The sequence below is a fragment of the Kogia breviceps genome, chromosome 2, assembly GCF_026419965.1.
Source record: "Kogia breviceps isolate mKogBre1 chromosome 2, mKogBre1 haplotype 1, whole genome shotgun sequence".
Classification (NCBI taxonomy): domain Eukaryota; kingdom Metazoa; phylum Chordata; class Mammalia; order Artiodactyla; family Physeteridae; genus Kogia; species Kogia breviceps.
In genome coordinates this window covers 132,183,808-132,420,193 of record NC_081311.1, presented here as the reverse complement: position 1 = coordinate 132,420,193, position 236,386 = coordinate 132,183,808, and the positions used below count along the sequence as shown (strand labels likewise).

At 37.6% G+C, this 236,386-nt stretch overlaps 4 protein-coding genes and 1 pseudogene across 12 annotated transcripts in view; 3 read left to right on the top strand and 2 right to left on the bottom strand.

The window, feature by feature from the left end:
* Positions 1 to 11,749, bottom strand: part of GCA (grancalcin) — a 20,387-nt gene extending 8,638 nt beyond the window's left edge. For 2 of the 6 annotated variants that reach the window (XM_059052560.2, XM_059052559.2), the window contains exons 1-3: positions 11,586 to 11,749; positions 7,093 to 7,251; positions 1,884 to 1,953 (exon numbers count right to left, since the gene is read on the bottom strand). In XM_059052560.2, the coding sequence (XP_058908543.1) occupies positions 1,884 to 1,953; positions 7,093 to 7,251; positions 11,586 to 11,612 (256 nt within the window). In that variant the 5' untranslated portion in view covers positions 11,613 to 11,749. The remainder of the gene's footprint in view (positions 1 to 1,883; positions 1,954 to 7,092; positions 7,252 to 11,585) is intronic. The other 4 variants (XM_067026198.1, XM_067026197.1, XM_067026200.1 and 1 more) reach the window with 3 other exon arrangements.
* A 21,144-nt stretch (positions 11,750 to 32,893) lies between these two features.
* Positions 32,894 to 90,905, top strand: IFIH1 (interferon induced with helicase C domain 1). 3 transcript variants are annotated; one of them, XM_059052558.2, is made up of 16 exons: positions 32,894 to 34,706; positions 41,586 to 41,754; positions 46,237 to 46,377; positions 61,030 to 61,134; positions 66,604 to 66,824; positions 74,268 to 74,478; positions 75,545 to 75,762; positions 76,925 to 77,041; positions 79,794 to 79,917; positions 80,429 to 80,692; positions 81,939 to 82,198; positions 84,639 to 84,788; positions 85,599 to 85,760; positions 89,231 to 89,421; positions 89,891 to 89,984; positions 90,401 to 90,905. In XM_059052558.2, exons 1-16 carry the CDS (start codon positions 34,251 to 34,253, stop codon positions 90,578 to 90,580), a joined length of 3,063 nt encoding a protein of 1,020 aa, XP_058908541.1. In that variant the 5' UTR covers positions 32,894 to 34,250; the 3' UTR covers positions 90,581 to 90,905. The 3 variants fall into 3 exon arrangements, with proteins under 3 accessions (XP_058908541.1, XP_066882285.1, XP_066882286.1); XM_067026184.1 differs by lacking the exon at positions 84,639 to 84,788; XM_067026185.1 differs by lacking the exons at positions 89,231 to 89,421; positions 89,891 to 89,984.
* A 26,659-nt stretch (positions 90,906 to 117,564) lies between these two features.
* FAP (fibroblast activation protein alpha) lies at positions 117,565 to 191,397 on the top strand. 2 transcript variants are annotated; one of them, XM_067026182.1, is made up of 27 exons: positions 117,565 to 117,808; positions 119,217 to 119,281; positions 119,614 to 119,698; positions 135,657 to 135,752; positions 136,717 to 136,811; positions 137,728 to 137,802; positions 139,355 to 139,407; positions 142,741 to 142,813; positions 143,519 to 143,639; positions 144,527 to 144,681; positions 146,698 to 146,801; positions 148,627 to 148,762; positions 153,191 to 153,235; positions 159,464 to 159,568; positions 159,667 to 159,737; positions 162,099 to 162,152; positions 164,005 to 164,129; positions 168,016 to 168,063; positions 173,196 to 173,294; positions 173,778 to 173,847; positions 174,588 to 174,782; positions 180,255 to 180,309; positions 187,449 to 187,548; positions 188,614 to 188,678; positions 189,180 to 189,252; positions 189,515 to 189,588; positions 190,998 to 191,397. In XM_067026182.1, exons 2-27 carry the CDS (start codon positions 119,276 to 119,278, stop codon positions 191,097 to 191,099), a joined length of 2,280 nt encoding a protein of 759 aa, XP_066882283.1. In that variant the 5' UTR covers positions 117,565 to 117,808; positions 119,217 to 119,275; the 3' UTR covers positions 191,100 to 191,397. The 2 variants fall into 2 exon arrangements, with proteins under 2 accessions (XP_066882283.1, XP_066882284.1); XM_067026183.1 differs by lacking the exons at positions 117,565 to 117,808; positions 119,217 to 119,281 and having other exon boundaries at positions 142,741 to 142,805.
* A 14,963-nt stretch (positions 191,398 to 206,360) lies between these two features.
* Positions 206,361 to 214,422, top strand: GCG (glucagon). Its single transcript, XM_059052642.2, has 5 exons — positions 206,361 to 206,424; positions 209,397 to 209,497; positions 210,959 to 211,120; positions 212,774 to 212,911; positions 214,278 to 214,422. The coding sequence occupies exons 2-5, from the start codon at positions 209,406 to 209,408 to the stop codon at positions 214,420 to 214,422; spliced, it is 537 nt and encodes a 178-aa protein (XP_058908625.1). The 5' UTR covers positions 206,361 to 206,424; positions 209,397 to 209,405.
* Positions 214,423 to 217,330: 2,908 nt separating this feature from the next.
* Positions 217,331 to 217,932, bottom strand: LOC131750475 (securin-like; annotated as a pseudogene).
* Between the last annotated feature and the right edge of the window lie 18,454 nt (positions 217,933 to 236,386).

Sequence of the window (236,386 nt, the reverse complement as noted above, 5' to 3'; positions counted from 1 at the left end):
CAAATCCCCTCCTTGCTTCAGCTACATGGATGGCTACCCTGTCTACTCCCACACCAGTAGACATCTGGGGTTTTATTCTCTGGAGAGGACTGTGCACTGCAGGAAACCAGGCACAGCTGAGGACAGGGCTATCTCCTAAAACAAGGAAATTCAATGACAATTTACAAAAGACTGAGAACCCTGCTGAGTCCTCCTTCCTCCGCTCCAGACAGAAGATCAACTGGACAACCAGCCCCAAAGGAAATCCCGAAAGATCCTGATACCCAGTGTTGGAGGACACACTGCCCAGCCAAACCACCAGACTCTGAAGTCTACAGTCAACACCCAGCCCGGCTCTCAGGGATTCTAACTGGCATTTTTGTTAAACATGAGCAAGCTAGGATCATCAGACACCTAAGAAAAGCACCTAACATGAAAGACAGCCAAACAAACAACCTGGAAAAAAGAACTGGAGGAAGTAGGTTATGTAGGAAGAAAAAAACTTAAAAAAAAAACAATCTCGGAGAGATAAGGAAAGACATCCCATTCATGAAAAAAGAACAAAGGCTCTTAGATTTTAAAAACAAGATAGGAGAAATGAAAAGACTCAATGGAAGGTTTCGAAAATAAAGTTGAGTTCTAGATTCAGCAGCACATATACTAAAATTGGAACAATACAGAAAGTGGCATGGCCCTTGCACAAGCACAACACGCAAGTTTGTTCTGTGAAGCGTCCCATAGTTAAAAAAGAAAAATAAAGTTGAGGAAATTTCCCCAAAAGTAGAGGAAAATAAGAGGTAGGAGAGAAAAGGTAAGAAAAGTGACCCAGTCCAAAGACGCATTCCAGAAAGAGAAAATGGAGAAAACAGAGCTGAACTAAAGCAAATGAGTTTCCAGATTAGGAGTGCCCACTGCATTCCCCACACAACCAGGCACAGCACTGTGACATTTCAGACTAGGGACAAAGAGAAGATCTCACAAGCCTCCACACAGTAATAACAAAGGACATACAGGCAGGAAACAAAAAGATAAAGCAACAATGGAAGCTGGAAACAATGGAGCAATACCTTTAAAATTCTGGAAACAATGCAGCAATACCTTTAAAATTCTAAGTCAAAATGATTTGTAATCTGGAGTTCTATACCTGGCCAATCACTTAATTCTGAGGATAGAATGAAAGCATTTTCAGAGAAAGTCTCAAAAAATTTACCTCCCATGCACTTTTATTAGAAAGCTAATTCAATATATTTTATGGAATTTAAAATGACAACAAGGGATGGAATGAAGAGGAGATCCAACTCAAGAGAGAGAAGAAAGGGCTCCAGAAGGAGTGCAAGCATGACAGCTATGCATAGAAAACAAAGCACAACAGAAAGCTCCTGGATGAGGATTAATTTCAGAAAAAGCAAAAAGTTACATTAAAAAGAAAATTAATCATATATTATTATAAGACTCAGGAAGAGCATTTAGATAGTAACAATAAGGCAAATACTGATTAGTGACCTAATGAAAATTACTTAACAGCAGATGGATGAGGGGAGCTCCTGTGTGGAGGTGAGAGGGTTACATCCTCATCACTCACAGCAGGACATAATAATTGATCATTAAAACTGAAAATCAATAGTGATAAAGGCATGCTATTTTGAGACATGGAGGCAAATTTCAAAAGCATTAGCTGAAGAACTTTAAAGAGATTTTCTCTGCGAGTGGTTAACATTGGGGAGGGAGGAATGCATGCTGAACAGTATTTTCATAACAAGCTTTGCAGAATTATTTGGCTCTTTGAACTATGTGCATGTATATCTGTGATAAAAATTTTTTTTAATTATTTTAAGTATGGAAACAAAAAAGTTAGAAAATGAATTTCCTAGTTCAATTTTAACAGAGGAAAAAAAAGATCTCACGAGAAAAAGTTCCACTAATTCCAGACTGTGTTAAACATTTCTGAAGTTCTTCAGCATCCACTTCACCATCCTGTTACAAAATAATTATAACCTGATTAATAAAATCAGCTGTATAAAAGCATACTAAAATGCTAACTAACTGCTCTAGGCCGATCAATAAATATGCAATCTTCAAAATACTACTCTATTATCAACTACAAAATTATAGAGATAATTATTGACGGCAAAGGCACATTAGAGAACATCACACAACATGAATACTTTTTTCACAATCAAATTTTATTCTATTAAATTATTCATGCATTTCAAATATAAGTTATATTCTCTACTTCTGAAAAAATAGCATAATCACTCTGTCCTATAATAGTGCAAAGTAATACCTTGTGAGAATCATTATACCTCTACTTAAAATAGTTAGAAAAATGCCTAAAATGCTAAAACACGTTCAGAGAAGTCTCAAACACTTTCCTTTTCTGCCCATTTTGAGGGGTGATTATTTCTAAAGGATACTGAATCTTTAACTGGGAAGAGAAAATATCTTCTTCCTCCACAGCATTAACCTCAGCAAAATTTTAGAGTCCCCTCTGATTTTTTGTCCAAATATTTGTGTTTGACCTTCTTATGGGAAAAAAAATTTTTTTATCACAAACAAGAAACCACAATGGAAGTGAAACAGGTTGAATACTCTCATTATGTTTCAGTACCTCATCCTATTTTCTATAAAAATAAAGAGTAATTTACTTGGAAGCATCACATACACTGTCACAAATTCAAAACAACAGCTCTGAGAAAGGATTAAGGAGGCAAATTTAAAACACGTAATTTGTAGGAACCCAAGAAAAAAACAAAACTTTTACAAACTACTTCTAAGAAGTATTATAAACACTTCTAAGGAGTATTATAAACATTATCAGGCAAGTGAGAGACTAACCTTTAAATATAAGGAAGTTTAAGAAAACTCAGTAGTCACAGTAATGTTTTAATGCAATATTAAAAAAAAATTAACGCAAAAATTCTGTGAATAAATATACAGTTTTTAAACAAAGGATCTGACCCTGTGGTTGCATCATTCACTTCATTTGTCTCTTGATATTGACCCTGTTTAGGTCTATCAAGCCTGTTAGATTTACCTGACGGTTTTACATTTTTAAGATATTAAAGTATGTACTGGTTTATTTATTGTATTTTAGTCTACTTGTTTCTGGAAAATAAACCCAAGTATTTATTAGAACAACGTAACTCAAGGCAAAGGATTTTATATTTCAGTGAAATCTGATTCTGGACACAATCTAGGTGGGGAAAATCACAAAACCACTAGGTACGGAAGGGTGACATGGGGAGAGGAAGGGAAACGTGGAAGGGGACAAAAGGTGAGGGGGGGTGAGGAGAATAAACAAAAACTTCAGTCACTGTAAGTTTAAGGAACCAATATTCCAAAGTATGTGGAAAAATCTAATGTTCAGAAAGACAGTCCACAAGAATGAACCATTTCAGAACAAATTCATACAGGATGAAAGAATTTTATAGAGCAATCATTAAAACAAGTATGCTAAGAAAATGCAGAGAAATAAATGAACAGATTATCTTCCATTTAGAAAGAATAAGAAATTCATCCATTTAACATATATCTATTGAACAACCTAACATGTTCAAGCACCATTAAATGGACTAAGTACCAAGCCGTGTCCAAAACAAATTCCTCGCCTTCACAGAGGTTACATTTTAGTGGTGGGAGAGAGGGGGTAAAGCAGAAATTACACCTGATGGTAGTAAGTGCTGAGGGAAAAATACAGCAGAGTATTGGCAAGGAGGCCAATGGTATTTTACATCATAGATGGTAAAGCAGAGCCTCATATGTAAGGTGAAGGAGCGAGCTACGCAGACATCTGAGGGAAGAGAGCTCTAGGCCCAAGTTGTCCAGAACAGAAGCAATTAGCCCTACATTCCACCGAGCACGTAAATGTGCCTAGTCTGAACAGAGATGTTCTGTTAGTGTAAAATACACGCCAGATTTCCAAGACTTAGTAACCACGACATAGAGTAAAATATCTTATTAATAAGTTTTACATGATTACATGTTGAAATGGTAATCTTTTTTGATACACTGGGTTAGATAAAATATTCTATTAAAATTAATTTCACCTATTTCTTTTTACTCCTTAAAATGCAGTACTTGGAGGCTGGAGAACTACACATGTGGCTTGCATTTGTGGCTCATACTCTATTTAATTTGGACAGTGCAGTTCTAGGCAAAGAGAACAAGTATAAGGGTCGGAGGATGTTCTTGGTGTTGCTATCATCTTCACTCACTCACCTTGAGCACGCCTCTCCCTGTACCGTTATCATTTCCCACAGGTCTAGCTCCCTGACTAGACAGAGATCATCTAGGTCAGTATCTGAGTTTCATTTACCTTTCATCCCCAGACCCTAACCCAGTATCTAGTACAAAGCAAGTTAGCTGTGTGGTAGAATGAAAATAATTCCTTTGGTTCTTCACTAAACTGTAGTCATTTCTGACAGTTTGTAGCTATATTCGTGTACTATTTCAAAAGGTTGAAACTAGTACAATTTCTCATTCAAATATGGATTAAATTTAAAAATCTAAAACCTAATTAACAAATGAAATTCTATTTTACATGTGTTTTTATAGAATTTTGGAGTTTTTCTAATAACCTGAATAGATTTGCTAAAAGTTATTTATCACTATCAGAAAGCATTATCCTGGTACACTACTTCATACTCATATTTCATACATTTTATAAAAACATGTTATCTTAATTAACTAAGAAGCAGTGTCTTCCTAAATTATGTGGAGAAAATCCAGGTGATCATTTTGGATCTCTTTACAGGCAGTTTGAGCTGAGGATTGTGATCAACTATCTAAACTCTCAACTAAATTACCTATCATTAGTGGTAGAAAACTGCATTTTCTAATTAAATATTAAGAGCTTTAGATAGATAATTAACAAAAAAATCAATTGCCCTTGGTTAGGTTAACTGATAGGCAGCAAGATTTTGAAATGATATTCCAGTTCAAGTCCTATTTGTTAGGCTAATCAATCTTAATCTCTACTTACTCATCTATAATAAAAGAGCACATCCATCTTGCCTAACTCACAGAGCTGCTGTGTGGAAAAATGCAAGCAGTGTGCACATTAAAGTTAAAGTTGTTGGTATTATCAAGATACTTGTGTGTGTATACGTGTGTGTGCCTGTGTGTATTTATGAAGGAACTAACCAGAATTTCCCTGAATCAATTGATGATTGAATCATTACTGTTAGGAAAACATCCTCCTATAAAAAGGGACACTGCAGAAACTTTTAATTGGACATTTCTCATAGAGTATCTTTAATTATGAGGCTTATCAAAAAACAATATAGCTGCAGAGCTGAGTTTGGTAACTAGGTCCTAGGATCATAATGTATAAATCTGATACTACACTTGAACCCTTACAGCCAGACAAAATTCATCATATAAGAGAACTGTCTAAATATTTGGACTAAAAATTGAAAATGAGATAGTTTATGCATCCATTCAATGACTAATATAATCCTAGTGCCTCCTGGGTAAGAGACAATATGACAAGGGCCACGTCCTTATGCAATTTAATTTTTCAAAAGCACAAGACTGAAAAATTTAAGGGAAGTATCAAATAGTACAATCATAGCAAATCATTGTTGACAACTGTTACAATGAAATAGTTCTTAAGTCAAAAAAGTCTCTAAATATATATATCTGGTTCTTACGTTTTAAGTTGTAATTTTATAAAATGGATTTATTATATAGTCAGCTATAGATAACATACTTATTCCCAGTATTATACTATCAATACTTAAGAGTTCCTTGCAGATAAGAGTGGCATAATGAAACATTTATGATTGCATTTAGCTGCAAAACAATTAGAAAATGTTATAAAAGGGGCTTAAACAAATCATTGTTTATTGTTTTTATACAAGAAGTCTGGGGCTATGCAGAATAAGACTCTGTGGCAACTTAATAAGGCCATCAATCTCTTTCCATGTTTCCACATTCCCCATACATAGGCCTTTATCTCAAGCTTGTTGCCTCAAGATCACAAGATAGCTGCAGCACCTCCATACTGCAAGTCCCCTTTCCAGGCAGGTAGGATGAAGGCGGAGAAAGGGCCAACACTAGTTCCAGGAAAGCTTTCCTCATCTGGAAAAGGAAAGCATCCCAAAGAAATTACACCTACATCTCAATGGCCAGTTTTATGGCACATGGTTACCTTTATAGAAAGGTGTCTGAGATGGTATTAGGGCTTTCCAACCGCTACCACACATGAAAAGGGAAAAGGAGGTTTTGAATGTAATTCGGGTAGCCAAAACAAAGTGTCTGCCACATGTAATAATTCTGTGCATATCCTCTATTTCTAGAAAGGCATATGGGACCTAGTGAACATTTAAGTGATTGAATAATGAATGGAAAATGCTATCAAACTTCTATGAAATTCTATGCACTCAATAAATCATTCTTGACCACTATAAAAGAAAAGAGACATGGACTGTGACTGAGACCCAAGTATGAATCTCTGTCTCTGCTCATTAGTTTGGTATTTGCCCCTTCATTCTGCCTTGTTTCCTTTACCTTTTCCTGATTTGCTTTACCATCAAGCCTCTACCGGAAACATCCACAATTTACAAGTCTCCTTTGTGATACTCTGCCCCAGCTTGCTCAAGGAGATTTACATACAGATCTCTTTTTCCCAGATCCTATCTGGCTCAGTCTCCACGCACCACCCCGGTTACCCCTAACGTGTTAGACATCAAACTAACAGACTTTTTTTTTTTTTTTTTTTTTTTTTTTTTTGCGGTACGCGGGCCTCTCACTGTTGTGGCCTCTCCCATTGCGGAGCACAGTCTCCGGACACACAGGCTCAGCGGCCATGGCTCACAGGCCTAGCCGCTCCACAGCATGTGGGATCTTCCCAGACCAGGGCACGAACCCGTGTCCCCTGCATCGGCAGGCATACTCTCAACCACTGCGCCACCAGGGAAGCCCCAGACTTTTTAATGAGATAATTATGACTACCTTCATCTCTGATCTCAAGAAGAAAATTAGTCTAGATAAGTTTAAAATGCAAGTTTCATATACATTTAAAATGACACACTAAATAAAAGAGTTGACATTTGTTTTAAGTTGCAATCATTTTTTATAACTGATATTTGTGCTATATATTTAGGATTTTACCTGGTCAGCAACAGCAGTGAAGTATGTCCACATGGGGTCTCCCACTGAGGAATAACTGTCTGGATAAGCTCTGCATGCAGGGTATCCACCAGGGAGCACAGATGGCCCTGTTCCTGGCACTGGCTGTCCTATTTGCATCTGATTGCTAAAATTTCCAAGCTACGAGAGTGAAAAAGGAGAAGGTTATTAATACAAATATTACCAATTATCCACTGAAGTTGGTTTAAAAGAAAATACTTATGAGAAGTCCATTGAAAAGCAAAAATCAAGTTACTGAAAGCTCCCAAATTATCACAAAAGCTGTTAGCTACAAACTGTGAGATGCCCTGCATTACTTAATTCAGCTCATTAACAAATGTTATCCAACATGTTTTAAAGTGTTAAAGAAAAAAGAAGTCTCTAGCCTCTAAGAATGAGGCATACTTTAAAAAAGTAAAAAATACAAGAAGCAAAAAGTAAAAAATACAAGAAAATTTCACCTAGAGTAAAACTAAGAAGTAGTATACCTAAAGACACATACACAGACTACATGGTAAATACAATACAACAAAACTGTGAATTAATCATGGGAAGATGCATAGGGCTGAAACATCCCCTCCACTAGAAAATATTTATTTTTAAAAAAGCAAGATATCAATGAACAGAACAATAAAGTGATAATTCCAACAATAGTCCTCTTCAAAACTGATAAGAATAACAATGAGAATACCAACAATAATAATACTCAGCTAATATTTATTGAGAGCTTTTTATATTGCACGTACTGTTCTAACTACTTTCCATCTACCATGTGAGCTGATTTCCCAACAACTCAGTGAGATATGAAAGTACTATCCTTTTTTCAGTTGAGGATGTGAAACTTCAAGAGGTTTCCTGAATTAGTTATGGTCAAATGGCTAGTAAGAAGTAGACCATGATTCAAATATGAAGCTGGCCCCAGAGACTACATACTGTTTGTTTCCTGCTATGGCTCCGGTTACTGTCTTCTTTTCACTTTGGAACTTGGTATACATTTTTTATATCTTAGAGAGACATTTTGACCCACTTTTTAATGAGTCTGGAGGAGGAAGAAGTATCAAGATTGTTCATTATTCCATTTGGAACAAAAATCTTGATCTGCATCTTTGAAGAAGAGAGAGTGATGGACAAAAAGAGAAAAGAATTCTAAGAGGGGGAAAAAGGCAAAAGGCAGGAGCCTTTAGTGGCAGTTTGAAAAGCTACAGCATGGGATATGGTAAAGGCAAAAGGTATGCAGGAAGTATGGGAGCTCCAGGAAATGTGCTCAAGGATCAAAAACTAGATTATGAAGCAATGAAGTATAAGAAAGGGAACAATAAACATTAAAACAATATAATGAATTTGAAAAAAAGTGATTGTTTAAAAGTTATTCTTTGAAAAGAGACTGTCAAAGGACAGGCCAGTTTCCGGAATAAAAAAGAGAAGTGAATATAACCACAAAGAGAATTCAAATTAAAAAATACATATTAACAAATGCTTATGAACACCTCTTTACCAATACATTTGAAAATGTAGGGGCTTTCCTTCCCTCGTGGCACTGTGTTTAAGAATCCGCCTGCCAATGCAGGGGCCATGGGTTCGAGTCCTGGTCCGGGATGATCCCACATGCCGCAGAGCAACTAAGCCCGTGTGTCACAGCTACTGAGCCTGCACACCTAGAGCCCAAGAGCCACAACTACTGAAGCCCGCGTGCCTAGAGCCCGTGCTCCGCAACAAGAGAAGCCACTGCAGTGAGAAGCCCGCGCACCGGAACGAAGAGTAGTCCCGCTCTCCCCAACTAGAGAAAGCCTGTGCGCAGCAATGAAGACCCAACACAGCCAAAAATAAAATAAATACATAAAATAAATTTTAAAAATTAAAAAAAAGAAAATGTAAATGAAATGGGCCTTCTAAAAGTATCTAAATTCTATAAATTACAAATATTGACTCAAAAAAAAAACTTCCTATTTCTAATAAGGGTAACTAGGATAAGATCAATCTTCACCAAAAAAAAGCACTTTTTCATAAAATATTATTTTTTAATATTAAAGGAAAAAGGTAAAATTTCCTCACTGATACGGGGAAACTTCCAGGACAATACTGGGGGACAAGTCTAGACCCAGAGGTAAAAGGATTAGCAAAATTCCCAAAGCAGCTTTTGCTCTGAGGCAATAACAAACACCTAGACCTTCATTCCAAGGCCTCCAAGGACGTGGAGGGCAATCAAGGCCTGGGGCATATCCAAGAAATTAAGGCTTACTGGAGACCCTCATACCTTAAGCTTCACAGAAGGAAAACTGAAAAAAACTGTTTTCTAAGAAGAGAGGCCAAACTAAATATAAGCCTATTAGTGAAAAGCTCATGTTGAGGTGGTGCCAGGAGACTGGCTATAGACTCTCTACTGTGGCATCTCCATGTGTGCCTGGAGGGTTCAGCATACTTGTTTTTTAAATCAAAGTCAGGCGAGCAGTATTATATGAAGAACCTGGCCTTAGGAATAACCTTCTATCTACCTTTCCTTCCTGTCTTGCAATATTAACTTCTCCAAAATCCAAAAACGTCAGAGCCTGGTGGTGGCCAGATTAAAGATGGTTGCAAATTCTTTGCAACCTTTCCTCTGCAAAAGCAAAGACTTTCTCTACTCCCTTGAATCTGGGCTGGGCCTGTTTCAGCTTTATCTGGTAGAAACTGCACCACATGCATTCCAGGCTTAAGACTTTAAGAGGACAGGCAGCTTTAGTTTCTCTCTTAGAACATGGCCAGCATGAAGAAGCTCAAGACCCATGTGGAAGGGCCCACATGGAGGGAAACTCAGACCCCTAGCCTACAAAGTAAACCCTGAAAAGTAGCTTATAATAAATTCATATTTCAACTTGTCTTCCCAATAGTTTCAAATGAATCAAAACTGATCATTAGGTCATCATTGTCATCACCTGGTAATGTGACTGAAGAAAACCTTGGACTTAAAAGTATTAACAATGTCATTTTCATGTAGTTTTGCACATTTTTGAATCTTTAGTATTATCTTTGATCCCTAGTTTCGTCCCAGGAATTTTCAACTACTTGTCCATTTTGTGAGGGTTACTTTGGTTAAACTAGATCATATAATCTGTAACCCTGGAGAATTCTGCACATATAAACTGTGTAATAAGTCACAACAGGCTGCATAGAACTCCACTTCATACCTCAGGATACCAGCTGTACCTTGTCAGTGTTCTTCAAACATTTGCTTCCCTATCCCTAAAACAATGTTGAAAAGTTATATACCTTTCCCCACAGTTTACCTTGACATATGACGTTCTTAAGTTTAAATAGTTGTAAAGAATGCAATGCCTAATACACTGTAAATCTCGACATTCACAAATGATGTTTTACATCATTCTTTGGAAAGTATCCGTTGCTATCTACATACTATAATGATCTGATACTTGCTACCACCCATTTTTTTTTTTTTAAAGAGAAATTAAAAGGCTCTTCTGGGTCTTCCCTGGTGGCGCGGTGGTTGAGAGTCCGCCTGCCGATGCAGGGGACACGGGTTCGTGCCCCGGTCTGGGAAGATCCCACATGCCGCGGAGCGGCTGGGCCCGTGAGCCATGGCCGCTGAGCCTGCGCATCCGGAGCCTGTGCTCCACAACGGGAGAGGCCACAACAGTGAGAGGCCCGTGTAACGAAAAAAAAAAAAAAAAAAAAGGCTCTTCTGAAACATTTAGAAATTTTACCTTTTTCCTTTTATTCTTGGAACTTATTTTTTATTCTATTTTTTCCTCATCTGTAAAAGCTTTCTATGCTTAAAATGTATCATTATGCTTGAAAATACTGATCACACTGTAACACTTACCTAAAATAAAAATATGTATGTAAATTGAAATTTTAAATTTTGTTTTATTTCCTGTTACCATAATGGATACTACAGTCACAACTCCAAACTCCCAAAAGTGATGCAGGATAAACAGTTACGTAAGAAAGTATAATATTCTCCACCTCCCCACACCCCCATCCCCGCCCAAAGTCTAGAAGAACACTGTCCTTGGTAGAATAGTAAACATTAGAAGACATTTAGCATACCTTAATTTATGCATAAGCAACATAGAGAACAGAAAAGAAGTGGTCAAAAAATTCAGGAAAAGGATGTCTAGCAAAACTGGGGAGGGGGTTAGGAGGATTGGACGGAGGGCGGACCACAAAAGATTACTGGAACAAGAAAAAGGATGCTTTGTTCCTCCATTCCAGGGAAGAAATTTCTAAAAACACTCCACACCCTTGGCTCCACAAGGACTCGTCTAAGGGTTCCTCAGGGACCAGAACACCTGAGGCTCCCCGCTCGGCCCCAGCCCCGGGTTCCTTCCTGCACGGCGCGAAGTCCCGGCGCCGCCGAGTACCAGAAGCGGGCGAAGTTAGCAGGGACCGACCGAAGGCGGATCCGGCACGTTGGCACCGCCCGCCAGAGCGCCACACCCCGCGGAGGCAGAGGCCGCGCCGAAGCGTCCAGGACTCACCCCTCCTCCGTACCCCGGGTAGGCCATGACAATCTTGCGAACGTCAACCGTCACCCTTCGAGTCAGCGTCCGCCGGGCTGGGAGAAAAGCGGAGGTACTGCTGCAGGCCCAGGTGAGGCTGACAGACTCGCCGACCGCGGAGTTCACTTCCTCGAGACCAACCCCTCCCGGAGTCCGGCTCTGCCCTACTCAGCTCGGATTGGCTGAGATCGGCCCTTCGGAGCCTATAGTACCTAAGCCCGCCCCTTCCCCGAGGCTAGTCCCATCCATCTCGTCTCTGATTGGCTTCACGCGCCCAGCCTTTTCCTACTCTTCTTTTATTGACTCGCTCGGGTTTTGCGCTCTCTCCTCGCTAAACCGAGAGCCCTTTGCAACAGTAACTTCCACCCTCTTTGGAAAGGCTCTCTAGGTCGGTTTCTTTTCTCCTTAGAAACCCCAGACCAGCAAGTGCATGACTTCTTTTAACCTCCACTCTTTTGAAGCTGGACTACTGAATACGTATCTATGAATTTCAAAACGAAGAGTTACTTACATCTATTTTTGCGTAGCGTTGATGTCACATCATCAAAACTATGAAACCTTGACCTCTACTCCAAAGGTAGTGCTTCTGAGCTAAAATTCTCTTGACACCAAGTTTTACCAAAAGGTTATTATGGTTTGTTAGATAAATGGTGACCAGAAGTTGCCAGATTTAGCAAATAAAAATACAGGATGACCAGTTAAATTTTATTCTAAAAAAAATGAAATTTTAAAAATATGAGTATGTCCCAAACATTGCATGGGTCATACACTTATACCAAAAAAAATATTCGCTGTTTACACGCTGATAATATACAAGGCATCCTATATATTATCTGGCAACCCGACAAATGACTCAGCATTTGGGCAAACTCTTTAAGTTGTGCCTCCTAATTATATCCACCGAGGAACAGCTTGGTTTTTAATCACTCGGTGCAAAGTTAAATGCTCAATTACTTTGATTTATTAAGTAATAGTCATTAACAGTTCTGCTTTTCTCTGGAGCTCAAATGAATTTTGTAGCTCCAGCTTGAAAAGGACAGGACACACACAGGGACAGGACAGCTGCAGACTTAGTTTAAAAGCAAACAAAAAGACCATAATGATATTATTTTGAGTTATCTCTGAAGAATAAGACAACTGCTAAAATGTTTCTTAAAAATAAGGATGTGGGGCTTCCCTGGTGGCGCAGTGGTTGAGAATCCGCCTGCCAATGCAGGGAACACGGGTTCGTGCCCCGGTCTGGGAAGATCCCATATGCCGCAGAGCGGCTGGGCCCGTGAGCCATGGCCGCTGAGCCTGCGTGTCCGGAGCCTGTGCTCCGCAACGGGAGAGGCCACAACGGTGAGAGGCCCGCATACCACAAAAAAAAAAAAAAGGATGTGGAAGAAAGTGTCATCTATTAGCAGAGGAAATCAGCTGAGTAACTGTTGGTCAGTTATATTACAGAGGAGGAACCTGTTGAACCTTGTGAAACCTAATTTTCTCAGGAAGAGATAGAGAGAAAGGAAGATTGCTAAGGTACAAGCCACTCTTGACAAAATGTGCATTGGTTCCCCTAACACAATAAGAAATACTTTAGCCAGTGAGGTTAAATTATTGGCATAAATAAATAAAGGGGGATGGTAAAATCTATTTGATAAGAGGAAAGAACATTTGACTCATTAAAGCATCAAGTGATATAAAGCATTACAAAGCAAAAAAAATCATTGAGAAGTTTTATTCTAATTGATTAACTGCGTATTCAAAGAAATACTCAGAGAGGATCAAGTGTTTTACATTTACAATCTTAGTCTAAATCTCTGGTCAGAATTTTTGTGCATCTTCGTTTCATTATACTAGCCTTACCGATGCATTACATTTTTTTCAAAACACCATGGGTTCCTTGCATTTCTACACATGTAGTTTCAAGATAGGAATAGTATTTTCCTCAAGGGCAGAGAGAAGATTTGCTGCAAGATAGCAAAGCTAATTTCTCCTTCCAGGGCAAAGTTTGCTTAGGTTTGCTAGCAGGACTTTCCTAAGCTTAGAGTTCCTTCATGCTGGTTCAAACCCACTGCTTCTGCATCACCCACCTAGGAGCTCCTCAGTGGGACTTGGGAGCAAAAGGAATGCATGAGAACCTGAAGCTCATGCTGCCTGTGCTGTAAGTAACAAAGTTCTTTGTCTCTGACAGAGGAATCTCATGCCTTTTGTCAACTTCTATGAAATCGTGGCAGGCTACTAGTTAGCTTGAAAGTAGGATAAAATATCTGATCCTTTGAAGTTCTAGGCAATGTATCTCTTTCTTAGAGAAAGAACTACCCAGGGAAGTTCCTACTGAAGGGTAGCAGAATATGCCACCCCAAATTATGCCACTTTGGCATAAGGATTATTTTGAACTGAAGGCAACTGAGAAGAAACAGATACAAGAAAAGCTCTCTACTCTCCAATTGCCTAACAGAACCAAAGTGTCCCTCTTTCCCTTTCTACCAAGGACAGAGATGAATACTGGGAGACAAGTTTAGTCCCTTATCAATAAAGAAGGCAGGGACTTAAATCTGCATAACAAATCTTATGCTTGTTTATCTTTCTTTTCCTGGTAACCTCCCCTTAGCTAGTTTCCCCACACCTTTCTTTTTTCTTTAGCTGAAGATGGTATTTAAGCTGAAGTTCTAAGCCACCTCTGAGAATTATTCATTTTTCATTTTTCTCTGGGTATCTCCTATGCAAACATGAGGATTCGTGTTAATAAACCTCTGGGCTTTTTTGTCTCTTGTTCATCTGTCTTTTGTCATAGAGATCTCAGCCAAGAACTCAGAAAGGTAAAGGGAAATTGATTTTACCTCCCGTACAGTATCATGTGAGATACAGAGAGGATTTTCTACACTAAAGTCTGCTGTATCTCTGTCTCTAAACCTAGTATTTCATATTATAAATTTTCTAGTATAGGAACTTACAATTTCAAATAAGTCAATAAAGAGTATTTTTTTAAAGTAATTGTATGATCAGGCCACCCAAGATGGCTGTTCTCTTGCCCTCTGTATATCCCCTGCTTGACCAGGCCTACTTTACCTACACCCTACTCACCTGACTAACCTCCCCACATACTTGCCCCAGGCCTTAGCTAATGGCTGTTACTTTAGCAACTGTGATAGCTTATCAAAGGGGCAGTGAGAGGTGTGCTCCTCTGCTGGTTTGCCTGGTAACCAATGAGCCAACCTGATGTCAATTCCCCCTATAATTGGTAACCCACTGTCCCCAGAGCAAAGACTGCCCCATGTCCTGCCCACTGTCCCCCACACATGGAGAGGTGTCGCTCCAGGACCTTGCTTCAGATGTCTAAGCTCCACCATCCAACAAACCACTGATGTCTCTGTTGCTGACTCTGGGCTCTTTCTTCCGTCTTGAAACTGGGTAAGTACAGGGCTTGCAGGGCTGCTTAGTGCAGCCCAACAGTAATAGTATGTAAATTTGCTCCCTGATTCAGTGAGCATTGTATGAACAATATCATCTGATGAAAATGTAATGTATAAAAAACAATTTTAGGGGCGAACTCAAGAAGGCATATGAGGAGGATGTGGAATACGCGTCTCCTCACAACTAGGGCACCTACCAGGCACCAGTGGGGGACCACAGACACCTAAGGGGACAGGAGGAACCCCCAGCGACCGGTAGGACGTGGGGATTGGGGGCAGTGAGGGGGGAGGACAAGTGGAGGCGGGACAGGACTGGCGCTGCTGAGGGGCGGCTGGGGGAGGGGAAGGGAACCCACGCCTGAAGGGGTAACTTGGGGAACCACTGGGAGGGCAGAGGATCAAAAGGGAGCATGGCCAGGTTTCCCCTGACTACTTGGACCCCCAGGAACCTGTTGAGATCCCGGGCCTGATCCTCTGCCTACCTAGGCCCCCTCCAGCCACGCAGGTCCTGAGAGAATGGGAGGGAGGGAAGGCGGAGCAAAAGTAAAGGCCGACTTCCGGGACCGGCACCCGTGAGGGGCAGCTGGGGGAGGGGAGGAGTTCCTACACCCAGCGGGACCCACCCACCGTTAGAGGTCCAGCGGCGACGGAGAAACAGAAGGGAACGGGGCCAGTGCTTTCCCTGTCCCCTCAGGCACCAGGAAGCCTGTTGGGCTCCTGGGCCTAATCCTCTGCCCTCGGAGCCTCCCTCCTGCTGTGCAGAGCCCAAGCCCCGCCCCTACACCCCCACCCAGGGCCCCACCTCTACACTCGGAGACCCCCTGCAATGAGCTGGGCCTACACCCCACCCACACACCCTCACTCAGGGCCCTACCTCCAAACTCCAGAACTCCACCCTCCGGAGGCCTTCCTTTCAACGTGCTGCCTCTACTTTCTGCAGCAGGTCCTAAGCAGAGGCGCCGCCAGAGAAGGTCCCGCCCCAGACTAAACCCCGCCCCAGCCTGAGTTCCACCCCCCACCCCCCCACCCCCACCTAAACTCCAAGCCCATAGCCAAGACTTTTTCTTTCTTTTTTTTTTACTTTACTTTTTCCTCTTTTAGATTGGGGCTCTGTTTTACCTTGTTGATTCATCGTTGTTGATTCTTTTATATTTTTATTTTTCCTAATAAATCTTTTATTTTTCTAATTTTAGTTTATTCTTTATACTTTGTTAGTGATCTCTCCTTTTGGCTTGTTCCCCCCTCACCCCCCTTTTTCTTTCTTTTTTCTGTTGTGGTTTTATTTTACCTTGTGGCAGTTGTTTCAATTTTAGTTTTATTTTTCCAAATATATATATATATATATATATATATATATATATATATTTTTTTTTTTTTTTTTTTTTTTTTTTTTTTTTTTTTTCTGTAGTACGCGGGCCTCTCACTGTTGTGGCCTCTCCGGTTGCGGAGCACAGGCTCCGGACGCGCAGGCTCAGCGGCCATGGCTCACGGGCCCAGCCGCTCAGCGGTATGTGGGATCCTCCCGGACCAGGGCACGAACCCGTGTCCCCTGCATCGGCAGGCGGATTCTCAACCACTGCGCCACCAGGGAAGCCCTCCAAATATATTTTTTATCTTTCGAATTTTATTTTGTTTTTTACTCTTTGATATTGTACTGCTCCTTTTTTTCTTTCTTTCTTCCTTTTTTTTTTCTTTTTTTACTGTGCCATGAAGCTTGTGGGATTTGGGTTCCCAGGCCGGAGGTCATGCCCAAGCTCCTGTGCTGGGAGCTCCGAGTCCAAACCGCTGGACTAACAGAGAACCTCAGATCCCAGGAAATATCAATCAGAGTGAGGCCTCCCAGAGGCCGTCATCTCAGCACCAAGACCCAGCTCTATCCAACTGCCTGCAAATTCCAGTGCTGGACATCTCAGGTCAAACAACCAATAAGACAGGAGTACAGCACCACCCATAAAGAAAAAAAGAAAAAAGAAAAAAAATGTTACAGATGATGGAGCAAGGTGAAAGCCTACAAGATCAAATAAATGAAGATGAAATAGGCAACCTACTTGAAAAAGAGTTCAGAGAAATGACAGTAAATCATTTTACTATCAAATCCAAAATATTAGAAACAGAATGGAGAAAATACAAGAAACATTTAACAAGGATCTAGAAGAACTAAAGAGCACACAAACAGTTATGAACAACACAATTACTGAAATTAAAAATACTCAAGAAGGAATCAATAGCAGAATAACTGAGGCAGAAGAACAGATACGTGACCTGGAAGATAAAATACTGGAAATAACTACTGCAGAGCAGAATAAAGAAAAAAGAATGAAAAGCACTGAGGACAGTCTCAGAGACCTCTGGGAAAACATTACATGCAGCAAGCAACATTCGAATTGTAGGGGTCCCAGAAGGAGAAGAGAAAAGGAAAGGGTCTGAGAAAATATTTGAAGAGATTATAGTCAAAAATTTCCCTAATATGGGAACTGAAATAGTGAATCAAGTCCAGGAAGCACGGAGAGTACCATACAGGATAAACCCAGAGAGAAACACGCCGAGACACGGATTAATCAAACTATCAAAAATTGAATACAATGAAAAAATATTAAAAGCAGCAATGGAGAAGCAACAAATAACATACAAGGGAATCCCCATAAGGTTAACAGCTGATTTTTCAGGAGAAACTCTGCAAGCCAGAAGGGCATGGCAGGACATATTTAAAGTGATGAAATGGAAAAACCTACAACCAAGATTACTCTACCTAGCAAGGATCTCATTCAGATTCGATGGAGAAATTAAAACCTTTACAGATAAGCAGAAACTAACACAACACTCTAAAGCGATTATACTCCAATAAAGATGTTAAAAAAAACTTAAAATTATACATTTTTTCAGAAAATACTCCATTATTTTATAAAAATAGCTATTTTTAGAGTGAATAGTATGTAACAGGCATTGTGTTGTGAGGTGTTATTCCTTGAAAGAACTCCATCAGGTATATACTATTATTACCTCCATTTTATAAATGCAAAAAGTAAGGTGGAGAGTTGTATATCACTTATCTATAGTTGCATAGTTTGTAGCAAAGCTGAGATTAGAATCCAGGAAATTTGGCTGCAGAATGTGGTCTGTTAAACAATTCATTTGCCCTTCTCTCTGCACCCACAAACATAGTATTTTAAAATGTAATAAAAATTATTTACACCATAAGTGGAGAGCGCTTAAAGAGCAGAAAAATGGCACACCAATGACTAGAAAAATAAACAAGAAAATGCATGGTTTTGACTAAGATTAGCCAATAATTACTTCTGTTACACAGGATACATGCTTTCTGGTGACCATAAAGTTCTCAAGATTATAGTACTACCTAGAGTATTTCTTCCCAATCTTGGTGGTGTTTGGTCTTAGGGTAAGTTTAGATATTCAATTAACCAGTACATTTATTAGTACAGTATAAACACTGAAATAACTATGGTTCCCTTTCCTATCTGTTGCCGCCTCATTTTCTCTTTCCCTCTAAGTGAAATTTTTCTTTCTCCCCCTCTTTTTACAAGTGGAGAAACAGGGAGATGAAAGACAAGAGTAAATATTTACTGCTCCTCAGCAAACTTCAGTTCCAGAGCCAGAGCCTGCCCCCTCTCATAGAAATCATTTATATGCCAAATACTATAACAAGATATAGTAATGTCTTGTTATAGTATTTGGCATATAAATGATATACCAGCTAATGAAAAACAGCATTAATGGAGCTTATTTTATATTATTAAAAAATTTCGCATAGACTAATTCATTTTACTCAACAAATACTTATTGAACATCTATACTCTAGTACTAGTTTAGATGGAAAAAATATACATTAGTGGGGGTGAGAAGGATGTCCTTGCCCTTCTGGAGCTTATATTCTAGCAGGAAGAATAGACAATAATAAGTAAAGATAATGAATAAGTAAATTATTATATAGTATGTTATAAGATGATAAATGCTGTAGAACAAAAGGAACATGAAAGTAGAGGTAGGGGTAGGGAGGTGACAGAGTAGGTGGCAGTATCAAATGGGATGCCCAAGGTAGCCTTGTGAAGTAGGGGATGTTTGTGCAAAGGCTTAAAGAACATGGGCAAGTTAGGCATGAAATTATCTGTAGGAAGAATATTCCAGGCAGAACTGGAGTTACAATCCTAAAGCAGAAGCCTTCTGACCTGTTTAAAGAACAGCAAGGAGGCCAGTGAGTCTGGTGTGGATTGAGTCAGGACGAGTCATAGAGTGGTTACAGAGCAGGGGCATTGGGGCAGATCATGCCCGGCCTTTATAGGCCATTGCAAGGACTTTCTTTCATTCTCTGGGTGAGATAAGGAGCCGCTGAAGGGTTTGGAGCCTTAGCCGGACATGATATAACTTAATTTTTAAAGCATCACTCTTTGGGCTGTGCTGACAATAGACTGAAGGGGGTAAGTGAAGAAGGAAGGAGATCTATTAGCGATCTGTTGATAATTCAGAGATGATGGTGACTTACTATGGAGCAGCAGTTGAGATGGTGAGATCATTTTCCACTTTTAAGGTATAGCCTTCAGGATTTACTGATGTTTTTGGATTTGCCCCTTAATGGCTTGGTGACAAAGATTCTCTCCTTGACCCAACCCTAGCCAGGTTCTTCTGAGCTCTCTTCTTAATCCTGTCCAATAAAAACTTGAACAAACACTAACTTAGTTTCTGAAAGCTCAAGGCTGTATCCCTATGATGACACTAGCACCCCCTTAAAGTGCCTTTGTGAGAAGACACAAGGCTTCCAAAAGAATTTACTGTTTGTTCCAGCCAACACCTGGAGATAGAGCTCCTGTCTCCCTGGCTCTGTGAGAGGGGAGGAGCCTAACTTCCATAAGTGCCAGTTACAAACCCACATGGGTTTCACATGGACTAGACCCCTCTTCCTGCTTTTTGTAATTTTTTTCGCTTCCCTGATTCTACAGAGCCCCCACTTACCCCCTCCTTATTCCCTCATCCTCCCTTTAAAATACACAGTCACCTCTGTACAAATCAAAGTTGAGCCCAGTTCATGCTGGATTCTTTTCCCTATTATTATTATTTCCCTATTATTAATAGTATATGACCAACTTAAATCATCCTTACCACTTTAACTAGTGTCCAGTTTTGTATATCTTTGCCAGTGGTGGCAACTGGAGGAAGAGCTGTTTGGAATGGCCAAATCAAAAATCAACATTGAACAAGTTAGATTTGAGATGCCTAGGAGACCAAGTGACAATGTCATATAGGTTGTTGATCTAAGAGGCTGGCTGGAGTGAACAGTGCCTATCAACCACCCAGCATCTGCTTCTTACTGAACCTTGCTACTCTCCACTTGATACATATACAGCAACTCTTGAGAAGTAGTGAAGAATTCAGTGGGAGGTGAGAGGTGTTCCTCCAAAATGGCCCTAAAATGAAAATCAATTGCTGTTGGAGGTAATGAAAGTGAGAGGGGCCTAAGAAATTAATGCTTCTTTGACATTGTTGTCCATAAAAACTAATGAATAATATAAACAGCTTATGACCTAGTGGATTAAAGGTGAAGCTTATTATATATGCAAAGTGATTCTGGCAACCTTTAAATCCATATAGCTTGAGAAATTATGCACACCCAATGTCTTAGTCAGCTTGTGCTGCCATAAAATACAATAGACTGGATGGCTTAAACAATGGGAATTTATTTCTCACAGTTCTGGAAACTGAAAGTCCAAGATCAAGGTGCCAGCAGGGTTGGTGTCTAGTGAGATCGCACTCCTTGAGTTGCAGAGGCTGCCTTCTAACTGTATCCATGCTTGGCCTTTTGTTGGAGGGAGACAGAGAAGCAAATTCTCTGGTGTTTCTTATAAGGGCACTAATCCCATCATGAGGGGCATACCTTCATAACCTCATCTAAACCTGATTACCATTCAGTGACCCTATCTCCAAATACCATCACACTGGGAATTAGGCTTGAACAAATGAATTTTAGGGGGACAGAGTTGTCTATAACATACAAGACCTGAAAGGTGAGGAAGAGGAGACACTTAGTCCTAAGTGTCTGTTGTGTTGTCACCTTGGATCCACCCTACAATTTATTTATTTCATGCTAAAATGTATTCACATAGATTTCATGCCATTGCTTTAATTGATATACACACAATAATTATCATACTTTCTCCAGAAATTATTGTCTTTTTAACGTGGAATAATGAAGGCTCTATATGTGTTCATTTTGTAAGGCATAAAAATATGGCAGTATAAAATGAAGTCATTCAATAATAATTTCATTAAAAGTCCAAAACTTTCAGTTTCTTTCAGCAACTGCCTAAGGGTTCTGCCTACTGATGAGGACAGAGAGATTTAATAAGCTTCCCAAATAAGACAAAAATGAGTATTATTTACCATTTGTTACTGAGACCAACCACTTGACAAATTGACCTTATTCAGCTAGGCTTTCAACAACACAATTTTCTGTTTCTAATTCTGATAATATTAAGTGCTCTTTTGGCAGAAGAGTACTATTTATTAAAGCAATTTAATAAACAGTAATGCATATATGAAAAGTGTCAACAGGGCTCTTCAGAAAGGTGAGGAATGGTAGCTTCTGAATATATACATCTTCACTTGGATGTATATATTGAACCAGGCCCTTGGAAGTAAAAGTGCAGAGTCCTAACCATTGGATCACCAGGGGATTCCCCTACAATCTATTTATTTATATAGCACATAATACTTTTCACAGCTATTTTTCAGATTATTACATTTGATCTTCACAACAATCTTGTGAAATAAGTAGCACCAATTACATTTTAAGAGAAAACTAAGAGAGTAATAAGATGCATTGCGAATGCAGGCACAGATCAAAACAGTTGCAAAATCTTTTTAAAACAAAATATAACCTAATGATTTTCATGTTTGGAATATGACAACCCACAGTATTGTAGTTTTGAATGAATGAATGAAGTCCCATGCTTAAAGCTTTCTAAGGTAAGAATTAAGCTATAAAGCACTTATAAGGTAAAAGAAAAAGGAAAGAGTTTAGTACTCTCCTTGTAAGGTCCCAGAGGATAGGAATTATGACATATATTAACATAGATGAGGACTCATGATCAGTGATGGTGCCAGAACAACCTGAGTGGATAGAAGGAACCCAGTTAATGCACCATCCACAAGATCTGCTCAACTGAGCCTACCTAAACATTTGCTTTGCTTTCTGGCCTTTACCCATAAAACTCAGTTGTTGGCACATCTACCAAAAATGCAGATGGGCACACTCAAACACAGTAACTGAGGGACTATGATAAAGTCACTATTTACAAAGGTGTTGACATAGTTAAGAGGCATCAATGAGGGATGACATAGCATCTTAGTGCAAGCAACAGTGAGAATCCGTTACCACCCTTAGGCTGAGGGGGCAAGGCAAAGAAGCAGCCACTGAAACCTGGACGCAGTAGCTGTGTGGAGAGGGCCACCTGACCTGACCTTCACCTGACCTGACCTGATGCACGATGAACTGGATGGAAGGGAACTGAGGAACAAATACCACAGCCTCACTCTCTTCCCTGCCTCCAATCTCCTTTCAATGCTTCCGCTGGCTGATCCCAATCAGAAACCAGAGGAACAGAGAGTTCAAGGACACAATTCATAAAGGTCAGCCTCCCAGGGGACAGTTCAATGTAGAGGAGGGTGGAACATGAATCTTTAGAGGCAAGTGGAAAAGATCAAACACAGTGAACAAAAATAAATCCCGTAACTTACATTTATAATCCTGCCAAAGTTTAATGACTCTTCAGTTAGAGACTCAACTTATGTAATTTTTCTGTAAGGCAAAAATCCAGATAAGTTGCCTAAAGTTAGTATTTATAGAATAATTATATCAAATGATGAATCTCTCTTTAATTAAATCCAAATGCTTGATTGAGCAACTAGGCTATGGAGATGAGAGAGGGAGAATGAGAGAGAATCTAGGTTTTTATTCAGCCACCATGATTCCAGTACAGACTTGAGCCACCCATTACAAGAAGCACTGTGGCAACCAGCCCAGAAGAGGAGGTGGGGTGGTGCAGGGAGGAGAAAGGAGGATGTAACCTAGCAACAGAATCTTTAGGCTGCAGTTTGCTCATAAATTATCAAAATGGACGTTAGTGATATCAGAAAACGTAATTAAATCAAGAGAAAGTACCAAAAAGGTGTGAGTGAGGACACAGCAAATATCTAGGTATATGAGTAAGAAAGATCAAATATTTTTAAAAATTAAAATTCCTGTGCAAAATGTCTTTCTGTATAGTATTTTAAATACATGTACACATAAAGTAAAAAACTGTTTGGAAGGAAACAGAACTGATTTCTGTTGGAAAATGCTTGTGCCTAAAATAGAGCTTTTTCAGTATAAATTTGAAAAATTAAATGATTATAATCTCCACCTTAAAGTATTAACTAAGCAAACATGTATCTTCAAGCTTATGACCCTATGATAGTTATTCAAGAATGAAAAAAATAGTTGATATTTAGATCAATTTTGATATTTCCTCCTGATTGATATTTGAGAAACATTCATGTAGAAAACTATCAGCTAACCATATTATGCAGATAATAAATTAATACCTATAACAGAACTATTTCCCTTTATTTACTGATTTCATTCATTCAGACACACTCTCTGATTTCAAGAGAATATGTTAATTGGTACATGAACTACATTTTCTTATTTTCTGTATTTTTTTTCTTTTTTTTTTTTTTTGGCGGTACACGGGCCTCTCACTGCTGTGGCCTCTCCCATTGCGGAGCACAGGCTCCGGACACGCAGGCTCAGCGGCCATGGCTCACGGGCCCAGCTGCTCCGCGGCACGTGGGATCTTCCCGGACCAGGGCACGAACCCGTGTCCCCTGCATCGGCAGGCGGACTCCCAACCACTGCGCCACCAGGGAAGCCCCTATTTTCTGTATTTTTGATGTTCTGGCATCTGGGTCCTCACTGAGTGCCCCTCCCAGGAATAACCACTTCTTAGAGGTAGCAAAAGACTGAACAGCGAGTGTGTCTTTCATCGCAAACTAGCCAATCCAGAGCCCAAACTCTGAACTATCTCCTCTCTCTGGCTCTTACTTGTCAAGAGGCAGTATCCTCTGCACTAATGTTCCTGGGGCCAGATACCAGGCACCTAGAAGAAACAGCTTCTCTGCCCCAGAGCCTGCGAAAATTATTCAAACCAGCCAATTCTAACCCTGCTTACCCTGCCTTGCCTGGCTATTCCCAAGGAAACCAAAATAAAGGCTCCCACCCCAGGCTTTCCCCTTACTTCTTCTACCTCCTGGCTGACCCTGGTGCTTCCCTATGTGGTCCTGCATGGTCTGGTGTGCCCCCTCCTCTTGGAAACTGTAACAAACTGTTTTTTCTTTTTTTTTTTTTTTTTTTGCGGTACGCGGGGCTCTCACTGCTGCGGCCTCTCCCGTTGCGGAGCACAGGCTCCGGACGCGCAGGCTCAGCGACCATGGCTCACGGGCCCAGCCGCTCCGCGGCACGTGGGATCCTCCCGGACCGGGGCACGAACCCGCGTCCCCTGCATCGGCAGGCGGACTCTCAACCACTGCGCCACCAGGGAAGTCCCCAAACTGTTTTTTCAACGGCAATCGTGTCTCGATCTGTTGTCTGCATCATACTGGAATAACAATAAAACCTGCATTTTAAAACAATTGGTTCTAATCATTATTGTCTATTTTAACTCTTGAGGAACTGTGCAATAAATATTTTAGAGATTGATAATTGACTCCAAGTTCATCTATTGGCTGTGTGACGTTGGGAAGAATAATACAACTTCTATGAATCTCAGTGAATCCCTGAGATTCAATCTTCTACGAATCCCTTTGCAAAATGGGGAAATTCCCTACTAGCAGATTAAATTAGTCCTCTTTCTGTTCTCTGTTTTTATAAGATATAATACTTTATACTACATTATCTTCCCATTGGGAAATGTAGATTGAATCCCTTTTCTGTTATCTGGCAAAAAAAAAAATCTATAATTGTACCTAGTTACAGTTTTATTTACTTGAGACCAGCCAAACCAGTTGTGACCCAATTAAGATTTGATAGTTAAAACCCCACAAGGTGGCGGCAGAGGCAACACCATCAGCAGCCAGCAGCTCTACAGAGGAGCCTAAGGAAGGAAGCAAGGCAAGTCCCTTTCTGGGAAGGGCGTGCATACACCTGAATGTCTAGGATTTGGTCTGTGCTGCTTTGGGTCTGCTGGGTCATCTAGGGTCCAGGGAACTTACTAAGCCACAGGCAGTGCTTGGCCTCACCTGAGATTCTGGGCCAGCTTTTAGAATTCATTTTGTGAGGAAGCTCAGGTTTTCTCTACAGTTCATTGTGATGTTCTACTAATACTGTATGTTACTATTATTCTTAATCCCTAATTAACAACACACAGCACATTTATGTGCACATAAGCAGTCTATTCCTGAAAAACAAAATATTTCTGAGATGTAAAACATCACTTAGAGTCCAAGCTTGCAGCCTTATTTACAGTCATCCATCTGTTAAAATCATAAATCCTTCATCTTAAAGTATTTTAAAATAGATCATTTGTAGTAACATAATAATTTGGACCACGCTATCATTAAAATTTTAAAAATCTCCCACATAATACGATACGTCTTTCTTGAGGTTTTTAATTGCACTTGAGGGAGAAAGAATCAATGAAATGAAACCGTCTGTGCTAATTAAGTTCTAAAATTGTGTACCACTTCTGAGGGGTGGGAAGGACCATGCAAGCTCCCCTAGAGCTGTTGAATCTTTATACCCTCAACACAAATATGCATATAGACACACAAATGCAACACACAGATACACACCTTCTAATTTGGAATTCAGAGGAGAAAAATTAAATTCTCTTAGGTGTATATCAGGAAATATTTTATTTTAAATATTTTTAAATATTATAAAATTTAATTTTCCTAGCTGAGGTTGAACAGGGGATGCTCTACTACTTGTTTCAGTTTTCATCTTGCAAACCAGTGTCCTTTTCATCATATGTTTAGTGCTAATTTTTTATATTTTTGTGCTTTTTGTTGGTGATTTCACTGTTTTAAATGGCCCCAAGCATAGTCCTGAAGTGTTATCTAGTGTATCCAAGTACTGGAAGGCTGTGATGTGCCTCAAAGAGAAATATGTGTTAGATAAGCTTCATTCAGGTGTGAGTTACAGTGTTGTTGACCTTGAGTATAATGTTAGTGAATTAACAATATATATTAAATAAGGGGTGGGTCTTTAAATAGAAACACACACAAAGCAAGGTTATACATTGATTGGTTTTATAAATGTTGTGAATTAGGCTCTCAGGAACCTAATACTTCCCCAGGAGAAGTCGTTCAGTATTTGCTAATTCAGGGTGAGTTTATAGCCAGTAAGGAGACTCCACTGTACTCTCTGTTGGCCCTAGGCTAGGAGACACCCTCATCTCTAGTTCTCAACTCTGGCTGGAGAGTGGAATCACAGGTGGAATTGAAAGGAGAAATAATTGACAATAAAGTTCTAATTGTGGAGATTCTGATGCAATAAATAATTGTATATATGTCTCCCTGTGAGTCAAATATACAACTAGGCTTGAGAACAACTTTCTAGCTCACTTTGCCACCACAACAAAGAATTGAATGGCTGCTTTGGTACTTCCTATTGGGGATGCTCTTCAAGGGCAATGTGTGTGCTCAGGTAAGGAAAGCATCTAAAAAACAAATTTTTCTAGCCTTCTCTGGGTTATTTTTGTATTTCAATAGTCAAATTAAATGGCTTGAGCTCCTGTGACAAACAGTGCCCTACTATTAGAAATCAGAATTTTTTAGTATTTTGAGCAGGTATCACTTTATTTTAGAGGAGGTGTCACAGCCCAGTTCTAGCCAATGAGACATATAAAAAAAAATTCTGCTGTGAGACTCCAGGGACACTTTTTTTTTCCTTCACTGTGGAGAAGGCAAGTGGGAGAAACTCTATGTTCCATCCTGCTACAACCTACTTTTAACTGGAGTTGTAGGAAGAAATGATGTTCAGAGCTGTAGTAGCCATTTTGCTACCATGAGAGAAAAGCCAAGAAAATTACAGGACACATCCTACAGCTCTGACCTCAATGAATCATTGGCTCTTCTTGTTATGTGAGAAAAATCAATTCCTGTTGCTGGGCCACACCTACTCAGGCATCATCTTTACCTTGCAGCTGAAAGTATGCCTACTGAGATGGCCCTTCGTATCCTGTAGAGCATGGTAAGTCTGGCACAGTTCCTAAGATGTCTGACAATCCCTGGAGGGCTTATGCTCTCATTGTCTCTCTTGGATGGAATTCCAATCCATGCTCACTGTCTCACTTTCTACAGATACACTTTTCTCTCTATGTAGCTCTGCTCCACCACATGGGGCCACTGCCTCTCCTTTATTAACCAAAGCACCACAACACAAACCTGTTACGTGTGGCAGCCTTTCATGGAAGACCTGGGACTAAGAAGAGTCAGTACAGCAAAGGCAACACAGGAATGAACTTATTATATCCTGGCTATCCCTGCCGCAGGGAATCTCTCACAGATTCCTTCTCCCCTTGGAATGTCAACACAATCTACCTATGGAGATCTCTTCCTTGGAAACCTCTTCCTCACAGCTGAGGCCACCTCAGCTCACTCTCCAATGAACAGATGTTGAGTGTGTATAGGTATGTGCACACACATGTATTTACACATATATTTGTGCAATTAAATATTGGTAGGTAATGCATTTGAAATATTAATAATGCCTATCTCTGGGGGATAGGATTATAAGTAATTCATATAATCTTCTTCAATATGATGTGATTTTCCCCCTGAAATTTCTACAGTAAATATAAACTACTTTTTAAAAAAAATTAATTTTTTTGGAAAGGATTCAATTCAGGAACAAATCTGCTGGACAGCATGTCTGGCAATAGGCTATGAAATATATTCAAGTACCATGTATTAATATACCAACATTTGTCACAAAGCAATAATAACGCTAGCAATTTGTAATATTCTACTTCTAAGATCTAAATGTTGAATTTGTTTTCCTCCCAGAGCTTTCTCTTCTTTCACCTCCACACCTTCCCCCTTCATTCTTATTAATACTGCTCTTCAAATTTAACACAATCCCTAGCCCTTGGGAAGCTCTCTAGAGCTGTAGTCTCCAAGTACTTTGTTCTTTTTTAAAAAATAAATTCATTTATTTATTTTTGGCTGTGTTGGGTCTTCATTTCTGTGCGAGTTGTGGCACAGAAAGAAAGTTATTTCTTTAGTTGTGGTAAGCGGGGGCCACTCCTCATCACGGTGCGCGGGCCTCTCACCATTGTGGCCTCTCTCGTTGCGGAGCACAGGCTCCAGACGCGCAGGCTCAGTAGTTGTGGCTCACGGGTCTAGTTGCTCCACGGCATGTGGGATCCTCTCAGACCAGGGCTCGAACCCGTGTCCCCTGCATTGGCAGGCAGATTCTCAACCACTGTGCCACCAGGGAAGCCCCTAGTGCTTTGTTCTTGATCCCTATCAGCTAAAATATTTGAACACGGACCCCCAATAAATAAATATATATATATATATTTAGAAAATCTTTACATGTACAAATATAATGACATATCCTAAAATACAAACAACAATACAAACTTAAAATTAAGGGATCAGACAAAAGTGAAATAAGATTTTAAAATGCAACTGATATAATCTACTGTATTAATAATAAAAATAATTTGTAATTGACAATGCTTTATTTTTTAAAAAAATCTTATTGTAACCACGTGATTTAGCAGCTCAAAAGTTTGGTTCAATTTATCTCAATATTTGATTTCAATAACTCATTCTGGGCTTCCCTGGTGGCTCAGTGGTTGAGAGTCTGCCTGCCGATGCAGGGGACACGGGTTCGTACCCCGGTCCGGAAAGATCCCACATGCCGCGGAGCGGCTGGGCCCGTGAGCCATGGCTGCTGGGTCTGTGCGTCCAGAGCCTGTGCTCCGCAATGGGAGAGGCCACAGCAGTGAGAGGCTTGCGTACCACAAAAAAAAAAAAAAAAAAAAAAGAAAACAAAACTAAGCAATAACTCATGTCTCCTACTCCTACTTCAAGACTTTGTCAGCTATATAGGAGCAGAGGTGAAACGAAAATATTTAACTAAGTATATGGGCTGGGTATTAAGCAACTAGAGCAGCCACTCCTCAATCAGAATGGACACAGGCCGAGACATCTAACTCCACAGTGCTCACCAGCTAGATGTCAACCAGGATTTCAAGGAAAAGACAGTGGCACTCTACCTACATTTGACTGTAGTTTGTTCTTGAGAATTTATTGTAAAATAAAGTAAAAGAAAAAGAAAAGCTCAGCTAATTTATACCTTTGAGGCAAAGGTGTTGTTTTAAAGGTGTGAAAATATGGAAGTAACTGCTTTTAAAAGGACTTAAGCTATGGAGGAAGTATTTAGAAAAATGGATGTTTGGAAAATGTTTCACTGACACCTGATACTTTTGCCAAAACTTTTCATTATGTAGAAAAGCTTTCACATGTGCACACTTAAAATCAAAAGTTTATAACTGAATTTTTGGAAGTAATTAAGAAATGGATATCATGATCTAGTAAACTTAGAAATTTTTCTATTTTGGACCTATTTGTTTTTGAAATATAAACAATATCCTTTTTTTTAACATCTTTATTGGCATATACTTGCTTTACAATGTTGTGTTAGTTTCTGCTGTGCAGCAAAGTGAATCAGCTATATGCATACGTATATCCCCATATACCCTCCCTCTTGCGCCTCCCTCCCACCCTCCCTATCCCACCCCTCTAGGTGGCCACAAAGCACCCAGCTGATCTCCCTGTGCTATGCGGCTGCTTCCCACTAGCTATCTAATTGAGAATGGACTTGAGGACACGGGGAGGGGGAAGGGTAAACTGGGACGAAGTGAGAGAGTAGCATTACATATAAACGGTATCCTTTCAATAAACTTTTCTGCTAAATCAGCCTATCAGCTTTTGTTTCTTGCAAAAAGGGATTCTGTGTAAGTATCAGTTAGATGACTAGTTATTATATAATGTTTATGTGTATAACTAAGTTATTTCCTCTATCAACTGTACATTCGTTGAGGGCTAGCAACACCTCTTACTCATCGTTTGTATAAAAATGCTGGCAGTCATCTATAGGGCATGTATAACATTCCAGGATTAGTGCTAAGTGCTTCCAACAACCTTATGACATAGTACTGGTATCATCATCATTCTCATTTTACAACTGAGAAATTTCAGGTTATTTTCCTAAGATCACACAGCAATTAAGAGGCAGTGCTGAGATGTGAATCCTGATATCCTGAGCTCACAGTCTCTAAGCTTAATCACAGCTCTATTCTGCTAGTCAAAGGGCATCTAACTGTAAATTACACAGAATAGGCTCTTTATTGATACAATTTAGTAAACAACTGAAAAAACCAGAGCAACAATTCTAGAAGCATTTCCTCATCAAATTAAATTTATTGTCATTTTCTTTGGAAAAGGCATTACTGCCATGTGTGGCCATTAAATTGTAGTTCTAGTTTGTCAAAAAAGTGGCAGTTATGATTTTTACTATTTCTTAGCTGTAGAAAACTCAAATGGTAAGTTGGATAACAGCAAGAATCTGTTATCTAGTATCTTCCTGAATTACAATTTTAAAAACAAAAATGCTAAAAGGTGACTTTTAAAACTGATGGAGACTGAAATATTTCTTTTGGATTTAAAAAGAAAAGGCAGCTCTAGAAAAAAGGAAAAGATATAGCTCAGTATGACTTCTTACCTCAAAGGAGAAAGGAAACAGAAACTTATGTTTCGAAACAATAAGGAGGATGATAATAAAAGTTATCTGAAGAAATGTGACAGAGGAAACCCCTATTAAAACAAAAAGAAGAAAATAAACTAAACCATGGTGCAAAAATATAGATGAAGAAAAAGGATACATTTTGAGAGATTGGCTTTCTTTTTCCTCAACTTCTTTCCTCCAGCAGTGGCCCTATCAAGACTATGGTAGATTCCTAAAATAAAAGAGGTTTCTATTTTCCCTCAGGATCAGTCCTCATCACTCAATCTTCATCCAGCAAAGTGACTCTTACCTGAAAGTAAATATGTATTGATAATTTTTATTGATGGGTATTATGTGATGCTAACGGTGAGGGTCAGGAGAGGGCATCTATATGGAATATCAACCAGTGAAACTGCAATGTGCATTATTAGCTAGATCTTACCATAGTCCTCATAGCACTTATCCTCACCTGGCACACTGTATATTTTCTAGTTATTATGTATTTTCTGTCTTCCCACTCCCATTAGAATGTCAGACCCATAAAAGTAGGAACTTTGTTTAGTTTTATAAACTGCCCCTAGAGCAACACTGGTCACACAGTAGGTTCTTCTTCTTTTTTTTTTTTTTTTTTTTTAAAGATTTACATAGTTAATTTATTTTTTGGCTGCTTTGGGTCTTTGTTGCCGTGCACGGGCTTTCCCTATTTGCAGTGAGCGGGGGCTACTTACTCTTCGTTGCAGTGCGAGGGCTTCTCACTGAGGTGGCTTCTCTTGCTGTGAAGCACGGGCTCTAGGCGTGCAGGCTTCAGTAGTTGTGGCACACGGCCTTAGTTGCTCTGCGGCATGTGGGATCTTCCCGGACCAGGGCTCGAACCCATGTCCCATGCATTGGCAGGTATATTCTTAAGTGCCACCAGGGAAGCCCCACATAGTAGGTTCTTAGTAACAATTTTTTAAGTGATTGAATGAATGAATAAATGATATAATCTAAATACCAAACATTTAAACTTCCACTTATTTTTTTTTTGCGGTACGCGGGCCTCTCACTGTTGTGGCCTCTTCCGTTGCGGAGCACAGGCTCCTGACGCGCAGGCTCACTGGCCATGTCTCACGGGCCCAGCCGCTCCACGGCATGTGGGATCTTCCTGCACCGGGGCACGAACCCGTGTCCCCTGCATCGGCAGGCGGAATCTCAACCACTGCACCACCAGGGAAGCCCTAAACTTCCACTTTTGACCCTCTTTCACCAGGACAGCAATTCTGTGGCGTTAAGAAGATGTCATTATTTCCCCATATTTAATAGGCAACCCCTTTTTATTCCCCAATGTTTGAAACTAAAGGACAGACGGATGAGTAACAGGGGACAGAATGTTTTTTGGTTTGTTTGTTTGTTTGTTCTTGCTTTAACATACTGAATAAAACCTGCCAGCACCTGAGGGGGTGAGGGGGACTTTAATAGCCCTAACAGATATCTTTGTAGACACATAACTAAAATTGATAATTTGTATACTTCTGTAGAAATGTCTAGTGTGGTTATCTTCTACCTACAAGATAAACTCTCCAAAGTAAATAAAGATATGGTAATATTTTATGAAGAGACAGCAAAGAATAGCATAAATCAGGCTCACCTGCAAGGCCAAGGTTCTATTTCACTTCAACAACTTTCACTGTGTGTTTGACATTAAGCCAGCTGCTGGGTCAAGGCAAATAAAATTCCCATTCAGGGGGAAAATCAGCAAGGGCCTACTATTTGTAGAGTATTGTACTGGTCCTGAGTAAATATGTCCTTTCTTCAAGCAGCTTACAATCCTTGGGGAAGAAAAAAGGCTTAGCTACATAATATAATTAGAAAATAATATAAGACGACAGCTATAAAGTACTCAACTGGGTATTTTCTATGCCTCCGGTAAATACAAAGATTCTGTGTTTCACTTCTCCAGTCCAAAACTCCACCAAGCTTCCCTGGCCTATCCAGACTTCATTGAATGTGCATTGCTAGCAGATTCCTTTTCCTAAATATATCTTTTGATAGCCTAAATGAACCCTTCCTCCTCCATATAATTCTGGACCATGAGGTTCTCATTATTAAGCCGATAAACTACCACCCACAGTCACCCAGGGCTGCAGAACACCTGAAGGAATAGCAACGTGAAGGACTCACATCTATGTGGCTTCTGCACTGAACCAAAGCTGCCACTTTTCAGTGTGGGTGTCTTTTCTTTTCCCTCATGACATAGACAAATGTTGATGTTTACTACAAGTTGGTACATTAGTTGCTAATTAAGTTCCTAGCTGCTTCAGCCAAAACTTGCTGTATTGAATCCAAGAAAAGAATGGCAGCTACATCAAAAATAAGTTGTTGGGGGATTTTGTTTTGTTTTATTAAAGAAAAGTTGTATATTAAAGAATATGGGGAACTTACATACTGGGAGTTGGGAAACCTTCAGTCTTGGCTTCCTCCTAAGCTGAGTTGGTGGGTCAAGGCCTTCAGCGTCTGTCACCAGGCCTTGGTCAAAAGCCGAATAAATACTACTATCTATGCATGAGGCAATACAGTTAATTGTTTATCATTACTTGCTCTTTTGCATACCCACCCACAAATTCCCAAAGAGTTACTTCTTGGGGACCCACAGAAGGGCAGGTTTGTTCTGGAAAGGGTACAGAGGTCACTTCATCCTGGGGTTCTGGGCTTAACACATCTCTGAAAAGATGTCTTCTTAGCTTCATCTCTCTGCCTGTTCCCTGTAATCTTACCACTCAGGCGGGGCCAGGGGCTGCCTGCATTCACCAGTCAACGCTAACACCTTGCTGTTGACATCAGGGTCTGTAGCAGTTTCTCTTCCCCTCTGGGCTGGGAAGCCCCCAGTGACGCGCTTTCACCCCCTCCACATCTTAGCTGACAAGGGGTGATGCGAGACGGCCCTGGGAAAGAAGTCTGAATTTTAAGGCCGAAGCCTGCAAGGTAGACGAAATACCCGCTGGCATTGCTGGAGCGCTGCTGCCTTACTCGCTGGAAGAGAGAATTCCCTTTCCTTTTCTTTTTCCCCACACAGCCCTTGACCGAAGGGCTGTGCATACCGGAACCGACCAAAGGGTGGCTCCTCCCAGACCAGACACTCCCCGCCGGGCGGATTCCGTGTGGGAAGTCCTGAAGAAGAGAATCGAAACAGAAACCGAAGTCAGGCAAACGATATAACTGCCTGGCGGAAAGCTGGCCCCGAAGCTTCCACCCCAGTGCTCAGACGAGGCGCACCGGTCCCCGGCCCCAGCGAGCGCCCGCCGCCGCCGCGTCCTGCCTACCTGCGCGCCCGCCTGGGCGTCGTGTAGGCAACCCCGTCGTTGTCAGGAGCATCGCTGCAGACCCTGCCGCTCCAAAGCAGCGGGCCACACATCTCATCCGCTGAGCTGAGTACAGCAACTTGTCCGTCCACTGGGGAGAATCTTCTCCCGCCTCTGAGAAGGAAAGATGTCGTCGGATGGGTATTCCGCAGACAAGAATTTCTGCTATCTCATTTCGTGTTTCAGGGCCCGAGTGAAAATGTACATCCAGGTAGAGCCAGTATTGGACTACCTGACCTTTCTACCTGCAGAGGTGAAAGAGCAGATTCAGAGGACGGCCGCCACCACTGGGAACATGCAGGCAGCTGATCTGCTTCTGAACACCTTGGAGAAGGGGGTCTGGCCCCCCGGCTGGACTAGGATGTTTGTGGACGCCCTCCGGCTAGCAGGCAACCCCTTAGCCGCCCGTTACGTGAACCCTGAGCTCACCGACTTGCCCTCTCCATCCTTTGAGAATGCTCACGATGAGTGTCTCCAATTGCTGAACCTCCTTCAGCCCACACTGGTGGACAAGCTTCTGGTTACAGATGTCTTGGATAGATGTGTGGAGGAGGAGCTGTTGACAGTTGAAGACAGAAATCGGGTAGGTGTCAGTTCAAATGGAGCTGGACTTTTAGGCAGATACAGGTATTGCACCTGGGGGTTGTTCCTCCATTTTCCCCATTCCAAATGTTCTTTGATATTTTTTGGTAAATTTGGATCCCTCCTTGAGAAGAGAATATCTAGGCTTTTAAAAACATAATTTTGAAAACGGCTATTTTTCTAATTCTTTCACTGAAATAAACTAAAGAGGAGCTAACTCTAGAATAATGATGTATGCTAATAGACAACATTTATTAAACACTTACTGTTTGCAATTAGTATCATTTGCAAAATGTATTATCAGAGTTCATGCTCACAATGATCTATTGAGGTTTTTTTATGTTATTAACTGTGCCGTTTTACAGATGAGAAAACTGAGACAGTTTAAATAACTTCCCGAAGTTCTCCCAGGAAGACATTAGCAGAGCTAGGGATTTAGTTCCTGATATTGTGAAATTTTATGTCTTACTTTATAAAGTTCCATAGAACAGGGATCAGCAAACCATGATCCATGGGCTAAATCCAGCCCCAAAGCTAAGAATGGTGTTTAAAATTTAAAATTTTCAGTTCATAAAGAAAGTTTATTGGAACACAGCCATGCTCATTCATTTACATGCTACGATTGCTCTTGCGCTTTAAGAGCATTTGAACAGAGACTTATAGCCCACAAAGCCTAAAATATTTATTATCTGGGCTTTAAACAAAAAATTTGCCAATCTCTGGCCTATATTATGCACTATACCATTCAATTTTGGTCCAAATGGGGAAACTACATAGTACACACACACAGACACACACACTGTTTTTTTTCTTTACTCAAAGTTTCAACTCTCTAGGAATCAAAAATTGGAGATAATTAACTGAAAAAATATGTTGCTAGTTGCAGTTTTCCATATTAATAAAAGAATAGTGGATTTTTTACGTGGCATTTTGACAGGATGAATTTTACAGGTGACTTTACACTTAATGTTTTATTGTTCATTGTTTTTCAGTGAGTGAGGATTTACTGTGGAGTATAGAAAGAAATGCTTACCTATTTAAATCTGTCTTACTCAGGGTGTGTGTCAAAAGTCTTATTTTGAAAGGCATGTAGGCAAATAAACCCATTTTGGGGGTCAAAGTCTAACATGCTATGATTTTTGACACCTTCTTTCTCTCTTTTTAATTCATCAACTGTTTGTATCTTTGTTACAAAGTTCTGGGCACAGGACTCCTATCAGCCTATGATGTGACTTGGTCTTTAGTGACTAAAGTTAATACTCCTTTGTCCACTTGACAGCCATAGGGCCTGTCCAAAGACCCAAGCATGCATCTAATTTTGATGACTGGTTTTCCCAACTAGTAAATTACTTTACAGTGTTGTCGGTAACGTTTATGTAGTTTTGTGTATTGAGAACCAGCTAGAACGCATTATAGTAGTCCAGCTGGATATGACAAATGTGTACATCACTGTGGCAGAAACTTAATTTGGAAGACAGTATGCAGCCTTCAAGCCAGCTGGAGATGGAAGATGGCATTTCCAGCCACAGTAGCTGTTAGGAAGTCCAGAAGCAACAGAGTCCAGTAACACCACAAAGCTGTTTATGTTTGGTGGGTACGATGTCCCGATTGCCAGTGAAACAGCACTTCTCCTTATTTACTCTAAATATGTCTGCCTATCAGCATCACTTTTGTCTTGCCTGGATTGAATTTCTGCCAGCGAGTTTTTATCCAAGTTCTTGATTCTGGCAAGCTTGGAAGCAGTTAGCAGGAATGCAAGGAATTTGACACAAAGAAGATATAGAGTAAAGGGACATTTGTGTAGTGGTAGCAGTTAAGGCCAAAGCAACCCAAATTCTCCCTCAGAGTCGTATTTCAAAGGAGGCCCTGAAAGCTAGAGGAGCTATGTATCTGAGGCTTGCAAAGGAGCAATAGTGTCTGTGTGAAACTTTGGAGTAGTTTTTGTACATGTCATTTAACAGGTACCATCAGTCTCAAAAGGAATCAATGGCGGATGATGGAAAGCCACCACTAGGTTTAGAAGAATCCACAGCATGTTGATACGGGGTCCTTGAGGAATGTTTATCGTATAACAGCAAAGTGTAGTGGGGAAAGCATGGGAATTTGGAATGGCAAGACCTGGATTTGAGATCTATCTCTGTTTCTTACCGTTTGTGTTACTTTGGACCAAATTATTTGTTTCCTGATCCTAAGTGTACCCATGAAAATGGACATAATAATAATTTCCTCTCTCATTCACAGTATTTTATTGAACATGAGTGAGAAATAGTATTTATGAAAAAGCTTTATAAATGAGAAAGAGCTGTTTGGTTATGATGATGACTTCTATTATTTATTTGGTCACATTTCCTTGTGAATTTAAAGTTCCAGGGATTTAGGTAAATACCCCATGTTGAAATTGAGATCTGCTTCCTGAAGTCCGTGGATTAGACTGTGATTTGAGGGAGAAACAATGTTTTTCATCTAAGGATGAAACCAGAACCCAGTTAGGACTAAGTATAATATTGGTGCTTAATTAAGTGTTGATTGATTGGATTTATTTCCAATGAATTGTCTGGAATAAGAAATGGAAACACTTGGAGTAATGAATTGCCTTGCCAGGCATTGGGGAATGGATGGGTGGATGATGAATATAAGATCTCCAAATCTGCTTTTATGACACCTTAAAATAACATTTAACTAAGAAATCAGAACTTCTAAAAAACATTTTATTTTAATGCTTTTCCTGCTTTCCAGTTGACACTTTCTACTTGGTCTTGGATTCTCACCTCCACCTCCCAATCCCTGCCCCTCTTACATAAGCACTTCTAAAACAATGATCCTAGATTTAGTTTTGTGACCAGCAGGTACCCAAAGAAATTTATTTAATTGACTGATTATTCATTCATTCGGTTTAAATTTATGGAGTGGCACCTTGCACCAGACACCATGCTAGTGCTGAAATGATTGGAGAATAACACAAATACTGTCTGTGCTTTCATGGAGTTTACAATGCAGTGTTGATCAGTGTTCATTCTTCTAACAAATAATTAAAGAATATCTAGTATATGTGAGGCACTATTGCAAACACTGAGGACTCAGCAATAAATACAAGAATCACTTTATAGATCATTATAATAGAATGCTCCCTAACAGTAAGGGGGTGTCTCTGTACTGGCCTGCTTCTATTTAGGATGCTAAGTGACATCGTAGCACATCCATGACTTAGACAGCCATGAACTGTGGATCATATAAACATTTCTATAGTGTTTTTTAAAAAAATTAATTAATTTATTTATTCATTTATTTATTTTTGGCTGTGTTGGGTCTTTGTTGCTGTGCAGGCATTCTCTAGTTGCTGTGGGCGGGGCCTACTCTTCATTGTGGTGCGCTGGCATCTCACTGCAGTGGCTTCTCTTTTTGTTGCAGAGCAAGGGCTCTAGGTACACCGGCTTCAGTAGTTGTGGCACGCAAGCTCAGTAGTTGTGGCTCACGGACTCTAGAGTGCAGGCTCAGTAGTTGTGGCGCACGGGCTTAGTTGTCCGCGGCATGTGGGATCTTCCCGGACCAGGGCTCAAACCCGTGTCCCCTGCATTGGCAGGCGGATTCTTAACCACTGCGTCACCAGGGAAGCCCCTCCATAGTGTCTTAATATCAATTTGAACAGCTTAAGTAAGCTGCATGTTTCAGCCCTGCCCAGTTCAAAGCATCAAACATCTATAGTCCTAGAAGACCCTCTGTACCCTTCATTTACACCATAGAACTGCAGATAATATCACCAGTCCAGCTAGAAACCCTCCAGTTCCATCTACATGAAGTAGAGTATTAGAGTTAATCTCCTTTTAGCTCATTGTAATGTCAGGTAAATTAGATGGGTAAGGATTTCATTAGCAACAAAAAGTACAAATAAGAAATTAGTTATGTCATTGTGACAATACATAGTCATTCAGAAAGACATTAACTTTTGGAGGGAACTTGTTCTTTAAAAATTCTTTGTTTTTAACGTAAGAGTTTTGCTTCCTGATTTACTGGTACTGAGGGTTGAGCTCTGCTATATTAAAAAGTCACCATTATATTTAAATAGCTATCTACCGTTGTTCTGAGGGTGGAGAAAGCATTTTAATCTAACTTTACAATTGTGTTGGCAAGCCAGTGCTTAAACGAAATATCTTTGGTTTCTCTACTGATTTCTGTTAGAAAAAAACATAGATCAAAGAATTCAGGATATGAAAGCATTGAACTGTATTACCCACAAATTCATATTTATTTTACACTCTATAAATTAGTTAACAATGTATCCATAGACATTTTTAACTTCATATTCAGAGAATACATTCAGTGGGGAAGGAACATGAGTGGGAATCATTAAATGTCCTATTTCAGGATCAAGTCTAAATATTCATTTCCCAAGAATTTCAGTAATCAAGTGTATATATTGGGATCTTATATATAGGAGAACAGATTAAGTAAAAAACATTGTGTGATTGCTTTAAAGGGAATTGATGTACTTTCTAGCACCCAAACTAGGAAGATTTCTTAAAAATTCAGAATCTTGATGACCCTGCTAAAATTGCACAGGTATTATGTAGTTCCACATTCAAATAATAAAAATACTTGCAGGAAATAATGGCATAATGATTCTCAAATGCCTGAACTCAGTAAGTCCAAAGCAAGCTTGACAAATACAATTCTATAGTAAAGATCGACTAACTGGTTAATAGTCAAAGAAAATTTAGTGGATATAATATGCTTAGGTTTTAAAGTATAAGTATTTATTACAGTGTTTCACTTGTTCATTTTAGAGAAATGCTTTCTGATTGCTACTTCTGTGGAATGAGTTTAAAGCTGATAAAAGGCTGAGATAATTAAAAATGGAAATGGTTGAGTTAAAATAAGGTGCTCAAACCAGTCTCATTTAGCATCTTTAGAGACTACTGCTTAAATTAGCAGATAATAATAGAGATGTTACAAACATCAGAGAAGACAAAGAATTTCCATTAGAAAATTAACAAAATTAGAGAAAAGTAGGAAATGAGCAAGAATCTGCTTAGAAATGCTGTGGGGGAGATGGACTGAAATCGCCTAAATTTTATTAAGTCAAGTAATCATTTTAACCACTTCTTGTCAGAAAATGAACTTAAAATTGGAGACAATTACCAGCTATAATTATAGCTCAGTAAGGCAGTATTCAGCCTCTGGAGCCAATGCCTGGGTTCTAATTCTACCTCTGCCATTTACTAGCTTTGTGGCCTTAGGGAGGTAACTGGATTTCTCTGAGCCTTGGATTTCTGATCTGTAAAATGGGTTAATATCGGCATCTTCTTCAGAGTTGTTGGGTTGATATATGCAAAACATGTATAATAACATAATTATCTATTAGCTAATGAAACGAACATATCCTTTGGGTAGAAATCATGTGGTATAACCTTGTACTAAGTAGTGTCTGCTGGTGAAATGTTTGTAAAGATAGATGCTTTTCCCAGTCATCATAATAATAAACACTGAATTTGTACCAGACATTGTTCCAAAAATGTGAATTCCTGAAATTAAATGGTTACTGGATATATTTATAGGACTAGAAAATACACAAATTCATAGGAAACAATTAGTCTAGCTGAATAGTCCATATTATACATGTAGAAGTTGGGCAAATGTTGAGAAAGACCTTTGAGAGTATGTAAGTTAGTACTTCTTACCTAAGCTGCTGATTAGAATCAAGAGGTGCTTTTGAAAAACATTTCTGGTTTCCCCCCATGGACAAATCAGAATCTCTGGGGCTAGATTTCAGACATCAGTATTTTCTAAAGCTCCTCAGGTGATTCTAACGTGCAGCGAGGACGGACAAACGCTGTAATTTCATTTCAGTTGCTTCATTTTACACATGTAGAAACTGAGGTCTGGAGAGGAAGTGGCTTGACTAATGGCCCAGCAAGGTGATGGTGTCCTGCCTAATTTCTTTCTGGTCTAAATGTGATCTTTTCTCCAAATGTCTGGTGCTGTATTAAGAACTGGGGAGATGCACTGTAATAATGATTACACAAATGATTCACATTTAAAAAGATTTACTAGGGCTTCCCTGGTGGCGCAGTGGTTGGGAGTCCGCCTGCGGATGCAGGGGACACAGGTTCGTGCCCCGGTCCGGGAAGATCCCACATGCCGCGGAGCGGCTGGGCCCGTGAGCCATGGCCGCTGAGCCTGCGCGTCCGGAGCCTGTGCTCCGCAACGGGAGAAGCCACAACAGTGAGAGGCCCGCGCACCGCAAAAAAAAAAAAAAAAAAAAAAGTAATGAATGGATATAGAAATGCTTCTGCCCAATACTTAAAAAAAGGAATATAGAAATAAATTTGTCTTATAATATTGAGTAAATACAAATTTTTAAAAAATGTGTTATAGCAGTAATAAATAATACAAATATTAAAGAATATAAATCTCTGATAGTAATTACTTATTCCATAATGGTAATAGTGAAGAAAGAGAGGTCGGATAAGAAATGTTTGATTTCCTATTTATAGACTCCATGAGTTGAAAAGAAATAGCAAGCCCTAGATATACAGAAAGAAATTGATGCAAATAGACATAACATGGCTAGAGATTAAAGACACCTTCTTTTGCACCCCTTATTCAGAATGGTGGAGGTAAAACATCTGTTTCCTAAGTGTCAGCTTTGAATATCTCAATAGCTTAAAAAAATAGTGTATATTTAAAAGGGGGATTGGCCCAGGAATTTTTTTCCCCTCTAGAATCCAAAATTTCTGTAAGCGGTATTGCTATTTTCTTTAGTATTTGAATATGAGCCTTTATACATGTGCTTAATTGCGCAATTTTTCTAAAGACTAGTTCCTGTTTAAATTTATTCATAAGATAGTTGGACTTCTTTAATTCTACTTTTGTCTTAAAACAGGTTTCTGCTGCAGAAAATAATGGAAATGAAGCAGGGGTAAGAGAGCTACTGAAAAGGATCGTGCAGAAAGAAAACTGGTTTTCTACATTTCTGACTGTTCTGAGGCAAACAGGAAACTATGGGCTTGCCCAGGAGTTAACAGGCACCGATTGCTATGAAAGCAATGCAGGTATTGCTAATCCTGCAAAGGAAGGGTTTTTGCTTTTTGCCTAGTGACTGAGAGTTTAATGAAGCCTGTAGATGCAGTGCCAAATACTAGGGTATTTAGAATCAAAATTTCAAGCGATTTTGAGAGGTATGTTTTCCTCTTTTTACAAATGAGGAAACTGCTGCTTGGGAAAAGATGAACCTTCCAAAGACCACAGCACTCAGCAAGCTGGGCTGGAGTATTGGCAGCTGACTCCTTGTCCAACAAGTTTTCCATTTCCCATCTTATTTTGGAAACAGAGTGATTGTCTGAGATTTTTATCAAGATAATTTTAACATTGCCTAGACAAATAAATTGGAAGAAAATTATTTTAGTGGTTATTACAACTGCTGCATAGTCTTCTGGACATTTATGTAAATTTTTAAGGAATTTATTAAACATTTGATAAGAGGTCTGTAATTGCTAACATATCACAGTGTTACTTTCTGTGAGCTTTTAATATTATTCAATTATAATAATAAAAATAACATTTTAGAGCTCTTTCACATATATCATTTGTCAATCTAATATAATCTTCCATCTTATTTTTCTTTACAGAGTATGTATCCTGTGCTTTTAAAAATATCATATGTAAGACAAATTGAAGTTTAATTGGTAATGAATGATTACCAATTTGTAATTGGTATAATTTATTCACAATTATATATAATTTAAATGATTATAATCGTTTCAAGCTTACTTCACGTCTTTTATTCAGTCAGTCATTCAATCAACATGTAATGAGTACAAACAATGTGCCAGACACTGCTCTAGGTGCTGGGGATATGGATTTAAATGAGACATACAAAGTCCCCATTCCCATAAAACAAACTTCCTAATGGAATAAGAAACACAGTGAACAATTTTCTAAGTTACCTAAGCAAAAGAAAAACAGATAGTTACTAAATTATTAGAGTAAACAGCATATTATGATTTTATGCTGTATTATTTATGAAATAGCTTAATTTTGCTCAGTGGTTAGAAATACACACAATATATATACACATATATATCTGTGTGTATATGTATCTAATGTATATATACACATACACACAACAGTGTGTACATATGTGTGTGTATATGTATATATATAGAGAGAGACAAACACAAACACACACAAATATTTTTACTATGAAATATTGAAAAGCCCAGAAGAATTACAAAATAGTATTAATGGACCTGTGTGTAAATGAATCACGGGGAGTGAAGTGTAATCCATGTTTAGGGAAGGTCTTCTTGCTTCAGCCCAAAGCAAATGCTGTATGGTGTCATATGTTTGAGATGGCCACAAAGTGAAAAGCTCAAGAGGCTCCACTTTTTGAGATTATCTAGGAATTTGAGGGGGATTTAGTCAGCCAAATGTGGTTAATCCAGCTTTCAAAAGCCAAGCAGTAATTCCATGATCTGTCCACTAGCAGGTCCCCCAGTTTCTACTGTCATTGTTTCTATTTCCACATCAAAGTGTAACTGTATTTAAAAAAATCCCCCTCAGTAGAAGCACCTTGATTTTGCTTCAGTTCTCTGGAGTGGGCTCAGTGGTGCCACTTGCTTGCAGCATCAAGATTATGGGTTCTTTTACGTTTATATATTATGGCCCAGCTATTATTTCCACAATGTAACTCTAATGCCAGTTTGCTAATTCTAAAGGGACTTCAGGCCAAACTTACATACAATAATGGGGCCAGATTTCTCCTATATACCTCAAGGATGAGCTGGACCCCAGTGCAGATCACACCCTCTCATGATGAGCTCCCTTTCAAGACCTCGTGAGACCATTTCCATCCATGACAAACACCCTAGGACTTGAACTTCAAAGGGAAATGCCTACAGTCTCAATTTTTTTGTTCCCTGGGAAATTTTGGCCTCAGTGTATCGAGGGATATTAGAAAGAGCAGCCTTGCAGATCACAAAAGACCTTGTTATGTCTATCCCCCAAAGTAGAGGGTACTTGCCCATTTTACGGTTGTGTACTAGTTTAGGAAAAAGTCTACAAGATCAACTCTGAGTGTCTTCTAGCTTCTCCTGACATGGACAACGTCTCACCGTATTTCTCTTTTTTTTGTTGGGGGGGGAGCGGAGCAACAAGTTACGTACAACATATTTCTTTCTAAGATATTTTTAAGTTCCACTTTACAAGGTGCCTTGTTGGAAGCTAATGTGATTTTTCAAATTCTAATGCTTTGAATGATAGCAATCCTAGATAAAGTATATACACGTAATACCTGTATAATAACACACCTCATCATATACCTCATCTAATATTCACATGCCTTCCTCTTTACATTCCTTATTATATGCCATAACTTTGTATTATGATTAAGTCTTTACATGTCTGTTTCAGAATGGCTTGGGGACTGGTTTATCCAAACTCTCCTAGCCTGTGCACATGATATCGGCTGGCCAAGGCCAAACACTTTATAAAAGGGGTAAAGGCCTTCTGAAAAGAAAAAAGTGGCAGCAATTATCCATCATTCTTTTCACCCTCCCTGGTCTCCTGACAGGGTCCTCTTACATTTGGGGCTTTTCCTTCTTTCAACCAAAGTGGGTGATGATGGATGTGGCCCCAGATATGTGGGCTCTTACAAAGACACGGAGCCCAGTAGAAAGGAATTTCTAAGCTTCTTTTGAAGGTTGGATGGGAGATGCAATCCCCCTCTTACACCCTCACTACCCCTACCAGCAGTCAGGGTGCTCCTGACCAACTCGTTCCAAATAAGTAGGGCTCACTTCTCATGTGCTCCCCTGAAAATCCAATCAGGGGAGTCAGGAATTTAAATATTGTTTGCCAAACTGTACATATTATGAAGGGAATCTAATCATTTTTCTAGCAGGTCTTGATGCCCAGAACAAAGTAAGCTGTCATTATTCAAAGTTAGCTGTGGTAGGAGCTGCTGTGGATGGAATTGAGCCCCCCTGCCACCAAATTCATATATTGAAGCCTTAACCTGCAATGTGACTGTATCTGGAGCAAGGTCTTTAGGAGGTAATTAAGGTTAAATGAGATCCAAAGGTTGGGTCCCAATCTGATAGGACTGAGGCCTTACAAGAAGAGGAAGAGAGATCTCTGTCTCTCTCTCTCTCTCCCCACCATGTGAGTACACAGCGAGAAGGTGACATTCTGCAACCTCAGGAACATGCTGTCACCAGACACCAACCTGCTGGCACATTGACCGTGGACTTCCTATTTCTAGAACTGTGAGAAAATACTTCTCTGTGACTTAAGTCACTCAGTCTATGGTACTTTATCATGTTGGCCCGTGCTGACTAACACAGGAGGCTGGGCTCTGGATCCTGACACTTACTGAGTCCTGGCTCCTTCATGTCCCTGGATGTGTGACTTTCACCGGATACTTGCCCTCTCTGTGCCTCAGTTTACTCCTCTGTGAAATGGTGATAATAATATTACTGATTACCCAGGATTATTTTGAGGATTAAAATATTTAACATTTGTAAAGCACAAAATAAATTGATTATTATTATTATAAACCCCAAGCATACTTAATATGTACCTACAAATATTATAAAATCATCTTGTCTAAAGAAAAACTCCAAAGTCAGAACAGTTTTCTTCAGGAAATTCTCCATATACAGCACACATTTTCTCCTTATTCTTTAAGATGGGTTAATCGAAAATGATACTTTAAGAAATTTTCTTTATGGCATCAGTCTCTGACACATTGTACTTCAGAAGGGCAGAAACTCTTGCCTTTTTTTGTAACTTTCTTTCAAAAGTCCTTAAGAAAACACTCAATACATGTTGGCTGAAGGAAATAAAAGGTCAGGTGGAAGAAATGGTGGGAAGGAGAAAAGAAGGATTCAGAATATTTCATGAAATTTCTAAAAAATCTCCAGAAATTCAGAATACATGAATGTAGGCTTACATTAAAGCATATGTACATCTCGTGTAGAACATGCAGTGAGAGAACAAAAAGGCTAGAGCACAAGCTGAAGAAAAACTACCACCAAGTTTGCATTTTCATTAATTTAGCCTTACGTGTGACTTTGTATCACTGAACAAGTGGCTTACTTCCTAAAGTTGATGGTCAGATAGGAAATTGTCATACTTATGATTAACATAATACTTATTATATTGGCTTTTTAGATAAAATTTAGTCATCACAAAAGAATTACTGTGTTCATATTAAAAATGAAAATACTTTGTCACAACATAAAAACATGTTCCAAGCCTTACAAAATGTCAAAGTATTGTAGTATATTTAGGCAGATCTCTACTAGGGACCCCACTTGGTTTTCAAAATAAAAATAACAGCTCTTTATATTGTATAAAAATTTGCATTGCAATACAATTTATATTCTGTTTAGAATTTCAAAATATTTAAGTATATTCAGGTTACTCTCTATTAGGAACCCCTATTCTGTTTTCAAAATAACAATGACAGTTATGTATACTGTATAAAAACTTGCATGGCACTATTGTTTACATTCTAACACTTTTATTCACAGAGTCTGAGAATTTATTACCAGAAGATGGTCCTGAAGTCAAAGAGCCCCTCCTTTTAGTCACAGATCAGCCCAGTCTGGAGGTCTGGGACATAGAGAATAATTCATTGGAACCGTCTTTTGCAGATTCTTCTGTAGCTTCAGGTACTTGGGACACACACATACTTTTACATGCGCTAATTAACTACTTCTGGAAAAATCAGTTGCTGCATTGATGACATTAGGATCTATTAAACAAAGGGAGGAATTTTGGGCTTTGGGGTTTTGTGAGTATTTGTGTTAAAATAATATTTCTGGAGGAGATTAAATGAAAATAATTGCTCTTTGTGTCTAAAAATGTTTTAAAACTAATGCAATATTAATATGTTATGAACATGAACACACTGGGTTCTAATTTTATTTTATAAGATATCCATGGTCCTTGTCATGTGGTAAATATCATAAGCAAGTCCTGCATTTCATGATTTTCAAAGTATTTCCAAATACATGAATTAGTGGAGGATTTTTAAAAAAGATTTATTTATCTATTTTGGCTGCACCGGGTCTTAGCTGCGGCACGTGGGATCTTCGTTACGGCATGTAGGATCTTTTAGTTGTGGCATGCGACTTCTTAGTTGTGGCATGTGGGCTTCTTAGTTGCAGCATGTGAACTCTTAGTTGCAGCATGCAGGATCTAGTTCCCCAGCCAGAGATCGAACCCAGGCCCCTGCATTGGGAGCACGGAGTTTTACCCACTGGACCACCAGGGAAGTCCCCATGAATTAGTTTGACTCATCCAAATTTCTGAGAATTAAATGAGGCCATTACGTTTTCCCCTTTTTACAGACTGGTGTGTCACAGAGAGGTTCAACTGGGTTATAGAGACCAAAACCAAGGCTTTAGAAAAGAAGATGAATGGGTGCTAAACAGGAGTTGGTTTGAATTTCAGTAACTAATTGGTGTAGGTACTAGATCCACCATGTCCACCTTTTTGATATGAAACAGCCCTGGAAGAATCAAACTAATTTAATTATTTCCCCTCCCTAATTTGTTCATAATAGGAGAATCCTTCTCTCCTTCCCTCTGTGCCCCAAATGGCCACATTCATTTTTCACTAGAAATAGTCTGGTTGGAGTCTGGTGCGCTGGTAAATGTTTACCAAGTGGCTCTCGGGGGAAGAGAAAAAAGCCCTGATTTGTAGCATATGCCAATCTTCATGGTGTAAATACTCCCACTAAGGCTACTTTCAAGTGCCCACATAATGTCATCTAACACTAAGTCAGGAATAGATGTGCATTAGCACACCACAATTTGCCATTTCCATTATACGGAGACAATAGGCTTGAATAGCCTCAACATCATTGATGATTGTAAAATCTAGTAAAATGTTTAGAAAATGGTGAGTTTTAAGTATTCCTTACCTTTGTTTTAATTTAATTTTTTTAGTAAGTCCATATCATTTAATTTTTAAAATTGCCTACACTTAACATTAACAACTGGCTCATGAAATTCTAGAAAATTTAACAATTGTTCTTGTGCTGTATGAGCAGTATGAGATGACTCCATCACACTATTACAAAGTATACTATTTTCGACTCAGAAAAGTAATATAGCTGCATTGCAGGAAATTTGGAAAACATAGAAACCTACAAAGAAAAAGCCATGCACACTTTTACGGTAAGATATATTACTCTTCACATTTGGGAATCCCGTTTTTTTTACGTACCTGGATGTTTATATATAATGGCATTTCTCCTGTATTCATTAGATATTCTTCTACAGCATGGTTTTTAACAATTGAATAATAATTCCATCCATTGGATGCTTTATGATTAATTAACCAACTGTTGAACATGTAGGATATTTCCAGATTTCTACATCATGAATAATGCTGCATAACTCTCTTCATATTTATGTCTCAGTTTAATTCTTTTTAAATTTATTTTTAATTTTTAAAATTTATTTTATTGAAGTATAGTTGATTTACAATGTTGTATTAATTTCTGCTGTACAGCAAAGTAATTCAGTTATATATATACATGCTTTTTCATATTCTTTTCTATTACGGTTTATAACAGGATATTGATGATAGTTCTTTGTGCTACACAGTAGGACCTTGTTGTTTATCCATCCTCTATATAATAGTTTGCATCTGCTAACCCCAAACTCCCAATCCATTCCTACCCCACTCAGTTTAATTCTTAAAAACATATTACCTAATTGAAATTTCTGGATCAATGATTTCTACAGTTTTAAGACATTTGATACTTAATGTTATATTTCACTCCAGGAACTTGTACCAAATTACATGTGTTCTAACAGTATAGGAGAGTACTTACTGCCCTGAAGTCTATTCTATAAGAGTGGGTAATATTATTTTTAAACTTTGCCAATTTGGTATTTTACTACTTGAATTTGAATTTTTTTCTAATGAAAAATGTTTTTACAAGTTCATTCTTTTCGTTGTTGCTAATTTCCTGTTTTTCTATTAGGGTATTTTATATTCTTCTTGCTGGTTTTTGTGAATTAGCTAAATATACAGGATAGCGATCTTTTGTCATAAAATAGTATCAAGATTTTTGAAGTTTGCCTGCTATTTAGCCTTGTTTAAAGTGTTTGTTTTTTTAGTGGAATACTTCTGAAGCTTTAATGTGCTTATGAGTCACCTGGAAGAGGAGGTCTTACTGATATGCAGATTTTGATTCAGTAGGTTCTGTATGGAGCCTGAGATTCTGCCTCTCTCACTTGCTCCCGGGTGATGCTGCTACTGCTTGTCTTGGACTACACTTTAAGTAGCAAGGTTTACTGTACAGAATAGCAAAGCTTTTAAACCTGAATTCTAGAGGACCTTTTTTTCTTTTTTTTCATTTGAGCAGCTGCGCTTTCTTTCAGAAACCATGATTGCGTAGGAATGCCAAAACTACTACCTGAATGTGGGTTTTTCGCGTTTTAATAAACTTCCTTGGTAGGCTACCTGACATGTCTGTGGGTTACTGGCTATTTTCTAAATTCGCACTAGAAAGAATTGAAGCCAGAACGGGGGCTGGGAATTGATCCTGCATCTCAAATGAAGGTTTTTCATCCAAGCTTGCCAACCTAATGCATCTTGTCAGCCTGTAGTTTATTTATCTGTGGAGCATTCTGAGTCTCAACAAGGACAAAATTAAAGACAAAACCTTTTTAAAAAAATCTGTTTTCTTACTGTTTAATATAAAACTTAAAGCTGCATCAAGTGAAAAAAGTCTGGATCTTAATAATGGCCTTAAGGGACAGAAAGGGGTTTGTTTTTCCCTCTTGGGGTCCCCTCCCTCCCTTCCTTTCACTTCTTTCATTTAACGAATCTTATTAAACTCCTATCATGTGCCAGGCATGCACTGTTCAGTGTTCAGCACTGTAAATATTGTGGTGGAGCAAACCAGACGTGGCTTCTGCTTCCGTGGAGCTTCCAAATGATGGGCATGTCAAACGGTAGTCACTATATAGCTGCACAGTAAGTGCTGTGAAAGAAAAGTACAGACTATTAAAATGTGTACTAGTCTGAGAACATGTGAGAGTACAATAAACTGTATAGTAATCTGAGGACTCCATGCAGTTCACAGACTTTAACAATCTTCTAGTCTGTAAGATTCTTGTGGTGTCTGGACTTCTCATGTGGATTTGGGAACAGGTTCATCCAATGCATTCTGGTCCTTTCCAGAGCAGTAAGAAAGGGTAACTGATTTATGAAAATGGAGTGCTTTTGCTTTAGGCCTTTGCCTCTGCTTCTGATAGATGTTGTGGATCAACATCTATCATTTTGATAGATGATAATCTATTCATTTCTTTTCTTGCTGCTCTTCAGAACGAAGAATTACCGATGTAAATGACTTGTAAAGTATCATTAACCCAAAGAAGTTATTGTAGTTCTTTGGACCGAAGTTTTTGTTGCAAAATTAACTGTAGAAGGATTTTGCTTATGTTGGCGTTTTTTTACAGGATTAACAATCAAAATAAATAAGACAATATTCGATAATCTGTAATATTTATTTGCATAATTTTTTGTGTGTATCTTAATGATATTGACAATATATAATCTTTATTTTGAATTTCAGTACATTGGGTTAAGATTTCAAATACAGTTACCAAGGTAGCGTTGAAAGAAACTTATTACTTAAGCTACACACATTCTATAAATATGAATTTTCATAGGCAAAAAGATGTGACTTGCATTATTTCTAATTTTAAATTATTTCCAGATCAGTTTCTAAAATATTGTTTTTCAGTGCATAATAGTCTTTGTGGATACAAATGTAATTTATAGTTTTAATGCAAAGATTCTTTATATATTGTTTTTAGCCTTTTTTACTCCTTAACACACCTGACAGGTAAGACACACTAGTATTAGTAATAGTGGCCCACCCAGAAACCAATTTTAATCACTCCTTCAGCCTGGGGTGATAGATGAGAATTCCCTAGTGGGCAGTTCTGGACAGGGATTTTGTCATGCCTCCACATCGGAGGCTGGCATTTCTTCTTCCTTTCTCCTTTCAACTTCTTCCCATTAAAAAGTGGTTAATAATTAAGATATACCCCATTTTTTAAAATTTGCTTTTTCCACACTAATACAACCATTTCTAAAGGATATTTGAATAGTTCTCAGACTATTCATAGAATTTTAATGCTGGATGTAATAATTCTGCTTTCTGAGATCACTGGTCATTTTTTAACAAGAAATTATTGGAAAACTTTGGTGTTTCTGTAGACCACACTTCCCTAGAAAACATCAGAGGGGCACAATGCCCACATTCATTTTCTTCTATTAAAAATATTTTAATTATAGAAAATACACAGTTTTCTGGTTTATGTTAATTCTATAGGCTTACAGTAAAATTGGTTATGCAATCATTTTTAATTGTCTGCTACTGTTGCTTTGTTAAAACAAGTGAATGGTTATTTTACATTGACCTTTTTAATATACTATTTTAGGAATTAATGACATATATAAAATAAAAAATAAAGCAAATGAGGTTCAAAACGAAATAATAAAATTCACTGTATTTGGAATGAACTTACTTTTATGCAGAGTTCCACAGAAAATCCCCCCAATTACTTTTATCATCCTTTGTTGATCTCCTTGTTATGAAACTAGAAAGTGCAAGTACTGCAGGTTGGCCAGCAGAGGGCGCTTTGACATTTATAAAGAGAATGGAATGTCACTGTTCCAGGGTGGACGATTATAACACACAGGGTGAGTGTGCCATGTGTGAATACACAGTGCGCATGACTGTGAGTGCATGTGTATATTTTGATTTATATATTCGTTCACGTGAAGATTTTAAAATTCCACCCAAGCTAATGAGCTTACCAACCTGCTTGTTTTCAGACTTTAGTACCTTCTTTTTCATATTCCCCCATATGTTCCACTCCTTAGGTTTATCCGGTGACATTATGCTTTGGAATATATTGTGGATATATTTTGCATAGATCATCTTCTGTAGGAGGGGTTTAAAAATTGACCTTTATAAAACAGCCTCCTTCTTTCTGGCCCAATCTGTTAGTGCACTTTTTTTGTTGTTGTTTTGTTTTCCCTTTTTATAGACCAAAGTCCAATCTTAGATTTGGTCTATAGTAATCTCTGTAAAAATGCCACAAAATTTATCCTTGCACTTGAGGACCAGAATAATGTTCTATAGTACTAACCTCTAGAAATTTAGAGATTTTTAGAATCTCTAGAAATACATACCACATAGACCTTGAGAGCTTAGTGGGAAAGATAATTGATCTAGCAGTCTGCAATAATACTGTGAGAGGTCACCCATACTGTTACAGGATTGCTCCGAATTAAGAGAGCTCTTCTCCTTTACATCTATATTTTTTTCTAAATTTAGTTACATTAATTATTGGGAAGTAGAAATACTACTACAGCAATCCAAAAGGCAAATATTATTGTGAGCTGAGAACGAGAGAGAGAGAGAGGGAGAGGGAGAGAGAGATGCTGTTACAGATGCTGATTTTGGTGTTTGTTGAAGGATAATATAGGTTTGTATTTTATATGAAACCCACCAAGAGCCACCTAGGTTAGTTATATGACCTCCAATTGCATAATAGTTCTAGGAGGGTGACTGTTCATATCTCAGGAGTGAGAATGTAAGTATTTTGATGGAGAGAAACCTCTTTACTGCGCAGCTAATATATGTTGGATTTATTTTCATGACATCTTTTTATGACTATAAGCCTAAAGCTTTTTAAGCAGAGTTTTAACAAAAGCAGTGGTTTTAATTTGATAGTTAGACCTTACCTTCTCTATTTTGGCATATGAATGAGGAGTAGAAGCTGAGAATGAGCTGGTCAGGTCATATTATTGAGAAAACCAAGCACTGGGGTATTGCCCTCACCCTCAGAGAGTTTATAATCCCGTTCAAGGAAACAGGTTTCATGTCCTCAAAGAGAGACAGTAATCTATCTCTAGCAAAAGAGAAAGTATTAAAGGATGAGGGGAGAAGCCTGGTGATAGAAGGAAGACTTAGAGAAAGCTTACCAGAGAGGAGGAATGTGAGGCACTTCCTCTGCACCTTGAAGGTCCTGTGTTGGACCTGTAAACAGAAGTGGTAGCCAACACTTCCTGTTACATGGACACCATGAGCAAAAGTGCAGGTATAGGAAAGTTCAAAATGTGGTGTGTGTGTGAGTGTGTGTGTGTTGGGGGGATATTGATAATGGAAGAGGCTATACCTATGTGGGAGTGGGGGAATATGGGTAATCTCTCTACCTTCCACTCAATTTTGCTGCAAAACTAAAATGCTAGGAAAGGAAATCTATAAAAAATGCATCCAGCTATAATAAACACATCAAAATCCAGCTGTAATAAACATAGCAAAGTTTTAAAAAAAATGTGGGTAGGGGAACAGTTGGATTAGAGGGGAACATTTACGGAGGAGGGTGGTTGGAGATAAGACTTCTAGGATCAATGAGAATTAGTGGGTTTCTCTTACTATGATTTTTGCAAAACAATACTTAGATGTTTATCATTAATTGTTTGGACAATTATGGAATATTAACCCAAAGCATGTGTGATTATTTCAGATGGTGTTTGCGGGAAAGTCTTTAGTTAGAGGGGTGTATCCATCAGGGTACTGGAATGGGCTCCTTCCAGCTTGCAGGAGCCCAGTGTGCATGCCTCTTCCCAGTTCCACTTGGTGACATCATGCTGGTAGCTTGAACTCAGCCATGGTGAGAATATGAATACCATCAATATTGGCAAACACTTTAAAATTGTCACTTTTTCCTCCCCAAGAGCTGCTATTGACTATTTACCAGGATACCTTTAAACAAATCTCTCCCTGTACTTTCCTCAGGTCTACTTAACTTGAATAGCTCTTCCTTAAGGGTGCCTACCATCCAAAGAGGTTTCCAGTTCATCATCTTCTATCTTGCCACCTTGAATTGCCAAGACTTACTTCCCAGGTGGTCATCAGGCTTATCGCTCTTAACTGACTGAGCTCTTGGACTTTTTGTCTCTGCTGCTGACTAGCAGTGAATGAACGGGTCACTCTAGTGGGTATGGTTATCCCTACAACCCTGTACTTGAAACATCATCTTTCCCTTTGAGACCCAAGTCCAAAGGCTAAAGGGCATGGATGATACAATTTCAGCTAACATCAATATACACAATTCCAATTTAATTCTGGCTGAAACATTTCAGCAGCGTGAATTCTATAATCAGGGGCAGAGGGGCTCCACGGATAGCCATGTGGGCCTGTGGCTCTAGGAGATTTTTTTTTTTTTTTTTTTCTCTTTGGGGAACTCATTTCCTAGAAGCTTGGATCCAGGAGAGAATATACAAGGTGGGTGGAGGTGGCTTCTCTCCATTCTGCGGGAACACATGTTCCCCGGCACGGAGAGCAGAGTCTGACAAACCAAAATGTTAGTGTGTGTGTGTGTGTGTGTGTGTGTGTGCGCGCACACACACACACACACACACACACACAAATCCATATACATAGAGCTGAAAATAAAAGTCCTCTATCTCGTCTCAAAAAAGATTATTTCAAAAGGAAAGGAATTAGGTTTTATTAGTATGACAGTAAGCACACTTAAGAAGCTCATGAGTCTGTGTATGTGCCCATACGTGCACATGTGTTTGAAGCTTTAGGGGTGGTCTTTGCTGTTCCAGACTGTGGAGATTATGCAACTGGAGGGAAAGTGGGGATAGTTGAAGTGAAGCTGATGTGCGTCACGAGGTCAGAACTAGAATAAATATACCATTATCTGGCAAGTGAAAGACTATTTGCAGACCCTGTAAGCACTACCTCTCAGGAGAATGGATCTGTTGATGCCCTTGTTCTTTCTCAGTAGCACAGAGGCTTGGCCCCATTCCTAATGTAATGCAAAACGATTTTCCAGCAAAGAGACTGACAGCCTGAGGCGAGGGGTAAGAGGAGAAATCTTTTGTGGAGTTAGACATACATCTTAGGCTGAAAATAGGAGGGACACTACCTGGTAGGGGTAGAAGAACCAATTTGTATCTTATCTAATGAAACTCACTCAGTTCTTGGGCTGATTAAACAATATACTTATCAACTAATTGTTATAATAGCATTTCTCCAGCAGAGGGCATACTTTACATTGGAATAGATCTAAAAAGGCTTTCAAGGAAGAGGTTTTTTTCAATTGAAATCTTTAAATTTTAATTTTCTTTGGCTTCTAAATGGTTTAAAAATATTTTAAAGTATTTAAAGTTCCAGAAGATGTTAAATATAAAATTTCTCAGATTCAAGTTAATATTTCTGCCATATTAGTAAACTATTCAAGATGTGATTATAAAATGAGGCAGTTTTTTTCCATGGCTTATGGACTGGTCTTAGACACTATTATTGTAAGCAAAGCTGTTCTGTATTGTGTTGTTTACAAAATTATTCTAGAAATCCTATCTTTTAACTGGATGAGTATTGTTTTTCTTCATTCCAATAGATTTTGATAGGAATAACTGCTTTTCTTTAACAGAAATCACTAGTGTTTTCTAATCTGTTTCATAGCTAGCTTTGGTATTTTTCCTAGAGGAAATGACACCTATCTAAAAGTTAACTAAACTTATTATATAATCTAACTCTGATATTCAAAGCTCATTTAAACAGCAACTTCATGAGAATATAAGGTTTGTTTCTCTTAAAGATTTATTTCCTTGATCTAACAGAATCATTCTCATGATAAAGGAGAAAGTAGAAACTGCTATCTATATTTTAAAAATTTTTAAAGATTAAGTCACATAGCAGTGGCTGAGCTCAGATCTGGAGACTGATCTGTTTGACTCCACAGCACATGTTCTTTTCATGGGAACACCCAGTCCCCAATTGACCATTTATCTGATCTATTTTAAAATCATAGACACATGACTATTCATTAGGACATAAGTCCAGATTGATACTGTGAAAAATATTGATACAAAGAATGAAACATGATAATCCTATATAATCAATTATAGGAATTCTTGGCTTATAAACTCAATAGATTGGTTTAATTTTGTCATCACATAACACTTTTTTGATCTGGCTTTTTGGGGTGTGTGTGTGTGTGTGTGTGTGTGTAACATGATTTCTTTAGGTGAATGCAGGAAGAAAATCTCTGGGAAAGGTATTCTCAATGTTACAGGAGAGACTATATTTTCTTTAATTATTAGAGTTATTTCCTTTAGTATTTCTATTTCTATGAAATAAAAAGAAATCAAATGCATAAGAATTTGCTGCCAAGGAAAGAAAATTATTTTTGTGTTGAGAAACTGGAGATTTATATATCCTTAAAATGACAAAGAAATAGACCTCTATATGTTCACTTTCATTTTCATAATGATCTCTAGCTGAATTATTGCAATTAATTTTAATTAATTTTAATTTTAATGTTTAAGAAGGATAGAAATGCTCTTCTTTTATTTGTGTGCAGAAAAAAGTTTAAAACTTAGTGCGGATGTTTAATCAACTATACTCCAATATAAAATAAAAATTAAAAAAAAATAGTGTGGATGTTTTAAAAGTAAAGTAAATGAAAGTTTGTGGGTGAAATCAGAGATGTTGGTTAGCAAAATAAAATAATCTCTAACTTTTTTCCTGGAAAGATAAACTACTTCAAGATTGATGGAAAACTTGACATTACAATGAAAACTTAAAAAAAAAAACAACTTTCATTTCACTTAACACTGTGGATACAGTACGGTTTGCTTGTTTACAAAGCTTTACAATGATTATCAGCCATGCTAGGCATTGGGCAAAAAGCACTGGAATTTCATTTCTTTTTATGGCTGAGTAATATTCCATTGTATATATGTGCCACATCTTCTTTATCCATTCATCTGTTAATGGACATTTAGGTTGGTTCCATGTCCTGGCTATTGTAAATAGTGCTGCAATGAACATTGTGGTACATGACTCTTTTGGAATTATGGTTTTCTCAGGGTATATGCCCAGTAGTGAGATTGCTGGGTCGTATGGTAGTTCTATTTTCAGTTTTTTAAGGAAACTCCATACTGTTTTCCGTAGTGGTTGTATCAACTTACATTCCCACCAACAGTGCAGGAGTGTTCCCTTTTCACCACACCCTTTCCAGCATTTACTGTTTCTAGATTTTTTGATAATGGCCATTCTGACTGGCATGAGGTGATATCTCATTGTAGTTTTGATTTGCATTTCTCTAATTATTAGTGATGTTGAGCATCTTTTCATGTGCCTCTTGGCCTCTAGTCGCAGGGCAGGAATAAAGAGGTAGGCATAGAGAATGGACTTGAGGACACAGGGTGGGCGGGTGAACCTGGGGCAAAGTGAGAGTAGCATCGACAAATATACACTACCGAATGTAAAATAGTTGGCTGGTGGGAAGCAGCAGCATAGCACAGGGAGATCGGCTCTGTGCTTTGCAATGACCTAAAGGGGTGGGATAGGGAGGGTGGGAGGGAGCCTCAAGAGGGAGGGCATATGGGGACACGTGTATGCATATGGCTGATTCACTTTATTTTGCAACATAAACTAACACAGTATTGTGAAGCAATTATGCTCCAATAAACGTCTTTAAAAAAAACAAACCTCTGAAGTCACAGGAAGAGAAAAACTGGAGTTGCTCATCTTAACCATGAAAAGTTTTCATTTATTACTTTGAAAATAAACTTTATTAAGTTGCTTAGAAAAAAAATGCACTGGAATGTTGGACTTGGATTCAGAAAATGAGACTCCCAGCTCTTCTCCATTCTAGCTGTGTGACCTGGATAAATCATTTAACCTCTCTGAGACTTGGTTTCTCACCTATGAAACTGAGGTGATAATAGGTATCTACCACATAGGATGCTGAGAGCTTAAAATATCACTTACATTACCTCTGTGAAAGCACTGAGCTCAGTGTCCTCTGACACATTGCAGATTGTTTGCTAAATCAAAATAATCCAGATAATGAACTTAATTAATAATACCCTATTTTGGTAGTAACTTTCTTTAATATTCATAAATTATTCATGCACATTGCATTAAGCAGCTCTCCCAAACCTTATGTATGTTGGAACAAAGCTTGGGGAAAATCCTGACTTTACATATACACGGAGGATGTCTAAGATAGTGGTTTAACTGATAGTGATTAGAAAATGAAATGAAAATCAAGCATAATTTCCATCTGGATTATACTTAGTGGAAAACTTAAAGATACAGTGTTCAGTTTTAGATAATATTTGTTAGTGTTTTTCAGTGTTTTTGGCATTGTATTCAGTTCTCAATACGACATTTAAAACAAGTGAAAAGGGCTTCCCTGGTGGCGCAGTGGTTGGGAGTCCGCCTGCGGATGCAGGGGACACGGGTTCGTGCCCCGGTCCGGGAGGATCCCACATGCCGCGGAGCGGCTGGGCCCGTGAGCCATGGCCGCTGAGCCTGCGCGTCCGGAGCCTGTGCTCCGCAACGGGAGAGGCCACAACAGTGAGAGGCCCGCGTACCACAAAAACAAAAACAAAACATAAAACAAGTGAAAAGCATGTCAAAATTCACTTTTTTTTTTTGCCTTAAAAATCTTGGTCTCTCTTTCTAGATCTAGAATTATCCTTGCAGTGACATTTTCCCCATCTCATTTTACACCTTGCCTTTTCCTTACAACTCATATTCTCTTTTCATCACTACATCTGCCCAAAACGCTCTCCTACTTGACAGTTCTATCCCACACTCGCCTCTGAGTTTCTAACAAGGCATACCTCTGGGAATTGAAAAGTGCCATATTTAAAATCTCTCAGTGAGATATACAGGGTTTCCCGTGTGATCATAAGGGATTCCTCAAATCTGAGTTTCAGAGCTAATCTACGACAACTGATAAGCACGGTATTTTCACATGAGTATATCTGTGTTGTGCTAATACACTTAAACAGTATGTAAGTCCATTGACAATTTTTTTTTTTTGCAAATTTCTTATAAGCTTTCTTTTAACTTTTAAGAAAGCTATTTTACATATTTAATTGGCATTGGCTGTAATTCCATTATATTTCCCAAGCTAAATGGGCTTATCCAAGTTGGAAGGGAGATGTCACAGACACACGTCACAGATGCTCAATGGAATAGTAGTCAGCAATAAAAAGGAATAAATTACTGATATAAACAACAACGTGAATGCATCTTGAATGTCTTATGCTAAGTTAACAAAGACAAACATAAAGGCTACATAGTGCCTGAATTCATTAATATGACATTCTGGAAAAAGCAAAACTCTAGGAACAGAAACCAAATCAGTGATTGCCAGGGGACCACAGGAGGGCAGTGACAACAAAGGGGCTTGAGGGGATTTTGAGGTGATGGAAAAATCTTGATTGTGATGGTGGTTACAAAACTATACATTTGTCAACTCATCAAACTATCCACCTAAAAAGAGTGATTTTTTACAGTATGGAAATTATACCTCAACATACATGACTTGAAAAAAGAAATAACCAATTAAAGAAAAAGCAGATCCTTGTAGTTTTAAGGAGTTGTATGTTGTCCCTTTCCAGAGACATTTTATTGATAACATACTGTCTGTTTTTCACCCGTTTCTATTTCCAGGTTAAATATGTGACACTCAGACTAGCTTTACATAGCTTAAGCCTTCTTTAATATAATTTATTTAGTGCATTTGGAAGCTTTAGCATAAAATAATAATTATCTAATGTGTAAATATTATGAAATATTCTTAATTGTAAAGATATTTTATTTATTTATTTAAGCTGCACCACATGGCTTGCAGGATCTTAGTTCCCCAACCAGGGATTGAACCCAGGCCCCGGAAGTGAAAGCACGGAGTCCTAACCACTGGACAGCCAGGGAATTCCCAAGAGATTTTTAAATGACATCTTGCCCTAGTAATCCACCAACTACTTGAATTTTATTTCATTTTCCAATCACCAGCAATTAAAGTGCAAAGAGCTTGTTGTACCTAATATTACTCCATGGTTGTCAAATCCTGTGAGATAAATTGTGCTAGCTCCATTTTATTTTTTATTGTATTCATTTATATTTATTTTATTGAAGTATAGTTGATGCACAATATTTATATAGGTTACAGGAGTACACAATTTTTAAAGGTTATACTCTGTTTATAGTTATTGTAAACTATTGGCTATATTCCCCTTTGTTGTACAGTATATCCTGTAGCTTATTTTGTAATAAGCTATTTTATAATAGCTTGTGCCTCTACTGGCCCCATTTTATTTTTATTTATTTATTTCTTTTTTGCGGTACGCGGGCCTCTCACCGCCGTGGCTTCTCCCGTTGCGGAGCACAGGCTCCGGACGCGCAGGCTCAGCGGCCATGGCTCACGGGCCCAGCCGCTTTGCGGCATGTGGGATCTTCCCAGACCGGGGCACGAACCCGTGTCCCCTGCATTGGCAGGCGGACTCTCAACGACTGCGCCACCAGGGAAGACCTGGCCCCATTTTAAATAAGGGGAAGGAAGTTAGGCTCACAGCATTGCCAACAGCAAATTTCACAAGTCTTTCTAATTCCAAAACCAACATCTGTAACCATCTTTCATTTATTTTTACCAGTTCAGCAATAGTTTGATCCTTGCGGGTGGGATTGCATAAATCCTTGGAAATAAACTGTAAGGAGGGAAGTTTTCCCTTGAGGGAAGGAAGGTTTTCAAAAGGAACTGATACTGAGTACTGAAAAGAAAAAATCAGGATTAAGAAGTGAAAGACGTACTCTTGCCCCTCATATTAATTCAAATTCTTTGATGGAAGCTTAGTTTAAGTACAGTAAAGAAAAAACATTATTTCCAACTTCACGTAAGCTCCTAGTGCACTGCAAGGCCAGGCTTTCATGATATTCTTCCTGAGTAACTTCTGTGTGAGATTTTAAAGTTATGTGTATCACTGAACTGCTATTTTCATAACCTATCAGTAGAACCATGTACTTCATTAATTCATTAATTTTTTTCTATAATTTATTAATTCTCTACCATTTTACATGAAAATGACTCAATGGTTTCTATAATAGTACTTTTGTTTAAATGACATTATCCGGCCTAGATCTTCTTTTTTTGGACAAAATTTACACATAGGGGGATGACAAAAGTCATACACCCTTACAGATTTGCATGACCTCTCATATTGGATGAATGGTACTTTAAGTAGGTAGATATATGTATTTGATTTAGTCCCCGACAGCTGCTCATCCATAGTGGAGTTTTTAAACGTCGCTTGCCAGAAACTCTTACCTTTTATTCGTAGTCGTCTGGGTGTGCCTTCTCCACTTGCATTGAACTGTATGTACTGTGTGCTGTAGAGGTGTGCAGTTAAAATACGTTTATTCTCAGAAATATTTTAAAAATATTTTAAAATGTTTTCCTTTGCAGAATCAGACACAAGTTTGGCAGAAGGAAGTGTCAGCTGCTTAGATGAAAGTCTTGGACATAACAGCAACATGGGCAGTGATTCAGGCACCATGGGAAGTGATTCAGGTACTGCCTAACTGTTGTGTAAACCTTAAAAAGTGTGAAATAAGACACCATATAGTGGAAAGCATGGGGGCTGTTCATACCCTCCCTAATGTATTTATGCAATTAAAGCAATTCTTTTCTACAGTTGAAGTAGTTTTGGAACTTTGCCATTCACTTTCTTTAAAAGTACAACTTACAAAAGTCTTAGAATCAAGCTCTCTAATTTTGATCCAGCACATAGCTTTTTGGTCTGGCATATGCCACGTTCCATAGAATCATGTAATCTATGTTATTTATGTGATCTGTTTCAATTAATCTGACTGCTTTCAAATTATGTACTCAATTTTGTACATTTATTTCCAACCCCTAATTTTTTGAAATTAAAATACATTATAAATAAAAAATACTATCAATAAGATGAGTATGACTGTAGTTAATGGCATATAATGAGTCCTTCTTAAAATAAAAGCTAGAATTTACACATATAGTTAAAAGAATTTCAATTTGTATAAACACCTCTTTCATTGAGTTTGCAAAATATTTTCATCACTAAATGAGAAATTTACTAGGTATTTCCTAAATTGTTTTTCATATCAGTTGACTATCCCACCAGCAATAAATAAGAGTGCCTCTTCTCAATCCCCACACTTTAGCAAGACTTCCTGTTATCAGACTCCCTAACTTTTGTCAGTCTGATCGATTTCAAATCTCTTCTTTCTGTTCTTTGAATGTGCACTTCCATTATTATTACTGAGGTAAAATGTTAACATCTTTTAAGAATGGATGATGGGTTCTTGGATGTCTGTTACACAACTTTCTAATATTTGGCTATATGTTTGAAATATTTTATAATTAAACTTAACAAATTAGCACAAACAAAAAACAATGTTTTGCAGTGTGGCCAGCTAAGAGGCAGCAGCAAAATGGCAAATTAAGAACAAATTACTTCATTCTTCATTCGTTCTGTGATTGAGTTGTAGAAAACATGGAGAAAATATTGTGTACTTTAGATTATCCTGCATTGTCAGAAGGATTCTAGAAATTTACATCTACAATAGGCCTAAAGGGGCAAAACAGTTTACATAAAGATGGCCATCTGCCCTAAAAGCTTTCCCAATTGGAATGTACCACCTCTTTAATTTAAATGCCCTTTTCTCTTAGCAACACCCCTGAATCTCTTAGAACAAGTTGGTTTGAGGAAACACAATTCACCAAATGTCAGTCATAACTTTAATGTTAATTAAAAAGGGTTAATTAATTTTCTGTTCAATTTAGTCAGTGTTTATTAAGTTCTTGCCATGTGCATATTTCTGTAGATTGTGTTTTTTTTTTCTATGCTTGTTATACAACTGTTAAATTTGATATTTAACATTTTTATTAAATGCTATTGATGCTACAACTCAAAATATAGTCTAGCTAATATTTAACATCTTTATGGTTGCTTTAAGCTTCTGAACCTCATCCTAATTTTTGTTTGTCTTAAGTAAGGGCTTTTCAACAATATTCATTCATTTAATAAATATTTAATGGATATTCTCTATGTGCCGGGCATTTTGTCAGTTTAGAGCTGTTAGCAAATATAACTATTTACTGATTTTCAGTCTTCAATGTGGCATGAAAGGCATGATAAATCTGAATGCAACCTACTTTTAAAAAGCAAATACATTTTCAAAGGCAAATACATTTGAAGACAAACACATTTTTAAAGGGCACTCATTGAAGCTCTGGATGGTCAGTGTTTAGGAACAAAGACTAGTGGGTATAAAATTGCATAGTGGGTAGCAAAATTCTGAAATTCCTTTCCCTCAGGTGTATGATATAGGCTGAAGTGGAAATCAATTCAAAAACAGGTTTATGTAAACTGCAAATTGTTAAACACATATTCAATCACTGAAAGCATTACAGTGTTTGGGATTATGTTTTAACTGCTGAGGTTGACATCAAAGGGACCCTATTCCACATGCCCCTTGTCCACCTTCAAAGGTTACATGATGGGCCTTAAGGATCAGGGACGTGACATTATGTTCCTTCTTAGAAATATTATTATGCCCTAGTAAGCATAATTAGTGGCACTTTTAAAGTTTAAGTATTCTAATTATACTATGGGAGGTTTTTTGTTTTTCTGTTTCTCATTCGCAGAGAGATATACTGCTTCTCTCAAAGTGGCAATATTTTTGGCAATGCACATTGGCCTGATATATAGAAAGTGTTTCCTTACTATTTCGAGGTAATATCTGTTAATATTTCTCCAGCTGGAATGGTGTATTTTTCTGGGGTTACATACTATAGGTAAAAGAATACTTTGTCGATTTCAAACACATGCAGTGACAGACCTTTTCTCTCCAAGAATAACTCAGCTGTCAAAATCAATGTGAGAATGAAATTTGCCACATGGTGTAGTTCCAATAGAATGTTATTATTTAAGCCCTATTTGATTTCATTTTTTGACCATTTGTATGATATAGTATAATTTTAAGATCTTTGATTAATATTTGTCATAGAGGATGGGCACAATGTTATTCAAAGCCTGTGCATATTTTAAATACCATTTTCGTTGTTGCATTTAATTGATTTTGCTTTTCAAAGAGAGCCAAAGACAACAAACAAACAAAACCCAAACATTTTTTTTTTTAAAGGAAATTGGCTCCTGGCTCCTTGATACCAGCCCAATTCTCTCCTTCTGGTGGCAGAGAAGAGAAAATTCTCTTTTCGTTGCTTATGTGGATACATTCTTCCATCCCTATGTCAGAGGATGTGATAAGGCAAGAATCAGGCTGAATATTTAGCACTCACCCAGCTCTTTTTCTTTGGATGCTATCCTCACAATGAATCCAGCTCTAATTTTTCCATATTCACTCTGTGCCTCTCTTTTTAACTCGGGGGCACCCATCAAGTTTCCTGGACTTGACTCAAAAAAATATGGAAGATATTGAGCTGTCCACTAGCCAGATATTTTCAGTGGCAGTAGTGGAGTGCCCTAGCCTCTGAAGTCCTTGAAAACAAGGTCTGTGTTCTTGGGAGTGCCTGGCATTTAGTAGGCACCCAGTAAATGTTTACTTCGGAATGAATTAGTGGTACATGACTAGATAAGTAACAGTAAACATCATGTATTTGGTTCAAGAATTAAATTTTGAACACGATAGCTCTTAACTCTTCTTAAGCGTATTAGTACAACAAATATCTAATATACATGAGTGATATTGATGTCTTACTCATTTGACTTCATTTTAGATTACTGGAAAAGAGACTTAGAAAATTGGTCTCAGTTTCTCTTTTTAATTTTTGTTACCCAAGGATGTAGTAGTAAGCATGAAAAACAATAGGGGAAAATGCTTATTTTAAAAGTACATTCAGGGTTTCCCTGGTGGTGCAGTGGTTGAGAGTTTGCCTGCCAATGCAGTGGACACGGGTTCGTGCCCCGGTCCGGGAAGATCCCACCTGCTGCGGAGCGGCTGGGCCCGTGAGCCATGGCCACTGAGCCTGCGCGTCCGGAGCCTGTGCTCCACAACGGTAGAGGCCACAACAGTGAGAGGCCCGCGTACCGCAAAAAAAAAAAATAAAAATAAAAAAATACATGCAACTATTTTGAGGGAAGCTGAATTTTATTATTTTCTTAAATCTATGAAAAAATGTACCTACAGTGAAATTAAACAGAGAGAATTTGCTAATATCTTCTAATAAATTTCCTACCTCAAATGGCAATTTAGCAAAAGTAAATTCCTGGATCTTGGTGTTAAAACAGAATTTAAAATACATCTTCCTTTGCAAACATTCTGGCTCTTTTGGAGAAGTTAGGTGGCAAATTCTCAAAATATAGGTGGAATATTAGAATTTTGATAATCTATAAAAGCCACTTAGAGAAATAATGATATTCTTAAATCAACTTGAATCTTACATAAATATAATAAAGATGAATTATAATTGCTATAGAGTTCAAAACAAGCATGGAGAGAAAACTTGTCAATGTATGTTTTTAAAAGATGAGTTTTTAAAAACTCATCTTGAATGAGTTTTTCCTGACAGTCATAGTAAATGAATCAGCAGATGAGCAAATGATAATGTAAATGTATTGCATATGTGTTTACTCATCCATACAGAAGGCAAATTTCCTGCCAGGTGAGTAGATGACCCTTACTAAGTGGTATTTGGTGTGAATTTTCCTGCCTGTTCAGATAGTGCTATAACAACAAGTTAAAACCCAGTTAAATAGAATCATCCAGTTCCTGAAATGGAACAATCAGCAACTTTTTTGAAGTTAATGGGATTATGTTAGTTTAGTTTTATTGCAATCATTGATAAGAGAAAGAACGCTTACTTCACGTGTAATGAGATACTGATAAGTGCTGTCATTTCATTTTTTCTGTAATTACCTAAAGCATAAGATGGGCTTTTAAATTGATGTAATATTTATTTTACTGCATTCCACATGGTAAGTTATACATTTGTAGATCTTTTCCCCTGACTAATTAGATAAATATGGTCACCTCTAAACAAAATATATTTAAACCAAGATATATTATAATGATTTGATTCTAATGTTTATAAAACTAATGTATGTTAGTACTTATTTTATCAGTATTTTAAATTTAGAAATCTATGTTAATTGGAAATATTTTTAATATATTGTGCTTTGAGTTTCAGGAAAATATGAATACGTGGAAATATACCTATAAAGAAGTGATAAAAATCACGTTCAAAACCAAATGGCAAAATTAGTTACAATTCAGTTAAAACCAACAAAATCGTTGTTCAGTGAAAACATAAAAATTAAAGGCTAGCACGGGAGATTTTCCTTTTCCCTAAATATTGCTTCTGTTTAATCTGGTTGTCTTAAATGGCAAAAATGGGATTTTGGGGGAACCATTTTTAGTTATTTGAGATAGATAGATAGATAGATAGATAGATAGATAGATAGATAGATAGATAGATAGAAGTGCTCTTTGGTATTTGGTTTGTCAGGTAAAGTTTTTCAAATGAAGGAAAGTAGCATCAGCTCTAATATTTCTTTGCAATAAAAAGTGAGGGGAAATACAGAACAAGGAGGACTAATGAGTCCTACTTTCCCAGTTCCTCTTGATCTGTTGGTGGAAAGGCTAAGAGAAAAAAGTGGGGCAGAATGGTTCCACAGAAAAACGGCAAGTCTGATGCATTAAGAACCATAAACTGCCAAGTCTGCACCACAGTCATTTCCACTTGGCTTTGCCTACTCTGTGAAAAGACTCTTCTGTGTTGCCCCCTCCTAGGCCTCCATCCTGTTAATTCATTCCCTCTGTACCCCCACCTCCCCAGGCCACTTCCATAGCGCTTGGGTTGTATGGTGCAGGTGCAGAGAGCTGACACCCATTTGGTACAGAAAATAGAAATTTGGTTTGGACCACACACACATGAAAGGAAATTTAAGCCACAATATTTATGTTCAGTTTCAGGCCTCCTAGCCTTAGTTATTTTGTTGCCTATTTCCTTATTTTTCTTCCTTTTCACCTCCTTCAGATGAAGAGAATGTGGTACAAAGAGCATCCCCTGAGTCAGAAATGCATCTCAGGCCTTACCAACTGGAAGTGGCCCAGCCAGCCTTGGAGGGGAAGAATATCATTATATGCCTCCCTACAGGGAGTGGGAAAACCAGAGTGGCCGTTTACATTGCCAAGGATCACTTGGACAAGAAGAAAAAAGCATCTGAACTTGGAAAAGTTATAGTCCTTGTCAATAAGGTATTCAAACAGCACATAAATAGAACATGGTTCATTTTATTTTTCTGAAGCATTTGTATAGTGACATTTGTAACAATGGATCACACATTTAGTTTAGTTAGGGAAAATGTCAAAATAGGTAATTTATTTTAAATCTTTGCTTTTCCAGCTATATGTAATATCTCAGTTATTAGCCATTAAAGTCGATTTTCTTTCTCTTAAGCCAGAGCATTAAGTTAAATAGCTGTAACTGAGGTATAAAGAGTATTTTACCCAGATTTTCTTTAAGGTGAACTGGTACTAACTTATCACTGCATATGAACATAAATGACCTCAAAATATCCCTGGAATCTAGGCGTAAACATTGTGTTCTAGAGTCTCTTTAACCACTGACCCTTAGTCAGAAGTGGCAAGTGCTCTTTATTCAGAATATATGCAATTTGGTTTGAAGATGAAGAGAAAATTAAGTGAATATTTGGCTGATTTATATCAAATTAAATAGATAAATAATTTTCAGATATTTTGTATATGTAAATATATACATATATCATTCAATGCAACTGAGATTTTCTTTAGTATTTGTATCTTAGGATTCTTGAAGCCTATCTTCATAAACACGTATAGGTCTCCTTCATTTTAAATAAAATCTAGTTATCTGAGCTTTATTCAGATACATCAGAGTTTATTAATTTATAAATTTGCAAATTGGGGATATTAATCTTTACCATTTTATGGAGTAAAATTGAGTACATTTTTCCATGAGCAGAAACAGTCTTTTTTCCCATTACTTATGGTAACTAGATTCTCATTTACTCCTTTACAGAAATTATAGTAATAGACTATATATGTAACTTTCCTCTATTTTTTGGATTTCTATTATGCTGAAAGTTTTAGTTGCAACCTGCTTTTCAGTACTAAAGAAACATACTCAGAATCCACTATCTTAATGATTTATGTCATGTAGCTCCAAACGTACTTTGTATGTACATGCTAAGCCTAAAGACTGCTCCTTTATTCTTACATGCCCACTATTAGAACAGTTTTTGTGTATGTGTGTGTGTGTGTGTGTGTGTGTGTGTGTGTGTGGTAATGGTGATAGGTTAGAATTTTTTTCCGTGGCTTTTCATGTATTTCCTTTATTAAGGATATTATCTTTTGGAATAAAAGAAATCTAGGTGTGAATACAATTTCTACCTACCAGTAATGTGATCTTGGGCAAATCACTAACTTCTCTTACTTTAGTTTCTTCATCTGTAAAGTGAATAAAAGAATATTACCCTATACAGGGTTGGAAGTTTAAATTAGATAATCTATCTAAAACCTAAGAGTGACTCAGTAAATATTAGCCCTTTCTTCCATCCCTTCCTCCTCACCTTTATAACTAATAAAGTGGAATTCCTTAAGCAGTGAGCAGGGTCTTAAGTGCCAGGTCCAGAGAAGAGAACAAAGTTAACTGGATTTGAAACCACTTAAGCTGATGCTCTTGATACCATTTGAACATTCTGCCATTTCCTCAAACTCATTCCCTTCATCTACTCTCCCAAAGAGCTCTCCTTCCCTACTTGTCTGTCTCTCTGTTGGTTATATTACCTCCTCCGAAGCACATAGCCTCAAAACCTATGAATTATTTTTGATTCATCACCTTCCTTTTCTTCCCTTATCGGGTCACAGCGTCATCGACTATTAGAGTTGAAAGACGCCTTCGAGATCCAGTTTTTGTCCATTGCTGAGTGGTTCTCTCACCTCTGCTGAGTAACTTCTCATATCAAGGAGGTCCTCCTTGTAACAAGACAGCTCAATCCATTCTTTGAACAACTGTCACTGCTGGAGAGCCCTACCTGCATTCATCAAAATCTGTTTCTCTGGAATACACACTCATTGGTTAGTGTTCTTTCCTCTGTGATTATACAGAGTAAGCTGAGTCTTAATTCTTCTGCCTTATGACAGCCCTTCACATAGAGAAGGAAGGCTTGCATCATGTGACTCTAAAGTGATTTTTCTCTTAGTTTCCTGGGATAAATACTTCCAGTTGCTTTATACGTTCTTCATATAACATGGTTTCCAGACTTTTCATCATCCTGAGAGCTCATACTTTTCCAGACATTATCTAAAACCCTGTTAAAACACAGTGTCTAGGGCTGGACAAAATACTATAGATATAGTCTTAGTGCAGAGTATAGGAGAGATGAGATGTGACATTTGGTCCGTGACTGGGTTTGCCTTTGTCACAAGTTCTGGCACCACAGACTCACCTGGAGTTTTCTATAACCTAAGAATCCTCATCTCCTTTTCATTTGAAAATCTGTTAAACTAGGCCTCTCTTGTTATTTTTGTGCAGTTAATTTTGAGCCTAAATGCAAATATTGAGCCTAAATGCAAATACTTACATTTATTTTTTTCATATTATTCATCTTGATTGATCTTTTCAGGTCTCATGTTTTTGTATGCATCTCACGCACCTTCCTTTTTGTATAACTCCTTATCCTCTCAGTGCTGTATTCTGGTTGCGAATCTTTCATCCCATTGGATCGAGGTGATACTTACAAATGCACATTTGCAACCATGTGTTTTTTTTGTTTTTTTTTTTTTTGCGGTACGTGGGCCTCTCACTGTTGTGGCCTCTCGCGTTGTGGAGCACAGGGTCCGGACGCGCAGGCTCAGCGGCCATGGCTCACGGTCCCAGCCGCTCCGCGGCACGTGGGATCTTCCCGGACCGGGGCACGAACCCATGTACTCTGCATCAGTAGGCGGACTCTCAACCACTGAGCCACCAAGGAAGCCCTGCAGCCATGTTTAAACGTTAAATTATCCTCATTAGTTACTCATATGCATTGCATTGTTGTGTAGACATTTAAGGACATGGGTCTAATTCCTGATCTGTTTCCCTGTTGTTTTTCCCCTAAGAATTATTAGAAATCCCTCTACTAGATCTTCCATCTATGTCATAATCGTTTACTTTATTATCCCATTTCTTTGAATTTTAAAGTAATTTCAGCTTTAATTCTTTTTGATTGAGTCAGGTAATCTCAGGCCCAGTAAGTCAATATAACCTGCATTCTGTATTTGGCCCAATGGCAAGGTATTATAACCCTTGATCTAGGAAGGAGAAATCCTGTTCCTAACATCATTTACTTTTATCTCCCTCCATCCTTTCCGAAGTTATCACCTTTAGATGCAGGGAAAAATGAAAACACCACCTGTGTTCCCAGACTTTCTTTTCCTAACTAGGGCTTCAACATGAGAGAGAAATCCCAGGTTCCTTCAGATGCTATAATACAGCCCCATATGATTCAGCAGAAGTGGGTAGCCGTTGGGTTTGATTAGTCTTGGCAGGCACTCTGTCACACCTCAGGAAAAGGCTCCAAGAGGCCCACACGCCTCCCAGTTAGCCATGTCAGGCTTGCATCTGGCTCTCTCTGTGTCCTTCAGTAGGAAGCCAACACCACCCAAAGTGAGTCTCAGGATTTCCAACACCTGCTACCACCTATGACAATGTCTTGTAGACCAGAAGATGCTGCTTCTTTGGAAGATCTCGGCCCACCCTTTATGGGCAGAACCTCAGGTTTTTATGCCACTCCATAGTATAGAGATTCTTAAATCATTCAACAACATGAGAGTATTTAAAGACAAATCAAATGCAGATCCTGCCCTCAAGGAATCTATAGTCTAGGAAATGAGAGATATGTATTAATATAATAATAAATATTGTATTACACTTCATATTATCTCATTAAAACCACACAGCTATTCTTTGAAGTAACCATAATTATCTCCATTTTACCAATCAGGAAACAGAGGCTTTGAGGCTTTAATTGGCCTGTCAGGGGTCATCCAGCCAATAAGCAGCAGAGCTGAGACTTGAACACTTTTCTTCTGAAGTGAACTGGTCCTCCCTTCTGTCATTCTCCAGAATAAAAGGATGCTAGAATAAAAGGATGGTGAAATACCAGGGAAGTTTTCTGAATACTGGCAATATGTCAGCCTCTATTTCATTTAATTTTCATAACAATTCCACCACAGGTTAATATTTTCCTGACTTTATTAATGTGGAAATCGAGATGATTAAGAGCCTTGTCCAAGGTCACACAATAAGCAAGTAGCTGGAGCAGTTGTTTTCAGAGCTCACTTTCTCTCCTCTGGAGCATGCTATATCCACAAAATTTAATTTTCCTTCTCTTCCCCAGAATCTTTTTTACTGACTTCCTTCTTAGATTATTTCCTCTTTCTTGTATAAGTAGAAGGAAAAGAATAGTTCTAGAAAAGTGAATTGGAAATGACTTTGTGGAAGAAAGAGAAGAGCTGTGGTTCTCAAATTTTAAAAAGACCTAAATGTCATACTGGATGCTTCATAAAAGTGCAAACTTCCGCTTCCCTGCTTGCTCAGTGGTTAAGAATCCACCTGCCAATGCAGGGGACACGGGTTCGAGTCCTGATCTGGGAAAAGCCCACCTGCTGCGGAGCAACTAAGGCATGCTCCACAGCTACTGAACCTGTGCTCTAGAGCCCACAAGGCACAACTACTGAAGCCTGCGCACCTAGAGACCATGCTCTGCAACAAGAGAAGCCACGGCAATGAGAAGCCCGTGCACCACAACGAAGAGTAGCCCCCGCTCACCGCAACTAGAGAAAGCCCACGCACAGCAACGAAGACCTAATGCAGCCAAAAATAAATAAATAAATAAAATTTTTTAAAAAAAGGAGCACAAGCTTCAAGACTCAGTCCCCAGAGATGGTCGGTCCCTAGATTAAGTAGTTCTTGGGTGGGGCTCAGGAGTCTGTGTTTTCCAAATCTCTGAATTGATTTTGTGGCAAATAGACCAGAGACTTCACTTTGGGGTTGGAGGCGGGTGGGTAGGCTGGAACCACTAACTGAAAATTTCTCTTTCTACGCCGTGTTATGCTCTTTCACTTACCAAATTTGTTATTGATTCACTTTGTTTCCTTGGAATTCATGGATTCCATTTAACCCCTTCTCCCCTCCACATTCACTCTTAGAAGCCCTCAACATTTCTACTAAATGATAATACAAAGACATGTTCTTCCTACATGGTTCTCTCCAGCCAGCCCTTATTTTTCACATAAGTGGAGTTCATCTCAAGTTAAAAAAAAAAAAAAAAGAAGAATGCATACCTTGCAGACCAGTGGAAAGATAACCACTGATCACTTTATCAGGTAATTACATTATAAGGAGTATAATGCACATTCTTTGATGTTTGCCCTTGAAACTCTTCCTGCCAACTCTGTTTGCCACACTGTACACTCCTGGGCTTCCATTGTACAAATTCTCCTAGGATATGACCTTCAAGATGGCCTGGTTATTCCTTTCCCCAGTATAGGAGCTATTCTGAATGACTAGTGATGTGTAGCCTCGAGGTATCAACTCAGCTACCTTCAGCAGGCACTACAACATAGAGAGTCAGCTCTTTTTTTCTCTACATGCAACAAAACCTTTATTAACACTTTGAACAGGTTCAGCTATTACCGAAGCTGGTAATTTCTAAATGTAAATTGGGGTAGAACGAAGAGTAATGCCATCATTTGGGCACTGTGAATGAAGGACTGAAGAATTGACAGCCACCCCTCCGACAGAGGAGCAGGTACAAGGGCAATGCTTTCTGGAAGTTGTAGTCAGGTAGAGTGAGGCCATCTTCCATCTGCTTGCCTGTAGCGATGAGCTCTGCTGGCCAGTGGGGATGCCTTCTTTATTCGGGATTTTAGCTTTCACTTATATTCTCCACGATATCACTGGGTTCCTCCTCCAGGGTGATGGTCCTGCAGGTCAGGATCTTCACGGAGATTTGCATTTTGACCTGTTAGCGAATGTGAAAATACTGTGAGTCACCAATCAGGTGGAGTCACCTCAGTGCCAACACACTCACTGGACAGCCTCTCTGAAAGAGTTTTCACTGATTTGGTGTTTTTGTTTTTGTTTTGTTTTTTAATTGAAGTATAATTGATTTATATTGTTCCCGGTGTACAACACAGTGCTTCAGTTTTATAAATATATAAATATTATATATACTCTTTTTCAGATTCTTTTCCACTATAGGTTATTACAAGATATTGAACATAGTTCCCTGTTCTATACAGTAGGTCCTTATTATTTATCTATTTTATATATAGTACTGTGTATCTGTTAATCCCAAATTCCCAGTTTATCCCTTCCCCGCCTTTCCCCTTTGGTAATCATACTTTTTTTTTTTTTTCTTTTTGACTGCACCATGCAGCTTGTGGGATCTCAGTTCCCAGACCAGGGATTGAACCTGGGCCATGGCAGAGAAAGTCCAGAATCCTAACCACTAGGTCACTAGGGAACTCCCATAAATTTGTTTTCTATGTCTGTGAGTCTATTTCTATTTTATAAATAATTTCACTTGTATCATTTTTTAAGATTCCGCATATAAGTGATATCATATCATTATTTGTCTTTCTCTGTCTGACTTACTTCACTTAGTAGGATAATCTCCAGGTCCATCCATGTTGCTGCATGTGGCATTATTAATTCTTTTTTTATGGCTGAGTAATATTCCATTGTATATGTATACCAAATCTTTTTTATCCATTCATCTGCTGATGGACATTTAGGTTGCTTCCATCTCTTGGCTATTGTAAATAATGCTGCTATGAACACTGGGGTGCATGTGTCTTTTCAAATTAGGGTTTTCATCTTTTCCAGATATACACCCAGGAGTGGGATTGCTGAATCATATGATTACTGTATTTTTATTTTTTAAGGAACCTGCTATTTTGTTCTTTCTCAGCCACCAAAACGAGTCCAGCAGTCCATCCCTTCACCGCCATCCTTTCCCTTAGGCAATGTCTTGCCTCTTCACCTTTGGTTTTCTGCTTCCTCCAATTCCTTAGGCAGGGTGCCTCTGGCCTGATTCCCAAAAAATAACTACAGAACAATTCATAAGGGTCCTATGAACGGTTATACAAAATTTAAAGTACTCTGCTTGGTGTTCATAGCCCTTTATAGCTTGACCCTGTTTTACAATCTCAAAATTTATTTCTTATTCAGCCTTAGTTTCAGTTTATCTCTTCATTGACCCATGGTTTACAAGATTAAAGTTCCTCCTAAACCCCTCTTTTGAGGGGTCAGTTGCTTCTTCCATTTTGCTGTCACTTTCTATGTGTTTCCATGGAAGAATGATCACATTGTGTTGTGATCATTTGTATTGTTTTGTTGATTCTTGGTCCATGTGCCCAGCTAGAATGAGTTCCTGACAGTTGTCAACCATAATTTAAACATCTTTGTGTCCCAGACACAATGTCTATACCTAATAGACATTCAATAGATGCGTATTGACATGTGAAGGAATGGAATGACGGATAGGTTGTTACACCTAATTAACTGATAATGCAAACACCTCTGTTAATGCTTGACACATAGTAGGCCTTTGATCAATATTCCTTTTGTTTGACAATGCTCTTTCTCTCTTTTTAACTTTGGCATTTTTAAAGGTACCATTAGTTGAACAGCTCTTCCGCGAAGAGTTCGAACCATTTTTGAAGAAATGGTATCGTGTTACTAGATTAAGTGGTTATACCCAATTTAAAATAACATTTCCAGAAGCTGTCAAGTCTCATGATGTTATTATCAGTACAGCTCAAATCCTTGAAAACTCCCTTTTAAACTTAGAAGAAGGCGAAGATGATGGTGTACAGTTGTCAGGTAGGTTGAAATGTTTATTTTTGTAAAAAGAATTAGTAATACTAAAGGTAGTAACAGAGGTTGTATTAGTTACATAATTTTTAAAATGTTGATTCATTTTGATTTATTATTTTTTATCAATTTTTAATTGATGTATACTTTATTTACAATGTATAATTTCTGCTGTACAGCAAAATGATTCATTTCTACATATAATACATTCTTTTTTATATTCTTTTCCATTATCATTTATCATAGGATATTGAATATAGTTCTCTGTGCTGTACAGTAGTATTTTGTTGTTTATCCATTCTAGGTATAAAAGCTTACATCTGCTAACCCTGACCTCCCACTCTATAATTTTGATTTAGATTGTCTTCCATTGCTTAAGTTTTCATTCAAACCCTTCTTCCTTAGGGAAGCAGACAAAAAGTTGGAAAAGTTTTTAATTAGATCACTTTATTCTGCATAAGAATATCATGATTAAATCAAACACTTACTGGACTTTTCATTTACTCTATTTTTAATTACCGACAAGTTCTTTTTACATATTAGTGGATCCTGTTAGATATGCCTTCTTCTCCATTGAGTAAATACAATCCTTTCTATTTTGTGGGGGATGGGAAGAAAAGGTAAGAGAGAGGTAGGGAAAGAAGTATATATAATCATAATAATTAAATGCAATGTTAAAACAAGGTAAAATTATTCCTCTTTAAATCATGTTTTTCATTTGATAGAATGAAAGTAAAATTCACCAACTTAAAATTAAATATTTTTTAAAGAACAAAAATGTAATCCTGAGAGTTTTGAGGAATAAGCCAGGGTTTGAAGTCCATCCCATAACACTTTTTAGATCTATAAATTTTCCAAAACTCATCTATTAAGTGGGTATAGTGTCTAACAGGGATAGTTTCATGATTAATATACACTGTATATTATAAACATGTGCATATACAGGTGGCTAGGATAGTTACATTTCCCCTTAAAAGGTGAAAGGTGCTTGGCTGCTCAGTTTCCTAGCTTAAAGGTACTTTTACACTGTACCTTGCCAAGATGGACAAATGAACCATTTGAATTTTCTTTTAAGACTTTTCTCTCATCATTATTGATGAATGCCATCACACCAACAAAGAAGAAGTCTATAATAACATCATGAGGCTTTATTTGCACCAGAAGTTGAAAAACAACAGACTTGAGAAAGAAAACAAACCAGTGATTCCCTTACCTCAGATACTGGGACTGACAGCATCACCAGGTGTTGGAGGGGCCCAAAAGCAAGCCAAAGCTGAAGAACACATTTTAAAAGTAAGTAAATCATTAACTTTATGCATAACCAAGAAAACCAAAGTTAAAGAAAATGCCAGTGCTTCTTGGGTAAGATTAAGTCCAAGTGCCATGGTGTGCGTGAAAGATGGTATTCCATGATCATCACTTAAGTGAAACCTATACACTTTAAAGTAAATACACTCAATCTTCTACAAAAGAATACCCTAATAAATAACTATGACGCAGAACAATATCACAAAAATTGTGGAAAGCAAATGTAATTAGTGAAAAATTGGGACAAATAAAATACCTTGTTTTAAATATCTACCCCTATTGTTAAACTTAATGATCTACTTGATATAGAAATATGCATACACTATGAAAGTTTCTAATTTTTATACACATTCCATGAGTTTCAAAATTGTATAATTTCTTCTGTGTCTTTTTTTGTTCTGTGTGATACTCAGATTCTGGGCAATTCAAATTAAATAGGAAAATGGAGATATGAGAACCTTTAATTAAAGGTGTATTTCTTGTCAGCTGCCCCCAAATGGTAACAACACATAAAGTACTATTGTTGATCTCAAGCATTGAATGAATTCAAAGTAACTCACAAAGTATGTTGGCACCAAGGCATTGCATTTGTATTTTAAGTCTCTTTAAGCTGAAGTCAGTAAAAATCATATAAAGTAGACAGAAGCACAATTATTGGTTCCAACATATAATTTATTACTAGAATTAAGGACTAACTCCAATCCAAATCCAGGCACATGGGCTTTGACTGCTCCTGTCTTTGCACTGCCCTCTTTTATATGTAGAAGAAAGTGGTAATATGATCCATGGATGTCAAGATGACCCTTAAAATGCCTCATGTAATATGGTTAGCTCATAACCATTCTCTTCCCATCTCTGCAATTTTCTGTACTCTCTCTGCGTCAGTTTTTCCAGCTGGAAAATGGAATGTAAGGAATGAAAATAAATACTTTTTTTTCTGGAATTTTTCACCAACTTGATTTAGAAGTTCTTTTTTTACTCTATCAGGCTAAATGTTTTTGGTTAGTCAGATCCACAGTAAAGCAAGCAATACTAAAATGCTATGTTTAGCAAATCATGCTACCTACTTCTTACATGAGAAAGAATTCTACATTTGAACCAACTGAAAGGGAAAATATTTGAATATTGAAAAATGTCTCTTTTTCAGATATGTGCCAATCTTGATGCATTTACCATTAAAACCGTGAAAGAAAATACTAATCAACTTAAAGACCAAATAAAGGAGCCATGTAAAAAGTTTGTAATCGCAGATGACACCAAAGAAGTATGTGCTTAAATTTTTATATTCATTTGATAGATGATATGGTACACAACTGAACAATGCAAAGATTATTTATACTGACCATCAGAAGAATGTTATTTTAAATTTTTAGCAAAAAAGTTGCAGTGTTATTCCTTTTTTACTGATATTGGGTAGCAAAGCACTGCTGTGAAGTCTCTCTTCAATTCTTCTTTCAGTTTTCTAGTTTATATGAAGAGTAGCTCAGTAGTTGGTTGACTGCATATGAGCCGCAATGGGGTAGGGGTGGCAGAGGGGATGACGAGGGTTGTAAGGCTAAACTAGAGGAATCACCATAGTTTCTTTTATTCTTTTTACTTTCTTGATGAATTCCAGAATTGATTTCCTGACATTGAATAGAGGCAACAGATTACAGTTGGCAATGATAATGGGAATCCTACCTACCTGACACATTTACTTTCTTATGAAAATACTTATGGTAAAGCAGTGAAATATTTAATTTAATGGTATTTTTGTGATGAACACCTTCACTGATTATAAAAACCAACTGAGGGCTTCCCTGGTGGCACAGTGGTTGAGAGTCCGCCTGCCGATGCAGGGGACAGTGGTTCGTGCCCCAGCCCGGGAAGATCCCACATGCCGCGGAGCGGCTGGGCCCGTGAGCCATGGCCACTGGGCCTGTGCGTTCGGAACCTGTGCTCCACAATGGGAGAGGCCGCAACAGTGAGAGGCCTGCGTACCGCAAAAAAAAGAAAAAAAAAACCAACTGAGAGTCACTTTGAACATTATAACCAGTACATTATGTCAGTACTTTCTTTTGTAAATATAAAAAGCATCATAAATTTTAGCTGTGAGTACTTGATAATAAGTGTGATCTTTCCAAATCTACCTCATAAGGATGTTGAATTATGAAATATGCATAACAGATAACGTTGTGTTTGAAATGTAGGAACTGAACTAACGTTAGCAACCAATTGCCATAGGTCATTCTTTTTTGGAAATTCTGAAAAACAGCACTATCTATTCCAGCTGAAGTAGCACATTTGAATGTACTTTATTTTTCTTCACTTTTTGTTACTTATTCAGTTTTATTTGATAAGTTTAAATGCATGTTTCTAATCGTAATCATTTAAAAAAAATCCACAACATTTGTGGTCATCCATTTATAATGCTTGGTGTCAGTTTATCTCTTGTAAAAATAAAATACAGTGTGTGTGTATGTGTGTGTGTGTGTGTGTGTGTGTGTGTGTGTGAAAAAAAAAAAGTGATGTTAAAAAAACTAATATAATGTTATATGTCAATTATATCTCAATAAAAGAACAAAGTAATAGTTATTAATATGTTCTCTGATATAATTTATCTCTTGTATATAATTTTTTCATTTTGAGAATGTTATAAATGTTTGATTCTTGTATGTAGGACATAACTGAGTTTTAAATCTCACAGTATTTTACCTTTTAATTGGTATGTTCATCTCATGTATATGCATGTGATAATGAATATATTTGACCTGAAGACTAAAAAAAAAATCCACAACATCCTCAGAGTATATTTTATTTTATTTATTTATTTATTTATTTATTTATTTCGGCTGTGCCCGGACTTCCTAGTCGCAGCATGCAGACTCTTAGTTGTGGCGTGCATGAGGGATGCATGTGGGACCTAGTTCCCCGACTAGGGATCAGACCCGGGGCCCCTGCATTGGGAGTGCAGAGTCTTACCTACTGGACCATCAGGGAAGTCCCCTCAGAGTATATTTTAAAAGAATTTGCCATCTTACTTTTTTTTTTTTTTTAAACATCTTTATTGGAGTATAATTGCTTTACAATGGTATGTTAGTTTTTCTTTACAACAAAGTGAATCAGTTATACATATACATACGTTCCCATATCTCTTCCCCATCTTACCTTTTAACTTAATTAACTTTGGTTATACTTTTTATTGAAGCATAACACACGTACAGAAACGTTCAAATTCGTAAGTGTACAGATTGCTGTGTTTTCATAAACTGAACACACCTGTATAACCAAAATCCAGATCAAGGGACTTCCCTGATGGTCCAGTTGTTAAGACTCTGCCCTTCCAGTGCAGGGGGCCTCCGGTTCGATTCCTGTAGAACTAAGATCCCACATGCTATGCAGTGCGGCCAAAAAAAGAACAGAGAAAAATCCAGATCAAGAGACAAAACACTGCGACAACCCTCAAAACTTCCTATTGTCCCCTCCAGTCACCCACCCCCCGTGGGATAACTACTATCCTGACTTCTAACACCAAAGATGGCTTTTGACTGCTTTTGAACTTTATATACATGAAATCCTATAGTATGTACTCTTCTGTGTCTGGCTTTTTTCAAAACTCTACCTTTTAACTTTTTATTTTGGTAGAAATAATACTGAAACCAGTTCTTCAAAAAGGAATGTTTTCTAAATTAAATTACAAGCTTTCTAAATAATTGGGGCATTATTTAATATATATTTTCAAAATTACTATTAGCATTCAAAGTGTATGCCATTCATTAATTTTATTTTTGTAAACTCTTAAATTGGAAATTCCAGCAGGGATACCTGGTATTGGTGTGGTGTGGCTCAAGGGTGGAAGTAAAAGAGAAGCTGATAAAAAAATCAGTGTACAAAGAGGTGATCAGAGTGACTTGTTACTTTGTCTAGACAAAGATTCTGAATCAAATTTGTTATAACTTGGAAATTATTTTAACACAGATAATGTTATTCATTCAGCAATATAAACATGTAAGAATAAGTGTATAATTTGTTTTTAGGATCCATTTAAAGATAAACTTCTAGAAATGATGACAAAGATTCAAACTTTTTGCCAAATTAGTCCAATGTCAGATTTTGGAACTCAACCATATGAACAGTGGCTCATTCAAATGGAAAAAACAGGTAATTTGGGTTTTGACATAACACAATTTATCCCATGTTTATGCCATGATTCCAGATCACATATTCCCACGCAAACTGAAAGTAAGTGTAATAGCCAATGGAATTTCTGTGTTCTGAGTAGGACAAGGATAAACGTGTTCTAATTCCTTATCTAAGGAAAGAGGCACCAATTCACTTTTTCTTTATCTCCAGAGTCTTTCACTTATTGTATATTTAAAATATTAAGATAAATATTAGTATCTCTGTTTCCAAATGCATGCAAATAATATGTTTTTCATGCCATTCCTCTGAGTCAGCATGAGTCAAGTATGTTTTCTTGCTGACGCAGAATACAAGTAGCAAGTCTAGGAGTCAAAAAACTTGCCCCCTTTTAGTGCTCATGGCACGTTCTGAGATTTCAAAAAATGGTGAAGCCTATTTTTGAGTCAGTATCATAAACATATTCAAGTCCACAGCACAATTGAGGGGGTGTTCTATCATTATTTCACTCTATGTAACATATTTTTCATAGCTGCAAGAGAAGGAAATCGCAAAGATCGTGTTTGTGCAGAACATCTGAGGAAGTACAATGAGGCCCTACAAATTAATGATACAATCCGAATGATTGATGCATATAATCACCTTGAAACTTTCTACAATGATGAGAAAGAAAAGAAGTTTGCAGTCCTAGGAGATGACAGTGATGAGAGTGATGCTGATGATGAAGATGCAGGTGATAAAAAGAAACCTTTGAAGCTGGATGAGACAGATGAATTTCTCATGACTTTATTTTTGGGTAAGAATCAGTGTAACATTTTTTCATGGTCTCATACATTTACCTTTTTGGCACGAACCCACTGCTTCTCAAGAGTTCTCCAAAAGTCCCTCTTAAAATAATCTTTCATTGTGAAAGAAGAAATCTCCCTCATATTGGGGCTATTTCTGATTGATGGGATTAAGTAACCATGAGCTGTATGATCATAATTAATCATTTGGTCATCTGGTTTTATTGTCAAGATGACTGCAGTAAATTTATCTTAAAAACTAGCTTAATTATTAGATATGGCACAAGACTAACTGTAGTTGAACATCTTAGTACTTCATTATATAAAATCTTCCAGTTAGTTATTCACATATTTTACTAATTTAAACTAATTATTTCTTGCATATCAAAACTGTAATGAGGTATCACCTCACGCAGTCAGAATGGCATCATTAAATAGTCTACAAATAGTAAATGCTGGAGAGGGTGTAGAGAAAAGAGAGTCCTCCTACACTGCTTGTGGAAATGTAAATTGGTGCAGCCACTATGGAGAACAATATGGAAGCTCCTCAAAAATCTAAAAATAGAGTTACTATATGATCCAGCAATCCCACTCCTGGGCAAATATCCAGAGAAAACTCTAATTCTGAAAGATGCAAACACCGCAATCATAGCAGCACTATTTATAATAGCCAAGACATGGAAGAAACCTAAAAGTCCATCAATAGATGAATGGATACAAAAGATGTGGTATAGATAGATAGATAGATAGAGATAGAGATAATGGAATACTACTCAGCCATAAAAAAGAATGAAAAATATGCCATTTGCAGCAACATGGATGGACCTAGAAATTATCATACTAAGTGAAGTAAGTCAGACAGAAAGACAAATAATTATATGATACCACTTATATGTGGAATCTCAAATATGCTACAAAGGAACTTATTTATAAAACAGAAACAGACTCACAGACATAGAAAACAAACTTCTGGTTACCAAAGGGGAAAGGTAGTAGGAGAGGGATAAATTAGGAGTTTGGGCTGAGCAGATACAAACTACTATTTTTAAAATAGATGAATAACAAGGTCCTACCATGTAACACAGGGAACTATATTCAATATCTTGTAATAAACCATAATGGAAAAGAATCTGAAAAAGAATATATGTATATAATACTAACTGAATCAGTTTATTGTACACCTGAAACTAACACAACATTGTAAATCAAGTATACTTCAATAAAAAAGAAAATAAATAAACTAATTATTTCTTAAAGAAAATAAGAAAATGTTGAAAAAGCTGGCTCTAAACCCAGAACATGAAAATGAAAAGCTGACCAAATTGAGAAACACCATAATGGAACAATATACAAGGGCCGAGGAATCAGCACGAGGAATAATTTTCACAAAAACACGACAAAGTGCGTATGCCATTTCCCAGTGGATTACTGAAAATGAAAAATTTGCAGAAGTAGGCGTCAAAGCCCACCATCTGATTGGAGCTGGACACAGCAGTGAGTTCAAGCCCATGACACAGGTGAAAACATCCTTTGGGATTTTTTTTTTCCTTACGCCGTTATTTCCCTTCCAAGTTTAGTTGTAGTCTTTTCTTCATCAATCTTCCCACCAACCCACCAATACTGTAATGGAATGAAACACTTGTTCTTGAAAGAAAATTGTTTAATAGCAATCAATCAATCTGTGGTATTTGATAGGCTAACCATTATTCCAGGAATCATTTTTTCCACATTCTTGGAGGAACTTTCTAGATTGAGTTTCCTTTGCAAAAAATGATTGACATTTAAACTTAGTAGCAAAATGGGAAAACAATTACAATATAATATCAAGTGGAAAAATCAAATTCCCACAAAAATGTGTGCATTATACTTAGAATTATGTAAAATATGTTTGCATAGAATGAGATCTTTAAGGGAACTTGGAAAAATTAAGACATTTGATGTGTTAGAGATTCGGGACTATGAGAGATTTTCTTTTCCTTTTTAAGATTTGTTTTGTTTTGTTTTCAATTCATTATACTACTTTTGTGCACAGTATTAAAAAAACACTTGGGAGAGAAAAAAGACAGTCATAGCGATTATAAGCATGGGTGAAACCAGGATAGCATGTTAGAGTAAAATGTTCTTCTGAAGTCATATTGTTCCTCAGTCTTGCTGGACAAGGGGACACTTCAGTTCTGTTATGCTCATCATCATTTGGTCCACTGGAGCAAATTAAATCTGTTTTAATGTTTGCTGAAAAAATGTCATTCTTGAAATTGTCCACCATAACTCAGTATACTCTCTACATGTACTCATGTTAAAGTTGCCTCTAAAGTTTATGCCAGAGAAAGCACTGTTTTCTTTCAAAAAACAAACTCCTTGTTGGGTAAGGAGTTTACATCCTTTTTTATGATGAGAGCTGGTTTACTTAATATGTTTCCCTTTTTGCCCTAGCTTCCAGGAAACTCACAGGCAAAATTGAAGTTCATTTTCTCAGCCTATGTGTTAATCCTTGCAAGTAACACACCTATACTCTTTCACTTTTGGTCCTGTTTTAAAGTTTTTGTTCTATTAGCTTTAGTGTCAAGACTTCGATTTTATGTGGCCTCAGCTCCTCTTTGAAAAGGGATGGGGTACAAATGGAAGGTATGCATTCAAGCTAGTTTTAGCTCCTTATCCATTTCAGACTTGGTGGCTGCATGCCAAAATTTAGAACATGCCCCCTTCCTCACTCCCCACCTCCTCACCTGTAAACTGAGCTGGACTTATTGGAAGAGGAGTTAGGCATCTATGTGATATGATTTGAGGGTCTGACACTGTGTCTGAAATTTTCCTTCTTAAAGTTACTCCTGTGAATGAAGGCACAAACATCTGCTAAAATCCAAAGACATGTACGTTTTTATCAGTGGATATGAGTGCAAGAAGGAAAAATTATCAGAGAAGACTGGAGAGCGATCTTTCTGCAGGATTCTCCAGCAGTTAGGAGTCAAATAAAGACACCTGACATGCTGCCTCTGAAAAGAAAGGGATGGGAATAGGAGAACATACGTTTGTCTGACAGGTGTATTTTTGTTTAAAGTTTGGGGGCAAAAGATAGGGTGAATGTGCTCCAAAGGCCACTGGACCAACAGCTTTGATAAGAATGGTTATGAAAATAAAACTCCTCTGGCCACATCAAGCTAGGATTATGCTCAATCATTCCTCCTGTGCAAGGGCCAGAGTGCATATTTGATTTCTTTACCTATATTAACTTTCAAAATTCAGATTTTTTCACAAATATAGCTGTTTTAATTATGTTTTTAATAACTTCTTCTTGCATTTTTATTTATATCCATTTGAACAGATAATATATTTACCTCTTTCAAAATTAATAAGGTACAGGACGTACCACTGTCCTCCAGTCTCCCAGCTTCCCTCGCTGGAGGCAGCCAATGTTTTCAGTTTCTTCCAGGAATATTTCTTTTTTTTTCTTTTTTTTTTTTGCTTGAATGTCTCTTAAAATGACCAAATGCAGTATACCGTGTGTATTTTCTCTGTGACTCAAAATTCAACTATATATTTAAAATTGTCACTGCATCTTATCCTCTGTTAAAGAGTCTGAAATTAATGTATCAATAGTAAAAAGCAAAGCCTATTTTAGTTTCTCATTGTTGTATGCTCTTCTCAACTGAAAGCATCTCCTTTCTTTCTCCCAAGTCACCCATCAATTTGTTTCCTTGGCATAAATGATGGCCTTCCCACCTCCAGACTGGAGGATGGAAATATTTTTGTCATTGTGTAGTAATCCCAGATTGGAAATCAAATGTTGTCTCACCATCATGTCTTTGTTCAATGCCAAAAACAGATGGCAGCAAATCCGTGTATGATTTAATCCTTTAATTTACACTGACCAGTTGCAATTTAATATTTCTTTTCCTAATTAGAAGATTTTAATGTGTTTAGTGTTACAACATTTAATTTACTAAAATGTTTCTTCAGAATGAACAAAAAGAAGTCATTAGTAAATTTCGCACGGGAAAAATAAATCTGCTTATCGCTACCACAGTGGCAGAAGAAGGTCTGGATATTAAAGAATGTAATATCGTTATCCGTTATGGTCTCGTCACTAACGAAATAGCCATGGTCCAGGTACATTCAAATACCTCGATTATGTTCATTTTTGATTTTGTGTTCTTGTTTTGTTTTCTTTTAGTAAAACAGCACACATAGTTTTAAAAATATCTACGTAAAGAGAAATCAACCAGATAACCAGATAGCCACCAAATTAAGAAATACTTGGATTTCAAGAGTCCATGTGTTAGTATTCAGGGCCTCACTACTCAGAATGCATTTTTTATAAGGATGATATTCTAGTTGATAGTGAGGTTCCTGGGCAAGGCCATAACATTTTCTGTTACTGAAAATGTACCTAAATATTATCACTTGATACAGAAGACTATAGAAATGTATCACCGTGTTGAGCATGTTTCCATGGAAATATGTGCTCAACATTGAAGGTAGGATGCCAGGAACAGAGCAGCACTCTCCACAGCTCTGGTGGCAAGGTCAGAGATGCCCTTCTCCCCATTCATCCCTCCTACAACGTGGGGGACAGTGCCCTTCTCCCCAGCCCAAATCACTGATGATGGTTCACAGGGTTTGAGAGGGGTGCCCTGGGGAACAGAAAGGCGGGACAGGACGGTCTTGTGTTAGAGAGGCTTTTGAGGGCTGGTTTGGGGACTTCAACACCCTCATTCTAGAACATTTTTTCTGCATTAAGGTCCCTTTTGAGTTTGAAATAGCCGACTAATAAAGAATGAAAAATAATTAACTTTACAGAGAAGAGAGGGATCATTTGAGGACCGGGATACTGAGCAGTGAATATCATTCCAGGACAAAAACGGGAGCATTCACAGCAAGGCACAGTCCTTCGTTGACTTGATTTCTTTCTGTTCTCAGGCCCGTGGTCGAGCCAGAGCTGACGAAAGCACCTACGTCCTGGTTGCCCAAAGAGGCTCAGGAGTTATTGAACGTGAGACAGTTAATGATTTCCGAGAGAAAATGATGTATAAAGCTATAGACCATGTTCAAAATATGAAACCAGAGGAGTATGCTCATAAGGTATTGTTTTGGGCCAACTCTGAATTTTGGTTTTCCCTTTAAAATGGCTTGGGGCTTCCCTGGTGGCACAGTGGTTGAGAGTCCACCTGCCGATTCAGGGGACACGGGTTCGTGCCCCGGTCCGGGAGGATCCCACATGCCGCGGAGCGGCTGGGCCCGTGAGCCATGGCCGCTGAGCCTGCGCGTCCGGAGCCTGTGCTCCGCAACGGGAGAGGCCACAAAGGCGAGAGGCCCGCGTACCGCAAAAGAAAAAAAAAAAAAGGCTGCCTGTGGTTACCATTGATATCTCTGTGGCTAAGTCTCCAGACAGAAATTGTGGTGAATTTTAAATTCCAGTTTGATGAGCTGTGCTGAGTCCAGATTCACATACAAAGAATCAAGATCCACGGTGGGCAGAAATTGTCAGGGAGCCATTCTATAAACTTTGATAATATAAATTTAGGTTGTCCCTAATCCAGAAAGACTAGTGCAACTTACTTGTTCAACTCTACCTGGTCATTTTGGTCTGGTCTAATCTGTACAGGAACAATTTTTTTCATTCCAGAAATATCTGTGAAGTGCCTACTGTGTGTCAGGCAACATTGTAGAAACAGAACATAGTGGCAAGCAACGCAGATAGACCCCTGCTGCATGAAACTTATATTTGAGTGGTGAGATTTGAGGAGGGGAAACAATAAACAGAAATAAGGCAACTAATACATCGAATGGAAAGAAGAGCTGGAGAATTAGAACAGGACAATGTGAAACAAGCTTCTAGATGGGCACTTTAGGTTAGGTGTTTGGGAAAGGCTTCTTAGAGGGAGAGACATTGAGGCTAGCCCTGAATGGTAAGAAAATACATCATATATCATCTAGCTGCATCTCCGTTTACTAACATGGAGTCATTTGAGTTGTGAGAGGAATGCAGCGAAGGAAGAATGTATTTCTACAATATTTCAGGAAATCCCCCATACCACTGAATTAAAGACTGTAACTACTATAATAGCAAACAATCCATTTAGAAGAAAATTCACACCCTTGCATATGGGTGTGAATGTTAGTTTCTTAACATTGGAATTGGCTCTACCCTAAATAGAGTTTCACAAAAGGGATGCTTTCAAATTGGTGTGCATTGCTATAACCAACTCCAAGGTTTCCTGGCCAGGTTTCTACATGAATTTATATTTTAAAACCCCTTTAAATATAAGGCAAACCAAACATTTTGTGGTGTCAGATCAAACATTTGTGGCCATATAATACCCCTGGAAAGTTATTGTTTTACATTTAAAGTCCTAAATAAATCAGTCAAGTGGGATGTTTTCAAAGGTTGATGTTTCAAGACCTGTTGTTTTGTATAAACTCTAGAAACATCTCTGGAGTTTATGAGTCACATTTTTCCAGATAATCTCTAGAAAAAGACCCAGTCCCTTTGGGGGCCCCGGAATGGACTATATATTTAGGTCTCCTTCGGCTAAGAGACCTACTCTCCTGAAACTACTCCAGGCAGACAAACCCAGAGAAGGGATGGCAATGATGTGGGGTATATGCCACCACTACTCTGTACAAAGCCCCCAGCACCCATTGCCACCAGGTCAAAGCACTCCTTTCTTCTGATTTAAGAAATTCCTCAACACAACTTTCAGGCAACCACTAATGAATGGTGAGAGTTGACACATAAGGGGAGGTTTATTTTCCATGTCCTATACTGAGTTTATATATAACCGAAAGCTTCTTCAATCAAATCAGACTTCTAAGAGCAAGTTGAAGATGTTAAACATGTTCCCTGGCCTTCACCCAACAACATTTGCCACATTTTTACATTTTATTTGGGCTTTGATCATAGCTGTGCCTCCCATATATTTGTTATGATTTCTTTTCTCTTTTTTTTGCCCCTCTAATTGTTTCATATTCTTTACTAGTTTCGAGATACTCTTTTGGTTTCTGGTGTCCTGATTACATATCCAAACACTTACCTTGGTTTTGTTGTCTTTTTTTCTGTCGAGCTCATAGATATTTCTGAATTGCCCATATGTATCTGTTCCTGTATGACAAATCATCTTTGCACCAGCTCGCTGACCTGTAAATACTTGCAAGAACAACCTAACTAAACTTTTAAAGAACAGAATACTTCAATTCATTACATTGTTATAATTTACATGGGAAATTAGTCTTCATACTTGTCTGATTAAACTATGTCATAGCCTGCAGGCTCACTTACAAGGGTTTGTTCTCTTTTCTGTGCTAAAGATGGCTGCCTCAAATCAAGGTCTAAAACACAGAGGCGAGAGCCAAAAAGATGGGCCATTCAGCTTTGCTCCTCAGCAGTGATAGTTTACTTTTACTGAAAACTTTCCTTCGATCTTAAGGAAAACAATGGCTTCCTTCACAACTTAATATAAATTTGTCATCTCTGAGAGGTTTAGTTTGGAGGTAAATTATTTAAGAACTAGGTTTTCTATTGTGAAATTGTATAGGTATGAGAACTGACCATTCCCTACCTCAAGTTTTATATCTCTCACAAACTAAATTTTCTCTGTTATGAAATATTGATAAATTTCTCTACTAGCCACAGAATGGGGGATATAAAAATTTAAGGACTTATTCTCTCATATAAAGAATGTGGGCAGTGGGCAATCTAGACCCATACAATCACTCCATGACGTCACGAGAAAGCCCAAACTCCTCTCTCTCTCTTCTCTGACCTTTTATTATTTGGCTTCCATTCTCAAGGTCAAAGCTTTTAGAATTTCAGCTGCTGCATGTTCACTCTGAGAAGGAAGGGAGAGGAAGATGGAAAAGGCAACAGTGCCCATGCCAACTATCTGATACTTAAGGAACTTTCCTGGAAATTTCACTCAACATCTTATGTCTCAAAGGCCACTGGCTTGGAAATGTCCTCATTTAGCTGGCATATTTCCACTCAGAATAAAATTATAGTTCTGTTCCTACGAAGAATGGCTGCTGAGTGGGAAACTAGTATTTTCTGTCACAAATGTATAGAGGAGATAAAGATAGCTAAGAGTCTGGAAATTACAACATATGAAGAAAAATGAAAGAAACCGGGGGCTTATCATGGATAAGAAACGACTAAGGGTGATGAAGTAACAGTATTTAGTTCTTTAAAGAGACTCCATGTGGAAGAAAAAATAGATTTATTTTATGAGACAGAATTAAAACTAACGGAGGTGGGGCTTAGAGGGATTTTTTTTTTTTTAATATTGCCAAAGACTTTCTCACAACAGAACTTTTCTAAAATGGAATGGGCTGTGTTTTGAACACCTGAGGATTCCATATTTCTGTGATTACAGGAGAAGATTCTATACTAAATTCTTTGGGGGCCATCACCTCATTACTTCTATTTCTAGACCAAGTGTAAAATTTCATGAGTCAAGTGTACATTTTCATAACTGTCTAAGATCTCTGAATTCCAGGAGACTTACTTCAGTGAAACTATGAAAAAGACCACATTGAATATTCTTTTCTTGATGCAGATTTTGGAATTACAGATGCAAAGTATATTGGAAAAGAAAATGAAAATCAAGAGAAGTCATGCAAAGCAGTTCAAGGGCAACCCATCATTAATAAATTTTCTCTGTAAAAACTGTAGTGTGCTAGCCTGCTCTGGAGAAGATATCCATGTGATTGAAAAGATGCACCATGTCAATATGACACCAGAGTTCAAGTAAGTCCAGGAAGACTTAATTTTAAGTTTCTTTATAAGGGATGAAGCAGGTTGTATTGTAAATGTTCTTCCAAAATAGTACAAATGAGATTCATTATTTTTCAGAACTTTCCTTTCTCAGCCCCCAAATTATAAACCTTATTTTGTGTACATTTTTCAAATATATGCACTGGGGCAGGAAAGGAGAAGTGAAAGCCACTTTCATCCAAGGTACATCAGTTGGTGAATGCTCATACTTGTTCTCAACTTCTTGAACAACTTAAGTCTAGTTAAAGTAATCAGCAGACTTGAAAGAAGCTACAAAAGGCAACATACCCCTTGAGAGGTGCCTGCTGATCTGGAAGAAGGGATGAGGTGCTGGCTGGTGTATGCATGTGGACAAGTGGCAAGCCCAGCAGTGCGTACCATGTGCTGCATACTGATCCTGTGTGAATTCTCAGGGGTGATTCTGACTCCTTGATAATTTTAGGAAACGGTACATTGTGAGAGGAAACAAAGCACTGCAAACAAAGTTTGCTGACTATCAAACAAATGGAGGGATAATCTGCAAAGAATGTGGCCAAGTAAGTAAATTGCTGTGGGCTTAATTTTACTTTGGCCAAAAGGAAGTCTTAATTGAATGTGCTTTTTTTAAAAAAATTTTATTTATTTATTTATCTTTGGCTGCATTGGGTCTTTGTTGCTGTGCACGGACTTTCTCTATCTGCGGCGAGAGGTGGCTACTCTTCGTTGCAGTGCGCGGGCTTCTCATTGCGGTGGCTTCTCTTGTTGCGGAGCATGGGCTCTAGGCGCACGGGCTTCAGTAGCTGTGGCTCGCGGGCTCAGTAGTTGGCTCACAGGGCATGTGGGATCTTCCGAGACCAGGGATCGAACCCGTGTCCCCTGCATTGGCAGGTGGATTCTTAACCACTGTGACACCGGGGAAGCCCGTTAATATGCATTTAACTATTCCTCTTGCTCTCTCTCTTTTGTTTTCCAGGCTTGGGGAACGATGATGGTGCACAAAGGCCTAGATTTGCCTTGTCTCAAAATAAAGAATTTTGTAGTGGTTTTCAAAAATAATTTACCAAATAAACAATACCAAAAGTGGGTAGAATTACCAATGATATTTCCCGATCTTAACTATTCAGAATATTGTTTGTTTAGTGATGAAGATTGACATTTGATTCAAGATTCTTTTTAAAATATTATCAACTTGACATTTAACATGATTTTGATTATTGTTTTCATTATACTACAGAACTGATGTGAGAGTTAATAAAAATCATTGCTTTACTCTGTGTTGAGCTGTATGCAAGAAGACAATATATTATACTTCAAATTTCTACCTTGTTAGTGGGCAGAGGTAAAGAAAAGCTACCAGTAAAACTCTTCAGTGTGGAGTATTATAGTACAGTGGAAAGAATGCTCGGGTATTAATGCTCTGAGGTACTAATCTCAGTCCTGTCACTAATTTTCAGAATAAAATTAAGCAAATCAGTTCATCTTTCTGAATTAGTCTCCTTGTTGGTGAAATGGTTATGGTATTATCTGCCTTTGCTTTTATTAGTTTTCTGTTGCTTCATAACAAATTACCACAAATTTAGTGGCTTAAAACAACTCCCGTTTTTTATTGCACATGTTCTGTAGGCCAGAGGTCAAGGCGGGGTCCTCTGCTCAGTGTGTCAGAAGGCCAAAATCAAGGTGTCAGCCAGATGATGTTCTCATCCAGATACACTGGGGGAAGAATCACTTCCAAGCTCTTTCAGGTTGCTGGCTGTCACCTCCTTGCAGCTGAAGACTAGGATTCCTGTTTTCTTGCTAGCTGTCTACTGGGGATCAGTCTAAGCTCCAAGGGGCACCCTCACCGCATGGCCTGCTCACAGGGCCTCTCACAGCTATTTGCTTCTTCACGGCCAGCAGGAGACTCTCTCAAGTCGGCTAAGGCAGTCTTAACTGTAATCCTGTCATACTCACAGGTCCTGCCCACACGCAAGGTCAGGGGAATTTTCAGGGAATATACACTGCAGGCGGAGATCTTGGAGCCCTTCTTAGAATTCTGCTTCCCACACCACTTGCCCAATTTTTGTGATTAAGTCATATATGTGTATATATGAAAGCACTTTGAAAAACATGAAGCACCATGAAAGGCAAGGTATTATTGAGAAGCAGCCATCAGGCAGGTTAAGGCTTACTTCCACAGCTTTCCCTCCGTGAACATAACACTCTGCTCAAAAATTACCTAACAAGAATGGAGATTAGTTGTGAAAACACAGAAGATTACCTGTGTCAGTGGAGATGTCCAGGGTTCACACAGGGTTGAGCAGGCAGCAGATGCTAGATGTCATTAGAGAATAAATAGAAAATTCCTACCTCTACCACTCCCTCGTCCTAAGCAGAAGAGTAACCTCTCTGTGTCTGAGACACTGTCAGCGTTCCTGAACTGCGATCATTTGGAGATAGACACAGGGCCCAGCACAACGGAACAGTCTCCCAGCAAATAAACAGCCTCTTTTGTCATGGAAGAACCACATGCTCAAGACCACAGCTGACCATTTTAATCCACACTTACCCCGTCTCACAGACGGTCTGCTCCACAGAAAGTTACCTCCTATGACTAAGGAGAAACAAAATGTTGGAGGGAGTGAAAAGTAAATTCTTCTGTGGTTTTTGGATTAATTAAATTCAATCTAACAGTAGCTTTGAATCTTTTGATTAAGACCTAAACAAAGATGAATATTAACCATTCAGAGCTCTTCAGAATGCAAGAGGACAGAAGATGATTGTGGTTTTCTTAAAATACTTTTTCAAAATCCAGCTGACTCCATTTAAAGTATTGCTGTCTTCTAGAACATTCAGTCAAGAGGACAGATGATTGTGGTTTTCTTAAAATACTTTTAAAAACTCCAGCTGACTCCATTTAAAGTATTGCTGTCTTCTAGAACATTTTGGAAATTATGCAAGAAACCAAATGCATAAAATAGCTAAATATACTACTGTAACATATGTAGACTGTTTTTAAGGTGTCAGCAAATATCAGGGTTTTTTCATCTATGTTTTCTAGTAATTTTTTTCAATAAAGGGGTATTATTTCTACTGCAAAGGTTTGAAATACATGTTTCAAGTGGCATAAAACTGAATATGCAATTGTATTTGAGAACTCAAACTACAATGCATTCAAAAACAATTGGAATCATTCTAACGTTTTGATTGTTAATGAACAGTTTAATACTCATGACACTTTAAGGTCATTTAACAGAATATGCTCATGACAGGTAGACACCCTGTTAGATGCCTGAGTTTCAGTACCCACAAAACCTTCTATTAGTTGGGTGACTGAGCAACCTCACTTCACAGGGCTTGTGTTTGCTTTCCTGGAAAATCAGAGATTGTATTAAATGGTATCAAAGTTTCCTTACAACGCTAGCATTCTCATAGTTCATGCTTCTGGCTCCTTTTTTTTGGTTTTGTTTTAAGCGGTACGCGGGCCTCTCACTGCTGTGGTCTCTCCCGTTGCGGAGCACAGGCTCCGGACGCTTAGGCTCAGCCGCCATGGCTCACGGGCCCAGCCGCTCCGCGGCATGTGGGATCTTCCCGGACCGGGGCACGAACCCGTGTCCCCTGCATCCGCAGGCGGACTCCCAACCACTGCGCCACCAGGGAAGCCCTCCGTGGCTCCTTTCATATGGAGACCCTGTTTAGTGATTTGTGGTAATATCAGCTGTGGGCTGAATACGTTACACATTTGAAGGTAGCTCCTATTTGCTGAAGGGCACTGCAGGGGTCTCACAGAACAGGTAACAGGTACACTGGCTGGAGTCATGCGCCTTAAGGCAGGTTTGAAAGGCCCAGAGGGGTCAGGAAATTTTACAACAACAAGCATTTCCAAGCCAATAGATCATTGGTCAGCCTTGGGCATAAGAATGTAAAGGCTTACTACCAAAAATCTGAAATCATTTCGACTATATGAAATTAAGATACAGTCACTTATAGTTTATACAGATATTTTGAATGTAAGGCATTGAGGCAACACAAAAATGGGTAAGAAATTGTTTTCCACAGGATGATCAGTGCAAGTCACAAGCAATTGTTCAAAGTGAAAAACGCTATAAGAGAGGTGAATATTTTCCTCTCTGCAATTTAATAGTCCCTATATCAGAGCGGGAAAGGAAGGCTTAGGGAAAGGAAGGCTTCTGGCATTGTTTTCAGTTGGTTAAACCTAAAGCCAAAGAGGATTGATTTGGTGTTTCTTGTTGTCATTGTTGCTTTTAAGCTGTAAGAGACTTGAACACCTTTAGGTGCTAATGGGAAAGAACAACAGGAAGTGAGAAAATTAGCAATGTTCAGCCCCAAAGTAAATTGCTTATTGGGTGTTACTGATATTTCCTACCAAATATTCTTGCTACAGAATTTTCTGGTCACCCTGATCCTTTCTCACCCTGATGCCTTTCCACAGAGGTGTAAGTCCTTCTTTGCCACCTCTTCAGCAGACATCCTTTGTTTTTCAAAGACAAACTCCGTGTGTCACTTCCCAGCGTCTAGCATAGTTCATGTTTTCAGAACTATAACGGAGAGCACATCCCTGGAAAGTAATGTTCACGCATCCTGAGCATAACAAAGTGCTCATTTCCAAAATCTGGTAAACAATTACATGAATCATAGCAATAAAGAAAGAAACAAGAAAATTATTTTATTTTCTTCTAAGAGTTATGAAGTTAATTTGAAGTGAATGTTTGTCATTTTTCAGTTTGTGAATTTCTCCTTAATTAGTCGTACTAGATATACAATTTTATGTCTTTGTTTTTATGGGGAGAGCATGAAGTGAGACACACTTGGGTTTGGATCCCCACCAGCTTTGTGACTTGAGCAAGTTGCTTAATCTCTCTTGAGACTAAAGGAAGTTAATAACAACCTTGAGGAACTGTCATGAGGCTTTGGATACTGCATGCAACACACCCAGTAGTTGTCAAATGCATTTGGTTTCTTGTATAATTTCCAAATGTAATATATGTATAGAATATATTAGTAAGAGTTTCCAGAAAAGCAGAAGCAGTATTAGAAGCACAGCTGTGGGTATAGCTTAATAATAGTAAATTTTAGACCTATGTTTGATTATGAGTATTATAAACACTCAATGTTTAGCCCAGAGGGCTTATCTCAAGGAGTAAGTAGTAGCTGTGGTGAAACATGATTGCTATGAATATGCTATGCAGTGTAGCTAGAGGAAGGATTTAATGTCCAGATCTTCTATAGGTACAATACAAAGGTAGGTATCAATATAAATAGAAAGATCAACACTTTTTTTATTAAGTGGCTGTAGGACTTAAGTAGGTCTGTCATGTAGATACAATTTTAATTAGAGTCTGTCTTCATCTTCAAGAAGAATATAATAATGGAAGCAACCTAAGTGTCCATCAACAGAGGAATGGATAAAGAAGATGTGGTGTGTATATATATACAATGGAATACTACTCAGCTATAAAAAAGAATGAAATATGCAGCAACATGGATGGACTTGAAGGGCATTATGCTAAATGAAATAAGTCAGACAGAGAATGACAAATACACTATCATAACACTTATATGTGGAATACAAAAAATACAACAAACTAGTGCATATAACAAAAAAGAAGCAGACTCACAGCTATAGAGAACAAGCTACTGGTTACCAGCAGTGGACAGGGGTGGAATATAGGGGTGGGAGAGTGGGAAGTACAAACTACTGGGTGTAAGAGAGGCTCAAGGATGTACTGCACAACACGGGGAATATAGCCAATATTGTGTAATAATTGTAAATAGAAAGTAACCTTTAAAATTGTATACAAATTTAAAAAATAATAATATAATGTACTGAGCAGTCCAGCAATTGCATGAAAAGAGAGAGAGAGAGACAGACAGATTCCACTGTAGCATATAAACAGTAATTAATGTCCAGCACTGTTTTTTATTTGTTTCTAAATCTCTAAACTTTTTTTTTCAGGTCATAGGTTATAAAATATGAAATATATATGGAAAGCTGTGCAGATATTCTTTAAAATTTTTAGATAGTTTCTACACAGAGTATTACCAAGTCCCTCTTTACAGGACATTAATCATCCCATAAGCATCTCATTTGAGGATGACATTAGATAGTGCTGAGCCCTATTAGTTTATAAGTTAAAATCCAAATTAAAGGCCACATTCTAGGTGAGAGGAGGAACAGACTGCTTATAGGAAGTAATATTTAACCATGCAGTTGTTAGAATATATTTGAACCACTATTTAAGTTGAATATATTTGATGAAGTATGTTAATTTTTACATACTAATTTTAAAACTGGACATTATTTTGACATTTATGAAAGAAATGTTTAATTCAGTTATATATATATATATATATAAAATAATAATGAACCAAAGATGAGCATTTTTTCAGCTTAAATATTTCCTTCAAACTCTGCCTTCTGCTCATTTTAATGAGCGCTTGAACACACGTAGGATGAATGGATTGTGGGATTGTTAGTTCTTTCATTCTGAATCTCTTAACAGACATGGAAATGATCTTAATTCACTAAGAGGTAAGGATTTTTATAACGCTAAAATGACCAGAACAAATGATTTAGTGTTATCTTGGACAGGGTTGCCCACCTGAGATTAATATCAATTCAGTACCACACCAAGGTTTCTACTACTAAATTTAGCATTTGACCCAGATTTATAATTTCATGACTTGACTTTGCACCATTCATGCTAAATAACCTGTTGAGTTCAAAATTGCAGCTTCATATAACTTTCAAAGCATTTATTACATTTGACAAATAAATCCCAAATCTTTCTCTAAAACATTGATGTTTCTTGTGTTTAATTAGGCTAAATATTTTTTTCTATTGAAAGCCACTAACTTCATGGGAAAAGATCAGTTAAAGTCCTCCAAATTTTGTAATAAACAGCTTAGTTTAGCGTTTTATTTTTATCACTCATTTGTTTTGAGATAAACTAGAATAGAACTAGAATAACTGCAAGAAACAAATAAAAATAATGTTTCATTCCATTTAAAATGTTGTCTTCCAAGCAGGAGAGGAAAAAGAAGAGAAAATGAAGGTAAAAAGGGAATAGAAACTAAATGAAGAAAAAAATAGAAACAGAAGCAAAGAGGCTAAATAGACACCCACATTGAAGCATGTAGACAAAGAAATGAGAAAGGAAGAAGGAAACATGAATTTACTGAGGGATATGAATAGTTTTAATAAATGGCCAATTATCTCTTTATCTACTCATCAAATATTTTTTTAACATCTGTATTTCATCAAATATTTTTAGGTCCTGCTATTTGTAAGGTACTGTATTTTAGGCACAAAGAACAGTTCGTAAAATAAGGATCTTGCCCACAAGATCTTTTACCCAATAGTAAGGATCTTTTACTCCATAATGAGTAGAATAAGGATTTTTGCTTTTAAGATTCACTTGTAGAGATGAGCCACGTTCATAAATATCAATAATATATGAAAGACAGTGACTCAGTGCCATAAAAGAGGAGAAAGAGAGGTTATTTCCAACAAGGATGGAAGATGGAAGATTGCATTGGATTGTGGAGGGTCCAGGAGATTTCTCAAAGTCCTTTTGGGGGTTATCCTATCTTGGGGAGTGTGTGTCGAGGATGGGTAGTATAGCAATAAGAAAAAAGAACATGTAACAATTTAGAAAAGAGAATTTCACCAGCAAATATGGTTAGATAACCTCCCATTAGAAAAGGAAAACTTGTTTTAACTATGTTTAGAATAAAATATTTTTGGTTTAAAACGTATAATAACTTTCAGATAGTTTTGTAGATAACATAACATTTAATTTAAAAACATCATTTTATCTGCCTAAGTAATTATAAAATAGTATTAAAAAGATTCAACTCCTCTGTAACGGTTTGAAAAAGGACTAAACTGATGAAAGAAGATGCCCACTTTTGATGTAACAGTCATGAGGAGAGGTCAGGACTTCTCTGAATGAAGCTAGACACAGCAGGAAAATTGTAAGATGCCTGTGCTCTGATCATATCCATCCTGTTCAAAAGATGCCTTGAGACGCAATTCTATTTTTCCAACATTCTCCAAGACAAAGGCCTTAGCAACTGGCCCAGAAGAGTCATCTTCTGGCCCAGGTAAGGTCATTACCTCATAAGCAGTGTGAGGAAAAGAATGCCTAGATAATCATAGTTTGCTCTGGAACCAAGGTGGTAGATGGAGGGATGGATAGTGGATGCCATGTACATCTTTAATCACAATATCCAATGATTAGGATACTTTAAAAAATGTTCTTTAAAAAGCTTTGTAATGAGTGCTCAATTTGACTGGACTTTGTGTTTGAGCTAAGGAAAACTGACCTATACCAAGTGAGCTTGGTAGATATTCTTCAACAAAGAGTGAATTTGGGGAGATGAAGAAATGGATGTAATAAGCATAGATGATCTTTAAATGGGAATTGTAAAAAAATAAAAGAAGGAAAGAGATGGGGGGAAATTTTTGAAAGGGAATCCAAAGTTTCAAGCCTGTGTACAGGCCAAGGAGTTAGAGTCAAGAAACAAGGAGAGAGTCAAGATTCAAGAGGGAGAGGTGAGCGCATAATTGTTGAAACAAAATGTGCAGGAGGAAGGAAGAGGATGAAACCAAGAGCACAGGAAAGACTAAGTTTGGTTGAAGGATAGTTGCTGCTGCTTCTAAAGCAGGAGAAACATAAATATGAATAAAAGATACAGCTTAAAGGTACAGAAGTAGGAGGCTGATGGAATTATTCTCCTGGCATCAATCACTAGGCTATCTGCTGAGTTGGGTTGGGGATTTGAGGACAGACATTGGGGACATAAAGAAAGTAGTAAAGATTTTTAAACATGCTTTGATGAAGGCAAACTGACTAATTAGAGACAGAGAAGAAGATTGCCACACAGTAATCAGGACTAACCTAATTGGAAATAATAAATGTAGAAATAATACTTTAATAAATATTTATGTGCAGGATATTAGACTAAGTTCTGTTATGTTTATTCTCGGTGTGTAAAAGGAAAAAAATATGTATGTTTAAAAATCTGATGGACTCACAAAGCTTTAAAATGTTATGGTCAGTGTAACCCAAATATAGCTGGTTCTGTTTATAGCTTCTCTCAGCATGAAGTTGTATTACAAGAAACCTAACGTTAACAGCCAGACTAAAAATTAATTTAAATATTTTTTCTGGCATGCAAAAAAAAAATCCAAATGGAAATTGCATATTATAAAAATATCTTCAAATCTTTTAAACTCTGTTTCCCAAAGAAGCACATTATACATGAGAACAAAAACATTATACATGAGAACTACTTCACCACTTCTTTTTCTCTTTTCAAAACTCCTCAAAATTATTTCTCTATATTATCCTGTATTACTTTTTATCTTCCCTACCCATTCTCCCAGTCTCTTCCTTTTAATGTAAATCAGTATTGTTTTACTATGTTCATTTCTTTTTCTCCTTTCATTATCCTAGGCTTGATGGATGCCTGAACCACAAATGGTTTTTCCACCTTGGAAGTGTGCATTGGGAGGTGGGGTATTTTTGTGGATATCCATACTAACATTTTTAGTCCCTGGAATATCAGAAAATAACAGTGACAATTATCAATTTATTGCTTTTTATCTCCCAATTCAACCTTTTTATCTGCTCCCTAAAGATGCTTCTGGGCCCTTTAAACATTTTTGCTTTGCCTGTTGGCATTACGTTAAAGTTTGCCTGTAGAGGGTGCTGGAGAGGCAGCGCAGAAAGAAACGGTTTTGTTTCCTGGTTCAGGCTTCGGCAGCCTGAGTGGCTTCTCCAGCATCCAGTTCCTGCAGTACACATGGTTTTCTCCAGCACCAGGGTCTCACATGGCAGCCCACAGCACTCAGTGACCAGCAACCACATACTCCCAGGCAGTTTTGTGTAGAGCACCTCCAGTAAGACACCTCCCCTTGAACAGCTTTCCCTGGTCCCCAGAGAGCACATTTCCAGCATGCTCCAAAAGGTAGACAGACTTCTGGCAAGTTCTGGTGGCACCATGGCAACTTCCTTGCTTTCAGTAACCTGCAATTGCCCTATCCAATCAGGTCTGAATCAGCCTTGGGTGCCCTATCTCAGCTACAAGGGAAGTGGCTGCTTCATATGTCTGCTATTTCGATAATTCTTTAGGGTTCTTTTTACTTCTTCTTAGCTAATGCTCTGTTACTCCAATCCCATCATAGTTAATAATTATTTATATTAAAATTTACCTGCTCAAATTACTGTGTGGTTTCTCCACCTAGATTGAACTCAGACTCATACAGTAATATCTAAAGGAATATGAGAATTAGTCATAAGAAGTTATAATTTTCAAATATCCAACTATGTTCTCTTATGTATAAGCATTGAATTTCACATAGGAAATGATTCAAATGCATCTGACCAATTCTCTAACCAAAAATTTTAGAAACAGGACAGAATGTATTTTATCACTAAATAATTTCATTTTCTGAATCCAAACAATCAGTTTTATAATACCAATAACTGAACCCCAAATTTCTATCTTACATGAAAGACCATGAAATGAGTTGTTGAGAGGATGGAACGAGAAAATGTGTGTATGATGTATTTTTAAAAATAACTAAAACTCGCAGTATAACTGAGAAAGAGAACTACCTTGATTTTAGAATGTCCCCGCTAATGTGTGTGCTTAGTTTTGAAGATGAGACCTTCTTATGGCATTGGTAATGAGTCAAAGAAATAGCTTAAATGTTTTGCATAAAACAGAATCATTTAGAAGGAGCCAAAGAGGAAGGGAGAAAATGTTGACGAGAGAGGGAATCCCAGAAGCAAGGCAGGAGGCTGCAGCCCAAGTAGAAATTACCGGTGGAAATTCTACCATCATTGTCCCAAAACACAAGTAAATCTGCTTCTTACTTGAGTCGGTGTTATTTGGCGTCAGGCACTGGGGCAGTCTGGCAGGGAAATATGGAAACAATGAAGGGAAAGCACACATACAAGGAAAAGTGGATACAGAGAAATTGCAGATAACAAATGTTGAACACATTTTACAGTGACTGACACAAAGACGGCATTCAATAAATATTAATTTCCTTTCCTGATTTGAAGTATAAGGAGTAATCTCTGACCTTGGGGAGTTAACAAATAGGTTGAGAGCTCAAAGATTATAGGCATAAAATTATCAGGAAAAATATGAGTATACAACAATTGTGTGGTGTACAAATTATAGGCATTGTAGAGTTCTGAAAAGCCAGGGATTGAGAAAAGCTTCTGAGTTAGAGTAAATAAGGAATTTGAATAATGCCTTGTGTATAATAGATGTTCATAGTTCTTTAAAATAATTTTAAAAGGGAAGGAGTAGGAAATACATTACAAATGGAGGTAATGAGGAAGAAAGAAGAAGAGAAATGAATGTGCTTTGCACATCTATCGGAATGCCAGACTGAGCTTGGGTTTGACTGGGTGACCCATACAGATGAAGTCATTCTAGTTCTTCACGCAGTGGAGTGACATGTTTTAGAAAAGATGGTCTACAAGGAGTTAACAAGCTAAATCATACTGAAGAGAGAAAACTTGGAAGGAAAAAGATTAAGGAAGGAGCTGGTTGCAGTCATTCGGGCTGAGGTGATGAAAATCTGGACTCGGTCTTTGGCAGTGAGAGTGAGAGAAATGAGTGGTTCTGGATGATGTTGAAATAAAATCACGAGCTGGGGAAAACACGGCTGGCATAGAATTGATGGCAATCAACAAAATCAGTACAAAAGGACTGCACAGTTGGTGACAGAAACAAATACAAGTCACTTATTTACATTACCTTATTTTGGCTCTCAGTGTGACTCAGTTCTGTTTGGTCGTCATCTAGTGCCACATGTGGTCATGTTCCTGGCATATGGAGTAATTGCTTCACTACAATCCAAGAGCTTGCTTACTGGGCTCCAGCTGTTCCCTGGTCCACCCAAACTGATCACTGAGCTGTGGTGGATACAATTCCTTTGTCCTGAGGAAAAGGTTTGAAATGAGTCAGAATCTGTTGATTTGTGAATAAAGCAAAACCTTTTACTTGCCAGAGGCAAGTAAAAGTTCCCAAGGAGGATGGCACAATGAATCTTGCTTACTTCCTCCATCCACTCCCACTCTACAAATGAGGCCCCACTGGTTGTATGACCCAGGTGCTATCTTGGTCTCTCAAGAGCTAAATAAGGCGCTTTGGGGTTCTTGTGTTAGTAAGGCCAGGGAAATGAATTTCTTTTATTTATTTATTTATCTATTTATCTAATTTATTTATTTATTTTTAACAGCTTTATCGAAGTATAATTGCTTTACAATGGTGTGTTAGTTTCTGCTGTATAACAAAGTGAATCAGCTATACATATACATATATCCCCATATCCCCTCCCTCTTGCGTCTCCCTCCCACCCTCCCTATCCCACCCCTCTACATGGTCACGAAGCACCGAGCTCATCTCCCTGTGCTATGCAGTTGCGGGAAACGCATTTCTGGTAAGGGGTGGGAGATGGTTTCTGCACTCCCCATTCTGTGGCCCTTTCCAGTGCTGCTCTGTCTTAGGCTGTGGCTTGAGATCATGACACTTTGTCAGGATTTAAGACTATTCTGGACCAGCTCTGTCCAATACACATAAGATGCACATAATTAATTTAAAATTTGCCAATAGCTGCATTGAAAAAGTTAAACAGGTGAGATTAATTTTAATAACATTTTATTTAACTCACTACAGCAGAGATATATTGATGTTATCCATGTAAAAATTATTAATAAGATATTTCACATTACTTTTTTCCTACTAAGTCTCCAAAATGTGTGTATTTTACACTTCAAGTACATCTCAGTTTGGGCTTGCCATATTTCAAGGCTCAATCAACACATGTGGCTAGTTGTCACTATAGTGGATAGTGTCATTTTAGACATTTTATTTTTTAAGAAGGACATAGATAAAATTCAGTTTAAATGTGAAGTTCCAATCTTCTCCTTGCAAGTTACTATCCAACTTTGAATTCCCTTATTTTCTCTTAATTCTCCAAAGTCTTATCTTCCTGGTTTTGCATATTTTTATATCTGGTAAAACAATTACTTGTGAGAGAACATAATGGACACCATAGTTCTCTACTCAGATCCCCTCTTCAGGGCAGGGATACCGCCAGGCCAAGCCCTGGGAATATGGCTCCCGAGAGCCCACAGCTGCCTCCCTCACTTGGTACTACCCTAGGCCCTGGGAACATTCTCCTCTAAGGTTATGCCCTTTTGGGGTGGCCTGAACCCAATGACTAATGAATGAGGGAACACAAGCCTCTCCTCCCTTACTTTCTCTGGGGCCACTCTGAAGGGCCATCCAAGCTCCTGAGGTCCCTGTATAATGAGGCTTCCTTTGCAATTGTACTGCTGGTCAGCATCTCTCACTGCCCCATCTTGCCCTCTTCACTTGCCTACTGGTGGATCTGCTGAGAGATCTTTCTGCTCTCGATCTCACCCCCAAAACAAACCCTGCTTGCATCTCTCCATCTCAGAATCTGTTTCCAGGGAACCCAGGTAAAGAGAGAAGATAAAGTAATCTTTATTCTACAAAAGCAAGATTATAGGCACTGTTTGAAGTGAAGTGAGGAAAAAGCAGGAGGCATGCTTTGATTGACATCCGTGTACTAAACTAGACTTACTTTCAGGTGCCAGAGCCCTCTGACCCTTCCTCTCTATATGTCTGTTCACTCCCATTATCTTTTTTTTTTTTTCCTGTATCTTTTGTCTCCCAAAAGCCAAAGTGACAACTGAGTAAAGGGTATGGTCAAAACTGGGATGAATCAGCAATGGGTCAAAGCATGAGAAAGGGGAAATCAATCCTGTTGAAGGGGGAAATCAAGATCCCTCTTGTCTTAAAACGTGAGCTTGTCTGCCACACAGAGATCTGTGACTCGCAAACATCTGATTTTATTCTCCTGGAGATTGTTGGCTGTTACTATTCCTCCTTTAGCCTTCTTGGATGACTTCATATCTCTGTCTTATACACACACACACACACACATACTCATCTAGGTTAATGACAGTTTGTTCTGCATAGCACTTAGGATTGCTTTCTTCCAGATCTCACCAAGTCATAATCAATTGATTATTGTTACAGCGAAGACCATTATGATCTAGGGAAGTGGAAGAAAGAAGGCATCATTCCCATCATTTTCCCCTCCCCACCCCTATACCTCAAGTCCTCTAAATAGGATGAGGTACTTAGTTCTTGATTCTCCATCTGATTTTTTTCTCTTACCAAAGTTTTTGTGACTGGTTTAATGTCTGGAGTATTCTATTACCTAATTGTTAAATAGAGTGTAGCAAAATAATGATTAAAAGTGTTTTGTGGGCTGCAAATCTTCTCTAGCCCACAAATTCAAGATTGGATAAAATCTTACACAAGGTCGACAATGTGTCTTTTCCTCAAAAATCTTGCTGCCTCTTTGGTCCTGGAAACATTCAGAGGGGTGGTAGAAAAAATTTTAGAGCAAGTGGATGTTTTCCTGAAGTATTATGAAAAAAATTTTTTTCTGGGTATTTTTATCTTGTCTATAACTAAGATATGACCATGTTAGAAATACTGAAACCATAGAAGTCTCTGTGCTTCTATGAAATATTAGGCTTACCACTAGGCTGATACTGTAATGGCACCCAGAGGTCAGTGACTATGGAGTTTTCAAAGGAAGGACCCTACATTTAGCGAAGGACAAGTTGTGTGAGTCATAGGGATAAGAGATTCTGGCATAAATAGTACTTCGAGCTGTACGAATACGTTTGAAAATATCTAGTAACGCACATTGGATATTTTATTTGAATAAAAGCAAAACTAGAGCAAGTCCTCATGCAGTCAAGCATGGCCCCTCCTGTTTTCAACAAAGGGGATTTTCTTCTTTTACCTTCCATTAGGAAATGGGAGTTTATATGGGAGAAGGCAATGTTGTTGTTCCTTCCTCCTGTTACAGTAGGAACAGGGTAACAACAGAATAAAAGGCCATGCCTCTGTATCACAACGAAAGTAACTTCTCTGACCTTCAGTGTTCGCCAAGAGAGAAATTGGGGGTTTGCACTCATGCCTCAGTGTAACCAGTTGTGGCATCACATTATAGGACAACAAATTCATGCCTGACCAGACTGCATGTTTCCACAGAGTCCACCATCTGCTTTTCCTCTCTCCTGCCTGCTGTTTCCTTCATCCTTCTTCACAACTTCCTCCCCTGTGACAGTTCATCAGTATGAGCTCTGAGGAGGCAGCATGAAAGGGAGAACTTGCTGCATCAGAGTCGGTGCTAATTAGAGGAAAAGCACAATCCCTTAGCCACCAGATGGTCCAAATAGCCCACAGTCTTTTTGGATCCCACAGGCTCCCATACGACTCCTTGACCACATCGGCTAAACCTTGCCATTCAAATTGATTGTTACACCAAGTCATCCACCATGAGCATGGAACAGCACAGGGAATGTAGCTAATATTTTCTGATAACTATAAATGGAGTATAACCTTTAAAAATTGTGAATCACTATGTTGTACACCTGAAACTTATATAATATTGTACATCAACTACACCTCAATAAAAACGTTTTTAAAGTCCCACAAATGTGGCACATGAACCCCACAGACTTTTTTCTCTCTCTCTAGAATTTGATCAACTGATTGCTCTTATAATTAATTATAATATTCTGAAACTATTATATGTATATATTTTAAACTACAAGTTGCTGGTGTAAAAAATTAAGAAACAGAAACCTCAGTTAAGTACAGTTGGGGAACCAAAAGGGGGAGCTCTCCTCCCCTGGAGGATAGCAGAGCCCAACTGGAAGAAGAAAGCCTCCTCTTCTTTCCTGGCAAGGACTTGGCCAATGAAAAGCTATGGACTCTTTGTTTACTATAGCCCTCCCGACTTCCTTTTCCGCTCTGTAAAAGAGTTCTTTTGCTGTGCGGGGACTTGCTTGTGGCTCACATTGTTGCAGATCCTGAATTACAGATGTCTACTGATCCTGAATGAACCTATCTTTTCTATAGAAATATCTGGCAGTCTATTTATTTCCAAATAAATATTTCCAGCTACCAAAATGTTGACCTGTACTGGGACCAGAGAAGACCTCCAAGCTCTGGGGTTGGTTAGCAAACAGGTGCAGTACACACAATAGAGCCCATTGTCACTCACTGCTTTCTTGCCAACCCTGGAGTTTGAAAGCACTTCTTTCTCCTGGATCAGAACTCACATCCTCTTTGCATTTGAAGCTCTCCAGGATTTATTTGAGATCTATTTTAAGGTTTTGTCTTTCTGGTTAAAGCCTTGTTCTGTATATTAGTACCTTTTTGGCACTTTGGTTTGATTTTGAGATCAGTCTGTTTCAACTGAAGCTGGCTAAAAAAACTTTCGGCCAATTCCTTTGGGAACAGGGTCTGCTTCTCTGAAACTGCTGGTTTTCAGCCTTTGGCCTATTCCTTTGGAAGGGGCTATTCTTTGGAAACTGGCTGAAAAAGCCTTTGGCCTCACTCTTCTGGGACCAAGCTGTTTCCTTAGAATTGGCTGGTACTGCTTGCAAGCTGTTTGAATTGAGCTGTTTGTGCTATAAGCTGTTTAAGCTGTTTGAAAATTGTTCTCTACTCGAGAGAAAAACCTCTGAGAATAGGATCCCAGTTATCTAAATATTTTGAGGGTGTCCCCCTACAAGGTCTCTGGTCAATTTTATGTTTAAAAACTGTGCTTTTCCCTCATGTTCATTTCTAACAAAATGGACCAACCTGACCAAAGGCAATTTAGAATATCAATAGCCATTATGGAGAACTTTGGGAATCTCTAAATTTAATTTCCTTAAAACTGAATTGGACTGCAATAGCTCAAAAATTTCCAGAGCTTAGTGGAATGCTTATTTCAATTGGTATTTTAAGGCTTCTCAACATTATCAGGAGTCTAAAATTGCTTCTCTGCAAAATAAGATTTTTAAGATTAACTGAGGCACCAGTCACCAGCACCATCTTCCTCCTTTCCTTCTACACCACCCACGTCTCCTCTATACCCTCAGTTCCTTTATACTCATTCTCTTGCCAGACTTCCCCTTTTCTGAAACTCTTCCCACTCCCTTTTCCCCTGAACTTGTCAGAAATTGTCCTTTTTAAATTAAGCCTTCTGTGGATTCAGAGGCTAAACCTTTAATTTATTATATCCCCTGAATCAAAGCTGAACTGCGAGCCATAGCCAAAGATTTTTCCAAAGTAACTGAAGATCCTCACAGATTTGCTGAGGAATTTAATATAGTCATTCAAACTTGTTGACCTGGTTTCTCTGAGTTATATCTTCTAGTTCATATGTTTGTCAGTGAAGTCAAGTCCAGCATTGGATGAAAACCACTATTTGGGAAAATCCTGAAAGATCTCTAAAATTACAAATGGGAGAGCAGCCCCCTAATTTATTATTTGACCAGGCTCAAGCAATCACCAGGCAACTTCATGGAGTCATTCTTAGGGCTTTTCCAAAGCCTGTTAGTTGGAACAAAATTCAGGTTTGCACATAGAATCTGATGAATCTGTTCATGATTCTTACAATCGACTTCAGATTATTTTTAAAGAAAATTCTGGCTTTTTTTTTCAGATGCTGATTCTACCTAGGTAGCTTTTAACTTTATGCTTATTAAAGAGCTGAACTGTGACCTTTCCCTTCTAGTAAAAAGGACCAGAGTGGAATGGGGAACTATGCTTATTCCAGATTTAGTTAATCTGGCAAACCAGCTCTCTCAAACTCCAGATGAATCACCTCAAAAAAATATGGCCAAAAAATTCTTCAACTCCAGCAAATGAAGGCTCCTAAACAAAACAAAGCCTTCCTAGTTTCTTCTACTGTTATAAAGAGCCAGGACATTGAAAAAGAAATTATTACAAGTTTAAGCACTTCAGGCGCCTTCAGCTTTCTAACCAGCCTTTCCAATGTCCTCCTGATTCTCAATGACATGGCTCTGAGGAACTACAGGGGCTCTTCTCAATCTTCTTCACTGGCTTGGAGAAACATTTCTCTAGACTAGGATGACTCTTTTATAGTCCTAAATGACATCAGAACCACACTCTTTGTGCCCCATTACAACAAAGCAGCCCCTGTCTTGGAGTACTAAAACAGTCAAAATAGTGGGGATCTCTAATGAACCTTAAGAAGTTCCTGTCTCTGAACTTATTCCCTTTTGTTTAGACCCTTTGAGAGATACACCCCCTTTCCTCCTTAGTTCCTCCACCCTTATTCATTTACTAGGCTAAGACTTCTTAGAGAAGTATCATGCTGGAATTTCTTTCTCCCAAAAGTTGAAAATAATTCTGAGATTTGACAGTAGTCATGAAAATAATCAACCAGGTGAATTAAATAACCCTTTGACATTATTTGTCCAGTCTCTGAAGGTACTAGAGCTGTTTCTGAAAAAACTGAACTTTTGTCCTTATTGAATCAGCTACCACTTTCATTATGAGCAAAATCTCCAACTGAAGTTGGCAAAATTCACAGTGCACCTCCCATCAAGTTTCAAATAGAATCCTCAAGACCTCTTCCCAAAATTATCAATATCCTATAAGTAAAGAAATCCTATAAGGCAGAAAGCCCATAACAAAAGATTACAAGGCTCAAGGCCTCATTAACCCTCATACTAGCCCCATTTTCTCACCTGTGAGAAAAACTAAAGGCCAAAGGTAGAGGTTTGTCCAGGACCTCCAAGCAATAAACAACAGTGCTATCCCTTGACACCCTGTTTTTCTAACTCTCGTACATTACTAACATCCATTCCCACCAGAAGTAAATTCTTTACTGTAACTGATTTATGCAGCACATTCTCTAGTATTACAGTTGGTGAAGCAAACCAATACATTTTTGCCTTCACTTGAGAAGAAAAATAATTCACCTGCACAGTAATGCCTTGGGCTTTTACTGAGAGGTCTAATTCCTCACAAATCCTGAAGTCTGATCTGGAAAATGTGCTTACTACCCCCAATCCTCTGGTTTAGCTGAATGCATTAATGACATTATTAAAAAAAACTCAATTGGCAGAATTGGTCAAGGCCCTCCAAATACCTTGGCCAAAAGCATTGCCATTGGTCCTTCTAAATCTCAGATCCACCCCTTTTGGAACTCACAAATTCTCACCCTTTGAGACAGTCACGGGATGCCCAGTGAACTTGGCTCCTGCTTTTTTTGACACATGACTGTTAAAAGGAGATATATTCCAATACTGCAAAGGCCTAATTGCTTCTAATAAAAATAATCATGCTTTGGTAGAGCAATAATTTCACAGTGTGCCCTTGGGAGATGAAGACCTTAAGCATCATACCTTGCAACCTGGAGATTCATCTACTGGAAAAGGCACTTCCAGACTACCTCTCTTCAACCTTTCTCAAAAGGGCCCTATCAGGTACTACTAACCAACCCTTGTGCTGTCAAACTCCAAAGAATAGACTCTTGGATCCACAAGACACACCTAAAGAAAGCACCAAACACTGACTAGGTCATCATCTGCTGACCTAAAAGTAAAGATTTCAGAGAATTCAAGTAGATGACATCTGATAAGACAGCTTTCCTAAAATATCCAGACTAGGCATGTTGGAAGTTTGTTGCCAAAACTTTGATGGTGACATAATGCTTCAGATGATCTCCAGTGTCTATGATCTTGATAACATATGGACTTGAGATAAAAAATGCCTGGGAGTTCTCCTTCCTACTCCTCCTTGTTTCTCTAATGTGACCTTAATAGTTTTCTAATCTGGACACTAGATATGATATATAAGAAATTATACCTAGGAAAGGTCCTTCCTGACAGTAAAAGATAAAAGATCACTGAAACCAGAAAACCTAACTGTTGATAAGCAATGCATTCAGAGAAAGATTTTTTTTTTTTTTGGCTGTGCCATGCGACATATCCCTGACCAGGGATAGAACCTGTGCTCCCTGCAGTGGAAGCTCGGAGTCCTAACCACCGGACTGCTAGGGGAGTCCCTCAGAGAAAGATCTTGATCAAAAGGGGGAGATGTAAAATATTAATAAACAGAAACCTCAATACAATTGGGAGACCAGAAGAGGGAGCTCTCATGCCCTTCAAGGATAGCAGGGCCCAACAGGAAGAAGAAAAATTACTCTTCTTTCCTGGCGAGGACTCAGCCAATGAAAAGCTATGGACTCTTTGTTTACTACAGCCCTCTCAACTTCCTTTTCCTCCCTATAAAGCATTCTCCTTCCCTTGCTGTGCAGGGGAACTTGCACTTGGCTCATCATGGTCACAGACCCCAAATAGCAATTCTCTGCTGATCCCGAATAAACCCCTCTTTGCTGGAGAAATATCTGGCAGTCTATTTATTTCAGGTCAACATTAGAAAAATTATCAGAATGGAACACAGAATTGATTAGATTATGTATTAATTGAAATGTCACTAATTAGAATGTCAAAAGGAAGTAGACATGAAGTTCAACTAATTCTCACTTTACTAATCCATAAAACAGATACTTCTCATACATAGTTGGTAATCTTTCCTCAGTTCTCAGGAAAAAATAACTGAATATCTGCAGTAAAATTTCCTATTACGAATTCTCCATGTTATAATGAACTAAACTGCAATTCATGTTGAAAGGCACCCTGAAACAGTAACACAAGGATTAAGTGATAATTGTTAAGATAACAATTGTTAATATCTGATTGTTTAATAATCATGAGCGTGGCCCTTTACTGGTCACACGTGGAGGTGCTCTCTTTGAGCCATATCTAGCTTGGGCCCACAGTGAGCAGCCAGTGAGCGCCAAATCCTCTATATTCTTCTTCATGCATTCATTCAGGTAACAATATTTATTAAGCACTTACTTTACACCAAGAATTGTTCCTATGTCCTTGGGCTATATGAGTGAAACAAGCCAAAAATGGAGATAGTATGTGAGGTAAAGAGGAATAAGCAATACAAATAATACATACATACATATTCCAGGATATTTGGAAGTGGCAAAATCTATGGAAAAAAAGAAGAGTAAGCTAAGAAAAACTGGAGGTGGAGGGGGTCAATTCTAAGGGAGTGACTCAGCCTCATTGAGAAGGTGTCACAGCAAAAACTTGAGCCCATGTTGGTAATGTCTTTCCTATTTTCTCATCCATAAATCTTACTTTGCTATCATAATCTTTCCCTACACCATCTGCCGGACACATGTGCTCCATAGCACAATAGAAAAAAATAGGTAAATGGTAGAAACAGGCAGTTTACCCTCACAAATCCACAAATGTCACCTACTGTATGAGACTACTTAGTGAAGGAGACCTGCTAATTCATCATATGAATTTTCAGATTTATCTTTTAAACTTTCTGAAACAATATGAAAAATCACGTGGTTCTATATTTCTACTAAGGTAAATATTCCCTTCCTACACTGTGCCCTCAATACCATTTGGAGATGGCATGGCAGGGACAGTTATGTGTACTTCCAATTCTTATTCTGTTCATCATGGATGAGATCTTTTGACTGCCTGCTTTGGGAGATGAGGGCATGTTCTCCTGTCCATCGATCCATGTTTCTTCACCCCCCTTCCACTTTCCAACTTTGCTAGCTATACATTTAATTTTATTAACATATAAATAATAAGTAAATCATTTTGATCAATAATTTCTGACTACAAAATAGTCTTTTGTGATTTGTGCACATGAATTGTAAAAATGTAAAACCAATAAACACTCAAACTATTGTGACTAGGTAAGTATTGCTTTTGAGCTAAGTAGTTTAGTAGGATTACATTTCTTTCTCTGTGGGTCTAACAGAACTTCTCATGCTGCTTAGTAGAAAATGTTTCTAAGATCCTACTTTTACATACCATCAATTACTTCCATCAGTTGTGTGACTATTGGGACTCTTATTTACAAGTGGCATGAAAAACGATTCAAACTTAGAAAAAATTAGTCATGCGAAGGAATAGATCTGTCTTAAGAAAAGACTGGAGATAGGGGTTCACACAATGCTAGCATCGGGTTTTCAAAGACTAGATTCTTTCTTTCTTGGCTCAGCTTTTCTCTCCCCTGAATGATGACTTCAGAACTTTAATGCCTCATTTTGCTGAAATACAACCTCAAGTTCCTTCCTAAGAAATGATATCTGCGGTGTAAGCTTTCTGAGTTTTCATACGTCTGAAACTATCTTTATTTTGTCCTCATATTTGACTCCTATCTTGACTAAGTAGATTCTAGCATGACAAGCATTTTCTCTCAGAACTTTAAAAACATTACACCTTTGTTCTGCACCATCTAGTTGGCAGATGGTAAATTTGTTGTCAATCTAATTCTTGCTTCTTTTGTAGGCGATTTTTTCTCTCTGGAAGAATTTATAATTTTCTCTTTGTAATTAATATTTTAGAAGTTCACAATTATATGTCTTTGTATGAGTTTTTTCTCATATTTTGCCCTGGGCATTTTGTAGGCCCAGAAGATGTATTTTCTTCTTCATCTTTGGAAATTATCTTGCCTTCATTCTATAATAATACTTTTCCCTCTGCTTTCTTTGACATTTCTTTCTCAAACTCCTACTAATTGGATGTTGGACTTTCTGAGTTTATATTCTATGTGTCTTACCTTTTTCATCATATTATCCGTCTTCGTCTTTCTGTTCTGAGAGATTTCTTCAATTTCATTTCCCAAAAACTGTATCGATTTTTAAAAATTTGGCAATCGTATTTTCAATATGTAAGAGTTTTTAAAATATTACTTTATCATAGCCTGTTGTCTAAATTGTGGCAATATCTTATTGAATCACAGGGAGCATGCTAATTCAAGCTTTTTAATTTTTTTTAACTTTTAGCTTTATTGGGGTATAATTGACAAGTAAAATTGCAAGCTATTTAAGGTGTAAATCGTGGTGATTTGATATATATATACATTATGAAAGGAACCCCACCTTGAGTTAATTAATACATGCATCACATCACAGTTTTTGTAAGAATATTTAAGTTCTTCTCGCAGGCGGACTCTCAACCAGTGTGCCACCAGGGAAGCCCTCTTAGCAACTTTTGTTTGTACAATACAGTGTTATCACCTGTAATCACCATGCTTTACATTAGATCTTCAGACCTTATTCAGCTTATAGCTGAAAGTTTGTACCCTTTACCAACCTCCCCCTATTTCCTCGAGCAACCACTTTTCTACTCTGTGTTTATGAGTTTGACAATTTTTTAAAGATTTTATATGTAAATGTTAACATGACATATTTGTCTTTCTTTGTCTAGTTTATTTCACCTCGCATAATGCCTCCCAGATCCATCCATGTTGTTACAAATGGCAGGATCCCTTCTTTCTCATGGTTGAATAATATTCCATTGTAAAAGTATACCAGAATTCCTTATCCACCCATCTGTTGATGGACACTTAGGTTGTTTCCATATTTTGGCTATTGTGAATAATGCTGCAATGAACATGGGAGTGCAGATATCTCTTTGATATCCTGTCTTCATTTCCTTTGGATATGAGCCAGAAGTGGGATTGCTGAATTCAAGCTTTTTTAAAGGTTGTCTTCTGTTCTCATAATTATCTTCCTGGTCATTTTTTTCTATTTTTCTTGAGTGTCTTTTATTTTTTTTCCTACTTTTCCTTCTTAATGTCTTTACTTTTCTTTCATGTTTTAAGGTTTGGATTCTTCTTTTTTAAAAAAAAAACCATTATCCTTGTCTACTGATGCTTGGTTTTTGTAGCAGACATAAAAATGAGGGAAGAATGGAGAGACCCTGGTATGCAGGTGGGGCTTGTCAGCTGGTGGGTTTTGTTTAAAGATAAGAGGTCAGGAAGCCTTTGAGCTGGAGGACTGAATTTACTTTGTCGCACTGACTCCCAGCTGGCTCCTCTGGTACTCCACAATAGTAGTTTAATATCTCTTAAAATTTAATCTTTTATTTTTTGCCTGGGGTAAATGTTCAGCAGCAGATTGTTTTGCATCCAGAGAAGAAGAGTCCGTATATGGATATCTAACTAGCCTCCTTTTTTCCAGCACCATTTCTCTCTCCTACCCCCAGTGGTAAATGCCATTTCAATTCTGGAACTGTTCCATGCAAGTTTCTTTCTAGATGTATCCCAGGCAGTTGCTATTTCTGCTCTGCTTTATCCACTGGTGATCTCCATCTCTCCATTGTTACATGCCTTATCCTTTTCTTCCTTTTGCAATCAGTTTAATGGTGTTTCAGAAGGCAAAGAAATTGATGTACATGTTCATTCTACCAGTTTGATCTGGGAATCTCTCCAACTCTTTTATAAAGAGTTTAGAATGTGAGTCAGTGTATTTCTTCCCCCTCCACAAGTATTGCCATAATTTGAGGTAAATTAAGTTCCCAGATATACATCTCAAATGACTCCTTTGCCTCTCACTGTTTTGACAACTATTTATATCTCTAGGTACCTTCACTTCTTTCCTCTTCCTCAGTCACTACTTCTGTATCCACACCCTAGACCTTGTCAGCACTTTGAACTGAAATCTTAAACTGAAACCTGCTCCTTTCTGGTAATGACTTCTTTACTTCCTATTCTATCACTGGCTTCATCAAGATATCCAGCTTATTAGCCCATCTAATATCTTCCTTCTGCTTTACCTCCTCCTAGATCCAGTCTCGATTACACATCCCATCACTATACCTATATATACCCTCCTGTCAGAAACTTAAACATGGACCAATCAAATTGTGTTATAGAATAAGACTGTTTGGATTCATGTGCCATTGCTACTGCCCACATCATGGCTCATGAACACATAGTCATAAGCTATATGACTGTGAGGGAGTTACTTAAATTTTCTGTGCATCCATGTCCTTATGTTTCAAATGAAGATCATAATGGTACTAATGTTCTGAAGATGAAATGAGAGAGTAGAGGTACCGTGCTTAGAAGAATGTCAGGATTAATAAAAGTGTTCAATAAACATTAGCTATTAGTAGTAATATTCTCTACTCTAAAATACTAGTGAAGTAGCAGTGTCTTTAATAAGTTTTATCAAAACATATAAAATGCTTCCACATTCAATTTAAACTATTTAATATGATCAAGCCTATTGATTAACTACTTCTAAGGAAATGTAATATGTGCATTTTTATTTTAAAAAATTTATTTATTTTATTATTATTATTTTTTGGCTGTGTTGGGTCTTCATTGCTGCACACAGGCTTTCTCTAGTTGCAGCGTTGGGGGGCTACTCTTCGTTGTGGTGTGCAGGCTTCTTATTGTGGTGCCTTCTCTTGTTGCGGAGCACAGGCTCTAGGCACGCAGGCTTCAGTAGTTGCAGCACACGGACTCAGTAGTTGCGACTCGCGGGCTCTAGAGTGCAGGCTCAGTAGTTGTGGTGCACGGGCTTAGTTTCTCCACGGCTTGTGGGATCTTCCTGGACCAGGTCTCGAACCCACGTCCCCTGCATTAGCAGGCAGATTCTTAACAAGTGTGCCACCAGGGAAGTCCAATATTTGCATTTTTAAACTGCATCAAAACACCCAAAGAAACAGGTTGTTTCCCTACTGTTTCTTTTCTAATCCAACTTGATTGTTAACTCTCTGGGCCACTAAGGAGACCTTGCCCTAATTATTAGAGGATAATAAAACACTGGCATCTAATTATAACATCTATTAAGAAAGTAGGTATCAATTACAAACTAGGAGGCATGTTGCTTCATATTCTCCCTCTTGTAACAACAGGGATTTTAGAAAATAGATCATATTCAAAAGTAGTTTAAGCTGTATCATTTTTCATTGATGCTGTTATGTCATGTCTTTCAGATCTATAACTATGTGATAGTTACTATGAGCTTAGACAATCTTAGCTCTTTTTTTAAATTATTATTATTAGTTATTTTATTTATTTATTTAGGTTGTGCCAGGTCTTAGTTGAGGGTCGTGCAGTCCTCAGTTGTGGCACGCGAACTCTTAGTTGTAGCATGCATGTGGGATCTAGTTCCCTGACCAGGGATCGAACCAGCATCCCTGCATTGGAAAGCAGATTCTTAACGACGGCACCACCAGGGAAGTCCCAATCTTAGCTTTTCTTAGCTTAGGTCTCAAATATCTTTGATGTTGGGTATTCTGATGAATCCCTTAATTTAAACAAGTCCCTGGAGGAAGACCTTCTAACCCCGGGTACTATATAACTACTGCTCTGATTATTAGACCTCAATTCTGACAAAACTCTAACCAAGTTAACATTTTGGACACACGAGGAAGACCTTCTAACCCCGGGTACTATATAACTACTGCTCTGATTATTAGACCTCAATTCTAACAAAACTCTAACCAAGTTAACATTTTGGACACAGTCCCTGAAGAGTAAGACTGTGGTGTTTTGAGTCATGTGTAACAATGTCCTCTGAAGATGTGGGGATTATGAATATTTTAGCTGTAATTATTTTACCATCACCCCCTTAAGATGTCTTTCAAAAGAAAATCAATGAGATGTTAATTTAAAATTTTATTTATTTATTTTAAAAAACATATTTATTACTTTGGAATCAGCTTTAGGAATTATCACAAAGAAGCAATATAACATAGTAACATTGGTTCCTGTTGGAATCTTGGGCAAGTTACCTAATTTTTCAGGGCTCCATTTCCTAATCATTAAAATGAGTTTGGGTATGAGTTAAATGAAATGTACTAAAGCACTTTGTATAAAACAGTTGACAGGAAATTTTTACCAAATCTGAGGAATCAGATGGGCAGGAATGGCCTTCTTTGGAGCAAATTTTTATTTTAGCGTATCACTCAACCTTAAATAATCTATTTTAGCTTTTGGTTAATGAATGCATGTCTCTTTCTCTATCTCCCTACCCCCAATTAAAAACACAACATCCTTATTTATGCTTTCAGCATCATCTTAACCTTCACACTGTAGGAATATATAGCTGAATGTGTTTTCTGGGAAAACATCTAAATCAAAATCATTTTTGGCAGACACGCAGTGGCTATTACTAAATAGTTCTAGAAAGCTCTCTTAGCAAGCTAAGGATTTATGTTATAGTTAACTTATCCAGTGGGCTTACTAAAATGCAGTCATATTCTAAATTAAGCTTTATAAGTTCCATCTCTGGAAAAAGCTCACTTGAGCCTCTACTATCCTAATTCTTGCTCTTAATTGTTTACAGGCCAAACTCATACTTTCTGTTTTTGCAGCAATGAATAGATCCAGAGTTGCTTTCTGAGAAAAGTCCCATTCTTGGCAAAAATAGGACTTGAATTAAGAATCACAAACATGAGCCCTGTTTACTTTCTGTCTCTCCTTCTGAGTCTGTGCAGCAGTCAACAAACCCAGAAAAGTAGGTTCTTTTCTACTAAGCACAAACTTAGCTTCAGGCTCATTCTCAGCAAGAGCTCCAGAGAGGGAAAAGAAACAAATACGTAAGGACTTACTTGCCAAGCTTGTAGACGAATGTAAGCTTCCTGAAGATGCAGACTGTGGCTTATTCATATTTGTTTTCCCAACAAAAATGTTGACTAGATATTAACTAACTGTATAAAATAAGAATAATAGTCAGTTTCCTCAATGTTTAAAAAATGTTAGTATAAGCATTTTCATTTTGACTCTAAAAGGAAAAATATCAGTGAAGATGTTATAATATTAAAAGAATCTAAATTTTTTTGTGGGAGTACTTGTTTGGATGAAAATTAGAGCACTTACACATTATCTCAAAGGGATGGACAGTTATAGTTCTGTTATAAGCAATGTATCCCTAACTCATGGAATCAGATGGAAAAAATCTTGACATCTTTATTTCTGCAGTCTCATTTTCCTTGAAACCATTCAAACCAGTCAGAATTTTCCAGAAGTTGCAGTTTGAATCACCCAACCGTCCAAGGAAAAAACAAACAAAACTAAAGAAATGTGTTTTAGCCTATAATTTTCCTTCTCACTAACAGTTTCAATTTAAATTTCTCCCTCTTAAAGCACCCTGATTTCTCCTTAGATCCTGTCAAAATGATTTTCTTGCAGACACCCACACTTGACTGCAGTCCTAAGTGGTACTCAGACCAGTCACACGTCAGTGCATTTTTAATTGCTAAAGCCAAGAGTAACCATTTTGATCACACCCTAATCATTTATTATAGTCAGTTTCTCTTCAGGATGTAAAATCGTGGGAATAACTCAGTAAAAATTACTTGTGGACTTCGGGGTTTTGGCAGGCTGGGACAGAACTTCTGAGAACACGTGTGAATTTTCCAAAGAAGGCAATCAATCCAAAAGGATTCACATGGGAGCAGTCCATTTGGGACCTGACTGGTGGCTTTTATCTTGGATTTGAGGATCTCACAATCACACGGAGATGCCTACAAGCATATAGCATAACTTGGATGTTTATCTTAATGATTGCTTCAGTTTGTAAAGAGCTGGCCCCATCAACTGGAAAGGAAGGAGGGGCTCCTCTCCAACTCAGGGTGGTTACATCTCTCTGCCAGTAAGTGCTTAATGACTCATTTTCCTCAACAGAATTTTCATAAGGCTGGAATTCAGGGAGGGATGTCTGGAGAATGTCTAAGAGGAAGTTCATAAGCCACCGTCCTGCTCTTTGCTGGAGAAAGCCTCCCATGGTAATCAGACCAGTTGAATAAAGCAAACAGAAAAAGATTTCAGGAACGTTTCCCCATTACTTTTCATGAAAAGTCCATGAAAGCTCACCATGAAGTTTGTTTTAGTCAAGTTGAGACCATTACAAATGTCCGAAGAAGAAAACCATTAGTGGAAGAACTAAAAGACAGTAGGTTAACAACCTTTTTTATGTGGAACAACAGAATCTATCCAAATGAATTGCATTGAACCAGCCAATATACTCCAAGAAACTGGGGTGTGTGTGTGTGTGTGTGTGTGTGTGTGTGTGTGTGTGTGTGTGTGTGTGTGTTTTAATTCAGACTACCATTTTACTGATATCAGGTTGACCGATTGCTTTGGATTTATGCAAATTTATCCAAAATGAAATTGGACATACAACTTACTTCTCTTTTCAAATGCTTTTTTATTTATTTTAAAGGCTTTATAATTACTAACTGTTCTCCTCTCTCAGAAGCTATTCTGAGAGGGAAGCAAAAATATCACTTTTGCAAAGCCATTTTCATTCTTTCAAAGGTCTGCTGGTAAATTATTCTTACTGATCTTTCCATCTTTCTGGCCTGTGCATACACACCTAACCCATCCTAAATTTCACCAGATGGCATTTTATTTCTTTAAAGTAAAGCAGTCGTGGGTTTAGACAGTTGAATTTTTAAACTTCTGTATTTACTGAAAGTGCATATGGTGCTATATGGACAAAGAAATTGTGCTGAAAGAAAAACATTTCTGCCTGCAGTACCTCATAATCTCCCAGAGGAAGAAAAGAAATTGCAGTAATGTGGTGTCTTTCTCACAAAATCTTATGTGACTTTAATTTTCTTCCTCTGCTAAAAATGAGATATATGTGTACTGTACACACCTGGAATTTATATTATTTTAAGTTCTTCTTTTGGTTGCAAATAGAAAGGTTATCCAAAACCCAAGGACTTGCCAATGTGATCTGTAAGTGATTTCTAGAAGAAAATGAAACAAAAACCTAAACTTGTAAAAAATAATTAAAAAAAAAAACTTCTGTGTGGCAGCGTAAGCAGATGTTGGTGTAGAATTTACAAGGATGAGAATGCTATAAAACCTCCCTTGAGCCACTCACAGTTCATTTCAAGGCCAAGAACGCCCCCAAAATCTGTTTCTGATTTTACAGAAATCTTTTGAAATTTGGCACAGTATTCAAAAGTCTGTGGAAAGAAAAAAAAAACCCTTGCCCTAGCTTCAGCTTCCAACTACGAAGACAGACTTACTTCTTTCAACGGTTTTCACAGATCCAGTGACCCACGCTCTGAAGTCAGAATTAGCTAACTTTCAAAAACATCTGGAAAAAATGAAGGTTAGTATATGCAGCCTCAGATACTTGCTAAAGCATGGGGGCTGGCTGAATTGAGCGCAATCAGAGTTTTCTATCGTTTAGAAGGTGAGGATTTGTACATAAGTATGTACTTCCTGGAGTGGGTTGGGATTGGGAAATTTGTTCTAAATATACTGTAGAAACATTTCTCCTTGCAGAGCTGGAAGAATTCCAGCAATTATAGCCAGATCAGTAGAAGACAATCAAAAGCTTTATGGGGAGTGAGAAAGAGGCTTTAGGTGTAAACAAAAGATTGCCAATTCTACTATTTAGCAGAAACCATTTATATGTCTAATTTTCTTTATTTTATGTAGACATGGTTAAAAATTGTACTTGGAGTTGCCACTTCTGCTGTGCTTGCCTTATTGGTGATGTGCATTGTCTTACGTCCTTCAAGAGGTAAGAATTTTCTCTAATTTGCTCTGTCTGCCTAGAATAGTTTGGAAAATGCACTAGTGCTTGGTCACAAGTGATCGAACATTTCCTAAGTGCTTGTTTTCCAAAGTAAATCTGTTATTTCTAAGAAAACTTATAAGCTCCCAGAGATGTTGTTGAGCAACCAGAAATACTGAGGAATTTAAGGCATGGGTAGGAAGAGGTTTCCAGTATTATTTCAGCAATAGAAAAACCTGAGTGCTCTTCTATATCACCCCTACATCTCTGCAAAGTATGTGCTAAATTCCAAGCTTTGACAGGCCTTTAGAGACAATATTTTTAACTAACATTGCTTTCGTTATTGGATTGCCTCATGGAAAGTAAAGATGAGTAAGAATGGAAAAGTTAAAACAGAACCTATGGAAATTTTTATTATGAGTCTTTCCAAAAATTTAGGGAGGCAGTCAAGAATAGAGATCTCGAGAATAGCTGCATAGAAAAAGTGAAATTGTTGTTCTAGATGCAGTAGCCAAGAAAATCAAGTTAGAAGACTAAATATTATTAAGCAAGCGTTATAAATTTATCCTTTTTAGAAAAGCTTAGATTAAGATTGATCTCACTTTGCTAAAACTTGGGAGACTGATGTTGGGGGCTAGTTTGGATTTAAATTAAGAGTCTAGAGATATTTCAGTGATATTAGAGAAATAGATTTTTAGGAAACTCTGAAAAGAAGCTCAAGTTCTAAACAGGATAAATGTACAATAATAACAGGTCTTCTGCCTTGGGGTCCAGGGAAAGGAAAAAAGTTTGTACCAGCAAATATTAAAACCTTATGATAGCTTAAGTGGAAAATATCTTTGGTTAAAAGCTAACTGACAGTAAAGGAAGATCAATGACCAGCCTTTAGCTAAAGAAAGTATGAGTCCTGAATGATTTGTTGCTTTAAAAAATGAAATATAGAAAAATATTTTGAAAAATTCAAAATGCTCATGGGATTTTCATTTTCACAGAATTACAAAATGAAGAGGTTAACCAATAAAACGAAGGCAATGTTCTTGTATCTTCAGTGCTGATTTTCAGTCCTCATTCCTCTCTGCTAGCACGAGATTATTCTGAGGCTGTTGAGATAGACTGAGTTCATATTTTTTATATTTTCTCAAGTTAAAATTATTTTCAGATCGGTGTCTTTCCTCGTTTGGGGGCCATATTTTCCTCACACCAGCAATTGTCAGGTAGTAAATTAGTTCCTATTGACCCTTTGGATGTTAATACATTCAAAATTAGTTCCTGAATTTTAAAGAAAACTCCCCAATACTTGAAATGGACACTTTGCTCCATCAGAAACAAATGTTCCGAGAACAAAAGTGTGTGGATTTTATGGTGAGCCTGCACCTTGTCTACAGGCAAGGATGGGTTGCATTTGCACTTTGGAATTAGAGTCATAATTTCTAATAAGAAATATACTACAGTTATAGTATATAAGTATACACACTCATAGATATTTGTCTAATTATATATAATCCCAATCCTTACCCTCTCCCCAAGTTTAACATAGATATATGTTATAATCTACATATATTATAAAAGTCCTATGCTCTTTATAAGCTAATTTTGTCCTGTTGGTTGCAACAGGAGATTCTCAGAGCAAGGTAATTTTCAGATAGAGTGAAATAATCAGTTTAAGCTTCAGATGAAATTTTATTTATTTATTTATTATAAGTTTTTTTGAAGTAATTTAATATTTTATTTATTTATTTATTTATTTTGGGCTGCATTGGGTTTTCTTCGCTGCGTGTGGGCTTTCTCTAGCTGCGGCGAGCAGGGGCTACTCTTCGTTGCGGTGCGTGGGCTTCTCATTGCAGTGGCTTCTCTTGTTGCGGAGCACGGGCTCTAGGTGCGCCGACTTCAGTAGCTGTGGCCCGCGGGCTCAGTAGTTGTGGCCTGCAGGTTCTAGAGCGCAGGCTCAGTAGTTGTGGCGCACGGGCTTAGTTGCTCCGCGGCATGTGGGATCTTCCCGAACCAGGGCTCGAATCCGTGTCCCCTGCATTGGCAGGCGGATTCTTAACCACTGCGCCACCAGGGAAGTCCCAGATGAAATTTTAGTACTCTTTCAGCAACAGAAAATCATAAAAAAGCTGAGAACTATTTTTTTCCATAATACCATTTTTTTTCTATTCTAAATTTGCTGAAGAACTTATCAGAATGTCACTTACGTAAACTGTACAGGGGACTATTCATTTATCTACTTTCCTGAGCAGGACCGGGGTTGAAACTCTTCTTGCCTCGAGTCAATGGTCCAGGCAGCCCTGACGTGAAAAGTGCCCTGATAGGGCTTCCCTGGTGGCGCAGTGGTTGAGAGCCCGCCTGCCGATGCAGGGAACACGGGTTCGTGCCCCGGTCCGGGAAGATCCCACATGCCGCGGAGCGGCTGGGCCCGTGAGCCATGGCCGCTGGGCCTGCGCGTCCGGAGCCTGTGCTCCGCAACGGGAGAGGCCACAGCAGTGAGAGGCCCGCGTACCACAAAAAAAAAAAAAAAAGAAAAGTGCCCTGATGACTTCCCTCTCTTCTCCTCACACCCTGCTCCTCAGCCATCCCCAGTGTGGAACTCCAGGTCCAGTTCTGTCTCACATCTGCCCAGTGGCTGGTGAGGGAGGATCTGAGGTGGCAAGGCAGGAGAAGGGAAGGAGAAAGGGGAAGGAAGAATGAAAAATTCAGAGCCAAATAAGCTTCTCTTTAGCCTTCTTTTCACACTTCATCAGAAATCCGATTACCTCACATTTCCCTTAAGTGCCCTCGTATTCCTAACCCAGGATTTATGTGCCAGCATAAGAACAGTCTTCCTTTGAGGAACGTAAAGACCCCCTTACGAAACACTCATTCATTTATTTATATAATAACTAATGAAATCCCACTAGTTAGTCCCACTCAACTAATTGAGTTCCACATGCCCGTTAGTGTGCTAGTTGGGGAAACAAAGGTACTGCAATTTAGACTTTCCTCTGAAAGCACGGTAAGAACCCAGTATGGATGCTCAGTCATCACCACCAATATGAGATCAGGAGCTCACTTAGACCACTGGCTCGCTTAAACCACTGAGTCTAAGTGAAAGAAGAAGCTAAAGGGGCTTTTCCAAGGAGGGAGCAGGTCCCAGGAACACCAATCTCAAGATTAAAAGAGCTTTGGAGGAATTAAGCAGGATTTTAGGAACAAATAGGGCAATGGAATGGTGAAATGAGAAAGATTCGTTTAGCTCACTCACATAATAATAAAAATAACAGACACCTTTGTTTGGGACTGCCAAGTTTTCCCATTTTTATTTTCACCAAATGGGAAACACATATGAGTTTCCACCCCTTAGACCCAGGCCGTCCTCCTTAGCCTCAGTCTACTCCTTCAACTGATTCCCTTTCTTTTCTCCTGTCTCTATTTTTTCTCTTGAGATTCTTCTTCCCAAGCATCAATCCTCTTCCTGTGTAAAGATGCAACCAAACCAAGAGTGGAAACTAAGCTCCTAACCTTTTCCTCATTTTCGCCGAACCCAGGGATAAATACAGGACTTTTTTTTTCAAGAGATATACAGAGGTGACAAAACAAAAACCAAACAAACAAAAAGCTAGAATTGGAAAGTAACAGAAGCTACAGAATTTTGCAAGTAAATTCTATATGGCCTTGCTTCATGATTTATAGTTTCTGAATTCCTGGACCTTTGTGAAAGGAATTATGGGAGCTATCTGTACTTTTCTTGATTTCTGTCGAGTATAGAATTCCCTACATGGTGAGAAGCAAACACTCAATAAACACTATTTTTTTCTAAGATTTCTAACATTTTGTAGCAGCTTAATAAATGGTAACTACCATTTTATTGTGCTCTCCATCCTAGCACACAAAGATGGCAACTAGGCCTTCTGTGTGATGTATTTTGATTTCAACAATGCTCTTCTTAAGCCTGAGAGTAGGGAGTACTTATCCCTGGGCAGCATCCCTTCTCCTATCCCCCACCTCCTTGGATCAAAAACAAATATTTTTTCAGAAATTTTGTGTGCAAGGCCCTCATAAAGGATATTGGCAGCTCTGAGGCAAAAGCAAGATTGAAGAAAGGAAGAGATATGATAAAGGAAGCTGAGGTGGGTGAGGGTACAGAATAAGACTGAGTGAGAGAGAAAGAAGAGGGAGATTATGTAGTGTGGATAAATCCAAGTTCTCCTGGGCAGGGAGGGCCTCTAGTACCTGCTGTGAAAGGAGAATCATCATTAGCCTAGCCTCAGATCTCCCTGAAGTCCTCCTGTCTACCTTTGCACACTTTTTCTTTTATTGTTTTTTTTTGTTGTTGGTGTTGGTGGTGGCGGTTTTGGCCTGCAGTGTTTTATACAAGTTTGTATTAGTTGTCAACTTTTTAAAATCAGAAGATTTCACATAGAAATGTACACTTTTGGCTTCTTTTTAAATATTAGATCTGGCAAAATTGGGTCCAAGGTAATAGTCATCTGAGAAGCAGTTGTCTTTAGATTGACAATGAATTCTCCAGTTTGCTACATACGCCAACAGAAAATAGAAAATACTTTCTATTTTATTTACACAAGGTACCATATTCACTTACAACATCTGCTTGACTCCTATAAACACTTGGATTTTTAACCTTTGGACTGAAGAAGTTATAGTATTCTTCCTGACATTAAAAATAACAATCTACTGAATATGAAAAAACAGGGATTAGCATCCATAGTTATCCATTATCCACAATGCCCAGTCCACTGTGCTCTGGGATACTTTGGTTATTTGTTCAATGAATTATTTATTGAGCACCTTCTAAATGCCAGGCGCAGGTATAAGACATGAATGACAAGGTCTCTGGCCTTAGGAATGGACGATCTGATAATAAACAAGTAAATAAGTGAATTAATAGAGTATTTCAAATTCGTAAAAGTGCTACAGAAAACAACTGGAGTGGAGGCTGTGTTAGACATCTAGGGCTGCCATGACAAAATATCACAGACTGGGTGGCTTAAACAACAGAAATTTATAATCTCACAGTTCTGGAGGCTGGAAGTCCAAGATCAAGGTATAGTCAGGTTTAGTTTTTCTGAAGCCTTCTCTCCTTGGTTTGTAGATGGCTGCCTTCTTGTTTTGTCCTCAAATGGCTTTTCCTCTGTTCACGTGCACTCCTGGTGTCTCTTCTTCTTCCAGTAAAGGCACCACCAGTTCTATCAGATTAGGGCTCCACCATTATGGTCTTATGTAATCTTAATTACCTTGTTAAAGGACTTATCTACAAATATAGTTCCATTGAGGGTTAGAGTTTCAATTTATGTATTTTGGGGGCACACAATTTAGTTCATAAGAGAAGTGGTCAAGGAAGGCTTCTCTGAGATGATATTTGAGCCAAGACCTTAAGGATGGAAGGACGCAAGCTGGGGGCTAGAACCTCAGTGCAGAGGGAAAAGCAGATACAAAGGCTCTGAAGCAGGAAAGTATATTTGGGTAGTTCAAGGAATCAAAAGGAGAGTGATAGCTGTGAGGCCAAAATTATGTAAACAAATGAACACAGGAAAATACATATATACATATGTACTTATGACTGTACACACATATATAAAATTTATAGTGATTGCTTACTTAGGTAAGTAATACCTTATATAATTTATTTCAGAAGATATCTGAAGTCACAGATGATTTAAACAGAATATAAATCAATATTTTATAAGAATAAATATCATTTAGAATGTATATTTTAGGCAGAAAACCATTATTATTATTATCATTATTGTTACTATTACTACTATTATAACCTCAACAATCACTTTTTATAAAATAAGATATTTGTGAGACCAAATTATCATCAAAGGAGATGTGAATATGTTTTTAAGGCTTAAAATTTTCCCAGTATCAACATTCAGAACTGTGAAACAGATTCCCTCAAATATCTTAAGAGTTTTAAGCTTATTTATTCACTGTTCTTTTTTTTTTTTTTTTTTTTTTTTTTTTTTTGCGGTACGCGGGCCTCTCACTGCTGTGGCCTCTCCCGTTGCGGAGCACAGGCTCCGGACGCGCAGGCCCAGCGGCCATGGCTCACGGGCTTAGTTGCTCCGCGGCATGTGGGATCTTCCCGGACCAGGGCACGAACCCGTGACCCCTGCATCGGCAGGCGGATTCTCAACCACTGCGCCACCAGGGAAGCCCTATTCACTGTTCTTTTGGAGGAAATATGGGGAAGTCTAAAGTGCTGAGGAAAAGTTTCAGAAAGTTCATGGACATAACAGAGCTTTTGAGTTGAGTGTAAACACATCAACCTTGCAGATTATATTTCTCTACTTTGCACTTGGATTTTAAAATCACAGAAGACGAATCTTGGAAAATTCTTTGAGTTTTGTCAAATTCTAAATAACTTAGAAAATAATCCAAGTCTTTGGATGACTCCCATTATGCAAAGGAGTTTACCTGTCTCTGATTTCCAAAGTGAATTGTTACAAGTTACGCAAGAATATCTAGTCATATATAGACCTTGAGAAAAACATGTTCTAAAGCTCAAATAAGGAAGGTGGAATCAAGGCTAAAGTTTCTTAAGAACCAGAGACAGTCAAACTGAGCCTTAAAATCTAGCAACATGTTAGGCATAAATTAAAATAACATTTCCATGGGATAATCAATACTAATCAGTCTTTTACTTACTTATTGGTTATTATATATAGAGCAAAGAATTTATTTTTCATTTTAGTATCCTTGTGAATTAACAAAAATTATGTAGTAAAAACAGAATAATTTACAATCTTTATTAACCTTTATTCCTGTTAATAATAAAAAAATAGGGTTGCTTAGTATCTAAATTAAAATTTTTTCAAACTGATTATGGTTTTTATACTTGGTAGAAAAACTGATATGATAGGATTCCTTAAAGGAAAAGGATAGAAAGACTGTCAAAGAATCAGATAACTTAGAAGAAAAGAACAAATTTCTAGAAAGATACAAACTACCACAATTCACTCAAGAATAAATAGAAAACCTGAATAGAACTATAACAACTGAAGAAATTGATTTAGTGATTTTTAACTTCCTGCACAGAAAACCCCAAGCCCAGCTGGCTTCACTGGTAAACGCTACCAAACTTTTTAAGAATTATTACCAATCCTTCACAAACTCTTCCAAAAAATAAAGGAGAACATGTCTCAACTCATGCTGTAAGGCTAATATTGCTGCGATACCAAAAATATTCAAAAACATTAAAAGAAAAGAAGTTACAGACCAATAGTAGTTACAGACCAATATTTATTATGAATATAAATGGAAAAACACTCAACATAATATGAGCAAGCTAAATCCAGCAATGTATAAAAAAGACTATTCACCAAGACCAAGTGAGATTTATCCCAAGAATGCAAGGTTTAATATCCAAAAATCAATTACTATAATAAGCTATATTAATAGAAAAAAGGACAAAACCTACATGGTCATTTCAATAGACACAGAAAAAGTATTTAACAAAACACAGCAGCCTCTCATTGTAAAAACACTCAGCAGACTATAAATAGGAGGAATTTCCTCTATCTGATAAAGGGCATCCACAAAAACCTCACAGCTAACATCACACTGGTAAAAGATTCAGTGCTCTTCCCCTAAGATCAAGAACAAGACAGCATGTCTGCTCTTACTTCTGTTTAATATTTTATTGGTGGTTGTAACCAGGGCAATTAGATAAGGAAAAGAAATAAAAAGTATCCAGACTGGAAAGGAAAAAGTAAAACTATCTCTATTTGCAGATGACATTGTTTATAAAAATCCTAAGGAACTCACTAAAAAATATTGGGACTAATAAACAAGTTGAGAAAATTTGCAAAACACAAGCTCAATATATAAAAAATCAATTGGATTTCTATACATTACCAATAAACAATACAAAAAAGATATAAATAAATGGAAAGAGATTCTATATTCATAGATCAGAAAACAGTACGTTTAAGATGGCAATACTCCCCAAATTTATCTGCACATTAAATGCAATCCCTATCCAAATCCCAGATGACTTTTTTTTTTGCAGAAATTGACAAGCTGATTCCAAAATTTGCATGGAAATGCAAGGGATCCATAATAGCTATATTGAAAATGAAGAACAAAGTTGGAGGAATCACACTTCCTTATTTCAAAACTTACTACAAATCTTACATAATCAAGACCATGTGATACTGGCATAAGGATAGACATGTAGGGACTTCACTGGTGGCGCAGTGGTTAAGAATCCACTTGCCAGTGCAGGGAACACAGGTTTGAGCCCTGGTCTGGGAAGATCCCACATGCCATGGAGCAGCTAAGCTCATGCACCACAACTACTGAGCCTGCGCTCCAGAGCCCGCGAGCCACAACTACTGAGCTTGCATATTGCAACTACCGAAACCCATGCGCCTAGAGCCCGTGCTCTGCAACAAGAGAAGCCCCCACTTGCCGCAACTAGAGAAAGCCTGAGCGTAACAACAAAAACCCAACGCACCCAAAAATAAATAAATAAATAAATAAATAAATTTAAAAACAGGATAGACATATAGATCAATCAAATAGAACTGAAAGCCCAGAAATAAGTGTAAAAGCCTTACATTTATGGTTAATTGATTTTCAATAAAGATGCCATAGCAATTTAATGGAGAAAGTCTTTTCAACAAATGCACAACTGGATATCAACATGCAAAAAATGATGTTGGACCCACTTCCTCACACCATACATAAAAGTTAACTCAAAATAGATCAAAGACCTAAATGTAAGAGCTAAAACTATAAAACACTTAAAAACAAAACCTAGGAATAAATCTTCTTGTCCGTGCATTAGGCAGTGGTTTCTTAGATACGACCCAATTCACAAGCAACAAAGGAAAAAGTACATAAATTGGACTTCTTCGAAATTTAACACTTCGGTTGCAAAGGCTATCATCAAGGAAGTGAAAAGACTACCCACAAAATGGGGGGAAAATGTTTGCACATACATACATCTGATATGTGACTTGCATCCAGAATATATTTTTTTAAAACTCTTACAAATCAATAATAAAAGGCAAATAACCAAATTCAAAAAATAGACAAAGGATAGACATTTCCCCCGAAGAAGATATAAAAGTGACCAATAAGCTCATGAAAAGAGACTCAACATCATTAGTCATTAGGAAAATGTAAATCAAAACCGCAATGAAATACTAGGAATGAAATTACAGGTGTAGCAAATAGGCATCCATTACAGCCTACCTAGTGAGAAATGGCTTGGCCTTGGAGGTTCAGTAGAAGTGCAGAGAGTTGAGAGAGATTTTGGAGATAGAATTGTCAAACCTGGGTGCTGGACAAAGGCAGTAAAAGAAGAGGGAGCTCAAGGATAACTCCCAAGTATTTGAATTGAGGAACTACATGGACGATAGTTGCATTGACTTGGAGAAATCTGGAAGGACAGCATGGAATTCCTTTTTTCTTAGCTTTAGACATACAGATTTTTTAAAATTAATTTTTATCGGAGTATAGTTGTTTTACAATGTTGTGTTAGTTTTGCTGTACAGCAAAGTGAATCAGTTATACATATACATCTATCCACTCTTTTTTAGATTTCCTTCCATTTAGGTCACCACAGAGCACTGAGTAGAATTCCCTGTGCTATACAGTAGGTTCTCGTTAGTTACCTATTAGACATACTGATTTTGAAGTGCCTGTGAGATATGCAGGTGGAGGTGCTAAAGAGGAAGTTTAATATATAGTATGGATCTCAGAGAAGAAATCCAGTGAGGGGTGAGGCATGGTGGGGGGGGGGGTGTGAGCCAGCTAAGAAGATGTGATAGAAACCCTGGGAGAATTAAATGATTGAGGAAGGTGACTCTTTCTGAGGTCCCAAGTAAAACTAATATAACCCACACCACAAATTAAAGCAGAGACTAGAGGAAGATGAGCTGGCAAAGGAGACTGAGTGGGCCTTCAGATATAGACGAGGTTTATTTTCATCTTCAGGGTCACCAAAATATTTGGCATTTACCACCATGTTCTTGTGCATTATGTTGACCATACCCTATGACCTTTACTGCTTCAGAGATCACAAAAACAATAGCCCTAATTAACATAGCACAACAATAACATAATACACAAAATGAACTTAAACCTGACAATACCTTTGAATAACATATGTTGATCAGTGTTATCTGTAGAGAGAACCATGGGAACTGAGAGCTACTACATTCTTCAGTGAGACATTGAAAGCTTATAGCGATCTCTTTGCTTTGACAAAACTCAGATTGTCTCATTTTCTCTTAACGTTCATTTTGAGATATAATTATTCAACCCCCCTTGTGTGTTGCTTGGTTCTTGATCTTATTTTTGTGTTTGTTTTGTCTTGTTTTATCACACGTATGCTTTCATTTTAAATCAAAAAGTAGTGGTAAAGTGTCCAGTCTCTAAAATTAGATGGAGCTGGATTTAAATCCCAGCTCTTTTATGTATTAGGCAAGTTACTTTAACTCTCTAATTTCCATTTCCTAATCTGTAAAATGGTGTTAATAATAGTACTTAGAGAGTTGCTGTGTTTCACAGGACCACGCATGCAGAGTGCTTGGTACTTATTAGAACTTCGTAAATTATAACACTTATTACTGGTCTAAAGCTACCTCAGTTCCATTTGTTTCAAAGTTGTCAGTCTTTGCCCAAATATAATATTAGTTTTAAATAGTTTATTTCCCAACCAAATATCTCTGATATTTGCCCCTGTGGTGCTCACTCCAAAAACAAACATGAGCTGATGCAATGGCTGGAGACATTGCCTATCTGAGGACAGCATCTTTTCAGAGTCAGCAGAGAGACAGGTGCAGTGTGCCTGGGAGCCCACGTCACTTTCATTGGGGTGACCTCATAAGCATCAGTTCCAAAACAAGTATGAAAGTGAGAACAAAAAGACCTATCAGCCATTCGTGTGCTCACTTAATAAATCATACTTTCTCATTTAATTTATGATGAATATTAGAACTGACATCAGATGTCTCTATTCTGATACTGATTTGTAATTTTTTAGGACTAGAAAATTAAATGGCAGAAATAGAAATAGAATCCTAATAAAGAATAAATACAAAGTTTTAAGAAAGAATTAGGAGAATAGTAAGCATTATTTACTTGGGAATCATTTCTGTGAATTGTCATTTCTTGGATTCATAATTGAAACAATTTCCAGCTGTGCTTTAAAAAGTTGAAAACGCAAATAATTAAACTATAGTAAATTGGAGTGTTTTGCAGTGTATAAATAACTGTGCTAAAGATGGGCCAAATTGACTATAGGGGCACTATCAAGAATTAAGTGTTAAGTGAGTGTCAGTTACGTATAGAAGAGAGATACGCTCTCAGAATTCTTTTCTACTTCTGCTCAGCTACTTAGAGTTTAAAAATTATAGATGCCAAAACTAAACTTCCAAAATAATCAAAAGATTATAATTCAACATGAAAACATTGTTTGGAAAAAGGCATGAAAATCCACGTATTCATTCAGTAATTATTAATGGAATATTTTTCAGGTGACTAGAACTTGTTTAGTGGATTGATGCCATAGAGATGAATTTTATACTGACTTACACAGAAACACATACACACATGCACACACACACACACACACACACATATTCAAAACACTAGAAAACAATGACCCCTTCCCCTACCAGTGCTTTCCCTGTTATCTTGTTTAAATCTAACCTGGGGCAGAATAACTCCCTTTGTCCTTTGTCCACTGCTCAAGGATCAACCTTGAACCTAAAGAAGAGTCCATCTGGACAATGAGTAAGAGGACTGAATAGGGACATAAACATTACAGGCGACCATCAACATTCCTTGAAAGCCATGATTAACATTAGCTGTGGGGAGTCTGTCCATGAAGCGTGAATTGCTATGCAGGCCAGACCCATCCACCTACCAGGGGTTTATAAGCAAGGAGCAATTCTTCAGGCACAGGAGAACATTGAACCAAGTACAATAGATTCAGAGAAATCACTAAATTTGAATTCTTTGCAGAAGAATCAGCTGTGCGGCTTGGTAAAAACTGAAAATCAGGGCTTTATCCCCAGAGATTCTGAATCAGTAGATTTGAGATAAGGACTAGGAATCTTGCTTTTCAAACAGGCACTCCAGCTAACTCCAAGGACAAAATTTTGATACATATTTAAATGATGGCATGTCCAGGTAGAATTATGCATGAAATTTACAACATGGACAGGAGGATAAAGAGTAAGGGCAGGTGTATTTTTGGGGGAGAATTAGTGAAAACAAACTAAAGTAAAATCTGTCCAGTTGATTTATTTTTTCATTCAACAAATATTTATCATGCTTCCACTGGATGCCAAGCACTGTCCTAGCTGGTACAAAGAACCAGTACTTGGATTGGAAATTCTAAGTACATGTCTTATAACTCTTAATATGTGACCTAGAGCATCATCTTAGAGCAGATACATTACTCTATTGCATTTATGAACCTGTGGTCATTTTCAGCAGGAAGAAAAGAATGGCTAATTTAAATTCTCCCTATTTGATTTGGTATCACTCTGAGCCCAGCCTGACACCAGGATAATCACACCTTCTGAGCCCATGTGAGGTTAGGAGTAATCACCTACCCCAAATCTGTGCCACAAGCCTATTTCCACATAAACACAGCTGGATCCTCTGGATATGTTCTGTATATCCCCTTATCACTTCATTGGTGCTGGTGAGGCTTATCATTACAGTAATTAGTAGCACAATTAATATATATTTAAATTGCTTTATAGATATTGAGTTATAATATGACATATGTTAAGTTCTCTATATAAATCATTGGTATTTATAGATACTATGCACCCATTTAAAATAAATGACTAACTGGGAAGTAATATGAAATATAATCTCATGTAACTTTTGAGGATGATCTAAATTAGAGGTTAAAAAGAGTAAATAACTAATCCTTGAAATCTTTTTGGGAAATCTGATAAGAATCAGCATGATTATTAATGTTAAAAAAGGAAAATGAGTAGGAATTTAAAAAATAATTTGAAACTCTTGTTTTTTATAGATTTTATTTATTCATATGTGGGATATTTAGTACTGACACTATTTATGATCATAATTGGACTATTTCACTTATGGAGCCCTAGGATGACCAAGATGTTCTAAGTATAACTGATGAATTCCATTATATTAGAATAAAAGTTAACCTCAATTACATATATGAATAGCTTAATCTGAAACTGAATTTCCTATACTGTGATTTTAGTAGATATTAAAAAAAAAATCCCAGTGGTCAAACTAGTTTGAGAAATAATGATCAAAAATTTTTATTTGAAGACTACTGATAAGCTATGACAATAACAAAAGCTAACATTTATTGACTGTCAAGCATAGAGCTAAATGTTTCATTTGAATTAGCTTACTTAATATAACCTTCTATAAAAATGAAGATTAATTATAGCTAAGAATTTCTCAATTAAACATAATTGCAAGTAAGGAAAATTATATGCAAGGATACTTAAATAGGAAAATCTATTATATAAGTCATTAGCCATAATCAAACCATTATTTATGCTAGACAAAAAAAGATATCACCAAGATTATATTCATTTATTGAATTAATATTGAAAAAAGTTTAAAGAAAAACAATTACCTAGTTTTTTGGTATTCACAATAAAGGAATTCTCTAAATTAAAAATTTTTTTCATCTATATGTTCAGGGTTGTGAGGACACAAATTAAATATATCTCAAAAGGAAAATAATTTCCATTGTAAATAGTGTTAGAATTTCCCCTTGACTATATTAGAAACAGATTACAATTTGCTCTTAAGAGAGTTAAATAAAATTGAATTAAAATACTTAGCAATTATACTAATGCTGTTGCAGTAAAATGGTAGTATTTTATTCATAGAATGGGAATTATAAAATCAATGGTATGAATTTTGCACAAGACCATTTAATTAAATAGAAGCACTTTCATTATGAATAATTGTATGGCATGTACAACCTTACTCAGGATGCAAAGAACCTATACAAAGATGATTATTAGAATAATCTAATGTTATTAAATATTTAGTGCCTGGTTGCATAGGGGTTCATCAGCAACTTATGTTCTTATAGCTACCAGGATAATTTTTAGTAAATTGAGAAAATAACTCATGGTCCTAATCAAAAGTATGGAGCATACATACATCAGTGTGGATCAGTTAAAACTGCAGAAGATGCTATTATCCAGTTGGTCAATTCGACCTTATCACATGGCAGTACATTTATGTGACTATAAGGTTAATAGAGCATGCTGTGTCTCAAATTTCAAAACCTAATGTGGTAAAATTGGAAGGTATTATCTGCATTTTCTAGTCCCATCCTTTATATTATAGATGAGCAAGCTGTGATGCCAGAGATTAACTTACTAAAGTCATATAGGAAATTAGTAGTAGAACTATTCTGTAAAGAAGAGGGCACAAATCTCATCCATCCACCCATCAGTCCTTCATTTCATGTATTCATTCATTCAACAAGTATTTATTAAATGCCTATTATGTGCTAGACACTAGGGATGTGGCGGTGAGCAAAACTTAGACATGGTCTCTGGCCTTATGGTGACTGTTTTGAGAATACAGTGGGAGGTGAAGAAATATGAATAAAATAATCACTCAAATAGATAAAAGATTACAAGCCAAGACAAATGTTCTTAAAAAAGGGAACCTGGCCTATGGTAATGTATAACAAGGGAACCAGACCTAAACCAGAGGATCAGGAAGGGCTTCTCAGAGAAAGTGGCACTTTTATTAAGCACTAAAGGCTGAAGAGAAGTTATAAGGAGAAGGGAGAGGATGGGAAGAGGTTCAGTAGCCCTCGAGAAAGAAATTAGTATTTGAGAAACAGAAAGTCCAGCATGTTTGGAGTCTACAAAGTAGTGAGAGTGGGGCAAGAAGGGGCTGGAGAGGCAGACCATTCCAGACCAGCTAGGGCCTATAGTCCAGACTAACATTTTTGGTCTTTATCTTAAGAGTCATAGAAAGCTGTGGAAGAGTTTAGCAGGAAGATATAAATGTAAGCTCATCTTTGACAGTTTTATTTTTACATGAACAAATACCAGATTCATATATGCTATTCAAGGTATAGGACACTTTTCTAAGTTTTGGTTCTGTGAGTGATGGCCTGGAGAAGGGGTAAGGTGGGAGGGATGGAGAACAGGAATATGGATTGAAGAAGGATTGGAAGTTGGTTGCCACAGTTTCTGGTATATATGACTGTTTCAGGTCTCTGTAATGAATTTGTTCTGATAATGGAAATCACGTTTGAAACACAAAATTGTTTTGGAGGGTTCAAATACAGGAGAAATTTGCTTGTGAGCTACTTTAGGTTAGTTTTTATATGGAACACCTCTACTCTTGGAATTTCCAAGATCATTTGTATAGATGATGTGGTTTTCTTTTCTTCTGGTCCATTTTCTCTTTATAAAAACCCCTAGCCAGGATAAGAAATTATCTACCTTCATTAATGCCTCTCTTGAGATGTGTGAAGGTAAGGATTCTGGATGATGTCATCTGACCAGTTGGGATGATAAAATGTATCACTGATAAATCCAAGCTAAGCATATGTGAGGAACTACAGTGAACTGCTTAAATGGCTAAGTTTTTAGTGAAGCCTGCATGGTCTGCAATCCCAGCTTTGCAAGACCTAGAGTTATTGGAACCTCATCTCATCTTTCTTCTTAAAAACCTCTGAAAATTCTTCACTGTCTGAAGAATAATGTCCCTGCTGCTCAGCATGGTCCCCATCACACTCCTCAAGCTTTTCCCACCAGTGTTCCTTTCCAGGCAATCAAACTACTTCTCTAAGCCTCATTACCTTGTCTATCAAAAAGGAAATAATACTCAGAGCTATTAAGACAAGAGTTAAACAAGGATTTAGCTATGGCAGATCTTTTCATTTTATGAGGAATAACAGATGAGACACATTTGAGTTATTCATCTTCTTTTAAGTAATAATATGTTTCCTCCTCCCCCAAAGTTCATAACTCTGAAGGAAGAACAAGAGCACTCACACTGAAGGATATTTTAAATGGGACATTTTCTTATAAAACATTTTTTCCAAACTGGATTTCAGGTAAGTAAATTATTTCTTTACCTTTTGGGTTTTTTTTAAAATTTATGATTTTTGGTTTTTATTTTTATTGCCAACAATTCTCTATGGTAACATAAGCCATCTTAGTTGAAATGGATAAAAACAGCAATTATTTAGATAAGTCAAGTGACCAACAGAACATTTTTTCACAGAACTATTTAGACAGGGTTTGCCCAATAGTAATGATGCCAATACAGTAGTAGCTTTAGCAGAACAATAACATCTGAGAATGCATTGTTAGAATAAACTGATCATATGATATAGCTTTTCAGAATGGGAAATAAGTACCTATTTAGAAGAGGTCATGAGAATTTTACCAAAAGAAAAATTCCATTGTTAATCTAGATAATCTGAGAAATGAACAAATCCTAACTTGAAGACAAATACTTTAAGGTCCATAAAATTGATATTTACATATAGTTTTTCAAAATAGTATGTTGTTAAATGAGTCTAATCAAACAAGTGGTAAGAGCAACTAAATTGTTTATATTATATAAAATTTATATCTAAAGAGCCACTAAACAAAATAGAATATTTTCATTTTCTCTTTAGAAAATAATAAGCATATAAAATAGGTTTTAAACTAAGTCAAACACAGCCTAAATGGAATATATAATTTTTTATTGCAGAAGAAACAAACAATTTAAAACTGGCTTATTCTCTTTGTAATACAGAGAAAATCCAAATTTACTCCTAACCACCCTGAACTGGTTAGAATAAGGCTCCTACTAGCAAATATGGCATTTTTGTGTAATGTAGAAAAACAACCCTTTTCTCCCTTCCACCATCAACTTACTGTCATATTTTAAATTTGACAAGGCAATATGTACCAGACAGAGAGGAAAAAGAAAGTCAGTATGTGAAATAAGAGAGGTTTCTCTTTGTTAAAAATGTATTTCCTGTTAAGGGAGATCATTTCAAGTTTTGTTTTCCTTCTTGTTTAAAGGACAAGAATATCTTCGTCAATCTACAGATAATAATATAATATTTTATAATATTGAAACAGGAGAATCATATACTATTTTGAGTAATACCACCATGGTATGTATCCTCCATTATCTTCCTCCTCAGAAACCTCTGCCAGCTCTTCACTGACCAAAAAACAGAGTCCGAACAACTGAGCACCTGATCTGGATCCAACATGCCTTCTCAGCTCCATCCCCCACTCCAGTTATCCTCCCATTCTCTCTTCTAGTCACACTAGATTACTGTCCTTCCCTGCTCAAATCACCTAGCATTTTTCTTCCTCTGTGGAACAGGTATCCCATGAGATAAAATGTACAAACTCAGCTCTTATAGTCAGGCAAACTGAGGTTCAAATTCTGGCTCATTTACTAGTTATGGAGCCTTGGGTAAGATTCCCCATTATTCCAACCTCACCATGCCTCAGGTTCTTCTCTGTAAAGTGGGAATAATAATACCTCTTTGGGTTAGTATAAGAATTAAATGAAGTAACATTTGAAAGTGCTTAGGACAGTAACTAATAAAGGCTCAGTGACTGGTCCTATGATACATAGGCATATGTTATTCTGTCCTCCTGGACTCTCAGACCTCCTACTTTCTCTACCTTCAGGAGCCTAGTAATCTTTTAGAGTCAAGCTCAGCTGATATTTCTCCTTCTCTGTGCAACAAACCATCTTATCATTTGCATTCAATCACTTCCTGTTTAACACTTTTGCAATGTTATATCTCTTTTATAAAATTGTCTAAATTGTAATGTTATTTGTTTAGAAGTTTACTATTATAAGTTTCTTGAACTCACAAAGTATATCCTATTTATCACATCCTCATCCCCTAATGTGTAGTAAATTTCTTTGTATACAGTAGGTACTACTTTTAAAAAATTGCTTTGAATGTATATGTGGGAGTATATCGATGATATAATATTCTTTTAGAACTACAAATTTATATGGCTCTTATTTTTTCTGTATTCTAATCAACTTCTTCATAATTTCAGAAAATTGTGAATGCTTCAAATTATGGTTTATCACCGGATCGGCAATTTGCATATCTAGAAAGTGATTATTCAAAGGTATTGACTATTTAATTTGGGTTTATCTGATTGTATCTCCTATTAGCCCACAGAATGGTTTATAAAAGTAAGAAGAAGAAAGAGTCTATCTTTATCTCTAAATATTCAAGAAATTGATGCAATTCTAGCTGAGCCCCCAAAGCATAACAGAAACATATACACATAATTCAGAATTTGGCATTCTTGTCTGGTTATCATCAAGTAGTAAAAACTACTTTCATCTTAAGGGAAAAACTTATTTTGGGGGCACTGATATTCATCAGAAAAAAGTTATTTGGTATCATGAATCATTATTCAGTTCTCACATATTTTAACCTTGTTGATATTTATTATTATTGAAAATGGAAAAATCAAGATATACCTTATTTAATTCACTTGCTTTTAAAGGAACCCCCGTACTGTTCTCCATAGTGACTGTTTCAATTTACATTCCCACCAACAGTGCAAGAGGGTTCCCTTTTCTCCACAGTCAGTATATATATATATATATATATATATATGTATATAAATTAACCCTGGTAGACCAGGGGTTTAAATCTGTGTCTTCGAAAGCCTAGTGTAGGAGAATCCCACATAGCTAGACTATTAGGCCTTACTTAATTTCCCCCTCCTGAATGAAGTTGTGGATGGAAGATAATCACCTTATTTTTTCTACTTATACTGGCAAAAGGGAAGAAGAATTTACTATCAAATTCAACTTCTAATAGTTACTCTTAGATCAAGAACCTTTTGATTTAACTGCCATTTTTCATATTCTACTTGAGATGCAAAACTCCCGTAATACACAGAATGAAAAGTCAAGCTTGCCCCTCCCCCATTGTTCAGACAGCTGATTATTTTCCAGTGGACCAGGTCTTGGTCACCTGCAATCTTCAGAAAGATATGTTTCAGGCAACTGGAGCTTCTTTGCCAAAAGTTTGAAAGCCCTTTAGGAAATAAAATCCAGAATAATACTTGCTTTATTCACTAACCACAGCACAAATAAACTTAATGAGAAATGAGCCGTTTTTTCTGGAGGAATTATACACTATATATCTCCTATTTATTTTTTCAGTCTCTACTATTTTAAAAAACTATGCTCAAAGAAAAGCAAGCATTTTGCAACAAAACTATATGTTGAATAACTTCTCTTCACCCAATACTAAAGGGTTATTATCATAATAATTACCCAGGTGCAGGGTAATCTTTATGGGACTTGGAAATTATAGTGGTTTTACTTCAATCAAGGTAAAGCATAAAGGGAACATTTTTTAGGGTAGAGTGTGTCAGAGAAAAGCATTTTATGTTAAGAAATGTCTTTGGATATGCTTTTTATGGAGTGAGGGTTGAATCACTGCTGAGATTAGTTCTGGAATTTGGACGAACAGCACAAAAGTCCACAGTAAAACTCTTTAAATGAGACTCATTTAGAATTGAAACATGTCTTTCCTAGTGCTTTGTGAAAATAGTCCTTTTATAATTCTGAACCTTGTATTGAGTGACCTATGATTATACATTATTGACCTGAGCTTTTTAAGAATCATGATTTGTCTTTGCCTCTTCTTCCTGACAGCTTTGGAGATACTCTTACACAGCAACGTATCACATCTACCACCTTACAAATGGGTAAAACTTCCTGTCTTTTTATTAACACTACTTTAGTCTCATATAGAGACTTTTTCACTACAGACTCTGATTTGAGATTAAGACTGCGTTCTCTTGTTTCTGGTCTTAATTTCTTACTTCTTTACAGTATATGTATACCTATACAACTTAAGAAATTCAAAGAAATACTCCTTTGGAATATTCACCTCTTTTTATTTGACTAATATCTTACATTTTTATACACTCTATAGTTTTACTTTTCCTACCTTTGAACACCAAATTATAAATATATAATTTATAAAAGTACACATATTTATAAAAGTACCAAAAATGCATGGGGATGATACACAATGTTGGGGAGAGGGGGCTCCTTCATTGGAAGGAAGCAGAAGGGAGGGAGATGCAGCATTTAATTTAAATTTAATTAATTTAAAATGAATTTTTTAAAAATGTAAAATGTTAATATCTTTTAAATTTAGATGCTAAATTGTCATCTATTATACAATTTTTTATCTTTATGTTTAATTATTTGAAATATTTACAGCTTAAAAGAAAAAAAATTAAATAAATGAGTAGGTAGGCAAAAGACTGAGGGAGAGAATTCCTGGCAGAAAGAACAACATGTAAAGGCCCAAAAGGAAACAAAAACACTGAGTGTTCGGGAAACTCAAAGTAGGTCAGTTGAGTTGAAATTGGAGGAGGGCATGCTTACTAGTAGGGGGTGGTGTAAGTTTGGGAAGGAGTTGAGGCCAGAAATCATGGGCTAAATAATAATGAGGAAACCATTAAGAAGAGTTTAGATCTCATTCTGACGACAATAGGGAAACACTGAACGGTTTCAAATGGGAAATGACATGATCAGATTTGCACTTTAGAAAGATCTTTCTGACTAAGTATGGACAATGAATTGGTTAAATTACTCATCTTAATGTGATATCCTATTTGTTGTTATATAAAAGTGAAAATAATTGTATGGCTTGAAGAGGTACTAAAAAATCTTATGGTCTATTTCCCTTTTTGTCTAGTAAGAACACAAAAATTAAAAAAAAACTTTATGTTTCTACTTATTTTAAATGTTCAGAAAAGAATAACTCTGATCTTCTTAAACTGTCAAATTAAGAAATAGGAACTGCTATGTAACGTAGACTCTAAATCCATCTAATGCACCCTGAGTCTTTTTCTCTGTATCCACATTGTTACCAAATTCAAGAAGTGTTTATTGAGCACCAACTATGTGAAAAGCATATGTGGGGAGACACAAATGAGCTTGAGGTACCAACCCTATTCTCAAGAAACCTTTAGACTAGTGAAGTGGAAACCTTACTCTTTCAGTAGAATTTCTTAAGGCTTTAATCATTTCCTTGTTTTTCTTTTAATCATTTTGAAATTCTCCACGTCCTAACTATGTTGAGGTTCACCAAATTAAACAGCACTCCAAAAGAAGATGACAATACTAATATTTCAGTCATGGTTTGTGTAAGCTTTATGGCCTAGAATCATTTTAAATATTTAGCTTTTGTGCAGTGAATTTAATCAAACCACTACTTTGTTTGTTTTTTTCTTGCACAACTATCTAATTTGCCAGATTGGTTTTTTTGTCAGGTAAATATACCATAATTTAAGGAGTGAAGAATGACAAATTTGTTGAGATTCAAGGCAAGACTGAATATCACTCATTCCAAGTCTTCTATGTGCCTCCAAATGGTTTATAAAAAAATCTACCATAGAGAAAATGAAGATAGTTCTGATTTCAAGCAAGGGAAGGATTACTGAGGAGATGACAGCCTTTGTAAAGCACGCTCCTCCACTTTCTCTCATACTGTAAAACACAGACAATGATAGCTGTGGTGACCTGCCTGCCATGAAGAAACTGTGCACTGAGGTTTTCAGCTTGGTGCTGTCTGCATGCTTGCATAGATGATTCCATGGTATATGGAAACCTAAGGCAGTGTTACAATGTCAAAGGTAACGTGGACACTGGTTTGAGAGAGAATTGTAAACCAGGGGTGAATGTCTTCTCTTCTGGGACATTCTTTTGCCTGTGCCCTCGTATGTTGATCTGTTCCAGACTTCCCAGGGGCCTGGTGCTCATAAACTGCCCTCCAGCATCAGGATTCCCACGGCAGCACCAATAGTCTCCTTCCTCCATGGCCATCACTCTTTCTCCAATCAAAGCTGATCTGTCTAGTGCCATGTTCCCTCATTGGTCGCTAGGCCTCATACTTCATGACCTAGTAAGTTAAATCAAGGTAACGTGTGTTGCAAGTCTTCACAGGTGTCCAAAATTTAAAAGAATGGGAAAAGTAGAAATATCAAGCATATGTTAGGTCCAGGTTGGAGAGATTTTTTTTTTTTGGAGGGTGCAGAAAAGGAGTCTTCCTTCAGGCTCTTCACATTACACTTTGGAGGCAGGTCTTGTTTTGCATCTCCACAAAAGCATTCTTGATGAAACTATTCATACAGTCTTCAAGAAGATAATAGTCAAAACTTAAGCACAGCATCCTACAACTCTTTAATACTTATAAAAATCTGAACACATTCTTGCTGAGGAACAGTAGAAACTCCACAGCGCAAGTCAGTCAATTGAGTATTTGCAGGGTGACTCTAAGCATCAAAGTGAGATTTTTGGTCAATAATATATTTGAAATTTCCCCATGGATGGAGTGGAGGACTTTCAAGCTTAAGGCATACTGCCCAGTATATGATCTGTTTTTTCAGTTTAGCTTGAGATCAGATGTTCCTTTCCTTTTCTGATTTCAAGTCAGATTCCTGGGGAGATTGTCAAATGGCATCTTATTTTCAAAAATTTGAAATGCATATGCATTCACAGAGATGGCGGTTGTGAATGAAAATGTGGAAGAGTACATATTAAACTTCAGCACAATTATAGAATTTCAGAGCTGGAAGCCTTCAGCAACCATCTCAGCCTGGTGTGTACACATTTTACAGTCCTGAGGGTTAAAAGGCTTGAGTTTAATGAGGGGTCTTCCAAGAGCTAGCGATGTGATGTTTAAAAAGTCATATCATTTCTCTCACCTCAAGTTTATTTTCTATAAGATGAGGGGGGTTCCATTAGGTAATTTCTGGAGGTATCCCCACTTTCTCAGTCTATAACCCTTTAATCCACTCACCTCAATATAAAAGGTCAGAAGTTAAACGACCTGTAAGTAACTAGTGAAGAATTCCACTACTACCCCATGTCCTCTGTCCCATGTTGTCACATTTTTTCCATTAGGTTTGAAGAAGCAGAAACGATGATGCTTTATGTTTATTGTTTGTTTATTTTTCTTTTTATACCTGTTATTTGCATTGAACAGCAAAGTTTATTTATTTATTTTCTTTCTTTTCTTCTAGAGAGTTTATAAGAAGAAATGAGCTTCCTCGTCCGATTCAGTATTTATGCTGGTCGCCTGTTGGGAGTAAATTAGTAAATGTTTAAATTATAGAAGTGTTTAATCATTCAAATAAAAGAGGAGCCATTTGATTTTGGCCTTTGTTAAATTTCCGTGCCTGAAAGAAAAAAAAAATACATTTATGACTATTTTAAGTGGTTAAAAACGGGAAGAGTTTTGATAAATTGAAACCCATCTGAGAATTCCGTAAAATCTCAAGCTCATGGATAGACTTCTTTAAATATCGCAGTCAAAAACTTTATCCTTATACTCAGCCAGAATGCGTTGTGCCAGAAAGCTCAGGAAAAATATGGTTTTCACAAGTTTCCCAGACTAGCTTCAGACAACATGAAATTTTGTCCAAGCTCTTATTTAAGGACTCTAAATAAAGATTAGATCTGGCTAGCTATTAATATTCAGAGATTTATTTGACTTTCTGTCAATATACACAATTATTTATTTGGGTAATAAAGGCAACAAATATAATAGTAGACTTTATTCTCTATTTAATGTATAGATTTTAAAATCATAATTTTTATGTTATGTTAAAAATCATAATGTTAATATAAGTTGGTTGGGGTTTCTCGACCTATTAAAATGATATCTTAGTTGTGAGGCTTTCTGCATCTGGATTATCACTCTTTTTAAAAGTATTGGGTGAATAATTAACATAAACATGCAGGCTTTATTGTATTTCTTATGAAATTTCTCCTTGTTAACTAACTTATCATCACTTCTAGGCATATGTCTATCAAAACAATATCTATCTGAAACAAAGACCAGAAGACCCACCTTTTCAAATAACATATAATGGAAAAGAAAATAAAATATTTAATGGAATCCCAGACTGGGTTTATGAAGGTACGCTGTATTCTTTTTTTACTGCTGCCGTTAGGCTTTTAATTGAAAATAATCGCACATGTTTAGTAACGTTTAGATGAGTGGTATGTTACTGAGATGAATGGTGGCATTTCTGAAAGCTGTTAACAGGTTATGAACAGGACGTGCAAATTCTGAAAGAACAAAATCTTGTTATCTGACTTGTAGAATTTATTTTCATGAGCATTATAAAGTGGTAGTAATAATTTATATTCCAAGAAGTATATGGTCCTTAGATGCTGTGTTAGTACATTTTTTCTTGCAAAATAAACCTTTTTTTCCAAAATTAAACAACTGTTTGTATTATTTTGCAGGAAAATATTCTCGGTTCTTGATGCTCTCATGAATTTTGTCCTCTTTCTGGGTCATGTAGTATTTAGGAATTAACTGGACTTTAAAAGGTCTTCTAGTCCTTGCCTTTATTAAAAATGTATAAAACTGAATTAAATGTTTTTAAAAAAAATATTCCCAGGAGAGAAAGTCAACTTTCAAATTTATGTCACTCTGTAGTATAAGTACAGTTCTTCTTGTTTTGGCTACTTTAGATGACTGTAAAAATCAGAAGCAGCCCCCAAAGGGAAAACTAATTATTGTTGAGGTGTTTACTATTTATTTAAAAAAATTACATTTCTGATTAATGTCAATTCCCCAGGAGACTAATTGATGTTTGATATGGGGTATTAAGTTAAACTATTCCTCTAAACCTAGATCATTTATCTTTTGATTAGCAAAGCATGGCATATGTCACATTCACATTAAATAAATTATTTCAGTTAATAAATGGCTATATACAATGTATTTTGAAGTATTTATGATGATTTTCACAATACACTGTCATAGTAATTAATATGGTAGTATTTATTTTTCAGAGGAAATGCTTGCTACAAAATATGCTCTCTGGTGGTCTCCTAATGGAAAATTTCTGGCATATGCAGAATTTAATGATACAGAGATACCAGTTATTGCCTATTCCTATTATGGCGATGAACAATATCCTAGAACAATAAATATTCCATACCCAAAGGTATGTGGAATACTTTTAGCAGATGCTTCCATTTCCCTGGTGTCAAAATGAGCAACCAATACCATAGAGGTGGGATCAACAAGTTTGGAGAGCTTCTTATCCTTGTGCATTGTAAGGCAAACATTGTACTGTGCTCTATTATTTATGTGGACATCTGTTGCTTTGGACATCTGGTTGGGCTGGATGAAGTAGTCCTTGCAAAATCCATTGCAGAGTCTTTGAAAAACATATGGTCTAGATCATGGAGGAAAAACAAGCTTAACTTAATTTTAATTTTTTTCATATATCATGCTCCAAATTCGGGTAAAGTTCTGTTTTGCAATTCCCTCTTGAATTCTCATGTAAATTCAAAGTAGAATGGGAAATTAAAATGTTGAATGTGGTGTTCCTGTCAGGTCGAAGTAAGCCTGAGTTATGGTCTTTTCTGGACATTCATGATAGGTTAAGTTTATGAGCCCAGGTCCTTCTCTGAGGGAATTAGACATGGTGTAAGCCCTCAATTTCTCATATAAACATTCTAGAATCCTTAGCTTACATATTTCACATGCAGTCCCATGTCTCAAGACAGTCAACCTGTATGGAAAAGAAGAATGGCCAGGTCACGGTGGAGAAACATCATATCCTAATTTAATTTAGACAAGAAATCTGAAAGGGGATCAAATCATAAATTCTCCTCTTGCACAGGTGTGGAAGTGAATTTAGAATTTAGCTCTTTGTTCTTAATTCTCTATTGTTTTCCCGTGCCAAGGGAACACTGTCATAGACGGAGCCAATGGGTCCCTATATACGACCAAGATGGGATGGATATGCATACACACAAGTGGATTCCAAAGCAAGTCAAAGTGGCCATAGTGAGAGAGACAGAAATTCCAGATAGTCTAAAATTTATGTTAAAAGTCTTGAGAAAAGGCAATGGGTAGGAGATGAGTGTTTAGGTAAGAGACCCCTCAGGGGTTGTATATAAAGTCTGAAAACTCAGATGTTTGGAAGTGAGAGGTATGATACTTGGAACCCAAAAGATGTAAAAGAACTTGGATCTTTAGAAGTTTGTAGGGTGCAGGAAGAGATGAAGAAATCCAGGACTGAGGAGTAGCTCACATTGACAGAGAAGTCAGGACCCAAATTCTCATGTTTCTTTGAAGGCTGAAGTTGCTGAAACATCTGACATTGAACTGAGAAGTAAGACAACTTGAAAGAAGCAGAAAGTCCCACCTAAACCTCAGAATGAAACAGGAAGGTGTGAGGAGAGCCTGGACAATTTCTTAGATAAAGCCAAACAGCATGGAGCCATTTATGGATATACATCTAAATTTTGTGGATTTAAATTGTTTGACAATTATAAGATTCTCTTTTTCTGTGATAAAATAGCAGAACTCTAAGAAGATGTCTGGGCATGAACTATACTGTCATGTATATCTAGGGCATATACTAGCACGTAAAGCACAAAGCAAGAACAGCGTAAATCCCATGACACTTTATTTTGAGGTGAAATTTTCCTAATTTGGGAGTATTGATAGCAGTAATAATGTAACCAGCTAGTAGACTGTCTGGTAATTGTCCTAGACCAAATTACAGGGTAAAAGCAAAAGGTATATTTCATTATCTATTCTTTACCCTCCCTTCCCAAAATCAATCCCCCTCGGCACTCCCCTTGGCACATGAAGAAATAGTATTATAATTAATTATCCTAATAACAATTATAGTGGGAAATATCTGTCTTAAAAGTCAGAAAAGAATATCACTTAAGGAACTGCATTTTTTATAGCCCAAATATTTTTCCCGATGAATCAAAGCTCCCTTATTAATCACTTAGAATATGTGTTTTCACTCTGGTTGCACAATATTTGTAATTGCACTGCAGTGAAACTTGTGGTCATGTTATAATTAGAATGTTTTCGACAATAATATACGTAACATTGTTAGTTTATAAAAATATGCCTAAATTCCTAAACTGTCTTTAAAATGTTGGTGATAATTAGAATTTTATGAGCTTGTATATCTCCATTTTCTTCACAGGCTGGAGCTAAGAATCCCATTGTTCAGATCTTTATTGTTGATGCCACTTACCCTGAGCATGTAGGTCCCAGAGAAGTGCCAGTTCCAGCAATGATAGCCTCAAGGTATATTCATCTCTGTTGCTTCCCACTTTCCAAACTGAATTTTAACACTGAATTTTCTTCATCAAGGTTTATATGTCTTCTCTAATGAGTTTATGATGTATATGCTACAGCAAAAATAAATAAATAAATAAAATTAGCATGCCCAGCTAAACATATAACAAAATCGAAATTCACAAATAAGTTTCTTAAATTGATTTGAAAATATTAGCCCTTTTCACACATGTAAAGATGACCATGGTGCCCAGTCTAAGTGCTACTTCTGGATATGTGAGTGTAAGCTAGAAACAAACAGATAGTAAAATTCATATATATCCTCATCCTGGCTCCTTCCAAGTCTGACCTGCTTTCTCCCAGGGTTTGTAGATCATGCTTATCACATGTGTATGACAAACGGGAGAAGATACGCCAACCCTCTCTAAATATTAGCGTTTTTCACTAGAATGCAGTCTATCTGAAATGGTCTGGTTGTAGAATTATCTGTTTGGGGATTAACTGCAGGCAGACAGGGACAGAAGCATTCTCACTTCTCCAGCATGGTGCCCTACGTACATCTTGTCTGATTAATCCTGGTCATTCAGGTTGAAGTGGGTAAAGGGGAGGGGTCCCCAAGCCCTGCCTGGTAGTCCTCCTTACCCCTTCCCGCACCCTATCAGGCCAAGGCATTGACTCCTCTCCACCTGCCTCAGGAAGGAAAGTCAGCCGGGGCCAGATGATTGATCACTAATAGGAAAAAAATCCTCATCAGAGGCCTCTGCTGGGCTTTGCCAAGATGAATCCACTCTCAGATAATCAAAAATGGCTTTAATTTTTTAAATTATCCATTATTCCCCACCCTAATCTAGTTGATGCAAACTTGACTGAAAACATCTGTTTTTTTATGTGTCATTCTCCTTAGGAGGCAAGCGGAATGATAGGAAGAGAATCATGTAAGGAGTCATGAGGCTTGTTTAAGCATCTGTAAAATACTAACAATACAATAGTAATAGCTAACATTTTTTGAGCACTCATTATGTAGTGAGCATAGTTTGTAAGCACTTTAAGCATTCTCAGTAGATCTTTACAGATAGCTTTAAACTGGTACTATTATTATTCCCATTTTATATAGAAACAGAGGCATGGATATGTTAAGTAATTAGCCTAAGGTAGTAAAACTAGTAGGAGATAAAGCCAGAATCTGAGCCAGAGACCCCTACTAGCTCTGTGATTCCTTTTATATTAATGTCCAACATTCTGTGGTTCATTTACATTGTTGTTCTCTTAAATACAAGTTCACCCTCAGAGCCAAGTAACCATTGCTGCCTTTCATTGACCTCCACTTTGTGCCAAGCACTGTTTGAGTAACTTTGCATACATCACTCCATTTTATTAACCCAAATTTCAACCCCTGACCATGGTCACAGCTAAAACTCGGCTTCCAACACAAGCCCACCTATCTTTTACCCACTCAACTCTCTTTCAACTAGTTAAGAAGTGAAAAGTTGAGTTTAGCTATGGGAAAATAGCCAGCTTAATGCTTTTTCTCCTCTAGATTGACCAGTAGCTTTGGCCTTCTGTCTTAAATTTTTTCCTGAGATATAAAAATCCCAACTGGGAGAAAACTCAAGTGTAAAATAATTCTATTAGATGAATGAACTCTCTTATAGATATTCTTTAAAAGTCAGCAGGTATATTTAAACTTTCTCTGCAGAGAAAAGAATGTTTTGCCTTCCTTATCTATGGAATAAATATTTCAGGTAATAAAATACATCCTTTAGAAAGCACAAATTAATAAATTATTTGAATGTGATATTGATTTATGGTTGTGACTGTTTTGATTTGTTTGCAGTGATTATTATTTCAGTTGGCTTACATGGGTTACTGATGAGCGAATATGTTTGCAGTGGCTGAAAAGAATCCAGAATGTTTCAGTCTTATCTATATGTGATTTCAGGGAAGACTGGAAGACATGGAGCTGTCCAAAGGTAGGTTGTATTAAAACCACAGAGATGTGTTTCTGAAGATGAAAGTACAAGAGTGGTGACTTATTTATAGCTCATTTTATATTATAAAGCAGAATTACTGCATTCAACTCCTGATTGCAGAAAAACACTCTCTATTCAAAGGTTCATTATTTTTATTAAATAAATAAGATACCTTTTGTTTTCTTGAAACACTTTAGCATTGAAACTGAATAGAGAAAAAGACTAAATGAAACAATGTAATACTAGGAAAATCAGGTATCTGGTTTTGAATTAGGATGGAAATCCATCCTTTTAAGATTATAAGATTGGCAGTCAAAAAAAGCAAAATAATTAAGATGAAAAGATAAGATGGGTCCATTAAGGAAATAGATGTGTTCTATTCAAAAGAATTAGAGAAAAAATGCAAATAGTAACACGTTCTATTCAATGTCAAAACTGAAAAAGAAAAACTCCAAAGTAAACAATTATCAAAGGAAAGCCAAGTACTCTCATTTGAAAATCAAACATAGATAACTAAGAGTGACATGAAACTGATCAAATTAGCTTGCTATCCTGATATCTTAGAAGAGTGCTCAATACTGTGCTAATTTTAGGGAGAAAAAACTTAAAAACTAGGCACAGATTTATTGTTGAGTTTTAATTGTTTTTATTGCTCAAATCCAAACATAATCTGTTGAGTTAATGAGTCAGAAAACTACTTCACCAATAGAAAAGCTTCAAAATAAGCTTGTTCATATGTACTCATATTAGAGACTAAGAAACACAAAATGTTTTCTTTAAATAGGAAATTTTATGGGTACATTTCATGAGACATCTAATTATGAAGAAATGTTTCATTAAACCAAATATAGAATAAACCTATTTTATAAAGTAAGAAAAAAAGCACAAAGCAATCAAAGTAAAACACTAAATTCCATCTAGAAATTAGGACATTATGTTTTGCAAGAAAAAAGTCATATGAATGTTTGGAAGTATATCAGGACTATAATAGTCAACATTACTCAGGCTAAAAATATTTTTAAATCACTACTGTGTCTATAAGAAGCTTGACTAATTTTGATGGAATATGCTAGAGCTGATTTTTATCTTATTTATAGTTTGATATACAAAGCAGAAAGATTTTTTGGCTTTAATGCAGTATCATAGGCAAAAAAAAAAAAGAATAAACTTGATTGTTCTAGTTAATTAAAAGCCATCGGTCTGATTAGTCAGCTTTGGGTGAATATATCTTTAATGTTTCCATTGAATCTAGATACTAGGAATTATTGCTTTAATTTTACTAGTTTAAAACTATAAGATTGGTCATTTAGATACAATTTTTAGCTCTTAAAACTAGGCATTTAAAACTGTGATTGCTTTGGAATTTGAAATTCTAATTTATCAAATTTGAGACAACTTAATCCAAACTGACAGAACATATAAGATGCTCATTCAATGAGATGTGGAATTCCCTGGAATATAAGCTTTAGTTTTATGGCCAAAATCAGTGATTAAGTTTAGAATACCAGGTTTGAATAACCTTAGAATTTCAAAACAACCTCTGTTTCAAAATAGTCTGGTAAGTTCATGGAACATATTTTCAGATTTAAGAAGAACAGGGTTGAATTTTCCAGTAACCATACTCATGACGTGTGTGTGTGTGTGTGTGTGTGTGTGTGTGTGCATGTGTGTTGTTTTGAAAACAAATAACGTTTAAGGTTAAGTGACTTGGCAACACTTTATTCATGTTGGGAGTCATTCCCAAAACAAAGAGGCAAAGGAAACTGGCAATAATTGCTTAATATAACTATATTAATAAGATTTATTAAGAAATTTGTAGTTTTGGGGAGAAATATCATAGTATTCTTTCTTCTCTGAAAAGGGAATTAAAATTAATTTTATCTTAATAACTAGAAATAATAAATCAAAGAAGTTTTACTTTATTAAGTCTTGTCTTAACTTCTTCTCTCTGAGACACTGGCCTATCCTTGTAAGAGAAAATCCAAACTGTGTTTTTAAAATTTATTATTCCCTTGCTTTTTTTGACAGTACTCTCTCATGGTTGTCTTTCTACTTTACTGACTGTTCTTTTCCTTTCCAGCTCTTCCTCTTCTGACTTCTCTAGAAATCTTATTATTTTCCAAGTTAATGTATTTGCAAGATAGGCTAACTGTTATAACAATAACAACAACAAAACCCCTCCAAAAATTCAGTGGGTTAATACAATAGAAATTTTTTGCATATTCATGTAACCATCTAATAGTGAGTCCAGGTAAGTGGGGAATGGTGAGGGTATGGGATGGGATGCCCTGCTTAACAGAGTCATTCAGGAGCACAGGTTGATAACATTTCTGCGATCTTCATCTAGTGGCTTCTAAGGGTATTCAAGGTTATTCAAACCTGGTCATCAACATCCACTGGGGACGGAGGGGGGCGGGTGGAAAAAGAATGTAGGATCATGTGAGAGGGTTTTACAGATTAAGTGTAGAAACAGCACGAGTCACTTCTGCTCACATACCCCGGGTTAGAACTTATCACATGACCACGTCCAACTGGAAGGGGCCCTGGAAAATGTAGCCTACCTGAAGTCCTAGCAAAAACAGTAAATGGTTGCTAATTATCCTACAGTCTCTGTCACAACTCTCTATTATTCTCCTAGGTGATTTTAATCTAATACTAGAGGTTTTTAATTACCACTTGCCCTACAAATTCATTCTGAGGATTTGAATTTTATGTATCTCTGGCTACATCTTCTCTGCTCCACCCTCACTACTCCTACGTAGATTTGGGTCTTCAGCATCATTTTTCCAACATTACAGTAGCCTTCTAATGGCTCTTTGCACTTCCCGCTATCTTACCCACTTAATCCATTCTCTGCATCATGTTCCCAATTATATATATATATTAAATCTTATTTTATTTATTTTTTTATACAGCAGGTTCTTATTAGTTATCTATTTTATACATGTTAGTGTATATATGTCAATCCCAGACTCCCAATTCATCCCCCCCACCCCTCCCCCTGCTAAAGACACATTAAACATTCTTAAGCAAGTCTTTTTTTGGAAATGTTTTCATTTCTCTTGGGTAACCACCTAAGAGTAGAATTGTTGGCTCATAGGATTTGTTTATGTTATACAGTTTTCCCTTGGAATCTGCAGGGGATTGGTTCCAGGACCTCTGTGGATACCAAAATCTGAAGATGCTCAAGTCCCTTATGTAAAATGGAGTAGTATTTGCATATAACCTACGAACATCCTCATATATACTTTATTTTTTAATTTTTTTAACATCTTTATTGGAGTATAATTGCTTTACAATGGTGTGTTAGTTAGAAGGAGAAAAACAAATACCATATGCTAACACATATATATGGAATCTAAGAAAAATAAAATGTCATGAAGAGACTAGGGGTAGGACTGGAATAAAACACAGACCTACTAGAGCATGGACTTGAGGATATGGGGAGGGGGAAAGGTAAGCTGTGATGAAGTTAGAGAGTGGCATGGACATATATACACTACAAAACGTAGGGTGGATAGCTAGTGGAAAGCAGCCGCATGGCACAGGGAGATCAGCTAGGTGGTTTGTGACCACCTAGAGGGGTGGGATACAGAGGGTGGGAGGGAGGGAGATGCAAGAGGGATGAGATATGGGAACATATGTATATGTATAACTGATTCACTTTGTTGTAAAGCAGAAACTAACACCCCAATTATATTTTTTAAATTGTGATTCTGAAGTCTTTCAAAGGACTTACCTACAGGAGAAATCCAAATTTCCTAAGGTGGAATAAAACTTTCTCTACCATCTTGCTGATCCCTCTACATTCTCTCATCTTCTCTTTCCCACAGTCACCCTCCATTCAGCCATACAGAGCCACCTGTGGTTTTCTAAGCTGGCCTTGTCTCTATGCTTTTCATTCTATCAGAATGTATTTCCTCTAATTGTCTAGAAAAGTCTATTCATTTTTTTAGACTTATTAAATATTTGTTTAATAAATGATTGATTGTACTATGCTAAAATATATACCAAAATAAGATTCAGTGCAGATTTTAAGATTTCTAGCTGCTTCATAAGGTTGAGAAAAGAAAAAAATTAACCTAAACTCCATTGTGAAATGCCTTTTTACCTACATGACACCAAGTATTTGGCTTGTGCTAGGCCTCCACAGATATTGTCATAATTCCAGTCACTGCCTTATGGAAAATTTAACCAGAATTATGAATGGTTTGCAATAAGATACAGCCCTTAGATCATCCTTGTGTATGCAATGGTGTTGTTGTATTAGATTTTGAATATAGTCATCTTTAACTCAAGTGTGAAGTTAGTTGACTAGCAATAATATACTCCGATCAGGCAACCTAACTTGTTCAAATGTCCAGATTATATTTAGGGAAAACTGTCCCCCTAATACTATGCTTTATTTGATCTTTTTTTTTCTTTTAGACCCAGGAACATATAGAAGAAAGCAGAACTGGATGGGCTGGTGGAGTATGATTGCTATCTTTTCCTTATCTTTTAATGAAATTCTCAGCTATCAAAGGACTATGTGAAATGTATCCAAACTGGCACTACTTGCTTTTATAGAAAAATATCAAGGTAAAAAACACAAAGGTAGTGATCCCTTCAGCAATTTTGTGCCAGACAATTTTTAATGTGTATATATTTAGAATTCTATTAAGAATAAATCATATACCTCATGTTCCAAACTTAACTTTTTCAATCAACTCTCTGATATCCATAATTAATATTACCTCTTTAAAAATACAATAAAGATCATTTATCAAAAGAGAACACAATCCCTGGTTTGCTTAAAATAATCGGAATAATTATTAGCCATTTGAATCCAGGGAAAATAATTACATTGGGTATCCTTGGCTTAGAGACAACCTACCTATTATTAAATTTTATATAAATTAAAATGATTAGATGTATTTCATATATATGCATATTCATTCTAGTTTTTAAGTAAAGTGGTATCAAATAGGAAAGTGTGTGTTTTGTTATGGTTTGTGATCACATATATCTGGATTTTTTTGGATAGCTTTATTCAGTGATTTGTAAGGATTTTTTGTGTAAAAGTAAATCATGTTTTAGGAAAATATCAATTGTATCTTATATCCTATATGGAGAATACAAAATAGGACAGATAATAAGTGAATGCTGTGTGGATGCTCCATTTACCACACACATGTGGTTGAATTCAACTAGCATTTGGGTGGGAACAAAAGGCTGCTTCTTCTGAGATTTGGACACATGCAAAGAAAAAAGAAGTTCTTAAGAACTAGTTTAACACATTAGCCCAAGACAAGGGAGATAAAGAATTCAGATGTCAATTCTAAGATGATGTCTTGTAAAACTTTAAATTAAGATGGGATGTGAAGTGAAAATCTTCAGATATTCAAAATTCTTTTCTGTATACTTTCCTGGATTCAGCAATTTTAGCTTACATATATTTGCTTTCTGTCTTCACTTAAAGATACTTCGGTTTTATTCATTAACTAGAGAATTGTTATTACTTTATTCATTGTATAAGTAAACGTACATTACATTCTAAAATAACAAGGTAACAAGGATAAGTGTGTAATTCAGAAAAAAAGGAAAATCCTATTTTATTTTATTTTTAATATGTATTTATTTATTTGGCTGCACTGGGACTTAGTTGTGGCACACGGGATCTTTTTCACTGCAGTATGCGGGCTCTTAGTTGCAGCATGCAACCTGGGCCCCCTACATTGAGAGCACAGTCTTAACCACTGGACCACCAGGGAAGTCCTGAAAATCCTATTTTAATTCAGTCTTCAATGCTGTACTAAATAACACAGTAAAAATGAGAAGTAGTCAGTGAAAGAACAGGATTTTCTAATTTTTTTGGATTCTTGGTCAATCAGAAGCTCACCTTCCAGAAAGATAATTCCTAGATCAACATTTGAAAACTTGAGGAAACGGCAAAAATTAATTTACCAGTTTACTGCCATTATAGAGATTACCTATAAAGAATGAGGGAGAAGGAACACTTGAATATGTCCTTTAGCTGTGTTCTCCATGAAGATAGTATAACTAGAGTTTCTATAAAATAACATGAATGATGTGATTTTACAAATAAATAACGATACCAACAACCTTATCAAAGACATGATCTAAGAATCCATACACATTTATTCTGAAAATAGTGCCACCATTTAAACACACTAAACTATTTTAGAATGCATCTTTTGAAATCTCCTAGGTATAAGCATCTTGAGGAAAACAATTGTATCTTATCAATTTTTATAGTTTGTATAGCACCAGCCTTGCAATCTCAGCAAACAATAGCTGGATGAATGGATGAATTAATTAATTAATTGCCTTCTAAAGCTTTAGAATATTGTTTTAAATACCCTCAGTGGAAGCATATATGTTTCCTTTGAGGGAAGATGATGTCTCTACATTAAATCAAAAGTCATGCCAACATAAATCTAGTGAATAAGTGAAATATGTATCTGCAACATATGATTTTGCACTAGATCATTTTAATATCTGTAGCTTTAGAATTCTATTGGGAAAATTATTTTTCTTGTGAACTAATCTCAATCTCTTCAAATGTATCCAATAGTCAGTAAACTTTCTGAATAACAGAAGAGGAATTGTCAAATATTTTTTGAAATGATAGCTTTCAAGAGTAAGTTCACACTTCCCCAAGGCAACTGCTTTCAAGAGGTCAGTCATTAGATTTTTTTTTTTTTTTACATGTTTTTTTTTTTTTTTTTTTTTCAGTACGCGGGCCTCTCACTGTTGTGGCCTCTCCCGTTGCGGAGCACAGGCTCCGGACGCTCAGGCTCAGCGGCCATGGCTCACGGGCCCAGCCGCTCCGCGGCATGTGGGATCTTCCCGGACCGGGGCACGAACCCGTGTCCCCTGCATCGGCAGGCGGATTCTCAACCACTGCGCCACCAGGGAAGCCCAGTCATTAGATTTTATAAGTTCTGACACATCCTTTGAACTCATGATTTTATTTAGTCATAACTCATGTGTGGTAATATGTTGCATAGCTTCCTTTGACCTATAATCAAACCAGTGGCTTGATAAAAGTGCCCAGAAATAACCTAGAAATGTTTGTCTTTCAGACATTTGTTCAAATAATATTTATGAGGGTTTTGGATAAAGTGTACAGGCTAGTCATATAAGTTTAAAGAGCAATTTTAGAGGAGTTGTTCCTTTAGTATTTATCAAAGAGATTTAAATTGAAAAAGACCTTTGGAGATCACCTATGAATTAGAAATGTAAGATTAAATGACTTGCTAAAAGTAGTTAACATGTTAGTTTCAGGCACAGAACTAGCAAATAGTTTCTTGAGAACTTTACTTGTCACTTGCCTTTCCTCCTGCATGAAATACTGTGTCTTAATTTGGGGGAAGAACCATAACTTCTTCTTTGATATTTGATTAGAAAAATAACAACAACAAATTCACTTTGAATATGTATATATTTTTTACCCTGTGGAGAACAGACAAAAAGGAAGATTTAATCGAAGAATCTAATATTTAATTACTAAAATGTGAAGAACAAACACTGAAAACATAATGCTTAGATTGCAAAGCCACATTTAAATTATTTTAAAGTAATTAAGCAACACACCACACTTCCTTTAGGCGGTTGGCAAAATCCTTTGGCTTGGAAAAATGGAAGTTCTACTTGATGCTTGAAAGTCTGTGCTTTTGATTGCATGTGGACTCAGTTTAGGCACCAGCCTTAGATAAGTAGTTCCTCAGGTTATTTACCAACTGTGGCAAGAAATTAACTGGTGGTAAATAACCTTACCTTCCAAGAAAAATATTTTAAGTGGCTTTGCACGTAGAGGTGAGGAATTTACCAGCACATCTAAGCCTGATAAAGGGACCTGTGAAGAGGCCTCGTTAAAACTGAGGCCCACCTAGAGACATGAGTTTATCTAGGGCCCAGGTGTGACCTGCCTGGAGCGGGACTTAACTCAGGATGCATTATGGACCTCACTCTGGCAAAGTGAAGGCGGAAATATTTCACACTCTCTTTACCTCACCCAAGTTACCTGCTCATCTAAAGCAGCTGTCTTGGATGTCTGCAATAAAAGAGGAGAAGATAACAGTCTTTGCCTAGCAAAATATTCTTCCTGTTTGCCCAATTCTAATATCTTAAAACATAACACTCTGCCCTCTTATTTTCAGTGAAAATGAAGTTTTCAGTTTTAATCTAGAACTAAATGTTTTTTTTAGAGTTCCCTAACTAAATGCAGATGTAAAGGGAGTATTTTTTTTTTACTAGGGCACCTTATAATATTTTGTGACCCCAGTTCCATTGTAGTGGTTAAGACAATGGAGAGCCAGTTTTTGTCTTTCATCTTGAGGGGGTTGGAGAGGGAGACCCTATAAAGTGGTTACTAGTAAGTAATCATTTGGCTAAGAGGGTAAAGCCTCGTTCTAAAATGAAAGAGTGATTTGTCAGACCTATGCTAATGAAATTCCATCGGCAAAATTGCAAATCAGAATTTCCTATTCCAGGGCCTCTTGACTCTCAATTTCACTGAGTCTCAATACACAAAATCCTACCAGGGCTGGTCTTATTATTAATGAAACTAATAAAGGAATCACGTAAGTAGACAGCAGTTTCTCATTATTCCATTTTACATTTTGTTAAAAACATCAATTCTAGGCCAAATAGATTAAGACATAGGACACTATATTAGTTCCCTAGAGTTGCTGTAACAAATTACCACAAATTTGGCTTAAAACAACAAAAATTCATCATTCTGGAGGCTAGAAGTCCAAAGTCAAGGGGTTAGCAGGGCCCTACTTTGAAGTCTCCAGGGAAAAATCCTTCCTTACCTCTTTCAGCTTCTAGTGGCCCCTGGCAATCTTTGGACTTCCTTGGCTAGAGCTCCACCAGCTCCAATCACTGCTTCTGTTCTTCATATGACCTTCTTCCTGGGGTCTCTTTGAATCCACATCTCTTCTCATGAGAACACCAGCTATTGGATATAGGGCCCAGTCTAATCCACTCTGATTGCATCTCAGTTCTTACCTTGATTACATCTGCGAAGACCCTATTTTCAAATAGGTCATTGTCTTAGTCCATCTGAGCTGCTATAACAACATACCATAGACTGAGTGGTTTATAAACAACAGAAAATTATTTCTTACATTTCTGGAGTCCGGAAGTCTGAGATGAGTATACCAGCATGGTCAGGTTCTGGTGAGAGCTCTCTTCTGGGTTGCAAACCGTCCACTTCTTGTTGTATCCTCAATGGTGGAGAGCAGAGTAGAGGGAGTGCTCTCTCTGGTGATTCTTGTAAGGGTACTAATCCCATTCATGAGGGCTCTACCTTATGACTTCATCTAATCCTAATTACCTCCCAAAGGTTCCACCTCCTAATACCAAATACCATCCTATTGAGGGGTTGGGTTTCAACACATGAATTTTGGGGACACACATACATTCAGTCCACAGCAGTTATCTGCTGAGGTTGGGTTGAAAAGAATTTAGGGGAACACTATTTAGACCCCACCGACACCACATCAAATCAGTTGCATTTTAATATCATGAAATTCTAATCATGACTTTTATCAAAAAGCATCAAGTATCAAATCATAGGTAGGACCATCATTAAGGAGGCCTACAGCTACTTCCTTTGCTTTCTTTTTGCTCAGAAGTGGGTCCCAGCAACGTGGTATCAGCAAAATAGGTGTTTGTAGCTAAAAGATACCAGTAGTCTTTTGGTGGTTGTTGCTTGGGCAGTTTTAAAGAATCTGAAAGTATTGGTTTGCTGTCATGTGGAAGCACTCCAGCTAAGAGAGCTTGGGATAAATTGTAGGAATATCTACTCTGCTCTGCGTATGTGGAATAGCTCTTTCCTCATGGGACACTTTCATCACGTTACCATCCTTCCCCAACCCAATGACGGGGAAAAAAAGGAAACCAACAGATGTAAAATGAGTCTCTTTTTTTAAGGGAGAAATTACTAGCTAAAATTTTGTGTGAGGACATTTGCAGGACTTTAGTTATCTGTACTTTCAGGATGCTGAGGTGTGGCTTGCTCTGTTCAGGTCACAATAGACCTGTGGCAGGGACTCCTTAGATCATCTGAAATTCCCAGCAGGTGGAGAGCATGGGCCCTGGGAAGAGGTCAGAGATGAGCAATGAGGTCTTCTCTGCTCCCTGAGTTCAAGGAGTAATCCTCTTGTTGGTTTGTCATGTGTTACATTTTTCTCTCAAGTCCAGAAGTCTCTTCTTGCTATTAAAAACTGTGACTAGCAGGTCATGATATTTTAATCTTTAAAATGTCTTTATTGTAGCATTAGCATTAGGTGCTTGGCATCAGACAAATCAAGAGTTAAAAGAGCTTCAGAAGAGTCACTTTGGCCAAAAGCCACATTTTGAAGATTGACTTGGTTAAACATCAACATTCATTTGTGATTCGTTTAACTCTATTTCAAATCACATAATCTCAGAACACAGAAATTCAAGCAAACTAAACAATATAAACCCACGGGTATGTAGTAGCAATTAAATAGTAGTTGGAATGTGTAAGTGCTTGTTAGAAGCACCAGAAAAACTGTCCATTTGAAAGAATGGAATTTCAGGTGTGAGTGATGGAAGGAGGGGAAGCAAGGCATTCTGGTCCCGATAATTATAAATACACATGGCTTTAAAAGAATCTATAGTTTGGTTTGTCTTCTGAACATAACCTCTGTTCATTTCTTTCAGTTCTTTGTTTCAACACCAGTTTTCAGCTATGATGCCATTTCATACTACAAAATATTTAGCGACAAGAATGGCTACAAACATATTCACTATATCAAAGACACTGTGGTATGTTCCTTCCAAGATTTATCTCCTCAAAGATCATTCACTTGAGGTTGCTCAAATAACGCTCAGCTTCACACAACATAATGTTTGTCTTTTTATAGGAAAATGCTATTCAAATTACAAGTGGCAAGTGGGAGGCCATAAATATATTCAGAGTAACACAGGATTCACTGTAAGTATTGCATGAAGCTTGATGCACCATTCAGGTTTTAATTGGCACTGATGGACATACAAAGGATGCGGCACCACTTCTTTCAGTTAAGAGCATTTTTGTTACTTATTCTATAGTTTAGTTCAGACAGCTGTGGTTTCTTTAAGATTGCACATTCTTTAATAACTAGTCAACATGATTTCCCTTTGGAAAGAAGATTTAGTAGGTGGTTATTTCTCTTCTGGTACTTGGTATATAATTACATTAAAAGTATAAAAATTTTAAAATAGTAACTGGTTCTAAAGATAGATTTCCCCCCTAGCACTTGAAGCAATAAGCAAGATTCAGAAGTCCATGATGACAGCCCCTTGATATAGAAATGTTCTTGTAGTGATTCACTGTTATATAAGTTTAAGATTATTATCTATAACAGCTATTATTTATTGAGCGATTGTTGGGTACAATGTACTGTAAAGTAGAAATGATGATCCTAGTTTTACAGATGAGAAAACTGATACTTGGAAATTTAATTAACTTGGCCAAGGCTACATAGTGGCAGAACTAGGATTTAAACCTAAAACACATTAAATCTAAGGTTCTTATTATTATCCTCAACATGGGGCTTCTTCCTTCCAGGTCTTTCCTTTTCAGTCCATCCTACGTACTGTCTAAATAAATCTTCTTAAAATAAGCATTTATGATCAAACATCTCTAATCAAGAATGTGCAGTTCCTTTCCCTTATTTTTAATAAAGTCCAAATCCAGGGCACTCTCTTGTAACCTGCCTGCCATTAGCTGGAATTCTAAGAGCAAAAGAAGAGGATCATTAGTCCAGCCTCACTGGATAAAAACTCTTTAGAAACCTATTGCTAATCCATGGAATTCTTTGAACTGTCGGCAAAGGAGTTTGGACATTACATGGGGCAGCCATTAAAACCGCCCCTGTAAGAGGAGTGACAAGATAAAAACAAATGGGACAGTTCAGAAATAATATGTTTAGGAGGTAGGGGAAAACTGAAAGCAGGAAGACCCAGGTATGGTCATAATCTAGGCCTGAGGTGACAGAGGACTGAACTAGAAAAGTGGCCATGAAACGTGGACTCCAAGGGACATCTATGCCTCCTGCTTTTGCATCTTTGGAACTTGGCATATAGTGCCTGGCACACTACTGTCAAATGAATGAAAGGAAGAGTAGACAGACAGTGAAGAGAGAGGCTGAACAGCACTGGTGGGTCAGTGGCTGTGAGGAAAAAGGAAAAGGAAAAAGGGAAAGAAGATTCTGTTCTAAGTGTTAGAGATAAAGACAACTGAAACCTTTGACATGACAAGAAAACTGCAGGAGGCTGTTTGGAAAAGCTACTGAATAGTTCATTCACAGGTAGTTTGAGGTGATGTGGGAAAGGCAAGTGTAAGTGATGTTTGGAGTCCCGTGAAGTCAGTAAAGACATTTAGAAGGATGCTGGTTTAAAAGGTAAAATTAATACCAGGAGTAGGGTGTATTCTGTTGCTTTTTCCTTTTACTGGGAATAACAAGGTTTTCATTTCAGTGAGGATATACAAGTACCTGGGTTAATAAAAAGTTCTGAGAATTAAAAATTAGTAACCAAACCTAGGTTATTCCAAACTTTTAACACTCTAATAATAGAGCTCGTCCTAAAAATAAAAATAAAAAATTAAAAGTCAGTTACTTTGTGATATTCAGATGAACTCACAGAGGAGTGAAAATCATGCCACTAAATTGGATTTCGCACTTCGTGGCTATAGTAAAACAGGTTAAAACTTGGACCCAGATACTTAAGTAACAAGTGTGTTCTCTTGTGACTTGTTCTGCTCCTGGGTAAATTCACATGGCCCTTTGTGTGGTATCCTTGGGTGGACGAGTTTCTTGATTTATAGAAAAGTTATCTACTGTCAGTGCTTCTGTAAACTAAGTTCTAAAGATGTTCGGAATCATAGACAAAATTAAATAGTATAGCATGAAAAATCAGTAAGCTGTTAATTATGGAAATGAAAGGGGTGATATTAATCAAACATTCTAGTTTATTTTGTGTGGCTCATAACTAATGCATCAGAGTATAATATACATATAAGAAAAAAGAGTACTCAACATAATTTAATATTTCTCCTATAATTTATAAACATATTTATAAGTATATTTTATGTAGCTATAAATATATTTATATATGAATTATAATTTATAAAGTCAGTAAGAACACAAAATTCAGAGGTATGAACAGCAGGGATTTTTGTACATAAGTGCCAATTAATTGTTTCATAAATGAACATTGGACTATATTGTTTACTATATTAGTACTAGTATTAACAATTCTATCACCATTTAGTCATCAATACTTATGTACTAACTTCTGAATATATTTTCAGGTTTTATTCTAGCAATGAATTTGAAGGCTACCCCGGAAGACGAAATATCTATAGGTAATTTATATCAATTTATTCTAGTATTTTTATATATTGAAATTTAAATAAAAATCTGTCAGAGTCCTCAGAATGTATAGAATTTTTTTTTTTTTTTTTTTTGTGGTACGCGGGCCTCTCGCTGTTGTGGCCTCTCCCGTTGCGGAGCACAGGCTCCGGATGCGCAGGCTCAGCGGCCGTGGCTCACGGGCCCAGCCGCTCCGCGGCATGTGGGATCTTCCCGGACTGGGGCACGAACCCGTGTTCCCTGCATTGGCAGGCGGATTCTCAACCAGTGCGCCACCAGGGAAGCCCTAGAATATTTTTAAAAGGCTGAAATGTAATAAAATTAATTTGTGAATTAAAATAAAATATTAAGACTGTTGTACACCACATCAGTATAAAAATATACACCCCCAACATATTAGCTGACTCAAAATGTTTGTTTTCAAAAAGAAAAATCAAGAAATTTTAATGCTGATATAAACATGGTACTAAACATTTCAACTAAATTTAGAGGTAATTGAAGAAGTTCATTTTCCTACTCTGTACCAGGTATTGTATTTATTCCCATAATGTGTGCTTTCTTTTAATATGACTCGCTTTGTCATAGCCTATTATGATTGGAAAGAATTCACCTCTGTTCCTAAATTAGTGTTTAAGTTAGTCCACTGGCCCCCTTGGTGGCTGGAACGGTGCCCTTTAAAGCCCCTTCTGGATGTGGATATAAAAACAATAGCTACCATGGGCTGGTGGTCTGCTATAGGCACATTTTTATCTGCTTTACATATGTAATTTCATTTAATCCCACAACAACTCTATGAGGTTGGTGATATTGTTGGAGCCAAGATTTATACCTGGCCATGCTGACCTGGACCCCTTACTGTTAACTGCCTATCTAATGTTTTCCAAGATCACACCAAAATATGAACATGAATACTACTAACTGTAGCTGAGAAAAGAAGAAATTTTTCCCTCTGCTGCATTCCTCTGTTCCCTCCTGGATCATGACTTCTCATCTGCTGAGAAGACTCCCTCTCTGATGGTAGCAATAGCTCTGGCCACCCTCTAACATGCCCAAGGCAAGGTCAGGGGCAGCAGCAGAAGGAACACTGCAGTGGCCACAGGTAACCTTACTAACCACAGCAGGACTCCAACTGTGCCTTCATCCTGGCATAATTCCACCTGGTCATCCCCAAATGAGACTCTGAGCGTTTGGGGTAAAGTCTGGGAGGCTGTTTGTTAAAGCCAGTCACCCAGAGAGCGGGCCCAAACTTGGTAGGTACAGGTTGGCTTGTGTGGGAGTGTGTGGAGGGAACATTTCCAGGAAGAGCTTCCATGAGCCCAAATTTCCTGCCAAATAAAATGAAAGCCACAGGAGCTACTTAGAACCATATTTCTTATTTGCAATTGGCATATTACTAATTTCCCCTTCTAGATATATGATAAGGACAGGGACCCTTTTTTTGGCGATACTGTCAGATCTTCATTGTATCTTTTGCCATGGGAACACAGGAAGAAAGATGGGACGTGGAAGAACTATGCATTCTCAACCACTTTGTAAAGCGTAAGAAAGTGATGGTTAGGAGAAGTGACTACTTGGCTCCCATTCGAGGTGTTAGATATTTCTCCCACCACAGGAAAACCACAGAGGGCTTCTCTCTCAAAGTCTGTGCCTATTCAGGCAAAGATGGACTGAAAATCAGACAAATCAAAATCCTGTGATTCCCCCTTTACTTTAAATGATATTGGCAACAGAAAAATAGAGTGAGTTTGATGTCAATATGTAAATTAGTCATTTTACATGGAGTAGTACATTTTGATAAATACAATCTCAAAATTTCAGCTTAGTTTTATTTTCATTTTCCTCTAGAATTAGCATTGGAAGCTATCCTCCAAGCAAGAAGTGCATTACTTGCCATCTAAGGAGAAAAAGGTGCCAATATTACACAGCAAGTTTCAGCGACTATGCCAAGTACTATGCACTCATCTGCTATGGTAGGTAATGGACCTAACACTTTCTCTACCCTCCTCTGCCACTTTCTTTGTCCTCGTCATCGCTATCTGATCAATCCTTAGCTACAGGTTACTGAGCACCTGTTATATGTGAGGAACTTATCTAGGTTATCTTATCTAATGCTTATGGGGAAAAAATGTAAGGAGGATAGGAAGGAATTATTATCTCCATTTTTTGCAGTTGAGGAAACAGACCTTCTGTTAAAGGTCCACACTGCTGGTAAGCATGAGAGCCAGATGGGAGCAAGAGTCCCTTGGCTGTAAATCCCAACCTCTTACCCACCAAGTGCCACAGAACTATGATGTTGTATTGCCAAAACAATATCATAAAAAGAAATGTCCTCCGATAAAATGGTTGCAGGACTTTGGCCCCATTTACCTGCAGAAATGTCAATCTCCTATAGCCAGGGAAAGAAACCTGAGCTGTTTGCCTTGGAGGCCAGCAATTCTTTGAACTATAGCTTCAATGAGGATGGAAAATGAGCTTTTGTCACCTAGTATGTTCTTTCTAAATTTGGGAAACATGATAAGTAATTCATTCAAGTATAAAATAAACAAGTAATAAAATATACTAGACATTTACTGGATGTTTAGGCTATATGTCGATTTAGCAAATAATTTCTGTCCAGATAATTTCATTTTATGTGTAACCTTTCATCTATATCTTGGACACGTAGTAAAGTTGGCTTAGGCCATCAGTAGATCAATGAGATACATTAGGACCTTGGTAGTCATCATGGGGATTAGGAAAACTGATCTGTAAAATATTTACATTTCCATTGTCTGTCCCGAAACTGCCCCCCAACCCCCATTAATCCCTGAGTTTCCATGGGAGTTGAGGGGGGACAGAAAACAAAGGGGGTTATTACAAAACATATGCCACTCTCCTGTTTCTGGTATCAACTCCCCATATTCAGGTGGGCAGCTCAGAGAATAAATAGAATCTTTGACTGACTGAGATCCCTGCTCAGTTGTAGAGGACCCTGAGGTCTCCTTTACTTCCCAGATGGAAGACCACCCTGACATGCCACTTCCTCAGTCCAATCACCTGGGCCCAGAACCTCAGCCCCAGCCATGGAAATGAGTAAGCATTTTAATCCAAATGCTCCCTTCAAGATGGCACAAGATGTCAGTTTAATACAACATTTTCACGAAAGGTTTGGTCAGTGGCATCTCTGAAAAGTCAAAAGATTGTTGTTCATGACCATATGTGCTGATTGTGGTTATGGCATTTCAAGGTATACATTAAATGTCCCTCTCAAGTTATGTGCAACATTTTTCATCCCAAGCTATGTGTTTATGCAGCATATATTGAAAGCTTACATGCCAGGCACATAGTATCATTGAACTAACAGTCCTGAGTCATCTGGTTGTCTATTTTCTCTTCTGAAGGCAGAATCTGCTTTCCTTTCATCTTTATATTCATAAGGCCAAAAAGAATGATTAGTGCATAATAGACATTGAAGGTTTACGGAATGAACATAGGTTCTAGGGAAGATCAAAACACTGCTGCCTTTTGCAAAGTGTACCCCAAACCTCATTTTTATGCTGATATATTTACTGATAGTGACATCAGTGACCCTACACATAGAAACATGCATTTATATTTATATGCATTCTGTATCTGTACAGTGCTTTAATGCTTTTTGAAAGCACTGTACCACTTTTTATATCACTTTGTTTTCCTGAGATCTACTTGAGCCTAAGTGCCCCCTGAAGAGTAAGGAATCAAAGACTAAGCTCTCATCAAAAGTTGGTGAAAGACTCCTTTCTAGAACTTGAATCGCCTGACTTTTCCACACTCACTCTTCCTCGGCAGTATGGTAATTTCCCATTTAGCAAAAAATATACTGTGTGGGAAGCATCACATCGTCTGGTGTTTTTGAAGCTCCAGTAAAATGAGTCACTGCACCATCATAGGAAAAACCTTGAAATCTTTCCCTTTAGGACTAAGAGTAAAGCTTCATTATGTAACTTCAAACTCTCCAAAAGGGATGGTGAGTAAATCCCAGATAATAGGATTTTGAAATAGGTAAAATCATACTGATGATGCTGATGGAACAAAAGCAATGCAAAGGATGCTTATGCTACTAGGAACACACCCTCAGACCACTTGTGTCAAGGGCAGTCAGTCATTAGTTTGTCTCATAGTTTGGGCAAAAGAGATATATATGCCAGTTGTCTCTACTGGAACTGCACACCCATGAAAATTCCCTAAGGTCAATGTTCATTGACTAAAGTCTAGAAATTCAGATTCATGTCTCATTGCTTTACATTCTAACAAAAAATATTATGTGTATTTGTCCCTTTTAATAACGTTAAAGAAAAGCTAACCAAAATGAAAATCTCTGAAATTAAATTCTGTAAAATTATGAGACTCCACACAGTAAAGAACTGCTGGTTTTTGAGGGAGCCTTATAAACAATATCACTTCTCCTTGCTCTCAGATTAGACTGAGGAGTCAGGCAGGAAATCAATATTAGCTTTATTACCTGTAAAGGTTAATTGGAAAATGTGGCTAAGGTGTGAAGCTTCCTAATACTGCACCCCAGAATTACAATTACTCACACAAATATGGGTACAACGAGACAGCCACTGGCTTCGCCCATGGGGCTGGCCACTGTCACAATTATAGCACTAGAACAGATCAAAACAGTCCTGTTCTCTGCAGGCTGAAAGATGCCAGGAACAAGGTAGAAGAAGGAGCTACTCATACTCTGGTTTTCTCAGAATTTACCACATAGGTCATTCCCGCTCTCCTTGCTTGGGACCAAGGATGCTGTAATGGCACTCCCACCACAGAGGAGGAAGCATCAGGAGTGCAAATGAACATCACCCAACCTCCATGTTTGTTGCTTTTAACTCCTTGGCTGCCTGAGCAAATTTACCCTTTAAAAAGATATTTCCAGATATTATTTATTCTATAGGTCCAGTAAGTGATAGTGTTTAATATTTGTAGATTTTGTTGAAAGGGCCAATTTCTGCACAGAGAACCTGAATTCCATGTTGGAATATATGGTGGACAGTGGTTTGCCACCCAGATGTCCCATCTTCAGGTCTGAATCACTCATTTCTCCAGCTGCCGAGAGGGCTGGTGGCAGACACCTCACAGCTGGGCCCCCCACTCCCACCCCAGAGATTGCTCTCATCCCAGGCCACAGCCAATTACCACTTCATTCTGGGGTGTGAAAGCCAGCTCAGTTGGCCCCATTCAAGACAACTCTGCAGACCATACATCTCCAGAGCTCCCAGTGGGGTTGGCTGAGGTCAACACAACACCCCAGATGAACTTTTAGTGCACAAAACTCCTTCTGGGTCTGTTTCGTGGGGAATGTGACCCGTCACAGCTTATTTGAACAGGAAATATTTTCTATATAAATTTATTTCTGCATATAGTAATTAAATGAAAGAAAAAAAGGTGCTGGGTTCTACCTACCAAAATAAACTGAACATCAAACCAAGAAGCCAGATTGAAAATACATTCTAGGTACTCGGAAAGGTTATTTGATAATAAAAACACAGCTAAAACTGGCCCATACAGCATATCTTCCCAGAAGGCTGTTTATCACTGCAGCTTCTGGGACCCATTTGTGTAATTAGATCTTAACTATTTAGGATCTCTCTTGGAAAAGTGCACAGGCAACTCTTCTCTTATGTCTGTCCTTTGATTGGGCTGTGGTCTCAGGTGTTCTTTCAATGTAACTTAAAAGGTGATGTTTACTTCTCTATGGGGAGAAAAAAAAATAGTTGCAGAATTAAAAGAGGTAATTGAGCTTGACAGTAATCACAAATACTACCAGAAGTTCTTGTTGAAAACGAAATGTTATTTTAAAACTAACCCATGTTTTTGTTTTCATCCTATGCACAGGCCCAGGCCTCCCAATTTCCACCCTTCATGATGGCCACACTGATCAAGGTACTCTCTCTCCCATACTGTTGTCTTGTCTTAAGAAATCCTGGACTCTTATGACACTAGAGGAAGCAAGACAGTTTCCCCACACCAACAAGGGGAAGAGTGATGGATTCTCTCTTATTGTATAGCTTATGATTATATAGATCAGCCTGTTCTTTGAGTCAAACCTGATCTTATGAAATTTAATAATTATTTGCAATAAGAACCTGGCATAATGCAAATATATAAGAGGGATTAATCCTGTCTTCCCCAATCACCCTTATCAAAAACACAGAAGCTTAGAATTGGAAGGAAACTTAAGATTTTTAGTACAATCTCCCTCCCAAATAAGAAGACCTGGTTTTTTGGTAACATCCCAAACTGGAGAAGAGTTCCAGATATAACTCCAGTTCGAAGCAGAGGGTGACTATCACGCTAGCTTTTTTGTTTTAACAGCTACATCACACTGTTGCTACGTATGAGAGCCCTGAAATTTGGAGGCTTTTTCCATTTTCAATTTCTATCAAGACAGAACTCCTCCATCCCGCATTTGTGATGTTGGTTCAAAATAGTTCACAGCTCAAAGATGACCGTTTTTGCTCTCAACGGAGATATCAAAGTGTATAACTGCCCTGAGACTCTTCCTGTGGTTCTCTGTTATCTTTTGATTTACTATTAAACACTATAGGGTTGAAATTGATGGAGTCTAGGGACAATGAGGGATTTGAGTACTCCGCTTTGGAATTAGTTTGGCTGCCAGATCAATGGCCAAAGATAGGTGAAGATAAGGCAATGAGGAAAAACAGAGTAGATTCAGGAGCTCAGGACAGGACAGGCATTGTAATAATGACACTGTGAATTTAGTTTCATTTTGAAGTTTTGGGTTTTTTTTTTTACCTTGTGTTTAATAATGAAATACTTTTAAGAATAATCGATTGTATTTCTCATTTCAACCTGCAGTGAGAGAAATTTTAAAACAAGGATAGTTTGGAATTTGTAAGTTTTTGTTTTAACAGAAGTCACCATAAATGTATAATTCCCATTTTATCATGACTGCAAAATAAAGGTCAGCTTCCTCTTTTTAATGAGTTTCTACTTTCTTACTAACCTTCTCATATTCCTTCCAGATACGAATTTCTGTACTGCTTACAAAGCCTTGTTACTTTACCCAATACTTACAAAATAGGGACAGTGTTCATGTCAGTCTCATATATGTCATATGTATTTATATGTTTTCTAACTCTCAAAACATAATGCAAAGTCTTCTACAGCAAAGTTCTGCAAACTTGCCTCATGATGAAATTCTCCAGAGAGGTTTATTATAAATACAGATTCTCAGGCTGTCCCCAGAAATTCCAGTTCAGTAGGTCTTATATTGGGCTAGGGAATCTGTATTTTTAATAAATCCCCAAATAAGTTTTGGAGTTGCTTTTTAGAGCAGATGATATTTCTTCTATTTAGTTCTAGTTTTCTCAGCCATTTTCCATTGCATTTGGTGCCCCAAATTTTCATTCAATAGATATTTATTAAGCACTATTACATTAAAACAGACCCTGTACTAGATACAAGATCCTTAAAATGAACAGATACTGGGTTAGATATGGTCCCTTTCCTCAAGGAGATTATAGATCAATGAGAAATGCAAATGTGTGAATGGGCAGTTACAACCCAGTGGGGTAAGATATTAAGATAGGGGAAATAGAGATAACATAAAAACATATAAGCAGGGCACCTCATCTGGGGTAGGGGGCTTAGGAAATGTTTCCTAATGATAGCTACATCGACTTTAAGACTCATAAATATAAAGGAGGGATTGATGCTGTTTGGATGTCTAGCTTGCTCAAGTAGATTGGTATTGATGCTTTTTACTGAAAGATGGGATTCACAGTGGAGAGAACATTTTGGAGAGATGATGAATTTTGTCTTCAATGTTGAGTTTGAGGTACTGATGGCATATAACTAGGAAGAGCTGTCCTGGAGTGACATAGTTTTGGATCTGGATGTTGGAGTATTGGTTTGAACTGAAGATAATGATCATGAAGTCATTCATTTATGGAATACATGGTTACTAAGTCCATGGAAATGGTTGATGCAGCAGAGTGGGGAAAATGCGGATGGGCAAGGGTAGTGGAAAGTGAGCCTAGAGTAAAACTGTGCAGAAAACTAACACGAGAAATGCAAAGTGAAAAATGAACCTGTAAAGGAGACCAAGGGGGAACAGGAAGGAGGACAACCTTGAGAGTGTGGAGTCATGAAAGGCAGGGGAAAAGAGGATCTCAAGAAAAAGAGAGTGCTTATCTGTGTCAAGTGCTTCAGAGAGTGAAGCCAGACCTGCTCTAAATCAGTGAGCTTAGCAAAATAAGGATGAGCATTAGCTTGGTCAGAGCAGTTTCATTGGAGCAGTGGAGGTAGAGGCCAGACTGAAGCAATTTAGGTCTGCATAGGAGGTAAATAAATAAAAAGAGACTATTTTCAGTAGGTCTGACTGATGAGCAAAGATGTGGGCTAATGACTGGGAGAGACTGATAGAGGTTTAAGTTAGTTTTTGAAAGCTGATAAACATTTGAGCATGGTTGAATGCTGGTGGAAGAAATTTGGAGACCAAAAGGGGTTGAATGCATAAAGGAGGGAGGTCGCTGAGAAGGTGGGCAAAGTGGAGTCCAGAGACAGGTGAGGAGATTAATCTCTAGCATTGTGATGAGAGAGAATGAGGAAATTACTGATGTAATTATATGAAAGTTTGTAGAAAACAGTGCAATGGCTTCATTTTCTCTGCAAAGTGGGGTAAAGTCATTGGGAAATAACAGATAGTACTTGAACCAGATGCTATAAAAACCCAGAAGAGTTGGCACTTGACATGGAGGGCCCAGCTGAGGCTTAGTTGCTTCGGGCAGAGCAGATCTTCATTAAAATTCCTAACTGATTGAATAACCTTATTTATCAGATTTTCTGCAGATTCTTCACATAATTTAATCAATGAACAATATGTCATAGTTAATATGATTTAAACAAAAATCTCATATATGATCCATCATTCTTACCACTTGATTTCATTGTAATGAAGAGTCTTCAAACATTTGGAGAGCACATACTACATATCATGCACTTGGTACTGAGCATGCTGAATGCTGAGTATACGATAATGAGTGAAAGAAGGTAAAAGGTACAATCTGGGCTGTAGCACTCCTTGTCACATTATACTTTGCTAATGCACAGCCACATAGAGAAGTCCAATTGCCACCCCTCCCTCTCCTCACAGCCCTATGAAGTTCTATTTTGCCTCCAAGGGGTGGGAAAATTGCACATTTACTATCCATAAAAATGCAACCCTGGACTGTAGAAGCTTTAATAAGATTTTCCATTCAACTTGTCATTTCAGTAAGTCATGAATCAGAAAATTTCAGTAGCTATGAACAGAATAGAAAAGGAATCAAGGTCAACCCAACCAGGCAACATCTGCGTGTTGTCTCTGACTTCCAGTATCTGTCTACAGAATGATAAACATGGTCTACATAAATAAATATTCCAGCCATTCTTTGTGCTTACTCCACATAGATTCCCTTTATCCTTGACAGTTCCACACTCAGAACCCACACAAGAAGGAAGAGCTGGCTGCATTGTGGTTATAATTGAGTATTCATTTTATTTTCTTTTTTAATTTTAACTTTTTAAATTGAATTATAGTTAATTTACAATGTTGTGTTAGTTTCAGGTGTACAGCATAGTGACTCAGTTTTATATATATATATACATATATATACATATTCTTTTTCAGATTCTTTTCCATTATAGGTTATTATAATATATTGAATATAATTCTCTGTGCTATACAGTAGGGTCCTTGTTGTTTATCTATTTTATATATAGTTGTGTGTATATGTTAATCCCAAACTCCTAATTTATCCTTCTCCCCACCCCCTGCTATCCCTTTTTCTAGTTTTAACTTTTAAGTTGCCACAAGTATCTCTTTCCTGATGGATTGTCCAAAGTTAAAATGAAATGTATTATGTATCTTATACAACTCATACCAAAACATCTATACTTGTTCTAACATTAAATATAACACTTTGGAGCAAAATGCCATGAGTATATGAAAACTGAGAGTTACAAGGGAAATGGTTTGGCAAACTTAGTGTAGTTACAAGTACTCCCCCCAGCTCCCCATCTTCAAGGACCACTTTTTTAAAAAGGCACAAAAACAAGGAGACCATGGGACTGGCATATCTCAGAAGTCATCCAGACCCTCTTTTAAAAAATAAAGCCACAAACTCCACTTATTATACAAAAATCTAACTTCTCTCTAGACGATACCTAATATCTATCCAGGTCAAAACAAAGCTTACAAAAAGTCCTCTACTGCTAGAGTCCTCTACCCATTCGAATGCATCACTGATCTACAGCATCAGGAGATCAATATATTTGTTCAGTTACAAAAATTAAAGTGTGAAACATAACTAAGCTCAAAGATAAACAGCAGTTTTTTAGGAGCTCTTTTAAGGTGAAAGACAGAAATCATAGTGTGTATATACTGTTGTTCTTTTAAGATATATAACTACCTTGAAAGAAAGTATTCGAAGGAATACTTTCGAAGGATTCACAGTAATTCAATTACAAAAAGAAAAGAAAAGGAAGAATACCCTATATTAAGCAAGTACGGCAGGAAAAGTTTAAGAAAGAAATAGATATAAAAAAATCACAGGATTAATATTTGACCTTACACATTGAAGATTTTAAAACAAACTTTGTAACTATAATACATATTTAATTATTTTTAATTTGAGGTTTCAGCAATATAGATTTTGCTTCTACCACTTTTTCAGTAAAAATAAGTTTTTTAAAATGTCACCTACTCAGGTCATGGCTTCATATTGTAAAGAAAAAGTTAGAAACAGAAAAATGTGGCTGAATAAAGATTGTTACTTCTGTGATTCTGCTCAAAATGTATTTTGATGCCATCAGGGTCCGTTTAAGAGACAATGACTGATGTCCTTCATAAGCTCATCCCTCCTTTAAAGGCTGGATTAAAAATATCCTTGTCAATATGAAACTCCTTAAGCAATCCTATATAGTTTCATCCATAGTAAAGCCAAAGACATTTTAAGAAAGAATTTTCCCATGGAATTTCTATTAATTAAAAATGAACATTTTTTTTAAAGAAATTAAAATCCTGGAAGAAAACAAGGAATTGGAGAAGGCTTTGAAAAATATCCAGCTGCCTAAAGAGGAAATTAAGAAACTGGAAGTGGATGATATTAGTAAGATCTTTTAAAAATTTCTCATGAATAGATATGAAGCTGAACACTTATCAACTTGTGCTTTTTTAAAACAAAATTGTAGGGTAAATATTATAATCCAATCTCTACAATATTACAGGATCTTAATTTTAAAAATCTTACTGTCACATTAAATTTTTATGAAATATCAATATCTTTCATAATGTTTGTGAATAGGTTGATCTTATACTTTTCTATAGCTCCATTTCAATACTGATACTATTAAAAGGAGTTTATCTAATTTTAATTTTAAAATGTGTGCTTCTAGAAAAATAATAGTTCAACATTTCTAGCAATTTGTAAATTGGACAAAAATATGTAATATAAATCAAGTAAAACATAGTCTTTGTTCTTAACAATTTACTAGTTATAAATTGATTGTATGTTATATATTGTTATGAAAGAAAACAAATAATGCTATGAGTATAGTCAAATGAAGATTTTTCTCTGTTTTTGTTTTTCAAGCTTTATGGTACAAGATGATTCTTCCTCCTCAGTTTGACAGATCAAAGAAGTATCCCTTGCTAATTCAAGTGTATGTAATATTTTCTTTAGTTTAAAAACTATTTACTGAAAATATGTTGGATTAAATACACATTTGTGAGATAGAATGAACCATTCTCCTCTGTAACAGTTCCTATTGATGCTGTTTTTATATATCCCCCAACTAATCAGAGTAAATAAAATATGGCTATTTAAAATAGCCTGAGAAAGTTTTGAGATTTTTTAGATGGACTTGCTTGCATTTACTGTTTTGAATTTCCTTTGTATGGCAAATTGCCTAATGTGTCAGAATACCTTTGAGATAGAGAAATTGCAGCCAAAAAATATTGTAAATCATCTTAACATCTTATGTAATTGAGTTAGAAATGAAATAAGGGAATGGAATACATTTTGTGGAATCACACCCAAAATCAGTGCTGACCTACACACAATTTGCTTAAAACACCATGCATTTTTTTTAGTATATCTTATGCCTGCTTTTAGCAAGTGGCAGGTGGCAGAAATGACGAAAAACCCACACATATTCCTTGAAATGCCAACCCTAGATGTATCCGTTTTGGGGAATAGGAGAGGCTGTGTCCCAAAACAACTTCCTTGTAGCAAACCTCTGGGAAAAGCCTGGTCCTCTCTTGATTTTGAGCCAGTTCTAATGCCACTGTTATTGAAATTTTATCATACAAATGTACTGGGAAATACTAAAGGCAATTCTTGGCCATGATGGGAAGTTGAGTTTCACAAAAGAATCAGAGATTCTTTTTCTTTTTTCTTTAGGTATGGTGGTCCCTGCAGTCAGAGTGTAAGGTCTGTATTCGCTATTAGTTGGATATCTTATCTTGCAAGTAAGGAAGGGATAGTCATTGCCTTGGTGGATGGCCGAGGAACAGCTTTCCAAGGTGACAAACTTCTGTATGCAGTGTATCGAAAGCTGGGTGTTTATGAAGTTGAGGACCAGATCACAGCTGTCAGGTGAGCACCTTCTCATTCAAACAGAAACCGATGTCAGCAAAAGTCATGCAGTCATTCTCAGGTTTCCCCATCCTTAATGTCTTAAATAGTTTTGGTCTACTTTCCTAAATTCATCTAAAGCTATCATTAACCTTAAAGTGATATTTTTTACCCAATATAAGAAAAAATTATTCACGGAAGAGAGAAGAAAAATGATTTATGGTGAAAGATGATAAATACTCTCTTTCCGTGTTTCAGTCATTCTAACAGACTTTCATTACCATGGCTCACAATTAGCAGAAATCTTTGTGTAACTCTAGGGATGGTCTGTAGGAAACCAGACATCTGAATTTGCTCAAGCCTTGTGGATTCTACCTCATAAATTTAGAAATGGCTCAAGATTTCATCAGCACTATATACTTATAGATATTAGCATTCTTTTGTAATTAAACTATCTATTTTAGCAAGAATGTGTTTTCCTATTTTCATTTGACAAAAAATTTCTTTTACATGATAGAAATTTACCAAAACATTTAAGAGAAAGACAGATTTATAATCTGAGTTCTTCTTCCCAACTACCTTCTCAACCACAATTTATGGCTCAATCATTTCTTCCTGAAACAAAAAGAATAGAGTCACCAAAATTGTTCCTAATTTGGAAACACTGTGCAGGATTCTTCTGGATATTTCTGTATAGTTGTTGGGTTTCTGTTATTATGATGTGAGTAGGTGAAGTTGGAGAATACTAGTTTGTAAATGTAAAAGCTAACACAGGCTGACTGTACTCTTAGTCATGGATATATGTGCATGAGTGATGTCTAAAGGTCAAACACTGTTTCACAGCAAAAAGCAATTTAGAAACTTAATTAGTATGTTTCTTTTATCATCTTAATATCATTAGCAGTTATTGATTTCAATGAAGCACACACAACACAGATTATATTTAACAACTAGGAGCCAGGCCCAGACAACACTTTTCTGTATTTTTTTGTCTCTAATCAAAGCAGAAGAATTTAGACTCACAAGTAATTATTTTTTTACAATAGAAAAGTAATCATAACCCATATGCTTTCAAATTTTTCTTTCATTCTGTGAACAGTAATATACACAAACTTACACCTAAAACATTCAATTAAAAACAAAGTCTATTTGAATAAAATCTGAAAAATTGATAAATAAATTATTAAAAAACACTATACAATCTGTAGGCATCATTCACACCTAACTTCTAGGAGGCTCTGTCTTTCTTACTGATCCAGATTTTTGGCCTTTCCACTATTTTAACTTTTTTGAGGGAGTCTTCAGCCTGATGGAGAGTCATAGAAAAGATAGCTCAAAGAAAAACTCTGAGATTCAATCGTTCATGTAAAGACTGTGGTACGCCTTAAGAATATTAACACAATTGTCAGCATTATAGACTTAATTCTTTACGGTATTGTTTTTGGCATTGTGGGTCGGGTCACATTTATTTGTATTTAAACCATGCAATAAACACCAAGGACATGTAATCCTGGGACAACATCAAAAGACAGAGATGTAAATTATGGTTTGTAATTCAACTTTCCAAAGTTGGTAGAGCTAAAAAGTGGTTTATTTTGGCACTGGTTAAAAAGCAATCATCTTTAACATCATACATCGTTATACATCATTATATTTTTGTGCATTTATTTACCACCAAAAATGCAGCATTCAAATTTAAGAGGAATACCTCAAGAAACAGAACAGATAGAACTGATAGCTTCTTAATGTTTTTCCTTGGATGAAATGAAAATTTAAACATGAAACCCATGTATAGACCTTAACAAAAATTGTTATTTCTGGTGTCCAACATATAAGACACGAAGCCACAAATTCTATTGATTTTCACAATAATATAAATGTCTTTGGCATTTAGAATTGAAAGGAAGATGGACCAGAGGCAGCAATTGGCTACGTTTACCTTCTCTGAGCCATTTTTAGGATGGAACCTGCAGAATGTCTTTCTACTATAGATCAGGCATATGTTCACTCATTGACTCAGCCATTCAAGAATAAATGAAATATTAGTATATGCTATTACAATACTCTGTATAAAATTGTGCAATTTACAATCTCAACATTCAGTGCACTTACAGTTTTTGAAGAGTGAATAAACCACATGCACTCAAGGGAACATGGCTGTTAGATGGAACTTTTTGTATTCACCTTAGTGAACAAGGGCAGCTGTATGGCAAAGCACATATACAGCAGTGGAGATGCCAGTTGGGACTGGCCTTGGCTTTGCTTGAAACCATTATTCTGCAAAAGGGAAAGGGAAGCCTTGAAACCCTATGCTTTGAGAAAACAAAAGCTAAAAGAATAGACTTATAGTGATAATTCTAGAAATAATTCAATCACATATCTTCCTGAGAAGTGTTTTAGGAATCAGACACTGAATGTCTGACTTGAGGAATTGGGATTGTAATTCCTCTATGGTAGTCCTCAATTACCTCCCCTCAAAGAATGAAATATTTCCCTGGAATCTCTTATGGAATGCAATCTGGCTAAATTTTTTATATACCAAAAAAATCATAAGTACATATTTGGAAACAACAGTAAACACTAGTCAGGTTCAAGAAACAGATTCAAGCAAAACAAAGCAGGAAAAAAAGAGAGGCCCTACAACCGCACAAATTTTGACTATACATAAGAGAAAGCCCCAAAGGATATGCTTGTGAGGTCAAAGCTTAAGTAAAACTGAGACCTGCTTTCTTCAGGCTCCTCTGCAAGTGGTTCATATGTGAGACCCTTAAAATTTCAGTTATAGGATCAAATCTGCTCATTTGGGGTAGGTTTGGCATTTCTGACATTCCCACAATTTTGAAATTTTATATAACTTCAGGGTTAGCAGTAAAGAAGGATTATATGAGAAAAAAATATATCATACTGTTATACATGGTATCAATAAGAACATTTCCAAAATAGAATAATAGTAATTGATTACTAAGGTTTTGAACTAACCTTAGATTTAGGGCATTTTTATGAGAGAAAAGTTGTAAAGTCCAGTCCAGCCTCCAAAATTAGAAAAAATGCTTTTTCACTTGCTATTAACATTTTGTTGATTTAACCACGTTGTCAACAGTATCTCTGATAACCCTCCTGGAAGCTCTTCAGAATTTGGAGGTAAATTTTATAGAGGCTGTTGGTCTCAGATTATCGAGCTAACCTTTAACCTAGTCCTTCCACAGTAAGTGTTAATGTTTCATTTCCATGTTAACCATTGCACTATCATTTCCTGTAAATGTCATCCTTTCGGAATAAACCTAGGAAGGGAGCTGTTAAGAATTTCCTGTTCCCATGTATCACCTGTTATTTGCTTTTACCCCAGATGCAAGGCAATATGATTGCTAGCTTCTGGGAGATCATAAAATCACCATTGATTTTATGGCTCAGAACTGGCTTCAGGCACTAGCGGCAAGATTATTTTTTTTGACAAAGAAAGTGAACCTTCTTTTCTTTCACTTGGCTTTTGAGTTTGTGGGAGAATTGCCGAAATGCCACAGTTTGCTGCCCGTTTTCTCTAGTTTACTGTGACCAAGCAGCAGCACAGGTAGCAACTCTCCGTTTGCTACTGCGTTTCTCCCCTGTACACTCCTCAGTGTCCCTCAGAATCAGTGTCGAGTAAGCTGTGACTGACGGGGCTTTCTTCCCATCTGTCTGTGCCGGGCATCTGCCCAACTCCTCTATGCATCAGAAACATGCATTTTGAATCCATGCAACGAGCAAAATGGTTGCTGTGAAATCCCTTTAAGAAATTCCATTATTTAACTAATGCAAATCACTCGGTCCTTGTTCCAGAGAAGAATGAGGAAGGGCATTAACGTCACTTAAGGCAACCCCAAAAAATAGTATTTTCGGGGGTCATGTGTGTCACCTTTGTCTCTTCCCCTCTTTTCCTTCACCGTCCCATCCAGGCCTCTATAACGGCTCAACGACTTTGCTTTTTTCTTCCACTGCTTCTGCTTCTCTAAGAGTTTCTTGAGTTTTTATTAAAACGTTCCCCAAATAAATCACAATTGCTCTAGAACACCAACCATCAAGGAAGCATGGAATAAATTAGCCTAAAACACTCCCTTTTTGTACCAATGATGTAGTTAGATTTCTGAGGGCTTCCCAGGACTTTTTGAAGGTTGTCCTTCAGCATGGTCCATTTCTCCTAAGGATAGATTTATTTTCAAACTCATTTTTAAATGGAGGCTTTTCTGTGAGAGAAATTGAATGAATAATGTTCATATCCTGAAAAATGCATACAATTGTTCAAACCATGATGAACTGAGGGTACCTGAGTGTGAAATGGGAGAGGGATGGATATTTTTCCATGGATGGATGTGACCAAAAATGAGACAGTGATTATAATGCATGTCAACCTAAATAAAAGGCTAAAACAAGGCAAGCTCAAAATTGTCAAAAAATGAGTTTATTCAGGAATAGCAGAGGAATTGAAATTCTGGACTCACAAACTGTAGCAAGCTATAGGCCCATCCATTGAGGGTTTGGGGAAGGCTGTATTTATAGGGAGGGAATGAAAGAGGGGAGAGTTCAGTGGGAGTCTATTAAAATCGAAACAAACAGAGACCAGCTTTGACTACTCCCTGGGCAGACAAAACCAATCCCATCCTACAGATAAAGATCAATTCAGCATATTTTGAGAAACCAACCCAACTTGGGTCATTTCTTGTTCACGCCTCTGGAAACCATAAGCAAAACTTCCCAAGGTTGATATGAGGCAACCCCTGACCAACTCCCTATCATTTAAGAAAATTTCAATATGACCAGCTTTATGGAAATCAGGCGTATATGGAAATCAGTCTCTCAGTCCTGAGGGCACATGTGTGCAATTTTTCATTTATATTCTTCAGTCCCACTTTAGGTTGAAATTCTTTTAATCATAAGCAAACAAAATCATAAGAAATTAATAAATTTTAAAACAGCAATAATGAAACCCTTTTTTCCAAAAGTTGGAGATTTGGAAATTTGGTCCTAGTCATGGTGCTATTACTTCTGGTGTTACTATGAGCCAGTCTCTGTTTCTTTTTTCTTTACAATATCTTAAGTGCATTTAATAGTAAACTCAAAAACATGTGTCTGTAGTGTTAGAACCTGAGTTAACCATTTGCTTGTTCACTGCATTAAAAAACATTTTCCCCTTTCAGTCTATTCTCATTTGCTGAATATGAGCCTGTCTCTTAACCTGAGTCCCAAGTAACTCACCAGCACAGTTAGGGTAGGAGGCCTTACAGACCTGAAAGTATTACTCAGTAGATGTACCATAGAGTCTAAAGGATCCTTTTATCCCTTGCAGTAAGCATGATAATATTCTTTTAACTATTTGTAAATGCAGCCTTATTATGCAAGTGTTTAAACAAAGAAAATGTAGCGTTTCTATTAAATCTTTGGATTAAATATGCTTGTGTAATGAAGTAAATGTCATGTGTACGCACTTAAAATTCTAAAAATTTGTTTCTTTTACTTTAGAAAATTCATAGAAATGGGTTTCATTGATGAAAAAAGAATAGCCATATGGGGCTGGGTGAGTTGTTTTGTATGTTTTATGCCTGTTATTTGGTTCATCATTTTCTATAGTGTTCGCTTATAAGGTTTCTCATGAAATGTTAATGTTGCAACATAATTTAATCTGTCAGTGGAAACAGTCAATTTGGATAATCTGGGTTTCAAAGTGGTGGCTTTAAGTGTTTGTTCCTTTTTTTCAATCATTTAGTTTCTTCCCTGTATAGCAAATTAACTCATAATTGACACATTTTCACTTAATTTCTGGTATTAGAGTATACTGAACTGAACCATATTCATCAGAACTTTAATTTCCTTTGTTATTTTAGGGTTAATATATTTCTTTTCTTTTATATGTCATCATTTCATTTTCATGAAAAGCTAAGATAAAGTTTGAAATTATAGAAACTTTCAGAATATAAATTTCCTAGGACCTAGCCTATCCTAGTTATATCTTGGCTGTTTTGATTCTTTTTTTTTTTTTTTTTTTTTCAATCAAATTCTTTTACCAGACCTAATGTTAATTTGTGTTAACTAGAGAGAAATAATTATTTATTACTAGTTATAGATCATGGAGATAATTTCCCACGTTTGAAGAGCTACACAGATTTTTTAAACACACATTAAAAGGAAGTGGCAACATTTATCAGTCACGGGCTATGAAGTCACTGGAAAGTTTAGAGAAATATGGGAAAGAGTTTAGATTTGCCCATTATAAATTATGATAATTACCCTTCAAAGAAGATTTCCTGTTTCACTTTTTGGTCTGAATTTGTACATTTGCAAGTCAATTTGCAGCCATTTGTGCTTGGGTTGTTTTTCTTGGCTGTTTTCTCTGAGCGCGGCCTGCACAAGATGGAGGGAATGAAACCCAATATTGAAGGGAATCTGCAGGATTCCACTCATCTCTCAGCTCAGTGACCAGATGAAGAGCTGTTATGAATTTGTGGAAAGTTGTTACTTCAAGCCATTTGGTCCTTCTTAAAACTATCAAATGTTAAGTATCTAAACAGAATGGAATTCAAATGGGTGGAAATAAATGAAATATTTTTATAGTGAAAGATTTCAGATAAGACCTTTCTTACCATCCATTTTTATGAAATTTCCTAAAGTAAATCCTTGAAAGATTCACATTTCGAACTGAACACTTACATATAATATTAACATTTCTCTTAGAGTTTCACTTTGCTTTTACTTCAGTCTTTGAAATAACCGAAAGCCACCTTTTAACTTCACTTCTAGAACATTCTAGGTATTAGTGGTTTGGTAGAGAACCATGTGTGGGGGATGATTTAAGAAACCCACTCATCACATGAAGGAGAGTGAGCTTTATCCAGGGCTCTGTGACATGTTTCTCTTCTTATTTTTCTATGTTTCTGTGATCATTACACTCCATTCCTTAAATGTCAGTGTTTTTCTGGGTCTGGTCTTGATTCTTGTTGTTCTTCACTTCCTTGGGGAAACCCACGTGGTTTCAAAGATGATGATGACTGCCAAATGCCTGCCACCAGCCCCCTCCTCTCTCTTCTGAGCTCCACATTTCAAATGGCTACTGATCATATTTCCCAAATGTCTTACAGAGGCCTCAAGCTTAACTTGCCCAAGTTAAACGTATTATAGTCTACTTTAAAACAAGTCTTCATCTTTAATAAGGACCTCACCACACATCTAGTCACCCCAATTAGTAAGTTCAGAGCTATTTTCAGCTTCCCCTGCTTCCTGACTCCAATACTCTGTTGATTAGTAAATTCCATCAATTCTGCCTTCAAACGTTTGAGTCTATTCTCATCATCCCCGCTGACATTGCTTTAGTTCAAGTTTCTTTACATGTAATCTAAATCAGAGCTTCTCAAACTTTAGCTTGCATAAGCATCACCCGGAGAACGTGTTAAAACAGTTTCCAGGCAACCCCCCCATCGATCAATACTCCAGGGTGGAGTCTGAGGGTCCACGTACATGGACCATAGGTTGGGTGGTACAGGTTTAACTATTCCAGTTGCTTCTTAACTAGCCTCCTTGCTTTGGTCTCACAAACTCCGATGTTGCTAACGAAGTTATTGTTCCAAAACACAATTCTTACCAGGTTGCCTTTTTGCTTACATATTTTCCAGGGCTGCATGTTGACCTCAGCCTAGTGCCCAAACACATATCCTTGCATGAAAGACCCTTGGCAATCTGGTTGCAACCTACTTTTCCAGTCTCTCTCCCTCCACTTCTCCCCACACTTTATGAATAATTTGTTTTATATCTGTGCTTCCTTTTTCCCATGTGTTGATCAGTCCTGTTCCTTACACCTGCAATGCCCATCCACTTCTCCCATTCCCCATGTCTTCCTCTCTCCAAAACACAAAATTCCTACTTGTTCTTTAAGATCCAACTCAGATATGACTTTTTGTGCTCCAATAGCTCTTTATACTACTTTTATAGGAACTGCCATGCTTTATCTTGTTTGTGCATTGTTTGCTCTCACAAGAATCAAGGAATGGACTTTGTCTTTCTTCAACTTTGTTTCTCAAGTGTTTAGTGCAATATTGGCCATCTCACATATCTATGATGCTGTTTAAACTGAATTTAATCCTGTAAGTCAATGTTCCCCCAAATGTGTCATGTTAGTATCAGGAAATTTGGCGAAAATGTTCTCTGGTCTAATAATTTGGTAAACTATGAAGTCTATATAATAGTGTATATAGCCCCTATAGTAAAGAATCCTGTTAAATTTTGTTTAATACAGTATTACCAAAATGTATTTGATTCCATGGGTACCTCTTTTAGTAGTTCTTGAAGTCAATAGGGAGTGGAATTGAAGCCTTAGAAAGATACTCTTGGCTGCAGAAGGAAAAGCAGCCTGATGTTGGGGGAGAGAGTGGTCCAAAGGGCTAAGAGAGCAGTAATACTGGCAACAAATACCAAGGGCCTGAATTTAGGCAGTGAAGAAGGGGGCAGGAATAGGTCATAACTCTTAGTGTTGTTTTATAGTATAATAAGCAGAGACCTATGAGAAATTGGAGAAGGGAAAGAGAAAGACGTTGAGAATGACAATTGGGTTTGTTTAGCTATCACTGTGTTCCATAAGTACCTGTTTCTACTAAGTATTAGATACCTTAGTGGTCTGAGAAATATTCTAAAGCTAGCCACGCAATTTTTTTCTTTGGTCAATTGGTCAATAAGTTGCAAATCTTACATTTCCCTCCATTATCCAGATTAAGAAGGGGAAAGAAGGCATTTTTATCTTTTTATCTTACACTTTCATTTTTCTAGCACACAAATTAAAGTCCAGTAGCCTGTTTTTTAGCTTCCTCTTAGACATCCACTATGCACACAGGACTATGCCTAGGAAGTGTCTGTTATGACAGTGGTTCTGACCTGGGCAATTTTGCCCCTTAGGGGACATTTGGCAATGTCTGGAGACCTAGTTGGTTGTCAGAACTAGGGGAGTGCTACTAGCATCTAGTGGGTAGAGGCCAGAGATGCTGTTAAATATCCCACAATGCACAGGGCTGCACCCAACAAAAAAGAATTATCCAAACCCCAAAATCAATAGTGCTGAGGTTAAACAACCCTAATTTATATGAAGGAAAATTGAAGCAATTATTCTGACAATTGAAGAGCAGCAGGGGTTTTGCCTAAATTATTAGAATAACAACCTCATTTATGGGCTTTGCTTTGTTAATATAGACCTAGCCAGGTGGTGTTGAATACGCATTAGTTCGTGATTTAATCTTAGCTCCCTTCTCTTCCAGTGACTAATTATAAGCAATTTGAATTGCTATGTGCGATCAACGATGTAAAAGTAGGACAAATGCACCTCTAATGGAACTATATTAGACTCTGAACTTAAAAGTTCCCAAAGAGGTTGCCCTAATGTAGGGATATAGAGGAAGTGGCTTGTCGTCAGGCATCCTGAAGTTGAGTCCCATCTCCACCGCTTACTCTCAATTTATTCTGAGCCTCAGTTTCCTCATCACGAAATGCAACAATGATTTCCTCATCAAGTCAATGTGAGAGTTAGATGAGTTAATAGGAAAGTCATACATTAAACAAATATTTATTGTATTCCCACTGTGTTTCAGATTGTATTGTCAGTGCTAGGGAGACATTCATTAACCAGACAGACAAAAATCTCTACCTTTATTGAGTTGGGAATGGTTGGGGAGAAAGGCAATAAGCAAGATAAATAAGTAACATATACAGGATGTTAAATGATGATCAGTGCAATGGAGAAAAGCAAAACCAAGCAAGAAAGGAGCAAGGAGCATCATACAGGATTGGTGCAATTTTAGATTAGAAGGACAGGTGAGACTTTTTTTGTTTGTTTAGTTAAGACTTCAAATGGGAGGGAGTGGACCATGTCAATTTCTGGGGATAGAGAATTCCAGGCAGAGGGTGGCAGCATTTGTAGAAGTCCTGGGGCTAGATCACGCTTGGAGAGTTCAAAGAACATCAAGAGAGCCAGTGAGCAAGGGGAGGTGGGAGCCGGGGGAGAAAGGACACAGAGCCTGTGGGACCACAAAGACTGTTGCAATGACCTTGGCCATACAAACATTAGCTAGTTATTATTATTGTCTGTAGGTGAAATGTTCCAATCTGCATTATAGCTCCCATCGGAGTACTATTCCATAAATCCCTCAAAATTCTGTGCCCTTCTAAGAATGTTTTTAAAGATATCCTTCATTTAAACAAAATGGCAAGGCATCTAAGTGCAAAGGACAAAATTCTAGAATTCTCATGGCCAATCTGCTCCGTGGGTTCTTTTCTTTCTGCAGCCACCCACTCTGCCTTGGAGCCCCACCCATGGGAGAGCAGAAAAAAGTCAGCTCGGGTGGTTTTTTTCTCTTTATTTCTACAATAGAAACAGCTTTTCTGAGCTGCCTGAGAATTTCAAGTACACCTTCTTTTATTGTGTTGCTGCTACACTAGTTGGTTTTTACAAATTCCCAGAGGCAATTTGTATTCACGTTGAAAGCATGACAATTTTATGTACATACTGCCCTATTATCTAATCACTGAATAGATACAAATTAATATTTTTATAATTCCTAAGGTTTTGGACGGAAATGTTCAAAACCCTTTTTACTATATGCAAATGCTTTCATTTCGAATGTCACTCCATGCTATTTTCTGTTCTTGGGGCATAGGAGAGGAAGCAGAACCCAGTATTATAATTTGCAGTGATCACACTTTTCCAATAAAACCATAAACAGTAATCATATTTCTAAAGGACTCAGGCTTACTCTAATTTCATTTAAATCAAAAATTAAGAAGGAAGGGGCTTCCCTGGTTGCGCAGTGGTTGAGGGTCCGCCTGCCGATGCGGGCGACGTGGGTTCGTGCCCCGGTCCGGGAAGATCCCACATGCCGCAGAGCTGCTGGGCCTGTGAGCCATGGCCGCTGAGCCTGCGCGTCCGGAGCCTGTGCTCTGCAACAGGAGAGGCCACAGCAGTGAGAGGCCCGCGTACCGCAAAAAAAAAGAAAAAGAAAAAAAAAATTAAGAAGGAAGAAGAAATCTTTTGTTTCAGTAATAGTTGTTGCTAACCTGCTAATCAAAACAGATTATTTTTGTTTTAAGTGAAAGTTTGATCCTTATAGAGAATTTTCACTTATCAAAATGATTTTTAAACCCACATGTTCCTTCTATTTTAAAATATATTTTTCCTCTATTAAAACACATTTTAGTTCTCCTCCAAGTATAATGAAAGGAGGCCACGGTATAATTGGAGCTGCCACTTTTAGTCTGTGTTTTGTAGCCAAGGGTCCTTAATAAGATTCCCCAGAGTTGGAAACATAAGACTGTAAACTAGTTAGTTAGCATTCTTTCTCTAACAATTGAATTCATCAAGATGGTTTAGTTTATTCCCTCAGGCCATGTATTTCACGGATTAAGACTAGACCCAGGCCACTGACCTGCTGCCTGATTTCACCACGTCAGCCTCCTGTCTCTCCCTTGTTCTGTAGGGCTTTCACTCCCACTCTCTCTTTCACCCTCTCTCAAGACTGACTTTTCTGTAGCAAAGGATGATACCATCTCTCCTGATCTCTCCTGACCGGAGGGCAAATGATTCCCAGAAGTTTGTGGCAATAAAGTCCTAAAAGCAAGGCACACCCTTAGTTAGAGAGTCACACTGTCCTCTTTTGATTTGTAAGGACGTTCCTGTGTTGAGGCAAGAATAAGCACTGAGAGTCACTTCCTAATCTAGCACACACATTTGGGGTGGGGGGGTGGGGGGAGGAGGGTCCATGTCCCAGAACACTGCTTAATCCATGTTCCTAGAAGAAACATCTCTCTCCCAACAGGTTCATACAGACCAAATTTGCCTTCCAGGGAGAGATGAGCTTTACTGTGATGCTCTGTTCATTTCTTCATTTTTAGGAAAAGGTTCAAATTTCCAAGTGACACAGGCACACATCTCCTTCTGTTATGAGGGTCACATTTCTGAATCACCTACCAATTCCCTGGGGAAGAAAATTGATGAGTGCTAAACCTACTCCAGACTCTGCAATTTGTATCCCCTTTTGTATTACTTTATTTTTCCATTAAGTTGGGGAGGGGGGGCCTGTAAGATTTTTAAAGACACCAGTGGCTTTTCCTCCTTTGAGCTGCTATGCCAGAAATCCTCAAAACAGAATACGTAACACTACCTTATACACAAACTCTGGCCGTGTCTTAAACTACTCAAAAGGTTCTTGTGTCCTTCCCTTGTTGTTCTGTTATGAAAATAAATGAGTAAATATACAGATATAAGTGCTGCCTCACAGGAGTTTTTTGCACGTTGTGGGAAGTATCTTGCTTTTACTTTGGGGGAATGATCTTCCTTTTTGTGCATTTTTTAAAAGTAAAAATCCTGTTTTTGCCATAGCAAGGTCCTGGTTGGAAAAACATAGAGGGGGAGAAAAAGAATTTTGCAGAAAAATTGCAATTATAGTATCTCTTAAACTGCCCGTACCAAGTTCGGATCAGCACACCAAGTATTTGTAATTGACTAAGCTGAAATTGTTGTCATGTCTGGTGGAGTTTGCTACCAAGAGTGCAAGATAGACATTTAATCTACCCTATCCATATTCCCCAGCTCCCATCAGCACTTATTGTGAGTAGAATTGCTATACAAATACCTTAGAGAGTTTATGAGAGTCAATCTGGGACTGACTTGTAACAATGTCTCTATAGTCCTATGGAGGTTATGTTTCATCGCTGGCCCTTGCTTCAGGAAGTGGTCTTTTCAAATGTGGAATAGCAGTGGCTCCAGTCTCCAGCTGGGAATATTACGGTATGGAAACATTTCATAAATGTTGCTGCGAAAACATTTAACACATAATTACTCTATATTTAAGGTTGCTAGGAAAACAAATTATGCAGTAAAATTCACCCCAGCATCACTGGGAAAACTATATAATCTATAAATGAGGTTGTTTATATGATTCATTATAATCATGTTGCAATAATCACAGCAATTTTAGGACGAGGAAGGACTCTTCCAAATCCCAATGTAAGTTATTCTCTTCCAAAAACCATGTGCCCCCTGATGAACCAAATCTTTAAAATCAGAGTTAACTCTATGTTTTCACAGACACACAGGTGCAGCTGAATTAGCTTTTAAGTGCATCTTAGGGAAAGTCAGGACGAGACCAAGCAAATCACCGCCACGCCACAGTTTGCAGCTGCCTGTAACGTTGCTCTAGAAATCAAAGAAACAAAAATTTGTTCAAGAAGTACACCTTCTGTGTGTGCCTATTTTTATGATGAACATCAATGCAGGACGATTATTTGGAAATAACTCTAATAAATGCATGAAAATTAGCTTTCATCAGATCCTCTTCCCTGTGTTGTGGTGGAAATGAGACAATTGTGACTTGTAGGGACTCTCCATTCAGAGGAAAACGTGTGTGTGTGTGTGTGTGTGTGTGTGTGTTTTCGGGGAGGACTTGGGGGACGTAGTTCCATCCCAAATTAATTAAGACACCAGTAAATGTACTAGAGGTGGCTCCATTTTTGATTTCTTTTAAAATATAATGAGGTCATTCCTAGCTCAACATTCCCCCCACTGAAGAACTTTGGGTAGAAGTGAAAAAGCTTAAGAGCAGCCCTTTCTAACAGCTGCTCCTGTTTCCACAGTCTTCTCCTGCATTGCTTCTCCAGCCCTACTGAGGCAACTTGCAGAGCGAATGACTTGGGTGGAGCGTTACAGTGAAGGGAAGCAAGAACCTTCCTCGGCAGCTCCACCTGGGAAACTGAGCAGTTATCAAACTCGGGGTGGAGGGGGGGATCTGGTTGGTTAATGAAATGACACATATCACATGCAAACAGCATACTCAGATACTCATGTATTTTACAGCATCTATCTACACAGAGCGATTCATGGGCCTCCCAACAAAGGATGATAATCTCGAGCATTATAAAGTAAGCATTTTCTGCTTGATTTAGGTCATTAATTTATTTCAAATGTGCTAAATAATTGTAAAGCAGTCATTCAGAGTTTACAGTTTTGCTGGGTCCCCAAAGCAAGTATGATGGTCTTTTGTCAGCTGCAAAACACCTCACTAAAAAGGAATTGACTCCTTTTGGATTCTATTTTTTCTTTCCCCATCCTCCTTGCCTAACTTCCCTTTTCCTCATCCTCCTCCCCACCCCCTACTCCTACACAGCTTGAGCGGGCATCATTTATGCCTAAGGTCTCACTCATATGTAACATATGACACATAAACTTTCAGTTTTTCAAACTAAGAATCAGATGGAAGTAATGCAAATGATGATGAAAATGTGTTGCTCTGACTCTTAAATATTTATCAACCAAAGCAATACATAATTTCAGTATTGGTGCTAAGTCCATTGCACAATGATTTAGCTAGTTTTCTATTAGAACTTGCAGCAACTAAAATGTTAATTTTTCCCCTTTTCCAGAATTCAACTGTGATGGCAAGAGCAGAATATTTCAGAAATGTAGACTATCTTCTCATCCACGGAACAGCAGATGGTGAGGTTTAAGCAAGACTCTTACACATAAAAATACTGAGCCAGCATCACTTTGTTTAAGAAACATTAAGCATCCTCCTATGCCTGTGCTCAGGGTCAATACCTAAGAGTCAGGGACATTTCCATAAGCGAGTGTGATTACTCACTGCTGACAATGTCAACTGCATGACTAGATAATTGTTGGTGTTCATTTCCAGGCGGTACATTGTCACTCTATGCTTTCTGGTATTTAACAGCACTTTAACTCTCTCTCTTTGTTGCAGATAATGTGCACTTTCAAAACTCAGCACAGATTGCTAAAGCTCTGGTTAATGCACAAGTGGATTTCCAGGCAATGGTACATAATTTTGTTTTACTCATGTTCATGGCCTTAGACCCCTAAGCTAAAAGGAGGACTCTTCTTTTTTTTTTTTTTCTTTAACACTAAAACCTGACAAGGAGGCTGGAAGGTAGAGTAGACAGAATATTAGCAAATGACTCTTGGATTTTTCATGAACTCCCTGAAGGACACTAGGCAAACCATGTCACCTCTGCTGATCCCAGTGGAGTCATATATAAAATAAAGGCATCCACAAGATTAGAGGATCTTCTAGCTCAAACATCCAATAGTTCTGTGATCCTACGTATTAAGTGTAGCTATGTGCTTAGAGTCCCTGTAAAATCTGAGAGGCTCAAAGAAGCTAGAAGATTCTGTTTATTCAGTAAGAAGCAATCGCAGAATGTTATGAGACCTCAGAAGCTCCCTGAAATCATGTGGCTCCAGAGTTAGAGAATCCTTCCATCTCTGTGTTCTCAGTGCCTGGCATGTGACCGGCCCATCACAGAAGGTCATATTTTTTACTGAGTAAATGAAGAAATGAGCTAGCTGTGAAATCCAGTTGCATGAAGAATGGGAAATGGAAACAGAGAGGAAAATAAGGCAAAAGCCAAAGCAAGGCAGATGATCCCTGGTGGCTACTGTTCGCCCTCTTCAGGGAACATAAATTCTCCCTCACTTGCTTATGTTGCCCAAGCACCTAGAAAAGGAAACCCCCATCTTTTGGAAATCTGGTTTCTTAAAATAATTTAAAGAGGGTGCGGTGAGATTTTTCTGATCATTTTTATACCCCTTTCACCCATTTTTGAAATTGTGACTCCCAAAGTAAATTCAACTCATAAGTATGTAGCATTACATACTAGCCACCTTTATTCAGTGAAAACAATAAACTTACTGGCAACTCTCCAGCAATAAAGTTTAAATTTGTAATACCATCTTCCTGTTTTTTTTTTTTTTAATGATACTATTTTTAACTCCTGTGGAGGGTGTTTACAGTTACATGTATTGTGAATTTTCTGCAACAGATAGGAATTAGATTCATGGAATTTTTGAGCTAGGAGGAGCCTTAGAGGAAATCAAATCCAACCCCCTCATTTTTCAAATGAGGAAACCAAGCTCCAGAGAAGCAAAGTAACTGACCTAACACCCCAGCTCTGGAACCCAGGATGCTGGCCGCTGTGGAAGTTCAGCTACCGAGATCTCAAATAGAAGTTTGAAACATGAAACAGTAGTGAAGGTTAATAAAAAGGCTTTAAATCTTCCTGTTCTAAATGTTTACCTGTAACCTATTTTATTTATGCAAGTGTTCTTAGGTAGAATTCCAGCCATAATATTAGAAAAATTATCAGGTCCTGAGAGCACAAAAAGCCAAAGCTGGATGCATTGTGTGTCTGCAGGAATAAAATAGGTTTCTTCCCTTTGTGTTTCAGTGGTACTCAGACCAGAACCATGGCATATCCGGCCTGTCCACGAAGCACTTATACACCCACATGACCCACTTTCTAAAGCAATGTTTTTCTTTGTCAGAGTAAAAACGATGCAGATACAAGACTGTATCACAATCTGAACACTTCCTATAAATGCCTCAGACTGTTTGCTTGTTTTACTCTTTATGCTGTTAAATGTTTGTATAAACAAACAAACGAATGTTGTTCTGAAGGCTGACAGAAAATTCAGAGGACTCAGAAGTTCAACCTAAATATTGTTTACATTTTCTGGCACTCTGAAAGAAGAGAAAAGGAGGCCATACCTTTTGCTTTGGACACAGACAGTGTTTTATCACCTGTTCCTTTGAGGGAAAAAAGAATAAAGTCAGAAGTGAAAATGCTATGATTTTCTCTGTGTGCATTAATTTCAGGTTCCAGTTTCTATCAGAGAAGGAAATGCTTATGTTAGGCAAGTGCTCGAATAATATTAGGGTGGTCATGGAGGAGAAGAATCTAGAAGCAGTTTTGGATTTTTGTAATTAGAACTCCAAATGCTGGAACACACAGCTCAGAGTGTGCAAAAGCATTGTTCAGAAATCAGGTTGGCAATGCATTTTTTAGAGGCACCCTGACGTTTGCACTCTGTGCTGTCCCTCCAAGATATGTTTATTAAATTTCTCCCAGAAGATTTCTTCAACATTGCCAAAAGCATTTGATAAAGATAAAGTCAGAATTTTGGATCCAGGCTCCTTTTAAGAAATGCTTCAAATTTGGAAATGTTCCTATTTTGGATCCCTTTTTAGAATGAGTAATGGTTAACTGTTTTCTGATTGCTAAGCCACACCAAACTAAATAAAACAAAAAATTAGATAAAATGGACTTCAACAGCTGGAGGAGGAAAATGTTACATCTGTGAGATTATTCTGGGGTTTTATTTCTATGTTATAGGGTTTATTTTGGAAAAGGAAAAAAAAAAAAGAGCCATAATGCCAGCAATCCCAAAGGCAATGCTCTGTCAACAACTGTCCCCATCAATTAGAAACACAGGCAGTACGCCATCTCTGTGATGGCCACAGAATTAAAAAGAGCCACACCAGGTCACCAGAAGATGTCTTAAATGAATGCTGAAAGTATAATGAAGCCGCTGTTGAGAGGACTTTCCATTGACATGGTTCCCAGCATTCAACTGCCCTGGATGATTTTTCCCCATCCTTGGTTTGATTCTTTCCAGTGTCAGGTAGAAGACCCTCACATCTTCTGTCATTCTGTCATGTCAATATCATGTCATGTCAATCCAGGCATGGAAACTTACAGCAGGCAGGGACCTCAAAGGTCATATACCACAGACTCTTCTAGCATTTTCAGACCTTTCTCAGTCCAGCACTCTTTCTCCTATGACTTTTTGAAATCATGCTCCCATTCAGGCCACAGAGTCCCACCCACCTCACCTGTCAGGAAGGGTACTTGGTGGAGGTCAGGGAGCCCGGGCAACACCCTCACAGATTCAGGACTGGCCACAGTCCCTCCTCTGCACATCTATACAACTGCCGATGCCCTCAGGGTCAGAGGGCAGCTACTACTTTCCTCTTCTGTTCCACATGGAGCAGCCTGTGAAGCAAGCCCAAGAGATTTCTGCATAATTTTCTCCCCATTCGCTCTCTCCAGCTAGGAAGGGGAGACGAGCCAACAGTCCTTTTCTAACACTCTGTTAAGGGAGACGGCAGGGCAATTTTGTAATTATTATTTGTATAATAAGGAAGTCTTGTTATCCCAACTTATCTTCTGCCTTTGTGGAATATGCAAACATGGTGTTTAATATCAATGTGCAAGGAGTGGTCTCCAGCCTCAGGCCTTGGTTCCCACTGCCACAGAGGAAACTTCTACAAGACAGATCTAACTGCGTCATTTTCCCAAGTAGAAACCTCCAGGGATTCTCCATGGTCTGTAAAATAACATTGTAGATATTCTATGTAGAACATTTTCATCATCGCAGAAAGTGCTATTCGATGGTGCTATCCTAGAGGAATCTTCACAGACCATATCTTGGAACATAGCGTATGGTAGAAGCTCGCCAACCAGTGAATGATTGAACGATTCTGTCTTCATGGAAGACTCGGCTTTTCTACATCACAGCTGATGCAGCCTCCCCTGACCCCTCAGGCGCTCCTCAGGACTATCAGTGTGTGTTTATGTGCTTATTCATCCATTCAACAACCATTTATTGAGGCTGTCTGTATACCTGACAATGCTTTGAGGATATAGTGCAGAGCAAGGCAGCAACTAGAGTGGCAGGGTTGTTTTCTAATTTTTTTTTTTTAACATTCACATTTTGTACAGCTTTACTAGATTTTTCTTTTGGCTTGGAAAATAAGAGGTACATAAAGTACAAAGATTTTAGTAGAAAATACGAAACTAAAAGGGATGATTAAACGTCTTACCTTTTCCATTTGTAGGAAGTGAATTATAATAATAACTATCCTTTGCCACATTTTATTCTTTCATATGTGATTTGGGGAGGAGGTTGTCCCAACATCCTGATTCATGCTGCAGGGTAGAATCATCCTTCACATATCGCAAACTAGGGATTTTCATGCATTCATTCAACAAATGCAATTGCAAGCCACTGACTCAGGTACTATAGGTGACCCTCCCCCACAGAAGACATGTATGTTAAACAGTATGCATATCTGTGGGTAGAGCTTAAGGCTTGTAAAGATGAGATATGAATGTGAGTAACTACAATGCAAGTTCAAATGACATCAGTACTCTGGGGGTGAGATTCTAGTAGGTGTAAGAGGAAAACCATAAAAAATGATGCCATTTCAAAATAACCTCAAATTTCAACCCTGCAATGCTGGCCTTAGAGCTATTTTCAAAGGTTTCAAAATTCTAAATGATCATCAAATATTTGTCAGAGTGAATGAGAAAAAAGCAGCAAAAAAATGGGTATCTTGTTAAATTTAACACAAATGAGGGAATTTTGAGGTTTAAATTAAAAAAAAATCTTCTCCAACGTATAAAATGTATGATTTATTTCCTTCAAGAAACATTTTTTGAGAACCTATACTGTGCATGGGAGTATTCTGGGTAGTGCAGGGGTTACAAAGATGAATGTATGTGACAAGTTCTCCATTTCTAGACTGTTTCAGTAAAGGCAACTTAACGAATCTGATTTTCCCAACATTTGAGCATTTTTCAGAAACTGACAGATCTTTATGCAAATGTTGTTGCCAAGCTGTTTGTAATGGTGAAATTATACTTTGACAGTAACTCTTTAAAATATATTAAACCCAGCTAAGGTTTTTTTTGAAATGTTGCCAATTAAGTGACTTTAATGAGCTTCTTGATGGTAATGTAATTAAAATTCAGATGTTCTAATTGTAAAAAAAAATACAGTTCTGGGAAACAACAGTAAAATAAGCAAATGTGAAATGAAGTAGGGCTAATTTAAACGGTCATTATGTGGTCTTCTGAGAAGATTCCACCAAAACAACATTTTCAATTATCCTGTTTGTAAAGAAGAAAGAAGGCACCTAACAGATATTTTAACTGTATCCAGTAAAGTAGATATTTTGAGTTTATCTAATAAACCAGATTAAAAAATTCTGAACACAGTAAGTCATTCTCTGCTTGTGAAAGAACTGCTAAAAACACTTCCTTGGCTTTATGAACAGGTACCCTAGCAATCTGAAGTGAAATAATTTCTAATTCAGGGAGAAATGAGTGCCTGGACCTTACCAAGCTATTCATGGGGAAAAAGATCTGGCTCCTAGCAAAAGTCTCTACTGACCACCTGCTCAGATTATTGGCATGCAATACTAGCATGCTGGTCACAGACACTTCTTTTTGACACACAGGTATGTCGTTGGCAAGCTAGAGCAGTATGATTTCATTCTATTGGCCTCTAATTAATACCCCATTACTTACTGAACTCACTTTAAAAATGGCTTTGACAATACATGATTTAACAAATATTCATTGGTGCAGTGGTACAGTCTTTGCTCTGTGGTTATACAGAGTCCGTATCACATTCATAAGAGGGAGGGGTAATCAAGCCGAGGTCATGCTGCCATGGTTTGACAACTCAGGTTCCTACTTTCATAATTACTGGTCATTGACAAGCAAAGGCAGGAGCATCTTTGCTAGCCATGATTTATTGGGGGTAGGAATTTTTCTCATTGTTACAGAAAGTGAATTTTTGAAATAAATGTCTTAACGAATCATTTAAAAGGATATAAATGTTATTTATTTGTTAAAAAGCTACTATTCATTCACTCATGAATCAGCTTGTTATTGAAACATTCTTTCAGATATTCATGGACATAATAGAAAATTTTAGGTAGGTCATAAAATTTGCTTGTATCACACTGACACTTCGCTAAATTTCCAGCTGTAAGAGATGATGCTTTACATGTAGAGATGATGTCAGCACTTAAGAGAGAACTTCTCTAGCTTTAATGGTCACTGGATTTACTGTTGCTTCTTCCACAGGCAGAGACTTCCAACCACAATATCTAATTTTCTTTGCTTAATAGCACTTATAACCAACTTATAACTTGATAGCACTATAAAGCATGTTTATTTACATATGTGCTTGGTACTTATTTCTCCCACTCAAATATAAGCTCTCTATAAGGAGTGATTCTATCTGTCTTTTCACCTCTCTGCACCCAGGGCCTTGATAGACTTTGGAATAAGGTAGAAGGAGCTTGATAAACATTTGCTGAATGTATTCCCACATTTTGCCGATAGGAAGGCCTATGAAACTAGAATCCTTATGTGTGATCTCACAGTGGAAACAGATCTCACCCTTTCTGGAAATGAGTATGTAATAGAAACTTGCCTTTTCCCCTTCAAAGCGAAGAGAAAGAAAAATTCCCTGAGCAGCAGGTGATCCATAGTCAGGAGAATGGGGCTAGGGAGGGCATGAATCTTAGCCAGAGATCTAATAAGTTGGTCTTTGGGACTTCCCTGGTGGTGCAATGGTTAAGAATCCGCCTTCCAATGCAGGGCACACGGGTTCGAGCCCTGGTCAGGGAAGATCCCACATGCCGCGGAGCAGCTAAGCCTGTGTGCCATAAATACTGAGCCTGTGCTCTAGAGCCTGCGAGCCACAACTACTGAAGCCCGTATGCCTAGAGCCCGTGCTCCGCAACAAGAGAAGTCACCGCCATGAGAAGCCCACGCACCACAGCAAAGAGTAGCCCCCTCTCCCCGCAACTAGAGAAAGCCCGCACACAGCAATAAAGACCCAATGCAGCCAAAAATAAATAAATAAAGTTAATTTTGTAAAAAAAAGAAGTAATCTCTGAGAATGTACCTTAAAAAAAAAAAAAAGAAGTTGGTCTTTGGAACAAAAAATAATTTGGATTAGGAAATAGAAACCAGCCTACTGCACGGACCTACCCCTGATTCTCACTGCCCCTAGATGACTTTGCGGAGTGGGTAAGTTTAGCACAAAATGTTGAGACTGAAAAAGGTCAGATAAGTCTCTGGAATGCTATTGATTATTTTAGCATCTTTCATTTTTTTTAAGTATTTTTAAAAATATATTTCACTTAATTAATATATTTCAAGTTCTAGAGGTTTCTTTCACATTGTAAAATAAGGATACACATGCTTTACACTGTTTCTATCTCCTGATCAGATAGATCATAAGTTCAAACCCCGAACGTTTGATTGGTTGGTTCTTTTAAATTCAGATTGTAAACTTGGAGTTATCAAAAATAAGCCAGTGAAATATATCTTCCAAAAGTTGTACATTTAAGATCATATTTTTCTAGGTGACCATTCAAAATGGGTGAATTGAACTTTCCAGGATCCAACTGATACAGCTAAGTGTGGCCTTGTGTATCTTACAATTCAACAACACAATTAAAAAATGGGTAAAGAACATGAATAAACATTTTTCCAAAGAAGTTATACAAATGACCAACAAGCACATGAAAAGATGTTCAATATCCTTAGTCATCAGAAAAAGTGTAGATCAAAACCACAATGAAATACCACTTTACACCTACAAAGATGGTTATTGAAAAGAAAAGAAAAGAAAAGAAAAGAAAGGAAAAGAAAAGGAAAGAAAAGAAAAGTAGTATTGACAAAGATGTGGATAAATTGGAGCCCTCATATACTGCTGGCAGGAATGTAAAATGGTTCAGCTGCTGTGGAAAACAGTTTAGTAGCTCTTCTAAAAGTTAAACATAGAATTACTATACAACCCAGCAATTCATTTCTAGTTGTAACCCGAAAGAACTGAAAACAGGTTCTCAAACAAATACATGTATAGGCATACATGTTCATAACAGCACTGATTCCCAATAGTCAAAGGGTGGAAACAGCACAAACGTCCATCAATGGGTGAATGGATTAACAAGTTGTGGTATATACATATAAAGAATATTATTCAGCCATAAAAAGAAGTACTGACAGATGCTACAATGTGACAGATGCTCGAAAACAAGCTAAGTGATAGAAGCCCAGACACAAAAGGCTACTGTATGATTCCATTTATTTGAAATATCCAGATTAAGTAAGTCCACAAGACAGAATACAGATTCGTAGTTTCCTGAGGATGAGAAGAAACTGCTTAATGGAGAAGGCATATTTTCTTTTGCAGTGATTGAAATGTTTTGGTACTAGATGGAGTTGGTGGTTACACAACACTGTGAATGTACTAAATACCACTGAATTGTTCATTTTAAACAGTTTGGTTTTGTTATGTGAATTTAATCTAAATAATTTTTTTAAAAATCTAGTTTTAAAAACTCTATTTGTAAAGATTTTCAGCATTAGTAATCTATGATACTTATGGCACCCTTTCTAGAATCAGTAGACTCAAGTTTTTAATCTAAAAGAAGAGTATATTTTAGTAAATTACGCTCTTGGGTGCTTTATAAATATTTATTTTGATCCATCCTCATTGCCAATAAAAGGAATATTTTTATTCTCAATTAAAGAAAAAATTAAAATTTGTTATACTTATTTAACCAGTTGTCATTCACACCATCACACCTCTGGATGTGGAAGAGAGAAAACCCATAGAATTCACCCCCTGACTCATACCTTACACCTCATGAGCATTCAAAACGCTTTTCAAATACCAGATATTCGCTTGTCTGCCTCTTAAATTCTGTTCTTCCAACTTCCTGCTCAACCGCACTCAGTATAGCAGTTCTTCCAAAATGACTCTTTCCAATACCCAACCTCAGGCTGCCTCCTTCTTTGCTCCTTGCATTCTGTTTTCACATCAATCTAGAGAAAACTATAAGAACAAACTCTCTTTGCCAAGACCTGTCTCATTCCCTTACTCTGCTCTCAATCCTATGTTCTTTCAACGTTCCACCTTCTTCATCAGAAAGTGAAATCTGTAGCTGTTGGAAAGGGTGAAAAGTCAATTGGGTGACATCTCCAAAACTCATGGATCTGATTCTTCAAAAATGGAATCTCCACAGTCACTTTAGCTTTTTTTTTTTTTTTTTTTGTGGTAGGCGGGCCTCTCACTGTTGTGGTCTCTCCCTTTGCGGAGCACAGGCTCCGGACGCGCAGGCTCAGTGGCCACAGCTCACGGGCCCAGCCGCTCCGCGGCATGTGGGATCTTCCCGGACCGGGGCACGAACCCGTGTCCCCTGCATCGGCAGGCGGACTCTCAACCACTGCGCCACCAGGGAAGCCCCACAGTCACTTTAGAAAGCACTCTGGCAGTCTCTTGATAAGTTAAACATAAGCCATCAATTCTACTTCTAGAATTCTTCTAGAATTCTACTTTACCTAAGGGAATTAAAAGCATAGTCCAGACAATTATTTATAGCAGCATTATTCACAGTAGCTCAAAATTGGAAACAAACCAAGTGTTCATCAATTGATGAATAGTTAAACAAAAATGTTATGTATACATATAATGGAATATTATGCAATCATAAAACGCAATGATGTACTGATTCATGCTACAACATTGATGAACTTTGAAAATATTAGGCTAAGTAAAAGAAGTTACATGCATGTATTGAGCAATTCCATTTATATGATATGTGCACGGAATAGGCAAATATACGGAGAGAAAGTACTTCAGTGGTTGTCAAGGGCTGGGAAAGGGGCAGTGGGGAATAACTGCTAATGGTACAGGTTTTCTTTTGAGAGTAATGAAAAGGTTCTGGAAGTAGACAGTGGTGCTGGTTATACAACATTGTGAATAAACCAAAAATCAAACACTTTTAAAATAAAAGCTAAACTATAAAATACCTGGAATTGCCAATTGTTTATTTTTTAGTCCTCTTGCTATCTTAGCCATCTGGCGGCTGTGAATGGATTCAGACAGAAGTCAATGCAGATTCTGAGGAGGTTAGGAGATACTGCAGAGATTCCCACCACTGCTTTGTAGAGCCTTCCTCTAGACAGGCAGTATGATCTGGATTCAGATCCAGATGCGGCTTTAAGCAACTTGGTTACCGTTCTAAGCCCCTGCCTCGTTATTTGTAAAATGGAGGAAAAAATATTTAACTCACTGTATATTATGAGGATGAAACAGTAATATACTCAGAGTTTTGCTTTTAGTAGGCATTAATAAATGGTAGCTATCTCAATTATCTTAGAGGACTTGCTCCTGAAATATTTTCTACATTGGTTGCCTATAACTAAGCCAATATATGAATCACAGGTGAAAATGTAAAAAAGCAATCACCTAATCAGGTGGTTGGTATAACGTGCTACCCACTGAAATGAATGGCTTTACGCTTTCATCCATGTGCTAAGTCAAACGTTGCCCTGAAATTGTAATTTATACTTGATTGTTTTCATTAATGTCAACTGTCCTAAATGATACATTTATGTAGGACAACTGTCCAGAAAAACATTAAATGCAAATTGCTGCTTAATAAGTCAAAGCCAAATTTAAAATATTCAGTGAGTTGCCTTTTTTGCTATGCATTATGCCTAGTGTTGAGAGGAAGCGGTGGAGAAAAAGGTCTAATATCCAGACTTTGACTTCTAGAGTTAGTTGATCAGTGTTTATGGAGGAGGAGGATGCTGACCATGCACTAGATTTATGAGAAAGAAAGGGAGAATCTACTTTTCTTCAGCATTAGACAGGGCTCACAGCTAATACCCTGGTGTGCTCTATGAGGATAAAAAGATTTTTATTAAAATGGAAGTGAAAAATCAGTCTTTACTTCCTCTGACAGCGTTCCAACACAGAAACAATTTACTTTTCAGTCAGAAGGTGTCAGGATTAGAACCCAGTACTGAGGCCATAGAACTGTTTCTGAGTTCAGAGATAAATTATTTGGGGTAATTTATTACAAAATGAAATTGTAGAAATTAATTCTCTACTTTTTTTTTTTTTTTTTTTTTTTTTTTGCTGTATGTGGGCCTCTCACTGTTGTGGCCTCTCCCGTTGCGGAGCATAGGCTCCGGACGCGCAGGCTCAGTGGCCATGGCTCACGGGCCCAGCCGCTCCGCGGCACGTGGGATCTTCCCAGACCGGGGCATGAACCCGTGTCCCCTGCATCGGCAGACGGACTCTCAACCACTGCGCCACCAGGGAAGCCCAATTCTCTACGTTTGAAGAATAAAATAGTCAAACAATGGATTGTTTTAAATTAGATAAAATTCTACTTAAAAATATGATAATAGCCTAGAGGGCTTTATAAATTAGCCTTCAGTCTATGATTATATCATTTCAATATCACCAAAAAACTGGGCATATCTTTGCAATACATCTGATAAAATATGATGTGGCAGCACCAGCCCTGAGCAAGTTTCAGGCAGGGGGCAAGCCTGATTATAAGACATCATGAATAAGAAAAAGTGTTCATAACTCCATTTTGCATTTTCAGCATTTTTTAGGATACAGATTTCAATTTTTAAATATTCTAATGGCTGAGGTTACTTCTTTTTACAGAAGACTTTGAGAAATTGCAATGTTTTAATTGGTTCACATTAAAGACTCTTAGAAACTTGAGGGAAAAAAAGTCTTTCCAGATGAGCAAGAGGTTGGATAAATGTAATGACATATGGTTTGTTTTTTATAGTCACAATATGTGAAAAATAGAAGCATAACACATGTATTCAGTGATATATATGTATTTATACATATAAATATATATTCTGATTATAAATTATGAGATATGATTATTTTGTATCAGTGTGATTTTGTTTTCTTTCTCTTTCTTGTTCCCTTTATGAATAAAAATAACAACTGAAACTTAGAACAATTTTAAACATCTCATTATACCAGGGATCTAGCAAGAGATAAAATCAACATATGCAAAGCCAGGATGCCGCACGGTCCCCTCCTCAGACTTGTGAGCTGGGCTGTCTACAGGGTCTCAGAGCCTCAGGGTGGGAAAACTGGCCGCTGATCTTATTACGGAATTTCCCCTCACCCAGCAGGCTTCTTTGAAATCATTCCAGATGAAAGGGTCATGACCTGTTTCTTAAATATCTCTCAGTAAAAATCTATCTCACATCCTCTGGCAAACTCATAACTCACCTTGGATGTTCTTCTTTTATTGCCTCTGGACCCCTGTGTTCATCAAGACACTCAGGAGATGTGAAAGGCATCTGATCACTATGTTCTATGTACTCAATTTTTAGTTTCAAAGTGTTTTGTTAAATGACTCGCTACTTTTTTTCTTCCAAGTTAAAAAAAAAAAAAAAAAAAGTGAGTTAATGTAAACTTTTCTCTCACATGCTATAGACAATTTTGGGGGGTGGGGATTGGTGACCTTTTGCAGGCTCGTGGGTTATTTTCAGAAGACCCTTGTTATGGAGAAGAGGAATAGCATGCATATTGAGAGAATTACCTCCAAGAAACCAAAATGGACCTCAAACTCATCGGGAAAGTGTTAGTGGTCATTATGTAAGTCTTACATGAGGGCGGAGGCATACCCTAGGGACAGGCCTTGAAAATGATTGAGAAGGAGCTGTGATCACTATTCCACTACCTCTGAACAGTGGTTCTCACACCCTGCCTTCTTGAAGTTTTTTTTCCATTACCCAGGCCTGGCCCTGTGCTAGCAATTTACCTCCAAGCTTTGTTGCCCCCATGTGTCTCTGAACTTTATTTACATTACCTAGCTCACCCTTGGTAACTGAAGGGTCAAACTCTTTAGCTTCCAGAGTAACTGATTAATTGGTGCTAATGGCTCACCCACACATTTATTTCATTATAGTTTTAATTTAACTTTTTAGTTTGGAAAATTTCAAACGTGTCTAAAGTAAGTAGAATCACATAATAAAACCTCATTGTAATAACTCATCAGTCAATTTCAACGATTATCAATATTCTGCCACGCTTCTCCATACCACTTTTAATTTTACTATTTTTTTCTTTTAGTTAAAATTTACATAAATTGAAATCACAAATCTTAGCTGCACTATTTTGACAACTGGACATGCGTTGGTAAAACACACCCCTTTCACGATACGGAATATTTCCACCTTCCCAGAAAGTTACCCCAAGACTATCCTCATCTTCCAAGGGACAACCACAGTTCTGCGTTTTATTTAACCTTAGTTTTGCTTCTGCAACTTCTGTGAATGGATTCATACTGTATGCAGTTTTTTGTGTCCACGTTCTTTCACTCAGCATCATATATCTGTGAAATTCATCCATATTGCTGCCAATATCTGTTATTGTTCAGTAGGATTCCATTATATGAATTCCATACCACAATTTGTCTATTTTTTCTTTTGTTGATGGATTTGTTCTTCCCAGTTTTTAGTTGTTGTAAATAAAGCTGTTGTGAATATTTTTATACATGTCTTTTCGTGGATATACGTTTTCATTTGTTTTGGGTAAAACACCTAGAAGTGGAATTACTAGGTCAAAGTGTAGCTGTACAGTTAGCTTTAAAGCTTAAGATTTCATCCTTTTAAAATTGCATTTTTAAGCATTTTGAATAAATGATTAAATGAAATGGTAAAAAATTCCAGACGGCATAACAAATATATATTAAGAAGTATTTGTACTCTGTTCCTGTCTGGTCCACTGCTCCATACTGCCTCCTACAGGTAAGCACTTTTATTAATCTCTTGTGCATTCTTCCAATTTTTTTAAACAGTGATGAGTAAATAAACATACATTTGTCCCCTTCCCTCTTCTAACACAAAAGGTAACCTACTATATATCCATAATACACCTTCTTATTTTCACCTAACAACATATCTTAGAGACTTTCCATATTGGCGAATAAATAGGTTCCTCATTCTTTTTATAAAAACTGCTCTATCCATGGCCCCTTGGATTGGTTCCAACCTGTTACTACGATACATAGGCTGCAATGAAGAAACTTTTACCTACATCATTACATATATATGTAGGAATATAGATGGGATAAATTTCCAGAATGGTGCTTTAGCCTTACTAGGCCAAGGGTGATAGGTATTTGTAATTTTGTTTATGTTGCCAAATTGTGCCCCAAACGTGTTGTGACATGTTGTAATCCCATCAGCAATGCATGAGCGCTCTCCTCGACCATAGTCTTGCTACCAGAGTGCACTGTGAACCTGGATCTTTGTCATTCTCAAGCATTTCAACTCAAGTTTCCTCAACAGCTGAGGAAAATAAATGTGCAAAACCCCCGCACCCTATGATTTTGTGAGGTGAGGTCCTAAGCAGAATCTGCTACTTAATTTGCGTGGCCAAGTAAAAAACAAAAATGTGGAGTCCTTGTTCAAAAATTATTAAGAATTTCAAGATGGTGAGAGTAGAACATTAAGCCAAGCATGCAGCCCTGTAAAGAAAGTAAGAGAGTTTTGAGTAGGAACTTATTTTACCTTAAAATTTGATTACATTTTTGCACTCCACTCCATCTAATAGTCATGCTTTAGATTACCTTTATCAAGTCAATTGACCTTTCAGGAAGGCATATCACAGCTATCACGTGGCCATACCTCAGGTGCCACCACACAGCCTGATGGGAGAACTCTAGATGACTTCTCCCAGAAATTCCCTGCTCCCAGACAAGCTTTTTAATACTAGTTATATAAATGCAGAGCCACCACTTTCCCTGCCTCACGTCTAAATAACTGAATAACTCCGATGATGGGAACTGAAGGCCAAGTGGATGTTGATGTTGGGACAGTCATTGCAAGAAGATCCACTAGTCCAAGTTGCACTTGTTGTTTGTCTTAATTTCTGACCACACAGTGTCTGTTAGGGAGCCTGATTTCCCCTTCCAAGGGAGGAGAGCAGTGCCTTATTCAGTGGCACTCTTAGTGCTTCTGTACTCTCAGAACGCTTAGCATTAATGGTATTGGGGACCCCCAAGAATCAGTGTTCTTGGGCTGGAGATGACGCTAGAGGAAATTTCCTGAAAAAACTCGAGATAGTCACTTCTGAGATAATAGAAAGCAAGTGGAGTGGAGGGGAAAAAAGAAGTTTTTCCGTGGTATATTGGGAGAGGGCATTTACTGAGATTCCAGGTGCCATGTTAACGCACTTATATACGTCATTGCAGAGCCCCCTTCTTCAGGCTGCTCCCACAAACAAGTAGCATCTGCAAAGGAAAGAGAGACAGACAGACTGACAGAGGCAGAGAAAGAGGGGAAGAAACTTTGCCTATCTACTCAAATAAGCAAAGGGGAAAAAAATAGAACTGAATGCCAAACAATTTAATAAAAATATAGCCAATATACTCATGAGGACTGAGGCCAGAGGAAAGAACAATTTGATCATATAGTTAACTAATCCACACTTTCAAATCATTACAGCATGTGTGTGAATCCAGACAGCCCTGAGGTGTGCTACAGTTCTCTGCTCTTTCACCCCCTCTGCTGGTGAAAGCCGGCCTCAGGTCAAAACACGAGCAAGCGCGGGGAGAAGGTGAGGAAAATGAGATATGTATTTTACACGGTTGTGCTTCTCAAACTTTAATATGTATATGAATTGCCTGGGAATCTTGGTAAAATGCAAATTACTTACTAAGTCTGGGCTTGGGCCTGAGAGTCTGCATTTCTGGCAAACTCCCAAGTGGTGCTGGTCCTTGGACCACACTTTGAATAGCACGGCTAACATTAATGATATACCATCAGTAATCACCAGCACAAATACTTCTTCCTGAGGTCCCCCAGTTTCACAGAGAACTGATCTCTATGGCCTTTAAATAGCTCTATAACCAACAGTGGGTCCAATCCACAAAGTGAACAATTTAAATTCATTGGGAATGTTTCTACAGTTATCTCAATGATTTACTTCTGTACAAGTTTCACCATGCAGTTGATTATATTAGAATATTGGAATCTAGTTAACACATGTTGCAATGATTTGGTCAAATGAAAACAAATTTTTATTTTAGAAGAGTCATTTAACCAACATTCTCATTTCCATACAGGAAGCTGAGGCATAAAGAGAGTACGTGATTTGACTGAGGCCTCACAGCTTGTTTATAGCAGCCAAACTAAAATCTAATTACACCAACACTGTCCTCGTGCTGTCTGTCCGGATCATTTCCCATTTTTCTCTTTCTCTAAGGTGACCAGACTCATATCTGCTAAATCCCATAGGTCACTGAAGTCCTAAGTGGCAGATCACAAAGCTCAGTAAATATGACAGGATACATAGTAACTCATTCTTTTGTAAATTAGTGTCCAACTCTCTTATCAGCAGAGTTAGCCTTTAAATATCTATTCGAAGGAAAAGGAAATACTAGACCCTGTCTTATTAGCATCACCTATCTTGGATGTTTAATCCTCACTTTACTTTATCCTTTCTTCCTGAATCCCATTTTTAACAACAGGACACATTAGGTCTTAACTGATATTCTTTAAACTTCCCCACCAAAATAATACAGTAAGAAATACAGTGATTAATACAAATTAATTTCATATAGTGTAGATGAGAAGATTCTTAATAAGTATGTTTTGAGTGAGTGATTTATTATTTGGGTAGATGAAAGGATGAATAGATTATTATACTAAGATAAATTCATTGTAACGAAATATCAAAGAGGGGCTTATAAAACCCTCGAATAAGGCTATGCTCAAAGTGGGTTGGCCACGGACTATGTAATTTCACGTTCTTTTGTCTGCAGCATAAAAATTCACTTTAGAGTACTTAAATGATTTTCATGCCTGATGAAGAGTGAAAGGTGAATCTCCAAGCTGCCCTCTCCATCATTCTCAGCAAAAGAAAAAAAAAGACAAGAGTAAATAAAAAGTTTCCTGGTCTCTGACTTTCCACCCAATATAAACGTAGAATGCAGATGAGCAAAGTGAGTGAGCGAGTGAAATTGTTTGTAACAAAAACCCATTATTCACAGATGAAAAATTTATATTGTCAGCATAATATCTGTGAGGCTAAACAACACTGGAGAGGATATAAAAGCAGTGCGCTTTGGTGCAGAACAACAGAGCTCAGGACACGGCACACCAGTCTCCAAAAGAGGGCTCGCTCTCTCTTTACCTGCTCTGTTCCACCTCCTGGTGTCAGAAGGTAAGATTAATACTGACAGATTGTAAGACTGAAAATCCTGTTTGGGGTACAGTTTTCATAAGGGGGCAAAGTATTATGAATTATAGTGCTGTTTTTTTCATCTTATACTTTATGACTATAATACACAGGGCAGAGTTGAGATGAAAAAGTGATATAAAACGCATTTACATAAACTTCAACATACTGTAGCTGCAAAGTGAGTTGAAGAAATAATTCAATGCAAAGATACAAAATAGAAAGAAAACCAAAGATTCAAATCAAGGCACTTACTACAAGATTTAACTGTTATGAGAACTGCCTTTTAAAAATAAGTGGTAACATTTTGAAAAACAAATCTTTTTCTTTGGATTTGATAAATGTGTATACTATTGTGAACAGAAGGAGCCTTTTAAATTCAGCAGAAATGTGTCCATTAGGGGGGTATAACAGCAATTGCTCCTTACCAATGAAAACGTATGGTTTTCCAAAAGAGCAGAATCAACATCATCATTCAAATATTCAAATAAGGCTGATAAGGCTATCAAAAAATCAAAGTCCATGAAATCAGCTCTTTGTAAATAAGACATAGCATATTTTGTGCAGAGAACAAATGTCATCGATTACTGGGAATTCTGTAGATGGAGCTGAGTAAAAGCATAGATTAATAATTACTTACTATGTATTGAGGACCAAGAGTAGTAAATAAAATATCTAAAATGTTTACATTTCAAAATGAAATTATAGTAAATACCATTAGAAAAAATAATCAGATGTTCTAAAGTACCTACTTAAGCTCTTAAGGACAAAGAACACTTCTATGAAGATCCTCAATGGGTAAATGATTACGTGGTAAGGTTTCTTTTCCACACATACTAATTAACACCTGTGAGAGGAAGTGATCTAGCCAGTTTTAAAAGTATTTGGCCTAAAGCACCAATATATTTAGGGATATACTGTATGTCACCTTGTCTAGGTCAAAGATTAATCTTTCTAAAAGACTTTCTATTCAGGAAATACTATTGGTACCATATCTCCTTTTAAATTTGAGTGGAAATGTAAGGTTCTTAAAAAACTGCAGATTCTTTCTGTAGGCTGTCTAAAGCAAGGATGGGAAGTAATTGGAAAGTTTTCTCTTATTGAACAAGATTTTGATACCAAAATAACGCAAATATTTTCTTTCTCAAGTCGTGGTGTTCAAACAACCTTATTCTTAAATTTTTCACAGTTCTGTTGATTTTTACACAATGAATAAATACAATTTAAAAAATCAGTTACTTCTTTCAGTAGAGCTCATTCTGCTGCCTGGAGAGGACTTCGAACATTCTCTTCTGTATGGTTGTTTCTTCTACCAACTCCTCTCAGGGGCAGAAAACCACCTGCTCCATATCTGCCTCCAGAGGACATCATAGAAGATACTGTAAAACCGTTAGGGACATTGTGTGGAAGGAATTACAGTTCTCAATTGACTTTCCAACAGTGATGTAATCCTAAAGAGAAATTCTTGCTTTAATTTTTAAGTTTCTGAAAGCATAAATTTAGCATTAAAAATTATAATCAGAAGTCCCTGCCTATATATTTGTCAAGGTTTCCAAAGTTTGCCAACAAGATAAACTGAAGCGCAGAAAAATGCCATATTAGTAATTGAATGTTGATGAATGAAGAAGGATGATTATGTAATGCCTATTGTGTGGCTTTGTCTAACTGACCTCTTAATCTAAAAAGCGTTAATATTTCAAAGGGAAAAAAATATCGCACAGGTATTACAGTCTCCATATTTTAGTGCCAAAGACCAATAGTAAGTATGGCTAAGATGTTAAAGAAAAGACTGATAGTTTAAAATGATAATATTTATAAAATACTTATTTCAAACCAAATGCCATTTGCTAAAAATACTCATTCAAATAGTTTATGGATAAGCATGATCAAACTTGGACTGAAACCCCCACTTCTCAAAGTAAACACGGTCGGTTGAAAGTAGCAGAGGGAAGTTCATGACAAACACTGGACTTGAGGTTTTCATTCAGAAAATAGGGGTGCTTGTCCTGTGGGGACATTCTGGCCACATTCATGTTGGTCCCACCCTGTCCATCCACACTGCATCATGATGTCCTTGGCATCCCATGGCTTCATGAGGCATCTGCTTGTGATGCGAGGTATTCTACAACCTGGTCTAGGGTGTCACTAGCAGTGAATGACATGTCCTGGACTCAGTCCAATTATAAAACAACCAGGGGACTTCCAAGACTTCAGAAGCAAGCATTAATTTTCTTTATGACAGTGATCTCTTAGTTTCTTAGTTGTGATTGTTCAAGTTGCCAGAAGCATTAGTTCTTGTTGCAAATTGCTTGTCTTTAAAATGATTTTTTTCCCTTTAATTTAGAACAGGTCAAAGCACCCTAAAATACCTCAAATCTGTTGGCCGCTTTATAATTACAAAGTCTAGACCAAGTTACACTATTTAAAATATAAATGAATAATACATCTGAACCGACAGCTGGTATGCCAAGTTGTAGCCTGAGGCTGCTTTAAGATGGTTGAAATGCAGTATAATGTAAATGCTTGGAAGTGAAGGACTATTAATTGAAAGCCAGACTGATAGTGAAGAGGGTGGCATTACGGATAAGGCGCCATTCAGGCTAACCATATGTAGCATATCATCTACAGTGGGTATTTTCAATGTTTATCATGGACATTTTTAATTTCAAGTCTGGAAATGAGCCTTCTAATCATTAACAGAAGTGTCCTACACTAATGAAAAAGCTTCATAGTGCTACATATCTTTTGTATTCTTTTTAGCCACCAAAAAAAAAAAAACTGCAGGAAAAATATAATCTAATATTTGAAATTACTCGAAATATAATCGGAATAAAATTGATGACTAGCTTTTTGTTCTATGTATAATATTTACTTAGTCAAATTTAAGCTAATTTAGTCTGACTGGTTTAAATATGTTTGAGGGTCTCTATCTTTCCCTCGACTCTGTGTTCCAACAGGCAGCAAAAATGAAAAGCATTTACTTTGTGGCTGGATTGCTTGTAATGCTGGTCCAAGGCAGCTGGCAACGTTCCCTTCAGGACACAGAGGAGAAATCCAGGTATTAAATCTTAAGACTTGAACTAACATAGCACTATGGTTAGAATACAGCCCGAGATAACTGTGATTAGTAAATAGGTCTCAGGAATTTGGAGTAAATACTCTGCACAATTTTCAAATGTTTAAAAGTATCATTGTGATAAAGCCTTTTCTAGAGTACAGATCAGAGTATGTTGTTTCATAACCTAAGGGGTGGGCAATGTTGAAAAATATGTTACATGGGAAATTATAGCTCTTTGAAATCTTCAGCTAATACTCCCCGTTCATTCATTACTCACACTGCAGAGTAGGTCATTTTAATTTTTCACACCAACTTTTCCTCTTTTATTCTTTTCTAAAAAATAACACTGTTTCTTACTAATTGTAAAAGTCATACATGTTCATTATAGAAAATATGCATGTACTGTGTATAAATATATTGCAATCAGTTACAGCTTTGTATTACGTTCTGTCTCTTAGCATTGTATTGTTAGCTTATTTTTATTATATCATTACAAATATCTATCAAGTGTATGGTATTTAATGGCTACATACTATTTCACCTTCTAAATATACAATATTTATTTAGCTACTCCTGCTCTATTGAATACATAAGGGTTCTTCAAATTTTCCCACAAAGAATGCTGCAAATAACATTTCTTCCTACATTTCGTACTATTTTTCTGAGGATTTATTTCTAGTAGTAAAATAATCATGTCAAAGGCTCTGAATGAGTTTAAATTTTTTATCTTGCCAACTTGCTTTCCAGAAAAGTCATACACATGCACACTCCCATCAGCATTATAGAAATACTCCTCTCATAATATCCTCCTCGGTATTTAATTCTTGCTAATTTGATAGGTAAAAATAGTATCTCATTTCTATTTTTGAGTTTTAATCATATTGAATATTTCCCCACATAGCCGTGCCAACCAACTGTTGATTACTGGCATGTGGATTATCCACTACACAGTTTCAAATTAGCAAGTGGGCTTTTTCTTGTCTTTCTTCGAATTTTTAATTGTCTTTCCTTCACCATTAGCTACCACATAGCCAGGTTATGGAGCTACTTTTTTATATTAATATATGCAAAACAGAATTCGGAACATAAATCTGCTGCCTCCCAAAAAACGGTTTGGTATTCTTCATTCTTTTAAAATATTCAAGGCGTTGCTCTCTTCTGGCATTATTAACATAATTACGTGTAGATGAAATTGTTAAAAAAAGATTTATTTAATCGTATTTCAGAAAAAAGAAGCCAGTTGAAAAATCAATTGCTAGAATTCCAAATCGGAGTTTATTCAACTCTGGTAAAACCATGGGATTCCCAAGGCAAATTAAGGTCTTTCTGAACTGCCAACTGAAATACTCAAGGAACCTGCCTTCCAACTTCATGTGGTTCTGTATTTTGTAGAGAAGCTGCTTCTCAAGTGAAGCTACTCTTGAGGAGAGATTTAATTGCACCAGTCACTCTTCTTCACAGATCATTCCCAGCTCCCCAGACCGACCCGCTCAATGATCCAGATCAGATGAATGAAGACAAGCGCCACTCGCAGGGCACGTTCACCAGTGACTACAGCAAGTATCTGGACTCCAGGCGTGCCCAGGATTTTGTGCAGTGGTTGATGAACACCAAGAGGAATAAGTAAGAGTCTGAACCTGATCAGAAATTTGAACACAAATGTATTACTTAAATATGTCTAAAATTCCTCCTCACTTTCTTAAATTGTCGTGCATATCAAATAGTGCCCATAAGCTCTTTCAATTTTGATGATTTTCAAGGTTGGTGATATCAAGGTTGGCTATCCTTCATAATGTGCCTCTGAATGTCCCACCCCTCATCTCTCCAAAACTCTTACCCACCCTCCAATGGGACATAGAATTTAAATTTTCCCAACTGTGGTCTTAGCAATATTGACTTCATGCCCATTTTCCTTTAAAATTGAAAGCTGACTTTTGTGGATGTGCAAGATTAGATATCTAAACCCTGACCAAAAGATAAGAGCAAATTCAACATTCCCTTGTAGGATTCAAACTCATGACTATGATCACAAAGTATCCTCTAGCCAAGTTAGTCATGGTAAGGAATGGAAACAGATGCAGTGTTTTTCTTGTAGAATACAATCCAAGAGATACATTTAAAATTACAGTCTAGCTGCACAGCATAAAGAGAGAAGAAGGTATATAAGAACACAAGCCTATCACAAGGCATACATCTTAATGCTGGATTTCCTTTGACAGTTTTTTTTTTTTTTTTTTTTTTTGCTGCATCCAGGCTACTGGATGAAATCAGCCACAAGAGTTTCACAGGGATGGTGGAACTTCACAATTTCTTTGGAGGGTGACCCACAAGGGGAAGGAAGTTATGCACACAAAGTAGTTGAAGGAATCTAAAAATCAGGAAAAGGGAATAAATTTGTCTGGATAGAATGGAGAAGGGGGACAGAGAGAGACGAGCCAGCAGGAAGAATAAAAGAGAGCTGTTGACCAAAAATCCTTAAACTGGAGAGTACAGGAAAGATGGCGGTCATGGTCAGAGAAGACACTGAGAGGAGTCCTCATTAAGGATTACAGATGGGGCCATTGGTGAAATGGGAGAAATCACATATTTGAAAAATGTAAACTATGTTCATTTCTAGAAAGAGAATGCCATGACTTGGTAAACTAATATAAAACAATCCTAGCTCCCAGGCAGTTTCTGTTGTGTTTAAGATGAAACCTTCCAGGGCTAATATATGATGGAGCAACTGACCATCTATCTGGTCAACCACCTCCACAGCGCACTCTGTACACATTTGAGGGTGATATGGGGTCATCTTCTTATCTTTCCTCACTGCTAGCCCATCACACATTTCCTTTAATCCAATATCTTGTGGTCTTTTGATGACATTTTGAGATGCTCCTTTGCTTTCCCTTGATTCAGTTAACTAACTCTGACCCCATATGTACTAATGACAAGCTGCTTCTTTGTTTGCAGGTAGCATAGCACAGTGGATATCCCCCATACATTGAGACTGAAGAAAATGCTGCTTTAATAGTTAACAGCACAGATAAGCAGAGCAGGTGAAAATGGGTCACTAGGTGGAGTGAGGGAGCTTAGCCCTCCATAATTTTTATTAGCCCCCCCATCAACCTTCACTCCAGATAATTAACGTAGCTTCCAGACAAGTCCTCTACCCACCCTCGTCTCTCAAAGCCACACAGAATCCCGAACCCAAAGCTACCACTGCTTGCTTATAGGTGAGAACCATATTGCTAAAGAGACAGAGCTTCAATTTAACTTTCACATTTCTTTCAGGAATAACATTGCCAAACGTCATGATGAATTTGAGAGGCATGCTGAAGGGACCTTTACCAGTGATGTAAGTTCTTATCTGGAAGGCCAAGCTGCCAAGGAATTCATTGCTTGGTTGGTGAAAGGCCGAGGAAGGCGAGAGTAAGTCTGTACATTCTTACTTAACTTTTCTTTTTTCTTCTTTTTATTTTTGTTTTTTTTGCTTGATGTGAAAAACTTAGAGTACGGTTATCTATATATGGATCTGCATTATAGAAGCCATTAGTATAGTCTCACAGAGTAAAGAAATAACTCCTGTTGGTGGGAGACAATTTACAAAAGTCTCATCTGTTTTATCTCTGTTAGCAAGTATTAATAGAGTCAAACAGGTTACTTTTATCCCTCATTATAGTTGTATTATAATTAGGGTATTAATTTGCCAATCCAGGACACTTTTGAGAATAAACGGAGTGCTTTTGATAACTACACCAGGAAAATAAGCTTAAACTAGAACTGTCCAGGAAAACTAGGGATAAGGGAAAAGAAGAAATAATGCAGAAAACTTAGTTTCACTTTAAATATTTACATAATTCATGTGTTAGTAAGTATTGTGTTAGTAAATATGGAGGTAAAAATGTGATAAAGACTGAAAAGAATTAACTTAAGACGTTTAATGAAATGACATTCAAAATACAGATATGTGGCAACATCCATATATTTAACAATATGCCCATTTTTTATGGGACTGTCATAAAGATAACCATTAAATTATCACAGCTGAAAATACGCCTAAGACCTTTAGGTACTTTTTTGGATCTTAACACAGCCAGTCAGACCCCTGAACCATCCCGTTTTCTTGTGACAATTTTGATTGACATTTGAATTATGAGAAGCAGGAAATTCATGTTCCACTCTGTTTTTATTTTTAGTGAGACTTTAAAGAGCTCTCGAGGCAAAAGGGGACTAGTATTGTTGCTGATTTTTAAAACATTAACAATCGAATTTACAAAATCAATGGGAAAATAGTCACACAATCAAATTTACAAAATCAGTGGGAAAATTGTCACTTACACTTGAGACTATTTTATAGTGTTTTAAAGGGATACCAAAAATTCTGCTAAATAAATCAATCGAAGAGAAAATCTGATACAGACTAAGGTATAATCCCTTAATACTGTACTTGGCAAGGCTGTTTTGATAATCACTAGTTTTACAGGCTAGAATATATTTTTATGAATTATAAACAAATTAATAGTCTCAATAATAACTTCTGTGTTGGCAATACACTAAAATCTTTGAAGCAGCTGGAATATGGAAAAGGCCTTAGTTTCAGGTCCCAGCTCTGCGCTATTCTACCTAATTCCCTTTCTGATATGCAAGTTTCTATGAGACTTTTCGTGATAGGTCCTCTGTAAGTAGAAACATATGGTTTTCTCAGCGATGCTTACACGTTACCAGTGATAGGCAACCAATAAGCATTTATTTGAAACGCTTAACCAAGTACTGATTTTACCTCTCTTTTTCTCAGTTTCCCAGAAGTCACCATCGTTGAAGAACTCCGCCGCAGACACGCTGATGGCTCTTTCTCTGATGAGATGAACACAGTTCTCGATAATCTTGCCACTCGAGACTTTATAAACTGGTTACTTCAGACAAAAATTACTGACAGGTGATTTATTTTAGTTCGTTCTGAAAACAATCAACACTGTCGTAAATATTATCATACTGCTACAGTTTGTTCCTATGTGGGGAGAGAGTCTTTATTGGTATATAATCAAAATTATGAATCATTCAAGAGTACATTATTATATTTGTTTTCTGTCATTACAATTTTATCCATTCACTCATTTATTCCAAACACATTTCCTGAGTGTCAATAAGGGACAAGGCATTCGGAACACATTGCAAATTGCTATGTATGTTGAAATTTTAGCACAAAGTATAATACCAGTATATATGGTATTAAATACTTAATGTAATAAGCATAGCAGTAAAAATTTGAATGCCAAAATTAACCACTTATCTTGGTAGGTTGTAATTGCCTTTTTAATAATTATTCATACACTTTATATTTCCTGATAGGGACACTTTAGGATAAGCCAATTTCAAATGTAAATATTTGAAAAGTCCAAAAGACAAAGGGATATATAAGATGAAAAGACATAAATAACTTTGATCAAAATAAATCATTGAAATATTTCCTGGATAAGTTAACTATAATTATCTGTATGTTATACTATTTTAAGTCATTTTCTCTTTTTTTAATCTCCAGGAAGTAAGTGTGTCATTACTCAAGATCATCTTCACAATATCACCTGCCAGACATGTGGGATGTTTGAAATTTTAAGTTCTGTAAATTTAAGAGGTATATTCTAAAGCCATATTGCTTTGCATGCCAATAAATAAATTTCCTTTTAATATTGTGTAACCAAAAGATCATAAATAAATAAAGCATTGTCAAAATAGTGCTAAAATGTCAGCTTTACAATAAAAAAATGCAGAATTCTCTTATTTTCTTCTTATTTTGGATGAAGTACCCTAACCTGCTTATACTTAGCAATGAAATTGTTGTTCTATGATATAGGTTGTATATATAAATTACTCCAATCACAACATATCTGCATTATAATAATAGGATAAGGGAAGGACTGGTAGCCACAGTTGTGAAACTGAAAGAGAACTTTCTTAAAACTTTTGTCATAAAAATGCTCAGCTTTCAATATATAAAAGATAGACTGAATAAAAATTTCAACCTTCTTCACCATGGCCTGTTTTCTCTCTTATTTGTGTTCCCACTCCTTCCAAATACCCCAGCTTCCTAAGCTGGTAGCCCATAAGCCAAATCTGATGCCCAGCCGTGGTTTCATGTTTTAAGTTGTTACACAGTGCTTTAACGTTTTTGGCCAACATTGAAAAATCAAGGTATTTTACATTAAAATGTTGACTTCTTACATTTCTTGAAAAATTAGGTCCTCAGGAAATATTAGACCCACAAAACAAATCTCTTCTGAAGCTGAGAGCCAGGTGCCTTCTTCTGAATGGTCACATGCTTTTCAGCTCACTATTGTGCCCCCTACACACACACACACACACACACACACACACCTGTGCATGTTTTACATTCACAATCAGATAATGTACACAGGTAGCGACTTTCCCCAGTCCACTTTATTTATATCTTACTTGCCTGGCACCTGCAGGCATTTAAATTTGTCTATCATACCCTGTACTCTTATCTCCCTGTCCTTCAGTGTCCAGTATCTTCGGCCAGTCTGATGCTGATTGCTGTGTCAGAGACATTTCTTTGCTGTATACAGACAGCATTGCCAACTCTCTTTCTCTCTTTTATTATTGAGATATAACAAACACATAACATTGTGTTTGTTTATGGTGAACATGTCAATTTACATTTATATATTGCCATATGATTACCACCAGAGGTTTAGCTAACTCCTCTGTCAGGTCACACAATTATTTCTTTTCTGTAGTGAGAACATTTAAGATCTAGTCTCCTAGCAATTTGAAGTATGTAATACTGTATTATTGACTATAATCACTATACTGCCCATTAGATCTCCAGAACTCACTCATATTCTAGTTGCAAAGGTGTAACCTTTAATAACAACTTCCCCACCCCCTAGGTCCTGATAACCATTGTTTGTTCAAGAGTGTGTTGTTTAGTTTCCACATGCTGGTAAACTTTCCAGCTTTGCTCTTGTTGTTGATTTCTAGTTTCATATCATTGTTATCAGAAAAGATAGTTGGTATGATTTCAATCTTCTTAAATCTACTAAGACTTATTCTGTGACCTGTCATATGACCTATCCTGGAGAATGTTCTATGTGCACTTGAGAAGAATCTGTATTTTGCTGCTGTTGGATGGATGTTCTATACATATCTGTTAGATCTTTTTAGTCTAATATATAGTTCAAGTCTAACATTTCCTTCTTGATTTTCTGTCTAGATGATCTATCCATTGCTGAAAGTAGGATATTGAAGTCCCCTGCTATCATTATATTGTTGTCTATTTCTCCCTTCAGATATGTTAGTATTTGCTTAATATATTCAGCTGCTCCATTGTTGAGTATCTATATTTTTATGATTATTATATATTTTTGATAAATTGACACCTTAATTATTATATAATGACCTTCTTTATCTATTGTTACTGTATTGGCTTAAAGTCTGTTATAAGTATAGCCACCCCCACTTTATTTTGGTTTCCACTGCAAGGATTATCTTTTTTCATCCTTTCATTTTGAGCCTATGTATGTCCTTAAAGCTGAAGTGAGCCTCCTATAGGCAGCATATGGCTAGGTCTTGTTTTTTTATCCTTTTAAACACTCTGTGACTTTTGGTTAGTGAATTTATTCCATTTACATTTAGAGTAATTATTGATATGTTAGGCCTTATTAATGTCGTTTATTAGTTGCTTTTTAGGTATTTTGTAGTTCTGTTGTTTCTGTTTTCCTCTGTATCTGCTTACCATTTTAAATTAGTGATTTTCCATTTTCTTCTTGTTAAACAAAAAAATTGCTTAATAATACAAAAGCACACACAAAGTATAAAGTGATAAGAAATTTAAATATCTAAGTCAGAGCAAACGGGTGGCAATTCAACATCCAGAGTTGACAAATTGCCTGAAAGAAACTGCAACAGATTAGATTCCCCCTGACGAAGAGGGAATCTTCAAAAGTGAAGAGGGGCCAAGGTATAACAGCGTTTCAAGTTTCCTCTCCTCACTGAGAATCATGAGAGACACTCCATTCAAGGGGAGGTGTCCAATTTGATGCTTTTAAGGCAGGTCAAAACCCTCAAAACCTAGAGGATTGAAGGGAAAATGTGTCTCTATTTCTAGATAGGTATCATTTAAGGCAGGAACAGAGCTTTTTCTTTAACAGTGATTTTGGTCATCTTTTAGGCAGAGAAGTTTGTCTCTGAGGCATCTATTAGTCTTTACTGACTTTTTTTGTAGCTCTGTTGACAGTTCCTAAAGACTTTCTGGTGGCTTTAGGTAAGGCTGTTGGAAAATCAAACATTTTGCAAACATATGATGTTGAAACCCAAGATCTCCCATCTAAGACTTTGACTGAAGTCCTAGACCCCAGCTTCAGTCTCTCCTTAGAAGCCACACGGATGCCTGGTTCTCCATTTTCCTTAATAACAAAGATTAGAGTACTCATTCTGGATTAAGCAAGACTCAGTCTCTTTTTCTGTTCTGACTGCTTTTCTTGATTTTCCACTCTGATTCCCTTTTCTTTATCTTTTGTGAATCTACTCTAAGTTTTAGTTTTCTGGTTGCCAGGAGGCTTACATAAAACGTCTTATGGAAAAAACAGTTCATTTTAATGTTATAGCCACTTAACTTCAATCACATATGAAAACTCTACACTTCTACTCCCCGACTTTTATATTTTTAATATCACAAGCTATGTCTTTTTATATTATGTGTTTGTTAACAAATTATGGTAGCTACTCTTCTATAGATGCTTTCTATTGCATTTTCCACTTCATTCATTAGATTCTTCAGCTCCAGAATTTCTGTTTGGTTCTTTTTCATGATTTCAATCTCTGTTAAATTTATCATTTTGTTCATGTATTGTTTTCCTGATTTTGTTAAATCGTCTTACTGTGTTTTCTTGTAGCTCATTGAGTTATTTTGAATTCTTTATCGAGTAAATTGCAAAATTCCATGTCTTTGAGTTTGGTAATTGGAGATTATTCTTAACTTTTGATGATGACAGATTTCCTTGATTCTTCATGTTTTTGGAGTTCTGCATTGCTGATTTCACATTTGAAGTAGCAGAATCACCCACAAATCCTTACTAGTTCCCTTCAGGTGAGATACATTGATCCTTTGTCCTATTATATCTGGGGTTTCTCTGACCTTCTATGGATACACCAACTCCACACTTCTTGCTCCCTTTTGTGGCAGAATTCTTAAGCTTTTATGCCTTCTCTGGTTCTTACTACTCACCAGGTGAGATGCTGGAAACCTATTTCTTTTTTCCAAAAAGTAGCGCTACAGCTCAAGTTTGTGATTTCTCCCTTGCCCACAGACTTCAGTCTGATTTTCTGAGCACACTCCATTTGCCACACTTGGGAGCCCACACAAGGAGCCAGAAGAAGAGTGGGGCGAGGTATGTGTTTAGTAATTGGGGCATTGAGGATGCCTGCAGTTCTGATGGGGGAGATTCTCGCAGGTGGGCTTCCTTTGGTGTCCTGAAAGCAGTCAGCAGGACTCTCTAATGCCCTTTGACATTCTTATCTGCCTCTCTCCTCATTTCCTCTCATCCTCCAGTCATGGATGTCCTCCCCTCAGTACTGTGGGTATTGCTGGAGAGAAATGGGTTTCTCCAGTAGCTTCCCACACAGCTGGGGTAGCCTGGCACTCATTCACCACTCACCTTTTCTCCCCCAAGAGAGGTTGCCACCAGTTAGTTCAGCCCTGCCCTGTGTCACCTTGGGGGAGGGACAGAGCTGGGTGGTTCCTCTCACCCTCTCCAAAGCATCCAAATTTGGTTTTATTTTTTGTTTTTGTTTTTACTCCAATGGAGTGTTGGAATAGCCCCTCAGGAAGACTAGACTTCTACGAAGTCTCTCTTATCTTGGATGGCTGCCCACGTCAGCACTCTCCAGGTTTTCCTCAACTGCCGCCAAGGGGTTTCAGGACAGGTTCACCAGCTTCTGCTGGTTCGTAGACTGTACAAAGGTCTGTCTTCCTTTTGCCAGATGCACAGTTGGGAGAGACTCCTTCCAGGTCCCTTGACATATGGTGCTCGATCCCACAACTCTACAGACGTACTTTTGTTCATAAATGGATGCTGGTTTTTAGTTGTTAAAAAGGGGACAGAAAGGAGGAATGAATTATGCCAAAATGATGCTGACATCAATTTGAGTTGGATCCTCTTTCTCTATCTCTAAAGTGCCTATAAACCAGAATTTCCCAATTACCCACCGATAAGTTTCCAAAGTTCATAAGTTACTTATATACTTTGACCAAAAGGAGTAATATCTGTAATAATCATCTCACCCATTTACATAATGACAAGCTTTTCCTGACCTGGATAGAAAATTTAAGATTAGCATTATCTAAGTAGGTTTAGTGCCAGCTGTGGGATCCTGAGCAGGTAGTTTAAGCTGCCTGGGTCTAAATTCCTCATGAGAAAAAATTAGATTAAAAGTGCCTAATCACCACCATATCTTTCAGAAGTCTTTGTTTACAAGTCTGTATTTGTCTTACAATGAGTTCTCAGTAATAATAGGATCCTGAAGTATATATCCTAAGATCATTATTATGGAACTACTCAGGGCAGAAGTTACCTTTGTATGTATCAAGATTATGTCAGTCAGCTTCTCCAGAACCAAAACTAACATGTTTTCCTCCAAAGCATCTGAAAGGGGAAGTCTCATAGGCTGCACAAGTTCTTTCTGAGTAGGGTTGCTGTTCGTATATTTGCTTGATGTTTTAGGTAGGGGATGGCTTTGTGGATTGTTAAGGCATTCAACTGATAAGATCAATGTACTGTATTTTTCACAGTTCTAAGCTAACAAGTTCAAGGCTATTCTATGGGACTTCCCTGCTGGCGCAGTGGTTAAGAATCTGCCTGCCAGTGCAGGGGACACAGTTTTGATCCCTGGTCCAGGAAGATCCCGTATGCCATGGAGCAACTAAACCTGTGCACCACAACTATTGAGCCTGCGCTCTAGAGCCCACGAGCCACAACTACTGAGCCCACATGCTGCAACTACTAAAACTCACATGCCTAGAGCCCGTGCTCCATCACAAGAGAAGCCACTGCAATGAGAAGCCCACTCACCGCAGCGAAGAGTAGCCCCCGCCTACCATGACTAGAGAAAGCCCGCATGCCGCAACAGACACAATGCAGCCAAAAGTAAATAATAAATAAGTAAATAAATTTATTTTAAGAAAAACGGTTGTTCTACGATGTCCACCATGGTTTCTTTTATGCAAATTGTTGCCTTTACTCTGATACCAATGTATCACAGGTGACATAACAGGCTCCATTTGGAACTGAAGTTTGGTTTAGAAACTAAACACATATGTGTTCTTGTGACACCAAGTCAAAAGCTTGAGGACACCTCCATGCCCACTCCAGTTAAGCAGCAGCCTTTAGAACCAGGGATACAAAGGAGAGGAGGTAGGCAGCTAAGGAAATTGACACCTAGCTGGAGTGAATGGAAAAGAGAAGCATAAAACAACAAATGTGAGTCAAGCCCAAAATAATGCCAAAGGTCAAAATCAGAGATAAATCTTCCCTTAGGTTTAAAAAGCAAACTAAGGGAAGACAGTGGGAAATAAAGCTAAGGATGGGGACTGCAAGCCCAGAAATGAAGTTGAATATATTAGTTACATATTATGTTTACCTGTGTGTAATACAAACCCAATCACAGAGACTGAACTAAATAGGAGGATATATATTTTTTACAAAACAAGAAGTCCAGAAGCAGGAAGTCCAAAAGTAAGCATATCAGCAATAACACCTGCTCTTTACTCTTCTGCTTTGCCATCATTAGCAAATGGCTTTCGTCTCACAGTCACCTCAAATTTGAAAAATGACTGATCCATCTCCCAGTTTCCTGTCCATCTTTTAGGGAAGATAAAGAGGAAAAAAAGGATGGGTAGGAGGATAAAGAGGAAGAAGAAGAGGAGGAAAATGAGAATAAGTATCTAAAAGGAGAACTGACAATCAGGAAGGGAATGCACAAATTTTGAAAAAGCAAAACATTCCCAGGAATCTCCAGAAGAATTTTGATTTTGGGGTTTTTTTTTGGCCAGAAATGTGTCTCATGACCTCATTCTGGCTACAAGGAAGGCTAGGGAATTTTGTCTTTCAGATGAATATGTTGCAGCCCATACAAAACAGGATTATATTCGCAAGGAAAGGTAAGAGAATGAATATATGTATGAAATTAGAATCAAAAGGTGCATTACCACAGTCAGGGTTGAGATGCCCAAGCCACATTTTACTGAGTGCCACCTTTGCAGTTTGAAGTTTCATTGGCCCAAGTCCAAACAGGTTTGCAAAACCCTGGACTCCCTCTGAATTCAATGTGATAAAAGTAAAACACCCAACAAAGATTACTGTAGAACATTTAGATAAGATTCATACAAGCATTTTATATCTTTAATTATAGAACTAAGATTAAATAATGGGGATAAGACTATAAAACAGTCATGTTGAATGAACCAGGCAGATTATAAATATAAAAGAAAGCAGGGGTTGAACTATTGGCACCAAAAGTTAAAATTCCAGCAAAATAATATTAAGGAAAAGAAGGACACTTTAAAATGCTGAGTGTTCTGAATCATAATGAAGATCTATAGCAGCTGTTAATATTTATGCACCCAATAACACATCAACCACTTTCATAAAGCAGAAACTACATGAGATTCAAGAAGCAATAGTAAGAAATACACTGATAAAAAGAAATCTAAACTATCCTCTCTTAACTCAAGATAGAGTCAGGGAAGAAAAAAATTAGGATACAGAGACATAAACAACATAATCAATAAGATAGATCTTATAGATCTAAATTGAACTATGAATTCTGATGAAAGAGGATACATGTTCTTCAAAATGGAATGGAAAAGTCACAAAAATTGACCACATTGTTGGCCACAAAGAAAACCTTAATTATACAAATAATTGTACAAATTTTGAAGATTGGAATCATTCAGACCATAGTGGAATTAAGTTAAAAATCAAAAACAAAACATAGCTTAAAAATTCACAACTGCTTGAAACTAGGCAATCAATTCTAAATAACCCATCAGTCAAAGACATCATAAAGGAAATCAAAAAATACTTTTGAACTGTACTATAATGAAAATAAGATAAATATAAATGAAAGATACAACTAAAGCTGTATTTAAGAATAAAACATAGCTTTAAATGTATTTGTTAGGAAAGAAGAAAGTTTGGAAATCAATAGCCTAAGCTTTTACCTCTAAAAGCTGGGGGGAAAAGGAGAGCAAATTTCAGAAAGTAAAATAAAGGAAATTTTAAAAAACTAGAAGAAAATAATGAAATAGATAAAAATTGATACTAAAAATTAACAAAGCCCAAAGTTAGTGCTTTGAGTAGATTAATAAAACTAATAAATCCCTAGCAAGACTAGGTAAGGACAAAAAGAGGAAAAATTACCAATGTCTATAATAAAAGGGGACATCTCTAAAGATCTTACAGACAATATAATGATAATAAGTATATAGTACATAAAATTCTATGCCTGATAAATTTGACAATTAGATAAAGCGGACAAATTCTTTTTAAAAATGTTACTTAAATAGACACAAATAATAGGAAAATCTTAATAGTCCTCTGTCTATTATGGAAATTGGATCTGTTATTTTAAAAACTTTTCCAGAAAAGAACTCCAGGCCCAGATGGCTTAACAGGTGAATTCTTCTAAACAGTTAAGGAAAAAAAAAACCACCAATATTACATAAATTCTTCAAAATAAGGAGCAAATATAAAACATTTCCCACCTCATTTTATGAGACCAGGATAACCTTGATACAAAAATCTGACAAAGATTTTACAGAAAGGGAACACAATAGATCAATCTGACTGAACATAGGTAAAAAAATCTTATATAAAATATTGATGAATCAAATCTAGAAATATGTAAAAGAAATATTACAGAACAAACAAGCGAGGAATAAGAAGAAACAACAATATATAAAATAAAATGAATTTGGAAACAACTACTGAAGCAAATGAAATTAAAACAAATATGAGACTATTGAAAATGTCTTTGATTTGTTAGAATAAAATGTATTTGAAAACCTAGAAGAGAGAGATGAAATTTGAAAGAAAATATAATTTAAAAAATTGACATTAGCAGAGATTTGAAAAGCTTAAATAAACCAATTTCCATAGAAGAAATGGACAAAAATATCAAAGAATCATCTCATAAAAAGTCACCAGGTCTAGGGGCTTCCCTGGTGGTGCAATGATTAAGAACCCACCTGCTAATGCAGAGGACACGGGTTCTATCCCTGGTCCGGGAAGATCCCACATGACATGGAGCAACTAAGCCCATGCACCACAACTACTGAGCCTGCGCTCTAGAGCCCACGAGCTACAACTACTGAGCCCACATGCTGCAACTACTAAAGCCCGCGTGCCTAGAGCCTGTGCTTCTTAACAAGAGAAGACACTGCAGTGAGAAGCCTGCACACTGCAATGAAAAGTAGCCCCCAATCGCCGCAACTAGAGAAGGCCCACACGCAGCAACAGACCCAACACAGCCAAAAATAATAAATAAATAAAATAAATAAATTTATTTTTTTAAAAAGTCACCCCAGGTCCAGATGGTTTTGTGTGGAACTTCTATCAGACTTTCAAAGAAGTTGGTAATTATGATACTTCATAACTTACTTCAGAGGCTAAGGGGAGAAAAGGAGAAGACCAATGTTCTAATTCTTTTTATAAAGTGAGTGTAACATTGATACTTAAGCTTGGTAAAGATAGAAGAAAAAAAACAGAAAATTGTGAGCTAATTTCATTTATGAAGTTGATTTTAAAATCCTAAAAATCCCAGCAAATAGAATTCAACAGCATATTAAAAATATTAATACACTATGATTAAATGTAATTTATTCCAAAATTATCAAGGGGGTTCCATATTAGAAAATCTGTTAACATAATGTACCATATTAAGAGATTTAAAAGGAAAAAAAATTATCATTATCTCCACACATGCAGCATACAAAATTTTAATAAAATGGAATTAATGCATTACACATTTATATCAAATTTGTAAAAGCCAACAGCCTAAATGGTGGCAAAGATATGGCACTGGAAATCTCATATATTCTGGATGATAGTATAAAATGAGATGAGTACACAGGAAAACAGTTTGGCAATTTGTTATAAAGTTAAACATGCATCCTATATATATTACCAAAAGAAACATTATTATAAACAACTTAAATACTCATACATCTATCCATAGGATACTAGTTGAATGAATCAAGTTACTTGGACAAAATAGACAAACCGCATAGCCATTAAAAAACTTTGTATGTACATGATTTGAACAAAGATGTTCTAGTAGCTTTCCTAATAGCCGAAATATTGGAAACCCAAATGTCCATCAACAGAAGAATGGACAGAAAAACTGGTATATTCATACAATGAAATATTACACAACAATAAAAAGGACAAATTATTATGATAATACATGCAACAAGACGATTAATCTCACAAATAATACGTTACACAAAAGTACCCAAATACAGGGCTTCCCTGGTGGTGCAGTGGTTGAGAGTCCGCCTGCTAATGCAGGGGACAAGGGTTCGTGCCCTGGTCTGGGAAGATCCCACATGCCGCGGAGCGGCTGGGCCCGTGAGCCGTGGCCGCTGGGCCTGCGCGTCCGGAGTCTGTGCTCCGCAACGGGAGAGGCCACAACAGTGAGAGGCCCGCGTACCGCAAAAAAAAAAAAAAAAAAAAAAAAAAAAAAAGTAGCCAAATACAAAATAGAACATACTACTTGATTCTATTATAAGAAGCTGAAGAGCAGCACAGACTAAGCAATGGTGGTAGAATAACTTAATGGCTGCCTCTGGGGAGGGAGGTGTGGAATTCTGAGTGGAATGGACACCAGAGAGCTTCCTAGAAAATGAAAATGATGGAAATGTTCTATTTCTTGATTTAGATGTGGGTTACATGGAAATGCACATTTATCAGACGTCGGCAAAATGTGCACTTAAGATCTATGCAGTTCACTGTGTATAAATTGTGCCTTAATAAATAAATTTAAATATGCAAAATCTATATGAATCAAACTATATTAAGATATTAGTTCTAACTCAAAAGCTTGGCAATACACTCTGTTGACAAGGATGTGGGTACACAGAACCTTTCAAACGCTGCAGATGAGCATACAAAATGTCATTACTCCTTCTGGAGGAGTATTTGACAATATATTCCAACTACTTAGACATTTGCCCTTTTCCTCAACAGCCCCAGTTCAGGAAATTTACCCTAAAGATACACACTAAAAAATAAAAATCTAGGGCTTCCCTGGTGGCACAGTGGTTAAGAATCTGCCTGCCAATGTAAGGGGCACAGTTTCATGCCCTGGCTGGGCTAGATCCCACATGCCATGGAGCAACTAAGCCCATGTGCCACAACTACTGAGCCTGCACTCTAGAGCCCGCAAGCCACAACTACTGAGCCCACTTGCCACAACTACTGAAGCCTGCGTGGCTAGAGCTCGTGGTCTGCAATAAGAGAAGCCACAATAATGAGAAGCCCACGCACCGCAACCAAGAGTAGCCCCCGCTCATGGCAGCTAGAGAAAGCTCATGCACAGCAACAAAGACCCAACACAGCCAAAAATAAATAAATAAATTTATTTTAAAAAAATCTACTTATGTACAAAGTTACTCTTTGTGGATATTGATTATTCATTGTAAAAAATTAGAAATAACCTGAATACCCATACGATACTAGTTGAATGAATCAAAATACATCCATGAAATAGGGAACTGTATAGCCATTAAAAAAGAAGAATGAGTTTCAGTTCATAAAGATAGGTTTGTCTCCAGTAGTATTAGCGTAATTGTTGGAGAAGAAAAAGACTTTCCTTTGCTCTTCTAGTTTCTTCTGGCTGGTCTAAAATTAAATTAACATTAGATTAACAGGAGAAAATCAAACTTCATTTCATACTTGCAGGAACCCCATGTACATGAGAGATTCTTGGTAATAACTCTTTTACTAAGGAAAATCTCCAATCTAAATTCTAGGTAGTTAAGGGAGCGACAGTAGTTTCTCTAGAGCCTATAGGGTCTCTGCTGCCTTTAGCTCAAAATAATCCACATGCCAAAGTAGCACATCTTGGAGAGGCCTGTTCTGAACCCTTGTATAATAATTCTGAAACTGCTAGGAGAGAGACTCTTAAGGACATGCATTTTTACTAACTTCTGGGCTGCCGTCAGGGGGTTCACAGCCTGGCCTGGACACTGGCAAAAGGGTAATTTCATGATTCAAGGAAAGCCTCTCCGGGATGCCTCCATCTGGAGATAGCCAGCTCACACGTCGATTGTGGTCACTTATGTATCTCTGCACACGTGTGCACGTACACACACATAAACAAACACCAAAAGCACATAATAATAGCATTGCAGACTCTTTATCCAAGTTACACACCTGTTCCAAGGCCCCAAATGAGCCACACCCCAGAGTACCAGACATAGCCCTGGAAACAACTATTCCTCCAGAGATGCCATACCCACTAGCAGAATGGGACCACATCACATCAGGACATCAGGTAGTGACTGACTGGGCAAATAGGCACAGCATCTTCCTCACGCCGGTTCTAGACAAAATGGTGGCAGATAATTGCCCCCTTGGCTCCCAAACGAAACTGTGGGAGGCTCCCAGGTGGGGGCGTGTACCCTGGGACGATAGACCCTACTGCTATGGCAAATGATTTTTATTTGATGGCCACCGCCCACTCCTGGAGCTAGTAGGTATGAAACCACCATTGTGGATACAGTAAGTCCCCTAAATACGAATGAGTTACGTTCCAAGAGTGTGTTCGTAACTCCAATTTGTTTGTAGTCCAATAAAGCTAGCCTAGGTAACCAACTAACACAGTCGACTATATAGTACTGTACTGCAATAGGTTTATAATACTTTTCACCGAAATAATACATAAAAAAACAAACAAAAAATAAAGAAAACATTTTAAATCTCGCAGTACAGTACCTTGCAAAGTACAGTAGTACAGAACAACAGCTGGCATACAGGGCTGGCATCGAGTGAACAGGCAAGAAGAGTTACTGACTGCAGGAGGGAGAGGAGGTGGGGGATGATAGAGCTGAAGGATCGTCAGCAACAGGAGACGGAGGGCAAGCTGCAATTTCACTCACGGCTTACGTTGATGGCACAGGGTCTGGTTCCTTGCTGGATTCAATCCTATCTGCCCTCCTGAAAAAATGTTCCAGTGATGTCTGGGTTGTAGCTCTTTTTTTCTCATCATAGATGACACAGTAGCACTGGACTGCATTCTGAATGGCTAGTGCAACCTTCGTGTACCGGCCTATATTCAGGTCCTGTGCCTCAAGAACTAACAGTGCTTCATCAAATAAACAAAATCCCCTTGCCATTTCCTGCATTGTGAATCTCTTCGGTTCTTCAGCTACTTCTTCTTCCTCTTGTCTCTCTTTGTCCTTTCTCTGGGCCTCCAATTCCATCAGGTCTTCATTAGTAAGCTCCTCGTGTTGCACAGCAAGGATTTCAGTGAAGTCGTCCTCTTGCAGATCTAGATCCAGCTTCTTGCTGAGGATCACTAAGTTGCTGAAGACCTCTTTGGAGTCGTCATCCACCTTCCTATAACCATGAAAATCATGAACAAGCTGCAGGCAAAGGTTCTTCCAAACCCCATTCAATGGTGACAGCTGTAACCTCACTCCAAGCAAAGTCAAGGTTTTTTATGGCCTTGTAGATGTTATAGTCCTTCCAAAATTGTCACAAGGTTGTTCCTGATTTATCACTCGCCTTTACTGCCTGAGGAAAGTGTGACATAAATAATATTTCTTGAAAGTTGCTGTAACTCCCTGGTCCATATGTTGGACAAGCAATGTAGTATTAGGGGACACTATTAGGGGGCAGACTCCTACTGTCTGCTTCCTCCTGAAATGCTGCTTCCCATTGTGTAATCTCCTTCTTAAGCAGGTACTCATTCACTTTGGTCCACCAGACATTGTAGAGTCAGATCAAGGTACCATTCCACTTCCCAAGCTGTTCAATCATGTCCTACATCTAGCTAAGATCTATCCAGAACATGGAATGTTATGGAATTTCCACCTAGCTTACTGACACCAAGTGACCAGACTTATAGAGGTAAAATGGCCTACTCAAAGACATGTTCCTCAAGCTTTTAAACAATAAATGATCACCCAAATAGACAAAATTTTTACCCCAAGCTCTCATACTCTTTAACTCCTGGCCTCCAAGTCTCCAAACCCCTCACATCACCAACAGTCTTCTCCAAAGACTTCCCTACTGGTACTTACAGGGAACTCTCACTCCCTCCATAGCAGAGAGGAGGTAATTCAAGTCTGCTTACAGGTACATGTTTCCCTTGTCATTTTGACTTTTCAATAATCTCGCCATCTTCCACATACTGGCAAACCAACTGAGGGTGGATTGTGCAATATGACCCTCTTATAACAGAGAAACCAAGGGAACAAAATTGTTTAGAAATCATAATTATACAGATATCATTGGCCCAGATGATGGCCCAGTACCAGACATGAAGTTCAGGCCACTGGCTCTGTCTCACTATTCAGGTAATAAAATTTGGTTAATTAAACCAAATTCATCAAAAAGTTTACAAGACATGGAAATTATAGCTCCAGAAGCCACTAGCGAATAACTGTGTGGGTTTCAGAGAAAAGAACACAGGCCCTGTGCCTAATGGACGCCAGTCACATTAGGAAGTGAAATCCATAAAGGAACCCTGGAATCCAGGTCACTGCAGCACCTTCGGGGAGGAGGAAACAACCTACTGATCCAAAGCAACTCTACCTTTGATCAGTATCCAGATTACTTGCTCTGAAGGAGGCCCCAGCAAGCTAGTCCAATGCAAATACTCTCCTTTGTTATGGTTATTGCTCTTAATTGTGTACAGCCTGGATGATAGAGTTGCTAGTGGACCCCGCAGGCCTAATCCTGTCCCAGGAGATGTATGGGAATACCAGCCAGGTGAACAACTGCACAGGAGGATGGCTGAGTGACAGGCCCTGTTGGAAGGGTTTCAGCCAGCGTGCCACCAGGAGTGGATTCTGACTCAGAGCTCACCTCCTTCTATATTAAATGGCTCCAATGGAAGCCATACTTAAATGAGCTGCTCCCACCTTATACCATGCTTCAAATTATATCCCAGGCAGAATGGCCTCCCAGTGTAATCAAATCAGACCCATCTGGCTGGCAGGTTTGTGCCCTAATGGTTCTACTATATAGTCTTTTTTCTTTCTTTTTTTTTTTTGCAGTACGTGGGCCTCTCACTGCTGTGGCCTCTCCCGTTGCGGAGCACAGGCTCCGGACGCGCAGGCTCAGCGGCCATGGCTCACGGGCCCAGCTGCTCCGCGGCATGTGGGATCTTCCCAGACCGGGGCACGAACCCGTGTCCCCTGCACCAGCAGGCGGACTCTCAACCGCTGCGCCACCAAGGAAGCCCTACTATATAGTCTTAACGGGGCAATCTCTGGATTGTAAAGCTGCCATCCACAAAATGTTCCTACAGTTAGCCCATCAATATGCCCAGAAGCTACATGCATCATGGATGGAGTCCACACAAAGCTCCATCATAGACATCACACACTCCTTTGCAAGGTGCCCCTGAGGATCCTACAGAGCTCACTGAGATCTGCTCAACTAGCAGTAGATCCTGTACTTGTAATTTCATCCTGAGATAGGTCTCTAGCATATATACTTAGAGCTTGACACCAGCCAGCCACTCCTTCATGTGTCCCACCGAGAAAAGTCACCTTCCCCCAAGTTGGCCTTCACCACCCCCAAGACACCAGTGCTTCAGAGGATGTCACCCCAGCCCAAGAGCTCGCCATTGGAGATGACAGCTCCTCAGTCAACATACCTCAACCTCACTAGACATTAGGATCCCACCCTTCCCCGCATCACCTCCCCACCAGGAGGGAGATGGCTGTGATGACTATCAGCCTGGAGGCTGAGTTGCAAAAATGCCTCCAGATGGTCAGCTTAGAGGACCCTGTAGAATACTGTTTTTCTGAAATAACTAACTGCTTGCCCCAAGAACCATGCCTCTATCAAAACACTTGCAAAACCGTAAGTCTCCTGCCAACTCCTGGCAGCACTAAACATCATTCACCTCAATGTCAAGCCAAACAATGTATTCGAAACCATACTAGCCATAATAAGGTGCTTCCTCAAAACACCCCTAGCTTGACCTGCTTAGATCCCAAGGTCAGGGACTTCTGACTGCTGTGTTCCCTGCTCAGTGTCCTAGATTACAGCCTTTCTTCCCTCCTGATGCATCCATGAGAGACCCTGTTCCCCTGTTATTCCTTCCACCCCCACTGGCATCTCCTTCACACCCAAAATTGCCACCTCTGAGATGAACAGTAACATGTTGGTAAATGTTTAATGGCCCATTCTCAGGAAGTGGGAGGGGGATGAGGAGGAAACACTTGATTTGTAGTTATTGCCAGTGTTCATGGTGTGAATACCCCCACTATGGCCAATCTCACACTGAACATGGATTTGGGAAGAAATGTGCACTATTGTTACTCCCCAGTGTACGAGCCCACAGCATCATTCCACAAGATAAGAAAAAGTGATGAACTAAGGATTACTCCTAAGTTTTTATCTTCAGCGATTGGGTGGTGTGGCTGAGATGCTACATCAGGTGAGTGAGAGCCATTGTAATTTGGGCATTAAAAGTGAATACATGTGGGAATGAAAGAATACTAATTTTAGAAGAGTGGGTTACCTCTGGTTACGAGTCAAGGGAAAGAAGCAGAGATTGAGCATAGTACTTCAATCGTTATGGAATTTGGAAGTTTATATTTTAGGGTTGGTGGTGAGTATATTGGTGTTCATTAGTCTTCATATTTTCTTAAATGTCTTAAAAGTGTCACAATAAATTATAGATGAAATGATGATAAGGAAAGAGAATGAGAAGGAAAGGCTATTGTGTTCCAACTTCTCAATAAAATACCCATAAAGGCAAAAAATGATAAAAATAAATAATAATAACAATAATCTATTATTTTGTAGGCATGGCTGGTGATTCTGATTACACTCCTATAAACTGAGCTCCTCTCATCACCTTAACAACTCTCACTGCATAATATACACATACACAGACTATATTTCATCTACTCATGACCAATTAGACATAATATTCCAGGACACAGGCATGTTTAGGAGCACACTAGCTCACATGTATTTTAGAGCAGTCACTGTGACCCTCACATTTTAGCCCACATCTTCTGTCTAATTTCAATTTCTTTCCTTATTTTCTTCCATTCTTCCTTTGGCCATCTTATTGCTCTGGATGTCTTTGGCTTTTGACACAAATATCTATGTTTCCTACACATGAGCAATGCCCTCTGTTTTCTTTTTGCTTCTTTCATCAGGAATGAACTGGAATCTCATAAAACAACTTTGAAGATTAGAGGGAAGCAGCAGGTTGAAGAGAATTTCAGGAATTCAGTTGAAAAATGATGAAGACTTGAATTGAAGAACAAATAGTGAATAGAAAGGAAGATGTAGGCAAAATCTTAAGGAGGTGGCATGAATATAAGAAGACAGAATAGAGTTGCATTCTAAATTTCTGGTTTGGCATCTAGGTGGTGTCCTTCACTAAAGAGTACATACTGGCTGAGGAGCAGATTTTAGAAACTGGAGAGAAAACAGTGGGTTTAGTTGGAACATATAAAAGATATCCAGCTGAATTCTACACCCACCCCTACCCCGTGAGAACCCACTGAAACTTGTCCCACCAAAGAGTAATGGAGCAACAGAATTATAGTGGATTAAGAAGAGACAAGAAAATGAGGGGTGCAGACCCCAAGTATAAACCACTGTGGTCTTTCAAGTTTTGCCCAAAAGGAAAAGGGTAGGAACAGCTGTAATGTTTATAAATAAGAAGGACATAGGAACAGTATAGTTGGAAGAGGGGTGGAACTTGATGCTATCTTTGCATAATGTTTTATATAGAATGGAGAAAACTTAGCAGTTGTTCAGATGGAAAAAGGAGGAGAGGGCTTGTTAGTAGAACTAAGGAATGGCTGTTGGTTGATTGAATATTTGTTGGTTGGTTTGTTAAGATGAGATGACTTGAGAAGAAATGTGTATCTCCTCCCTCCCAGCCTGGGCAGACCACATGGAAAGCAGAATTGGGGAAGGTTGCTATTCATATGAAATTGCACTTTCTTCTCTTTCAAACAGAGAGAAGTAAGAGAAGGAACAGGGCACAGAGATAAAATACCACCCTTCATAACCTAACATGTCAAATTATGTAGGTAACCAAAAACAACGACTGAAGAACAACACGAGTTCAGAGACTTTCATAGGGCAGAATATGAGTTTAAACAATAACTTTGCTTGAAACTAATTCTGAAGTTTTTCTCTTTAATGCTATTTCCCCAGGGAAATCACATGTTCCTGCCAAGACAGAGAGAGTTCTTGCCTTCCCCCCTAATGTTTTTGAGTGATCCCTCTCACTTTTCCAACAATTATCATTTCATTTGATGTTTGAAATTATTTCTAGCTGATGTCTGGAACAAACGCATGGCATTTCTAGGGAACTAGCTTTTTCTTTTTCTTTTTCAAGAAAGTTACATTTAGAGTAACACATCTTCCTTGAAAATTCATGGTGCTTCACATTCTTAACAATTGTATACCCCAGCTAGAGAAATGGAGCAGAAGGCAGTGGCAGGTCAACGTGGTAGAGTTGAGAGAAGATGGGCTTTAAAATGAGGCATACTGAGGCTTGAATGTCAGCTCTATCGGTGAATAAAATGAGGATAATAATCCCTACCTCATTAAGTGAGACAGCACATTCCAAGCTCACGCTGTAGTCCCTGGCAAATAGAACCCTTTCAATAAATGGAATCTTCTATTACATAAATTATTTTACAACAGTTGATAAGAAGTTAAAGTTATCAACAGTCTAGTAAATACCCACTAGTTTTGTTGTGGCTTTGGGTGATGGGAACATAATACTAAATAACCGTTATGGTGGTCTGTTAAGTATCCAATGGTGGTCTGTTAAGTAAAACCATGAAGTTCAAGACAAGCACAGATATTTTCATGAATAAAGCTGTATTCGTTTCTTATTGCTGCTGTAACAAACTACTTCAAACTTAGTTGCTCATTGTAACATGAATTTATTATCTTACACTTCTGCAGTTCAGAAGCCCAAAATGGGTTTCAATAGGCTGAAATCAAGGTATTGGCAGGGCCATACTCCTTCCAGGGGCTCTAGGGAAAGCTCTGTTCCCTCGCTTCTTCCAACTTCTTAAAGGCTGCCTGAATTCCTCTGCATTCCTGACTCTTCCTCTGTCTTCAAAGTGCCTCTCTCCAATCTCTGCTCCCATCATATCTTTTTTGTCGTCTTACCCTCCTATCTCTGTTTTATAAGCACGCTTGTGATTACATTGGGTCCACCTGGATAATCCAGGGTAACCTCTGCCTTTCAAGATCTTAGCATCTGCAAAGTCCCCTTTTCCATGTAAGGTAACATAGTCACAGGTTCTGGGGATCAGGATGTGGACATCTTTGGGGGGACATTCATTAGCCTACCACAAAACCCAAGACAAATTATACAGATATGACATATAAAAAATAGCAGTTTGACAGTAAAAAGGCTTCAGATTTATCATGGACCATAATCTATGCCAGAAACAAAAAGGAAATGCTGTAATTTAAACAGCAAATATGATGCTGGGGTAAGATAAGAAGAAAACTTTGCTGTTTATTTACAGGTGATTTATACAGTGAGGTATAGAATAGATTCTAAGGAGAAAAATCTTAGTTACGAAACTCATTGTAGAGGGGAAAAAATAAGTTTTCTGAAAAATAAACGAATTGCAACTGTGTAGCTTGGAGGGGTAGCATAAATCTTAATAATCAATTGTGGGTGTATGGAATGTGAGCGCAAGATACTTAGCAGGAAGGTTGATCTTGTACTCTCCATATTCACAGAGAGCTGAGAAAAAGAGGAAATGGGCCAAACTGCAGTGAGAAGCTGGGCTTTTAAAAAAGGAAGTTCTTGACCATGAAGATCAGACTACCAAGGGAAGCTGTGTAATCTCCATCCTTAAAGAGCTTTAAAAATAGTATAAACAGCCATCTGCACAAGATGATTTATGCATTGACCTTCAGGAGGCGGGCCCAGATCATCTCATGAAGTCCCTTCCAAGTGTGGGATTCTATGATTTAATCAGTATGTGATTTTTCTCAGCTCCACATTTTGTGAGATAACCAGCAGATGGAAGCCACAAATTCCCCAACATCATACCAAAATCATGGTTCCTCATACTGGTAGGGCCCGGTCAAGCTTGCCAAATTGGCATCGTCTGTAAAAATCATTGAAGGACCCACCTCAAACATTTATTTATCTCCTCGTGGGTGTCTGGACCACCCATGTCCACAAAATACAGATAATCCTTACATTGATTCATGTGCATTCAGCTTTCATTTAACATAAGAGAAAGTTGCATATGTTAGAAGTATTTGTCTGGTTTTGAAATCTGAAGCGGTAGCTCTTTAAAATGTTATGAAAAATGTACAGAACCTCATCAGAGCAGAAATTAGACCAACTGGACACTGTGCTCTGAAAAGATTCACAGCTCACTTGGGCCTCGGTGTTTCGCACTTAAGTAACAGATACAGTTCTCTATGTATGTTCATTTGTTCATTGAACAAATATTTGAGTGCTGACTGTATTCCAGGTTATGTACAAGGCATTAGGATGCAACAGTGAGGCAGCCTCTGTCCTTCCCTCATGGAACTTAGAGTCACCTGGGGGAGACAAATCAATAGGCCATTTTGCTGTAAAGGGATAAAAGCTATAATGGGGTTAGGGACATGGTGCAAACTTAGGAGGAGTAACCAACGCAGTTTGAGGGGACCTACGAGGATTTCCGGAGGGAATGATGCCTAAGCTGGGATCTGAAGGATAAATGAGAGCTGCTGGGGGAGAGGGTGGTGGAGAGTATTTCATGGAGAGGGAAGAGCCTGGCCCAGAGGCAGATAGAATGCCATGGTATGGGAAATGAGAGTCTTAGCATATGGCTGGAGCTTGGAGGGCAGCAGAGGAGGGTGAAAGGTGGATGGGAAATAGAGAACAAGAGAAAGTCAGTGATGAGGCTTGAGGGATCATGAGAGGCCTCATAACCACGCTAAAGAATTTGGACTTTTATGCAATGGTAATGAGCCACCATTGAAAGATATAGATCAGGTGTGTCCTTTTGAAAGCATTATTGTGGTACAGTTTTTGTTGTTGTTGTTGTTGTTGTGTTTGGGGGGGGGTTTTGGCTGTGCCAGTTCTTAGTTGCGGCACACAAGCGGGATCTAGTTCCCCGACCAGGGAGCGAACCCGGGCCCCCTGCATCGGACCACAGGGTCTTACCCACAGGAACCACCAGGGATGTCCCATGTGGTACAGTTTTAAATCCAAGGGACAGAAAAACATACTGACATTTGTTTTAGCAAAAGGAAGTGTTTCTCTGAAGGATATTAGGAATATAAGGAACCCAAGTAGGAACTGAACGTCCAAGCTGAGCGAAGGGCAGAGATGTTTGTTGGGAGTTACGGAGCCAGGAGTGGGAGCAAAGTGGCGCTTCATTCATCTATTGTTGCTTCTTTGAGCTTCATCCATTCCACTTGCTCTTTCTGTTCCTCCAGTTTCATTAATGGTCTCCAAAAGCTCCTGAATTTTAAGTTTTCAGACTGATCCAGTTCTTCCATGTCTAAATCCTAAATGCCAAGGGAGGGGACTTCTAGGCTCATCTTTAATCTATGAGCTCATCTCTTGACCAAAGAGCCATGCCAGGGAGCAGAGGTACATGACAACAGGGCAGCTGTGCTGCAGCCACTTGGATGGGGA

Bases quoted from the DNA above. Each gene is read 5' to 3' on its own strand.
- IFIH1 (XM_059052558.2), top strand. From the start codon at position 34,251: ATGTCGTCGGATGGGTATTCCGCAGACAAGAATTTCTGCTATCTCATT. The intron at 46,378-61,029 runs GTACTTGGGACA...TTTCCTTTGCAG, and splicing joins AGATTCTTCTGTAGCTTCAG to AATCAGACACAAGTTTGGCA. The intron at 74,479-75,544 runs GTAGGTTGAAAT...TTTTCTTTTAAG, and splicing joins TGATGGTGTACAGTTGTCAG to ACTTTTCTCTCATCATTATT.
- FAP (XM_067026182.1), top strand. The intron at 162,153-164,004 runs GTAATTTATATC...ATTTTCCTCTAG, and splicing joins GGAAGACGAAATATCTATAG to AATTAGCATTGGAAGCTATC. The intron at 187,549-188,613 runs GTATGGAAACAT...TGTATTTTACAG, and splicing joins CTCCAGCTGGGAATATTACG to CATCTATCTACACAGAGCGA.
- GCG (XM_059052642.2), top strand. From the start codon at position 209,406: ATGAAAAGCATTTACTTTGTGGCTGGATTGCTTGTAATGCTGGTCCAA. The intron at 211,121-212,773 runs GTAAGAGTCTGA...CATTTCTTTCAG, and splicing joins ATGAACACCAAGAGGAATAA to GAATAACATTGCCAAACGTC. The intron at 212,912-214,277 runs GTAAGTCTGTAC...TCTTTTTCTCAG, and splicing joins AAAGGCCGAGGAAGGCGAGA to TTTCCCAGAAGTCACCATCG.